The 282,274-nt window shown below is 41.3% G+C and overlaps 1 protein-coding gene, 2 long non-coding RNA genes and 1 pseudogene across 4 annotated transcripts; all 4 read right to left on the reverse strand.

Moving 5' to 3' along the window:
• Window positions 1–22,157: 22,157 nt before the first annotated feature.
• LOC108146778 lies at window positions 22,158–23,231 on the reverse strand (annotated as a pseudogene).
• Window positions 23,232–26,123: 2,892 nt separating this feature from the next.
• On the reverse strand, window positions 26,124–148,392 carry LOC108146783 (UDP-glucuronosyltransferase 2C1-like). 2 transcript variants are annotated; one of them, XM_041709986.1, is made up of 7 exons: window positions 148,256–148,392; window positions 127,881–127,963; window positions 127,762–127,819; window positions 71,500–71,683; window positions 27,471–27,767; window positions 26,624–27,411; window positions 26,124–26,565 (listed from the first exon to the last, which is right to left on the reverse strand). In XM_041709986.1, exons 2-7 carry the CDS (start codon window positions 127,957–127,959, stop codon window positions 26,397–26,399), a joined length of 1,575 nt encoding a protein of 524 aa, XP_041565920.1. In that variant the 5' UTR covers window positions 127,960–127,963; window positions 148,256–148,392; the 3' UTR covers window positions 26,124–26,396. The 2 variants fall into 2 exon arrangements, with proteins under 2 accessions (XP_041565920.1, XP_041565921.1); XM_041709987.1 differs by lacking the exon at window positions 148,256–148,392 and adding an exon at window positions 128,034–128,053.
• Window positions 50,705–51,377, reverse strand: LOC121467724. Its single transcript, XR_005977781.1, has 3 exons — window positions 50,970–51,377; window positions 50,804–50,914; window positions 50,705–50,745 (listed from the first exon to the last, which is right to left on the reverse strand). It is a non-coding gene; the product is annotated as an uncharacterized LOC121467724 (long non-coding RNA).
• A 2,257-nt stretch (window positions 148,393–150,649) lies between the features above and the next one.
• On the reverse strand, window positions 150,650–152,010 carry LOC108137467. The gene is made up of 2 exons (XR_001774041.2): window positions 151,042–152,010; window positions 150,650–150,953 (listed from the first exon to the last, which is right to left on the reverse strand). It is a non-coding gene; the product is annotated as an uncharacterized LOC108137467 (long non-coding RNA).
• Window positions 152,011–282,274: the final 130,264 nt, after the last annotated feature.

Genomic DNA, 282,274 nt, shown 5'->3' on the forward strand with positions numbered 1-282,274 from the left:
ATAACGTCGTGCTTATATCATAGACTCACTTAACGAACAAAAATTATTTTTATCTTAAAGGCTATACATTTTATGCGAAAAGTCATCCCGATAGTAAAGGTCATGAAATTCTGACCAAGAATCGCATTAGGCATTACCAATTGCCATCATTTGCAACAACTTATATATAAGCAACATTTATACACATAGACACTCAAAACGGCTACATAAACATAGCCGCCGTATACTGTCCACCGCGCTTCTCCATTTCGGTAGTAGCATTTGTAAAATTTTTTGATCTACTAGGTGGCCGTTTTATAGCTGCTGGTGCTGCTGCTATAACGCAAAACACACCCACTGGGGATCACGAATTACCAACCCCAAAGGAAGACAACTGTACAACGCTATGATAACAACACTAAACAAGCTTGACTTTATCTCTCCGGGCAAGCCTACATACTGGCCCACAGATCCTAAAAAGAAGCTAGACTTGATTGATTTCGCTGTTACAAGAAGAGTGCAGCAGTCTCTTGCACGCGTAGAGCAGTTATCAACGGATCACTCCCCAATCTTAATTCACCTCTATGACCATCTACTTTCAGAACGCCCACACTTTCTAACTTCTAGTAAAAATGATTGGCTGAAATACAGAAAGTATGTAAGTATGTATAATAACAGCTAATAAACCATTTAACAGCTGTCGTGTTTCTAGGTTTATTAAAGATCTGCTTCGCAATAAGATAAGGCTTCAGCGAAAGTGGCGAGCTCGTAAATCACCTGCCTTGAAGGAGCGGTTAAAACTAGCAAGCAACCTACTACGTAAAGCATTAGCAGGTGAGAGAAATCGAGCTCAAGTATCCTTTATGGAGCGACTCTCTCCAAATAGTAAACCATATCCATCGTGAAAAGCTAAATCAGGCATATGCCCACCAATCGATAGTGAAACACCTTTACATACACAAACAGGAGATTGTGCTCGCAGCAACGAAGAGAGCGCAAATACATTTGCTTTTGAACTGAAAAACGTATTCAAACCACTTTTAGCAACAAATAGCTTTATGCTCCCAATAATCAGCAATCATGAAGTTACAAGAGTCATAAAATTTCAAGATAAAAAAAGGGCCGAACATAGAATTGCCGAGCTGTGCAGTATATTTTCTCTAACAGTATGGTGAAATGGGGATATTATCCTCAACAATGGAAGAAGTCTGCCATCACAATGATCCACAAATCCGGAAAGGACAAGACCCAGCCATCGTCATGTTGGCCAATCAGCCTTCTGCCGTTTGTATCAAAGATATTTGCAAAGCTGCTTCTACGTATCAAGCTTCAACTTCAGGCGCATAATGCCAACCCAATGCACCAATTTGGCTTCCGCGAAAAACGCGGAACCATTGATCAAGTAAGCCGGATAACATCCGAGATAAGAATTTCATTTTAAGGGCAAGAGTTTTTCTCCGTTGTTTTCTGGTTGTCGCCCAGGCTCTCGACTGAGTTTGGCTGGACGGCCTAATTCATAAAATTAAAATAGAACTTCCACAGAACACCCTCAAAATTCTGGCCTCATATATGTAGCAAAGAAGCTTTGCAGTACGATTCAAAGATTTTCTCGCTGAATATCAACCAATTGAAGCTGGAGTTCCCCAAGGCAGCGTGCTTGGACCGTCATTGAATATCATTTACACAGCAGATCTTCCGACAACCAATTTTACTACAACATCAACATTTGCTGATGATAATTCTATTCTAAGTCGGTTGATGTGCACTGCAAGAGCAACGCAAAACATTTCAGCTCTTCTTGTGCTTTTGGAAAAATGACTAGCAGATTGGCGCATAAACGTAAACGAGCAAAAGTGCAAACACGTCACATTTACTTTAAACAGACAAAATATCCGTTCCATTATCTTTGAACAATATCCAAATTCCAAAAACTAACATACCTTGAAGTACACTTGGATAGATGGCTTACTTGACGTAAGCACATAGAAGCTAATAGAAATCTACTCAAATTTAATGCTGGGACTCTACATTGGCTCCCGTTCACCTCTAAAACTGGAGTATATAGTATTTTTGTACAATGCAGTCCTTAAGGCAAGACGTATGGCTGCGCACTATGGGGAAACGCTTGCGTTTAGAAATAATGCATAGAGCTAAATTAAAAATTCTGAGAACTTAAAACGGGGCACCGTGGCACATACGGAATGAAAATATCCAAAATGATTTAAATATGAAATCTGTAAAAGACGAAATCGACAAGATGAATGCCAAGTACACGGTCAAGCTTCAGGCCCATCCTAATAGACTTGCGCGATCTATAATCTGGAACTCTAGTCATACACGACTCCGCCTAGACTCCCCCACCCTAAATTAATTAAATATATATACTAAATTAAGATTTGTCTACTTGTCGTTAGTCTCTAAGTGAGAAGATTCGATAAATAAAATACAGTATAAACAATACAAAAAAAATCTGAAAACCTGGTATAAAACCGACCTAATATCAGAACTTTAATACGAATTGGAATGTTTTTAACTAAAATGTTCGACAGGGAACGAACTGATACAAAAAACGTATTTTTAAAGTATAACATTTCTGCTGGTATGGCGTCGAACCTATTCAGAGTACCATTAAGTCCGAGTCCAACATGAAATACCGACTGAAACTATTTTATATAATAATTGGATGGAGTTTTGTATTAATCGGAAGCTCAGATGTCAAACGACAGATGCCTGATCAGGCATCGGGATTGGCCCCCGTTGGGCGCCATTTAATTCTGTAACACTCATCGAGCGGGAAAGTAGTGTTGGGTTTATTTTAAGAGAGAACAAAATGTGTTACAGAACTAAAATCGGACAAAACAATGCCCATATCGAAGATTGAGGACCAGATGTTATTGGCCTCATTCTACACCCACCCTACCTGTGAAACATAATTAGATAACACCTATTTACAACCACTGCGATACATACCCGAAAGAACCCTCAAAAGATTACAAATTAATTCACTTTAAACATCAATTACTTCAGCAAAAACCAAATTCGGGTTCATGTTGCTTAAATATTAAAGTTTCTATCACTAAAATCTTAAATCTAGTTAATGTTCTTTGTTTTGAACTGCTCTATTTGTATAAGATTATGTTTATGGCAGGTTGTTAAGAAATAGAGAAACAAATTTTGAATTACTTTAACGATTATCGTATGAGACTACATTATGTATCTAGTTCTCACTTAAAAGTAGTGTATAAGAAATATTGTATAGACTATTATATTGTATTCGTTTTCACATGGATTTCTTATTCAAAAGCAACGGCTCTAAGGCCGGTCACGTTAAATTAAAAGGAGCATAAAAAATATAGAAATATAAATTATACATAAAGAATAATGTGCCAGTTAAATATTGACGGCTAGCCCGTGCTTATGCACGATCCAACGATGTCCTCAGGCCTGATGACCGTTAAAGTGTTTCTGTAGAACTTTATAAATTTGGATACGGACACATAAAATTTAATGTTTTTACGCTATAATAGGAATCGAGAAGGTTTATAAGTAAGGGTTCTTAACGAAAGAAAGCAAATCTAAACTACTTAGGTGCTGGCAAGAATCGTTGAATACAGCACACCAGCACTACGCATGTTCTTTCGTCTATACGAATGCAGGAACTTGGACGCAGTTATGTCATTGGCGGACGAGTTCGAAGAACTGGACGAGCAAATAAAAGAGTTCGAACGGGAAAGCACGGCCCAAAAGTCTAGGCCAAAGGGCTACACGACAACCAAAACGAAGCAAACTGCGTTATGCAGGAGATGCCAGGGAATGCCGATGAAGACGGCATGTAACACAACCGCGGCCGAGCCGCGTTAACGACCGGCTGTATACAAAACCCCGCGCAGGCATGTCACAAATGCGGAGGGCATAATCACTGGGCCATGGAATGCAGAAATCGTCGGCTAATATACTGTTGAACCTGCGGGAAAATAGGACCCAGGTCGGTGGAATGCTGCAGGATGGCGGGAATCACCCAGCGGCCCCAGCCTTCTCGGGGCCAGCAGGGAGCTGCCCCCGGACCTAATGACGACATGAAGGCCGAGGAAACGCCGCTGGCCGCAACTGTTCAAGACAACGGTGGACAACTCGCAGAGGACATGAAATCGTTGGGAATGAAGTTGGTTAACTCCGTGTCCCCTACGCATTTTACCAAAACCCGCAACTCGCTTTTTGATTTATTTTTTGTGTCTGATACAGACAAATAGCTACATATGAACAACTTTTTGTCCCATCCATTTCAAAACATGACCTCATATTCTTGACTTACGCACTTGACCTACAATACCTTGACCATACAATAGTTTTTAGAGACATTAGAAATATCAACTACGACCTTTTGGACTCAACCTTTAATTCGTGCAATTGGAATAACATATATTCCCTCTCCGGAGTTGAGGAACAAGTTAACCTTTTAAAACGCAACATTTGTTATTTATATAACTGTTTCGTACCTATCCGACATAAAGTTATTAGATCTTCTCAAGCTTACGTGGTATTTAAGTCATTGAGACAAAAAGTGACCAAACTTACTGAAACCGCCAAGACAAATTTTTATTTCCGTAAATTCATTAACGCTTCTTCCACTAATCCGACTTGGAAAATATTTAGAAACCTGGGAATATGCTAAGTTAAACCAAAAATTGAGCAAGACATAAATGTTAATGAAAGATCCTTACATACATAATGTATACCTTTATACCTCTCTCATGGCTGATCAAATTAATAAATTTGTATCCAACAATGCAATGCTAATTATAATCAGTCTGGTTTTAGGTAAAACAGAAGACGTATCTCAGCTATTTTAAAAATTGCAGACTACCTAAGGGAACAAATAGACGAATACAATGTTACACTCTTAGTTTGACTGAACTATAGTAAAGCATTCCTTTGTGAAAAATTGCGTAATATGTTTATGTTTTCTAAAACTTTTGTCAAACTTGTGTCTTCGTACCTACAAAATCGTCGTCAATCTGTTGTACGGTCTAGCGTTTCTTCTTCATTTCAAAATGTTAATCGTGGTATATCTTAAGGGTCTGTGCTTGGTCCTATATTGCTTACGTTATATGTTAATGATCTTCCCAATGCGTTATCTGAATGTAGTGTACACTTGTATGCTGATGATGTCAAAACGTATGCGAGTCGTCCCTTAAACAAATTAAATGAGTGTATAGATTTTTGTAATAAAGTACTTGCACGTGTAAAACAATGGACTTGGGCTCAACACATCAAAATCAATATGTCTTGCCATAGGTAAAAGGAAGATAGCCACTGAGTATAAATAACACGCAACTTGAGTACGTTAAAACAGCTGAAAACTTAGGTTTCACATTCAACAGAACTCTTACCTGGAATGATCACATTACAAAGTCTGTAGGGTATACATATGGCTTAATAAGGACATTTTCCACCCATATACGTTTACTAATAGTTAAAACCTGCGTTTTTCCAGCGCTATTTTATGGAATAAAATTTTTTTTGAAACTGTGACAGTATCAGTAAAAGCAAAATTAAAGTATTTTTTAATTGCATAGCCAGGTATATTCAACCTACCCACATAGAATCCACGTATCCGAATTTTCACAGAAAATATTCGATTTTCCACTAATTAAATGGATAAAGATGCGAATCTTAATTTTTCTGTAAAAATAAATATTTTCCAAAAAGAACCTTCGTATCTGTTGTGGCCGGGTTGTCGAATGTCAGCGAATTTAAAACACGAGAGCCGGAGTTCGTGAAGGCGATAGGAGAGGAGGAGAACCCAGAACCAAAGTCACGGTCAAGGCATTAAGGCTGCTGCGCTCCCCTCGCCAAAGAAAAGTATTTTTTTTGCACGTGCACGTGCGAATTTCATAATCCCGGTACCTTGGTGCGACTTAAGTTTTTTTTTTGAGCTGTAGCAGCGCGCCAGTGTCCACAGGCAAACAAAACTTAAAAAAACGAAAGCAGGACTGGGAACCCTGAAGCGACGAAAAAAATTGGTAAGCGATCGCTGTTCAAGAGTGAGGCCATGAGTCGATCAGACCCAGTTACCAGTTAAAAAAATCAGCTAGATCACCTAAGTTGTGTTTTTTGTGAGGCCCGGATAAAAAAAAAGACGGGCAGAGATTTGTTAAAAAAATTATTACGGCGTGGAGGCACGCTTACCAAGAGGGCGGCAACGGGAGCCGATCGGCTTCAGCCATTTTTTTTTATTATTGTTATAAGATTTTTAGAATAATAAATTGTTTGTTGTAAACTCGTATGATTATTTACTTGTTGATTAGGGTTATAAACATTTTTTTTGCTATTTTTAATTTACACATATACCATAATATCTATGTACATTTGAATACATACTATCTAAGCGCGTTATACTTACATCTACACATAAACGTATAATAACGTCACTGTTTAGAGCAGACCGCCAGCACCTAGTAAAAGCCTCGTAGGTGTGCGCTGCACATGCAGGGCTGTTATACAGCTTTGCATGTTTATTGTTCTTCGTCTTTCTTATCTCGCTACATTTGTCGCGTTATCTATTCAGCTGAGCTACAGTGAAAACATGTACAAAATTTGAAGTCAAGCTTTCTGCAAGGCAGTTATACAAAATCGCTGCAACTCCGAGCACAGCTAATAAAATCAAGACATAATTTCAATTGAACCTATCATGCGTTTAATTTATATTTCTAAACGAAAGGGTGGCATTTTGGTTGTTTTCCCCATAAACATTTTGGTGACCCCGACGTGATATTCGTGTAATTCGAGTCTGCATGTTGGTTTTTAACATTGTTTAATATCGTTTAAGCAATAACTTATCTTCGCTGTCGTTTGCTGCATCTCAGTCACAAACACACGAACACTTTAGGTGCGCGCTGCCGGCCGGCCGGTTGTTTTTTTTTTGAGCATTTTCGCGCTGTGTAGGAAGCAAAACTGTGTTGTACTGCAAACATTAAACATAAAAGGAAACGCAATTAATTGTTGTTAAACGCGTATATTGCATACATATATGTGTTAATGGTCACATACATTACTTTGCCAAGTCAATGCGCTGTTGCTAGGCAAAATTTTCGGTAAAAAGAACAAAAACAAAGTCAGAGTTTCCGTTACATTGTTGGCGACGCTCGGTACATTAACATTTGCACGCCAATAGGCTAGGGTGTTTCCTGCCCTCTGAATCAGACAATTAAAAAATGGTTAACCCAGGAGACGCGATTCAGCCTCAAAATGATGCTCCCAGTGACATCGAGTTTTACCGAGCCAAAGTGCGTTCCGTTTTGCTTCAGTTAGAGATTACTTAACTGCTGGAGCTACTGAGCAGTTTGATGAATCTGATGTCCTCGCGCGGCTAGAATGGGTGAACTCTATGAACTTGATTTGATTCTGCACAGTCTTCGCTGGAAAAACTGGACTTTTCGGAGAAAGATACTCGGTTTGAATTTTCCGCAATCTTAATGGATTTAAAGGCGAAACTAAATCGGGCCCTAGCAGCTCTGCGCAAACTGCATTTGCCGGGTTCCACAGCTGCCAATTCTACATCCTTTGACATTATAAACAATGCCGATCTTTCTTTCAGATTTAGGAAACCTCGATTGCCAAATCTAGAGAATGCTCGTTTTCAAGGATCGTACTCAGAATGGCCGGACTTTATTGCAACTTTTACCACGGTCATTGGAAATGATGACGAGCTAAGTGATATTGAAAAATTACAAGTTTTGAGGTCCTCTTTAGGCGGTGTGGATCAGGTAAGGGTCTTCAGGAGCGCAAGCAATCCGTACCCTGGCCACTACACAACAAATTCTGGATGGATTTCTCATTCATATCGTGGCACACAAGCTGGATCAAAGGACCCGTGAAAAATGGGAAGATGATATGTTAATCTCTGAGCTATCTACCTGGGATGCTATGGAGTCGTTTTTGGAGAAGAGGTGCCGGATGATGGAAAGCTTGGACCAAACACCACACCATCAGGTGGGAAAAAGCATGCATAGATATAACCCAAATGTACTGATTACGTCTGCTACTAACTCAAGCCATTCAAATTGCCTATTTTGCGATGCTAGAGATCATTATTTGCCAAAATGCTTCCGATAAGCTTGAGTCCCAATCTTCGACATAGGGAAGCAAAGAAAATGCACCTTTGCCTCAACTGTTTACGGTCAAAGGCCATAGCTTGCAGCAATGTAAGTCAACTCATTGTAAGCATTGTCGCATGAAGCACCATTCATTACTGCACATGCCCAGAGTCATCCATACCATCGACCTCAGTTTCATCTCCATCATCCGACCCATCTATAAGCTCTCAGCCATTACCATCGACTTCATCATCACTAGTGTCATGCTCATCTCCATTATCACAACCTAACCATTTAACGCATTCTCCACCACAAACCTTAAATACAATGCCAATTACGTGCTGCTTCCAACTGCAATAATCTAGGTAAAAAATTGAGTTGGTGCATTTATGCCTTGCCGAGCAATATTAGATTCAGCTTCTCAGTTAAACTTTATTACAACGCGCCTAGCTAGCCAACTTAATTTGAAACTTAGACAATCGCACACACTAATTTCTGGGGTAGGGGAATCTTCCATGAACTCTGATAAGGCAGTCGATATTCTGGCACAAGCTATCGTTCGTCATTCGCAGCTGTTGTAACCCATAGTATCACTGATTACCAGCCAAATTTCAATATAAATACTACAGGATGGAGGATGCCACAAAACATTTCGCTAGCTGACCCTCATTTCAACCAGTCACAACGAATTGATCTTTTAATTGGCGCTGGTCTGTTCTTCGAAATAATCGCTAAAAGGAAAATTAATTTGGATAGCACCTTGCCCACGCTTCAAAAAACCAAGCTTGGTTGGATAGTTTCTGGAGGGATGTCAAGTATGCTAAATCGCAAATCTGTCTTGGCTGCCATTGTCAAGGACCCTGCTGATCACTCAGATGATGACACACTTGCTGCCGTAGTAAAGCGGTTTTGGGAGATTGAAGACATTAGTTCAGAAAAATCATCGATGCTGGCCGAGGACTTACGATGCGAGCAGCATTTCAAAGAAAATTGCATTAGGCTGGAGAATGGTCAATATTCGGTTCGCCTTTTATCCACTTTAGGATTCGAACCTTTAGTTGACTCCTACTGTCTGACCCGTCGTCGTTTTAAAAGTTTGGAATCAAAACTAAATAAGAACCCCAATCTGAAAGAGCAGTATTCGGCATTTTTACAGGAATACCTCAACTTAGGCCACATGTCCCTCCCATTAAGGGATCCAGCGGTGCCACAATTTTTCTTGCCTCACCATTCTGTCCAGAAGCTTGAAAGCACTAACATGGGTTGGGACGACACACTGCCAGAGCCCCTTCTTTTGTCATGGGGGGAGTTGACCACTCAGTTGTCGATCGTCCAGAACCTAAAATTTCCACGATTCGTAATGCAATCGCAGGCTTCCGTCGAGATGCACGGATTCTGTGATGCTAGCACAGCAACTTACGGCGCGTGCTTATATTTGCGGTCGGAGGCCAATGGCAACGCTGAAGCACGTCTACTCTGCGCCAAGTCTAGAGTAGCTCCCTTAAAAGCTTGGCATCATGTTCCAACAGACTTGAATCCGGCGGATGTGGTATCGCGCGGATGTACCCCCAAAGAATTGCTGGAGCACTCCGTTTGGGCAAATGGACCTCCATTTCTACTCCCTATTAGATTCAGTAAAGAATCTTCCGGAACGGCGTTCCACGGCGCTAATTGGAACCGTTGACACTGATATATCTATCAACTGCAAGTTTCTCAACTCATTCGTCAAGTTGCAGCGTGTTTTCGCGTGCATTTATCGATTCATTTCAAATTGCAGAGCCAAATCGTTACCTTCAACCATCTATATTACCGTTGACGAGATCAGCTTCGGAACCGTTCTGCTTCTAAGGAGCATTCAACAGGTTCACACAGCGGTGGAGTATGAGGTTCTTAGCCAAGGTAAGCCTTGTCCTCCGAAGAGCAAGTTGATTTATCTGAGGGTGTACTTCGTGTTGGTGGAAGGCTTCAAAATTCGAGCTTGGACTACGAGGCTAAGCATCCGATATTGTTACCCAAGGATCATCCGGTCACCAGGGCGATTATCGTCTATTATCATGAGATATACATCCACGCAGGGCCACAGGCGTTGCTCGCTGCTTTACGGCAAAGGTATTGGCCACCTGGAGGCCGAAAGTTCATGGCTAGCGTCATCAACAAATGCGTCAGATGCTTTCGAGTTAAGCCTGTGGCTTGGAAACACGTGATGGGTAGCCTGCCAGCAGATCGAGTTCAGCCTAACCCAGCATTTCACACCACAGGAGAGGACTATTGTGGACCGTTTTATCACAAGTCAGAGGGCCCGGAACAAAGCACCCCACAAGTGCTACATCGCCGTCTTTGTCTGCTTTTCGACGAAGGCTGCGCACTTGGAAGTCGTCCAGGATCTCACAACGGATTCTTTCATTGCAGTTTTGAGAAGATTCATTAGCCTTAGAGGCAGTCCATGTACTATTTGAAGTGATAATGCGACAAACTTTGTTGGCGCTAAACGAGAGCTAGCGGAACTGAAGGAGTTATTTTTGAGCGAACCGCACACGGCTTCGATAACTTCTTCCTGCTTAGCGAATGGGATTGATTGGAAGTTCATACCCCCGCGTGCCCCACATTTCGGTGGTCTATGGGAGGCGGCTGTAAAATCGGCAAAATTTCACTTCTACCGAGTTGTCGGTGCAGCCATCTTAGCCCTTGATGAATTAAGAACACTTGCATATGAAATTTCTGCCCTTCTTAACTCCCGTCCGCTTTGTCCAATTTCAGAAAACGCTGAAAATTTTGAGGTGCTAACGCCAGCGCATTTCTTCTAAGGTTCCAGCTTCACAAGGTTTCCTGAGCCTGACGTTACTCATCTTCGCGAAGGCCGGTTAAGCAGTTGGCAAAAAATAACACATATGCAGCAGAACTTCTGGAAAAGATGGAACAGAGAGTATTTGTCCCTGTTGCAAGAACGAAGCAAATGGCGGATCAAAACATCCAACATCCAAATCGGTCGTGTTGTATTGCTTCAGGAGGACAACCTTCCACCGATGAAATGGCAGCTTGGGTGCATCCATGAAGTCATACCCGGAAAGGACGGCGTCGTCAGAGTAGCTGTGGTCCGGACAGCTACAGGTAGGTCTTACCAAAAGAGCCGTCACCAAGCTAGCCGCTCAGCCCATCGAATCACATTTGGTTGGAACCGTGCCTCTTCCAACGAGGGGAGTATGCTTAGAGCAGACCGCCAGGACCTAGTAAAATGCGCATAGGTGTGCGCTGCACATGCATGGCTGTTATACAGCTTTGCATGTTTATTGTTCTTCGTCTTTCTTATCTCGCTACATTTGTCGCGTTATCTATTCAGCTGAGCTATAGCGAAAACATGTACAAAATTTGAAGTCAAGTTTTCTGCAAGGCAATTATACAAAATCGCTGCAACTCCGAGCACTATTAGCTGTGCTTGAAATAATTTCAATTGATAGGTTCATTGCGTTTAATTTATATTTCTAAACTAAAGGGTGGCATTTTGGTTGTTTTCCCCATAAACAGTCACATACCCATATATTTATATTTAAATAGTTTTAATTTGTTTGGTTTATTTATTTGTATGTTTTATATATTTTTATACCCTTGCAGAGGTTATTATATTTTCAGTCAGAAGTTTGCAACGCAGTGAAGGAGACATCTCGACCCTACAAAGTATATATATTCTTGATTAGCATCACTAGACGAGTCGATCTAGCCATGTCCGTCTGTCCGTCCGTCTGTCCGTCCGTTTCTACGCAAACTAGTCTCTCAGTTTTAAAGCTATCTGCATGAAACTTTTCCAAAAGTTGTTTTTCTATTGCAGGTAGTATTGGTCGGATCGAGCCTAATCGGACGACTATAGCATATAGCTCCCATAGGAACAATCGGAAAAATAAATTTTAAAAAAATATAACTTTGTGGTTTTTTAATTAGAATACATAAAGGTAAACAAATTGGTTGGCGCAGCTGCAATTAATATGCTCAAGGCAGTCTGCGTGGTCGGGAGGGATGAGCAGGTGACATCCAGTTCATCAGCAGGAACTCAAAGAATTGCCAAATGTGTATAGGTCTAAGTAGACTAATATTTGTGTATTTATATTTATTTGTTTGTTAATTGACGTTTAAATTCAAATATGACGGTGCAGAACAGAGTGTTGCGAAACGTAGGACTTGGGAGTCCAACGTTTCCTGTTGTTGTGTGAGCGGGCTGGGTTAGGGGAACCACGGCCCTAGCTGGGGCAGCCCGACTCACGCAGGACCAACCAGGTCCATAACATATATTTTCGAAAAACTGCAGTTTACGTTCTCTAGAAGAGCAAACAACCCAACTCAGAAAAACAACTTTTAATTAATGCTATTTAATCATTTAATCAGGTCCCAAACCATCTTAAAAATATTTGCAGTGCCACGCAATTCAAGATACAATTATTCACACACCTTAAAAATACTATTACGTAAATTAAAGTAAAAATAGAAGGCGACTAAGGTGTGTTTTTTTTTAAAAAATAGATTTAGGTATCATGTAACATTTAAATATTTACAATTCTTAGTGACTAGCGCATTAACTTATAAGTTCCAAACTTGTAGCGTTAGCGGATGGCAGACGCGTAATGGGAGGTGCAAATCAAATATAGAACCAGAGCGGTGGCGATGAAATTACTGATACTGCCAGGAATGATCGACTTCCTAATGGTAAGATGGGATTTTCTAACCAGCGTAGGGGAAGAGATAAAAGGTGAAGGACACTGGGTATCAATTCCGGCAAGGAAACGACACCAGGTATGGCTGTCTGAGAGATTATCAGTAGCAGTGGTTGGAACACTGCAGCCATTCAGCGTGGAGGACATTAAAGGGTTTCCGAGTTTGACAAAAAGGAAAAGGTACAAGCCACTTTAAACTTAGCAGTGATTAACAAATTAATTAATAGGACTTAGATGATGATTACCCCAAGAATCGCAAGATGCAGAGTGCCAATAATGAAAAGGTGGATGTACTCCTACAAAATAAATACATCGTGCCGTCTAGAAGCAAATATAGCTCACCGGTCGTGATGGTGAAAAAGAAAATGGGTAAATGGAAGCTGTGTGTGGATTTCAGACAGACAAATGCAAGATCCGTTAAGGACGCATATCCTTTGCGGGTACTGGCAGTTAGAGGTTACCAGCAGAAAATATACGGCGTTCACGGTGCCAGTAAAGAGTGTATTCCAATGGAGAGTTTCGGATCCACTCGGCATCGGCAAAATTGCAGAGGGCATAACCCAAGTCATAGGTCCGGTGATGATGCCACATGCATTCGCTTACCAGGAAGTTGGAAGAAGATATGATGAACTTGAAGGAACTTTTTCGTAAACTGCGAGCAGCTTATCTGAAATTAATTGCGGATAAGTGCCAATTCTTTCAGAAAGAACTGCAATATTCTTAGGGCATCGAATCACAGACCAAGCCTTTGGGACGGATCCAGAAAGGGTGTCGGCTATCGCCGAACTCAAGCCGCCGGCGAACGTCAAAGAACTGCTGCAGTATCTGTGGCTTCCTGGACGCTTCGTTGTAGATTTTGCCACCCTGGTACAACCACTAAACGGCCTTTTAAGGAAGAAGGCAAAGTGGGAGGACAACCAGCAAGCGTTCGAGTCGGTCAAAGCAAAGTTGATAGCAAACCCGGTTTTGTCATGCCCAGACTTCTCCAAAACCTTCATACTGCAAATAGACGCAGCAACCATGATCTGGGAGCCATCCTCACGCAGCACTCTGAAAAAGGGGAGTGGGTAATTTCATACTACAGCCGGTCTCTCAACGGCGCGGAATAAGGATAATCTGCAACAGGAAAAGAATGCTTAGCCATTGTGTGTGCAATAAGAAAGCTAAACCCTTACCCGTAGGGCTACCACTTCAAGGTGATAACGGACCACTAAAGTGGCTAAAGAGCATCGAAAGTCCGTCTGGAAGAATCGCTCTGTGGGCACTGGAACTGCAGAAATATGATTTTGAGATCGCATACAGATAAGGGCAGCTGAACATCGTGGCAGATGCACTTTTAAGGCTGGAAGAAGGTAGTGAACTACGAGGAACAGTAGAAACAGAGTGCAAATGGACAAGAGACATGTGGGACAAGGTGATAAAGAATCGGCATAAATTCCCGGAAAATATCATTGAGTCAGCCAGGCTATGCCGCCACATCCCACTCAGAGCCGGTAATGAAGATGTTACATCATGGAAATTATGCGTGCCGATCGGCCTGAGGCCGAGAGTAATGGCCGAGAACCACAACACGGCTGCCGCAGGACATTCGGCATGCGACATGTACAGTAATCGCGAGAGTAGAGGTACCGTTGGCCGGGTATGCACATAGATGAACGAATGTAAGTACAAAATTTGAAGAGTTGTCTGAAGTACAAGCCGAGCTGGTCTACGGTTTGCTCGGATTTCGTTGGGCCGTTACCAAGATCGAAACACGGCAACGCGATGTTTTTGGTGTTAATAGACCGGTTTTCCTAACCAAGTTAGGACCAACACACTGCAAAAAGCGATTCGAGGGAGAATAATTGCAAGGTATTCCGAAAGTGCTAATTACCGACAACGGGGTGGAATTAAAAAACAGATCCTTTAGGAAGTTCCTAGAGCAGTTGGTTGTCCGACACCCGCTCAAGACCTCATATACGCCGCAAGAGAACCCGACAGAGAGAGCAAACAGAACAATAAGGTCAATGATGACCCAGTTCGCAGGAAAATATCAAAGAACATGGGACACGAAGTGGCCGGAAATGCAGCTAGCAGTGAACACAAGTATAGCAGAGTCCACGGGATATTCCCCTGCTCCACTTATCGAAAGCAGTGGACGGGTACGCGGTCAAACTCGCACCTAGGTACGACGGACCGATCAAAGTGATCAGTTTCACATCACCGGTGATATGTAAACTTCGGCACGACAGGTCGAAAACCGCACACATAAGCGAACTGAAACCCCAACAGGCAACTAAATCCCGCGGTGATTCGCAAGATCGCCCACTTTAAATTCAGGTTATGTTCCTGGTGAGCTGGGCGCTGGTAGATTGCTGTTGATAACGCGCAACCCAAAAAGAAAAGCTCGTCACCATCTTCAAACGTTGCACTGTACCGTAAAGAAGGTTGGAAGACGATACGGTGAATCGTTTAACTACGTAACAAGATGGCGTAGCGTAGGCAGGTAGGAGGCAGGTAGGAGGAGGACATAGGAAAACCGAGGTTTCGTTAAGGCAAACGGCGGGGTGAGCAGTCTTTCCGAAAAGTATTAGCTATGAACAGAAACGTAGCAACAGGACAGTCCTCGGAGGTGGCAACAGCGGCAACCGGTGGCGAAAAGAAGGAGCAGGGACATCAAACCGCGGGCGCGACAGTTCATGAGGTCGCAGAACGCGAGTGGGAACGGCGCCTGGTCGAGGCGGAAGACGAAGATGCCAGGATGTGGAGAACCCCCGAGGAGTAGAAATGGCTGTCGCCAACGTAGCCCACACTTCCACCGACGCAAGAACCGACCACCGCCAACAATGGGCTCCCTAACGCTGACGTGCCCACAACCGCCGCCGAGACGTCCATTGACACCGCCAATGGGGGCACCACCGATACTGATACCGATACTCACCAGCAGCTGGAGAGACGTGCGACCGGAACACGGGTGTGGGTCCGTATGGACGTTGACGCAAGAATAAACACACACATTACAAAATAGAAAAATAAGAAAATAAGCGATCGGGGCTCATCTTGGGAGGCGGGGTCATTGACGGCCAGCACACGTGGTCACGAATACCGGGAGATGAGGGAAGGCTTCGGGCAAAGAAACACCACTGTCCAGACGCCAGAGACAGGTCAGTAAAGGAAAGACTGAAAAGTTGGAAAAACTTACCACACGTCCATGTTTTGGGTAGGCTCCGCCATCATAGGATAGGAAAACGGCGATAGGCAATGGAAGAACAAGCGTGGTCGGTATCGATAAAGAATAATATGTAGCAATATTGAATAACACGTTCTAATCTCATGCTACCTGCTATTTCGTGGAAAAAGAGGGATGGGAAAGCCGCGATGAACATGAGAGAAACCGAGGTGGGAGTTATCGATAGGGGCGCAGCTCATATCGATATCGGTCTCAACGGATCAAGAAATGGTCACCCTAATGGCGACCACCACATACCGCGGTCAATAAATGTCCGCGAAGGGGTTGCCAGACGATCGTTAAAGATGTCAACACTGCGGAGGTGTGGCGGGAAACCGGTATTTTTAAAAAAGATGAGTAAACGACAGGAACCGGGCTTTGTTGAATCTCCAAAGAAAGGGGGAAATGTGAGGAGCCGAAGGATACCGGAGAGATACCGATTCGCCACGGGATACCGTTCTAACGCGCTTAGCAAGAGCAAAGGACGGGCTAAGGGCAACGAGATCGAACGGTGAATAAGTGGTCTTTGAACCCGCCACATAGAGGACGCAAAGGATAACGGGACCGGGGCAGGCTATATAAGGGAGTCGCAAGCGCAGCTCAAGGCAGAAAGTGAGTGAGCGCGAGTTAAGGTTCGATTAAAAAACGTATTCTTTTCAGTTGCGATTTCAGACTGATTTTATATTTTCAAATTGCCTTAAAAGAAACCTAAGCTCTGTCGCAGCAGAGCAACTAAAATTATTTGGAATCAATCGGCCAGTTGCCATTCTTGCCGACGCAGCGGCTGGCTTGTATCCGCCAAGAGCATCCGCCCGATGCATGTGTAGCGGTGTCAGCTAGTAGTTGGTGTTGACGCTGCTGGTCAATGCTCGTGTAGTGGTGTCAGCTTGTTTTTGGTGTTGGCGTTGCTGGTCGATGCTCCCGAAAGCTCAGTACGAAATGGAGCTACCCAGGGGCGGATCCATGACCATGGGTCCGGCCAGGGGTGGATTCATAACTCACGTTGAAAGCAGACAGTGATACCTTAACAATCAGGACATAAGCCATACTAGAATTCTTGTTGGGAAGGGCACGTAAGGAAACCAGGCGTTGAACCAGTGGTTGAGCCCGTCGTGAAAACAGACGGTCAACCAGGATCCCACAGAGAGGTTCGGAAGTAGCCCGTCTAACGAATAATTGTATCGAACAATAAAGGCGAGAAAGTTGTTATTGAAGTTGTGGGCAATCACGTAATATATAGTTGGTAAGACGAACCTACTGATTCTCTGACTTAGCCGCACGGTTACGTAGCGAGCGAGAAGGACGAAAACAGGTCGTAACAACGCCTAAAAACGCCGGTTAGTTATTAAACTGGATTTACGGATGGATTCAAAAAATTACACTCAAGATTTTTTGTATGGTAAAACTTTTTTTTAAGTGTAAATAACGTTTTTCACCTGTTTTCATGACAATTTTATTTTTTATTTCCAGTTCTGCTCGACCGATTTATCCTCAACTTTTGTTTACACTTCCAAATTTAGATGGTAGAGTTCGACAAAGTTTAAATTAATTTCAAAACTTAAGTTTGGGCTGTTAGCGGCTGTAAAGTATTTATTTAGAACTATTTGCAGATGTATACAATGACAAAGAAGGTTGAAAAGTAAAATTTTTTCGCAGACAGTAAAATCTGTATAAAATCGGTTTACCCGCCGAATGTTAAAGTTACTAGTGAATGCAATCTTGCAATCTGCAAGATAAATCTTTAAATTTTTTATTTTTTCAGTTGTGTTTCTTAAAAAAAAGAGGAAGTTTTGGGAAGTTCAATTTTAGCAATTAATTTAAACTTTGTCGAGGTCTAGCATCTATATTAGGCATTGCTTTGTGATTAGTGCCACCGGGACCTTAAATTTAAAGCATGTGCGAAGGGTGGCAAAAAGTGACACTCTTTCAGTTCTCTGATACACATCGACTATGCTGGCCCGGTTCAGGACGTGATATTGTTGATAATCCCGGATGCATACTCAAAGTAGTTACAAAGTTGATCACAACATCAGCTACCAGCGCATTACTAAATGATATATTTGCGAAGTTTGTGGTGCCCCAGAGGTAGTTTCTGATGATAGAACGAATTTTAAATCCGCGGAGTTTAACGAATCTTATGTTCAACCAGTCAAGGTCCTGTAGCAGTTCAGGGCTTTATCGGTGGATTCGACCGTTAATAGGTTAAGGAAAGTTCACTATGAATAGTGGCTACGTCAGATTGGGGTTCGTTTTGTATAGCGTTTATGTTTTGTCGTGACAAAGCGTCGGCCACATTCTTTTCTTTTCTGGGTTTGTAGAATACCTTGGCGTTATGTTCTTAGATGGATGCCTTCCATCGTTTAATTTTGGCATTTGTATTTCGCTCGGATACAGCAAAAGTAAGAGGTTGATGATCCGTAAAAATCCTGATTTCTTTTGTGCCGTATAGGTAGTTTTGTAGTTTTCCTATAGCCCAAACAATTGCCAATAATTCTCTTTCGATGGTTGCGTAATTGAGTTCACAGTCTTTCAACGTACGAGATTTCATAGTGATTGGCCTGCCTTTTTGGGACTGTACCGCGCCGATACCGCTTGCTGAGGCATCGGTGGTCAAATCGAAAGGAAGTTTGAAATCTGGATATGTTAATATCACATCTTCTGATGACAAAATGTCTCACAGGCGCTCGAACGCTCTGCGTTGGGACTCATCGAATTCGATAGCCACCTTTTTTGACATGTGTTTATTAACCGTGCCATTCTCTCCCTTAAGTATGGAGGTAAGTGGTCTGGCTATGGTAGCAAAGTCCTTGACAAATCTTCTGTAGTAGCTGACCAACCCTAAAAAAGACCTGAGGCTGAATACATTTTTTGGTTCGGTGTACTCCTGAATGGTTTTTACCTTTTCCGGGTCCGTTTTGGCTCCGTTTGATGTAACAATGAAACCTAAAAATTCTACACTTTCTTTGAAGAATTTGGTTTTTTCCCGGTAGTAAAAAATTTTGCCTTTCCTAGGTTTGCTAAAATCATAGGAATACTTGGCATAGGGTAACGGTCGGCGATGGTTCGTTCATTCAGTTTCCTGAAATCGATCACCAGCCGTTTTTTCTTGTTGCCATCTGCATCAAGTTCCTTTTTGTCTACAACCCATGTTGGGCTGTTAAATGGCGACCTAGAAGGCCGGATAATGCCATCCTCTAACAGCTGTTTGATTTCTGTGTTAACGAAATCTGCTGCTCCCATGGGGTAAGGATATAGTTTGGAATATACTGGTTCGCTAGTTTCTGTACGAATTGTGGCGATGATCGAGGTGTTAAAAGGTAGCGCCTCGGAACTGTTCTTATATCTTTTTTAATGCTGCTTTCTATTTGCTACTGTATCTTTTTAGTTCGTTTCGCTTTGTTTTGTTTTATATGTTTCTCCTGATTACTGTTATGTTAGCCGCCCGCCCGTGTACTATGGAAGTTTATAGTACGTAAAATGTGCCTTGGATAGGGCATTTAATTAGGGTTAGAGTGCGAAAACACTTGTTTCCTCTTAATGATCATTTTTTTAAATGCTGCTTTCACTGAATTTGAGACTACTAAGTCATCGATATTTGTGAAGTTCACGTTATCGCATTCGTGGTATTTGAGTTTCTCAGATATGTTTCCATACCTGATTACACTGTTATGTAAATCTAATGCCGCTCCCGCCTGCGTTAGCAAGTCGAAACCTATTATGGCATCAAAAGTGTTGATAGTATCGAGTAAAAAAATTGTGCCTTTAGGCCGAATATGCGCATAAAGCATTTTTCTTTAATATTACTGGAGCCATGAATGGAACTCACAGGGAAAAGGGGAGTCGACAGGCATTATGTTCTTCAGCTCCTTTAAAGGCTTTGCATAACTCTTTGCCGCTCCAGTGTCTATTAGGCAAGCGGGACCTTCCTATAAAAAATTGACGAGGTCGTTACCGTCAAATGAGTCACTGTCATCGTCAATTGCATTTAGTGCGGCTGTGGCCGCGCTTTTATAATCTTGAGTTTCTCCCGCGCTTGCAGTTTGCTCAACGTTGTTAACCCGCTGGCGCCTTTGGCCAGTCATTCTGTCCGAAGAGTTTGGTCTTTTTTGGTTCTGCAAATTTTGGTATTGAGTGTTGTTTCCCTGTTTGAAACCCGTAGGATGTCGGACTTTAGAAGATGATGGATCAATGTCCATAGGTTCCAGGTATTGATTTTGTTTACCCTGATCTACCCAGTTGTCCCGTTTATGCCATGTATCGTTGTTCTGATACTTGTTCGGCTTTTTAAAGAAATGTGGATTTTTTTCTGGTCCGCGGTCGGCACCAGGATTTTTCCCTTGTTTCTCGGGCGCTCGGTGCTGGCCCTTTTGAAAATCAGTATTCTGATTTCTTTGCTCAGCTACTTTGGCATATGTGGCCGCGAACATACTTCGTTCGATACTGGCCTCTGCCTCTCTAGCTAATGCCAGTGCTGCTGGCATGTCTTTTGGCTGTGCTGGAAATACAACAGCCCTTAGTGATTTTTTTAGACCGGAAATGAATACGTGTAGGGCGTCAGCCCTAACTTCTGTATTGAGTAATGAAGCCCTTTCGTCGTCATGTGTCATGACAATTTCGTTTGTAACGAAGGTCAATTTTTGTTTGACTTCATCGTAGTACTGCATAAGTGTTTGGTCGCCCTGACGAACCGACTCAAGTCCCTGCCGTAATAGGCGCAAAGATGTTTTATCTGCGTAGGAGCAGTCTAATCTAGCTAGTATGGCTTTAAAATTAAGCACTGTATTATAAAAAACTAGCAGTGCGCGCGCTGGTCCCTTAATTTTATTTCTAATAATAGTAACGGCTTGGTAATGCGCGGAACTGCCCTCATAAGACTCAAATAATTCGTAGGCATCAGTGGCGGATTGCCTCCATGCCACGTGCTCATCTTGTATGCCAGTAAAATCTGAAATCGACTTCACTATATGTAATGGTATATCGCACTGTGGTGCTCCCGGTACTACCTTTACCCTCTGGTAAGATTCTACCTCTGGCGCTTCTATACGCAAGCTCTGAAGTTGTTGGTTAACGGCGTTGATCTGACCCGCGAATTCGGCTCTGAGCATCTGTTCTTGACTAGTTATTGCGACCTGAATTAACGCCTCTATTTGTGTCGCGTTCATGGTTTCCGCGTTACTTTCTTGTTGTGCCCGTGCTGGTTGATATCTCCGGGTATCTCGGATTAATTCTTCTTCACTGTCACTGTCAAGTTTGTGTTTAGTTTCCCTATAAAGGCCTGGAAAACTCATAAGGCGACTAATTTGTTGACACTAAACACACGTTATTGGGAGGCCGAATGTTTTAATTCGACAAATTAATTTTGTATATTATAATTTTATATTAATAACTGGGTGCTTGGCGTCCGAAGGAAACTTTTATTTAGGGACGGCCGATATTAATTCACTTTATTTGTAAGTCAGCTTTACAATTGCTTTATTCAAACTGTATATTTTTTAATTTTGGGTAAATAGTTTGTAGGGATTTTTATTTATTTTTCCCTGTATATGTATTTGAAGTTGTACTGTATTAATTTTGATCAGCCCACTTACATATTTTTGTGTCGCGGATTCGGTATTAAAGTTGGGTGCCAATTATGTTTTAGTTGTGCAGCCTCGCACTGTCCCTCGCCGCTGTCCGTGAGGGTGAGGAGTTGCGATCCAATTGCCACCGGGGGAAGGGGTGAAGACGTAATTGCCACCGTGGCTGGCTGCTCATATGGATGTGCCGGGCGGTTGCCAATGGTTCTCTTCTCTCTTCTTACGAAGACTACGTTGGGAGTAACTGACTCCGTTGCTAACGGCCCTTAAGGCTCGATAACCAATTTCAATTAATAGAGTAAGTGCTTACGGCCACTGCCGGAGTTTTACATTCAAGCCAATGCTCTTTATTAAATGTCCAAATTAAAACTGAAAACATATATGACTTTACGTATGTGTGGATGTTGGTATGATACAGTCTCTGGAATTTCACCAGAAGACTAATTTTATCATTATGGTAATATTGCTTCAGACTCTAACGGTGCTGTGTTTCGTTGTCTGCGTGATGTCGCTTAAGAATTACCGTTTTAGCGGGGCGACAGCGTTGTGTCGCTGTGGACGAGTATAGTTCGATGGTAAGCACAGAAAAATGAAGGGATGACGCTGGCAGTTTCGTATAGGATTTTGTGCTTGTGAAACCGAAACTCGCTGCGCTATTACAATGGCGGAAAATATTAACAATGGCGGAAAATAATAACAATGGCGGAAAACAATAATGTTTAACAAGTGATCTCTTTACAGTTTTTTCCACAACGTTTTTACTTCTGAATATGAAGCAGACGTCAGTAATTAAAGGCTCCGGAGCTTTTCAGACCGGAAGTCGATGCGTTTTATTAATAAAATCAGGCCGTAAAATTAGGTAAAATGAACTGCAGACCAGAGATATTATATAAACATGGTTACATTGGAGAAATCTCCATAAACTCACGTCATATTCCGTGAGGAAGCCTGTAGGTGATAAGCTCCATTGTGCTGCAGCACATACTCCGTCCAGTAAATCGCTGTGTCTAGAGCTGTTGAGCGCTGGTCGAGCAAGAATTTTTGGCGGTACCGAGCTGCACTTTTGTAGCAGGGATCATGAATCACTTTCATAATAGCCTTGTAAAGCTGATTGATCGAAATTGTCTGAAGATCTAGTTTAATGGCATAACCATCGACCTCGGCCTTAGCTGAATTAACATCGTCATCGCAAGACACCTGCACTGTGACGACGATCACCAGGTGAAACACCCCAAGCGTCCATGAGTTACAAATGCCCGAAGCTTGGGATGGCGGTAGCCATCGCAAGAGCTTTACATTAGAAGTTAGATCTTTAATATCTGCGAAACTGCCTTCATACTTACAAGCATGAAACGCAGAACCTCTGGCATATTCGCAGCCTTTACCGAAGATCCCATGGAAACATAAATGAACCCCGGATGCCTCGACGAATTCCTCGAGGTTCCTGGGAAGTTTTTTAGCAGCCTTACAGTGAATGCAAGCCCCCTCAGCCACATTTGGATCAATAGCTCTGGGATAAGACACAACTGCGTGTTTATTCGGCAAAATAAAGCTCACATTCTGCGACAAGTCGTAGAGATGTGGGCCCTTAAAATGCTCTCTCAGCATAACATACTATAACGGAAATGACAAAGATATTGATCACGTCCTTAGCTTTACTTTGTTAATAACAATATTTTAATTAAATAAGTGGTAAAGTTGAATACCAACGAATTTGCGCGTCCCCCAAGAATGAGTTTCCATCATAAATGTTGAAGTAAATTGTGAAACGTTACATAAATGTTACTTAAAGCTTAATAAATATTGTATTCCAGTGTGACATTGAAAACATCCTAAGATAATTTTGGGGCACCTAAGTACTCAACATCAACCACAAATTGGTTCTACAGGTAGGGTGGTCCAGGAAAACAAGTACAATCACATCTAAGTTTTTCTGTCAAACATATGGAGGTCAAACATATGGAGGTCAAACATATCGGAGGACCAAAATGTTAGGGAATGCTAAATGACACAACCTCTTCTTTTGAGTTCTTAATTAAAACTGTTTTATTTTTCTAACAATTTTTCCAAGATTCTTATTCAAGTCTCATACTGGGCCTTCGCAGAGACCGCATCTGTTTGCCTGAGAGGAAGAATTAATTTTTGACTCCCGCACAGGACTGGTGCAGTGTGTGAGACACTCCTGAATCGATAATATTTAGTAGTTCGACTAGACTAATAAACAAAAATCTTTTTTTTTTTAAGAAAAAACGAGTTGCCTTACAATTACATTTAATTAAGTACCCATCATACCCTCCTGAAAGTATGGTGAGGAGGTGGTATCTATTTTAATTTGGATATAGTACATACATTTTTTGGTGTGAGGCCTACTCTCTTGCACCCTCTCAAAACTCTCTGTAATTATAAAGATAGGAAAGAAAATACGATTAACTATAATGTAATGAAAGGTTAGAGAAAACAAACTTACTTTTTTTCGAACCCATCCATCAGAGCCTTGGTTCGAACGAAGGACCTTTGGATTTGCATCAGCAGGTTGCGCTATCGCAATCGTCTGTGCCCTAAGCCCGTACAAGAATTCAAACGGAAATGGTTGTAATCAAATGCCTTTAATTTAGCTAGTCTTTTAAATTCAGCTGAGTAAAAACTAAAAATAACAATAAAGGAAGCAAACTTAGACAAGCTGAATTTCATATACGCTTACAGCCAAAGTAAAAATGAAATATTCTTTAAAACATATAAACTTTGATTGCGTATATGTTTAAAAACACTGAAGCTATGAAGATTTTCAGCTCAATTAAACTATCAAGTGAAATCTTGAGTGTCATTTTTGAATCAGGGAGTCCATCTGCACCGGAAAATCAAGACTTGATCTCTGGAGGATTTCACACATCAGGAGTCTCAAAGACTCCATCGCTATTCACTGCATCTGTAGGGGATGCTAACTAAATGAAACAACCGTTTTGTTGTTTCAAATATTGTTTCCAAAATTCTTATTCTAGTCTTATCTATGGCCTTCGCAGAGACCGCATCTTTTTGCCTGAGCGGGAGACTTATCTTTTGTCCCCCGCACAGGAGGTGCTATAATATTAGGCATCTCAATTGGCCTGCACTTACAGATTACAAGTACTAAGAACTGCACCTGTGTCTTGTTTTGATAAATAAATTATGACTCTAGATCGATTAACTAGACAAACACAGAGCTCATTAAATCGTATACTTTATGAATATTTGTGTTCTTTTGAACATCATCCTTAATCTCTTTGGAGATCAGAGCACGTTTGTCTTTCGACTCCTCTTGCGCATAGCGGCAAATGGGCGGTTGTCCTGAGTGACCCACTCGGCGCACGTTTGACTGAAAAAGTATTTTAGCACCTTACCGCAAATACTGCAAAGAACCCAGACTTCCATAACAGTTTTGTCCTAGAAATATTTAAAATATTCATTTCGCCTTTGCGCTTTATAACCCACGATCAATGTTTTTTAATTTGGTTTTGCACGTGAACACAGTCAAATAATGAAATAAAACTATTAAGCAAAACAAAGCTCGCAAGACAAGTTTGATATACACACATGCAGAGAGAGCATGGTCAGGTTTATTTCACTGGACACAAATGCCTTAAAGCATAATTAAATCGGTTCAGACTAGCGAAAACCCTTACTGCAACGACTGCAAGGACGGAGAGATAGAAGACACTGAGCACACATTCTTGACATGCCCACTCTTCAACAGGTAAAGGCGCAGAATAGAACAAGTCATCCAGGACCTTTCACCAGACACACTGGTAAGGCGCAAACACGGCTGCTAACATCATGAAGGAGCTCCGACGCCGAGAAAGGACCCGAACTCCAGTTAATGGATGATTGACGAACTTTCCATCCTGTGAAGTAATGCGACTGTTTCGCGGGACTGAACACAACACCCAACCCATACACTACCCACATCCCAACCCTGTTATGTATATATTTGTTAAATAAAATAAAAAAACTTACCATGGTGTTTGCGTGGCACACAATACAGGCATATTACTCCTAGTCCTCGTACATTGCTTTACGTTTTTTGTATGACTTGCACAAACTGCCGAAAAATTGGAGGGGTGACCGGTGAGAAAAATTGGTTGCAGTGCATGAAAGAGTGGCTAAATATTTCGCACCCAAAACACACAAAAAGCCTTTTAAAAGTGTGTGCCAGTGCATTGCTTTGCAGGTGATTAGTGCCCCCGGGACATATAGGTTTATGGATGTGCGCAAGGTGGGAAAAAGTGGCACTCTTTCAGATCTTTGATACACACCGCAGATGTATCTACATCCGCTACAAAATCGATCACGGCATCAGCTACCTACGCATTACTGGATGGTATATTTGCAAAGTTTGTGGTGCCCCAGAGATTTCTGACGATGGAACGAATTATAAATCCGCGGAGTTTAATCATTTTTTGACGAACGGGCAAGCGGAATCTTATGTTCAAACACACAAGACAACTTTGTGTTAATTAAAGGCATACCCAAGTTAATTCCCTTATCATTATAATAACGCTCCAATTTTCAAAACAGACGAGTCACCATCTAAACTGTTAATGGGACAACTCACACGTTTTAATCTTATTCGCCTTGAAAGACCTGATAGCCCATTTTGGTTTGGACTATTAGTACTCGTACAATATCGTTTTTGGCTTATCAAAATGAACACAATGTTCTTCCTATCATCTCAGTTTCTTTTAAAATAACATCTCATTTAATCAAATAAAGAACAAATTATAAATATATTTACAAAATAATTTTTCCAAAATATATGGAAATCACTACAAATCCCTTTTAAATCGTTTAACAAGTGATCTCCTTACAGCTTTTTCGATTTCGTTTTTACTTCTGAATATGAAGCAGACGTCAGTAATTGAAGGCTCTGGAGCTTTTCAGACCGGAAGTCGATGCGTTTTATTAATAAAATCAGGCCGTAAAGTAAAGCTAAATAAACTGCAACCACATCGAGTAGATAGTATTGCCACCAGCTAAGTATAGAGAAAATATATAAACATAGTAACATTGAAGAAATCTCCATAAACTCACGTCATATTCCGTGAGGAAGCCTGTAGGTGATAAGCTCCCTTGTGCCGTAGCACATACTCCGTCCAGTAAATCGCTGTATCTAGGGCTGTTGAGCGTTGGTCAAGCAAGAGTTTTTGGCGGTACCGAGCTGCACTTTTGTAGCGCGGATCATGAATCACTTTCATAATAGCCTTGTAAAGCTGATTGATCGAAAGTGTCTGAAGATCTAGTTTAATGGCATAACCATCGACCTCGGCCTTAGCTGAATTGACATCGTGATCGCAAAACACCGGCATTGTGACGACGGGCACCCCGTGAAACACCGTTTCAAACATGCTTAGCAAACCTCCATGAGTTACAAATGCTCGAAGCTTGGGATGGCCCAAAATATCTTGTTGCGGTAGCCATCGCAAGAGCTTTACATTAGAAGTTAGATCTTTAATATCTGCGGAGCTGCCTTCATACTTCCATAGCACATGATACGGCAAGCGTGCAAAGGTCCTTACAAGCATGCGCCGCAGAGCCTCTGGCATATTCGCAGCCTTTACCGAAGATCCCATGGAAACATAAATAAATCCCGAGACTCCGGATGCCCCGACGAATTCCTCGAGGTTCCTGGGAAGTTTTTTAGCAGCCTTACAGTGAATGCAAGCCACCTCTGCCACATTTGGATTAAAGGCTCTGGGATAAGACAGAACTGCATGTCCATTCTGCAAAATAAAGCTCACATTGCGCGACAAGTCGTAAGGATGTGGGATGTGGGCTCCTAAATGCTCTCTCAGCACAATGTGTGTCCTCCGCATAACATACTATAATTGAAATAACAACGATCTTGATCAATTGCACTGTAAATCCGTGGTCCACTCACCATGTGCATCAGGTTTTGTCCAATCTGCATGGCCGTGTTGACTGCCCGTTCATAGAGGCTCATAGTGTCCGTAAATCGAGAGTAAAAGTTCGGAGTTATAGCGTAGCTAACGGGATTTCCCGCTGTCGAAAGACTACCTGTGTAGAAGCCCACCGTGTTTATGTACATGAACGGGATCTTAAACTGGTACATCAATCCCAAAAAGCACTCCGGGAAAGCTCCATCCAATACTGCTAAGTCAAAGCTCCGATTTGCCAGCTCTTTCGTCTCAGTGTCACCAAGCATGGCGTCGCACGACTGTTGATAAAAGAAAATAGTACGAAACCTTAGTCGTTAAGTTGTACAGTCAAAAAAAAAAAAAAGATTCGCGTCATATAACAAATATCAAAATAAATATTCCAAAAGAAAACAAAGGAAGTTTGGTGTCATCTACCAAACTGCATTAACAACACAACAAGCAAAAAGCAAACAGCGCACACACACCCCGCCAAAAGCGGCCCCATATAATGCAGTCCAGCGACAGAGCACGACACAAACAGTATAAAGCCCCGTGCAAATTACTTATACCAATGAAGTGTTTTCAAATTTTGGCAAGCTGACGAGTATATACCCATGCAGTTATAAGAAGAAGAATCTATTATAAAAAATATATTTTTCAAAGCCAACGAGGCTATGCCGATCTCTCAATATTGTTATGTAAATTAACCGACAGATGGTATGGCAGCTATATAGCTATAGCTATGTAGCAGCTATTCGAATATTCGAATTCAATAAAATTAGAAAAGTACTATAATGATAGTGCATTACAACTCAGCCTAGTTAACAGACCGTCGGATTTATTCAATTAAAGGGGATCTGGCAGATCAAGAACGAATAAGGATTCAAAGCTTAAGGAAGCTTCCCCACACTGAGCACTTCAAATGCTTGCTCGACTTTGATTGAACGTCTTTAATAGCTCAACACCGTTACATACCGCGCTGCTTGACAGCGGGATGAGTCAGTCCCAATGCCGCTTCAACAAGCATGGTTAATAGTTTTTTCCTCAAAACACCACTTGGACTCTCTGGTTATCCCACGATTTTACGTACAGCCCCACATAAAAGACCTACAAAATCTGCAATGCCTGCTGCGGAATAAGCTGCATCTACGCGCGAACAATTTTCACTGACGACCATGCGAAGTTTAAACTTATCAACTTAAATCGAAAAGTGGCTTCAGCTTCGCAGAGCTGACCCCTACATGCAAAAATGACCAGAAATATACAATGATATTTTGCAGTAATTTTTGTACCAAGTAGAAGTGTTAATGTGCATGCCTGTTTGTTTTTAAAATTGTGTGAAATGAAATTGTTGTTTTGTACACAGGCGGGTATTTTTGTGTTTCTCCTGCTTTCTTATTAGCATTTTGAATGCCTTTTGTGCTTATGTGGGGATTTAAATAAGTTGTAGTTTTGGGAAATGGTTTAATGGTTTTAGGGTAGAAAAAAATGCTCTTTGGGCTAAAAGGGAATTTTAGGAAGGTTCAGTAGTCTGGCCCATTAAATGTTAGCCCGGAGTGGTCTTAAAGGATTCGTAAATAGCCTTTAATAAGCTCGAAAGCACTGAAGAAGTAGGGTAGAAAACCAGTTTGATTGCATATGTTTCGTCGGTTACGCTTTAGCTTAAATTTCTGTTTGCCAAAGAGCCATCTGTGTAGACGAATTGAAAGAGGAGTGTTGGATTTGTTGTAACTTAAATGTTTAGTGTTGGTTGCATTTTTAATTGATTCATTTTTGTATTGTTAATAAGGTTAGTTTTTAATCTGCAAGTTGAAAAAGTAATATTTCTTTAAAGATTCAATTATACTGGTATATTTAGATTTCATTTTGGAGTGTGTCGTGCGAGTGCTTATGGTTTTTTGGGAGTTTGTCTGTTGAAAGTTCTCTCATGCCTATTGTGTTTGTTATACCCGCTATTCGTAGCGTTAAATTTTATTCGTTGAAAAGTATGTAGCAAGTAAAAGGATGCGATTCCGGCCTTTTAAAGCTTATATATACATATATATATATATATATCTCAACATCTCGAAAACTATGAAAACTCGTGAGACATGTTAGACCTAGTATATGTGTTGTGTGTGATTCGGATATATATACTATATATATACTATAGGGTAGACACAAAAATCGAGGTTTTAGTTTAGAAGATATTGTGTGACGTCACTGCATATTTAAAAAACAGAGTTCGTGCGAAGAGTAAGTAATTTGCTCAGGAAAACTGCTTGTATATGTTTGTGCTTCAATGAGTTGTTCGTGTCGTCCGAAATGCAGCACTAGGCTGCTCCTATTGTGGCTTGTTTAATGTCCAGGTGCGTTAGCAAAAAATGTTTTTTTTGTAGATTACTTGCGAAATTGATATGTACAAAATGCCTTCATCTTTTCTTAAAAGTTCTTCTCTTAAATCAGCTTTCTGGTGCAACCTATGTTGTTATTGCATCATCTCTTATTATGAACATACACCAACTCTAAGTTGGACATTTAACCTCAACCCGGCCGTTTCACTATTTTAATAGGAACACAACATTTTGAGGCGACTAGTGAACAAAAACAAAGCACAAAATTTGTGCAGCAAACTTTTATTTTGTGTATTTCGTAGTAATGGCTAACAATGCCTGACAATCAATATTCAAACGTTGTTGGCTCAACAGCAACAATTTGCAAATTCAAAATTCTACTCCAATCCACGCATTTCGCACAGCTGCGTTGCAAGCGTTCCGCCCCTCGATAACGTTCTCTTAATTGCCGACACATACCAATCAATAACAAAAACAGTGGCAGAAAACAAAAATAGAAAATAGAAAAAAGAGCTTTTTATAGAACGCAATCTTAGTACACCAGTAAAATTAACGGACCTTAATGGTATTGACGCAAAAGATTGTAAAACTGCGGTCAATCACATACTCGTGAAAATTGCATATTTCGCTACGCAATTTACCACAAGTGTGTTTAAAAGGAACATATTGCTGTTATTAGCTTATCCAACCAGTGCAAAGACGAAAAAGGCACCAGTCAATATTACAAGAAACAAGATCCCAGAAATAGTTCAAACAATTTACAATTTTTAAAGTTTAGTTAAGTTATAGGGAAACAAAACCGGGATTAGAATTGGATTGTTTTGTAAGGTACTCAAATGTCGGATCTTTGCAAAAATTACATCGAAGTATTTAAGGCAGCTATCGGTACAATAAAACTTTGAAGCAGGCATTTATTTAAAATTGAATTCCGTACCAAAATCCAAAAATAGCAGGGAAATTATATTTGTCTTACATCAGCAAAAAAAACGGAGTCCGAAAGCAATTGGTCATCGCCAATAGTACTAGCACCCAAGCCAGGTGGATCACTATAATTTTGCGGCGATTTTAAACATGATGTCAATTCCCAACTCGAGGATTAAGCAAAATCCATTGCCAACACGTGAGTCATGGAACACATTTTTCCAAAACTCAAAACGCCGTTTTTCAATTGGATTTAATAAAAGCAAAAATTAAAATGTTAAAAAAAAAAAACGGGTGGACATTTTTCAAATATTTTTTTTTTTAAAGAATCCGTTTTTCTATGTTCTATTCTGGTTGTCGACACGCCGTTGGGTCTTTTGCAGTATACACGTTTGACCTATGGAATAGCTAGCGCTCCAGTTAAATTCCAGTGTCATCTTGAGCAACTTCTTAGTGGAATAGAAAGCTGTGGCAATTACTCTGTCTGTCAAAAAAATACCGGGACTGGATTAATTAAAAAGCCCGTGATAAAACGATTTTGGAATTTATTTGGTAATGTTGGTAGCTTTTTTCTGCAATACGAAGGGAAGTTTGTGGGCAATCTGTCAAGTAATTTGCTTATAGTCGTAATTGTAATTGTATATGTAATTATCTTTTCTTAAATGTTCCTCTCTGAAATCAGCCTTTGTAATTACTGCATTGTTATATACCTTGTACACACACCAATACACACCCCAAGCTTGTATAAAAGGATGGCCACTGTTGGAAAAAGGCGATTCCTTGATCTGAGAGTTTCCAGACTCGGGTGGGTGTGCGTCGATTCCTGAAATTTGCGAAAGGCTGGCGAAGAAAAAAAAGCGAGACGAATGCGAGCGGTTTTTGATGGTATGCAACATTGAACTGTTTTCTTTTAATGGCAACATCAAGAATGCAGTGCTATTTACATAGTTTTAAAAAAGCAAAGCAATTAAATTTATTTTTAAAATAACATGTTCAAGTGTCCGTTGAATTCAAGTAAAAGCCGCTGACCAAACAGTCACAGAACAGAATAAAATCAGTTTGACATTTGTTCTAAGCCCGATCGTTTTATTTTTTTAATAGGAACGCAATAAAACTCATCTAATTTAAGTGGGTCTATACAATACACCTCTTCCACAAGCAATAAGTCAGAGCTTTGGCGATCTTATAGGAATGTGGTTAAGTTATGCCGTAATTCTGATTCATAATTTATAAAGGGTGTGTGGTCCAGTTTTATCCTTTTTTTAACTGTGAGGCCTGGGATTTTTGTGGTGTTTGCGTCTGGGACACTTATATAGCAATATTTTATTGGCATTTATCTATTGAGACAAAGGATCCCAAATCACTATTGGTTTTTTACAGGTGACTTTCTATACGTCATAAAACCGGAAAGGGTTGATAAGGGTCGCGTGTCCTAATGTACACATATGACGTTAAATTACGTTAAGTTAATTCAGACTTACAAATGGATCTAAATGCTTTTAAATCATGGTGCTGTTCAAATCTGTTGGATTTGAACCACGTTAACGATGGGTAGATGTGCGCTGAGTATAATGAACTTGGCGTCCTTCTGGACCTAAAACTTAAGTTTTCTGACCATACTACTTTTATAGTCAATAAAGCCAGGGAAGAACTTGGCTTTTTAGAGTTGTGCGAAAGAATTCAATGATCACTATGCTACAAAGACTATATTCATTTCATTGTCCAATCCTGGAATATTGTTCATCAATTTCGAGTCCCCAACATGGTTTAGATATAGAAGTATTGTTTTGATTTGAGGCTTTTATATGGAAGGATTTAGAATAAGTGTGTAGGATTGCGGGATTTAAAAGTAAAACAAAATGGTTACAGTGATGAACAAATGCTAAGTTGGAAGGTGGTGTATGTGTTTTTATTCCGTACTCCCAGTTTGAATCCTTTCTGTATAAAACTTTCCCAAAAGTCTTCTTTCTATTGCAAGTAGTATAAAAATCGAACCAAGCCGGATAGGACGAATATATCATATGGATCCCATTGTAACAAGCGGAAAAAAGAAACAATTTTTAAATTTAGAGAAAAATACCCCCAGGTTCAGTAAAGATTTGAGCACATTTTAGTTCGTTTTCTATTTCTGCTGAGAGGCATGGAATATAATTTAATGTGTTGTTTAGTGTTGGTAGAATTAAGTCAACATAAGCTTTAAATGTTTGCCCTAATTCTTATTTCGATTTCTGGCTGGCTTTTCCGATATTTGATTTTTGGATTTTAGTTTTTGTTTATGTTCTTTAAAATAGCTAAGTCAGTGTTCTACCAGAGAACAGTTTCTTAGGGGGGATACGTTGTGTTTCGGGGCTTGGAAAGATTGTCTTCCCGAGTTATTATTTGTTTTTATTTTTAAACTATGTAAGCTTTTTAGTATTCAATGTTGGTAGGCCTTAGCTGAATTGTACAATTTTCGTTAAAAATTAACCATTGAAGTTTTTTTAAGATTACTTCACTTCCATTAGGGACCTCTATTATTTCTCATGTTACTTCTGGTGCAAGGAATGATCAATATGTGTGAATGTCTTGTCTATAAATTTTGCAACAGTGTTTCCCTTAGAGCTGTTAAAGTAACTGGTCGATCAACTGCTGAACTAGTAAATATTCGCCGGGCGCAGCTCAAGAAAAGAAAGGCGTTGAAATTTTGTATTCAAAGTTTGCTCCATCTGTGCGTCACAAGTTTGTTCCTTTAGAGTTTACAAGAGACTCGTAAAGGGCCAAAGCCACGTTGAACAAAACAAGTAGTGCTGCCCCATGTCATGCTTCATGTCATTGCATCCTCCAACATTCGTTCCTCGTTGACAATCAAAAGGGAAGAGGAGCTATTTTATGTACTGTCCTGCGCAGAAAACCATTAGTTGTCAGCAAATCGAAAACTCGAACTCATTTGTCTCGCCCAGGGATGACTCTAGTTTTCCTTGCCAGGATCCAGCCAGGATCCAGTGTTGCGGAGGGAGATTGTCCTCGTGGACGATTACGAGTTGGCCGACCTGGTTTTTGGCGTTTGGCTTTGATATATGGATATATTCCCTTTTCCACATACGCCAAAACTGTTGCTTAATGAGTGTTACGCGTTGCCATCTTGAAAGGTAGCGCAACTTGGAATCGTCGTTGTCCTCTGCTGATTTGTGAAAAGATTCGTCTGGCGCAGAAAGTAAAGGTGTCCCACTGAGTAAATATTTCCCGTCCCTCCTGCGTGCAATTCGATTGATGTTTAAGCTCATCGTAGAGTTTTGTGAATCGATGCTGTCGAGGTAAAATGCCTTTTCCCTTTACTCTCAACATGCTCAGGATTGCATTGCCTGTAGTCAACAAAAGGTGTAAGTCCTTGGCACGTGTACTATTTCTTGAACAGTTATATTTCTGGCTGCAGGAACCCTGTTAAATACTCGAACAATTATTACTTCTTCTGACATTATAGGCTCAAAGAGCTAGTTGTCTTGAGTAACAATGCATTTTGTTGAGCCTTAAGGGGTAGGCAGACAGGGCCATTCGCTCTCCGACCACATGTTGCGTTGCAGATCTTCTACTTCTGTATCCGATTTCTGTAGGATTTTGGCTTGTTGATGCGTAACGGCTTTCGACATCTTGTGTGTATGACTGTAGCTCGGAAGTCCTGTCAGGCTGGAACGTTGGCAGCTGAGGAGAGTGTTTTCCTAGCCACTGTAGAATGGTTTTTGCGTCTGTCCAAAAATATGCCTTTTATATGTAGAGCTTGAGGTTAATCTGGAGTTTTCGATAAGTTCTGTAGTGCTGCAAGGCACGAATTTAAATTAATTAATTTATTCTTAGTCAACCCAGCTTTATTATTTCCGATAATTAAACTTTCTTTTGGTGTGCGATTTCCAGTTCATCTGCGCCTTTCAGCAGATCATCGACATATAGATCGGTTCGTAACACTGATGCTGTAAGAGGATAGATTCTGATTCGTATAAAAGGCAACGAATGGCAAGATATGATGCTGCTGAAAGTCCGTAGCGTTTTTTCTCCAGAGAATTAATTGGAAATTTGTCTTGCTCGTCGACGACAAATTAGCGCTACATCTTTGAGATGTCACCTGTTAGTGCGTAGCGGTTGAGTCGAAATCAAAGCAATGTCGTGATAAGGTCCTGTTGAGTTGTGGGGCCTACCGTTACCGAATCGATTTTCCCAAAGATTAAGCCGATTCCTTGAGTAGAAAGCGTACTGTAATTTGATTATCCGCAACTAAATCTACTGTGGACTCGAAATGCTGTTCACAAAACTTTTCTTCCTCGGTTAGTAATTCTCGGCGCGTTCAATACTCCTTCACTTCCCAGAAATATGAAACTATTTCGTCAAGAGATGGCTGATCCTGTACCAGGTCACAATTAAATCGCGCTGGTTAAATAATCAGCGTCGTGCTGCCTCCCATTTCTTAGCCAAAGCTTCTGTGGATAAGCATTGGTATGTTTGTTCCCATTATACATTTTTCAACGCAGATGGCTTCGAAGAAGACTTCCTTTCCTATCAAAATTTCAATTGCTGGGCTGGTAGAATGTTGGGTCGGCTAGAACGGCTCCCTCTGGCATGTTCCCTTTGCTGATGTTAATACTCTAACTTGATTGATTTCCGCAAATTTATGTGAGCACAGCGAAAGTCGAACTCCATTTGAAATCTGAAACTCGTTATTTTAGAGTAGTATTTATATTGAAATGAATCTGTCTTGAGGTGTCAGAAATACCATTGATAGCTTGACTAACGCGGAATTTGGATAGTTGTAGACGTTCCCTCGCAGTCTCCTCGGTTATCAAGTTTACTTCCGAGCCTGAGTCTAATAGCGCTCGAACTGGGTGAAATTTGCCACCTCCAACTTTGATTTGGACTACCGCTGTTGGTATAAAACTTCTCTTGGCGGTATGCGCTAGAAGAAATAACTGGGTTGTTCCTGGCTGAACCGACGTAACCTGATTATGAAATTATTGGCACTCGGCTACAGTGTGCGTTTTTCGTACGCAGTTAAAAACAAGCAATAACCTTTTTGCGAGACGGTGTTACAGTGGAATATATAGTGATTAACATAGAGTATTCAGCAAACAATTGATTTTGAATGCGTTGGGAACGATTTGGGCTTCTGATATGCCTTACTTAGAAGGTTCTTGTTTGAGATGCGCTGACGACCTTCTAAGAGCTGGCATCGAAGAGTGGATGTTTTAGAAAAGCCGTCCCAAATGGAAAGCTCATCGAAAGATTGTTTTCGTCGAAGCTCATACGAGTATCTGCGTCTACCTTTGAAAAAACCAAATGTATGACTAACGCGTTCATGCGGTGCCTAACGATAAGAGCGACCCTCGTATAGCTGATGACTTATCAACCAAGCGGTGCAAAGCTGCTGTTAAGTTTTAAATTGAATCCAGAAAAATTATCACGTTATAATCATAACGTTCCTTGAGGCGATCGAAAGCTATGGAGTTATTCTCTTCCGTCACTTGGTATGCTTGAACCACTTTAAGGGCATGGCCTGACATGCAGTTCGACAAATAATTGAATTTATCGATCTGAAGAATAAACTCTACTTATGAACGCGCCTTCAAAACTTTTGTAATTTGAGTAATTTCCATTGAAGAGTGGCCAATTAAACTTGGCAACCGAGATTGATATGCGCTTGTTGTTGTGTTGAGAAAACTAGAGTTGATCGTCGTTGTTTGTTGAGAATTGACTTTATTTAACTTTTTGTTTCAACGAACAAAACTTCACTTGTGGCTATCGTCGTTAAAGTCTATTCTTTCGATTCTGGTTTGCAACAGAGATATTTGCCAAAAATATGTCTTAAATACTTGTAAATTGCAATCTAACTGTTCTGATATTTCCTTTGGGTTGGATTCCACGCGTGCTGCTAACCGTTTGATGTTGTCTTCGACCTTTGTCTTTTGTAGCCGCATTGAAAGTAACCTTTCGCAAGCAGAAGCTTCAGCCTTGTTGTTGGGATTCATTTTACAAATCTTAGGTGGGCTTGTGATATAACCTAGCACAAAAATCTACAGTTCGAGAACTCGATCAACCCTTACCTGTACTCGAACTGCAGCTCGGCGTTAGAACGTAGGAAATGCAAGTTACCAAAATTCAGTAAAAGCTATCTAAGCAGTGGTAAAGCTTATGTATTTAACGATGTGTAGGAGAGAGATAGATGATAATTCTGTAGGTATATTCACAGCACGCGCTGTGGGTGTGTGTGTGAAATGCGCCGGTTTTCTTCGTGCGTATGTATTGGCGCTTGAGGTTATCACTCCGTGTGGTTTGCAAATCACTGCCTTCTCTGATGATTGGTAAACGTTGAATTTTTCACCGCTGTTTGCCGGGAAATGCGCTGATCACTTTGGTAAAATCTTAACTTTTCATTAGTGTTGAGTGCATCCGGTCACGGTCGCCATTATGTTCGATCAGTTGCCGAGAAAAGAAAGGCGTTGAAATTTTGTATTCAACGTGTGCGCGATCTGTGCGTCACAAGTTTTCTCCATCAGAGTTAAGAAAAGACTCGCAAAGGGTCTTGAAAATATATTCAGGATGCAGCTGTGCTACCAAGTGCATTTGTGCAGTAAATTAAAAAATTAATGGGAATTGGGAGTTGTTGTGTGAGATAAGTGTATTTCTTGTAGAATATTTATTTGTTGGTAAAACTGCTTGATAAGTATTTGTTGTTCCGAGTAGTTATACCAGTTACTCGTAGAGTACGTTGAAAAGTATGTAGGAGGTAGAAGAAAGCGTTCCGACTCTTGTCTGTCCGTCTGTATGAACGTCGAGATCAAGGAAACTATAACTGGTATTTAATAGTCAGGAATTTTTTTTTAAGCTATATTAAACTATTTCCAGCATTTATAACTCTATAAGGGTGTGGGTTGATAAGATAGTTTCTTTATTACAGTAGTCAAACGAAGACTCCCCAAATTTAGCTCTGTTTGATTTGATTTTCTTGTTTGCGATTCTGTTTTCGGCTGTTTTCCGTAGCTATGTTAAACCTGCGTATGATATTGGTAGTTTCTTAGACGTAAGTGTGTCCTTTGAGTTGTTGAGGTTCTGAGCTAAGTCCAAGTGTAATGTTTTAATGTGATTGATGTAGGGAGTGCAGTTTTACTGACGCATTTTTTTATGCATTTGGAAGCCATGAGTTCTTGTGTTAGTAGAGTCGTGTGGGGCGGTGACTTGATCGTCCAATAAATTGCACATTTATGAGTTCTTGTGCATTTCGCTTGTGCTTTTGTGTCTGTGAGGTGCTCTTCGCCGAACCGCTCATTCTACTTGTCATATAGGTTTCAACGAATACATATATCCTTTTATTCTACGACTAACCGGTATAATTAAAATACTACTGTGTTCGAAACCGGAAATGTATAAGAAATAATTTTATGCATTTAAAGGTAGAATTAACGGGATACAAATATTTTAACAATAAAGTTTGGATTTAAAGTTTATTAAAAGTGTGACGTTGAACTGATTACCAAGAAATTCTTAAGCTATATTTATTTAGTTGACTCATTCTGAGATTCAAATATGTCATAACCCCATAATGGGAATAAAAACACGAGTGGCAAAGTTTTATGAACTGTACAGCCAGAATGGGAGTCATATGAGAGCATAAGGTCATTGTTCCGAAAATGGAAACAAAAAATTTTTAATATTCTAGTTTAAGGTGCTTTCCACCAAACATTACAAAAAATATATCCTCAATGGACTTTTTACGACCTGCTTTAAGAGAAAGTATAGGCTTTTCATTCCTTGGCAACAAATAATGGTTTATTATCGAGCGATTTTTTTAATATAGTAAAATATACGCATAGAAAATTAGTTTAAGGACGGTGCCGTAATATGTTTAATATGAATACCGCTACAAGCCAGATTTTTATTGTATTTATTAGACTCTCAAAAGTCACGACTCGCAGACAGACATGTATTGACAATAATAATAAGTTTATTAATTAAAAGCGTACATTTTGTACGAAGTCAGTAAGCTGCTAATTAATTTTAAAGCAGCTCAAAGAAAATCCTACTTTGATTTAATAGCAAAACCCGCAACTTTATAGTTTGGTTAAACTGGCTTACAAATTTAAATCGTGAAAATCCACCTATTTTATTTTTATCTCCAGTTATGATTATTTCCGGCGTTCGATAGCTTATTTTACTGGAAATAGAACATTCTTCAACTTAACCATAAATTAATTATTTAAAAATACACTCCTTAAAACCCAAAAGAATTGTATCACTTCATCTTGATGATTGATTCACGAATCTAAAAAGCTTTTAGCTTCAAAAATCTGCTGGTAAATCGATTTTATCCGGATATTGCTGTCTGCGAAAAAAGGGTATTTTTTGAAGCCAACAGGGGTCTAGGCTTCGTTAACATCTGCAAATGACATTTAACATATACCGTTTTTGCACGTCTTAAAACTCTGTATAAAAAATATTTACCGGCGGATTGTTGGGACTTATAACTTGTTAGATTCGAGAATAATCTATCTTCAAGATAAAGTTATAAAATTTTTTCGGGTTTCAGGCGTTTTTTTTTAAGAATTTACTTGTGATGTAGGAAAATAAGTTTTATCATTTTATTCAAACTTTTGTCAAGTTCTAGTATCAATATTAGAAAACCTAACCTTAAAAAATGTATCAATAATTTAAAAATTTTCTGGTAAAAGTAGCTATAGCTGACCGAAATCGGTTACTTAAACTAGAATATTACCAAACACTTTAACAGGCAGAAACAAGTTGAAAATTTGACCTTCATCTCAAATCAGCAGAGATAGCTGAGGAGTTTATAGTGGTTTTCAGACGAAAATAGATTGTCCAATCAAAGTCGGGTTCAAAATTCAGTTAGTGCAAGTGAAATGGCGAGTTTCGTTAGCATATAAACTTCGATTTATGTTTAAATAACAAGGCAATCGGCTGTTCATACCCGTTTGTAGTCCTAGAAGGGATGACCTTACTCAGCTTATTAATTTAAAAAAAAATATGCCCAGAAAAGCATCTGGTTTAAAGTAATTTCATTAAACGAGTGCAGCTGAAGATAACGGACGTGTTTACGCGCGAGCTCTGGTAAAAGTTGAAGAAAGTGGATGGTTTAAAGACAAAATAAATAAAATATAAAAAAAATGAAAGCTAGTGTATTATAAAATCATCGAAAAGACGCTAATAACAGAAATTTTTATCAAATGAAAAAATCAGTGATATGATTTAAAACCAGTGCAAAATTATTTTATAATATTTCCGGCTAATAAAAAGCTCAATAAACGATGAACCAAATAAAGAGCGTCAAAGCTCCGTAATCCGAAGAGACGTGTACTTCTCGTATATATCAACTCACGATAGCGAAGTGAAAAAAACGTCTACTAAGGGTAACTCGGCCCTAATGACGGTCGATAGCCAAAGAGCACGGTCTTGCTCCCCTCTCTACTTGATCATACATCATCTTTTACGGTGTGAAACGCCCCCCCACCATCAGACTCGACCACTGGCGCACAAACAATATGGAGCGGTTGCAGTTGCAGTTGCACTAAAAGAAATAGCAACAACTACAGCAACGGCATCAAAATTAACAACAGAGACAGAAACGGTTCTTATCGCGGAACCAACTGCGATGTCATCGCCCACAGCGCCAAATACAACGGCAACAACAACTTTGACAACTTAATAAAACCAAATCAATATTCAAGAAGTGGGACTGGCCATACAGACTGGCATCGCTACATCCAAATTGAGCGTAAGCTTTGCCTGCAGAACCCCGCGGTTGGTAACAAACGAAAAATAAACACTGTTTAAAGAGGCAACGAATTACCCGGGAGATCTAACGACAACAGATTTTCCTAGCTGAAAATTAACCAGATCTTGGTAAAGAGAACAAAACTAAAGCGCTTCTCATACGCCGATGCCCTTCGAACAGAAAAAGAAAACACACTCCAATGTAATCTAGGAAACCTTCAGCAGGTCCCAGGACAGTTACAAAGCTCACTGGAAAACATGATAGTTACCATGCAATAAAGAATGATGGAATTTATGCCCTTCATAAAAAGGACCGTGCAAACAACATTCTTGGAGATCGCTTCATAGCTGCAGGAGACTAAAATGCCAAGCATACTCACTGGGGATCTGACTGTCAAAGAAAGACAATAATATAATGCAAATAATACAACTGAACAACAAATTGAACCACATACTGGCCAGCAGACCCCAGAGAAGTCCCTGACTTAATAGATTTTTCGGTGACAAAAACATATCGCGCAATTAGCGCCAAGGCGCTTTCGGACCTTTCATCTGACCATTCGCCAGTGCTAATAACTCTTCTTCAAAGCCCAGTCCACCCCCACAGGCTTACGTTGCACAGAACCAACTGGTTAAAATATAAAAAGATGTAAGTTCAAACATTGAACTAACCCTGCAGCTCAACATCGAAGCGGACATCGACTAATCTACCAATGCTCTTGAAGATATACCACAAGGGAAGGGCGTGCAAGCAAACATTTCAAAACTAATCTACAAATTGATCAGAACTGGAAAATAGGCGACTGCGTTGTGCTTGGCAAAAAACGGTCGCCATCCCCAAAACAACGTCCACGCGCACACTAACCCGAGCCCTGAAGAAAGACTCTGAAAACGCACAGCTACGGTACATCGAAAAACTTTCGCCAACCATTTTGGGCCCACCCAAATCTGAGCTCCAATCTAATCAGTCACTTCGATAAGAAATGCATCAGTTAAATGGGACCGCAGCGACAAAGATAGAGCCGAAACTTTAATTCACATCTCCGAAGAGTCTTCCAGCCGAAGTCTGCAACTGGTCCATTTGTGTTACCACAAATCGAATCTAAAACTAATTACTTACCAACTCTGTTTCAGCCAAAGGAGATCGCGAAAGTCATCAGGGAAATGAAACCGAAACAGGCTTCTACTAACCTTGGAAAAATTCCTTTTAACACGCACCGCATCTGGGAGAACACATTGTCATCCCGGCACATCAATTTGGCTTCTGTCAAAGCCATGAAACAATCGAACAAGTTAACGGAATAACATCAGAAATATGCACAGCCTTCGAGCATCGGGAATACTGCAGCGCAAAATTCCTCGATGTATCTCAATCTTTTGATGTATAAAATCAAAACGCACTTGCCTACATACACTCATAAGCTACTTGAGTCGAATTTTTACAACAGAGTTTTCGCAGTAAGGTTCAACACAGTATCTGACGACTACATTATCGAAGCTGGAGTCCCGAGGGGAAACGCACTTGGACCTACTCTGTTCGTCTATATACGGCAAATATTTTACGAACGAGCTAGCAACATCTACGTTCGCTGAAGTCACTGCAATCCTAAGTCCAAACCGAATAAAAACTCAACTAGACAATTACAGAGGGGTGGCTATCTGACTGGCGTATTAAAATAAATGAAGAAAAATTTAAACACATTACGTTACTCTCAACACGCCTTCCACTATCATTGAATAGTATGCAGATTCCCCAAGTCAACGAAGTAACGTATCTCGGCGTTCACCTAGACAGACGACTAACCTGTAGAAGACACGTCGAAAGCAAGAAACTACATCTAAAAATAAAAGTCAGCAGCTTCCACTGGATCTTAAACGCCAGTTTGCTCTTGCGTCTGGATGACAAGGTCCTGCTATACAACTCAACTCTCAAGCCTATCTGGACATATGGCACCCAGCTAGGGGGAACGCGAGCAGCAGCAACATAGACATAATGTATTATCGAAAATCCTGAGACCTATCACTGCCGCACCATGGTATTTTCACAACCAAAATATACACGGGGACCTCAGAATTCTTGCAGTAAAACAAAAAGTGACCTACAATGAAAAACTCTCTGTCCATCCAAATCATCTCGCAAGATGCTTGACTCGGGTTTTCAGCAGAACCCGCCTACAACGTAACGACCTTCCAACACAGCAATATTTTTCAGGGCCCCATAACTCAGTAACATTCATACGACTGTTAGTTAAGTTATTGCCACAAGATTTGATACACATATTGTTAGTATCCGCAAACCAATTAAAAAAAATTGCATCTGATAAACATTTTTATTTATGCTCACAACTTTCAAAATAATGGTTTGATTTGGATAAGTCGATATATATTGACCGTATTAACATATAAAGCTGAATAACTGTCTCCTATCGTATCTCAGAGTAAGAGTACCGACTTTCGTCAGGCAAACAGACAGACAGAAAGACAGACGGACGGTGTCTGTTTTTCAGTTTTGCAAAATTTAAGGACTTAATTAAAAATTATGGAACATTTTTTTTTGGGCAAATTGTTACGACTTTTTTTTAGCGGGAAATCGCAATAAGTATCTAAAACTAAACTAAACTAGTTAAGCTTCACACAGTGATATACATATGTCAATAAAAAGGTATTGTCAAATGCTAATCATGCTGCCTTAAATTAATTAATTTATACCCTTGCAGAAGGTCAGAAGTCAGAAGTTTGTAACGCAGTGAACGAGACGTTTCGGACCCTATAAAGTTTAATATTCTTCCAGCCTCACAAGAAGAGTCGATCTAGCCATGTCCGTCTGTCCGTCCGTCTGTTGGTCCGTCTGTCCTTCCGTCTGTCCGTCCGTCTGTCCGTCCGTTTCTACGCAAACTAGTCCCTCAGTTTTAAAGCTATCTGAATGAAACTTTCCCAAACTTTCTGTCCCGGCCGGGACAGAGCAAGGGACAGGAGGCTGCGGCTGCGAAAGGCGTACGCCTTGAGAGCACAGTGCCTGTTCACCCTAGTCTGGGAACGGTGACGCATCCCTACTCCCTGTAAACCCGCCGAGCCAAGGGTGGCAGAAGACATCGCAAGCAAAACCGGCGAGGAAGACACCACTTCGCAGCCGGCACGATCCAGCGAGGCGTTCAACGTGGGAAGGAGACGACGGCAGGACGTAATTCTACATAACCAGTACACCACCCCGGCCGAGGGTCAAGTCGGCGAATAAAAGATCACTGCATACTCCCAATCTTTCTGTGTGTTTCCACTGGTCAAAAGGGCGGTCACGTATATATAAATTTGGAGGGACGAACACGTACATCTTCTGAGCTAGCCGCACGACATTCGTAGCGAGCAGATAATAAAGAAAATCAGTTCGTTACATCTGGCGCCCAACGTGATTGTCCTGAAACTGAAAATACAGCAATAAACAGAAATGGGGAAAAATTGGATCTATCTCCTCAAGAAAGAGGATTTCCCAAAGGTGGCAGCCAAGCTTGGCATTATCCTGGAGGGCAAGTCGGACGACATGCGAAAGGCCCTTTCAGAGTATGTTACGAAGACACAAAACGACCCAGGAATGGCGGAAATTTGGGCTGAGCTGGAGGAATTGTACGACAAACCAGGCTCGAGCGGCAAGTTACAAGTCCCAGACGCCGAACAGCTCATAGCCAGCCTGGGCGTTGAGAGCATGAAGGAGGCAGGAAGATCCAGGGGCCCAAGCCAAGAAAGAAGAACAGAACAGCAAAGGCATGCAGACCATGATGAGACCACTTGGCTACTCCCCAAAGGAAACACTCGAGCAGATAAAGGAAAACTGCACGCCTGACCTGAGGATTTCCCTGAGGACATATAAGATAGACGATCTAGAGTCTCTAATGGTGCTGGCTGACGAGTATGAAGAACTCGAGAAAGAGCGAGAAGCATTTATTCAAGAAAACAAATTCTCGCGAAGCAAAACAACAGCACCACAAGTCACGTGTAGAAGGTGCGAAGAAGAAGGCGGACACCAAGCACCTATTGACGGTCCAAGACAATGGACTCCAAATACCTACAACCACCAGAGCACGTTATGGAGGCCACCCAATACCAATCAGAGACCACCCAGCGCAGCTCCAAGAGCCCACAGGTCACAGACACAAATCGTGAACCCACACGAAGCTTGTAGTCGGTGTGGCGGTCACGGACATTGGGCAAGAGGATGCCAAAACCAGAGGCTGCTTTTCTGCTGGACTTGCGGCAAGGTGGGGGTGAGGAGTGTAGAGTGCTGCCAGAGATCGGGAAATGGCCCGCGATCCCAGTCACAGAGAGGCGAGCAGGGGTCGCAAGGTGTTGTCTCTCCAAAATAACTGGTGATTTAATCGAAGAAGAGCAGCAGTTATCCGCAGCGGTACAGATTGGCAGAACCTCACACCAAGCCACAATCGACACCGGAGCAACAGCGAGCTTTATAAGCGAGGAGCTGGCGGATACACTGGCTGCTTATGGAAAGATTACAAGGACGAGAAGGCAAGTTAGGTTGGCAGATGGCAGGTGCAGCGGGATAAACACGCAGCTCGAGGTGGAAATCGAATTCGGCAATAAGCGATTGCCCATGAGCCTGTTGATCTTACCAGGAGTGGTAGACTCGCTGGTGCTGGGATGGAATTTCCTCACAGGAGTCGGCGCCGAAATAAGGTGTGCCGGACATACAGTGGTGATCCCAGAAAGAAGAAGGCACAACGGGTGGTTAGAGGAAAAATTGTCCGTGGCAGTGGTGCAAACCAACTCTGAGGAATGCGACGTTGAAAAATTCCTAGAGCAGGAGCTCGCGGAGTTTCGAACAATGAGTGGAACATCCAACATAGCCGAACACCGAATCACCATGAAGGACGACAAACCAATCAAACAGAGATACTACCCGAAAAATCCAAAGGTTCAAGGGGAAATCAATGCGAAAGTCGACGAGTTGCTGGAGAAGGGGTGCATAGAACACTCGAGAAGCCCGTACAGCTCCCCGATAGTCATGGTGAAGAAAAAGACAGGTCAGTGGAGGCTTTGTGTCGACTTTAGACAGATCAATGCCAAATCCATCAAAGATGCTTATCCGATGCCAAGGATAAATTACATATTGGACCAGTTGAGGGAGGCGAGATACATAAGCAGTCTAGATTTGAACGATGGCTACTGGCAAATTCCCCTAGAAGAAAATAGCCGGCTATTCACGGCGTTCACAGTGCCAGGAAAAGGACTTTTCCAGTTGAAAGTAATGCCATTTGGCTTACACTTCGCCTCGGCGACTTTCCAGAGAGCACTGGATCAGGGTATAGGACCGGAGATGTCGCCACACGCGTTTGCGTACCAAGACGACATCATCGTGATCGGACGGACACTGGAAGAACACAGAAGGAACCTGAGGGAAGTGTTCCGACGCCTTAAACAGGCTAACCTGAGGATAGATCCCGAAAAATGTCATTTCTTCAAAAGCGAACTGCTTTACCTGTGACACCGCGTTACGGACCAAGGAATCGGCACCGATCCCGAAAAAGTAGCAGCCATAGCCGAGCTGGAACCACCCACAACCATCCGGGAGTTGCGCCAATACTTGGGCGTAGCATCGTGGTACAGGCGATTCGTGCCCGACTTTGCTCGAATAGTAAATCCACTAAACGATCTATTGCGGAAAGGCACGAAATGGACATGGACTCCAGAGCACCAGCAGGCATTCGAGGAGGTGAAGGCAAGGCTAGTGGCCGATCCTGTGCTGGCATGCCCGGATTTCGATAAACCATTCATACTGCAGACGGACGCAAGCGATTATGGTATAGGGGCAGTCCTGACGCAGGAAACTGAAAGCGGCGAAAAGGTCATTTCATATTCAAGCCGGACCCTGAATGGCGCGGAAAAGAACTACTCAACCAGCGAAAAGGAATGCCTGGCAATCGTGTGGGCAATCCGGAAGCTCAAACCATACTTGGAAGGATACCACTTCAAGGTGGTGACGAACCATATGGCGCTTAAATGGTTGAACAGCATCGAAAGTCCCTCAGGAAGAATAGCGAGGTGGGCCCTGGAGCTGCAGCAGTATGATTTTGAAATATCATACAGGAAGGGGCAGCTTAACGTGGTCGCTGATGCACTGTCAAGACAGCCTCTACCAGAAGCCTTTAGGCTAGCTAAAGAAACTCCGGAGGACACGCAGGGAACATGCAGCTGGATCAAGGATATGTGTGAGAAGATTAACAAACAGAAGTTTCCGGACTACATCATGGAGGGAGGCGCATTGTACAGGCATATCCTGCACAGAGCAGGCAGCGAAGACGCGGCAGCATGGAAGCTCTGTGTCCCACGGGGGCTGAGGGAAACAGTCCTGAAGGAGAATCACGACTCACCAGCTGCTGGGCACGTGGGAAGTCGGAAGGCTGGCGGCTCGATATTACTGGCCAGGAATGCATAGGGACGCCCGAGCACACGTACGGAAATGCGAGACATGCCTCAGGTACAAGCCCAACCAGATGCAGGCAGCCGGGAAAATGCTGACGCAAATACCCGAAGAACCATGGGCAACGGTATGTGCAGACTTTGTCGGACCATTGCCCAGGTCGAAGCATGGCAACCAGATGCTGCTAGTGCTGATAGATAGGTTCTCAAAGTGGACAGAATTGGTGCCACTGCGAGCAGCAACGGCAGAATCACCTCAAAAGGCGTTCCGAGAAAGAGTCATCGCTAGGTTCGGAGTCCCGAAGGTGGTAATAACGGACAATGGAGTTCAGTTTGCCAGCCGCGCATTCAAAAAAATCCTCAGCCAAATGGGCATTAAGCAACAATTCACGGCACCATATACACCGCAGGAGAATCCGACGGAAAGAGCAAACCGGACAGTTAAAACCATGATAGCGCAGTTTGCGGGACAGAACCAGAGGAATTGGGACGAGAAGTGGCCGGAGATTATGCTAGCGGTAAATTCAAGTACGTCGGAGTCAACAGGGTACTCCCCGTGTTTCCTCACGCAGGCTCGAGAGCCTCGACTTCCCAGCGCCCTGTACGACAGGGAAACCATCGGCACAGGAAAGCAGACGGAAACGTCTGAAGATAAGGCCAATAAGATGAAGGAGATCTTCGAAATTGAGCGCCGGAACATGGAGAAGACTGCTCAGGACCAAGGCAAGCATTACAATCTACGAAGGAGGCAATGGACACAGTCTGGGCGAAGGAGCACCATCTGTCAAAGGCAGCCGAGGATTTCGCGGCAAAGCTAGCGCCGAAATATGACGGACCGTACACGGTAATAGACTTCGTCTCACCAGTCATTTGTAAAATCCGCCACAAGGATACACAAAAAGAACGAACAGTCCACGTCAGTGAGCTTAAACAACAAACACAAGAACTCGGTACAGACAAGCAAGGACAACACAAGCAGGCAACAACATCAGGTGGTGCGGACTATAGCGTCGGGCATAAGCCAGAGTCTATATAGACCGCAGAATAACACGAGCATGCAACGACAAAAAGTACAGACTATATCGTCGGGCATAAGCCAGAGTCTATATAGACCGCAGGATAACACGAGCATGCAACGACAAAACGTGCGGACTATAGCGTCGGGCATAATCCAGAGTCTATATAGACCGCAGGATAACACGAGCATGCAACGACAAAAAGTACAGACTATATCGTCGGGCATAAGCCAGAGTCTATATAGAACGCATGACAACACAAACAGCAGCAAGTAGTGCGGACTATAGCGTCGGGCATAGGCCAGAGTCTATATAGAACGCAGGATAACACAAACAGCAACAAGTAGTGCGGACTATAGCGTCGGGCATAGGCCAGAGTCTATATAGAACGCAGGATAACACGAGCATACGAGGACAAAAGGATGCGGACTATAGCGTCGGGCAAATACCAGAGTCTGTATAGAACGCATGACAACACAAGCAGCCAACAACAACAAAAAGTGCGGACTATACCGTCGGGCATGGGCCGGAGCTATATAGAACGCAGGACCACACAAGCAGCCAACAACAACAAGTAGTGCGGACTATAGCGTCGGCCATGGGCCAGAGTCTATATAGAGCGCAGGACGACACAAGCATGCAACAAAAAAAAAAAGGGCGGACTATAGCGTCGGGCAAATACCCGAGTCTATATAGAACGCATGACAACACAAGCAGCAAACAACAACAAGTAGTGCGGACTATAGCGTCGGGCATGGGCCAGAGTCTATATAGAACGCAGGAAACAAGGAGATACAGTGACCCAGACCACGAGGCAAACTGATTCTGCGTCGGGCATAAAGCCAGAGTCATCAGTAGGACGCCGCATGGAATAAGGTGATGCACATGTTGGTTACCGTAGCGTCGTTAGAGTCTATACGGCACACAAACTGAAACTACTAGTGATCAAGGGAAGGAAACGGCACGATTAGTATGTGTGAACAGGAGCTCGTACCATAGCGTCGTTAGACTATATACGGCAAAAACAAGACTAAAGGCAGCGTCGACCGAAGTAGAGGGAGAGACGGCACAGCAAAGCTGAACCGTAAAACCCAAGCGGCGACGAACTCACACGGGGAAGGGCGACATGAGAGAAGCAACGGGATCGCAAGCAAGAGCAAAAGAACACCCGAAGAAGGGATGCCCGAGGGAAATAACGGGAGGGTCATAAGGAATGACCAAGAACCGAGTCATCGTCAGGAGAGCCGCCAGCAAGAGGAGCCAATTCGAAAAGGAGAGTCAAGATGAGCGCACGCGTTACAAGAGCTGAGGCCCGCAGGAGGATGGCTGCCGAGGACTTGGCAGGATCCGGACCGGGGCAAGGACGGTCGGAGGACAGGCCTGTCCCAAGGAACCGACGACGGTCGGAGGCGTCATCGCCGGAGCCCACCGTCAGTTCCGATAGTGACGTGGTGACGATCCGACGATGGAGGCCAGGAGGTGGCGGCTGCGGAATGCCGCGGGGCCCGAGGGGAGTATTCCCCATGGCTCGAAGGGCAGGATCCGCCAGGACTTTGCCGACGATGACCATGCAGCCGAGGCCCGCAGAACAGAGGCCATAATAGCGGAGTACCGCCGCCAGCATGAGCGGTGGCAGCAAGAGGCTGCGCGCAAGGAGGCCACCCAGCATAAGGAGCAGGACGCTCGGGCAGAGTGGGAAGCGGCGCTGAGAACTGCCGAGGAGGATGAGCGCCGGATATGGGGCGACCCAATCCTCCTCAAGGAAGTGCCACCCCAGGCGAAGGGGACGCCCGAGGTTCCCATGAACCCGAGGTACGTCGCGGAGCCAAGGGAACGGGCAGCGGACCCAGCGGAGGAGGAGAACCAACCCCCGTCCCCACCCCCATGGACACCGGCACGCCCACCTACCCCGAGGTATTGCCCCGAGTGGGAAGAGGCAGCATCGGAGGAGGAGCAGGAGGAGCGGCGCCAGCAGGAGGAGCGGCGGCAGCAAGAGGAGCGGCGGCAGCAGGAGGGACCTCCGGGTTACGCCCGGATGGACATCCCGGTGGCTCACGTCAGCCATGCGATCGGCTCCTTTGAGGCGGAAGAACGCGTGTGGAGGCAGCACACCGTCACCTGGACTTGGCCGGACGGGGCCACTGTAGCGACGGAGCAGGAAGGAGCCCAAGTGTGGGAGGAACCCCGGGGAAACTGTCGCGATCCACGGTTGTGGAGGACCGCAGTTCCACGGGGCCCCGCCGGAGTCGTGATGCCGACGCCGACCCCAACCCCATCTCCGCTGGCCTCGCCAGAGGTAGTCGCCGCTCAGCAATAAAGGGTTGAGCAGGTAGGCCTTCCCGCCGAGGACGTGGTGGAGAAAGGGCAGTGGGTGTGGCCGGACCCGGTGGCACCCCCGAGGCCGAACCTGAAGCGGCAGTATTCCGCACCGGTGGTGGAGACAAGGCCCGCGTTCATACGGCAGGCCTCAGCGCCGGACTCGAGGCGCTGGAGGGAAGTCGTCGAGGTGGACTGGCCGGAGGGAATCACCGAAGCCCCAGCGGTCGTAGCAGCACGAAGGCGGGGAGGAAAGAGGTGCGTCCTGGTGCAACAGGGCGGCCGCATGTTCCGGGTGCGGGTCGGACCGTTGGGGATCAGGGTATTTACCCAGTAATAAATAAAAGAAAAAAAAAAAAGGAAACATAAAATTCACATTTGCACTGGTACAGGGGAAAAAAAAAAAAAAAAAAAACACACACGCAGCCACCGAAACAAAAGTAAAAATGAAAACACAAAAAAAAAATGTGGATGTATATTGTCCATAAAAAAAAAAAGGAAAAAAATGTGTGATGAATCTGAAAAACAAAAGGGTGAAGTCAGTAGGAGTTAAAGCAAAATATGCGGTGTACTTACACAGTAAAAATATGAAACAGGGATGAGGGGTCCAACCGAAAAGGGGGGGTGAGGCGAAGCACGTGTCGTCCAAATGTTGGGCAGTTTTTTCGTCTTCAGGCAAAGGGAATGCTGAAAAGAAGAAAAAAAGGTCAGATCGGGTTATTGAAACAAACGGCTCACTTACGAGAAGTTGCGAGGGCCAACCGGGAGGGGGAGGGGGTGCAGGAGAAGGCGAATCACCCTCTTCGTCAGGTCCAGAACGCTGAAAAAGGAGAAAAGAACAGAGAGAAAGGAGAAAAGGAGAAATTAGAAAACTTACCCGGAGAAAATGTCCTCATCTGCCCAAAGGGATGGGGGCGCTTCGATTTATGACCGATTAGCGCTGCACGATAGTGTCGATCGGTGGGCACTAATACTGGAAATATCGACACAGGGAGACACACCGTGGAACATCGATAAATTAAGTGGCAACACCACGTTGGGTCACGGAACCGATAGCAACTGGAGACCGATCGATTTGGCGGAGAGTGACCCTACAACAGAGAGTCACACGAGAGACTATCGATAACACCGATAACGACTGGAGACCGATCGGCACGATGTAGAGTGACCATCCGACGGAGAAGACATATCGGGAATTCAAAAAACATCGGGGGAAACGTCTGGGCGGGAATTCAAAAGTCTACGGGGGAAACGTCTGGGCGGGAATTTAAAGTCTACGGGGGAAACGTCTGGGCGGGAAATTCAAAATCTGGAAGGAGGATCGGCGCTGTGGAACTCAAGAAGGAGCTGTGAGCGTCGTGGGAACCATCTGGAAGAGCGAGTCGACTGGAAGACTACAGGCGAACGAGGAAAAGTACGAGGAGAAGACACGTCGAGGGAAGGATGTCAGAATGTGGAGTATACCAAGGCAGAGAGAACAGCGAGTCTCTTTTTCATTCCCGAAGTAAGGGGAGAATGTGAGGAGTTGAATAACTCCCCACAAGTTAAGAAGCAAGCGGAGTAAGCGCATGCAAGCAGTGGCCTACCAATTACCAGTTACGCGGCGAATTCGCCCGTAGTAACGGTAGTGCGGAGAGAGAGAGTGGTGAACTGAGCACCAGACAAAGCCAAGGAGAGTCCGAGAGGGACAGCAATACAAGAGAGCGGCGAAGGGCCGTGGGCAGAAGGAAGTAACGGGACGGCACCGGACTTTGGACCCTGATATTGGTGCCGGGCGCAGAGGGCGAAAGGTCGAACGGTAAAACCGTGGACTTTGGACCAGGAGGCAAGGAGACGCCAATAACTAGCGGTAAATGGAGGCCTATATAAACCGGCCGAGCGCAGGAAGCTGGATCAGTCGATTTCTATCAAGTCAACAAGTAACAGTCATCAAGTGAACAAGTAACCAGTGAAACATCGTGAAGGAGCAAGTAAAGCCGTGCGGAGTCATCAAGGAAACAAGATCGCTACGTCGAGACGTTCGGGACTTAGAGCTGAAGTCTCCGAATTGAGACACAGGTAGCTGAGGTCCTTACGGCATCACACGGCTAAGTCCAGGCGCTTTGTTACAACTTCTGTCGCGATTTGAGCTTGGCATCCCACCCGGCGTGTCCGACAAAGTTAACAAATAGAGTCCTTCGACGAAAAAGCGTGGGCTCAGAAGCAAAGTGTCTAGAACTAGCTACCTGCCTACAAGGACTGCATTGGCGAACTCCGGCGTATGCCTGATCGTCCTGCAGGAACTGTACAAGGTCCTGCTGCGAATAGCCCGGAAGGACGCGCGTTGGTGTCTCGAAAGGCGTATGCGTTGAGAGCACAGCGGTCCACAGCTAGAGTCCCAGAACGGCAGCTTACCGAGTCGCCAACAAGGAACGGAGCTGGTCGAGATAGCTGGAGGCGGACAAGGACAACGAGGACCTCAGGACGACGAAAACGAGCGTCGAGCGAGCAGCCCATATTTCGAATTCTTAAGCCTGCGGCAGAGAGGGTAGGGTGGAAGCATTCGTCTAGAACCTGGCGTTTGACCCAGGGACTGCGTTGGCGGCTTCCGGCGTACGCCTGAACCGTCAAGTAGAAACTGAGCCGACGTCCGGTGCGACCGGCCGGGACAGAGCAAGGGACAGGAGGCTGCGGCTGCGAAAGGCGTACGCCTTGAGAGCACAGTGCTTGTTCACCCTAGTCTGGGAACGGTGACGCATCCCTAGTCCTTGTAAACCCGCCGAGCCAAGGGTGGCAGAAGACATCGCAAGCAAAACCGGCGAGGAAGACACCACTTCGCAGCAGGCACGATCCAGCGAGGCGTTCAACGTGGGAAGGAGACGACGGCAGGACGTAATTCTACATAACCAGTACACCACCCCGGCCGAGGGTCAAGTCGGCGAATAAAAGATCACTGCATACTCCCAATCTTTCTGTGCGTTTCCACTGGTCAAAAGGGCGGTCACGTATATATAAATTTGGTGGGACGAACACGTACATCTTCTGAGCTAGCCGCACGACATTCGTAGCGAGCAGATAATAAAGAAAATCAGTTCGTTACACTTCATTTCGGCCTCTACGGGTACTTATACAAAATCATTTCATTTTCACAAAACATTTGTAAAATATTACATTTTATTTTTAAATTTAATTTAAAATTTTTTAAAATTTAAGCATACTAATATCAAAGAGAGAACTCTATAGTCGAGGTTCCCGACCCGATCATTTTCAAATTTTTAGGATCCATGGATTTTAGAGTCCTGATTACCAATAGGTATTTGACCTTTGCGACAAGACCGACGTCTTGGAAAATAACCGTAAGACCACTATTTTTTTTGCCTTTTGTCAATAAATCCTTTAATATGAACTTTTTTAAAAAAAAATATAGTTGAATTACACATTTTATGTTTTGTGACTTTTTTGCGTAAAAATGAAGAAAACTGTTGCGCTCAATGAATTGGACCGGGGTGGCATCTCTAAACACTTATCGATATTTTACAAAACTTGCCGCTGGATAAAATTTAATTTTTCTCTGAAACCTCTAATCGAGAAGACCTGTCGGCAGGAAAAAATGAAAAATTATAATTTTTTTTCCTTAATTCCCATATTGCATAGAGTAATAGCCGGATTCCATTGCCGCACCAAAACACATTTAGTCTAATGCGAATTTATTCACATAGGGAATCCCAGAAGGCTTAATGCCGCATTTAAAATAAACGCGATAAATAAATGCGATTAAAAACTATTCGCCCAGAAAGTTTTAAAAAAAAGAAAATGTATTTCATATTTCTATATGCAAAGATTGGCGTATTTTTCTTTCGAATGTAAAATCTAGTTTGCATTAAAATGACTGAATACAAGGGCATACGCAGCAAATCCTGGCCGCAGTGCCACAATACATTACTGCTGGATCTCTAGCAGGAAATATATCCCATGTATATGGGCATCCTTGCTCTTTTTTTCGAAATTGTGGTGGTCTCCCTTGCGAACCCGTCAAACAACACCATCAGCTTCCCTTCCTTGTCGTCCAAGTTGGCAAATGCCTGGGTGACATTATGGATATTCTGCTGAGAATTAAATATTTCCGTAAGCTCGCTCATATTCATTACTTTTTATTAATTTCGTTTTGATTTGCGACAATTCAAAAGTAATTCAATTCAAAATGCTAATGCACCAATGGAATCAGCATCAATAGAGTAAGAACTGTATAGAGGCACCATTTGCTCTGCCCGAACCTCTGCCCAAGCTCTGCTGAGAGCCACGTACGAAGTTAAATTTTTTTTTTGCAATGAGAGAGAAGGGCGGCAAAAGACTTAATAACCCTATAAATTCTAAAATAATGGCTCGACATTGAAATAGATAGATATGACCAAAACAGACTCGCAGAGTCCAATAAACTTGTGCTGCGTAGGAATTACATGTCAAATCCTATATCTCTAATTTCTATGTACTGTATTAAGGTTATCTTAGCAGATTTTTTACAAAATAAAAACCCGTATACAGAATATTGACCAACAAATAACACTGGTTTACAAATTTAAGTCGATAAAACCTTGATTTTTTTGTGCAGATTAATTAATTTTTTTTTAAATGTAAAACACTTTTTTACCTGTTTTTATGCCAATTTTATAGAAACCACCATGGACGACAGTACATGTAGTGACGATGCGCACCAAAAGCGTGTGCATTGGAGACAACTATATATAGCCGCAGAATTGAAAATCTGATGTTATGGTCCGATCGTAACGAGTAACACACCAATCGAAAGGTAACGCTAAATGAGTAGGCATTGCATACCAAGACCTTAGGAAAATTAATTGGTTCAGGAGAAAGGACGGTGAAAGTGACATACTATAAATTTTTTTCGGTAGAGTTCTTGAGATTGGATTGGTAAAATAACAGAATTTTAAATTTTATTCAAAATTTGCATCGAAAGACACCAAATTTCCTATGATCCGATGCTCCGTTCAAAGGATATTCAAAAAAAATTCTGTTTAGTAAATTTAAAAAATAAAAACATTTTTCTCCATTGTTTCTCAACTTAAAAAAATGTTGAGGACTTGTTTAAGAATTCTGGAGTTATTTTTTTTTGTGTTGTTCCGTTTGTTCTATGACTTACTGAGAAGTCAGATATAACTTCTAAGATAGTTAAGCTACAGACAAGTGCTTTATGTCATTAAAAAGGTATTTTCAAATGCTAATCACGTTACATAATTGCTCTAAATAAAGTAGTTAAAAAATTATTAAGTTTTTTTTCCTTGTTACGTCGGTGTATTAGTGCCCAGTCCAAAGGACTTGGGCCGAGGGAGTTGGGTCCTGGGTAGGCACGCTGGTTGCCGGCTCAGTTCGCCGAATGGGGTGGGTTCTTTGGAAACCACTCCCTCCCGTACATAACGAGAATAAATTTATCGTGCCTTAGGAAAGAGACAGAGATCGTTCAGTTCGTTTTGTCATTTGTCGTCGCTGCCCACAGGCTTCTCAAGTAGCTAGTTTGAGCGCTTGACCGAATTTCGATCGGCAGCGTGTGGCTGTTTTACCCTGCCCCTTCATACCTCCCGTATGCCGATGGATCGCCGTCGGCCACTGCAATGCGATGTCGTCAGTCGAAAGTTACGTCATTTTTCTTGACCCGAGTTTTTCCATTTGCGCCAGCTCCCCCTTTATAAACGTTTACCAAGACATTATTGAGTTCTGATTCGTATTATAACTTATTGAAAAGATTTTTCATTTAAAAAAGGTGCGCATTTAATTGACAAATAAAAGGGTAAATTAGGGTGCCAAATTAATTAAATTCTACGCGGTGAATATAATATTTGTATTAACGTACAATAAAACTGATAAGAGCGAATATAAATTCAAGAATAATATTTGGAGTTAAGTTATAGATTAATAATATGGATATTAAATGACCCTAAATATATATCTATATATATATCTATCTAAATGTTTAAATTGCACATAGATCGATGTATATGCGCATATGTGTAAATATATGTATATGTCGGAGAGTATGTAGTGCAGCATCTCGACAGGTATGACCATGGGTTGTGCTGGTATACTAGATACTAGTTTTGGTAGAATGGAGACACAGTTTGCGAGCTGAGGCCGAGTGTGGCTTCGTATGCGTTGCTAGGTCTGGTCTTTTTTTTTATTCTTCTGGTTTGTAGCGTGGCGTGAGATAGACACGTGCTTGATCATTAAGAGAGAATTATGAGCAACAAAGGCATCGAAGACTCGCTGCATTTGCCAGAATTAAGTTCAGACAATCAACAACCAAAAGATCAAGTAACCAGCAATGACGACTTACAAGGGGATGACTTTAATTCTCCGACATATATATATATATATATACTTTTTGCTTGACAGTAAGTCGAACGCAACTCACTTACCCCATTTTATTTCCATCGACGAGAGCTCTCATTGTGGTATTCTGGGTTTGGGAGATTAATTATACACACATGCATATATTTATATTAGTGCAAATTCACTTAACATTATTTCTAAAGTGTTGGATTAATTTATATAAAAAAAAAGTTATGTTAATTGTCATTTATTGGGTAATTGTGCGATGTTGGTGTTATTTCACAAACAGAAGAAAAAAGTTATTCGCTTTATTACGATACTAATTGCGAGGAAGAGAAGAGTGAAAACGGCACTCGCGATGGTTGACGGTAGCACTTCTAGCTGCGGCTTCTTCTGGTGATTCCAATTACAAATAGAAACTTTGGTCTTTTGCTTGCATTTAATTGTTTGTTTATTATTGATGGGTGTCGTTGATTGTTCGCCGAAATTGAAATAGTAATAATGAAGTAATTGTCATTTTTGTACGGGTTCATTTGATAGTGCTGGCTCCTTTCTGGCCAATGGGCGGTGGCAGCTATGATTTTCTCTACCTCGTGTCCGTAGTCCCGACGACTCTGCACAGATCGCTTGTACATCCCTAGGAAGTTCAGAATCAACATAAGGATCAAGAGTCCATTAATGAGGCACAAAACATTGTAGACTTTGGTTATGTCCTTCTTGTGGTCCACAATTTCGACGTTGTTCACCACGTTTGCCGTGTTGTCGGATGCTTTCGAGGTTGTAGATCCCATGATATTTAAGTTATATTTCTATCGGGTTCTAAGTTCGATCACTCGGATAGGTCCTCCGCGATTACTGTTTTTGCCAGCAGAGGACTTTACGCGGTTCCGCGGTTCCGCGGTTCCGCGGTCGTTTCTGTCTCGACTCCCTATTCTCAATTATCTTGGACTATGACTGCCCGATTCGCAATCATCTTGGACTGTCTTCTTCGAACCTGAGGTGGGGCTCTTTTATACCGGTGGTTTTGCTTCCGGGTCATCTAAGTGTTCCCACTTAGGTACAGAATTTCCCCTTTTTCGGGCTTACTGTCCCACTTCTGGGTTCTGCTAGGTTTCATATTAATTGCTGCGTACACCTATTGCCTGCTGTATGTTCTCATGAATTGCTTACTCTGACCAATTCGTTGCTGGTTACTGTATTGGCCAATTTCGGTGTTTCGACACCTGCACTTCACAGTGTCTTCTGTCTCTGGCTATTGTATCTATTTCTTTCTTGTTTTATTTCTTACCCCGCTCCCGTAACATCCTTTATTGGACATTTTTAAAAATTGTTAGAGTCGATTTTTGTTTAACTTTTCACGTTAATAGCTCTTGAGATTTCTCAACTTTCGAAAGTTTTTAAGCAACAAAAACGGATACTCTTCTCAGTTCAAACCAGCCAACGCTGCCTGGGTATGAAATATCTCTGAAAAGTATGAATTACCAGTTTGGCTGGGAAAATGTCAGAAAACAAGTATATAAGCCATTCCAGCTTTTGCAACAATTAAAATAAAGTTCAATTCGATTTAATGCCTATTTGTTCAAAATCAGTAAAGTAATAATTTTCGATGAAATATTCAATTAAAACCGTAGTTCAGAAATAAAAATAAATTTAAAAAAAAATGTTTATTTAATTTAAGAGCAACAAAGTTATAATTTTTGTTAATTTTGATTCCTGTTGTTCTTATAGGAGTCGATATTAATAACATTAAAACCGTAATTCACAAATATTAAATTAAAGAATTACATTTAAACAAGAAAGAAGGCAAACTTCGGCAAGCCGAAGATTATATACCCTGCCAGCTATTGCAAAAATGAGATATTCGTCAAAATATATAAATTTCGATTTATATGCGTTGAAGGTATAATGATAAATTATTCGATCGTTCCTATGACAACTATATATTATCGTTTTCCGATTTGAATAAATTTAAAAGCGTAATTTTGAATAAATAAACTATTACGAAAGCCAAAAGACAAAAAGAAAAAAATAGAGAAGATTACATTATTTTTCATTTAATAATTCTAATAATCCGATTGCTTCCATGGGAGCTATATGATATAGTCGTCCGATTTTGATCAAATTTAAACCGTTAAAAACCATGACTATATCTCAAAGAACTAAAAAAAATTCAAAAACAGCAAAGTTATATTTTTTATCGTTTTTTTTTAGATTTTTCCTATGGGAGCATAATGCTATAGTCGTCTGACTTTGACCAAATTTATAAAGTAATTCTGAAATAACAAACCAGGACTTTTTTCGTTTTTTTTTTTATTGTTCTGATCAAGGCTTTTGGGAAAAACTGACAGTCTAGTTGCAAACTTTTGATTGAAATAATATTAACGTCTGCAAGAGCGGAAAAACACTGATTGTTTCTATAGCAGATATACGATATAGACGTTTTAATCTTAATCGTATATATACAAAAATAAAATTGGGAAAGTTTCAAGTCTAGCTATTAGATTGAGCTCGCAATGGATATATAAACAGACAAACAAAGCTATATTAACCCGTCTAGTCATGTTGATCAAGAATATATATACTTGATAGGGACGAAATGGAAGGAGGCCTTAACTGCGTTACAAACTTCATACCAATTTTAAATACCCTCTGTAAGGGTATAAAACACTTCTAAGACCAACAAATAAAACTATTTACTTACAAAAACATTTACAATGAATCGAGGGTGCCCAAACATTGCTTATGGCAGATCAAAAAATTTAAACAAAAATAACTTTTTAAACTTGATAAATAACTTTTTAAACAAGATAATTAAGAAAAAATACTAATCTGTCAACAATATTTCTAGAGCTGCGCAATACTGAACAGTACTGGGGATTTCGCAAAAACGATTTGAATTGCATCGTCGAAAACTACTGACCCGCAACAATTTTTAACTCTAGGTCCGAGTGAATTTTATTGGGAAGACATTCACGAAGTTATATGTTTGAGAAATGAAATCTATGTTTAAAAGTCACGGTTAGAGTTTTACTATTTACGAAAATAAAGTTTAAGGCTATGTTGAAATTTTTACTGTCCGAGGATATGCCCCTTGGGGAAATAGAACATTATGCTTGGCCACTTGAATGCCAATCACGAGGCTTGCATTCATTATTGACAAATCAAGTGAGGAAGAGGTAGCCTTGTTCATTAACAAATTTTTAATCTGCCGTCTTCCCCCAAAACTATCATTTCCAACCCTTTTCGTTCGAGTTTGCAAGTATAAAATTCATACATATAATAATTACTTCATGCGACAAAAGAAAAGTAAAGCCGGGAAATCGTTAAAGCTTGAAGACTTAACTTTTTTGAGAACAGATCGGTTGCAAGTAATTTATTGAGATTTGCTCTTCGGACCTTTAGTCGAGAATGTGGAGCGCTTGAACAGGCTGAGACATTGCTTCAAATACCGCTATTCGGTACCGTCGGAAAAAAGGTGATAAGAATGATAGAATAGAAGTCGAAGAATTAAACTGAGAAATGAACTAAAGAATATGAAAGACGAAGATACAGATATATATTTCCCAAATTGGGCCGACATGCATTATCCCAGTCGTCCAAAAGAGCTTATTAGATTTTTCAAGATTTTTATACCCTTGCAGAGGGTATTATAATTTCAGTCAGAAGTTTGCAACGCAGTGAAGGAGACATCTCCGACCCTATAAAGTATATATATTCTTGATCAGCATCACTAGGCGAGTCGATCTAGCCATGTCCCTCTGTCCGTCTGTCAGTCTGTCCGTTTAGACATATACGCAAGTAAATCATAATTTTAATGTTTTAAAAAATATTTAATTTTTGCATTAACTGCAAGGGTATATGAACTTCGTCTTGCCGAAGTTTGCTTCCTTTCTTGTTCTATATTGTAATAACAAGGCCTCCTTCTAAAATTGTTCCATCATATTTTTATGAAAACAATTACTTACGGAAACGCAAAAAGCCATTTTTGTTAAACCATTTGAAACCAAGCTGGAAAATGCAACCGGAAAGTTATTATTATGGTCCTTTAATTTTGTACAAGCCATGGTATAATATAGAAGATCTTAAAATCATATTTAAATGCGTTTGCTATGTGTAAGGATGAATTGGTAGCAGCCATTCGTTACCATGATACATTAGAAGAATTACTCAAAATACGCGAAATGTTTGAAAATGACTTAGCGAGAGTAACTAACCAATTGGTAAATGAAAATTTAAACAATAATAACAACGATTGAGAAAATATTGTTGGAATCGAAGTATTATTACAAAATTTACTAAATAATATGACCAATCTGGCTTTGAATGAATATGTTTCAATTTCTGACGAAATTAATCAGCTCAATGATGACCACAAAAGAATATTTGACCACATTATCAATACTGTCTCCGATTATTGTAATACATGGAAACAGAGCCTAAAAAAAAATAAAATTTTAAAAAATTCCACAGGAAAATCTTTATTGAGTGATGTAATCAAAAAATATATAATAAAAACGTCGAGAACAACGTAATTGGATTAACTATACATAATTTGTTAAATTTGCCAATATACACAGTTATATAATACAAAAATTAAAGTTAATGCGGTATGACATAAAAAATGTTTGCCTAATTATAATTGATGAAATTTCAATGGTATCGAATGTTACATTACAATATATTAGTTTATGACTATGTCAAATATTTGATACTTTGGAACGCCCAGACAGGTGTTTTGGAAGAATTAATATTTTATTGCTTGGAGACTAATTGCAATTAGACCAAGTAAACGACCCATCTCCAATTGTTAATATATCTAAAACAAGATTTCAAAAACATTTTTCTGTGCTACACTCGACAAACCTATGGACAAAGTTATTCTCTTATGATGAACTTTGTCAAAATGTCAGACAATAATCTGATCAAGATTTTGCGCAAACCTTAGCTCGTGCAAGAATAGGCGTCTTAAATGAGAAAGATTATCTGCTTTTGTCTAAACGAGAAATTATATTAATAAGCGATACCAATTGATTTCTCTCTGTACTGATCAAATATATTGGAAAGATGCCTCCACATACTTTATGTTTATTTCTAACAAGGGAACAATGCCTAAACTAAACGCCGGAATGTTGGAACCAATTCCATCAGAAAAAATACTGCTTATAGCTGAAGATTTAATTGAAGAGAAAACTGCGATTCAAAAAGATAAAGCAGCAAAGTCTCTGGAAAAACAAAACAAAAAATGTACATTTTTGAAAACTGCTTATTTGGCCGATACAATAGAAGTAAAAAAAAGTGCAAAAATAATGCTACTTCGAAATCTTGACGTTGCATCTAGTTTAGTCAATGGAGCTATAGGGATAATAAAAAGCTATATGAAAAAGTATAAATCGTTACCGCCCGCACTTTTAAAAAGATCGAAAAGTTTCTGTTCAATTTAAAGAAAATGAACATGATATTGAACCCATTGATTCAAAATTTCAGCTAAATTAAAATGTTTTTATAATTCGAAAACAATTTCCAATATGTCTGGCGTATGCCATAACCATTAATAAAAGCCAAGGTCTGACAATAACATCCGGAGATTTAGACATTGGTGACAGTATATTTGCAAATGGTCGCAAATGTGTCGCCTTATCTATACATATACTTAACCTTAACCCAAAGAGTATTTAGAGTAAAGATGGCGCTATACATAAGTACAATCGATTAAGAAGTATATATAGAAAAGATCTCCAACATTTTGTTGTTAACTAGAAAATCAATAAAAATTATGAAAATTTATTACTAAAATGAAAAGGTTGCGAAGGTCAAGGCTGATAATAATCATATTACATTACAAACTTTTCTTGGTTGGAAAACCAAAATAATGCTAGCTATTCGAACTCTGCTTCTAAGTGCCTAATAAATTTTAGGTTTATTAAGGAATCAGTGCAAAACGACTAGATGTATACACTCTTAAAATATTCCAATTCGGCATGCTGCGATAGGTTAAAATTCAAAAACCTAGCTGCAATGGGCCGAATGGAAACATTTTAAGAGTGTATATGCGATCGTCACGTCTTTTTTACCCCGTCTAGAAGTGTTTTTGTTTGGCATAATATTACTAGAAATAGATCATTCTTCAACTCTCCCACACATGGGGTAAGGATAGGTTGTCTATTATAAATGCTAGAGCTCGACAAAGTTTGATCAAATTGCTAAAACTGAAGTTCCGACTTAAATGAATTCTAAAATAACACACGCCTGAAAACCGAACATAATTTTATCACTTTATCTTGGAGATGGAACATTCACAAATCTAACAAGTTATTAACTTTTGATCTCTGGAGGATTTCATCGATCTAAATTCGTAAGCCAGTGTAATTTAAAGTACCATTTTTATGTATAAGTTTTCTTATAACACTGGCTTAAAAATTTAAATCTATGAAATCCTCTGAGATCAAACCTATATTTTCCGGTGCAGATGGACTCCCTGATTCAAAAAATGACACTCAAAAATGTTTGTATAATAAAGAATTTTGTTACCTGTTTTCATGCTATTTTAATATTAAATCTCCAGTTTTGCTTTACCGATTTCAGTCATCGATAACTGGTATTACTATAAACAGACCATTCTTCTACTTTTCCATATGTTAATGCGCAGCATGAGGATCTGAAGACGCAGCGACAGCCTCTAATGATTGCGATTGGGGTTGAGTAACAGCTCTTTCATCGTTTGAGTTTGATACTGATTTTATTGAATAATTAGGAAATTGACTTATACAAAAAGTGCTTAGGCTTACAAAGTAAGTGGAAAGAGAAATTGTAATTATTGATATTATTCGTATTTTACTATAGAAAAATTGCATTGGTAGCAAGAGCTAATGCCCGATATATGAAAACGTGGTGTCAGCTAACCGTATTGTTTAGGCAAACTGCTGATGTTTCGGCTAATGTTTAGATGACATTCTTTTGATATTTAATAGTCAGTTTAATTTAATGCTTAATTCATTAGTGCAATAATAATTTAAATATTATTTGTAGGCCAGTGTGTCTTAAAATTCTCCCGGCCGTTGAACAGGTGTTCAACCACCGTTGACATTGAAATTAAAATTGCCAGGAACGGGTTCTGGTTGGGATGAGATGGTGTCTTCTTTTGTGTTAATGGGCACCGTTCTGGATTTCCAGATGCTGTATCTTTTCCGAACGGTGTATGCTGTTATCAGCATGATTGATGTTGCTTAAAAAACATAGGCAGCGAATTGATGGTGCTGCACAGTTGTAACATGGTGAGGAAACGTTTTATGATCAATTGTTTTTAAGTTTTGTTAAATTTCAGTCTCTGATCAGCTTTCGTTGCGAGCAGACGCGTTTTTCATTTCGTTATGACCCCATTTATGTGCTCTGAGTGCAATGTTGCTGTTACGCATGCGCAACTTCGTGGTTTTGAGGCGGTTCGATGTTCATCGCTTTGTCATCGCACATTCCACACTTCTTGTGTTAATTTGCCTGAAGAGGCAATACAATTGCTAACTATTATGCCAAATCTGTTATGGCAATGTGATAGCTGTGTAGTGAGCAATGATTTGCACACAAAAACAGACGAAATCATTGAAGAACTTCGTGAACTTAAAAGCCTATACTTGCACTTAAATACAAAGTTTCAAATCGCTTTTCCTGAACCTGTGGATGCCCCGGCTAATGTTAACACCAACAAGCGGAAGAAGGAAAAAGTTGCCAATAAACCTCCAGTTTCATCTACTTCTCATCATACCAATACCGTTGTGTCAGACCATAACCCTCCCAATGAGGGCTTTACGGTTGTTTCCAAGAAAAATAAAAAGAATCGTAACAACAAGAAGCATATTATTGGTTCGGCGCTCGCTTGTGATCAACTTGCAGTGTTGCCCAGCAAAGGATTTTTGCATATTGGCAAATTCGCTGTAAACACAAAACTAGAGGCGTTGTGCAAGTTTGTTTCTGACAAGTTAAAAGTAAATTCTGACACCATATCATGCTATTCACTAACAAAAAAAGATGTAGATCTCAGCACCCTGAAGTTCATTAACTTTAAGCTTGTAGTCCCGGAGCAGTATTATCAGACTGTCTTCAGCGGTGATTTCTGGCCACAATCAGTTAAGGTGAGCCGATTCATCCACAGGGAGAGAGAGCACTTGGAGTCGACTGTGGTGGACACATTGGGTGGTGAACCATTGCGAACATCTACCCCTGCCAAGCTTCAATCAAAAAACCCTCAGTAATCGACGTCACTGGCTCTGACGTCATTATTGGTTCACTTTTGTGCATCATTTATAACTGCAGTTCTCAACCTCTTCACCAACAACAAATGCTTAAGCTGGCGCTTAGGCCGCTCGTCCTCTACATCGTTTCGAATCAAGGCCCACCGCCGCAGCTGTTTTCGCATCAACAACAATACGGCGCTCTCTTCGGAGTTTCGCTCTCTCATCATCATGCAGCTTCTTACGCTCAGTCGCTCTTGACGGCTGTTTTTTCTGATGTACCCAATGCATATGATAGTAGCGCGCTCCTCATATTGGCGCTCTATCCATTTCCTGGTGCCTCGCTGCTTCGCTTTACTCGTGGATGGCTGAGCGATTGCGTTGATTTATCACTCTCTTCGCACCCATATTTGCAACAACAACAAAATCGGTTGACATTGCCCTTTTCTTTATGCAGCTCCTTACTTGAAAAGAGTCCGCTGCTATATAGCGCTCTCTTCCGCGTTGCGCTCCCTTCACCTCCCGCTGCATCGGCGCTTCGGCTGACGTTTGGATGGTTTACTGGTGTTTTTGGAGTTCCGCTCACTTCTTCATGGTTGCCAACGGGGGATTTTAAAATCTTACATTTTAACGGACGCTTGCTCTCTCCGCAAGTTTCTCTTCTGCTGTCTCTCTTTGATTAGTGATAATCTTCCACTACCAATACGTATCCGGACTGGAATATTGCGTACGGCTCTGAATGGCTTTTTTGGGCTTGCGAGGAAAAGGCCGCATGTGGATTTTTCGATACCATTTCATGACTTCCGTTATGAAACTATGGCAACAGTTTCTGAGAATTCATCAGTCAAAAGAATAGGAACTAATTGCCTTAAAATTTATTTTCAAAACATATCTGGAATGAGAACTAAAACTCAGTCTGTCTTCATGAGCACTTCCAACAGTTATTACGACATAATAATATTGGTTGAAACCTGGCTCAACCTCAACTTCAACTCCAATGAGTTCTTCGATACTAATTTATTCCATGTCTATCGCAAGGATAGAGACTTCAGCAGAATGAAGTGCGAGAGAGGTGGAGGCGTCATTGTGGCTGTCCGTCGTACCTTCTCCTGCTGCGCAGCTGTTCTTTCAAACGAGGACTCACTACTGGACCAGTTGGCTGTTGAAGTATCTGGATTGTCTGGGAAGACTGTAGTTGCTTCTTATATTCCCACTGGAAGTGACTTTACGCTTTATCAGCCGCATATGAATAACATTGCCTGCCTACATGCCAGCATAGATGACACTGTTGGTCTTGTTGTGACAGGAGATTTTAATTTGGGATCATGACCATACATGCGAACCGCAATCCCTTGCTATGGTGCCTGGCAATGTACACCAGCCACATGAAATTATTGTTATCGATGATTGTTATAGTATGGGCCTCACCCAGATAAATTACATCTTTAATGATTTGCATAGGCTACTAGATTTAATATTCATCAATTCTATTGTTCATTCCTCGGTAAACCTTGCTGAATTTAGTATTTCTAGTTGTGATGTTCATCATAAGCCCTTATGCTTTAATATTGAATTTTATAATTTCTTACCAGTTGTTAACTTTATTCCTATGTATAATTTTAATCATGCCAGCTCGGTTGCCGTAAGTGATTGCCTCATGTCTATGGATTGGGTTTCCTTGCTATCAAATGCTTGCATTGAGACCAATTACAATAACTTTCTTGTCGCTTTAAAAACATTCTTGACAGCACGTGTTCAATCAAGGTACGGGGTTCCTATAGGCTTCCTTGGTATACAAAAGGTCTCCAGAAATATAAAAATCTAAGAAATAAGTTCTATAAACGGTTCATTAGATGGGTAATCCATTAGATCGTGATAGATATAGACAGCATAAGCGGGAATTTGAGTTTCTTAATAAATTTCTTTATAATCAATACATTTCCGACATTGAAAATAGCTTAAAGTCAAATCCAAATGTGTTCTGGCGTTTTATTAATTCAAAGAAATCTTACTCTTCCAAACCGTCAACTGTGTCATATAACAATACTACAGCTAATTCTGGGACAACTATTGCAAACTTATTTGCTTCCTTTTTTTCGGCCAATTTTGAGCCTGCTTGTGACTGGAATGACCAGCAAATTCTAAATAATATTCCGGAAATGTGTAATATTGGTTCCCTTGAAATTAATGATGATGACATTTCTGAAGCTATTTCACAATTTGAGGACTCCATTAAGCCTGACATTGATGGAGTTTCATTTTTTCTTAAAAAATTTTATCACAGTCTTCTTCTACCCCTTAAGATGATCTTCTCGTCTTCGCTACTTCAGGGCAAATTTATTTCTAGATGGAAAATTGCCAAAATTTTGCCGGTTCATAAAGGCGGAAGCATGTCTGAGGTTTCTAATTACAGGCCGATTGCTAAAATAAGCAATATTGCCAAGCTATTCGAGAGAATTGTAGTTAAAAAATTATCCTTCCTGATACGTACTTATATTGACCCTAATCAGCACGGGTTCATGCCTGGTCATTCTACTACCTCGAATTTAGCTATTTTCGCTAAACATTGCATACAAGCCTTTGAGTTACATTCCCAAGTGGACACAGTTTATACTGATTTCGCCAAGGCTTTTGATAAGGTTTCTCACTCTGCCTTGCAAGCAAAACTTTCTAAGCTTGGTACTCACGGCTCTTTTCTAAATTGGATCTCTTCTTATTTGGCAAACCGATCCTACCATGTTGAGGTCAGCGGGTTTGTTTCTAACCTCTTTGAAGCAACCTCTGGTCTTCCTCAAGGCAGTTCTCTGGTTCCTTTGCTTTTCATTATTTTCATTAATGATATTTGTTTCTGCATTAAATCTGCCAAGTATCTTCTTTATGCGGATGACCTTAAAATATACATGCGAGTGAATTCCTTAAATGACAGCTATTTGCTACAATCGGACTTGAACAAAATCAGTATATGGTGTATTCAGAACTATTTACCTCTCAACCTAAATAAATGTTATGTTGTTCGCTATAGTAAATGTATCTTAAATATTCTTTCTACATATGTTATCAATAACCATTCACTCTCTGCACTTACTGAGATTATGGATCTTGGGGTCCTTTTCGACAGTAAATTTTTGTTTATTAACCATATGAACCATGTTCTGCCGAAGGCATATGCAATGTTCGGATTTGTCAAAAGAAACACCATACTTTTTAAGGACCCGTACTCACGACTGATAGTGTTCTCAGCTTTTGTGCGTTCAAGAGTGGAATATGCTTCCTTTATTTGGAACCCGTCAAGTGTTGTCCATATCAATAGAATTGAGAGGCTGCAGAAAAAGTACCTAAAATTTGCACTTCAGCCGTTAAACTTTTCGGAACCTTTGCCAGCTTACTCTAGCCAATGTTGCCTTCTGCATACCTGCAGTCTAGAAGATCGCCGTTCGATAGCGAGCTTGCTCTTTATTAATGATGTTATAATTGGTAATATAGATAGTCCTTTAATATTAAGCTCAATTAAATTCAATATCCCTGCCAGGAGTCTCCGTACCTTCATCCCATTTTTTGAAAGTTCTGCGAGGACTAACTATGCGCGTAACGAGCCAATTTTAAGAACTTTAAGACTTTTTAACTCTTTGCCACTAAGAATTCGATTGGTTTGGGGATCCAAAAAGGATGTGCTTAGGCAATTACTTAGGGAAAACTTTTTAATTAATACTTAATTAATACTTAGTTTTAAGTTAAGTTAGGTGATAGCCAGATAAGGATATATCCATTGGCGAATAAATAAATGAATAAATTTCATCCAGCTTTTTGTTTGCTGAATCGGTTGTTCGTTCGTCGGAATTTTTGGGTGGCATCGATGTTGATTGTACATGATATCTTATATTTCCAAATCGACTGAAGGATGAGCGTAACTCGCTTGAAATCGTGCCTATCGTTTTCATGCTGATGTTGGAATTGCAAGCAGTGCATCCAGATGAAAGAGATAGTAACCCAGTTCTTTCTATGTGTATCGTTGACTGCTGACCGTTACAGACAGATTGAAGATCCAGTGGGTAACGGGTTGCAAAGATGCAGTTGTTTAGTTGTGAAGTTTTGACATAAACCAATCCTGAAATTGTTTTAATTATATCGCAATGCGTTGACGATTTGTTGTTGGATGATTTGAATTCACACTAGTCCTCTTCGTTGAATACGGATGAGTGCAACAGATGTGAACATTGCTGAGAACAGTTTGGCATCGTTGGTATTGTTGCTCAGTGAATCCCATTAATTGATCTCTGTGGGCGTTGACCACAATAATGTTAAACCTTAGTTTGAATAAGTTCCATGTTCCTGACATCCATGTAGTGATTTGAATAACACTGTAGACTTTTTGAGAAGTTGTGGACACCAATGGAAATGTCACGCAGACTATGACATGAGTGTATGTTGTGGTTCCATTTGCTTGCATGATTTTGTACAGTTCGATTGCATCTTCCGTTGAGACCGGTAGCATTTGGTCTGGTACTAAGTGGTCTCTGACTTTATCGTGTTGTTCTTTTTGTTGCTTCGGAGAGACCAGAGTATGACGAATAGTCCGATGACGAATATTAGTCAATAAGTTTTTTAACTCCGTTTGTATTCGTTTTAGGCTAGTGGTTAGCAACATCAGAGGAGCTGTTATTACTATGTATGGTTGCGTAAGTTGTTCGCCCTGATATTTTCCGCCCTCCTGCTTGCTTAAGGCGATATGGGGCTCCAACACCGTTAAACGATTATCAGTTGCCACCTTGTTCCCTTTGAAGATGTTGATATTTAAGTCCATCATTGAAGTTTGGTTTTTTAGCAGCCCCATCAGGAATCCTTCGTTTGCTTCTACTTTGCTTATGGTATTTGTCATTTCCTTATCATAATTTGAGTCAAGTACTCCAAATAACTCGATTGCTATGTACCCAATACCATTGAAGGGAGACCGGCGAAGTCGGGAGTGGAGCATTAGTGCTTGTAAGTCTGCCTATACATTTATATGTGTTTTAGAATTGACCCGCATACTGATTTGTTTTGCATTGTTGGGCACATTTGAGCTAGTTGGCTGATTCCGAAATTTAAATGCTTTCTTAGCAAGAAATCTTTTGTTTGTTTTTTTTTTTATGAAAGTACTGTATACACAGACTAATATGTGCATAGCTATTTTTGTTGTTTTTTCGCCACGTTTCTGAAAACGAGCAATTCTTTTTTTTTGTTAACTGACCAAAAATTGTTTTTTCTCCTTTCAATCCTTGTATCGTTGTTTTGAAAATGGGCGCGCGCATTCGGTGCTGCATAGTTAATCATTATATGTGCACATCAGTCCGAGCTGAATGTTTCTGCTGATAATAGCGTTTTCGAAAGCTGAGTTGCAAAAATTAGCTTAAGATATTTATTGCAAGTATGTAACTGTTCAAAATAGTGCATTTGATTTGAATATTTTGCTATCAGCTATCGTGTAACAAGAGACAGACAAAAAAGAATGCATGATAGCGGTGCGAATATCACCGATATCACAAAAACAGTAAACAGGTACCGGACCATGAAAATCCGTTACTGAAACATACCTCCATGGTACCTTAACCCAAGCTTCTGCAGCGTCACAAGAAAGCTAGCCATGAGTTTGCAACTAACGTAATAACGTAATTTTTATTGATGAAAAGAAGTTTAGTCTAGATGGTTCTGATAGTTACGGGCTGCGTTGTCCTACAGGGAAAATTTTCCGTTGTGCTACATCTCTACCTGAATGAATGGTCATATGTATGTGGGTCTTCCGGTCAGTAAGCTTATAGAGTTTGGTGATTACTCTATATGAATGGGGACGACTGGACGTTTCAGCAGGACAATGCATTAATACACGCAGCTTAGGTCACCAATCCTTCTTTCCAAACCGAAACTAAACCTTTCTTGGACTGGCCACGCCATTAGAAATTGAGTATTTGTGGGGTATCCTCTCTAACAAGTGTAAAGGAACGGGATACAGTTTGAGACAACCTTAAAACGCAATAGACCAAGAATGGCCCAATATTAATTCAACTCACCTTAAATCTTTGGGGGATTCCATGCCATCCCAACTTAATTTCGTAATTCTGAACAACGGTAACAATATTGACTATTAATATCCTGCTTTAAGTTTCTTATTACATATATTCGAAATTTGTAATCACTTGATGTTGTAATTTCGTAAGCTTAATTTTCAAATAAAACTATACACCCAAGATTTCGATAATAGCTTTTGCACTTTTTTTATAAGGAAAAAACAATATGCACCAATAATTTGTTGTATCAGGTACTTTAACAAATGTTTTGTAATTTTTTGACCATAATAAGGTAAGTTTTCAACTTTGCTTTAAGATTTTCTTAAAGAAAATTATTGAAAACAGGAAAGAAAGCAAACTTCGGAAAGTCGAAGTTTATATACCCCTGTATAAATATTTTTTAAAATGCTGTAATATAAAACGAGATATAGCAAATTTGCGTAATGTTATCGATATACACTCGTTTCGTAAATAATAGAAACGAAGAAACAATAGACATATGCACTAAAAACTAACATTTTTAACATAAAGCAATACAATTTTTTTTTTTTTTTGCAGCTACTCTATATTTAAACTCACCAATTGACTGCTTGAAGGCAAAAATTATTTGCATTTTTCTTGTTTACAATGAACTAAACTCAAAAAAGTTTCAAAACATTGTTAAAATAAATTTAAATTTGTAACTTACTTCGAAAGCGTATCGCAGACCGTCCCACGGCTTAATGGGCATTTCTCCAGCCATTCGAGAACCCAATAGATCCCAATTGGTGTAGTTATGAATATATTCAACTAAACCGCTAGGTGTTACTTCGTGCAGGCCTTCAATGTTAAAATCAGCAGGAAATCCACTAAGGAAGGTAATATTGTGTCCTCTGAAATCATGGAATAGTATTTATAAGTCAAAGATCTACATAGCTAGCTTAGATAAAGAAAATTAAATCTAATATTTTCAGATCATTCAGCTTACAATTATAGCTAACAAAGATCTTGTATTACGTTTTTATACCGAGAAAATTTGAGAACGAAAAGACCAAGAGCAAATCTGCTCTATTTCAGGTTTTTTATTTTTCACTTTATCAAGAAGAAACGTTCTTGAAATCGGTGAAAAAATGTTTTTTTCTTTGCTCTCGATTTCGCTAATCGAAAAGACTCGAGGTGAAATTTGTCTATAACTTAAAAAATTGGAAAAGATAAAAATTGGGAGAGAAGTTCTTTCTCAAATTGTTTGGAAAGTTACCGAAGTATACTTGGGGCCTAGTATTTTCCCATTTAAGATTCTCCCGCGGCGATGTAGGCCCAGCGATAATTGCACAGTTAGTAATTAATATTTCATTAAATGAAAATTAAATATATAATTATTATTATTTACATATATGTATGTTGAAATAATACTTTATATAATAATTTTCATTTTATTTAAGTGCAAGTGACGCTGTTGCACTCCATGTATGTATTTGTTTTTTTGGTTCCTTTGATTCTTAATCTTTTTCGACTCGTAAATGCTCGCACTACGTCACAGTCGTCAAAGAGTTAGAATTTAATTATATATTTTTTTTTAAGAAGAACCACGCCTCAAATTTTTTTAACCATTTTTTTTTCAGACAATTTAGTTTTGAAATTCGAATACATATATACATTGTTACACTGTTTAATCATTTTTTTTTCTAAGGACCGATGTTAACTTCGAGTGCCTTGAATTCATCAACACTCTCAATTTCAAAACAAATTTACCGAAATTAAAAAGAAATTTTCTCAGATCAAGACTGCTTTTTTAAGACTGAATATTCAGGATTTGAGAATAAGTCTTCTTGGTAAATCATTTTTGATTTTGAAAACGCTTTAATCTTTCAGCCGAGAAGACTTTTTCTGAAATCATACATACAGGGTTGCCCATATTCGACGGACCCATGTTTTTTTTTAAAAAATCAAAGAAAAAAATAAAAATTTGGCGGTTGGCAATCTTAATCATTTAATTTGTTCCAAGTAGATTTGTTTACATCAATTTTTGAATATGATATCTTTCAAATGGCCGCCTCTGGCGTTGATGGCGTGTTGTGCCCTTTTTGCAGCATTTTCCATCGTTTTCGCCAACATTTCGGCCGGAATAGCGGCTATTTCTTCACGAATGTTGTCCTTGAGCTCTTCTAGGGCCCTTGGCTTGTTAACGTAAACCTTAGACTTCAAAAATCCCCACAAGAAGAAGTCAGGCGGCGTCAAATCGGACGAACGCGGTGGCTTTTTTTTGCTTATTTACGGTCCCATTCAATGTGAAATGGGCCTCATCGGACATGATAATTTTGTTCCAAAATTGATCGTCATCTTCGGCCATTTCGATGACTCTCGCGTAGCGTGTATTGTTCCATGGTAAAAATCTGCTTGGACTGACGCTTCAAACGCGGTATGTCCATAAGCGATCTGTCATCTCTGTCAAAAGTTATGGCGTCGTCAGATGGGTCCGTCAAATATGGGCAACCATGTACTTGAAAAAATCAGTCTTCTTGATTTCGGTAAATCCGCACTATTAAGCAGAGAAATACTGAAACTGAGATTGAGAACGGTTCTTTTTCTCGGTGTACGCATGCCTTATTTAAAAATAAAAATCTTTTGATTCAGGAAGTGAATAACACAAAAGTTTTCAATCTAACAATCTATTTTGCAAGGAAATGAATGGGAAAATTCAAGCCATAAGAAAGAAATATAGTATATTCTCTATAAGCATCATCAGCCGAGTCGATCTGCATTATCGCTCGCTCCGAATAATTCTGTCCGCCTTGGCCTCGCTGAAGGTCCAACCCGTTAAATTTTTGCCCTTGGAAGCTCGGTGTCTCAGTGATTTAAAAATTTCTTGTAAAGGACTTCTGAAGTTGACTGAGATCTGTACCCCGGCCAGAGAGCATCCTTTCTGTGTATGTTCTCCATCCTTTTTGATGAGAATTCGAAGATTTTAATGCTAAGGAAATTTATCTTCATTATCAAATTTGCATGGCAGTGAAGGGGACCAACCCGCGAAGTTTTTGCCCTTGGAAGCTCGGTGACTTAGTGATTTAAAAATTTCTTGTAAAGGACTTTTGGACTTGACTGAGAGCATGCTTTCTATGTATGATCTCCATCCATTTAGATAAGAAGAATTTAATGCTAAGGAAATTTATCTTCATTATTTAATTTGAAGCCATTAAGGATATATAGTTTATTCTCTATCAAAATTTTCAGTTGAGTCGACCTAGTCTTGCCCGTTCGATTTTTCGCAAGCTAAAATCTAAGTTGAAACTATCCCAAATATATTCATTTAATTATTCCTTTTTATACCCTTGCAGAGCATCTTATAATTTCAGTCAGAAATTTGCAACGCAGTGAAGGAGACTTTTCCGACCCTTAAAAGTATAAATATTCTTGATCAGCATCACAAGGAGAATCGATCTAGCAATGTCTGACTGCCCGTCCGTTTCTACGCAAGTAAATAGTATAAGTCGAAACGAGCCGGAACGGACGACTATATCATATAGCTCGCATTGAAAATATGGGAACATTACAATAATTAAATGAAAAAAAATTGAATCTTCTCTATTTTTTACTTTTTTCTTTATTTCTTTTGGTTTTAGTAATATTTAGTTTAATTATTTCATTATTATTAATGATTTTATATATTGTCATAGGAACGACCATAGCGTCAATTTTTTTAAACATATAGGCAAATAAATCATTATTTAAATGTTTTCAAGAATATTTTATTTTTGAAATAGCTGCAAGGATATATAAACTTCAGCTTGCCAAAGTTTCCCTCCGTTCTTATTTTTAACTGTCTTAAGATTTTAATTAGGATTTTTAAGGTATCAGGTATTTGCAGAAGCAAATACAAACATCATCAGAGCTCGTGAGTCGTGAATAGTCTAAGACAATTTTCTGACGTTTGCGCTTTTTAAAAGCGATTATTCGATACCTTCCGCTTTTTTATTAATTTAAAATGCCTTCTACATCACACTCAACCGTCGTAGATGTGGTGTGTGGTGCTCGCACCCACTAAAAACCCTCATCAGGCCGTTTATTCACATACAAAGCTCTACGGCTCGCCTCTACTCGATTGTCAATCTATACCAAATTGGTTGTCTATTGGCATCCAAATATGGCTGCATTGACACATTTAGCATCTACATACGCACAGCTGGCTTCTGTGCTTTGCCCATCTCATGCAAAAACGAGCTGAAGTAGCCATCAGCCTTAAGCGCTTGGGTCAAGTAGTAGTCTACGTCCCGGTGTCGTCTCTCCCTTTTGCAATCTAAAAGAGCTTGACTATACGCTCCGCCCGCTTGTCTGAAGCCGTAAAGTTTGTTTCGTTCTCTGGCCAACTGGTCAACTCCTCCTAAAACAAGTGCTGCACACGATACTGTTCGATCAGCGCTTATTATTCGGATGGCAGAAGTTTTTTGAACAACAAAAAGAGGCTTCAGTCTGCATTTGGTTTAAAGCATATCAGCCCAGACTTCACATCCATATAGAAGAACGGCGCTATTAACATTCATCATCATTCGGTCAAGATATTGTGCGGTCCTGGTGCTTTCATATTGCCTGAGTAAGTTTATCGTTGTTAAATAGTTCGAAGGGTTCCTGTAGCAACCCGTATGCTGGTCTTATCGGTCGAGCGGGAAACAGAGTTTTGACAATGTTTTCCAAGACGTACATACATACATACACTTAAACGTTCAACAATGGACGACATTACATGTAGTGACGATGCGCACCAAGAGCGTGTGCATAGGAGACTACTATATGTATATAGCCGTAGAGTTGAAAATCTGCTGTGATGGTCCGATCGTAACCAGTAATACACCCATTGTAAAGTATTGCTAAATGAATAAGGACTTTAAGACTTTAGCAAAACACACGCATTTGCTTAAACAAAACAGAATAACGTGATTTTTTACGCTTTTCTCTACCTGTGTGTAGTATTTTTCTAAAAATCGCGGGCAAAACAAATGGAAAACCGTTACCTACAAACAAGCATTTTCCAAAGCAAAGCAGAAAATCGTGGGTTTTAGGGCTTATCTCTTTTATCCGCCAAAAAATAAAAACAAAGATAAAAACTGAAAGTAGAATATTTATGTTTTGTTTATGTGTGTTTACATTTTACATATATTTTTGAATTACGGTTATAATTTCATTAAAATCGGAAAACTACTTCATATAGCTCCAATGGGAACAATCGAAAAAATAAATAAAAAACAAGAAAGAAAGCAAACTTCGGCAAGCCGAAGTTCATATACCCTTGCAGCTATTGCAAGAATTTAACATTTTTGAAAACATTAAAATTATGATTTACTGCGTATATTTTTAAAAACATTGAAGCTATGATGATTAGCAGCTCAATTATTTGATAGTTATTTTATATATTTTTATTATTTCTATGGGAGCTATATGATATAGACGTCCGATTTTGATAAAATCTAAACCATAATTCTGAAAAATTTAACCATTGCTATATGTCGAAGAACTGAACAAAAAATTAAAAAACAGAAAAGTTATCATTTTTTTCATTTATTTTTCCGATTGTTCCTATGGGAGCTATATGCTATAGTCGTCCGATTTTTATATAATTTAAACCTTAATCGAAAATATTTAACCATTACTAAGTGTCGAAGGACTAAACAAAAAATTAAAAAACAGCAAAGTTATAATTTTTTTCATTTATTTTTCCGATTGTTCCTATGGGAGGTATATGCTATAGTCGTCCAATTTTGATGAAATTTAAGCCGTAAATCGGAAATATTTAACCATTACTAAACGTCGAAGAACTAAACAAAAAATTAAAAAACAGCAAAGTTATAATTTTTTTAAATTTATTTTTCCGATTGTTCCTATGGGAGCTATATGCTATAGTCGTCCGATCCGGCTCGTTCCGACTTATATACTACCTGCAGTAGAAATACAACTTTTGGGAAAGTTTCATGCAGATAGCTTTAAAACTGAGAGACTAGTTTGCATATAAACGGACGGACAGACGGACAGACTGACAGACGGACAGACGGACGGACAGACGGACATGGCTAGATCGACTCTACTAGTGATGCTGATCAAGAATATATATACTTTATAGGGTCGGAGATGTCTCCTTCACTGCGTTGCAAACTTCTGACTGAAATTATAATACCCTCTGCAAGGGTATAAAAATTACGTTTTAAATTTCATCAAAAACGGACGACTATATCATATAGCTCCCATAGGAACAATCGGAAAAAAATATAAAATAATTATAACTTTGCTCTTTTTTAATTTATTTTTTTAGTTCTTCGACATATAGTAATTGTTAATTATTTCAGAATTACGGTTTAAATTTCGTCAAAATCGGACGACTATAACATAAAGCTCCCATAGGAACAATACAAATATTAAAAAAAATTTTTACAAAATTTAACTTTTTTAATTTGTTTATTTTTTTAGAAATTATTTTTGATTATTTAATTATTTGACAGTTCAGAATTACGCTTTTAATTATATTAAAATCGGAGAACGATATCATATAGCTACCATAGGAATGTCCTTAAGAATATTTAATTTTTTCAATAGCTGCAAGGGTATATGAACTTCGGCTCGCCGAAGTTTGCTTCCTTTCTTGTTATTCTTAGTATAATGTGTATTGACGATTTTTAACCCCAGAGACTCCAAGTCCCCACCAAAAGTAAAATTATTAAGCAAATTGCAGTTTAGGTTACCTGTCAGTATTATGTTGTTATAATTTAAAAATACCCTAGAAAATATTTCAATAACATTCTTAAAGTATCTTTGTCTGTTCGGTCTATAAATACAGCATATTAATATTTTAGATCGGTGAATGTATGTAATTGTGCTATACCTAACATATAAGATTTCTTATAATTTCACTTTAATGCAAGAGTTTACTTTAATTTTATTGTCTCAATTCTCAACGCGAGCGAATAAGATAGAAACACCAACATAATATGTTTAAGATCATTGGTCTTTTAAGAAATAGTTTTGATATGAACAGCTTGTAAATGGTATACTTTTAGTTTTGGCGTATGAAATCGACTAATATGTTATATTGAAGTCAAAATTATGTTTCAATGATAGAATTAAACCATTTTTTTAGTCCACTTTCGCGAATGGTTTTAAAGATCTTCCAATGATTTGGTTGATTATTGTACTCTGTTCCTTGTTGTTTTATAGAACCATTGATTTCTTCCTTACTTCTTTCGGTGTCGGCAATGAAGCCATTAGTACCGGCCACGACTCTGGTCAATGTTGTAAGAATGAAGGAATGGTAAAAACATATTTTGCGTTATTATATTTATGCTGAAATTTTCGAAATGTTCTAGTTAACAACACCGCTATACATGATTCCAGCCTAGGTATTGGCGGGGCTCTGGCCTTGCGATCAAAAGGCTTACAAATATATTCAATTTCAATGTAATGCAACAACTCTCTAGCCTCTTTTACAAGCATCTGCGAACCCGTGAATTTGTCCCTTGTATCTGGGAGAAGTGCAGAAAAGATTTTTCAAATGGTTTAAATCTAGAACAATCTCGTTCCAGAGTTTCTGTATTTCGACGGCAATAGATTAATCCCAACCAAGCCGTATTTGATCAAAATTCTGTAGAAACATTTAACACCGAATTATAATTCGGTTGGACTAATCAATCCAAGGGAATCAAGCACATTTGCTATTTGCGGAACTGAAACAATTTGTTTTTGTTACCGAAATATAATATATCTCAACCAGATATGTAGATAAAAAAATGTAATTGTTGATTCATACAAACCAATTTCTACCGAATTGTACATGTTACAAGACAAAATTTGATTTTTGTGGGAAAAAGATGTCGGTAAGTAAATAACAATTATTTGATAAGCGTACATAAGTAAATATGTAAATAAACTCCAAGCTCCTAGAAACTTCAAATATTCTCATTAATTTTTTTTATTAAACAAGAAGGAAAGCAAACTTCGTCAAGTCGAAGTTCATATACCCTTGCAGCTATTGCAAGAATTAAACATTTTTGAAAACATTAAAATTATGATTTACTTGCGTATATGTTTAAAAACATTGAAGCTGTGATGATTTGCAGCTCAATTAGTAGAGTTATTTTATATATTTTTATTATTTCTATGGGAGCTATATGATATAGTCGTCCGATTTGGATGAAATTTAAACCGTAATTATAAAATATTTAACCATTACTATATCTCGAAGAACTAAAAAAAAAAATTAAAAAACTTCTATTTATTTTTCCGATTGTTCCTATGGGAGCTATATGCTATAGTCGTCCGATCCGGCTCGATCCGACTTATATACTACCTGCAATAGAAAGAAAACTTTTGGGAAAGTTTCTTGCAGATAGCTTTAAAACTCAAAGACTAGTTTGCGTAGGAACGGACGGACAGACTGACATGGCTAGATAAAATCTCCTAGTGATACTGATCAAGAATATATATACTTTATAGGGTCGGAGATGTCACCTTCACTGCGTTGCAAACTTCTGACTGAAATTATAATACCCTCTGCAAGGGTATAATAAAAGAGGTTTATGTTAGAAATTAAGAGAAAATATGTTTTTTTTTTTTTTTTTAACCGGCACAATACCGGTAACCGCAAAATTTGGTTGCAGTACCGGCATTGCATTCGATAGCAAAGAAGCTCTGGATCTCTGTTTTGACAACTGGCTATGATTTTCCCTTCCTGAACTTCTCGACGACTTTATACAAATTATCAACGAAGAGTTAAAGTTTTGCAGCAAAATATTATTTAATATTCTTGGGGACCTAGTATTGTTATTCTGGTGTGTTTTGTCTGACTCAAGGTCAGGGTATTTTTAGTGCCTATTTTTCCTTTATTCAAAGGACACTTTCTTCTACTTTCTCCAATATATTTAGAACCCCCGTCAGGGTCCGTCTTCAGAGCTGTACAAAATATTAACAAAACACAAGTTTAACTTAGTAATCTTTATAAACCTGCCGCCCAAATAGACTAAGTGAAGACTAAAAGCCCAATGCAAGAAGAATTGTAATGTAAGAAATCTTTATCGAATACGTAATGTTATGTTATTAGAAGCTGCACCATGATCCTGTGTGGATGCATAGCGGGAGTTTATGTAATGCTGCACCATGATCTTGTGTGGATTCATGCCGATAGCTTTTGTTATGCTGCACCATAATCCTGTGTGGATGCATGGCGGGAGTTTATATAATGCTGCACCATTATCTTGCGTCGATGTAAGGTGGGAGCTTTCTTGGGACTGCACCATAATCCTGTATGGATACATGGCTGGAGTTAGGAGGACGACTTGTGAAATATGAAAGTCCAGTTGGAAACAAATATCAAATGTGAAAGATGATATGATGATATTGAATTCGTTACCATTATAATGATTATAGTAATTTATGTTGAAAGTATTGTCAATAAGTAAGTGAAAGCAGAGAATTTTAGTAACGCTTATTGGGTTATAAACAGGAGTACACGACTACGCGGGCCTGTCGGGAAGGCCGTGACGCAGTACTTGGAATTATTTGAATTCTGGAAACTGTTAACTTATTAAGCGGCTATCCAATTCTAAGAAGGTACCAAATACCATGTATTGCCACTCTAGCGAGACAGTGTTGCTTTCCCTTTTGGGGAACAGCATAACCGTCGAGGGCGGCCCGGTCGCGCGAGATAGAAGATGAGTACATTAGAGAAGTGGCATGAGAGAGGTGACTTGAGAGCACGTTGAGGGAACGGCCAGTCAATTAGATTTGAACTCTTGCCGCGATCGGCACACGCTTCGCTATGGAAAGAACCGAAAATATTATTATTATTATTTTGACCACTACAAATATACTCTCCTAAGAAGCGGTGCCGGTGCACAGAGGTCGGTTTCATAGGCCATAAATAAAAAAATCAAAGTCAAAAATTTGACTTTTAATGTACCAATTCTTATTTATAATCGGTCTAGCTATTTTAATTTATTCATCTGTTTTGCTCTAAATGTCCTCTTCAAGAATAAAATCGAAAGAGAGAGCATGATATTCATTGGGTATTTCAGCGTAAGCAACGTGCAAGGGAAGCTTACCTATACAACATTTTTAAGCTTATTAAAAACAAGTTTTAGTGCAATGAAAGTGCTTAAAGTTTTAAATAATGGAATTAACTTCCATTTAAAAAAAAGGACATGTAGTATGAGTTGTGTTTTGTGTAAATTAATTTTGTATATAGTACATAATTGTGAGCTTTCTTGGTTTGTCTTTTCTGTGTTTGGTTAGAGTTTTAGTTGTGATGGCATTCTTCGCCACAAACAAATCTTTTTGTATAATACTCTCAAGCATTTTAAGAATATAAAAATGTATAATTCAAGTGCCGAAAGGTGCCGAACGGCTTGCAACTATACGAAAAGGTTACCTAACCTCAATTTAAAAAAAAAAAGTGCTTCTGCTGTGTGTTGTAGTTTGTTGCCGTTTGTTGGTTTGTATTGTCGTTTTTGTGTTATGTTTTGTGTTTATATTCTTTTCTTAAAAATAATATCTCATTATTTTCTTGGGAGTGCCAATTTTTACGATTGCGTTCTGTTCTTTGTCGTATTAATGAAAACTATATGATATAGTTGTCCGATTTCAATAATATTAAAACCGAAACTCGGGAAAAAAACTATTACTAAATCTTAAAAAACTAACAAAAATGTAAAAACAAAAAATTTATAATTTTTTTTTTCATTTTTTTTCTGATTGTTCCTATGAGAGCTATAGTGGTACGATATGGCAAATTCTTGTCCTATATTTTTATAGCAATTTTCTAGTACAAGTTTCAAAGCGATAGCCCCTCTAGATGTATTTAGAGGTGCCACTAACACCGCATAATATGAAGTTGCGTTGGTAATGTTTGTAAGTAGGGCACAGACAAAGACACACTCAAAAATGTACTCTTTTGCTTTTATGCGCGTCATTTTCGCACATTCTTTTTTGGTGCGCTGCAAAATGCACATGCCGAAAATCAAAGAAGGCGAATATAACATAGAAGAATGACAATATGCAAGAAAACAATATGAAGATTACAGTTTCTTTGACTTATTACGTTCTATTCACTGACTTCATTATTCGGGAGATTTTAATTGACAGGGTCGTGACAGATTGCAAGTGGATTTTACAAGAGAAAGGGGAAAAGTTTCGTGTGGAATGTGTTGGCTGAAATTATTAAGGAAACCGAAAAATATTAAAATGTTTTAGCAATCAAACCTCCAATTTAAGCAGGCACAAATGCTGTCAAGCTTATAAGCGACCAACTGCCCTGAGGACTGTTTCTACTCCTGACAAAAAAGAGGCGCTAAATGCTGTTTCCAAGTGGATTGTTGATAATTGCCGCCCGCTTTCAGCTGTGACTGGAGGCGGCTTTAAGTCAATGGTACACATTCTTATAAAAAATACAAGTATTGCTCGAAAGTGTCAAAGGGAGGCTGACGATAAAAAGGAACATCTCAGCCCATAGTTGAAGGAAGTTGTGAGCCGACAACTACATCAAACCAACCAAAAACAAGTAAATCATTGCAAGATCGCTTGGCATTCACAATGTGTATGCGGTAGCCGCTCACAAGAGTAATAAGTCTACCATGGCAAAAGATGCAGTTCTTTTTGGTACCGCATAAAACGACGCATAACAGAAACGAGTAAAAAACAAGAAAGCAAGCAAACTTTGGCAAGCCGAAGTTCATATACCCTTGCAGCTATTTCAAAAACTAAATACTCTTGAAAACGTTAAAATTATGATTTACTTGCGTGTATGTTTAAAAACATTGAAGCTATAATGATTTGCAGCTTAATTATTCGATAGTTCCTATGACGGCTATACGATTGTTCCTATGGGAGCTATATGCTATAGTCTTCCGATTTTGATGAAATTTAAACCGTAATTCTCAAATATTTAAACATGACTATATATCGAAGAACTAAAAAACAAATTAAAAAACACCAAAGTTATAATTTTTTTTTATTTTTTTTTATGATTGTTCCTATGGGAGCTATATGCTGTAGTCGTCCGATTTGAATGAAATTTAAATCTTAACTCTGAAATATTTAGCCATTACTATATCTCGAATAACTAACAAAAAAATTAAAAAACAGCAAAGTTATAATTTTTTTTTATTTTTTTTTTCGATTGTTGTTTTTGTTGTTTTTTTTCGATTATGGGAGCTATATGCCATAGTCGTCCGATCCGGCTCGTTCCGACTTATATACTACCTGCAATAGAAAGACAACTTTTGGGAAAGTTTCATGCATATAGCTTAAAAACTGAGAGACTAGTTTGCGTAGAAACGGACGGACAGACGGACAGACGGACATGGCTAGATCGGCTCTCCTAGTGATGCTGATCAAGAATATATATACTTTATAGGGTCGGAGATGTCTCCTTCACTGCGTTGCAAACTTCTGACTGAAATTATAAGGGTATAAAAAAACAGCGCATCAATTCTTGATGCGGTGTTTTGACACACAAACTTACAAAAACATTGTGTGTGTGCGGTGTACTTCTTGTTGCGGTGCACCAATGCACATCTGTGACGTGTATATAAGTTAACTAAAGTTAACCGGACAGAGAATCAATGATCAAATGTCCGAAGTTTGAGCGCTGGCCAAATAGCTGACACAGCATTTGACCGGAAGCTCGTGCATATCCGGCAAACACAGCTATGAAGTAGCATTTCTTGTTAGCTTAAAGTCAGTTTTGTTTTGCATTTATTAAAGAAACTCCGGCTACGCCGTTAACTTATTCATTGAATTAGGTTATCGCGCCTTGGGGGCCGGAGGAAAGTTCCTTCCAACAACGTGCCAGGACCCCCGCATATATTTTTTAATTTTTTCTTGCTTAAGTCCGCACTCTTGGTGAAAATCCTAAGTAAAAATCATCTAAATTATTAAAAAAAATACTAAATCACAACCGAATTTTCAGCATACTATTATACAGCTCATTATAATTTTAGTCAGAAGTTTGCAACACAGTGAAGGAGACATCACCGACCCTATGATATGTATATATACATATATGCTGATCAAGAATGATCAGCATCACTAGGAGAGTCGATCTAGCCATGTACGTCTGTCCGTCCGTTTCTAGACAAACCAGTCTCTCAGTTTTTAGGCTATTTGCATGAAACTTTCCAAAAGTCGTCATTCTATTGCAGGTAGTACATAGGTCGGAACCAGCCGGATAGGAACAATCGGAAAATAAATGAAAAATAATTATAGCTTTGATGTTTTTTAAATATCTTTGAAGTTCTTCGATATTATGTAATGGATTATTATTTTGGAATTACATTTGAAATTTGTTTAAAATCGGACGACTATATCATATAGTTTCCATAAAAACAATCGAAAAATTTTAAAACAAAATGAAAAAAAAAATTTGTAAGTTCCATAATTTTAAAATTTTTTCTTTGTTAATTTTTTTGGACATAGGAATTGTTAAATAGTTTAAATCTACGCATTTAATTGTATTCTTAAATTTATAAAAAAAACTAAACCCAAGTAAAGTAAGTTAAAATGTAGTTTTCAAAACAGAGATAGAGGTTGCAATACAAATTTGATTCTTACCAAGAACACGAATGGCTTCATGCAGACCAAAATGTTATGTTGATCTTGGCAAGATAAGATTATGGTAGTTGCGGGTTAACCTAAAAGGCACATTTAAAGTAAATCATCTTACCAATTTTATAGAGTCAATTTAACCTCTGATAAGATTGTGCATTAAAATAGTGTCGAGCACGGAAAATAATAGCCTAGCCATACTCACGGGCGTCTCCTATCCACATCGGAATACACGCAATGAAGCTGAAAAACCTTTTACACTTGACAATGCGTCAATGCTTTGTCAAGGAAAATCCTCCCGCCTTTGTTTACCGGCTATTTTTTTGTTGTTTTTGGTCGCTAGTGGTGATAGTTGCCCTCGATAGCTTATCCACATTCCAAATATCGAGTAAACATCGATAAATATCAACATTTTGTGAAATAATGCACTCTGAGGCTCATTTTCCCTTTCTCTATCTGTCCATACAAAACCTATATACATACAAACCAGAAGGGAAGCAAACTTTGGCAAGCCCAAGTTCATATACCCTTGCAGCTATTGCAAAAATTAAATATTCTGGAATACAATAAAATTATGATTGACTACGTATATGTTTAAAAACATTGAAGTTATGATGATTTGAAGCTAGGTAAAAATTTGTATTTTTTTTAAAAACTCGCTATGATAAAATGTTTGTATTTTTTTTTTCGAATTAGCTTGTTACCACTAACTTGATTTTTGTATTATTTTCGCTAATATGCTAATAAATAATAGCATAATTTCACTGCAAATTGAAGAAAAATAAATTCCACAGCATATGAAAGATATAATATAAGATATTTCCTTTAAATGTTTCTACAAACAGACCTAATTGCCAGATCGTATGCACAATATCATAATTCAACTCCATTTTCGTGAAGAACAAATTGACCTCAAAATTTCAAACAATATTTATTAAAATATGTGTTTTTTCCTAACACTGATTATATCATAAAAACATGAAGTTATTTGTTTCTGAAACAATGAAAGCTGCTTTTAAAATTCCAAACGGATCATTATTTTACAAACCGAACGGATTTTGATAAAAAATTTCACATATGATTTCCTAGAAATGTTTTGTTACAGATACTATGTGGCAAATAAGTTAAACCAAAAATAAGGCTTTTGTAAAAAAAAAATTTGTTTAGTTATAATATGTATTACACATACAATTTTGAAAAATAATACATCTGCAATGTATATCTTCGGGCTGTAGCGATCCTACCGACTTCATTTCTTTTGCATTTATTTCTCTATAATTTTTTTAACTCAATAAGTTTTTAATTTTCTTCAAAATAAAAACAAATTAAGATTAAACCTAAAGTTGTTCCTGACGGAAACTTTAGCACCCAGATGTTGTTGTGATCTTTAACGATCAACTTACTCGAAGTCCAGTATTCCACAACCGTAGGAACCATGTGGATATTCGTCGCCGTAAAATACATCCGAACCGACCAGATGCGCTCCGATGTGCTGACAAAACACAAAGAATGTATTACGGGTTTGGGCATGACTGCAACGTAGACAAGAGAGAACGCTGTAGTCTAGTTTCCGGCTATTGGATACCCGTTACTTAGCGAACAAACTTCAAACTAAGAGTTCCTCCAACAAAACGATGGAAGTTTGTGGGGGGGAAGTTTGTGAGGGGAATACCCCCACCCCTCGCTTACAGTTCTTTCGTTTTCTCGATGTACTGCAGCGACTACCGGCAAGCAGAGGCCAAGCAAAAAAACTTCAAAGCCCCATAACTGCTAAGCATGAGGTAGGAGATAACATGTCTCAGAGCGACGTGACAGACGTGTTAAGTGTTTTGCTATTTGTGGGCGTTAGAGTGGGCGTGGCTCCGTTTTAAAATAAACCTGCGCTGCGTAAGAAAAACTAAAATCTGCAATCGAAATCCCAAATCTCTACCTTTTATACCTTCCGAGATCTCGACGTTCATACAGACGTACATGGCATAGCCGAGTCGATATAGCCATGTCCGTCTGTATGAACGTCGAGATCTCGGAAGGTACAAAAGGTAGAGATTTGGGATTTCGATTGCAGATTTTAGTTTTTCTTATGCAGCGCAGGTTTTATATATAATACATATATGGTCGGAAACGCTTCCTTCTAACTGTTACATAATTTTCAACGAATACAATATACCCTTTTACTCTACGAGTAACGGGTATAAATATCGATTTTGTTTAACATAAATTTGAGGGCCGATGAACTTGTATATATATCTATACACATTCTCGTTATGTGTAAGCCTTCGACGCGCGTGTTACTTAAATAAAAGATTATTTTATGTCTAATAGCCTGATTCCATTGCCGCATTAGTGGACTTTTTAAATGTGCCTGATTCCATTGGCGCATTAGCATTTTGCTAATGCTACTCCGACATGTGAGTGTCACGAACAGCTGATCTGGGTTTGTTTACTTTTGAATTTTGGCAAATCCAAAAGAAATTAATTAATGAGTGAGTTTACTCTGTAATGCTCAGCAGGACATCCATAATGCGACCGAGGTATTGGACAACTTGGACGAAAAGGAAGAGAAGCTGATTGCGTTGTTAAGACAGGTTTGCAATGGAGACCATCAAGGGCAAGGATCCCCGTATATGTAGGAGTTATTTAATGCGATAGTTCCAGCAGTAATGCATTGTGGTACCGCGAACAGAATTTGCAGCGTGCACTCTAGGTTTCAGTCATTTTTATACAAAATAGATTTTATAATCAAAAGACATCAAAAATTGCGGAAACCTGGCATATAGAAAAAAGTTGGTGGTGGTGGCACGAACAAAAGATTGTTAAACATCGGTATTTTCCGATATTTTTTCTACAAACGTTCGGTGCAAATGGTTTTCAATCGCATTAAATAATCGCATTTATTTTTTTTTTTGAATTTTTTTATTGTTCCTATGGGAGCTTTATGTTATAGTCGACCGATTTTGACGAAATTTAAACCGTAATTCTGAAATATTTAACCATTACTATATATCGAAGAACAAAAAAATAAATTAGAAAACAGCAAAGTAATATATTTTTTTCATTTTTTTTCTGGTTGTTCCTATACTCGTCGGATCCGGCTCGTTCCGACTAATACACTACCTGCAATAGAAAGTCAACTTTTGGAAAAGTTAAATGCAGATAGATTTAAAACTGAGAGACTAGTTTGCGTAGAAACGGACGAACAGACAGACGGACGGACAGACGGGAAAGGCTAGATCGACTCGCCTAGTGATGCTGATCAAGAATATATATATACTTTATAGGGTCGGAAATGTCTCCTTCACTGCGTTGCAGTGCAAGAGTATAATAAATAAATAAATAAATAAATACATAAATAAATAAATAAATAAATAAATAAATAATTAAATGAATAAATAAATAAATAATTAAATAAAAAAATAAGTAAATAAATAAATAATTAAATAAATAAACAAGATAACAAGAAAACTTTGGCAAGTCGAAGTTCATATACCCTTGCAGCTATTGCAAAAATAAAATATTCTTGAAAACATTAAAATTATGATTGACTTGCGTGTATGCTTACATAGAAGCTATTTGAAGCTTATTTGATAGTTCCTATGGCAGCTATATGATATCGTTTTCCGATTTTAATGAAATTAAAAGCGTAATTCTGAACTGTCAAATTATTAATTAATCAAAAAGACTTTCTAAAAAAAATGACAAAATAAAAAGGTTAAATTAAAAAAAAATTTTTTTTTAATATTTTTATTATTTCCATGGCGTTATTCTGAACTGTCAAATTATTAATTAATCAAAAAGACTTTCTAAAAAAAATGACAAAATAAAAAGGTTAAATTAAAAAAAAAATTTTTTTTAATATTTTTATTATTTCCATGGCAGTTTTAAGCTATAGTCGTCAGATATTGATTCTGAATTAATTCTGAAATATTTAACCATTACTATATGTCGAATAACTAACAAGAAAGGAAGCAAACTTCGGCAAGCCGAAGTTCATATACCCTTGAAGCTATTTCAAAAACTAAATACTCTTGAAAACGTTCAAATTATGATTTACTTGCGTATATGTTTCAAAACATTGAAGCTATGATGATTATTATTCGATAGTTCCTAAGGCATTTTTTTTAAATTTAATTTTTTTTTTTAATATTTTTGTTGTCCGATTTTGATGAAATTTAAACAGTAGTTCTAAAATATTAACCAATGTTATATGTCGAAGAACTCAAAAAAAAAAAAAAGACAGCAGACCTATAATTTTTTTTTCATTTATTTTTCCGATTATGGTATATTCGTTCGATCTCGCTCGTTTCGACATATGTACCATGTGCAATAGAAAGACATGCAGACTAGTTTGCGTAGAAACGGACGGACAGACGGACAGTCGGACGGACGGTTGCAAATGTCTCCTTCACTGCGTTGCAAACGTCTGACTGAAATTATAAAACCCTCTGCAAGGGTATAAAAAAAATGTTGAAATGAATAGATGGCAAACATTTCGTACATACGTTCATCTGGCCTAACATAGAGGGAGAGCCGAAGAGAGAAGAACCTCAGTCTAATCAAACGCGAGCAGCTGACGGAACGCCGGATTCTACTGATATATTTTAAAGCCCGGTTTTCGAATACTAATTGTTTTCAAAAAAAACGGCACTTAGAACGATAGGCTATGGCAAATAGGGAAACAACGCAGTGTGCGGGAAAAGTGGAATAGGCAGAAAAAAAAACCTTAGAAAAGTGAATTGTGTCTTCGTCCCTAACCCCAGATCTGCACTGGTCATCGAGCCATCCAAGATGTGTTGGTAGAACTTGCAGCATCCCATCCCCCAATTGGTCAAAAAAAGTCAAGAGGAAAGTTATGCTAAGACAAAGCTTAGCTTAGAAGGGTGATTTTAGAGTAAATGAAAGAGGAGCAGCGAAAAGAAGAGAGGAAGAAAAAGCATAATTGTAGTAGTTATGAAACTAGGAATTTAATTTAGTTTAGCGGGGAAATCGACGCAAATTTTCCCGTCCGGAAAGCGTTCGTATTGCGCAGAGTAAACCTCGGAAACGCAATACGGGAGCTTGTTCGACGTGAATGGTCACGCGAGCAGCTTTGGCGTCCGCGTTGCGTAGAGAAAACAAACCTCGGAAACGCATCCCAGAAGCCTCACTGACCCGAAAAGCCACCCCGTGAAATTCACTAAAATTTTATTAGCCTGTCCCAAATCTGGACGTGAGTAGAAAAGGCCGGCGATAGTTTCCCGCGCTTTTTTCCAGTCTGGTTAGCGTTCGTAATGCGTAGAGAAAACAAGCCTCGGAAACGCAACACAAAAACTTGTCCAATCTGGAGTAGCACGTGGGTAGCTTTGGTGTCCGCGTTGCGTAGAGTAAATAAACCTCGAAAACGCAACACGGCAACCTAGCCAACCCGAAAAAGCACTTCGCGAAGTTCACTAAATTTTATTACCAGCACTTGGGGGTTTAATTTCAGAAATTTATCTTCCTTTTCTTCACTCCTTTATTCTCCCTAACCTTCGCACTCAGTAGTGTCTGTCTCTGATCTCTGCTTCTTATATTACTTCGGAGCTTGGTCTGATGTCGCCGCCCGGTGGTTCATTTCGCTGTTTTCCTGTTGGTCCGTTCAGCTCGGCTGCCGCAAAAGAATGAGTGCGATCTCAGCCGATCGCTGTTCCACGTCGACACGCTTTTGCGCTTAACAGCACGCTCGCGCCATTAACAGCACTAAGCTTGCCCTTAACAGCACGCATTGCGCTTTACAGCACGCTCGCTCGCTTACGGGTGATTACGATAACTTGTCGATACTATCGGCATTCGACCCGACTGACCTCGCGCACTTATATTTAATAGCCTGATTCCATTGCCGCATTAGTGGACTTTTTAAATGTGCCTGATTCCATTGGCGCATTAGCATTAAGGTAATGCTACTCCGACATGTGAGTGGCACGAACAGCTGATCTGGGCTTGTTTACTTTTGAATTTTGGCAAATCCAAAAGAAATTAATTAAAATTAATGAACATGAGTGAGTTTACTAAGCTCTGTAATGCTCAGCAGGACATCCATATTGCGACCGAGACATTTGCCAACTTGAACGACAAAGAAGAGAAGCTGATTCCGTTGTTATGACGGGTTTGCAATGGAGGCCACCACAGTTTCTAAAAAAGGCAAGGATCCCCGTATATGTGGGAGTAATTTTATGCCAGAGATCCAGCAGTAATGCATTGTGGTACTGCGAGCAGAATTTGCAGCGTGCGCTCTAGGTTTCAGTCATTTTTATACAAAATAGATTTTATATTCAAAAGACATCAAAAATTGCGCAAACTTGCTTATAGAAAACAGCTGTTGTAGTGGTGGCACGAATGGTTTTTAATCGCATTTAAAAATCGCATTTATTTTAAAAGCGGCATTTAGCCATATGGGATTCCCTGTGTGAATAAATGCGCATTAGGCTTAATGCGTTTTAATGCGGCAATGGAATCAGGCTATAAAACTAGGATAACTTAGGTTTTAAGCTTAAATCTATATTTGAAAACTTAACATATAACCTTCAATGGCTGGAACAGAATAATGCCTTCAATGGCTTAGATGCTGGGTTTCAAGTTTAAAATTTTCGCGAAAACTTCGGCAGAACTAAATTAAATATCGCCGAGTTTATTTTGATTATATTTTCAAATTTCCAAACCTCCACAGTCTCAACCAAAACTTGGAAAGCGCTTTCTTCGTTGGACGGGAATAAATGTGAGTGTAAAATTTTGTCTTTCTTCTTTATTGTTTTTTGGCGATATAAATATTATTCTGAGATTTAATACCATTCGAAGTCCATAAAAACCCATTATAACAGCCCCGTAAAACACAGCTTAGCTGTTAACATTTTGTTTAGATTTTTAACATAACTAAAACTTTTATTTAACATAGGAGTCTTAAAAGCCATTTAAATCCAATTAGTAAACAAAAGAACTTTTTTTTGGAAAAACGAATTCAATTAGATCAACTATATAGAATTTTATTATAATTTTTAATAACTAGTTTTAATGAACCTGAACTGAAAGAGATTTTAGTATTAATATTTTAGCTTTAATAAACATTATAATGTATTCTTAAATTATTATATTTTTTGACTTAACTTACCGCAACCCCAAAACACTAACTCTTAAAGGAATGACATGGCCAAGGTTGGGTGGTCAAAGAAAAGGGCCGCAATATTAGCCGCGGACCTCAACCGATTTTTTTTCATTGCAGTACATGACATTTTTCTAGTGTGTGTCCGTCCTACTTAAATGTCCCTCCTTCCGCTTCAGTTATATATTTTGGTTCGTTTTTGCACGTTTATAAATAAAATAAATATGCTGTAGGTCTCGAGGTATGGCACCTTTAAACACCTCCCCATTTGCCGATAAGCCAGAAAGCAGGGCTAACAGACTTGCGGCCGTACCTGAGTTTTGACATCTTACCTACTATAAGCCCCATTTTGGGGTCCTGCGGGAGGCGGCGCTTAAAGTTTTCGGAAACTCTTTCCAGAAGGAAGTCGAAATTCAGTACGTTATCGTCGAAGTGGAAGCGATGCTGAACTCGTTCCGGTTGGTCGCTGATAGCTACAATCCAAACAACTGAAGCCGTAGTCGTAATTAAGGATGACCACTTGATGCGGCTGCTTGAAATCATCTCTGAGGTCATCTTCGAAACAGATGAAAAGCTTCGAGTTTCAATCTAAAACTTAAAAGCCAGCAATTCACTACCTTGATTAAAGGACTTTGTAGAGCTTTTATAGGTGTGAGACGGAGCACAGTCTGCGAAAATAGCAAATCAAACTCCGCAGCGGTTTGGCATAAACGCCTTTTTTTTAATTCGAAACCATGCTACCCAACTCTGAAAATCCGTTCTGCAAGCGCATTAATATCAATCCTGAAATTGTGTCATTGTTTTTGCTTTCACTGCATGCTGGAATACAGCCAGCACTTGGAATAAAACAACTGGAGAAAGAAACAAGTTTCGTTTTAAAATTATTCTAAATCGGTCTGGGTTCACAAGTTACTTCCAATAACTCCTTTGAAAAAGTTAAAGTAAAATCCGAAACACCACAGCAAAGCTTTGAAAAATTAATTCTTGTTTTAAGCGAAGATTATTCGACTGGGCGAAACCCAAATTACTCGGACACATCTGGAATGCAGCAAAGCCAATTCATGACAATCAGAAAAAACAACTTTAAAAATGTGCTATCAGAAAACAGTGCTGCAGAAATACAAGCATTAGTAATTAACATGACAGAACGCCTTTTAATTGTATGCCAAGAACTTTAAAACGCAGCAAGGAGGCAAATCCGACCCTATAAGAATGTTCTTGATCAGCATCTCTAGGAGAGTCGATCGAGCCATTTTCGTCTGTCCGTCCTTTTCTTATCAAGCTAGTTTCTCAGTTTTAAAGCAATTTGCATGAAAATTTTCCATATAGGCACAAAAGGAAAAACAAATCTTAAGCAAAAAAGGAAACAAACATCGACAAACCGAAATTTATATACCCTTGCAGCTTTTGCAAAAAAAAATCATCTAGATTTCAAATTATATGAGTACCCATTAAAACTCATTGAAGCTTTGATGGTCTTCACCCCAATATTTCGAGCCGAGAATGCCGGAGGAAATAAGGGCAATTAGGACAAACGGTAAACAATGTACGTTGGACTCGGGCAAAGCAGATACACCGTTAACTAACGGTACCGCCCTGGACATTAGACCCTCACACGGCAAGGGCAACAGGGTTCAACGGTGAATTGGCGGACTTCAGACCTGCACAAAGAGGACGCACCGTGAACTAACGGTGCGGCAGAGGACCTTGGACTCGATCACGCGAGCTGGAGGAGAGGAATAACGGGACGTAGAGGGCGGCGCAAGCGCAGCTCAGCCCGAAGTAATAGTGCGAGAATCAAAGCGAGTGCGAGTACGCGAGACGAATAAAACCTTTACGATCCCAGCACAACCCTTGCGTTATCTTTGGTCAAAGGCAATCACCCAATATATATTTGGTAGAACGATCCCACAACCTCTCTGAGTTAGCCGCCCGTTTACGTAGCGAGCGAGATATTTTAGAAATCAGGTCCTTACAAGTCCTGGATTTATAATCTCAGGAAGGAGGATTTGGCCGAGGTGAGCAATTTTTTTGGAATAGAACTCGAGGGCTTAGTAAAGGCGATAAGGAATACCCTGGCAGAGGAATCTCGTATAGCAGAAGACCCGGTCATGGCAGAGTTGGTGTCAGGTCTGCAGATCAAATTCCGGAAGCTGCCGTCCCCAAATTAAAATTAACCACCGCGAATACCGAAGGTCTGATATCAAGCCTGGATATTCAGAGCATGGCATGCGACGGCAGGCAGAGAGAAGGCGTTCGGCCACATCCGCAGGACTACGCCAAGGTTGCCAAGCAAGTCCGAGAGTGGAACTTTCGGTATGACGGCAATGAAAAGCCACTGGAGTTCCTGGAGCAGGTGGAGTGGAGATCCCACGAGCAATGCCGGAGCTGCTGCAGGGCAGAGTCTCATAGCCAGACAACTGGGGAGACTTTATATACAGCTTCCAAGGCTATTTCCTCCCTCGAGGGTACATGGAGAAGCTAGCGGACCAGGTCAGACAGCGGAGGCAGACATACGGGCAAAAATTTAAGGACTACATGGTGGACTTGCAAACGCTGATGCGGTCCATGGGTACGTCTGCCAAGGAAGTCTGGCAGATGAGTTCAAGGAGCAGGACGAGCAACGGGAGAATTACGAACTGGAGAACAATTCCCAAAAGCAAAAACCAGCCAGTGCCAAGGCCAAGGGCAGAGCAGGGTGCGGTGTGTAGGCGGGGCCAGGAGGACACGGACGCGACACAGAGGCATACGCCGCAGGGACAAGACCCACCAGCCGGTCGCAGTGAATTCATACAGAATCCAGCCGACGCTTGCCGGGACGGATTCGGAGAAGGCGATAGCGTTGCTTAAACCACCGGCAACTGTCAAGAAGCTGCGACAGTTCTTGGGAGTGGCGTCGTGGCGCTAAACGTCCATCTCCGAAAGAGTGTCAAATAGAACTGGAGCGACGACCACCAGCAGGCAAGAGCGGCCACTGAAAAGGAATATTTAGCAATTGTGTAAGCCATAAGGAGCTGCAACAATAAATAAATTTTCTCAGAACCCCCAAAAATATCCGGATTGATGGAGGCCGTTCCGTTCCGTCACATTCCTCACAGAGCGGGCAACGAGGACGTGATCGCTTGGAAGCTGTGCGTACCAATCGTGTCAAGGCAGCGAGTCATCACTGAGAACCACGATATGCGGAAGGCCGGACACATGGGCAACCGGAATACGAGCGCGAGAGTTTCAGCGAGGCCGGGCATACACCGCGACATCAGGAAGTTAGTTCGGAACTGTGAGAGCTGCCACCTGTAAAAGCCTAGTAAACTCACACAGAGGAGCCCTCGGCCACAAAATGCGCTGATTTCGTTGGCCCACTTCCTCGGTCGAAGCACGGGTAAGCGATGTTACTGGTGTTGGTAGATCGGTTCTCGAAAAGGACAGAAATAGTGCCGCTGAATAGGACAGCAACCGAAAGGTAAGGCGTACCAAAGGTGTTAATGGCCGATAACGGGGTCCAGTTCACGAGCAGAGCGTTTAAGCTAGGAGTGTGGCACCAATTTACAGCCACGTACACGCCCCAAGAAAACCCGACGGAGATGGCCAACCGGACGGTGAGGACTATGGTCGCCCAGTTCACCGGAAAAGACCAGAGGACATGGGATGAAAAGTGGCCAGAATTGCAACTGGCCGGGAACATGAGTGTGGCAGAAAACATAGGATAGCCCCGGGCTTCGTCACGCAGGGAAAAGAGTTTAGGTTGCCCAGCGTATTATACGACGAAGAAATCAGCGGCACAGGAAGGGAAACTGAAACCCCATCGGAGAACGGGGAAAAATTAAAGAAAATCCTTAAGCTGGTCAGGCGGTAAATAGAGAAGGCGGCGCAAGATCAGGCACGCCCCTCGCAACCACAGATCGGAGAAACGGTCTTGGCTAAGGAGCACTATTTATCCAAGGCAGCAGAGGTTTGGCGGCGAAATTGGACCCCAGATACGAAGGCACTATGGGGAATTTTTTTTTGCATACATTAATAACTCTCAGACTAGGCAAGATATTTTGATGCATTTTGTTTCTAGTGCTATACATACCCTTACTATTATTTTACGTGTCCTCACTCCCGGTCCAAAGTTATATTAAATATTATTTTTTTTTTTCTTTTTTTTCAATTTTAATTTATATATTCATCACACTAAGAAGTTATTGATTTCTTGTGTTTTTGAATGCTCCTCATAAAGTTGACCGACAGAATTATAGGGTCCGAAACGTCCATTGCCCTCTAACTACATCAGTAAAGTTACTTTTTGCATCCTTGCATGGTGTAGTCTGTCGGTTATATAAATCTTCTTTCTTGATTCAGCTGCCTCTTATCCAAAATAGCAGTCTGAGAAAACTGTTTGCTCTAAAATTTGTCTCAAATGAACAAAGATTTCCATTTCTACTGCATTCGTGCCATTTTCGCAATAAACTTTCTCCCTTGAAACCGTTTCATTAACTTCAAGAGTGCTGGCATCAATTTGCACACTTATACAAGCATATATAGCATTTTGCTTGAGTTGCTTTCACCATATATCCACAAGGGCTACATTCCAAATCGAGAGATTGATTCCTAAAAAATTAAGTTGCGCACAAAGTCACGGGAAGTGCACATTGAGGAATTTATAGCTGTACAGCATGGGCATACCCACTTACTGAACAAACCTAAACCTTTTTTAAACTCATTTAAAAGTTGAATTCTTATTACAAAAACTATACGGTCACCACGTGCTAAATTTAAAAAATTTAAGAAATACACGAACAAAACAATCAAAAAAAGGTAACCACACATGTTACAAACCTTTATATTGAATCTCCATTTAAAATTAAAACGTTTTAGGTGGTTTCGTTGGAGAATTATTAATTTTTAATTGCACCTCTAATGTAAGTCAAATGTAAACACTTGCTGTTCGCTTGCAACAACTGACTTTGACACCTTATAATAACACCTTATAATAATAATGTTCTACCATTAGCTAAAGTTGGTATATTAGTTATAAGAAATCTATTAGGGTCAGATGGTACAATAAGGTTTGCATCCCAATTAAGGCCCCGTAGAGCAAAGAGTAATAAGTTCTTTTGCACAGACTCTATCAGGTCTACCTGTAAACTATATTGGGGACTCCAAACTGGAGAGCAATACTCCAGGACTGGACGAACTAATGAAATTAACAGTCTTTATGGCAAGACTGCGTCTTATAAAATGTTTTTTAAAATGCTTGGGGATAGCTGTAAACTTGGAAAAACCTCTATATTTGATACCTCATGTACTTGATAAAGGGGAAATTTGTTATTCCCAAATAGAAGGGAAGTCAGAGGTTTTTTAGGAATAGGGTCTCTGTGCAGTATCTAAGCACACAGTCTGAAACACCGTCATTGCAGATCAACGAGAACGGAGTTTTCAATTAAATTCGGACAAAAGATTAAGTTAGATCTGGACTTGGCATATGAATAAGATTCAGATAGTCACTGCTTGCCGTGAAATTTTCAAACGATAGAGATGCTGGGTAAGAGTGTTAACAAAACTACTAGAACTACTAGAATCTGCATGCAAAGTCCCAAATCTCTAACTTTTATAGTTCATACAGACGGACAGACAGACGAACATACCTGGATCGACTCGGCTTTTTATCATGATCAATATGTAAGTAAGCATGGAACCCAAAGGTGTTACAAGACCGGATGCAATTCGCCAAATCAGTGGTCTATAAGAATGAAATACAAAACCCGAGTGGCTGAGTGGTAGGGGAAAGCACCGGGCACGAGGCGCTATGACAGCGGTCCCACGCTAGTCCCGCTGAACAAGGCGGAAAAGTAATACAGCGGGCTATGCAGCGGATGCGAAGTACAAGGTTCGGACTCTGCCCATAGCGCTGCCGACAATTCTGCTCGTCGCTACCGACGTCGGGTCTTCTGCCCGGCTTTCTTGGAGAACATTTAAGTTAGCATTAATTAGTTAGTCGAAAGGATTCCAAACGGATTCCCGGATAAATTGAAAAACAATAAACGGGAGTGTTTCCAATAAATAAAGATTAAAATCAATCAGAAACCTTTGCGGGAATAGCTCAAAAATTGCAACTAATAAAAGCACCCATTTTTTATGTGTGCAAAAAAAGATTAAGTAAACAAGTTAAACAAAAACAAATTCTGGAGACTAACTGCAAGCCGCAGACCTCTAAGAAAAAATAAAGAAACCTGTGCGAGAATAACTCGAAAATTGCGATTAATGAAAGCTCAGCTTTTTTTGTGTGAAAAAAAAAGATTAAACAAAAAATCTACTTTTTTGGTTTAAACAAAAGGTTTAAACAAAAGCTATTAAACAACAAAAAATTCTGGAAACTAGCTGCAAGACCCAGCCGTCGAATAAAACTATAATTAATAAATGGCAGTTAACACCTCAAAACAAAATGTATTAAACAACCTTCTGGAGAATAGCTGTACGCTATTTACATTATCTTCAAGGAAACAGAACCTGGTGGATGGGCAAATCGTAGCCTTAATAAGGAACTTTCGGACATTCCTTGAGAGTTAAAATTTTTATAAAAATATTTATATTACTTTAAAAAAAGTTATCACATTGAGAATACAACATTTTTGCTAATCAATCAAGTACAAAAAAAAATAATTTCTATTCGTCTTATCTGTGAATTACAAACTAAAATTTTTTTTGTGTGCGCAAAAATCTATGTCAAATTCTGAGAAAAATCCAATATTCTCGCGGTGAAGAGATAGAAAATCAGATCCAGATAGCATCAAGGAAGAGGGACTTGCATTAAAAACAGAAACCACAGAAAATAAGATATTAATAATGTAAGATGAGGAGCTATTAAAAGCCTACAAGAAGTTTACTGTCACCAAACATACAGAGTCAGAAGAGCATAAAATGTCGACCGATCAATGGAGAAAAGCAAAAGTTAAAGAACTCTCTGAACTGTTTAAGGGGTTAAAAGTCACGCCACCCACAGTATAAATGTATGAACAAATCTCTATAATAGAAGGAATATAATGGAATGACGACAAGCAGGAACAATATATTTCGTGGCGACAACCAGCGACAGTGGCAGTCGAGGTATTTAAAGCATTTGAAGGTAGTTCAAAACACTATCAAGCAGTAGATATTATAAGGCACAAAATAAAAGGATCGGCTAATGCCGTCCTAGCCTCCTTTAATACTGTTTTAAATTTTAAGGCTATCATAGCCAGATTAGACTTTACCTATGCGGATAAGACGCCCGTACAGCTGATTCAAAAGAACTTAACCTTATGTGGCAGGGCGACTTGCCCTTGACAAAGTATGTATTATGACGAAATCGAAAAAAAACTTACTTTGTTAAAAAACAAAACGCTGATGTCTTATGATACCTCAGATTCGACAGTCCTGAACGAAAAATACAGGAGCGACACACTGCATATCTTTATTTCAGGGTTGAAAAACTCTCTAAATATGGCAGTTTTTTCAGCAAAAGCAAAATATCTGCCCACTGCCCTCGCATTCGCACAAGAGGCACAGTGTATTTGCAGCCACCTTTGCAAGGCACGCTGCCGAAAAATTGGGAAAACATCCAATTGCCCTATTGGCGGCAAACTCAGAATTCAAAACAACCAAATTTTAATCAAGAAAACACTACAGTTACAGGCACCAAAACTGTACACAAAAAAATCAGGGTCAATCAGTACCAGAACCAATGGAAGTTGATCACTCCTCACGGTCCCGGCAAACGACAAATTCCTACAAAGGATATAAGAGAAATGTCCCGATTAACAGACAAAAGGTAAATACCACAACTCAAGAATACACCGAAGACTATGAGATACAGGCTCAAGACAATATAGAGGAACTCGAGGATGATTTACTCCCAACCGAAGACTGTAATTTTTTAGAGGGGAGTCCCTGCTTCCGTATACAAGACGAAGGGTAGCGGGGAATATGATTCGACTTCTAATAAATACAGGTGCATCGAAAAACTATATAAAACCTTTGCCTGGTCTGACACAAATAAAAAACGTGGAGGAACCTTTTATGGTCTCATCCCTTCATGGCTCCACTAAAATGGAAAAAAAAAGTAAAATAAACCTATTTAACGAAAATTCGTATTTTTTTATTTTTGAAAACCTTAAGGAATTCAATGGCATTGTTGGTCTAGATCATTTAAAGAAAGTAAATGCTCGAATTGACCTTAGTACCGGTAGGATTGAACATAATTCAGGATCGGAAGATTTGCAATTATTATATTTATATTATAATGTCGATGATAACCGCAATGCGGTTAGAAAAGAATTTAATTTAATGATCACTAAGAGGGCTGGAGCATTCACAGACCCTAATCAAGCCCTTCTATATAATATAAAAACGATTGCAACTATCCGCTCTGACGGGGAACCCGTGTTTTCTAAGCTATACCCTTATCCAATGAGCGTATCTGAATTTGTCAATGCAGTGGTTAAACAACTTCTAGCAGACGGTATCATCAGAAAATCACGATCACCTTACAACAATCCCGTGTGGGTTGTTGATAAAAAAGGCCACGATGAAAGTGGCGACAAGAAAACGTTTTTTCTTGTTATCGATTTTAGGAAACTAAATCAAAAAACGATTGACGATTAATACCCTACCCCTAGTATTTCTACTATACTGGCAAATATGGGAAAGGCCCAGTATTTTACAACATTGGACCTTAAAAAAGTTTTCCCCAAATCGAGTTGGCAGAGATAGATAGAAAGAAAACCCCCTTCTCTGTTAATAACGGAAAATATGAGTTCTGTAGACTACCTTTTGGACTCAAGAATGCACCCAGCATTTTCCAAAGGGCAATCGATGATGTTCTACGGGAACAAATATCAAAGACATGCTACGAGTACGTCGATGATGTCATCTTCTCTAAAACTAAAGAAAATCATATCAGGGACATAAATTGGGTTCCGAAAAGCTTGCATGAGGCTGGCATGAGGGTATCTCAGGAAAAGTGTAAGTTCTTCAAAAGGAGCAAGGAATACTTGGGATTCATTGTGTCATGCGCAGGACTTAAAACGTCCCCAAATAAAGTAAAGGCAATCGAAGCCTTCCAAGCACCTACTTAACTTTATAGCCTAATATAATTTTTGGGTCTCTGCAGCTATTATAGATGTTTTATATAAGGCTTTACCACAGTCGCAAGACCCCTTACGGAAATCTTAAAAGGCGAAAATGGTAAAGTCAGCGCAAGTCAATCAAGAAACATCAAAATTGAGTTATCACCCAAACAACTAGAATCATTTGAAAATCTTAAACAAATTCTAGCGGCAGAAGACGTTGTTCTAGCATACCCCGATTTTAGCTAACCTTTTGACCTAACAACGGACGCATCCGCGAACGGCCTAGGGGCTGTGTTGTCACAGGAAAATCGACCAATAACCTGGATCTCCTGAACAATCAGGGACAACGAAATGCATTTCGCCACTAATGAGCGTGGTTTTCTAGCCATTGTATGGGCGCTTAAAACCTGAGAAATTAATTGTATATTGTATTGGTATATACTGACCATCAACGTATGCAGTATCCGAAAAAAATACGAATACCCTTATAAAACGCTGGAAATCTTTTATTGACGACCATAACGCAAGCATTTTCTATAAACCAGGCAAACAAAATGTTGTAGCCGATGCCCTCTCACGACAAAACGCGAACCCCTTACAGGACAACTCCGAATCTGATATCGCTACCATTCATAGCGAATATTCACTAATGTACACTATAGAGTCAATAGATAAACCAGTATATTGTTTCCATAGTCAGATAATCATTGAAGAAGCAGACTATTCTATTCAACGAAAAAAAACGACATATTATTCGATTTTCCGACCGTGAAACTTCTAGCAACACTATTAGACTAATCGAGGCATTTCCCTCGACGACATTTAAACATTGTAAATTCCTAGTAACAGATATTCCTGACCAATCATAACAAAAGGAAATAGTAATTTTAGAACATTATTTGCGCACTTGGCGCTTGTATTTAAATTACTAATTGTAGGGCGTGAGCGGAAGCCAATAAAGCTTTCGTCCGTTCGCTCTTGCGAATTCGCCCCGTCTCTCGCCACCGTAGCATAAGTTAGGTTCTAAGAGAAATTATTGAAATATAGTTGTTAAAAATCAATCGAACGTCATCGTAGCCATCGTAGTTCTTCACAAGTTTCTCAATTAAAATCGTCTCGAACTACTGTGTTCACAAGTTTTCGCGTTATTAATACAAAATAGTATTAAATTTTCATGGTGACCCCGACGTGATTAGCAGTAGAGTTTGCAAGTTTTAATTTTTTCGGTGAAAAACTATAAACATTAAATAATACACAAAAAGCAATTCATTCGTGCCGGTTCGGCCATAAATTAAATTCAATAATTTCGTCGCTGGAAATTTTCTGCCGTTCTTGAAGTTGCGCCTGACGTTTCGGCAAATTTAATAGCTCAATTTGCTGCTGCCGCCAAATGGAAGTTAAAAAGGAAGTTGCAATTATCAAGTCGGCCATCCAGGTATAGAGTGCCAAAAGTTGAAAGTTAATCTGTGGCGTTTTGTCAATTGTGTTTTGGCCCATCTTCCAACTTTCGTCATAGTGAGCACCAATTTAGGGTATAAATAAAACAGCTGGAAAAAAGTGCAAATTGTGAAAAGTGTAGCTCTCAGAAAATAAGTGGCAATAACTTTCGCCGCAGTTTGTCCGAACATTTCCCGCGCTTTTCAGAATTTTCCCGCGCTTTTCCAATTTTTCCGCGCTTTTCATAATTTTGCGCGCATTTTGGCGTCAGGCTTATATATTCGTTGCCCTTAGTTATCGGTCAGTGTATGATTCTCCGTTAGCATTTGCATAGGAAGAGCCGCTAGCCGCGTACACATACACACGCACACCGACACCGCTGTCGCTATTTCGAGTTATCTTTTGTCGTTTTCGTTCTCGATCGCTGCAGCTTTGCAATTTTCGGTTTGCCTAAACGTTTGTTCGTTTTTTCGGTACGCTTGAGCTTGAGCGGTAGCTACCCTACAGTACGTGCGTGCGGCATATTCTGTCGCAGGGTTTATATAAAAAATATAAAAACCCTATTTAGATTTTTCGCTGTAATTCTCTCGGCACTTAGCTCCCTTACACCGTGTGCGATCGGCATATTACTCGTTGATTTTTTATTATATTATTTAACAAATAAATAAGTTAATAAAAATAAATATTTAACACCTCTTCGATACCAACCAAATAAATACAAATAAACGCAATGGCAACTAAGGATATCGAAGAGCTTAAACACCAACGAGATGTTTGCATGAAAAGTATTAACCGAACTTATCGCCCCTTATAAGAAGCTAAATTATCAGTAAATCCGGTCGAGCTTGAGTGTCGATTAGAGATTCTAAATACGCACATTGAAAACGCTTCACTTTTGCAAAACCAAATAGAAGTGAAAGATACAAAAGATGTATACCGCGAAGAGTTGGAAGAGAGAGCCGTAATGACAAAGTCATTGCTGATTTCAATTTTAAACAAGTGCAAACAAAATAATATCGAGAAATCCGCTCCGCCAGCAAATCGCCCGCCTCAATGCCGTCTGCCGAGCGTTGCTCTCCCAACTTTTAGCGGAAAACACTCCGAATTTAAAAATTTTATAAGCCTTTTCGAAACTTTCGTTGACAAAGATGATACTTTACACGATATTGAAAAATTCAATTATTAAATTTCGTGTTTAGCTGGAGACGCTTTAGGAACAGTTAGGGCCTTTCAAGTCACTGCGGAAAATTATACCAAAGCTCTTGCTAGCCTGAAGCGGGTGTACGATAATGATTGTCTTATTTTTTTTGACAACATATCGACACTTTTTAATTTGCAAAAAATTCGCCAGCCTTCAGCTACAGCCTTGAGAACCCTCATCGACACGGTCACAGCCTTGTATGATTCCTTGCTGTCTATTGGGGATGATGGACGCATTACTAATGCTATTTTAATACATCTGGTAATGAGCAAGGTCGATGCAGGAACTAAAAGAAAATGGGAAGAACAGTTAGATTATACTTCGCTTCCACTTTGGAGCGAATGTGAGGCGGCCCTCAACAGGCGATACCAACACATGGTAGCAGAAGAGGCTTCCAAGCCCAAAACTGTTCAGCAGACCCAATCTAACCCTAAGAAGAATGGAAATAGGAGTTTTTCGTTTGTCGCTGCCAGGAACGACTCTGTTCAATGCATGTATTGCAACTCAGCTGAACATCAGATTGGAAACTGCGCTTCCTTCGCAGCCCTGACAGTTCAGCAAAGATTCGATTTCGCTAAAAGAGCACCCTTATGCATTAACTGCTTAAGAAAGGGTCACACTGTCAAAAAATGCAAATCGAACAGATGTAGAGTGTGCAATTCCTCACATCACACTTTGCTACACATATATGCCCCAAACACAAATCTCGCGTTGCCATCTCCTTCTCAGCCCACGCTCATGCAGGAGTCTCCATCCACGTCGCATGTTTTGCATGCGAATGCATCAGATCGAGTCATTCTTGCAACTGCTGTTGTGAGCGTCCAAACAAAAAGCGGCGAGTTTGTATTAGCTCGAGCGTTGCTCGACACTGGTTACAAATAAACTTTGTAACCGATGAGCTCGCTCAGAGGCTCAAAATTACAAGAGAAGACATGTGCATGAGCTTGCGAGGCATTGGTGGAACTAATGCCCAAGCCACAAAAAAAATACACACGATTATGAAGTCGCGGTAGGGAACAGCCAATTGTCGTCCGATTTTTGGATTATGAAAAATATTTCTGGTTATCATCCGGATCAAGCGGTGAACACCAGCGGGTGGAGGGTGCCTGAAAATATTCAGCTGCCAGATCCATTCATCTTTAAGCCCCAAAAAATAAATATGCTTATCGGCGCTGAAACATTCTTTGAACTTTTATCTATTGGCCAGATAAAGCAGGGGCCTGAATTCCCCATCTTACAAAGGTCAGTTCTCGGCTGGATAGTGTCAGGGAGATGTGCTTTTGAAAATAATAAAAACGCTTAAAAAATGGTACATCTCAGCTGCCAGGAGGAAGCGTTGGAGTCAATTGACACAACCCTGCAGAAATTTTGGTCTGTGGAGGACTTGCCGCCCAAGGCTAAAGTCCATACTCCTGAGCAACAACTCTGTCAACAACACTTTGAGAAAAATACTCAAAGATTGTCGTCCGGTAGATTTTCGGTTCGTTTGCCGTTTAAATCTGACCCAAATACTCTTGGTTCGTCATACGAAGTTGCGAAACGTAGATTTTTGTCGCTAGAAAGGAAATTGTCAAAGGACCCTTCGCTGAAGAAGATGTATATTGAATTCATGGAGGAATATGTTTCACTGGGCCACATGTCCTCCACCAATGACAAAATTCCGAATACTCCGCACTATTTCATTCCGCACCAATGCGTTTTACGGCCACAAAGTACTTCAACTAAGTTGAGAGTAGTTTTCGATGCATCGAGCCGTACTTCTACGCAGGTAGCGTTGAATGACATCTTGGTGGTAGGCCCAACTATTCAAGAGGAGCTGTACTCGACTCTGCTTCAGTTTAGATTGCATAAGTTTGCCCTTGCGGCCGACGTCAAAAAGATGTATCGCCAAGTGATGGTGGACGAAGCTGATCGTAACTTCCATGGAGACGAGATCCTTCTGAGTCCCTGAAAATCTTTAAGTTGAACACCGTTACATATGGAACTTCGCCAGCCCCCTTTTTGGCGATTCGGTGTTTAATGCGGCTAGGAGAGATGGCGCAAGCAACTCATCCAAAAGCCGCAAAGGTTATTCAGAATGATTTTTATGTTGACGATTTGTTGACTGGCGCCGGATGCGTTGAGGACCTGCAAAGCCTTCGAGACGAAATTTCTCAGGTCTTGCAAGAGGCAGGCTTTGAATTGGCAAAGTGGTTTTCAAACTGCCCAGAGTTATCCGCATCTGATAGCGCTGTAATGTCACTTATGGCAGACTCAGACGTAACCAAGACCCTTGGCGTGGTTTGGTTACCGGTTAAAGATTACTTTCAATTTCGGTTGGATTTCTCTTTCCTGGATCTTCGCGCGACAAAACGAAATCTTTTGTCGGTGACTGCTCGACTTTTCGACCCACTTGGCCTCTTGTGTCCTTTGGTCACAAAGGCAAAGATGATGTTGCAGGAACTGTGGCTTCGAAAATTGGATTGGGACGAGTCGCTACCGATGCAGTTGCTCAAGTCGTGGGAGACGTTTAAAGCGACGCTTCTGCAGCTGCCCAAAATTAAGGTATCGCGCTTCGTCAACACAGATCCACAAGTCCCGACCCAAATACATGGTTTCGCTGACGCTTCCATGCGAGCGTATGGAGCGTGCATCTACGTTCGGACTGAAACTGCTAAAGGTTTGAAAGTGTCTTTATTGAAAGCCAAATCGAAAGTAGCTCCCCTCAAGACGAAAACTTTGCCTCGCCTTGAGCTGAGTGCAGCTCACCTTTTAGCAGATCTCTATAATCGTGTCAGGCCATTGCTAAATTCTCCCATTGAGAATGTTTTCCTGTGGACAGACTCCGAGATCACTTTACACTGGATTAAAACCCATCCCTCGTCGTTGTCGGTTTTTGTTTCGAACCGGGTTGCAGAAATTCAGGAGTGGTCGGAGAAAGCAATTTGGAGACACGTTCCCACGAAAGTCAACACAGCAGATATAGTGTCCCGAGGATGTGACGTAGAGGAGCTTACAACGTCCATTTGGTTCGGTGGGCCTTCGTTCTTGCTAGACTCAGAAAATAATTGGCCTGTAAATAAACATTTCGAACTGCCGGCTGATGTAATGTCGATGGAGCTACGCAAGTCGGCAATAGCTCTCGTAGTCAGCCCAGAGCCAAATTATGTGCTTCAGAAAAAAGAGTCCTTTTCGTCGCACCTGAAGCTTCTGAGAGTTTTCGTGTGGGTTTTTCGTTTCATTCAAAGGTGCAGAAAGGTGTCGAAGCCCTTTGAAAAAAGTATTTCGCCAAGAGAACTGGATTTCGCTTTTGATAAAATTGTCGAAGTTATCCAATTTCACGAATTCAGGGACAACATAAGTAAAATTCGGAAAAATAAACCGGTAGAAACGAACATTCAAAAGTTAAACCCTTTTCTTCAGGAAAATAAATTGAATTGGTGCTCCTCGACATTGCTACGAGTTGGGGGTCGGTTATTGAATGCTCCTATCCCGTACGAAGCCAAATTCCCGTTGTTGCTGTCTAAAAGCTCACAGTTCGTCAGATCCTATGTGTCATACCTGCACGTTACGAACTGTCACGAGCTCTCGTAAGTCGTCTGCGCGAGAAAATCTGGCTAGTTAATGCTCAAGAAGTCTGCCGACGAACAGTTCGGTCGTGCATGCGCTGCTTTCGCTGTAAGCCGCAACTCTTGACGCAAATTATGGGAAACTTTCCAGCAGATAGACTTCGAGCTCTCCGCCCGTTCAATATTTGTGGCGTTGATTTTTGTGGTCCCTTCAGCACAACGTATCGTATCCGTGGTAAGCCACCGTACAAGTCGTACGTGGCCTTGTTCGTCTGTTTTGCGTCCAAAGCGGTCCACTTAGAATTAGTGTCTGACCTAACCACTGATGCGTTCTTGTTGGCATTTCAAAGGTTCGTGAGTCGTCGCGGGATTCCGGAGAAGGTGTGGTGCGACAACGCCACCAATTTCGTCGGCGCAGATCGCCACATGAGAGAGTTCCGAGCCCGTCTGGAGGAGCAGGGGGGCGGTATCGAAACATTCGCATCAAAAAAAGGATGCGAGTTTGCGTTCATACCGCCCAGAGCACCGCACTTCGGCGGACTATGGGAGGCAGGTGTGAAGTCTGCAAAGCACCTGTTCCTTCGGACGGTAGGCCAAGACCTCTTGACCGCGGAGGAGCTCGGAACTCTGCTCACCAGCGTGGAGGCCGTGCTCAACTCCAGGCCCCTCGGCGCTCTAAGCAGCGACCCGAACGACGGCGAGGCCCTGACCCCCGGGCATCTGCTCATCGGCGGCCCTCTTCTGGCCCCACCATCAGCGGCGCTCCCGGACCAGATCAGCCTGACCTCCTTGCGACGATGGCGAGGTGTCTCGTCTCTCAGGCACAGGTTTTGGCAGCGATGGTCCCGGAAGTACATCTCCAGCCTCCAGCAGCGGTCCAAGTGGCACCATGGAGAGCCCAACCTCGTCGTGTGAGCGCTCGTCGTCGTCGCAGAAGATAACCTCCCGCCCCAGCAGTGGAGGATTGGACGAGTGGTAGCGGTGCACGCCGGCGCCGATAGCAAGGTTCGCGTGGCGGACGTCAGGACGCAGGACGGGGAATATCGGCGAGCTGTCCACCGACTGGCCCCGTTGCCCGTTCTGGGCTTAAGGACGTCGTCCCTTCAGAGGGGGCGGTGTTTGCGGACTTGGCGATTGTATTTAAATTACTAGTTGTTGGGCGAGAGCGGGAGCCAATAAAGCTTTCGTCCGTTCGCTCTTGCGAATTCGCCCCGTCTCTCGCCACCGTAGCATAAGTTAGGTTCTAAGAGAAATTATTGAAATATAGTTGTTAGTGATCAATCGAACGTCATCGTAGCCACTCCTTTTCGTCGTGCTTTCGAAATAGTTCTTCACAAGTTTCGCAATTAAAATCGTCTCGAACTACTGCGTTCACAAGTTTTCGCGTTATTAATACAAAATAGTATTAAATTTTCAAACATAATAGAGCCCATCGATCAGCTCAAAAAAACGTTAAACAGATTCTGAGACTATTTTTTCCCAAAAATGCTTCGGCTAGCAACAGAGGTAACACTTAAGTGTAAAATTTGCTCTATGGCAAAGTACAGACGTCACCCTACACGGCAAACAGTCGGCCAGACGCCGATACCATGTTATCCAAGAGAAATTCTCCATATAGACATATTTTCAACAGATGGAGAACTCTTTCTCACATGTATTGATACATTTTCTAAGTTCGCTATTGTACATCCGATCGCATCCAAAGCTATCGTGGATGTCAAATCTACAATTTTAAATATTGTTAATTTTTTTCCAAACACACAAACAATTTACTGCGACAATGAAAGATCATTAAACTCCGAGACTATTAAGTCAATATTATTGCACAGCACCTCGAACGGACAGGTCGAAAGATTCCACGGCACCCATGATGAAATAGCGCGTTGCCTAAAAAACGAGAAGGAAATGAACGACACTAACGAGTTTATCTTACTAGCCACAACTAAATACAATAGAACTATCCACTCAGTTACTAATAAGAAAGAATACACTCTAGATCTTCAGAGTTCGAAACCGAGATTAGTACAAAAATTCAACAAGCCCAGGAAAAAAGCTTAGACCAAATAAACAAAAACCGGACTTTCAAAAGTTACCAGGTCGGCGACAAGGTTGTCTTGAAATCAAATAAACGCCTGGGGAATAAACTATTGCCTCTATGCTAGGAAGAAGTAATTGAAGCAGATTTTAGGACGGCAGTTCTTATTAAAGGGAGGGTGGGCCATAAGGATAAATTAAAATAACGATGCTTCTAGACCTAATTTTAAATTTAGATTTTTGTTCTTTCCTTTTTTCTTGTTAACGCTTTGCACTTTTATGCTGACTATGACCTTTTCGACATTCGGACTACATACTGTTAATGGATAGAGACGACACAATATGGGAGGAATTTGGGTATCTCGGACACTTCACTAATATTACTTTATATGAACTTTTCGCACTCGAAACAAATACTACAATTGACACTTTTACACAGGACCACATGAGACGAATATTGACCGTGGACGTCGGACGGATAGATTCTTTGGTGGGTACTTTAAAAGTTCATCATAGGAATGTACGCAGCATTAACATGTTAGGATCAGCCCTAAAGGCAATTGCAGGTAACCCAGACTTCGAGGCCTGGGAACAGGTCAAATTTAAACAGAATCAGTGAATTGAATCACAGACTATCAGCAATAAACGCAATTACAAATCAGACGAGATAGACAAAAGTCATCTTTTCGAAATAATCTTGGCCAAAATATAATTATAATAAATGATCTGGAAAATTTAATATTCTCAATAACATTGGAAAAAGTAAACCCAATAAACCCAGCAATTCTAGATGAAATTGATATCAAAGAAATTTATCACGAAAGTCTCACAAATTTTAGTATTACTGATCTTTTAGAAGTATCCCAGATAAAAGCATTTCAAAATAATGATATAATACACTTCCTCATAAAATACCCCAAACCTAATTTAGTATGTAAAAATTTGATATTTACCCAATACAACATAGTAATATAATTCTAGAATTTGGGGCGGACAACTTAGTCGCTGATTGTGTTAGAATGTCGTTTGCCATCCACCAGTGTGACGCTTCAATTGGAACAACGATTTGCAGAAAATCTGATTCCCCAACATGCGCCCAAGAACTAGTTTCCGGAACCGTCGCCAAGTGCAGCACCATTCCAGGCCACCTCCGTCAAATAAAAACAATCGACGACGGAATACTAATTATTAACGATGCTGCTGCTCATCACGACGACAGCCCTAAAACCCTTCCTAGGGGCACATATCTGGTAACCTTCGACGACTACGCTATGGTAAACAAGACCCTCTTTAAAAACCACTATGGCATACTGAAGAAGAAACCTACAGTATCGATGGTGACCCACGTTAATATCACGGGCCACAAAGAAGAACTGAGCCTGCCTTTCCTTCACGAGCTAAGCCTGAAAAATTCTTCAACACATCGAGCGTCTTATAGAAGAAATTCTAACAAAGCCACTCTTAACTAACGGTTTTCGTTGGTGATCATTCTGGTGTGCCTCTTCGTCACCTATCAACTCCATCGACATTGCGTTCGTACCGCCAGAGCAAGTTGACAGCTGTACTAAAATCTACGCTGAAGAAGTCCGAGGACAGCCTTAACTTAAAAGAGGGAGGAGTTAGCATGGAACCCAAAGGTGTTGCAAGACCGGATGCAATTCTCCAAATCAGCGGTCTGTAAGAATGAAATACAAAACCCGAGTCGCTGAGTGGTAGGGGAAAGCACCGGACACGAGACGCTAAGTCAGCGGTTCCACGCTAGTCCCGCTGACCAAGGCGAAAAAGTAATGCAGCGGGCTATGCCGCGGATGCGAAGTACAATTCTGCTCGTCGCTTCCGACGTCAGGCCTTCTGCCCGGCTTTCTTGGAGAACATTTACGTTAGCATTAATTAGTTCTTAACAGACTCGAAAGGATTCCAAACGGATTGCCGGATAAATTAAATAACAATAAACGGGAGTGATTCCAATAAATAAAGATTATAAATTCTAACGAAATATAGTCTTGTCTTTACTTATATATATGTATATGGTCGGAAACGCTTTCTTCTACCTGTTACATACTTTTCAACGAATACAATTTATGCTTTTACTCTACGAGTAACCGGTATAAAACTTATTACAAATCAGAACTACAGAATTTACTTATGTACTTGACGGCAGTACATATACGGACGTTGCACACCGAAAGCATGTGCTTAGGAGTCTACCAGTATGGGCGATACTACATATAGTGACACTGCGCATCAAGAGCGTGTGCATATATATAGCCGCAGAATTGAAAATCTGCTGTGATGGTCCGATCGTAACAAGTAATGCACCAATCGAAAGGTATCTCTAAAAGAATATGGGTAGTGCATATTAAGATATTAGGAAAATTAATTGGTTCAGGAGAAAGGACGGTGACAGTGATAAGCTAAAAATTTTTAAGTGGAATTATTGAACCGGCGTTGGTAAAATGTATACTTAATAATTTATATTTTTTAGCACAGTTAAAATCTAGTTGAACATACACGTCGAATGACACCCAATTTGCTTGAATCCGATGCTCCGTTCAAAAGTTATTCAAGTTCCTAGGACAACTATACGATACACAGTTTTTCGAATTTTTTAGAATTAAATGCGTAATTCTGAACTGTCAATTTATTAATAAGTCAAAAAGAATTTTTTTTTTTAAATTACAAAGTAGAAAAGGTACATTTAAAAAAAAATTTGAAATTTAAACCATATATCTGATATATTGAAATAATCGGTTTAATATTTTAAATTTACTATTTAAATTTTATTAAAATCGGACGGCTATTTCATATGGTTCGCATAAGAACAATCATTATAAAAAAAATGTAACTTATGTATTTTTGAATTTTTTCTAAAAACTTTTTGGGATATAATAATAATTTGAAATCTCAGATTTACGCTTTTCATTTTATTTAAATCGGAATGCGATATCATGTAGCTGCCATAAGAACGATCGAATAATTGAGCTGAAGATCATCATAGCTTTAATGTTTTTAAACAAATACTCATATAAATCGAAATTTAAATGTTTTCAAGAAGCTTTAGTTTCAACAGTTGCCCCGTGCAGACGAGTTTTTGATCGCTTCACCAGGGTTTCGTAAACGAAATTTTAAAACTTTGTTAAAAAAAACAAAACAAAAATAAAACTTAAAAACGAAAAGACGCTAGCGGAAATGCCTAATCGCAAGTGCACTTTTTCCTTGAAAATCGAACAACCGGAAATAACTAATAAACACAAATAAGACCTTATGCCGACAATGAAGCCAATAAAAAGTGCACTTTGTAAACTTATGAGTCAAAATCGCGATAAACAGCAACAGCAGAAAGCGTCGACTCTCTGTTGCTCAAAATAACCCGTACATTTCGTAATTTTCACCAGACCCAAAAGCAACACAATGTCGTCGACCGCACCCGAATAATTGCGTCCTCTGTCGCCCCGACTTCTATTTCCATGCAGCGCTGCCGGTGTCTTGGGGATCGCAATGCTCTTCTCCCCTCTCACCTGTCGATGCACCGATTACGTTAACATTCGGACAAAACTACAACACCACCAATAATTAACGTCGCTGCCAAAAACAAAGCTTCAGACTGGTATGGATCGCTACATAAAAATTACCAAACGCAAGCTAATCCCTCAAAAAAAAGGAGGGCAATAATCATTAAATAAACCGTACCACCAAATAATCCGAGGCTTGTTTGGCGGAGTCTGAAACAAGCCAATCTGAACCAATAGAGAAATAAATGCCCCACCTATATTTATATATATGTATATACAAGTATATTTTTTTTTTGTTTAAAAGGATTTTGGTTTATTGCAAAAAAATCTATATTGCAAAATAAACTTGTTTTGAGAAACTTATACTCAACTTTTAACTTGTTGTTCTTATTTTGGGAATACTTTTGACTCAAGTATATTTCAAGAACAATATAAACCAGGGTTGTGAACCCATTTTACATAGTTTGACTTTAGTTCGGTTCGGGTTTGAACCTAATCGATTGATAAGGTTCCGACTCACTAACCGGTTTGTTGATATACTGGAACAGGGTTCAGGTCCGAACCGGGGTTAGCAAAAGGTCAGAGTAGTGCCTATTTTTCTTTGTTCAAAAACTATTTTTTCTCCTTTCTTCAATATATTTCAAATCCCTTGGGGGTCCACCTTCAGGGCTGTTCAACATATTAAGAAAACATAAGCACAAACATTAACATTAACATATTCGGACACCTGCATGGATGCACAACGACCATTTTTTCCGCTGCGGAGTTACAAACTAATTTCTAAATTTTTTGTGGTCTTATATATTACATTGATTTGTTAATTATCGGTATTTTAGTTTTAGTGTTGCTGAAAATGGTTTATTGTCGGATTTTGCTCTGTGGGCTATTGTAATTAAATCTTTGCTATAAACGTTTGATCGAATAATGCGTTCAGAAAACTTTGGTATATATATACAGTCTTTTCTTTTTCTTTGCAATATGTTTTGTCCTCATAAGTAAATGATTTGATTAACTTATTGTCGATCGAGGAAAATCATTCTTATTCAAAATCCAATAAATTTTATGATTATTGGAGGTTTGATTAATCTCATCACTCGTCCCCAGTACCCTTCTGATGAAATTTTTGGCCGTATATTTGATAATAAAATTTTTCGGGTGTTTATGAGTTATAATTTATTAGTCTGCCCGAGGCCATAGGTTTCTGGTACAAATTAAGTTTTCACTTGTCGTCTATACGGTCAACCATTGCGGCAGAAAATGATAATCTTTCGCCTTTTTTCAACTCAAATGTAAACTTAATGTCTTTGTGATGAGTATTAGATTTTTCCAAAACTCCGTTACGTTCGTTTACTTTTGATAATTAGTCGTCTACATTCTTGGTCTGTAACCGAGCTTTACCGAGATTTTTCTTGTAAAATTAAATAAAAATACCTGTTCAAACATGAACACGTCGTATAAAAATAAGTATATGAGCTGAACATAGCAGCCATTTGAGTCAAACAAAACGTATATATGTTACTCATAACATGTAAAATGACCATCTGCGAGCGGTCATAGAATGTCTTTGACACTAAGTGATATCAGGGTAGTACTGATCTCCCCTATCGTACTTAAGAATGTTTTCCCAAATTAGGGATAAGCAAGCCACTCCGTGGGATGTTATAAAAAAGTTAATAATACCAACTAAAAGATTTTATGAGCCCTGTACATTTCACTTTGTCAAAGATCTTTATGATTTGTTACCTAAACCACGCAAGGGAACAGTTGTTATCACTTATTATCTGTAAGTGCAGGCCACTTGAGGCTCCAAATATTATGACTTAAAATGTTTCCCAGACTGCACAAAGGACTTCTGCGGGGGTCAAAATATAGCTATTACGCTCAGAGCAAACAGTCTCTGTGTTGGCCATAGATAGGAATAGAAAACGAATCACACCAATATTACTTGCTAAGAAACTTTATGAAATAAAAACAGTCATTTTTGGGCGTTCTTTTCAACACTAATTTTCTTTTCATTGTTTTTCGTAAGTATTCGTACCTTTTAATTAAGTCTTATAAGATGAGTCGATTTTAAACTTATATTTTTAAAGTTAAGTTCTCATAAACACTTAAAAATGTTAAAGAATAGGTTTTCTTTATTATTTCGTATGCAAAATCGTCGATAAAACTGGCATACAAATTTAAATCGATGAAATCCTCAGGAGAATAAACCTTTATTTTTTTTTAAAAAATGGCACTCAACATTTTTTGTATGGTATGCTTAACCGATTTCGTTCATCGATAGCATATTTCACTAGAAATATCAGGTTGAACTATAAAGAGTACAAACAAGTAGTCCCATTTAAAAAAAAATATAAAACTAAGTCTGTGAAAATACTTTAAAACGGTAAAACGGAATGCAATCCAAATTTAAAAGGTTAGATTGACAACGTCTCTGAAAACAATCAATATCAGACTGTAAACCAAAACGCGATTGCAAAATTTATAGGACAAAAGAAGTTTAATATCATCAGCATACATTAGTACTCGAGAATGTGTTATGACAAAAGGAAGATCATTGATGAATAAAGTAAATAGGAATGGACCAAAATTACTACCCTAAGGCACTCCAGATGTTACGTTAATGATATTGGAAATTGCGTTGTTAAAAATAACCCTGTCAGTTCTTCCGTTCAAATAACTTGAAGTCCAATCCAAATTCGAAAACCCGAGCTGATCTAATTTAAATAAAAGAAGAAAATGATTAACAGAATCAAAAGCCTTACTAAAATCTGTATATATATCACTTTTTGTTTTTAAATCCTTTAACTATAATAGATGTCAATTCAAGTAGGTTAGTGGTAACAAAACCATGTTAATAAGGTTATAATAATGAGGAACACTAAGGTTACAAATGAGAAGTAATAATGCGCTCAAGTGCTTTAGGTGTTGCTGACAATTTAGAAATACCTCTATAATTTTGAACATCCGACTTTCCTCCCTTTTAATGGAGAGAAATAATAAAATAATCTTTCCAGATAGTTGGAAAAAGTAATGTTGAGGTAGATAATTGAAACAGTTTAAGAATCGGTTTACAAATAGTTGAGACACAAAACTTAAGCACGCACCCATGAAGCCCGGCCGGCCCTAGAGAGTATGTTGGTGTTGTGGTCTCCAAATCCTTAAGAAGAGAACATTCTGTTATACCGGGAAAAGTACAATTTCACCTGTTAAAGTTGTAAGGGTAAACTGAATTTAGACAAGGATCCGATAGCAATCAGCAATTTCAGAGTCAGCCTCAGTTGAGTTTAATTGTAGTAATGAAGGCAAGGCGGAATTTTTTCGCTTGACATTTACAGAGTTATAAAATTGCTTCGGATTATTAGAAAATTCGGTTTTACACCGGTTTAAATATGTCGGAGAACTAAATTCATCCCCTTGTAAATCGTCATTGTTGGTGAATTGATCGTTTGGTTCTTGATTGCCTGAACTTAATTCTGGCAAATGCAGCGAGTCTTCGATGCTTTTGTTGCTCATCATTCTCTCGTAAGGACCAAACACGTGTCTATCTCACGCCACGCTACAAACCAGAAGAAAAGGAGAGACCAGATCTAGCAACGCATACGAAGCCACACTCGGCCTCAGCTCGCAAACTGAGTCCCCATTCTACCAAAACTATTATCTAGTATATCTAGTATACCAGCACAACCCATGGTCATACCTGTCGAAATGCTTCACTACATACTCTCCGACACGGCCATTCTGACATAGACACGTCCTCGTGTCTACAATAAACCTCTCAGTTTCATTCCAACATTATAATTTTATTGAATACTTCAGAAAAACTTAACCAAGTAATCTCAAATTCATATAACAATCATAATGTTCTCTTATAAACCATTTCTTTCATTTACATTTTCACTCAACAGATCATTTTAACATTATCAAATTATAAATTAATCATTACAAATCATTAAATGATAATCCATGAAACAGAACTTGTCTTATACTAGCCAACTTCGTCCATCGCCAAACGCATTGGCTTCACGCATTCTTTTTTTTTCTTTCTCGTCCATCGCCCAACACTTGGCTTCACGAATTCATTAACCACATCGCTCGTACATCGCCCAACACTTGGCTTCACGAATTCATCAATCTCATTTCTAAAGCAACCTTCGTTCATCACCAATCACATGGTTTCACGACACTCTTCTGTTTCAACAGACTTTTCCAACAGACTTTGTGCTTTATAATTTACATCAAGCTCTTCTGGAATTTGCACATCCGGTAACTTTCTCAAACTTTCGTGTGGATACTTGTAACGTCTATTGTTCTGTGTAGACTTTAGAACGTATCGATCTCCGTTCAAAACCTCGACCACCAAAAAGGGTCCTCTGAACTTTGGATCTAATTTTGTTTGTTGTCTCTCACTGTTTTTAAGTAACACAAAGTCGCCCACACAGAACTTAATTACCTTAGCCATATTCTTATTAAATTTTGTTTTCTCATACCTAGCGACCTCTTCCATGTTCTTAGCGGCTAGCTCTCTTAATTCGATCTTGTCAAATTCGGTTTCAGTATCGCCAATAGGAATCAACCCCATTGGACGCGCAATCTTACCGATCAAAAGTTCTAAAGGACTACACTTAGTGCTACGATTAACTGTACAGTTAAGGGCTAACTGAACGTCCCCTAGTGCATCTTGCCACGATCTAGGGCTTGTCTCAACAGCCGTCAACAGATTTTTAAGTGTGCTCATAACCCTTTCAACTTGGCCGTTGGCTCGACTTGCACCTGTTCCAATTAGATGTAATTGTATCTTTTGATTAGAACAAAATTGCGCAAACTTTGTACCCGTGAAGCAGCGCCCCTGATCTGCAATTAAACGTGTTGGCACACCAAAAATGGCAATCGAAGATTTCATTGCGCTTATACAAGTATTAGCATCCAAAGAAAAGGTGTGAAATAGATAAACATATTTAGTAAAAGCGTCGATTTGTACTATGATATATTCTTTACGATCACTTTTCCCACTTAGTTTTCCCGAAATATCTATGTGTACTGTGTGCCAAGGAATGCTAATTTTTGGAATTGGATGTAATTCAATTTGAGGTTTTCCAGACGTACTCTTAGACACTCTGCATGTAATACAGTTCTCCACAAATCTTCGGACATATTTTGCCATACCAGTAAACCAGTAATGATCGTACACCTTGTCTAGCGTTTTTTCCCAACCTAAATGCATTATAGACTCATGTACCTGATTTATAACTGACCAGCGGAACGTACGAGGAACTACAGGTAAACAACGCGTTCTGGAATGCCTCTGAATCTTTCTATACAAAACATTTGATCTCATTTCATAAGTGGCAACTAGTGCTAATGGTAAATCGTCATTCTTCAACTTAGTTATGATTTCTAATATTTCTGGATCCCTTTGTTGTTCCACCAGTATCCAGTTTTCTGATATTTCTGTTAAGTCAATTCGCTTCTCTTCTATTTTATTTGGTACAGACTTAATCTTTTGGCACACTGGATTCCTAGATAAAAAGTCCACGTGTGCCATGCGTTTACCTTCTCTGTATTCAATTTCGAAATCAAATGCCTGTAGAAACTCCCACCAACGATAAACCCTAGGTGACAATTCGACTTTATTTCGAGAAGATTTGATTGAATTACAGTCAGTAAAAACCACGAATTTTCTGCCATGCAGATAATGACGAAAATGTTTTACAGCATTCACGACAGCCAGCGTTTCCAATTCATAGGATATATATCTGGACTCACAGGGGCTAGTGGCTCTACTATAGTATTCAACCACGTGAGGCTTAGAGTTTATGTGGTGCAAAAGGATTGCCCCATACCCTATAGAACTGGCATCGGTATGCAACTCTATCGGAAACTGTGGATCGAAAATAATCAAAACAGGCTTGTTTGTTAATACACTGATGATTTTGCTGCGTATTTCTTCATGCTGTACTTGCCAATCAAAACTATTCTTTTCAGATGTGAGAAAATATAACGGCTTCATTAATTGTGAAAAACCCGGAATGAATTGACGAAAATATGACGCTAACCCAATAAACTGTCTCAGAGTAGCAACTGATTTCGGTGGAGGCAACGCCACTAGCGATTCTATTTTGTTTAAGTTTGGGCGTATTTCCCCTGCTTTTATCTCGTAGCCAAGGTACCGAACTGTAGTTCTCAAGAAGAAGCACTTTGAAATGTTAAATGAGAATCCTGCCTTCACTAGAACGTCTAATACCAGTTGCAGTCGCTCAAAAGCTTCTTCTTTTGTTTCCGAAACAATTAATATATCGTCCATATAAACGATTACAAACGAATGAGCCAAACTACCAAGTGCTTTCAGTACAGCTCTTTGAAACACTGAGGGTGCGTTCTTTAAACCAAAGGGCATCGAAAGAAATTCGTACTGCCCATCAGGAGTAACAAATGCTGTATATTCAATTGATTCGGGGTGCATTAAAATCTGGTAATAGCCGCAAGCCATGTCAAGAGAAGTGAAATAGTTAGCTCCCCTAAGTCTAGCTATTTGATCTGAGATCAACGGTAATGGAAACTTATCCGCTACTGTATTTTTATTCAATTCTCTATAGTCGACGCAAAGTCTTGCTGTACCATTTTTCTTCTTTACCAATAATGCAGGACTAGCAAAAGGTGAACTACTAGGTCTGATGACTTTATACTCGATTAATTCATTAATTTTAACTCGTACTAGTTCCCTTTCGCATGGACTAAATCTGTATGGCCGCCTTTGTACAGTCTTAGTCGGTTCAATCAACCGAATACGCATTTCCTCAGTACTCACACGCGTTTGCGGAGTGCCTTCTGTAAACGATTTTGAATGTTGCTTTAGCAATGATATTAACATTTCTTTTTCATTTCCGACCACTTCAGTTTCAATGTTATCAAAATCAATAGGTTGAACTGTTTCACAAACATTCACAGCTTTAGTTTGAATAATCTTAAAATTATCATAAGACACTTCTACTGAAAACCCTTGAGCCAATATTTCTCTGCCAATTACAATATTATTCGTCATGCATTCATCTGGTACTATGTGGAACAAAACTACTAAAGAATTACCATCAACCATGATGTTTGACTCAACTTGTACAGTGCTGTAAGTATTGGCATTGCCTATTCCCTTTAGAGAGATAACGCTATGAATCCTCTTACCAACTAACTTATTAGAAACACTTTCTTTAATTAATGAACACTCAGCTCCAGAATCAAATGTTATTGGAAATCTCTCACCATCAACCAGCATACTCGATTTAGGCTCCACCACAGTGCACAGCTCCACTCTCTTTTCCGATCTTACTCTCGATCCGGTATTCTGCACTTTTTTTTGACAATTAGTGGCAATGTGTCCCGGCTCCTGACATCTGTAACAAGTTACAATTGGCCTTTCCTGATGAGACTTCCCAGAACGCCGCTCCTTTTCAGTTGACGAGAACTGAAATCCTAGTCCAGATCTGCAGTCTTGCTTTTTATGTCCTGGTTTTCCACACTGATAACATTTTAGATCAGCAGTTTTAGCCCGCTTAGTCTCCGGTTCCCAGTTTGGTGCAATAGGACGCTCCTTCAGTGCAGAAAATACTTGCAGCTCCGCTTGCAGCTCACGTCGATTGCTGATATGCGTTGTGTGTATCATTCGTTGTAAACGCCGGTCGAAATTAGCCATATGCCCAAGAATCAAAGCGATGGAAATTTGTTCACAATTTAAATTACGCAATTTTGTGCACAGTGACGTCACGCTGCGGCTCGCAAAAACAGGCAAGCTCTCACCGTTCCTTGGCCGACTATTTAGAAGATTAAAAATAACAGCGGCTGGCGTCTCTGAAGACTCGAAACGCTGCTCAAATAATTGCCGGAACTGTTGCCAAGTTATTCCTGGGTAGCATATTTGTGACAACCACTGGGCCGCTGTGCCTTCCAAGGCCTTACTCAGCGCTAATATAAGAGCGCTATCACTTAGCGGTTTTGTTCGTAAAATTATGTCGACCGTAGCGCACCACTGCGTGGCATCCACTCCAGCAATGTCCGGATTATATTTCGGCAAGCAAATCTCGCCAGTCTGTTGTACTGTGCTCGCCGGCATCTGTAGTTTCTTAACCAGTTCCAGAAAATTCCGGTTTTGTTGCTCCAACAACGCGAAGACATCCCTTGACAAAGTTTGGTTAGGGCCGAATCCCACTTCTGATGTCGGAGAACTAAATTCATCCCCTTGTAAATCGTCATTGTTGGTGAATTGATCGTTTGGTTCTTGATTGCCTGAACTTAATTCTGGCAAATGCAGCGAGTCTTCGATGCTTTTGTTGCTCATCATTCTCTCGTAAGGACCAAACACGTGTCTATCTCACGCCACGCTACAAACCAGAAGAAAAGGAGAGACCAGATCTAGCAACGCATACGAAGCCACACTCGGCCTCAGCTCGCAAACTGAGTCCCCATTCTACCAAAACTATTATCTAGTATATCTAGTATACCAGCACAACCCATGGTCATACCTGTCGAAATGCTTCACTACATACTCTCCGACAAATACATAGAATATCATTGACTGTTAAGAACGTTAAAATCCGATCGAGCAACAACATATTTCGAAAAAACAGATGGCTTGCCCGTCTCTTTGTAATATTTGTCAGTGTTTGTTTTTAGGTTTTTAAGTCTTTGAAGTTTGTTTGTTTTTGTTTGTTGTTCAAACCACAGAGATCTGTTATGTCTTGTTATGTCATTAAAAATCGTGTTTAAAACGCTATTGAATAATTCAATGGCACTTTCCATATCCATGCAATTGTATAAGTTTGTCCACTTTTATTTGGAAATCAAGTAGCTTAGCTTATTAAAGTCGCGTTTACGGAAGCATTTCGTTTAAGTTTCACAAACTAAAAGGGAATAGGTATCAGGACTGGGCAGGGAAATTGTCAATTCCATTGTGGGATGGTATCGGTCCTCTGGGACAAATAGAGGGTCAATTCTAGATACAACGACCTCAGACGGATCCAAAACAAATACAAGATCTAATTTCCTGTTTAAAGATTTACGGAAAAAGCTAATTTGTTGTAATTTAGGTCTAAAAGTGCATCAACGAAGTCATGATTCGACAAGGGCGTGCAACCAAGTGAGTCAGTTGGAGATGACCAAGATATATCTGGAAGATTAAAATCTCCCAAATCAATCAAATAATCCCTTTCAGAAAGTAGAGATAGAACAGATTTAATAGCAGACATAAATTAAAATAAAATGCCAGACCCAGGGGTGATATAAGCAAAGGTTACAAAAATAGATAAAACATGTAAAGAAAATACAAATAACAAAATAACAAATAACAAATTCTATTTCATTGGGGTAATCAGTCTGAATTATCTCCGATGTAAGACTGGAGTTAACAGCAATGGGCACCCCACATCCCCTACGAGAAACGCGATCAGTTCTATAAGTGTTTAAGTTATTTGGAAAAACTTCGGTGTTGGAAATCTCCGCATTCAGCCATTTTACTGTGAAGACTAAAATATGTTCATTAAAGGCAGAGGAGTCAGCGAACAGCCTAGGGAACATCATATTAAGTCCCCTTACATTTTGATAGGCCAGAAATATAGAAGTGTTCAGTTTTTTGTTACAGACTCTAAAGTCGGAGACCGAGTATTATTTATTTTATCTTTTAAGAACAAATTCTTAACTAGTTTATCATCAGGCCAAAAACTTTGATTATTTAGAACGGTAAAAGCTTCTGGAGGAACAGATATTAAAAAAGGATATCTTGCGAGTGTATCATAATTTAAATTTTTTAACATAATTGTTCATAATTGTTCAATAAAAACCCCATAACATCATCAGATGTGGTTTCGAAGATAAATCGAGAAACAAATAATTGTTTCGTATTGGGAACAATAGTAAGTTTCTTAAACACTTTGAACATTTTTACTCCGACTTTCTGATGAAGGGAGTACTTCAGAGCACGCAATACGAGTAGGAACAGCTGGCTGTAAAGCAGCCACAGGGCTATTCTACTAGCTAGATGACGATAAAGACTCCGTCCGTCTGTCCGTCCGTTTCTACGCAAACTAGTCCCTCAGTTTCAAAGCTATCTGCATGAAACTTTCTCAAAAATTGTCTTTCTATTACAGGTAGAATATAAGTCGGAAGAAGCGGGTTCAGATGACTATAGCATATAGCTCCCATAGGAACAATTTTTTAATTTTTTTTTAGTTCTTCGACATATAGTATTGGTTAAATATTTCAGAATTACGGTTTCAATTTCATCAAAATCGGACGACTATAACATAAAACTCCCATGGGAATAATAAAAATATTAAAATAAAAAATTTAAAAAAATTTTTCTTTTTTAATTTGTAATTTTTTTTTTAATTCTTTTTGATTATTTAATTATTTAACAGTTCAGAATTACGCTTTTAATATCATATATCATATAGCTGCCATAAAAACTCAAATAATTGCGTTGCAAATAATCATAGCTTCAATGCTTTTAAACATACACGCAAGCAAATCATAATTTTAATGTCCTTATGAATATTTAATAGCTGCATATTTGAACTTCAGCTTACCGAAGTTTGCTTGCTTTCTTGTTTACTACTAAACTGTTCACTTACCGCGTTGAACCCTGCAGTGAATTGTTTTAATAGAAGGCATGTATTTTTAAAGAATTATTTTATATTGACGGTGCTTCATTTTTTGCCATTTATTCTAGCATCTATATTAAGAAACCTAATCTTATAACATGCATCGGAAAGTAAAAGAAAGATCTATTTCCAGTGAAATAAGCTATCGATTACCGAATTCGGTAACGCAAAACTGGAGATAAAAAATAAAGTTCGCATGAAAATAAGTGAAAAACCTAATTTACACTTTTATAAAAAAAATGGTACCATACATAACAAGAAAGAAAGCAAACTTCGGCAAGCCGAAGTTCATATACCCTTGCAGCTATCGCAAGAATTAAATATTTTTGAAAACATTAAAATTATGATTTACTTGCGTATATGTTTAAAAACATTGAAGCTATGACGATTTGCAGCTTAATTATTTGATTGTTCTTTTATATATTTTTATTATTTGTATGGGAGCTGTATGATATAGTCGTCCGATTTTGATGAAATTTAAACCATAATTCTGAAATATTTAACTAAACAAAAAATTAAAAAACAGCAAAGTTACAATTTTTTTCAATTATTTTTCCGATTGTTCCTATGGGAGCTATATGCTATAGTCGTCCGATTTTGATGAAATTTTAACCATAATTCTGCAATATTTAACCATTGCTATATGTCGAAGAACTAAACAAAAAATTAAAAAGCAGCAAAGTTATAATTTTTTTTCATTTATTTTTCCGATTGTTCCTATGGGAGCTATATTCTATAGTCGTCCGATTTTGATGAAAGTTAAACCATAATTCTGAAATATTTAACCATTGCTATATGTCGAAGAACTAAACAAAAAATTAAAAAACAGCAAAGTTATAATTTTTTTTCAATTATTTTTCCGATTGTTCCTATGGGAGCTATATGCTATAGTCGTCCGCTCCGGCTCGTTCCGACTTATATACTACCTGCAATAGAAAGACAACTTTTGGGAAAGTTTCATGCAGATAGCTTTAAAACTGAGAGACTAGTTTGCATATAAACGGACGGACAGACGGACAGACGGACGGACAGACGGACATGGCTAGATCGACTCGCCTAGTGATGCTGATCAAGAATATATATACTTTATAGGGTCGGAGATGTCTCCTTCACTGCGTTGCAAACTTCTGACTGAAATTATAATACCCTCTGCAAGGGTATAAAAATTGGAGTGTTAGTTTTTGAATCAGTCGAACCGACTGCACCGATCTGCACCGGAAAATCAAGGTTTGATTTCTGGGAGCAGTGTAACAGCTGATTTGAACAGCTGTGGCTCATCAAGACATTAACAAAAACCTGTTGACTTTGTTTATGTTTTGCGAGCCACAACTGTTCAGATCAGCTGTTATCGGAAGGGGGATGTGCTCTGTGGAAATCGGAGTTTCACATTTGTCAAAATATCCAGCCTTTTCCAACTAATAGCCTGATTCCATTGCCGCATTAAAACGCATTTAGCCAAATGCGCATTTATTTACACAGGGAATCCCATAAGGCTAAATGCCGCATTTAAAATAAATGCGATTTTTAAATGCGATTAAAAACCATTCGCCCCGAAAGTTTTTAGAATAAATACTGGAAAATACCGATGTTTAACGATATTTTGTTCGTGCCACCACTACAACAGCTGTTTTCTATAAGCAAGGTTGGCGCAATTTTTGATGTCTTTCGAATATAAAATCTATTTTGTAAAAAAATGACTGAAACCTAGAGCGCACGCTGCAAATTCTGCTCGCAGTACCACAATGCTTTATTGCTGGATCTCTGGCATAAAATTACTTCCACATTTACGGGGATCCTTGCCTTTTTTAGAAACTGAGGTAGCCTCCATTGCAAACCCGTCATAACAACGCAATCAGCTTCTCTTCTTTGTCGTTCAAGTTGGCAAATGTCTCGGTCGCAATATGGATGTCCTGCTGAGCATTACAGAGTTTAGTAAACTCACTCATGTTCATTAATTTTAATTAATTTCTTTTGTATTTGCCAATATTCAAAAGTAAACAAGCCCAGATCAACTGTTCGTGCCACTCACATGTCGGAGTAGCATTAACTAAATGCTAATGCGCCAATGGAATCAGGCACATTTAAAAAGTCCACTAATGCGGCAATGGAATCAGGCTATAATAGACCGTTTGGAAAAGGGCGTTAGATGCCATTTCAAAGTTATTGATTGAGCGATTTAGATTTATAGGGACGGGTAAAGTTGCGTAAAGGTTATCGATATATCATGCTATTAAAGTGACAAAACACAAATGCACTCAAAATTAAAATTTTCATTTCATTGTCCACATTAGAATCTATTTACTCTTTTGGACTTTAAAAAGCGGCTGATTTAAATATATATACTTGTGGGCGCCAATGCTAGTTCCTTTGATTTTATGCGTAGAATTATTATACCATATCAGACCAAAGGCAGCAAAACTCAGACAAATCGAACGCCTTTGTCAATAGCGGCCAGATGTCAGTCAGCTGACTTATCTTGTCAACAAAAGGGACCAAAAGGGAAAATCAGTGGAAAATCTCCAAATGAAGAAGAAAAACTCGACTATGTTGAAGAGAAATACGAAATTTTTATCGATTTCGCTTCCGGGGATAACACGGAACACCTTTAACAAAGCCCCGGGCAAAGTTCTCGTATTCCTCCATGAACTTGATGAAAATTTCAACTTGTTTAACATTTTTAAATTAATTTGATTTAATAAATTCTAGATATGGGCATTTCCAGGATAAAGTCAACGAAGCTTTAAAAATTAAACGTTGTTAAACGTTAATTTTTTTTTGAAACATATTTTAAAGAAACACTCAAAATTTAATAAACGATTCATCAGATTCTACTTCCTACTGTTCCACTAAGATATACGACTTTTAAACAGAAGCTACACAAATAGTTTCAGCAATTTGTTAAATTTTCGTTTATTGTTGATGCTTTTGGATCAAACAAAATATCACGTTTCTAAGTTTTAGCCAAAACTTTTTAGATAAAAATGTAAATAACTTAAATAATATTGTATTTAATGCCCGTTTTCAGCTTTACTTTTGTTATTTTTGAACGTCGCGTCCGAAATCAAAAAACCTTTTTTTTTCGTTTTACTACCACAATGTTTACCAAACACGTCTGTGCTGTTATGCCTAAAAAGAGGTCCTTAGCTAAGGGTTTTACAATTTTTTCACAAAAAAATATATAATTGTTTTTTTTTTTTTTTAATTTTTAAGGTCTGTTGTGTCTGAAATCAGTAATTCTTTAAAAAATAATATAGAATGGAATGGCACTTTTGAAAATGTCTTTATATTTTCTGATCGCAGCAGCTCGCAATAATAATAATAATTTAATAATAAATTTATCGTCCGTAGCTTAATAGATTTTATGTTCTATTTTGGCTGCGATATTGAATGGAACTATTTTGAAATTGAATACTATTTTCGAAATGAGCAACATAGTACAAAAACTGACTTATGTATTACGTATTATTTCTTAAGCACACATATGCATTTACTTAACAACGTTTACCAAATTCCAGCCACTAACTCATATGGCTGTTGTAGATAAAGTCAGATTTAATCTTATCTTAAGAAAAGTGGCTAATTGTTGCAATAATGTCACCAAACTTTACAGGATAAATTTTAACAAAATAAATTTTTCGCAAAAATTTTTTTTTTTAATTTTTCGCGTCCAGAATCTCTATTCAAAAAAAAACTTCTAAAAATATTTCAATAAATAGCTCAGATGAATGCTTGCACCCTCTAAGTATACTGAAAAAAATGATGTGCAAAAACTCCGTTCAGATTCGAAAACTTTTGTGTTTTGTCATGTTTTGTAAATTGCTGTTCCATTTTTGTCGCGTCTGGATATATTTAGCAAAGTTTTTTACCATTGGTAGAGATAATTACGAGCTGTCCCATACAAAAATAAAAAAAATAAAAATGAGTACTTTTTCCCACTTATTTTGAATGTTAAAAGTTGTCAGGATGTCGCGTCCGAAGACCTTTACTTGCCCATATGGCAATTCTACGTAAGTAAGAATAATTACATTTTTTCATTTAAAATTTCGTAAGTAAATCAGCTGTTCTGTTGGCAATGCTGTGCGCCTTTTTTGAGGGCCAGACATACCGGAACGATGAAAAAGGTGATTAATTTAAGAGTCTTTTTTAATTGCCCATCATATAGTAGAGAAACTATACATTTTTTTTAAATTAAAAAAAAATTTCTATAAATTCGAAAAATGTTCTTTCAACAAAAATGTTTGTTTCAACAAAATTTTTTATATAACATTGATTAATTTAGCTTTAATAGTAAATATCAATAAGTATTGTATCTGAAAAATACAAACATTTTTAAGGTTAGTTATATTTTAATCTGGATACGAAATTTTAGACTTTTAGAAATAGATTTCTATGTTATAGAAAACATTTTCATATATAAATATAGACATTTTTTTTGTTTTTAGGGCGATTTAGGTTTATGGCGACAATTTCTACTTTTAAGAAAAATGCCCATGTTTTTAGACTCTACAAATTTTATTTTAATTTTGAAAAGCATTTTGCCTTTTTTAAAGATTTTGACTCTTTTGCTCTTAGCCAAGAATAAAACTGTACAAAAAAATTACTTTAATAAATACCAGTCATTATTAAAAAAATTGGTTTTACTGATCTTGCGCACTTCAATATCGACCGTCTGTCGACGCCTTTCAAGAATATTATTTTATAGGTTTTAAATGTTTCCTTCACTTCGTCCCACACTCCCCTTCATCAAACTTTAAAACTTTCCAGGGTGTTTTCCTTTAATATCGTAGTTTAAAATATTCAGTGAACATACATACATACCTGGCTATTAGTCCTCTAGCCAGCTCCCAGAAAGGTATCTTGTGTGACTTTGTTCCGCCTAAAAAACTCAAATATTTATGTTAAGAAATCATTTTCAGATGTTAAAGGGTTACGCTTACCTTGAGTTGCCATTAGGATGTCTGCAGCCAGTATGCCGCAACTCCAGATAATTAAAAAAGAGGCAAATTTTAGAACCATGTTGCTATAAGAGACAAATAATGTTAAATGTATTAGGTTTTCTTGAAGACTATACTGGCTTAGTAATTTTAAACCTTATGCTCTGAAGTCAGAACAGTATTTGGACCACATCAGACTACTCGCTTGGCTTTATAGAATTAATACGTAACCAGCTCAAAACGCGTGCTATTTAAGTCATTTAATGGAGCGTTTAGTAAGCCACCCAAAATAAATAATGTATATATAATTGCTGCGTTTTTGCTAAAATGTTCTTTTAACACACGCACAGTGTCAACAAAAAGTCAACGGGCAATAAACTGGTATTCAAGCAACGCAGCGTTGGGTATAACTCCAAAACAGGTTAGCCCAAGACAAATTATTTTTAAATACACATTTTAGGGCAGTACTTAGACTTCGTTGTACTTCCAGCTTCTAAAGAAACGTCAGAATATTAATTAAGTAAGCAAAATAATTTCCTCCAAAATCAATATTTTTCACTAAAACTTTTTAGATGATATAAAATTCATTTAAAATAAGTGACTACTTAAAAGGATAAGCGTTTCTGTTGATCCTGTTTTAAAATATGTAAGGGAGGGTGAGGGTGAAACCACAAATCTTAAAGCTAAGGAAGGTTTTATATTAAGTTTATTCAATTACACTAGCTAACAAATTAAAATCGATAAAATCCTCTAAGGATGAAACCTCAATTTTCCGATGAAGTCTCACTCTCTGATTCAGAAAATGACACTCAACCTTTTTTTTGGGCTCGACAAAGTTTGAACAAATTGCTAAGACTGAAGTTCTTAAACAAGAAAGAAAGCAAACTTCGGCAAGCCGAAGTTCATATACCCTTGCAGATATTGCAAGAATTAAACATTTTTGAAAACATTAAAATTATAATTTACTTGCGTATAAGTTTAAAAACATTGAAGCTATGATGATTTGCAGCTCAATTATTTGATAGTTATTTTATATATTTTTATTGTTCCTATGGGAGCTATATGATATAGTCGTCCGACTTTGATGAAACTTAAACCGTAAATCGAAAATATTTAACCATTACTAAATGTCGAAGAACTAAACAAAAAATTAAAAAACAGAAAAGTTATAATTTTTTTTCATTTATTTTGCCGATTGTTCCTATGGGAGCTATATGCTATAGTCGTCCGATTTTGATGAAATTTTTACCATAATTCTGAAATATTTAACCATTGCTTTATGTCGAAGAACAAAACAAAAAATTAAAAAACAGAAAAGTTATAATTTTTTTTCATTTATTTTTCCGATTGTTCCTATGGGAGCTATATGCTATAGTCGTCCGATTTTGATGAAATTTTTACCATAATTCTGAAATATTTAACCATTGCTATATGTCGAAGAACTAAACAAAAAATTAAAAAACAGCAAAGTTATAATTTTTTTCATTTATTTTTCCGATTGTTCCTATGGGAGCTATATGCTATAGTCGTCCGATCCGGCTCGTTCCGACTTATATACTACCTGCAATAGAAAGACAACTTTTGGGAAAGTTTCATGCAGATAGCTTTAAAACTGAGAGACTAGTTTGCATATAAACGGACGGACAGACGGACAGACGGACGGACAGACGGACAGACGGACATGGCTAGATCGACTCGCCTAGTGATGCTGATCAAGAATATATATACTTTATAGGGTCGGAGATGTCTCCTTCACTGCGTTGCAAACTTCTGACTGAAATTATAATACCCTCTGCAAGGGTATAAACATATACGCCTTAAAACCGAAACTAATTTTATCCCTTTATCTTGAAGGTGGAACATTAACGAAGCCAACAAAATATTTTTATGAAATCTGAATTTTAAAATATCTAAAATAACTGGTCTGGATTAACTAGTTAAATTAATTAAATTAATTGCATTGTGCTTTCAAAATTGTTCGGACACAGCATAATATCATTTACATCTAACGTTAAATTACACAGGTACACAGCCAAAATTTTCCATTATAATTGGGTGCTCTTAAGTTAAAGTACCCTACAAACATATGTTCGATCTGTGGTACGGCTAAGAATACGAAAACCCGATGTTTGACTATATTTTTTATTATGCAGCCCATTTAATGGGATCTACCTAATTTCTGTTTGCTGTCGCACACTCTTTATACAGCACCGCACTATCCTAAAGTGCCTCAAAAAATATATCTTCAATGTGTTCACGCCTGTAGGCGTTTATATTTTCTGCCAGTGTAGTGCGAAGGTTTCTCCAAAGGTCCTAACCTGCTGTCCCTGCCCTCTCCCGCTCCAACTCTCCCTCCAAGTCCTTGCTCCGCTCTGGAGCGCTAGATGAGTTAAGTTAAAGTTAGTTCCTATTTACAAATGTAAATAAACACACGCACGTCGAGTAATACCCCCAATTCTCAAGTTTTTTTATTTTCGCAGTTCTACGTGGGAAACGGTTTCCTCCACAGATCAAACCTCGATTTTCCTGATTCAGAAAAAATCTCGAAATAAATTACGTTTTTCAATTGTTTTTTTTATCTCTAGTTCTGCTTAACCGATTTTGGTCATCAACAGCTTATTACACTAGAAATAGATCATTCTTCAACTTGCCCAAACCTGTTATAAGGATAGGATTCTTAACTTTGTCGAGCTCTATCATCTATATTAGGAAACCTATCCTTATAAAATTTACAGGAAAATTACAGAATGATCTATTTCAAGAGAAATAGGCTATCGATGACCGAAATCGGTTAGGCAGAACTGGATATAAAACAAACAAGAAAGGAAGCAAACTTTGGCAAGCCGAAGCTCATATACCATTGCAGCTATTAAATATTCTTGAAGACATTAAAATTATGATTTACATGCGTGTATGTTTAAAAGCATTGAAGCTATGATGATTTGCAACTCAAATATTTGAGTTACTATGGCATCTTTATGGTATCGTTTTCCGATTTTAATACAATTAACAGCGTAATTCTGAACTGTCAAATAATTAAATAATCAAAAAGAATTAAAAAAAAAATTACAAATTAAAAGAGTTAATTTGTTTTGCAATTTTTTTGTAATATTTTTATTGTTCCCATGGGAGCTTTATGTTATGGTCGTCCGATTTTAATGAAATTTAAACCGTAATTCTGAAATTAAAATAGTTTAACTTTTTATTTTGTAATTTTTTTTAGAAATTCTGTTTTGATTAATTAATAATTTGACAGTTCAGATTTGCGCTTTTAATTTTATTTAAATCGGAAAACTATATCATATAGCTGCCATAGGAATTATCAAATAATTGAGCTGCAAACCGTCGTAGTTCAATATAAACATACACGCAAGTCAATCATAATTTTTATGTTTTCAATAATACATCATTTTTGCAAAAGCTGCAAGGGTATATGAACTTCGGCTTGCCGAAGTTTGCTTTCTATGTGGCAAAAAAGTAACCCAAAAATAAGGCTTTTGTAAAAAAAAAAATTTGTTTAGTTATAATATGTATTACACATAAAATTTTGAAAAATAATACATCTGCAATGTATATCTTCGGCTGTAGCGATCCTACCGACTTCATTTCTTTTGCATTTATTTCTCCATAATTTTTTTAACTCAATAAGTTTTTAATTTTCTTCAAAATAAAAACAAATTAAGATTTTACAAAAATGTTTTCATGCCTGTCCCCACAACGAATTTTTTCTGTATCGGCTTATCCGAAATTTTTTTGAAGTAATTTTTTTATTACAAGTTATCGAATTAAAAAAAAAAAACCTATTTTTTATTGACGAATTCATAGCATACTTGTTTTAATCTGTCATAAATTCCTTTACAAATTTATCATAGTGGTAATGGGTTTATGACCCTACATTGTTGGCGTCATTTATTCATTTTTTTTTTTAGATATATGATTTTACATAAGTGCGAGCACGACAAACGTGTGACGATTCCAGTTAGCAATGAATGGAGAAAATTGACAGAACCCGAAACCCGATAGTAAAAAACTAGACAAAATTGGGCAACAATAATTAAATTCGATAAAATACGACCGGGGCCGATACATCAATGGCAAAATTGTATTTAGAAAGTAAAATTTTGCTCATTCATTGGAGTTGACGACAAAACGGAATAAAAATGCGAGGCTTAAATGTATACAAAATAATTTTTACCATTTAAAGGTAACAACTGAAAACCTTTAAACGTTAAAAATAGCGGGATAAACACAACATTATATACACAATAATAAAGTTTGAATTAAACGTTAAAAAGACAGTGTGACAGTGAACTTATTACCAAAAAAATTTCAAGCAGTATCTATATAGTTGTCTCTGTCTCTGGGCTTCAATGAATCCGTCAATGAATGAGGCGAACAATGTAGTACCTTACCCGTATAAATATTTATATATAAATATACTTTTCTGAAATACAGACATTTTTTTTTCCAATTTATTTAATATTTTTTTTTGCTTGTTTCTTTTTTTTGGAATTGATCTGATTTTACTTTAAGTTTTTAGTAGGCTTTTTAAAGATTTTAAAAGACTGGCTAATAAGGCCATTTGATTTCAAATTTCGAGTTCTTATACCGGCTTAGTGCACAGTCGAAAGTGATGGCTGCATGGCGCAACCATTAGAAATATATAACAAAGCGTTTCGACTTTTGATTGAATTAAACAAGTCGGCAATACTATTATTTTCACGGGCCGAATATAGACCCCATTTCAGATAAAGGTTTCTTTAAAGTAATCTGTCTTGAAATAAACCAAATTTTCTGTTTGTTCCTAGCGAATTTTAAATGTGCCTGGTTCCATTTGTGCATTAGCATTTAGCTAATGCTACTCCAACATGTGAGTGGGCTGTTCTGGGTTTCAATCAAAAATTGCGCCAGTGGTAGTGGTTGCACTAACGAAATATCATTAAAAATCTGTGTTTTCCGATATTTTTTTCTATAAATGTTCGGGGCGAATGACTTTTAATCGCATTTATTTATCGCAATTATTTTAAATTCGGCATTTAGCCTTTTGGTATTCCCTGTTTTAATAAATGCGCATTAGGCTAAATGCGTTTTATTTCGCCAATGAAATCCGGCTATTACTTAAATAAAAGATATATTATGTATTATATATCCAACCCGATCCAAATCAATCTTTTGCAAGCACCATCCACAAAAATACCGGAAGTTCCTTCAAAGCACGAGTACGGATCAGAAGTACAACAAATGGCCGAGCACGGGCCGGAAACTCCAGAGGCTGGTAGAGAGAGGACGTTGGCGAGCAATTTAATGAACAAATACGCATTCCAGGACTTATAAACAGAAAGCCACGCTTTTCTCAGCGAGCAGAACGATCTGAAAGATGCAGCAGAGGCTCATGCCCAGACATGGAGAAATGGGAGGCACCGATGTTTCAAGAGTATCATGCTCTGGACATGCTAGATCGACCAGAAAACGCGGAAATCATCAAACTAAAATGGGTTTTGCGCACAATACGGCACTCTGATGGTCAAATAAAAAAGCGAAAGGCAAGAATAGTCGCCAAGGGATTCGCGTAGACACCCGGTGTAAGTAACGATTGAACGGTGAGTTTGTTATGTAGATGAGGTCATCAAATGGCCAAATGGGAAACTTTTCGAAGAGACGCTCCCGGTTGATCAAGAAGGAACACCTGAAACAAAGGACCCACCATATAATTTATGTATCTTGCCTAGTGCCATTTCTTTCTTATGCAGTTAGTTTACTTAGCCAATTTAACAGTAACTTTACTCAACAGCGGCAAAGAGGGTATTTCGCTTGAGAAAAGTGTTTGAGAAAAGTGGTCTCACATTCAAAAAAACAGGCCAGAAACTTGTTGGCTATGCGGATGCCGTTTGGCGTTCAAACGTAGACGACAGACGATCATTTAAGGGCTTTGCATTTATGTTTGCAAACGCAGCAGTAAGCTGGCACTCTCAACGACTAAAGTCGAGTACATGGAGTCCGTAAGCCTAAAGTTGTTCCTGACGGAAACTTTAGGCACCCAGATGTTGTTGTGATCTTTAACGATTACCAAGGCGCCGGTCAACTTACTCGAAGTCCAGTATTCCACAACCGTAGGAACCATGTGGATATTCGTCGCCGTAAAATACATCCGAACCGACCAGATGCGCTCCGATGTGCTGACAAAACTCAAACAATGTATTACGGGCTTGGGCATGACTGCAATGTAGACAAGAGAGAACGCTGTTGTCTAGTTTCCGGCTATTAGATACCCGTTACTTAGCGAACAAACTTCAAACTAAGAGTTCCTCCAATAAAACTGTCGAACTGCATAGACAAAAGTAGAAGCGAAGTGCGTTTAATACCCCCACCCCACGCTTACAGTTCTTTCGTTTTCTCTATGTACTGCAGCGACTACCGGCAAGCAGCGGCCAAACAGCGGCCGAGCAGGGGACTTCAAAAACCCCATAACTGCTAAGCTGGAGGTAGGAGATAACATGTCTCAGAGCGACGTGACAGACGTGTTAAGTGTTTTGCTATTTGTGGGCGTTAGAGTGGGCGTGGCTCCGTTTTAAAATAAACCTGCGCTGCGTAAGAAACACTAAAATCTGCAATCGAAATCCGAAATCTGTACCTTTTGTACCTTCCGAGATCTCGACGTTCATACAGACGGACATGGCTATATCGACTCGGCTTTTAATCGTGATCAAGATATATATATATATATATATATATATATATATATATATACAATATATGGTCGGAAACGCTTCCTTCTACCTGTTACATAATTTTCAACGAATACAATATACCCTTTTACTCTACGAGTAACGGGTATAAATATCGATTTTGTTTAACATCAATTTGAGGGCCGATGTACTTGTATATACATATACATTCTTGTTGTGTGTAAGCCTTCGACGCGCGTGTTACTTATAGCCTGATTCCATTGCCGCATTAGTGGACTTTTTAAATGTGTCTGATTCCATTGTCGCATTAGCATTTAGTAAATGCTACTTCGACATGTGAGTGGCACTAACAGCTGATCTGGGCTTGTATACTTTTGAATTTTGGCAAATCCAAAAGAAAATATTTAAATTTTCGAACATGAGTGAGTTTACTAAACTCTGTAATGCTCAGCAGGACATCCATATTGCGACCGAGACATTTGCCAACTTGGACGTCAAAGAAGAGATGCTGATTGCGTTGTTATGACGGGTTTGCAATGGAGACCACCACAGTTTCTAAAAAGGGCAAGGATCCCCGTAAATGTGAGAGTTATTTAATACCAGAGATCCAGCAGTAATGCATTGTGGTACTGCGAGCAGAATTTGCAGCGTGCGCTCTTGGTTTCAGTCATTTTTATACAAAATAGATTTTATATTCAAAACACATCAAAAATTGCGCCAACCTTGCTTATAGAAAACAGCTGTTGTAGTGGTGGCACGAACAAAATATCGTTAAACATCGGTATTTTCCGGTATTTTATCTAAAAACGTTCGGGGCGAATGGTTTTTAATCGCATTTAAAAATCGCATTTATTTTAAATGCGGCATTTAGCCTTATGAGATTCCCTGTGTAAATAAATGCGCATTGGTCTAAATGCATTTTAATACGCCAATGAAATAAGGCTATTATGTATCCGACTGGAAATAACATAACGAACATTTAAAGATGAGAGGTGGTGCCAATACTATTATTTTGACAGCAACTGTAGATGCGACCCGTTTTATAGCCTGATTCCATTGCCGCATTAAAACGCAATTAGCCAAATGCGCATTTATTTACACAGGGAATCCCATAAGGCTATATGCCGCTTTTAAAATAAATGCGATTTTTAAATGCGATTAAAAACCATTCGCCCCGAACGTTTTTAGATAAAATACCGGAAAATACCGATGTTTAACGATATTTTGTTCGTGCCACCACTAAAACAGCTGTTTTCTATAAGCAAGGTTGGCGCAATTTTTGATGACTTTTGAATATAAAATCTATTTTGTATAAAAATAACTGAAACCTAGAGCGCACGCTGCAAATTCTGTTCGCAGTACCACAATGAATTACTGCTGGATCTCTGGCATAGAATAACTCCCACATATACAGGGATCCTTCCCCTTTTAGAAACTGTGGTGGTCTCCATTGCAAACCCGTCATAACAGCGCAATCAGCTTCTCTTCCTTGTCGTCCAAGTTGGCAAATGGCTCGGTCGCATTATGGATGTCCTGCTGAGCATTACAGAGTTTAGTAAATTCACTCAAGTTCATTAATTTTAATTAATTTCTTTTGGATTTGCCAAAATTCAAAAGTAAACAAGCCCAGATCAGCTGTTCATGCCACTCACATGTCAGAGTAGCATTAACTAAATGCTAGTGGAAGCAGGCACATTTAAAAAGTCCACTAATGCGGCAATGGAATCAGGCTATTAAAAGGCTGTAAGCAACCAGGCCAGACGCGAGAATATACTATTCATATATTTGTTTACAATAAGTTCCTACCATAATCTTTTGGTAGGCGCTCAAAACAAAAAGGAAGGTGCAGACTGCTTTCAGAAAATTTAAGACAACAACGTTTTTAAATATGCATACATATGTTTCAGGTACATTGTACATACATACATACATACACGTACAGGTTTGGCCAAGGCACGCTTCATTTACCTATACCGGTCAACAGCATAACGTGCCAAATATGGCATAATCAAGGCATTGTTTTATTGTTTCCCCAAAACGAAAGAAAGCTTTCGCCAGTGTCGAATGGTTTCAAAATACACCTGTCACCAAAATCCAAATGCAAAAGATGTGTTAACTGCGCAACGAGGCGTAAAATAGACTGTATCCGAGAAGTGGCTCGACCCTTAGGGAAAGTAGGTCTTTGATATGAGAAAGACTTGAAAGCCCAAGCAAACAAACAAAGATTTTTTCACGTGTATCATTTAACACTAAGTTTTTTTACACGACCTAAAGACATTCTAGTGCTCGCGCACAAAATTAATTAATAATTACTTTTAATTCCGTTATTAAATTTTTACTTACGTGAGGCTGTTGTTTGGTAATGAAGCATAAAAGTTTAATTCAGCACTAAGTTGTTAAGTATAATCATTTATATTTTATTTTATTACATTTTTTATATTTTACTGGTTTTTAAACCCGTCAATTAACCTTTGGATGATGACATCTTTGTCATCTGTTTATATGGAACCCAAAGATTTATCTTTACTGAGCTAGTTATTCATAACTCCGTTGTGCCGGAAACTCCATTGTCAGATACAGACACACCCCGAGCTACGACACATTTTTACATTACCATCAAAAACCTTTTTTGTGTTTTATTACCTTATCTAACTGAAACTTTAAAGTGCGTAGTAACTTAACGATTCAAACTTACTTATACTTATTTTGAAACCAAAAATGCTGAAGCCAATAACAATAAACCTTCTAGGGTCATTATATATAACATAAGTTATAACTTATAACTTATAACTTATAACTTATAACTTATAACTTATAACTTATAACTTATAACTTATAACTTATAACTTATAACTTATAACTTATAACTTATAACTTATAACTTATAACTTATAACTTATAACTTATAACTTATAACTTATAACTTATAACTTATAACTTATAACTTATAACTTATAACTTATAACTTATAACTTATAACTTATAACTTATAACTTATAACTTATAACTTATAACTTATAACTTATAACTTATAACTTATAACTTATAACTTATAACTTATAACTTATAACTTATAACTTATCTTATAATCTTATAATCTTATCTTATCAATTTTCCTTAAAAGTTGGTATGCAAATCTTATTCATTTAGCGATACCTTTCGATTGGTGCATTACTCAAAAACCGGACCGCTTCATTCATGTTTTTGCCTACACAGGCACTTTTTATCTCAGCGACGAATAAGAACATTTAAAATTTAGTCGAATGATTATTCATTTTTCGTCACAAAATTTTATTTAAGACATTTTATATGTTCAAAATGCGATCGTCACAACTTTTTTGATTTGTTTGATATCAGAAGTTTTTGTTTGAAATATAGTCAAAGTAATTAAATATTCTGTTCATTTTTTTTAGAAAAAACTAATTTACCTAAACTTTAGTACTATTTTTGCTTTAACAAACTACGTTTGACAAGACTTTAAAGCTTAACTAAAAAGAAAGGAAGTAAACTTCAACAAGTCCTAGTTTATATACCCAAGCAACTATTCCAAAAAATAAAATTTTTTAAAACACAATATTTTTATTTTTATGTTTTACAACCAGCTATTTAATATTGTGGTCTGGTTTTAATAAAATAAGAACCATAATACTGAAACAATAAACCATTACTTTGTATCAAAGTATATTCAAGTTAATTGAGAAGTAGCCGAATTATAATTTTTCATATGTTTCCCCGATTGTTCGATGGGAGCTGTATGACTAGTTTGCGTAGAAACGAGTGGAAAAACAATCGGACATGGCCAGATCGACTCTCCTAATGATGCCGTTAGAGTCGGGAAATTGACCTTCTGACTTAAAATTAAAAAAATCATCGAGAAATAAGTTCGTTGTTTTTAAGATATTTGCTTACATCTTGCTCACTCAAAGTATGTGATCAAAGTACCTGATTTCAAATAAGAGATCTTAAATTAAGATAAGTTTTAAATTTAATTTTAAACAAAAATTAATATTTTACAATTATTTAATGAAAATGTTTATTCTCTTAACATGAAACAATTTTTTAATAGCATTTTCATCACCAAATTGAAGGTCGATACCTTAAGGAGAAAGTTCTAGTTTTTCAAAAAGTCGTAAAAAAAACTTTTTTGTGTCCACCTGCCCAACAAAAAAAATTATTCCAGAACTCTAAAACAAGACCTTAAAATTGTTTGAAACTGACAACGACGAGGAAAACTTTTGTATTTTTTAAATATACAAAAAAAAGTATATTTTAATGATCCAAGCGCTTTTGGTGTCATTCGACGCGTATTTTCAATAAAATTTAAAATGCTTTAAAAAAGTGTAATATTTTACTAACCCAAGCCCAAGAACTCCACTTAAAAAAATGTTGTCACCTTCACCGCCCTTTTTCCTAAACCAACTAAAGGGTTGGTATGCAATCCTTATTTATTTAGCGATACCATTCGATTGGTGTGTTACACGTTACGATCGGGCCATTACAGCTGATTTTAAATTCTGCGCCTATATATAGTAGTTTACTATGCATATGGTGCGTATCGTCACTACTTGTACTGTCGTCCATAGTGATATTGCTGAACGTTTATGCATTATAAACAGAACAAGCAAGTGACCCAAAAGCAAGAGCTTTTTACGCGCGGGTCCTTATGTTAAAATTGTAGTTTTTAAGTCAGGGATAGGGTTTGAAATACAAAGTTGATAGATTATAATTATTACAAAGATCAGGAAAGTGTTCATGCAGGCCAAAATTTGATGTACATCTTGAAAAACATTGTTAAAACTCTGTTTTCCGATCACCTGTTAAGACCAGCATACAGGTCGCTGCAGGAACCCTTCGAACCATTTAACAAGGATAAAATTTCTCAGGCATTAGGAAAGCACCAGGATCGCACAATATCCCGACGGAAGCTCTTAAAGTCATTGCAGAAAGTAGACCCGATATACTATTAAGCATGTATAAAAAGAAAAAATAGAAAATACAGAGTTTGGTCTTGATAAGCAACGGAAATGGAGACCCCACAGCCCCTTCAGCTTACCGACCATTTTGCATGATACATACTTCTGGTAAGCTACTGGTAAAGCTGATCAAGCCACGACTAGCTGCTGCTGTCGAAACAGCCGGTAGCCTCTCAATGTATGCCTCCAGATGACCCTGGACGTAAGAAATGCTTTTAACAGAGTTAGATGGCTGGACACAGCTATCTACAGAATAGGAAATTGATTTAACGGACAAGAGCAGGCGAAAAAGAAATGAACATCACCTCGGGGGCAGCTCAAGATGCTATCTTAGGTCCGGAACTGTGTAATAGTAGTTACGATATATTACGATATTTTCAACACAGAAATGCTTCAGGGTGCATTTCTGGTACGATACGCGAATGACATAGTCGCAGTAATCACAGCACGCAATATGGAGTAATCGACTGGATGCACTCTGAATTAATAACTGAGTTAATGTTAGTCACTCGAAAGCAAATACACCTGGAATCGGACTTCAATCTGAGTGGGACAGTCATACGAAAGCAGAAATCGATTAAGTTCCTTGGACTCACTTTTGGGCCTGGAAAGACAACTGGCTTACTGAGCAGACTTATGGTAAACGTTCGAGAACCAATGTCATCCAGACGAAAGCTGCTGATGAATGTTAATATCGCCATTCTTCTATATGGATGTAAAGCCTGGGCTGATATGCTGAAAAACCAAATGCTGCCTGAAGCCTGTTTTGGTGGTTCAAAAAACTTTTGCCATCCGAATAATAAGCGCTTATTGAACAGTATCGTGTGCGGCAGCACTTGTCTTAGGAGAAGTTGTTACGATTGACCTGTTCGCCAGAGAATGAAAAAAAACTGTATGGCTTCAGACAAGCGGGCGGAGCGTATAGTCAAGCACAGAAGCCAGCTGTGTGTATGCATATGCTAAATGTGTCAATGCAGAACACGGGCAGACGTGCTCTGTGGGCCGCCATTTTTGGATGCCAATAGACAACCAATTTGGTATAGATTGACAATAGAGTAGAGGCGAGCCGTAGAGCTTTGTAAGTGGATAAACGGCCACACACCATATCTACGACGGTTGAGTTTGATGCAGAAGGCATTTTAAATTAATAAAAAAACGGAAGGTATCGAATTACCGCTTTTAAAAAGCGCAAACGTCAGAAAAATGTTTTAGACTATTCACGACTCACGAGCTCTGATGATGTTTGTATTTGCTTCTGCAAATACCTGATACCTTAAAAAACTTAATTAAAATCTTAAGACAGTTAAAATCAAGAACGGAAGGAAACTTTGGCAAGCCGAAGTTTATATACCCTTGCAGCTATTTCAAAACTGAAATATTCTTGAAAACATTAAAGTTTCGTTTTATTTGCGTATATGTTTAAATAAAGTGAAGCTATGATACTTTTCAGCTCAATTATTCGACCGTTCCTGTCGTTTTCCGATTTGAATAAAATTAAATGCGTACTTTTGAAATTATTAAAATGTCAAAAAGAAATTTAAAAAAATATATTTTTTTTATATATTTTTTAATATTTTTATTGTTTTCTTGGGAGCTATATAATACAGTCGTCCGATTTTGATGAAATTTAATTCGTAATTCTCGACTATTTAGCCATTTACTACGTCTCGAAGAACTAAAAGAAAAAAATTAAAAAGCAGCAAAGCTGTAATTTTATTTCATTTATTTTTTCTATTGTTCCAATGGAAGCTATATGCTTCATTCGTCCGATACGGCTCGTTCTCGACTTATATACTACCTGCAATAAAAAGAAAACTTTTGGAAAAGATAAATGCAGATAGCTTTAAAACTGAGAGACTAGTTTGCGTAGAAACGGACGAACAGACAGACGGACAAACAGACGGAAAAGGCTAGATCGACTCGCCTAGTGATGCTGATCAAGAATATATATACTTTATAAGGTGGCAAATTTTTCCTTCACTGTGTTGCAAACTTCTGACTGAAATTATAAAACCCTCTGCAAGGGTATAAAAAAGGGTATTAAAAAACAGCAAAGTTATAATTTTTTCATTTATTTTTTCGATTTTTCCTATGGGAGCTACATGCTATGGTCGGCCGATTTTGAAGAGACTCCGAACGACCGCCGCCGACTATATGCTATATAATAAATAATAAAAGAAAAAACCCTAAGAATAATCATGTCGATGACTGTGTTTTCTGCATGAGGTTTATTCCGGTGAACGAATTGACTAACTTTTACTTTGTTCGGCCAAAATTCTCAACTAAAAAGAGTTGGGAAATGTAATAATGGTACCCCCAACTTGAAGCTGATAAATTTAAGCATTGAAACATCCGTTTTTTTAAACTAGTAGTAAACTGGCAAGAAATGGCTTCAACTTTAATGTGCAGCTACTCAGACACGTATTTACACAGCGCCTCTCTTTGATTACCGGGAATTTACCAACATGTTAGAAGGTATTGTTGGGCAGACATTTGATTTCCCCACAACTGAGATATTATTGATTTAATCAATTTTGTGAGTGCCGGCCACCCAATTATACTTAATAGCATCAGACGAATCTGCCAACACCGACAGTGTCAACCAGGGGTGCTCAAAACTGCCTTATGGTAGTGAATTTACCAACACATTTTAAAAAGATCACGAACACAAGTAAAGAATTCAGTGTAAAGCCGAGGAAAAGACAAAAACTAATTTCATTGGACTTCCCAGTCGGAAGTTAGAGAACGCGTTCCAAAAAAAAGCTTCTGTTATGCATGCTTTGCATGCGAAAAAAAATGTAAGAAGCTGTAAAGGAGCATTGTTTATGCATTCTCAAAAGTTTTTTTTTTATACATTTTAATTTTAGGTAAAACTATTTATACACGATTACATTTTTTTTTTCGAAGCGTGATTTTGTGTTCAATTATTATTTTACACTTGCCGGCGCTAAACTTTCTCCCGCCACTCTAATCACAAGGAGTAACCGAACAAAACGGTACTCTTAAAAGTAAACGACAGGAACAAAAAAGAAAGAAAGCGCGCGATCTTTTTCGGTTCTGTTACATTTCTGGCCACTTGCGTTTTGATTTTCATGGAGAAAATCTCGTGTGCTGTGTTTTAAATAAATCACTGTCATTGAAATTTTCAAGCAAGTATAGTATTGATATAAACAAACTAAAAAGAAAAAGAAATTCCAATACTGTTAATAAAATAACAGTTCATCTTAATTATAACAATATGCGATGTGTACCTGTTCCAAAAAATTATTCAATTTAAAAACTCTTATCAACAATCTTATATGCAGTGTACAGTCATAACAAATACTAATAACGTGAACGAAAAAACATGAACAAAAACTGGACTAATTTAAATTTAAAAATATTATAATTTAAAAAATATTAAATTTAGAAACACTTATTAATAGTCTTAAAAACAGTTTACGGTCAGCACAAATGTGATCAAATTATTCCTAAAACCGTGTGTGGTTGTTAATCAAACAAATAGAAATAATTTACTGCAATAAGATTTGAGTTTTATAATAAATACATATCCATAAATTGTGTTAATTTAATTAATGCGTTTTAAATATTATTTTCGTTTAATTCCAGAATGTATGTTTATGTATAAATTTAAATTTTGTGTTTTGTAAACTCGTTTCGTTTATTTGTGCGCTCTTTTTTTTCTCTCTTCCTTTTCCATTTGCCTAGGGTGGACTTACATCTACATCTATATTTTTCAAATTGCAATATTCAAAACTCTTTTCGAAGACAATTTGCCAAGGAATATTAGTAAGGTATTATATCCCAGTTTAATAATGGAGCCAAGCTACGGCGGTACTAGGGGCAAGGAAATTTTTGCGCCCTACATTCATTTAAATGTGACATTGCTCGGTACGGGTTTTACCAACTTACAATCATATTTTAATAAAATTATATATATATCCTTCTTTGTGATATCGTTCAATTTTTTATCAATCAATTGTCCAATTTTAAAATTTTTTAGTGCTTTACACTTTTTGTGTAAAAACGAAAATGTCATTTATTTATACATAGTGTGTTAAATGACAAGCATTATAATTTTATAATTATTATATTTTCAGAGTAACAAAGGAGGGACGGCTACTGCTTCACCGACAACATCAAAGAGCTTCGACTGACCTTCAAAATAAGAAATTGAAATTAAAAAATAGAACTGTTCCCAATAGCCTTTTTGGGAACGATAATATTTACATTCTTGGGTAAGACTATTAGAAGGCATGTTTTGGAATCATTCTTAATGTGTTCTTGTGGAAGGGATCAATATTCATTCTTTAAATGTGCTACGCAATGCTTGCTTTGGAAGCAATCCAGAAAGTTTCCCCAGGGACGTTTCTGAGTTAATTCTAACAGTGCGCTGTCGAATGCTTCCTTCGTAAAGTACAAATGGAAAGGAAAGCCGACCGTTTCCGAAGTTGAAACTACCTTCCAACGGCACGTATTAAGATTCGTTCTTAGATCGGTTCAAAAAGAAGGCTTGCCTCTTTTCCCGTCTCGGAAAAAAAGGAAAGGGAGCTTTCAGAGATCTGGAATGTATTTTTCGCATGCAAAGAAAGCGTGAAAGAACACATCCTAAAACGTGTTATTTCCGACTGGGTACAAATACTGCTCGTGTCGCGACGCTTCCCCTGGCAGAACTATGAGAAATTATCATATTTTTAAAAAATATATTTATGTTTTAAAAATATTTTTTCTTGTTTCTTCTTCTTCTTGATTTAAGAAACAATATTTCTAGACTTAAGGAATTTTATTTTTTGTTTTTCAAATAATATTTCCTGGTTTAAGAACTGCATTTCTTGTATGAAGAAAGGAATCAATATTAATTTAAGAATGAAATTTTGTTCAAATAAAGGTTACTGGCCTTTTGCGAAAATTTAAAGTGTTTTTTACTGGTTTTTAGGCATCTTAATGACATAGTAAACATACGTCTTTCTGAACAATTGTATTATACCCTCTACGCGGCTATACAATATGAAAACAATGGCGACAAATTTAATTCAATCACAAATAATTTACATGTAACTACATAACGGAATATTTCTATAAGCTTTATGTTATAATATAATCATTTACTTGGCATGGTCATTTATATGGTAGGCATCGGCAAAACTTCATAACACTATTTAAGGGAAAAATCCGTTTTTCCCACAGAAGGATACTAACTGTGCAACTTCGTACATTTATATAGCTTTAATGAGAATCGAGGAGGAAACCTTGCCTAAACGGAGCTTTCATTTTTAATATGCTCTTCTATGAGAATCGAGGAGGAGAGCGGTAAAAAAACAGCGAAATTGAAATTTTTACATTGTTCTTATGGCAGCTATATAATATAGCTGTCTCATTTTCAACGTTTTCATACTTGATCTGCGTACACTTAAAAAAATAAGATTGCGAAAGTTTAAAACCTCTAGCTATTAAACAGAGCTCCTTCACTGCGCTACAAACGTCTGACCAATTTTACAATAGCCACTGCAAGGGTATAAAATTAATAGCTCGGCTGTTTTCATTTTTTCAGATAAAGTTGTTGTTTAATATTTCAGAATTACTTTTTATTTTGTCAAAAATACTATTTTAATGCGTATAAGATTGGAGTAATATGTAATGAAAATATTTAAATTTTGCAATGCTGAGTATATTAATTTCGGCTGGCCAAAGATAGCTTCTCTTCTTGTTTTTAATTTAAGCTAATAAAACGTTGTACTCTTTTGTTTTTTTATATTTTTAAGAATGGTCAAGCAATTTTAGTACGCTGTTTGAAAATGAAAAGTCTTATTGATCGTCTTTGTTTTGCCTTTAAAACTTTGTAGAACAATTTTAATTAAGAAAAAAAATTAGATGCCGACAAAGAAGGATTTTTGCCAACTGATTTGTTAGAGAATCACAAGAGAATTGTTTGCCTACGCAAGCCCACCTTTTAGAATTAGAAAAAGGTTAACAAAAATTATAAGTGCCAAACTATATGTAACCGAGTTTTTATTGATTGGATAAACTTCCAAAAAGGCCCAACGCCCGATCATTTAAAATTTTCAAGATCTATGTAATTTTGGGTCTGGTTTACGAATAAATGGGTCAAAGTTGGCGACAAGACCGATTTCTTAGAAATTTTCCTTTTCTTTTTTGCCAATAAATCCTATAATATTAAGTTTGTCAAAAAAACCTTTAAAAAAAGTTCCGTAAAGCTGATAGCTAACGAAAAAAATGCAGAAAACCTTTGCCTTCAAGCGGTCATCTAAAAATTAATCTAATTAAATGATTTTCGAAATTTTACAAAACTACCCCTTAATTGCCATTCTCTAGGGTTTTCGCATATCAAATCGCGCGATGTGTGTTTAAAATATTTTTAATTTGGCCTGCGTGTATACATATATCGCACATCGGTAACATTCACGAAACCGATAATATTTCGATAAAATTCACGAACGCGATAATGTATCGATAAGCGTTAAGCAATTTAGCTTAAACCTATCTGGATGACGTTGATTAAAATGACGGCTAAAAGGCCATTTTCGGTCGATATCTGGTTATATATTAACTTTGCCGACAAAAGTCACAAAACATAAAATGTGTATTTCAATTGAACCTTGAACTTTTGTTTGTATGTGTTTTTTTATAGAAGTCATATTTTACAAGAAATTGCAAAAAAAAACATAAATAACGGTTTTACCGTTATTTTCCAAGAAATCCGTCTTTAAGCTAAAGTTTTTAATTTGTAATAGGGACCCCAAAGTACATGGATCCTGATAATTGATATGATCGGGGGACGGGGTTTTTCGAAATACAGCCAAAAGCTCTTATTTTTAAATGATAGTCCAATGTTTTTTTTTTTAATAAACTATTTTTAAGTTGGTGGAAAACGATTTTTAATTCCTGATTCTTAGAGGTGACAAACATGGTATATTCATTAAAAATTATCAATACGTAAAAGATTAATATTATCTAATAGTGTTTCAGAATTCTAAAATTCCAAAAAAAACATTTATTCCCATGCAGACAAAACAAATAATTGTTTTCGAACATAACACTGGTTTCCATATTTCAAAATCCTACAGAGATCAAACCTTGATTTCCCAAAAACAGTTTGCCTAACTGATTAATTTTTTGTAAGGTATTTATATTTAATGAGTAATCATCAGTTTCATGCCTATTTTATTTTTATCTCCGATTTTGCTTATCAACTTTTCTTTACATGTTATAATGATAGGATTCCTAATATGATTGCTAAAGCTATTTAAAGTTTTAAAAAGTTGCTATAACTGAAAATACACGCCTAAATACCGAAACTAATTTTTAGCCGGATTCCATTAACGCCTAAAAAACGCGTTTATCCTAATGCGCATTTATTAACACAGGGAATCCTATAAGGCTAAATGCCGCATTTAAAATAAATGCGATTAATAAATGCGATTAAAAATTATTCGCCCGAACATTTTTAGAAAAATACCGCAAAATACTGATTTTAACGATATTTCGTTAGTGCCACCACTATAGCATTTTATGCACGGATGGCGCAATTTTTGTTTCTTTTGATTATAAAATCTATTTTGCGTAAAAATGACTGAAAACAAGGGTACACGCAGGAAATCCTGGTCGAAGGTCCACAATGCATTAATGCTGCATCTCTGACAGGAAAAAACTCCCACATATACGGGGATCCTTGCTCTTTTTAGAATCTGTGGTAATCTCCTTTGCAAACCCGTCAAACAACACCAACAGGACCCTTGTCGTCCAAGTTGGCAAATGACTCGAAAGCATTTTGGATGTCCTGCTTAGTATGAAAGATTTCCGTAATCTCGCTTATATTCATGATATTTAATTAGTTTCGTTTTAATTTGTGACAATTCAAAAGTAAACAAACCCAGAGTGCAAAATGCACTAATGCATTGCAATGAAAGCACATTTAAAAAGTGCACTAATGCGGCAATGGAATCAGGCTAAAAGACATACAGAAAAGTCATACAGAAAAATCCGTAAAAAAACGATTTACCGGCGGAATGTTGACTTTAAAAATGGGTTGCGTTCGTAAATGTTCCATCTTTAAGATTGAAAAATTTCGGTTTTTAGGCTTACATATTTTAAGATTTGGGAAGTTCAGTTTAAGCAACATTTCAAAACTTTGTTGTGCATCTTCATTAAGAAACCTTTACATGTTTACATGTTTAGAAAAGTAAGCGATGACTGAAATTGGTCAAGCAGAACAGGAGATAAACCGGTGAACAAAGATATTTACACAATAACCAGCGTGATAGACAAAAAATTGCATTACTTCTTATTTCAGGCTGCTTTTACCAAATTTAATTTCGATGGGTTAATCATATAAATCGGGACAGTAGGTTAAGTCGTAGATTACCAGTTTATTTACATTTTTGGATTTACTTTCCACAGTTTAATTTTTTTATATTTTTCTGCACTTTTAACCCTTATGCATATGCATAAACATGTCTCCGAGATGCGTAACGCTGCTGCTGTGACTGCTTCAGGTCAAAACAATATTCCGACGTATACAAAGCTATTAACACACTTTTACTAAGACAAACAAATTATTTAATATTCTGCGTTAAAATGGAAAAGAGAAAAACGAATCACAATTATACATAAAAAGGCACAGCAACCACACTGCACTTAGAGCATGCCATTGCACTCTTTGGCCATTTAAAAAAAAACTAGATTGCCACAGTCGCAATACCTTTACGTAGTTGATCTTATAAACACATTGACTGTCAGCCCGGTAAAATAAAACATAAAAACGAACACTACGACTTTTCACTTTTCTTCGAAGCTTAAGCTCTGGGTTTGACGAAGTTTCTCCTCGGGTTAACTTAAACAAACTGAAAGTTGGTGTAAGCTTTTGGCCTCTGATAAACGTCACAACGAGATACCGGTGTTACTGGAATATATGCACACAACGTGTTTTGGTTACGTTTCAGTAACTTTGGTTAGACGGCACTGCACTTGCTGTGTGATGTTTTTTAGTGCAACTGTTGAACAGTTTAAATTGGTTCTAATCAAAGTTAGATTTTGGGTCCTGTTTGAGCTCCCACATTTTTTATGACCCCTTTTGATTTTATTAGCTTGGAGCTTTTGAACTAAGAATCAAAGGACTTTTTGTACTCAACATTTAACTTTAAATTAATGGTTTGTAAGTTATTTTTAAATAATTCCTTATTGCTTATTTTGAAACCCTTGCAGAGGGTTTTCTAATTTTAGTCAGAAGTTTGCAATGCAGTAAGGTATACGTATTCTTGACCAGCATCACTAGGAGAGTAGATCTAGCCATGTCCGTCAGTCCATCCGTCCGTCCGTCTGTCCGTTCGTCCATCCATCCATCCGTCCGTCCATCCGTCTGACCGTTCTTACGCAAACTAGTCTATCAGTTTTAAAGCTATCTGAATAAAACTTTTCCAAAAGTTGTCCTCGTTTTGCAGGTGGAATAAAAAAAAAAATCTTTGCTGTTTTTCTTAATTAAGTTTCAGTTCTTTCTTCACAGCTTCAATGTTTTTAAACATAAACGCAAGTAAATCATAATTTTAATGTTTTAAAAAATATATAATTCTTGCAATAGCTGTAAGGGTATATGAACTTCGGCTTGCCAAAGTCTGCTTTCTTTCTTGGTTTTTTTTTGTTTTTGAATCAACAATATGTTCAGAATGTTATTTACAAATTTCAAGTCAATCCGAGTAAAACTAACGGAGTTACAGCGTTTCAAGCGACCCTCTCACGCATGAAAAACTTTAAATCGATTTTCCCGAAAACGTCTTTTTTGAAGTTTGTGAACAGCTGAACACAAAATCTATTTCACATAAATCTGCAAGTATTCACAAAGAGTTTTTTTTATTTCTTATTAATAATTTTTAACTGCGGTTTTTAAACTTAATTCGCGTTGCTCACTTCATAATGCATAAAAAAATAGAAAAAAAACTGTTATTACCTTGAAACATTTATCAGCTTTAAAATGCATATACATTGTGTTTGGTGATAATCCGGTCACGTAGTTTGATGTTCACCGCAATCCAACTTCACGGTCACCGGCGTATTTTTCATTATTTTTCTTTGAAAAATTTTTTTAATAAAGTATCTTTTTTATTCACAAATGAAACATAAACTTTTAAGTTAAATTGTATCTTTATTTTTAGGAGCAGTAATGTTGCCGCTCCAACGTTTATATGTTTTCTGTTCTTACATTATTCTTTTAATTCTAAGTAAGGCTTAGTCTCATCGCTGCGCTGCCCACAGACGGCGGCAGAAAGACGGCTATGTGTATGCTTAGGTATATAGGCTATGCTCTCTTAAGCGGGAGCGCGAGGTATATGCACATGTGGTCCGTTCGTGTTACAATTATGCCGACGCTAGCACTTTCGGTGTGTAGTCCAAGGCATAGCGATCGGTTCATATTTCGTCCACTTGGGTTAAAGACTGGGACATTTGGATTATGTAAACACTGCAACAAAGTGTTACCCTTTAAGTACTCTTGGTACAGTGGGTATACAATATGTGTGCATACTACATACTACTACTACAAATGAAGTTATTTTCTAGTCATTATATTTAATTGTTTAAAATATAACATTTTGGAAAATTTAAAAAAGTTTTAATTATTTATAATTTGTTGTTAGTTTTTATTAATTTTTTTTTTTACTTTGGTTTCTGGTAATGACTTTCAGAATTTTGTTATTCGTTTGAACATTTTATAAGTCCGTTATGGTTATTCGAAATAATGCGTCTGCAATTTGATTGTCCTTTCCCTTAAGATATTCAACAGAAAAATAGTATTCCTCTAAGTCAAGTCTCATTCTGGTCAATTTTGAACTTGGGTTAGTCATTGAAAGTAGATATGTTAGTGGTCTGTGGTTCGTTTTTACAGCGAAGTGTATTCCGTATATATACAAGGTTTAAAATGTTTAATTGCCCAATGTTAGCTGCTAGTTCTTGCTCTGTCTTGTGTTTATTACTTTCTCCCTTTGTGAATGAGCGTGTTGCGTATGCTACTGGTGGATGGGTTCTATTATGTTCTTGTGTTAGAACGGCTCCGCATGCTTGTTGTTATGCAAATGTCTTTATTAAAATCGGGATATTGTAATAATGTTGGTTTAATCAGTTGTATTTTTATGTACTGGAAGGCTTTTTGACATTGATCTGACCACTCGAATTTTACATTCTTTTTGTATAATCGCGTTATGTGTCTTGAAAATTGTTAATGAATCTTCTGTAATAATTGCAGAATGCAATGAATTTTCCAGCGCCATCTGCGTCCGTTGGGACTGTGTATGACCTCATATTTCTTGTTGTCTAGTAGAATACCTTTGTCCGTACACTTATGTCCATGGTAGGTGACTTCGTGTCCGAAAAATGTGCACTTTTCTTGGTGCAATTTAAGGTTCTGTTTCCTGCATAAATCAAAAACATTTGTGAGGTATTTTGCTTTTCTGAACAACCGATGACAATTAGGTCATCCATATATAGGAATGCCTGTACCTGATACCTGAATATGCATTTGTCATCATTCTTTGAAAATAATGTGGTGCTATTTTTAATCCATAAGGTAATCGCGTGAAACGATTGGAGCCATTGCTCGTGGAAATTGACGTTATATTCAAAGAGTTTTTTTTGAGTTCTATTTGATTAAATCCTGACATTAAATCTAAGCATGAAAAGTATTTTTCTCTGCCTAGTTGATAGAGTATGTCGTCTATTCTAGCCTCTATAGGCTAGTCCTCCACGTGCGTATAATTTGGAGTTCACGTTGCCTGTCATTTCCGTACTACATTGTATATACTGCGTGATGGCATAATTGATTGTGGTAAAGTTACCAGCTTCTAGAATTGTTTTTAGTCTGCCATGCTCACGGTTTTTACCCATTGCTGTAATGGCTTATTTTGTGCTGAACTTATCAGCATGTTCGGCAGATAAACCTTCATCGATATACAAAGATTCAAGTAGCTTTCGTAAATTGTATATTTCAATGGTACATTTTTAAGCAGTTTTTCCTGAATTGAATTTGGGTATGGCGCTTGATATATCTTTTATGTATGCCCGCTGGGCAACAGTTTCGTTTGCCATTATGGTAGGCTTGAATTCTATTATATCCAGGTCTGAATCTTTAATCTTGCGTGTCTGACTCAGTTGGTTCAGGGTTATTTGATTCAAGTTCTTCACTTGGATCTAACCTGAATCAATGTAACTGTATTCGAGCTCTAATATGCTTCTCGGAGACGTTGAGACCAATTGTAGAATTCTATGTCGAAAATTCATAAAAGACAGCACTAGGAGCAACAAATTATTTACAGACGATAAAGACATACATTTTGACATAAACAAATTACTGGACAAACACACACAATACTACCATAAGAAAATATTATGCTTGCTAATCAAACATAAACATCATATACAAAAAAGACTAATCAAAAAGAGAGGGGATAAGAGAACGATGTTACAAAAACAACTAGACCCGAACGACTGTCAATTACATACGTCCCGGCATTATCCAAACGTGTAGCGAAATCGGATTGCTACGACAAAGAAAACATAAGCATCGCACATAAACCGCACCACACATTAAAATCTATATATAACAGAACAAAATCTAAGATAAATGAAACTGACCAAAAATATATAAAATACCGTGTATATAGGAACAGCATAAATCGGACTTCAAATCTAGACACCATACGAACGCGCAGAAAATAGCACTCATGTCGCACTGTGCCAAGAATAATCACTCTCCGAACTTCGAAGAGGCGAGTATCTTAACTCAATAACAACACTATTTCAAACGATTCACCATAGAAATGCTACATATTATAAAAACACCTACAGAGATACGGATGAACTACAAAACGGACACTGACAATTGCGCTCATTTATATAGACACTTACTAGGGAAAGAAAAAATAGTTAACAACTCCACGTCACCGGACACAGATGTGCAAATTTAATGCATGTTAAATGTAAATTTTTTTTTGTTTGTTAAGAATATTAAAATCGTTGTTGTTGTTTTATAGTTGTCCTGAAGACGGTTGCCGAGAGCATCTGAAAACTATCGACAAATAACCAAAAATAAAATTGTGTTATTTTTTCAAAATCCTGACCTCGAGCCGGCTAACAATTAATATTATATTATATTATTAAAAACAAGAAAGGAAGCAACTTCGGCAAGCCGAAGTTCATATACCTTTGCAGCTATTTCAAAAACTAAATACTCTTGAAAACGTTAAAATTATGATTTACTTGCGTGTATGCTTAAAAACATTGAAGCTATGATGATTTGCAGCTTAATTATTCGATAGTTCCTATGGCAGCTATACTATTGTTCCTATGGGAGCTATATGCTAAAGTCGTCCGATTTTCATGAAATTTAAAACGTAATTCTATATATTAACCATTATTTAACCATTACTATATCTCGAAGAACTAAAAAAAAAATTTAAAAAGACCAAAGTTATAATTTTTTTTAATTTATTTTTATGATTGTTCGTATGGGAGCTATATGCCAAAGTCGTCCGATTTTGATGAAATTTAAACCGTAATTCTGAAATACTCAACTATTACTATATCTCGAAGAACTAAAAAAAAAATTAAAAAACACCAAAGTTAATTTTTTTTTTATTTTTCCGATTTTTCCTATGGGAGCTATATGATATAGTCGTCCGATCCGGCTCATTCCGACTTATATACTACCTGCAATAGAAAGACATCTTTTGGGAAAGTTTCATTCAGATAGCTTTAAAACTGAGAGACTAGTTTGCGTAGAAACGGAAGGACAGACGGACGGACAGACGGACATGGCTAGATCGACTCTCCTAGTGATGCTGATCAAGAATATATATAATTTATAGGGTCGGAGATGTCTCCTTCACTGCGTTGCAAACTTCTGACTGAAATTATAATACCCTCTGCAAGGGTATAAAAATATGCTTTGCAGTGCAATTAAAAAAATTATGCATCGCAGGGCAATTGATAATAAAATATTTCTCCGGTGGTCTCTGCGTCAGCTGGTCGTCGCCGGCTTGGCGCAAGGAGCGCGGTGCTTCTCGCGCTTGTTAGGTTCTCTGCTGCTGTTGTCCCGTGACTATCATCAAGTTTTAAGTTAAATTTTATCATTATTTTGTAGAAGCAGCAATGGTGCCGCTTGTATGTTTTCTGTTCTTACATTATTCTTTTAACTCTAAATAAGACTTAGTCTCGTCGCTGCGCTGCCCACAGACGACGGCAGAAAGACGGCTATGTATATGCTTAGGTATATAGGCTATGCTCTCTTAAGCGGGAGCGCGAGGTATATGCACATGTGGTCCGTTCGTGTTACAATTATGTTACAAGGCAAAGCGATCGTTTCATATTTCGGCCACTTGGGTTTAAGACATTTGGATTATGTAAACACTGCAACAAAGTGTTACAGTATGTACCCTTTAAGTGCTCTTGGTACAGTGGGTATACAATATGTGTGCATACTACAAAACATTCTTTTAAAGTTGTATAATAAAATTTAATAAAATTAAAAATAAAAATAATATTATAAATGTTGCCTCCTTTAACGCATTGCAGATCAAAGAGAAAGGAGCTTTCGAACAAAAAGATCAGTTAGACTTGGACATGGGCCATTATATTACTGGACGTTAAGCAGGTTAAAAAAAGATCAAACACCTAAGTATCTGGAAGAGGCAGCTTGTGATACAGATGCTTTGAATTTATTATAAAGTCTGGTCATAACATTTTTGGATGATTCAGGTTGTGTGAGTGACAACGTTCTTAATGTACAAATCCCTTTTACACAAACACAAATCCAGTAAACGTTCTGAAGAATTCTGAACACAATAGCGCAATGTCAAGCAAACCGTCAATAAACCCATGCTGTAACGTACACACCTAGACGGTGTACGATACAATTTTTGGTAGTATGTAAGGTTATAGATGTAAGTGACTCATCATGAATAATAAATATTAAGTTAGTAGTATGCAAGGTTATAGGTGTAAGCGACTTGTAATGGATAATAAATATTAAGTTTAAACCTAATATAAAGCCATAGTTAAGTTCCAAGCCCGAGTGGCAACGCTAGCCGATATTTAGTGAGTAATAGAAAATACTAGAAATTAAGGAATATACCAGAAATCCCGAAAGCGAGAAAAAGGGAGCGTGGGGAAGGTGGTCATACACCGATTGAGGGTGCGTTCTCTGGTGTCGGAATGGTAAGACGGGGCGGACGTGTCTCCCGCAGTGATTTTCCGTGGAATCCGAGTAACGCCTAGACCGCGCGACGGCACGCGACCAGTGAATAAGTAAGCTGATCAGTGTTTTAAGGTTACTGTGTATAATATTCCTCCCCGTTAAGTAAAGACGGTGTAGCGGACTCGTAGGAGATTATTAGATAAATAAAATAATCTAGAGAAAAAAAGATAAAGAGAAGTAAAAGTGAAATCCCTCGTTTGTGATTCTTTTATTCGTAGTCTACCAGTAGCTTCTCTCCTCGTAGTGCATGTGGCCTGCCGTGCCGTCTGGTCTAGTATCCTAGCTTCCCTCCCCGTAGTATTTGAGACCTGTACGCGGACACCCGACCCGTCTGGTCTAGTATATTAGCTTCCCTTATCGTAGTATTTGTGACCTGCACGTGGACACCCGTCCCGTACGGTCTAGTATCTTAGCTTCCCTCCTCGTAGCGCATGCGATCGGTACGCGGACACCCGGCCCGTCTGGTCTAGTATCCTAGCTTCCCTCATCGTAGTATTTGAGGCCTGCACGTGGACACTCGTCCCGTCTGGTCTAGTATCTTAGTTTTCCTCCTCGTAGTGCATGTGACCTGTGCGCGGACATCATACCCGACTGGTCAATCATACCGCCATCCTTTTCCTTTCAATCCCACGTCCGACAAATTCTACCCGGCTTGGCCTCGCCCGAAGGTCCAGCCCGGTGGATTTTTGGCCTCCGATACTTGCGCGTGACGTCACCCACCACGAAATAGTGTCCCGGCTTGGCCTCGCCCGAATAGAGTTAATAGAGTTTGTTATAGTCATTACATAGTACTCTAAAAGGTTCGTGCATATCATAGTGTGATCGACAATGGTTTAAAATAAGAGGAATATAGTTTCTAGTAATTCTATTAGGCACAATTTTAGGTGAATAATTTTACGAATAAAAATAATACCAAGCATCTTTCTGCGATCAGCTAAATTTGTTAAACTAATTAGATGAAGTTTATTAGGCGTCGTAAATCAAATAGTAAAAAGTTCTTTTGCACAGACTCTATCCGGTCTATATGTACACTATATTGGGGACTTCAAACTGGTGAGCAATACTCTAGAATTGGACGAGCTAATGATATGACACGTTGTTTTTTTACCACTTAGATAACCAAAATCCAAAATCAATTTTTTGTTGTGTTTAATACACATATGTGTCCTTTTTACTTTTTCCTTTTTTTTTGATGGACTTAAGGCCTAGAATTTTTGACACTGAAAAATAAAATGTCCCGTACTTTTACACATGGGTCAATTGTTAGTAGACAATTAGTTCATATTGTTACTAATAATTTTTTAACAGTTTTTCCAATCTGAATTCAACTTATTGAATTTTATCGTTCCTCTAAGAATTCAAAACGGCAGATAGTGCTTAAATTACTTTTTTTTTTAACGTCGCTCTCATATATTTGTAGAGTTTCTTTGTTAAATGTTCTCGTTATTATTACCTCATCGTACAACTGTTCCTTTAATTTTATCATGTGAATTAACTCATTGAGTCAAAATCTGAAAGCTCAAGAAGGCGATTTAATTGATCGTAAAAAATGTTCCTTTTATTTTCATACCGCTTGGGTAATAGTTCCCAACCGGAATCATAATTCTTCCTTTGAGATCTTGAGGTAATTGAATTTTAAGGAAGGACTTAGGTCCTCTCCCAAATGAATGAGTTCATCATACCACTCATAAAACAGGTCCCAATCCTTGGAATCTCAAAAGAATGTGGGTACCTGAATTTTAGGAAGCGATGGCAAAACAGTTATTTTTGATTCGTAAGTTTTTTCTTCACAGTCACTGTCGAAATGTCAAACTCTATTTCGTTTAACTCTTCGTCATAATTTCTATCAGTGGAATCAGTCTGGTCGACTTGCTTAAACCCAACTACTTTCTCCCAGTAAAATGCTATTTTTCAATTCTAATTTCAAACCTAAAAATATTATCCAATTTTATGTCTTTGATGGTCTCTTGAAAATATTAATCTAACTGATGATTGCTCTTTCTAGTTTTCTGACTACTGGTTTTCGTCAACTTAGCTCAAGACCTTATCTATACTGAGTGAAAATTTGCATGAAACTTTTTGGCCTTTTAGGTTCACATCAACAAAAAGAAATTCTTTTGGGCCGGTTTGGAGAATTTCGAAGTTTTATGGAAGTTACAGTGGTTCAAAAAGTCGACTTTGGTCACTTTTTTGAAAAAATAGCACTTACTTTTTATTTAATAAGTTCTGATTGATAGGAGCTGTCTTAATGATTTTTTTTAGCAATGACTGCTTAAATATATTTCCTTGTTATAAAAATACTATTTTATCTTTTGTTTTAAAAAAAAAAAAACGTTTTTTTTTAATTCATTTTTTGAAAGTGTTCTGAACCATGTTTAATCAATTGTGACTTAGCCCGGAAACACTTGATGAATTTATTGGCAACTCTTGCGACGCTCCACAACCCGCCAATGCAATGGGCCAAAACTGCAAGCGCAAATTGAAAAGCAAGGCAGCGTGCAGCTGCCGTTCATGAAAGCTTCGAATGATAGCCATTGTGATAGGGTGGTGCTTATCCATAAGCGGTAATAGCTACGCGATTGTGCTGGTTTTTTTTACAACTCCTTTAGTCTGCATCTCCTTAAAATCAACTTTAGGTTCATGTTTAACATCCGAAACGCAAAACCTCAGACGCATTGCAAAGAGCACATGGTAGATAGTTACTCTGGTAGGCAACAAATGATCTTCTACTATTAATAGAGCCACTTCTACTTTTTGTGTATATATTATGTATATTTTAGGTACAACTCCCCATGGAAAGCTGCAGGTTCTCCAGTTTCCCTTCCCGAGGGTATTTTGTCAACGGAGGTTTGCGTGAAAAATCCAATTTTTGCAGCATGAATATGAGGGAATCATCGAATCCCAACGAATCCAAAGCCCGCATGTGTGAGTTGATTTTATCCGAAAACTCCCAAGTATCTGCTTGATATGAGACTGGAAATCAAGACGTTTATTAGAATACCGTTTATTAAGTGGATCTAAAGCCACTGGATAGTGGGCTGACGATATATCTAACGACTTTATGGCATTCAGGCGCTGGGCTAAATAAACAGGAACGTACGTCCTGCAGCTTTTCGATGTTGGATAAATCGAGGTTCTTATCTATAATTGTGTAGAACATCGACATGAAATCTGCATACTCAGTTTATCCTCCAGAAAAAGATAGCAACTTTAGTTCGGGAACACGGGAGCGATTACACATCATAAAGATTGATAAATCGTCATTGCTCATTGTAGAGTTTATTGGATGTTCACCTTTCCCATATTGAATGTGACCTCTCAGGCGCAACTCAAAAAGTAACGCCATTTTATCAAATTCATGTCGACACGGTTGGCTAATTTGATTAAAATCGAAGGACTCAAGTAAGTCTTGATTACGATTAATTTAATTTGATTAATTAGGTGTAAGCGGACATCCAAATCGATAACACTTTTTGATCCAATCAGCAGTTAGTTCACTGCCGATGACCTTAAGTTTTTTAAAAAAAACCTCAGTTTTGCGATTCAAAAAATCGATCTTCTCAGGAACCGATGTCAGCAGAGACAAATCATGATATGACATTTTTTTTTTGTATTTTGTAAAATCAAATCTTTGGCAAAACTGTAATTTAAAGTTATCTGAATGAAAACTTCTTCAGCAGACTGTATGTGCAAACGCCAACTAACGCATTGAACGCATTTCTTCGTACGTATGTAGACGACGTGCAAAATAATGGAGTCTTCGTTTTAAGAACAAATTTGATCCTACTAATCCACTAATCCACTGTTATCAACTTAATTGCACAACGCTTTAAGCTTGGACTCCAAAATGATTTTAAAATTAGACTTTTCAACAAACTCTAGAACCACCAATTTTGGCAGCTTTATTTATTCAAATAATAACTCGTAAATTCAATCGTTATAATAGATTTTTATTTTGTGTTTAAAAACTGTGAGGGGCGACAAGGACGATGTATTTTTCTTGAGATCCAACAAGCAATAACACCAGAGAGCCGTATATAGCCGTATAAGAATGCCAAAAATCAACCACAAGATAGCGAGAGAGAAAAAGTGAGATGCTAATGCCGGCATCTGAAGTTTATTTATTTATTTATTCGCCAATGGATAAATCCTTATCTGGCTATGCAGTGGGCAACATTGGCTAGAGTAAGCTAGTGAAGGTTCCGAAAAGGGTAACGGCATTAATATGAACAACACCTGAAGCGTTCCAAAAAAAGGATGCATATTCCACTCTTGAACGCACAAATGCTGAGAACACTGTCAGTCGTGAGTATGGGTCCTTAAAAAGTATAGTGTTTCTTTTGACAAATCCGAACATTGCATAAGCCTTCGGCAGAAAAATGGTTTATATGATTAATAAACAAAAATTTTCTGTCGAAGAGGACCCCAAGATCCATAATATCAGTAAGTGCAGAGAGTGAGTGGTTATTAATAACATATGTAGAAAGAATATTTACTATAGCGAACAACGTAACATTTATTTAGGTTGAGAGGCAAATTGTTCTGAATTCACCATAAACTGACTGGTTATTCCAGTCCGATTTTAGCAAATAACTGTCATTTAAGGAATTCACTGACATGTAAATTTTAAGGTCATCCGCATAAAAAAGATACTTGGTCGATTGAATGAGGACCAGAGGTTGCTTCATAGAAGTTAGAAACAAACCCGCTGACTTCAACTTGATAGGATCGGTTTGCCAAATAACTTGAGATTCAATTTAAAAAAGAACAGTGAATACCAAGCTTTAAAAGTGAGAAACCTTATCAAAAGCCTTGGCGAAATCAGTATATACTGTGTCCACTTGCGAATGTAACTCAAAGGATTGTATGCAATGTTTGAACGATCGGGCATGAACCCATGCTGATTAGGGTCAATATAAGTACGTATCAGGAAGGATAATTTTTCAATTCTCTCGAATAGCTTTGCAATATCGCTAATTTTAGCAATATTCCTGTAATTAGAAACCTCAGACTTGATTCCGCCTTTATGAACCGGTAGAATTTTGGCAATTTTCCATCTACAAATAAATTTACCCTGAGATAGCGAAGAAGAGACGATCATCTTAAGGGGTTGAAGAAGACTATGATAACATTTTTAAAGAAAAAATGAAGAAACTTCATCAATATAGCTTCAGAAATGTCCTCATAATTAATTTCAAGGGAACCAATATTACAAATTTCTGGAATATTATTTAGAATTTGCTGGTCATTCCAGTCACAAGCAGGCTCAAAATTGGACGAAAAAAGGAAGCAAATAAGTTTGCAATATTTTTCCCAGAATTAGCGGTAGTATTGTTATATGACATGGTTGACGGTATGGAAGAATAAGATTTCTTTGAATTAATAAAACACAAGAACACATTTGACTTTGACTTTAAGCTATTTTCCCGATTAAGTTGTCTATATCTATCACCATTTACTGGATTCCCCATCTAATGAATCTTTTGTAAAACTTGTTTCTTATATTTTTAAATTTCTGGAGACCTTTAGTATACCAAGGAAGCCTCTAGGAATCCCGTACCTTGGTTGAACAAGTGCTGTCAAGAGTATTTTTTAAAGCGACAAGAGTTGTAGTTGGTCTCAATGCAAGCATTTGATAGCAAGGAAACCCAATCCAAAGACGTGAGGCATTCACTTACGGCAATCAAGCTGAAATGATCAAAAATATACATAGGAATTATGTTAACAACTGGTAAGAAATTATAAAATTCAATATTAAAGCATAAGGGCTTATGATGAACATCACAACTAGAAATACTAAATTCAGCAAGGCTTACCGAGAAATGAACAATAGAATTGATAAATATTAAATCTAGTAGCCTATGCAAATCATTAAAGATATAATTTATCTGGGTGAGGCCCTGTAACGACCTGATTTCTATGTATTCTCGCTCGCTACGTTAACGGGCGGCTAGCTCAGAGAGGTTATGGGTTCGTTCCACCAAATTTATATTGGGTGATTGCCTTTGACCAATGAATAACGCAAGAGTTCGGTTGGGATCGTGACTGTCTTTATTTGTTCTCCTTGTACAAGCCTCGCGGCTCTTCAGCTGCTGCTGCTCCTCGTCGTCGTCCTCTGCGGCGTCGCTCCTCGTCGCTGTCCTTCGCGGCGTCGCTCCTCGTCGTCGACTGCTTGCTGGTATCTGCCTTGTGACGGCTCCTTCGAGACTCTGGATGTTATGCGAACCTCACTATCGGGACCGGCAAGGTGTTTCGCCTAGCAGGTAGAACGCCGTTCTGCCTTTTCGCCTAGCTACCTTTATCGCAGGCTCCCTAAGTTGGTCCGGATTGTGTCGGCAAGGTGTATCGCCTAGCCGGTTGAACTCGGTTCGACCTCTTCGCCCAGCCACCTTTATCGCAGACTCCACGCAAGGACTCCCTGAGCTCGATTTAACCACGACCTAGCACCCGTTGGATCTCAGCGTTGAAGCCTCAGCCTTGTAGACTCTCAGTCGTTCGGCGTCTCGACTTTGCGATCTTGATCCTGGTACTCGGCACTTGATTAACTTGCTACTAGTCTCGCGTACACGCACTCGCTTTGATTCTCGCACTATTACTCTTTTTGTGTGCTGCGCTTGCGCCGCCTTTTATAGCCTGTGATGGTCCCGTTATTTCCCTTTTCCAGCTCGCGTGATCGGGTCCAAGGTCCACTGTCGCACCGTTAGTTCACGGTGCGTCCTCTTTGTGCGGGTCCGAAGTCCGCCAATTTACCGTTCGACCCTGTTGCCCTTGCCGTATGAGGGTCCAATGTCCAGCGTGGTACCGTTAATTCACGGTGTCTCCGCTTTGCCCGGGTCCAAGGTCCGTTGTTTACCGTTTGACCTTGTTGCCCTTGACTCCTCCGGCATTCTCGCCTCCTTCGCTGTTGCTATGCAGCTCTCCTGCCTCGGAATTTGTGGGGAGTTTTAAGACTCCTCACATTTCCCCCTTTCTTCGGAAATGTTATGAAAGTGGTGATCTCCCCGCCCCTGTTGTTCGTTCATTCAAATTCCCCGCCCAAACTCGTTCTCCTCGTGACCCTATACAGTTCCCCAAAAGACTTCAACTTTCCCTGAGCTGCCCTCGTAAGACTCCCCCCAGACAGCGCTCTGAAAGACCTTTAACTTTCCCATGGCTGTGCTGCGTTAGCCTGTTCCCCAGACAGTTCCCCGAAAGACTTGAACTTTCCCAAAACTGCATCTTGTTCCTTCGATAATTCCCCGCGTGGAATTTGAATTTCCCGCCCAGACATTTCCCCGTGTTTGACATCACCATTCCGATTCCCGTCGTCTGACCACACCTCGATCGCACTTATCGATAGTGGTTCCAGCATTGCCATCGTTGTTGCCGTTATCGTTTCCGTTGTCTTAAGTTGCCTCCGTGTGACCGTTTCTTGAGAAATCCAGTATTTTTTTGTACCCATCGATCGCAACTATCGATCGACCGCCTATCGCCTGGCGCCCCCGTCCCTAATTTCCTCACGGCCTCGTTGTTTTGAGAAAAACTGGTAAGTTAACTTGCTGATTGTAGTTTTCTTTTAATTAACGACCTTTTTCTTTACAGCGACACCATGACCATGATGCCCCTGATGCCCCTGACATGTCTCGGGGTGCTGACCCTGGACCGCGTGCCCCGGGAGACCCTTGCGGCGGCAAGTGACCCCCCTCGCCCTACGCCTGCGGCAGCCTCGTGTTTTCTGCCGGCCCGCGTGCTTGGCCCGCGATTCCCCCCCTCACCGCCCCCGTTCCGCGATCGGCTGCTGCGGCGGACCACTCTTTTTTTTCTGTGTTGTGCCTTGTGATCCCCTGCCCAAAGAATAACTGCTGGGTCAGCTGCTATAATGTGTTTATTGGGCCTTAAACACCCGCACCCGGCCCCCTGCTACCTTGACTCGGTAGCGCTGCTCCCCGTCCAGCATGAGCTTGGCCCACCTGGCCTTCCGGTGCCTCCCTCGCTGCCGTCGCGCTTCTTCGGCCACCCGCGCCGGCCAATCCGCCTCCGGAACCTCCGCCCATGGTTCCGCGCCCTCCGACTGCTGTCTCCGCAGCGTCGGCCTCGCCGGTGGGGCTCGCGACTCCGGGCACGAAGTCTGCCGCGCCAGCTTCGGGGGTGGCGCCGTGTCCCGCGACGTCTCCGGCGGAGTTGGCCACTCCCATGGCCCCTTCTCCAGCCCCTCCTGGGCCTCGCGTTCCTCCTCCGTCGTCTCCTCCAGCCCCGCGCGATCGGCCGTCTCCGCGACGCGTTTCGTCGACCTGGCCCTCGGATCGCGCGGGCTCAGCGGCGGTGGGCGCCGCCACTCGATGGCTTCGATGGCCTCCCTCATCCTGGCCTCCTCTGTTGCCTCCTCGGGCGCGGGCCACGTCCACGTGACCGTCTGCTGATGCCACCGCCGCCCCTCCACCACGATGGTCCGCAGCGCCTGCGCGACCTGCGCTTGTGGCAGGTGCCACTCCTGCTGCCTCGGCGGCGACAATGGTGGTGGTGTTGGCGAGTGTGGCAGCGGTGACGGCGATCGTGGTGGCGGCGGTGGTGGTGGCGTCGGCGATCGTGGTGGTGGTAGCGGCGGCTGCGTTACCGGCGGCGGCCGCGCTGCTGGTGGCGACTGCGGTGCCGACAGCGGCGGCTGTGGCTGCTCCTGCGGCGGCTCTGGCTGCTCCTGCGGCGGCTGTGGCTGCTCCTGCGGCGGCTGTGGCTGCCCCTGCGGCGGCTGTGGCTGCCCCTGCGGCGGCTGCGGCTGCCCCTGCGGCGGCTGTGGCTGCTCCTGCGGCGGCTGCGGCTGCCCCTGCGGCGGCCGTGGTGGCTCCTGTGGCGGCTGTGGCTGCTCCTGCGGCGGCTGTGGCTGTCCTGCGGCGGCTGTGGCTGCTCCTGCGGCGGCTGTGGCTGCTCCTGCGGCGGCTCCCACAGTGCGGCCTCCTCGGCCTCGGCGTCCCTCAGCCTCTGCTGCCACGCGGCGACTGCTGCACACCTCGCCGCCCGCCGGGCCTCCCATTGGCGGACAGTGACAGCCCGCGCCTCCACTATACGAGCCCACTCTTTGGGCTCGCCCGACGGTGGTATGTGCCCTAGGCCGATCCTCCCGAGCCCTGCAGCAGCTCTGCTCAACCGGCGGAAGATCATTCTATCCCTCGCCGCCCGCCGCGCCACGTCGTCCTCGTCCGACGACACCTCGGGACTGACGGTCTCCGTCCCCTCCTCCTCCTCCTCGCTCGCGTCCTCCGGCCCACTCTCGTCGGAAGAGATGGCGACGACCTCTCCGACCTCCGTCGCGTCTGCGCCTGGGTCCTCCTCCTCGGACGGCAGCTCCACGTCCGAGATCTCCCCGGTGGACTCCTCCTCCGCCTCGCTGATCGGTGACGGGGATCGCGACACCAGGGGGGACGCCAGAAGCTGGAGAACGGAATCGGAGTCCCGTCTCCACTTCGCCACTGGCTGTTCCCTGGCGCGCTCCTCCCTCACCTCCACTTGCTGTCGGGTGTTATATCCACGTGCGCTCATGATGCCGATCTTGTTTGGAAAGACCTGCACCATGCAGCGCCGTCGCTGACGAAACCTCGGTTCTTCCGCGTATCCTCGGTTCCGTTATTCGCGGAGACGTGTACCGGTAACGGGACTCGCTCTCCGCTCTGTGTCCGTGTAACGTTTAAAAGTAACGGTGCCCTCCGTGTACACGCCCCCTACGCAACCCGTGCATGTGTGTGTTTAGCCGGTAACGGTGCCTACGGCTTTTTAAACCCTCCCTGTCCCGCTCTCGCGCTCCTGATGTGTGTGCCTGTGTGTGTGTGCTTGCCGTTAATTTCGATACTGTGTATCGTCCTCCCCCTTTCTTCGGTTAGGGTACAGTGCTCCTCCGATACGCCGGATTTGTTGAGACTGCCCCTCTTTGCTTTGGGGTTTCAACTGGCTTATGTGTGTTTTCCTTTCCTTGCCCGTGTGTTCGTGCCGCAGGTTGCAAATAACCGGAGAATCGAAATTAATTATTTTAAACGGTCCCTCGTATCTGGGGGCCAGTTTCGCCGCGAATCCTTCTGCCGCCTTGGATAGATGGTGCTCCTTGGCCCATACCGTGTCTCCAATCTGTGGTTTCCAAGGGCGCCTCCGGAGATTGTAGTGGCGCGCCTGATCCTGCGCCGCCTTCTCCATGTTCCGTCTGACCAGCTCGAAGATTTCGTTTATTTTTTTCGCATTCTCCGACGGGGTCTGGGTTTCCCTTCCTGTGCCGGTGGTTTCTTCATCAAACAACGCGCTCGGTAACCTGGGCTCTCTACCCTGCGTGACGAATGCCGGCGAATACCCTGTGGACTCGGCTACACTAGTGTTTACGGCCAGCTGCAATTCTGGCCATTTCTCATCCCACGTTCTCTGGTCTCGTCCGGCAAACTGGGCGATCATTGTTTTTACGGTTCTATTGGCCCTCTCCGTGGGATTTTCTTGTGGTGTGTACGGGGCTGTGAACTGGTGCCGCACTCCCAACTCTGTCAGGAACCGCTTGAACGCCCTGCTCGTGAACTGTACCCCGTTATCGGTGATTAAGACCTTCGGCACGCCGTACCTTGAGACAATCCTTTCCCGGATTGCCTTTTCCAGCGTCTCCGTGGTAGCCCTCCGCATTGGTACTATTTCCGTCCACTTCGAGAACCGATCTACGAGCACTAGTAGCATCGAGTTTCCGTGTTTCGACCGAGGAAGCGGCCCAACGAAATCGGCGCATACTGTGGCCCATGGCTCCTCTGGGATCTGTGTGAGCATTTTTCCGGCTGCCTGGAGCTGACTGGGCTTGTACCTGAGGCAGCTCTCACAGTTCCGCACGTGCTTCCTAATGTCGCGGTGCATGCCCGGCCAATAATACCTCGCTGCCACCCTCGCGATCGTTTTCCGGCTGCCCATGTGTCCGGCCGTCGGCGTATCGTGGTTCTCCACCATGACTCGCTGCCTTGACCCGATTGGTACGCATAGCTTCCATGCGACCACATCCTCGTTGCCTGCTCTGTGAGGAATGTGCCGGTACAGCCGGTCGGCCTCCACTAAATAGTCCGGATATTTTTGGGGGTTCTGTGCTATCTTGCCCCTTATGTCCCTTATCCAGCTACATTCGGCTTGTTCTGCTGACTGACCAGGCGACTTCGTTTTCACCCTTCGGCAGGTTTCGGGTAAGGGCTGCCGCGACAATGCGTCCGCCACAATATTCAGCTGGCCTTTCCTGTATGTTATTTCGAAGTCGTATTGCTGGAGCTCCAGTGCCCACCGCGCGATTCTTCCGGTTGGGCTCTCGATGCTATTCAACCACTTCAAGGCCATGTGATCTGTTATCACTTTGAAGTGGTATCCCTCCAGGTATGGCTTTAATTTTCTTATGGCCCACACGATTGCTAAACATTCCTTTTCAGTGGCGGAGTAACTTTTTTCCGACCCGTTTAGGGTCCGACTGGAATAGGATATCACCCGCTCACCCTGGTCGGAATTTTGAGTGAGAATGGCGCCCAGCCCATAATCGCTCGCATCGGTCTGCAGCACAAACGGCTTTGTAAAATCCGGGCATGCCAAAATTGGGTCGGCGACCAATCTTGCCTTGACAGCTTCAAAGGCCTGCTGGTGGTCGTCGGTCCATTCCCATTTGACACCCTTTCGGAGAAGGGCGTTCAGCGGATGCACTAGCGTGGCAAAATCTGGCACAAAACGCCTGTACCACGACGCCACTCCCAAGTACTGCCGTAGTTCTTTGACATTTGCCGGTGGTTTCAGCAGTGCTATCGCTGATACCTTTTCTGGATCCGTCCCGATGCCCTGGTCTGTAATGCGATGCCCTAAGTATTGAAGTTCCTTCCTGAAGAATTTACACTTATCCGCGTTTACTTTCAGGTTCGCCGCTCGCAGTCTTCTGAATACTTCCTTTAGGTTCCGCATGTGCTCCTCTAGTGTCCGTCCGATGACGATTATATCATCCTGATACGCGAAAGCATGCGGCATCATTTCAGGTCCAATTACCTGGTCCAACGCCCGCTGGAATGTTGCCGATGCCGAGTGTAAACCGAAAGGCATAACTTTCCATTGAAACAGGCCTTTCCCTGGCACTGTGAATGCGGTATACTGCCTGCTGGCTGCCTCCAACGGTATTTGCCAGTACCCGTCCTTCAAGTCGAGGCTGCTAATATATTTAGCTTCTCGGAGTTGGTCCAGGATGTAGTTGATCATCGGCATTGGATATGCATCCTTTACGGATTTTGCGTTGATCTGCCTGAAATCCACACAGAGCCTCCATTTCCCGGTCTTCTTTCTCACCATGACTATTGGTGAGCTGTACGGACTCCTTGACGGTTCGATGCATCCCTTTTCAAGTAGCTCGTCTACTTTGGCGTTGATCTCGCCCTGCATTTTTGGATTCTTCGGATAGTACCGCTGTTTGACCGGCTGATCGTCCTTCATGGTGATCCTGTGTACTGCCACGTTTGACGTGCCTTGCAGATTTTCCAGGCTCTCCAACTCGGTCTTTAAAAACTGGTCCACATCCTTCTCCGAAAATTCCTTCGCGGCTTCCACGACTGCTACCGACAGTTTTTCTTCTAGCCAGCCTCGGTGTCTGTCCCTCGCCGGTATCATCACTCTGTGACCTGCGCATTTCACCTCGGCTCCGATTTTGGTGAGGAAGTTCCATCCTAGCACCAGTTCGTCAATCAATCCTGGGAGGATCAGCAGCTCCATTGACACTTTTCTTGTGCCAAGTCCGATTTGAATTTCTAACTGCGATTTTACGTCTCCGCATCTACCGTCCGCCATCCGTACTTGCCTCTTTGTGGGTCCAACCTTTCCTGCCGCCTGCAGCCTGTCCGCCAGCTCTTTGCTGATGAAACTCGCTGTCGCGCCGGTGTCCACCGTGGCCTTAACGTTCGCGTCACCTATGAGCACCGTGGCGGACAGTTGCATTTCTTCCGCCTTCAGGTCGCCCATTATTTTTGAGAGGCAGCACCTTACGATCCCTGGCCGCCCCTCGGAGGCTGGGATCGTTGCGCGTTTCCCGAACAGCACTCCACCGTTCGGACGCCTATCTTTCCGCATCGCCAGCAGAATGTGAGTCGCCGGTTCCGGCACTCCTTCGTCCAGTGGTCCGCGCCCCCGCATCTGCGACACGCGTTGGCCGGATTCTGTATAAATCCACTGCGATCGGCTGGTGGTCCGTGTTCCTGCGGCGTATGCCTCCGTGGCGCCTCCGTGTCCTCCTGGCACCGCCTACACACCGCACCCTGCTCTGCCCTTGGCCTTGGCACTGGGCGGTTCTGTGTCCTCTGGGAGTGGTTTTCCATTTCAAACTTCTCCCGTTGCTCCTCCAGCTCCTCAAACTCGTCTGCCAGCGCCATCAGGGTGTCCAGGTGCCGACACTCGTACGGCCGGATAAACATTCGGAGGGCCGGCGTGCTGTTCTCCTTTATCCTGTTCAGGACTTCTTTGGCAGACATACCCAGGGGCCGCATCATCGTCTGCATGTCCACCATGTAATCTTTAAATTTTTCCCCGTATGTCTGCCTCCGCTGCCTGACCTGGTCCGCAAGCTTCTCCATGTAGCCTCGAGGAAGGAAATATCCTTGGAAGCTGAATATGAAGTCTCCCCAGTTGTCCCACTGCCGGTTGTTGGCTATGAACCACTTTAGGGCTCTGCCCTGCAGCAGCTCCGGCATTGCTCGTGGGATCTGGTTTATATCCAGACCATATGTCACTGCTGACCACTCCACCTGCTCCAGGAACTCCAGTGGCTTGTCGTTGCCGTCGTACCGAAAGTTCCACTCTCGGACTTGCTTGGCCACCTTGGCGTAGTCCTGCGGATGTGGCCGTACGCTTTCTTTCCTCTCGCGGCTGCCTTCTCGCTGCCTGCCGTCGCTTGCCAAGCTCTGAATATCCAGGCTTGCTATAAGGCCTTCGGCATCTGCGGCTGTTAGCTTGAATTTTGGGACCGGCAGCTTCCGGAATTTGACCTCCAGACCTGCCACTAACTCTGCCACGACCGGGTCTTCTGTTATGCGGTCAACCGTCTCTGCCAGGGTCTTCCTCATCGCCTCTACCGAGCCCTCGAGTTCTATTCCCAGAACATTGCTCACCTCGGCGAAGTCCTCCTTCCTGAGATTATAAATCCAGGACTTTCCCATCTTTGATCTTTTGTTCTCTTGGTCAGGGCAATCACTCATGGGCGCCAGATGTAACGACCTGATTTCTATGTATTCTCGCTCGCTACGTTAACGGGCGGCTAGCTCAGAGAGGTTATGGGTTCGTTCCACCAAATTTATATTGGGTGATTGCCTTTGACCAATGAATAACGCAAGAGTTCGGTTGGGATCGTGACTGTCTTTATTTGTTCTCCTTGTACAAGCCTCGCGGCTCTTCAGCTGCTGCTGCTCCTCGTCGTCGTCCTCTGCGGCGTCGCTCCTCGTCGCTGTCCTTCGCGGCGTCGCTCCTCGTCGTCGACTGCTTGCTGGTATCTGCCTTGTGACGGCTCCTTCGAGACTCTGGATGTTATGCGAACCTCACTATCGGGACCGGCAAGGTGTTTCGCCTAGCAGGTAGAACGCCGTTCTGCCTTTTCGCCTAGCTACCTTTATCGCAGGCTCCCTAAGTTGGTCCGGATTGTGTCGGCAAGGTGTATCGCCTAGCCGGTTGAACTCGGTTCGACCTCTTCGCCCAGCCACCTTTATCGCAGACTCCACGCAAGGACTCCCTGAGCTCGATTTAACCACGACCTAGCACCCGTTGGATCTCAGCGTTGAAGCCTCAGCCTTGTAGACTCTCAGTCGTTCGGCGTCTCGACTTTGCGATCTTGATCCTGGTACTCGGCACTTGATTAACTTGCTACTAGTCTCGCGTACACGCACTCGCTTTGATTCTCGCACTATTACTCTTTTTGTGTGCTGCGCTTGCGCCGCCTTTTATAGCCTGTGATGGTCCCGTTATTTCCCTTTTCCAGCTCGCGTGATCGGGTCCAAGGTCCACTGTCGCACCGTTAGTTCACGGTGCGTCCTCTTTGTGCGGGTCCGAAGTCCGCCAATTTACCGTTCGACCCTGTTGCCCTTGCCGTATGAGGGTCCAATGTCCAGCGTGGTACCGTTTATTCACGGTGTCTCCGCTTTGCCCGGGTCCAAGGTCCGTTGTTTACCGTTTGACCTTGTTGCCCTTGACTCCTCCGGCATTCCCGCCTCCTTCGCTGTTGCTATGCAGCTCTCCTGCCTCGGAATTTGTGGGGAGTTTTAAGACTCCTCACAGCCCATACTATAACAATCATCGATAACAATAATTTCATGTGGCTGGTGTACATTGCCAGGCACCATAGCAAGGAATTGCGGATCACATGACCATACAACAGATCCCAAATTAAAATCTCCTGTCACAACGAAACCAACAGAGTCATCTATGCTGGCATGTAAGCTGGAAATGTTATTCATATGCGCCTGATAAAGCGTAAAGTTACTTCCAGGGGGAATATAGGATGCAACTATTACAATCTTCCCAGACAATCCATATACCTCGACAGCCAACTGGTCCAGAAGAGAGTCCTCGTTTAAAATTATAGCTGTGCAGCAGGAGAAGTTACGGCGGACAGCCACGATGACGCCTCCACCTCGCTTGCACTTCATTCTGCTGAAGTCTCTATCCTTGCAATAGTTATGGAAAAAGTTAGTATCGAAGAACACATTGGAGTTGAAGTTGGGATTCAGCCAGGTTTCAACCAATATTATTATGTCATAACCCCTGTTGGAAGTGCTCATGAAGACTGACTGAGATTTGGTTCTCATTCCAGATATGTTTTATTTTAAGGCAAGTACTTTCAATTCTTTTGTCTGATGAGTTCTCTGAAACCGTTGACTTAGCTTCATAACGGAAGTCATGAAGTGGTATCGTAAAATCCACAGGCAGCCTTTGCGTCGCAAGTCCAAAAAAGCCATTCAGAGCCGTACGCAATATTTCAGTCCAGATACGTATTGTCTGTCTTTTGATAGTTGGAAAAGTGCAAATCGAAAATAATCAAATTCCGCAAAGACCCTCGGGCACAAATAGGTAGATTGGTTTCTAACCAACCTACTACAACGCGAAAAGACTCTTCTTGCAAACACACATATTAATTAATTAATTAGTTAATTAATATACGCAGACTATAATTAAAGTGAAGACAATGAGTCAAAACGATATCCGCATGCAACGTCAGCGCGAGCAAGACGAGAGACGGCTCTCATCGATCAGAAATAATGCATATTTCTCGTTTACTGCAACCGAAAATTATGCAAACCCAGACAATACGCGGTCAATCACCCCCAGTTCGACTGACCTCTTGAACGTAACGAGCGAGAGAGCGCGCTCTTGTTCTCCCGCGCTACCATCGATGTCTCTAAAGCCAAAAAGTGCCGAGTGTACTCCAATGCATGTATGCACTGACCTACGCTTATCAACAATAAGTAGCACAGCAGTGTCTTTAAGCACTGCAACGGTAACAACAACAACAACAACAACAACAACAACAACAACAGCAGCAACGGTATCGACCAACCGTTTATTATCATCATCAGCAACTTCGCCATCGATAAACAAACCCGTAGCCAACACAAAAACGGCGTTCGCTGCGCTGCCCGAAAAATACACAATAAGCAACGAAAATAAAAGGCCAGCTGTGCAGACTGGTATGGATCGCTACATCCAAATCAAAAGAAAGCTGAGCCCCCTAAATTCTAAGCGAAAAATAACCCGTGCCAATTATAATTCAGCTGAGACTGAAACGCCTATTAATACAAACAGATTTAAAATTTTGGAAGACGCTACTGACGAAGAGGTTGACGAAGCTACCGAAGCTGAGAAGAAGAAACCGAAGCCCCCCCCAATATACATCCGGGAGAAAAGCTGCAATGCACTTGTTAACAAAATAATTGAGCTTATTGGAAAAGATAACTTCCATATAATTCCCCTTGTGAAGGGCAGCATACACGAAACAAAAGTTCAAATGAAGAACGAAGACAATTACCGAGTGTTGTCTAAATATCTTAATGACAAGAAAAAGAACTTCTACACGTACCAACTTAAAAGCAGCAAGGGTCTGCAAGTTGTACTTAAAGGAATTGAATCCGATGTAACACCTGAAGAAGTAAAAAATGCACTACAAGACAAAGGTTTTAACACTAAGACAGTCTTCAATATCTTGAACAGGGATAGGAAACCGCAACCACTCTTCAAGATAGAGCTCGAACCGGAAACTAAGCCTTTTAATAGAAACGAAGTGCACCCCATATACAAACTTCAGTTCCTTCTCCACCGTAGAATCACAGTAGAGCAACCACATAAGCGCAATGGGCCGGTACAATGTACGAACTGCCAAGAATATGGCCATACAAAGTCATACTGCACACTACGCCCAGTGTGTGTAGTTTGTGGAGACCTTCATGACTCAGCACTCTGCCCAGCGAGCAAAAACGACTCCAATGTAAAAAAGTGCGGCAACTGTGGCGGCAATCATACAGCCAACTACAGAGGTTGCCCAATATACAAGGAGCTAAAAAGTCGCATCCATCAACGAGGAACCACTGCCCGCTCCCACAACGCACAGCTCACAGCATCAAAATCAAACCCTGAAGTCTTCTTTTCAACTGCACTCAGCTCCTCACTAGGACCCGTAACCCCCAACAAAAATGTGACATTTGCAAGCGCTCTAAAATTAGGACTGGCTCCTCCTGTATCTAAAACTTCATTTCCACAAGCAGCATGTCTAGAACACAACATGACTCAACAACGTCAACCAACGGAGCAGACACAAAGCAACTTTGAAGCAATGATAGTTAGCCTGCAACAAAGCCTAATGGAGTTTATGTCGTTTATGCGCACAACTATGCAAGATTTAATGCGAAACCAAAATCTTCTGATTCAAATGCTGGTCTCACAACAATCAAAATAATGATGTCCCTACGAATTTCTACGTGGAACGCTAACGGCGTCTCACAGCACAAACTTGAGTTAACTCAATTTCTACTCAACAATCACATCGATGTAATGCTACTTTCAGAAACACACCTTACAAACAGATACAATTTTCAAATAAGAGGCTACTCATTCTATGGAACAAATCATCCGGACGGTAAAGCACATGGTGGGACTGGCATTCTAATCAGAAGTCGTATTAAGCACCACTATTATAACAAAACTGCTAAAAACTATCTACAGGCCACATCTATAAGCATGCAACTGATTACCGGCAACCAACTAACTCTAGCCGCCGTATACTGCCCCCTCGTTTCAATATAACCGAATATGAGTTTTTGCAGTTCTTCAACACATTAGGTGACCATTTTATAGCAGCAGAAGACTACAATGCCAAACACACACACTGGGGATCTCGCCTCGTGACTCCAAAAGGGAAGCAGCTTTACAATGCAATCATAAAATCCAACAACAAGCTTGACTATGTCTCTTCTGGTAGACCAACATACTGGCCGACAGACCCAAAGAAACTACCCGATCTTATTGACTTCGCGATAACCAAAAATATTCCCAAAAATCTTATAAGCGCCGAATGCCTTTCGGATCTTTCATCTGATCACTCGCCGGTCTTATTTCATCTTCTCCAACAACCAGGAACATTAGAACACCAGTTTAACCTGACCTCACAAGAAACCAACTGGCTCAAGTTTAGAAAATATATTAGCTCACATATTGAGCTATGTCCTCACCTCAACGACGAAGCTGACATAGACAGCTTTGTAACTACACTGGAGTCCGTACTCGTCACTGCGGCTCAAGTTTCCACAACCCAAACCTCAAATATTCAATGCAAACAAAAGAAGACAAATCTACAAATCGAACAGCTTGTCCTAGAAAAGCGGCGCTTACGTCGGGAGTGGCAATTCTATAGATCGCCATCTGCTAGGCAGAACTTGAAATAGGCCTCACGGCAACTAACTAAAGCTCTAAAACAAGAAGAATCATAGGCCCAGCGCCGTTATATAGAGCAACTGTCATCAAAACACTTGCTCAAAACACTCACTATGGAGAGCCCACCCATCTCTTAGCTCACCGAAAGAAACCGTGATGCCTATTAGAAACCCCTCAGGCGGCTGGGCGCGCAGCGATAAAGATAGAGCCAGCACATTCGCCGACCACCTTAAAAATGTCTTTCAACCAAATCCTGCCACCAATGCATTCACTCTGCCGACTTTTGCATATGACACCCAGCTTCACCATGAGCCAATCGAGTTTCGTCCATTGGAAATCGTTAGCATCATCAAAAACCATATGAACCCGAAAAAATCTCCAGGCTGCGACCTCATTACCCCTAAAATGATCACGGAGCTTCCATATTGTGCCGTTCGCACCATTACACATCTCTTCAATGCCATCGCTAAACATGGCCACTTTCCAAAAAGATGGAAAAAGTCAATTATTATAATGATTTCGAAGCCAGGAAAAGACCCCACAATCCCCACATCGTACAGACCTATAAGCCTACTATCATGCTTATCTAAACTCTTTGAAAAATGCATATTGACTCGGATAAACACATATCTACGAATCCAGAATGGAATTCCATCACACCAATTCGGATTTCGAGAAAAACACGGAACGATTGAGCAGGTCAACCGAATAAGCGTTTGATAGAGTTTGGCTAGAAGGCCTAAAGTACAAGATCAAGACAATGCTTCCCAGCAACACTCACAAACTTTTAGAGTCTTATCTACACGACAGAAAATTTGCTGTGCGATGTAACACTGCCATATCTGACGATTTTTCTATTTTGGCTGGAGTCCCCCAAGGTAGCGTGCTCGGGCCAACATTATATGTCCTCTACACAGCAGACATCCCGACAAGCAGTCGACTGACAACATCTACTTTTGCTGATGATACAGCTATACTCAGCCGTTCAAAATGTCCAATACAAGCAACTGCGCAACTAGCTCTTCACTTGGCCGACGTTGAAAAATGGCTATCTGATTGGCGAATTAAAGTAAATGAACAAAAATGCAAGCACGTTACTTTCACCCTGAATAGGCAAAACTGCCCACCCCTCACATTAAATAACACCTTGCTTCCGAAATCAAACGAAGTAACGTATCTAGGAGTACATCTCGACAGAAGACTCACATGGCGCCGGCACATTGAAGCCAAAAGAACACACTTAAAGTTGAAAGCCAGTAGCCTACACTGGCTCATCAACGCTCGATCTTCCCTTAGCTTAGACTACAAAGTCCTGCTGTACAACTCAGTACTAAAGCCTATATGGACGTACGGCTCCCAGTTATGGGGGTATGCTAGCAATAGCAACATCGACATAATCCAGAGGGCTCAATCAAAAATCCTGAGAACGATCACGGGGGCACCGTGGTACTTTCGCAACGAAAACATACATCGTGACTTGAACATCCCACCAGTCAAAGCAGTTATCGCAGAACAAAAGGATAAGTACCTCACCAAGCTATCTTTGCACCCGAACCACCTTGCAAGAGTTCTAACAAGGTTGTGCAACCAATCCCGTCTTCGTCGCAATGACTTACCTACCCAGCGACCAACTTGAGGGACGCGCAACCAAAATTACAGTCCACTGTTAGTTAATGATTAACTTTTAAGATTCGAAAACTTATTGTTAGTCTCAAAGCTAAGAGAAGATTCAATAAATAAAGCAAAGTTAATAAAAAAAAAAAAAAAAAGATACGTATTGGCAGCGGGAGATTATCATTACAAAGGTTATAGTTGCAATTCGTACAATCGTAAAAGATATACTTGTAGATAATTCCAGAGTCCGTAAGTGCCTTGGGAGCGCAATGCAGAAAGCTCATCATCAAAGAGAGGCAATAGAAGAGAAACTTGTGGAGAGAGCAAGCGTCCGTAAAAAAGTGAGAACTTACAATCTCCCGTTGGCAACCATGAGGAAGTGAGCGGAACTCCAAAACACCGCTGAGCCATCCAAGTGTCGGCCAAAGCGCCGATGCAGTGGGAGGTGAAGGGAGCGCATTTCCGAAGAGGGCGCTGTATAGAAGCGGACACATTTCAAGTAGGCAGCAGCATAAAGAAAAGGGCAAAATCATCCGATGTAGTTGCTGTTGCAAATATAGGTGCAAAGAGAGAGATAATTCAACGCAATCGCTCAGCCATCCATGAGTAAAGCGAAGCGGCGAGGCAGCAGGAGGTGGATAGAGCGTCAATATGAGAAGCGGGCTACTATCATATGCACCGGGTACATCAGAAAAAACGGCCGTCAAAAGCGACTGAGTGTATGAAGCTGCATGATGATGAGAGAGCGAAACTCAGAAGAGAGCGCCGTATTGTTGTTGCTGCGAAAACAGTTGCGGCTGCACGCCTTGATTCGAAAGAACAATGTAGAGGGCAAGCGGCTCAAGCACCAGCTTATGTATTTGTTTTTGGTGATGAAGTTGAGAACTGCAGTTATAAATGATGCACGAAAGTGAACCGCTAATGACGTCAGAGCCAGTGACGTCGATTACTGGGGGTTTTTTGATGGAAGCTTGGCAGGGGAAGATGTACGTACTGGTTCTTCACCCAATGTGTCCACCACGTTAGACAGTTAACAGTGATCTCATTGATATACAACAATAGATTGTTTACATTTTAATTTGGCTATAAAGATTTGACTGCTCCCAACACTTACAAGCAGCTCGAATCCCAGTCGCCCGACAAATCATTACGCGTATACCATCAACCACGACCCGGGGAGTTTCTTTTTGTCACACGTTAAGTTACAACCACGGGTCATACGGCTTAGTCTCTAAGCTGACACTTAATCAAACTACGGCAGGATTGATGCAGCAACAGACATTGAACCAGGACCCAGAAATTGCTGCCCATTTGCGTAGTGAATAGAATATATGCTGTTAATTATAATAAACACAATGGTAGCAATACCGGAAACGATTCTCTTGGAGCTCTTAGTAGAACCAAAAAACTATTTAGATGGTGTGACGACCCACCGTCACAATATATAAAATTCAACTATCACATTAAATCTTAAAAAGAACATTCCAAATACTGGCCTTTTATTATTCAAATGCGCACCCAAAGCCAACAGCACCCGGTCACATTTATTCGACGAAGTTATCGATTGCCGATAATCATCGCCCAATAAACCCGATTACCCAAAGCGGGATTATCATCATCTTCATCATCGTCCGATCTGGTCACACTAAGCAGCGCCTTTATAAGCGGAGACACAGCCCCAGACCAGCCACTTGCGTTCCGACGATTCTCGAGGAAACAACATCTAGGAGGAATACCCGGGTAAGTGTTCTGGTAGTTAGTCTTGGTAGTGGTGATGGATCCGTAAGAGTTCGGTTTGAATTCGGCTATACGACCTGGTAAGGATCACCGACGCCCGGTGTGGCTTAGGAATACGCGACCAGGCCCGGTCGAGATCGCTGAGCCCGGCACGGTTTTCTTAACTCCGGCCCATCTCAGTGAGTTCCTACCAGAAGTCACGTTTCCGGCTTCCGACCCGGAAACGATATGGAATGAAACGGCAGGTGGAAACTAACGATGCCCGGCAGCTCGGAACTAACGATGCCCTACATTCCCACATCCCACTAGAAAATCCAAGTAGTTCGTTCCTCTAAAACGACCCAGAGCACTACGAACCCGACGTACTCGAACGACGAGACACGTCGACACCAAGCAGTGCATAATCGGCCTTCCTGAAGCGCCAACACCAAGCAGTGCACCCAGCTACCGTACAACGTCGACAACAAGCAGTGCACTCGGCCATCGCCCATCGGCAACACCAAGCAGTTCCTCGAACCATTGCGCAGTAAATACAATATATGCTTGTAATTGTAATAAACACAATGGTAGCAATACCGCAAGCGATGCTCTTGGAGCTCTTAGTAGAACCAAAACACTATTTAGATGGTGTGACGACCCACCGTCACAAATATATAAAATTTAACTTTCACATTAAATCTTAAAAAGAACATTCCAAATACTGGCCTTTTATTATTCAAACGCGCGCCCAAAGCCAACAGCACCCGGTCACATTTATTGGACGAAGTTATCGATTGCCATCGCCCAATAAACCCGATTACCCAAAGCGGGATTATCATCATCGTCCGATCTGGTCACACTAAGCAGCGCCTATATAAGCGGAGACTCAGCCCCAGACCAGTCACTTGCGTTCCGACGATTCTCGAGGAAACAACAACTAGGAGGAATACCCGGGTAAGTGTTCTGGTAGTTAGGCTTGGTAGTGGTGTTGGATCCGTAAGAGTTCGGTTTGAATTCGGCCCTACGACCTGGTGAGGATCACCGACGCCCGGTGTGGCTTAGGAATACGCACCCAGGCCCGGCCGAGATCGCTGAGCCCGGCACGGTTTTCGTAACTCCGGCCCATCTCAGTGAGTTTTTACCAGAAGTCGCGTTTACGGCAGGTCGAAACTAACGATGCCCGGCAGCTCGAAACTAACGATGCCCTACATTCCCACATCCCACTAGAAAATCCAAGTAGTTCGTTCCTCTAAAACTACCCAGAACACTACGAACCCGACGTACTCGAACGACGAGACACGTCGACAACAAGCAGTGCATAATCGGCCCTCCTGGAGCGCCAACACCAAGCAGTGCACCCAGCTACCGCACAACGTCGACTACAAGCAGCGCACTCGGCCATCACACATCGGCAATACCAAGCAGTTCCTCGAACCATTGCGCAGTTCCAACAGCAAGCCGTGCAACATACGGCCCTTCCGTAGCGCCGGTCCCGCACACCAAGCAGTGCGATACTCAACGAGCAGCGATATACTCGGCCCTTCCGCAGCGTCGATATCAACAAGCAGTACCACATTCGGCCCTTCAGCAGCGCCGACGCCACTATCAAGCAGTATCACGCTCGATATAATTATAGTTAGAAAACGTAGTCTTAATCAATCGTACAACTAGCGTTCGATTTGTGTAATTCTTTGGGGAAAGGGAGGTAAACCGATCAAAAGAGGAAATAAATTTCTGTCTCGAACCCTGGCCACGGCGAGCTATACCGCCTCCCAAAACAAGGTCGTTACAGTGGCGCCCGAGCAAATTGAACACAAAAAAACAGTATCCTCAAATAGAAACTCCAAAGATCGTTTACCCTCTTCCTTAACACAACACAATTTAATACTATGGCAAACAAGTTAACTTGAGGCTGGATAAACAATGCCAATAAACCCTAACTGGAAGCCTATCTAATAGAATTCGAGGTCAAACCAGAAACACTGTGCGAGGCCATGCGAAGACAAATGTCAGATTTTATAAAGAACGGCAACCACGGCGAGGAAACTATCAAACGCCTTTTAGAACTGGCTCAGAAACACGCAAGAAGCCCATCACCAGCACCTAACGAAACAGGAAACCAACCAAAAGGCATTAGTGGGACAACCGACACAGAGGAACACATCGAGGAAAAACATAAATACCGGCAAGTGCCGAATCCGACGGAGTTTGTCGAAGGAAAACCTGGACCTAATCCCACAAGGACAGAAGGAAATAAAGTGGCCACGATGGGAGTAATACGAAGCTGGGGAAAAGAATACGACGGAACTGGAAACCCGGAAGAGTTCATTAGTAGAACAGAGGAATTAGCAGAGGCATACGGCATAGATCTAGATCATGCATCAGGAGCAATGGTAATACTTCTCAGAGGCTATGCCTTGGATTGGTGGCACACCCACCCAAACCCAATGCCGTCATGGAGCACCTTCCGGAAAGAATTCCTAGAGTGTTACCAGCGGATCATGAGGAGAAAGCTATGGAAAGCATCACACATAGACACCAGGGCGAGAACGAGCCAGCGAAGGAATATGCGCTAGAACTCAGGAAAAACATGCGATTCACTACGCTCACAGAAGAAAAAAAACTGAAGTGGGTGTACCGAAACAGTCGAGTGGAGTTCAAGAGATATGCTAAACGCGGAGAATGCCAAACCCTAGCGGAATACCTTCGACTAGCCGAGGAATTCGAGGCACCACAACCACATGGGCACACAGCACAGCAGACAACGCAACAAACACCGGAAACTCGCTTGGGACACCAACCACCAGGAAGTTACTGGAGACCACCAAGGAACCAATGGAGACCCCTAGAAACACAACCAATACTTAACAGAGGCGTCACAAGATCTTGGGACATGAACAATATATGCTCGCGGTGCAAAGCAGTGGGACACATAGCACGTGGATGCAATAACCAACCAAAACTGGTTTGCTGGTAATACGAACAATTTATTACTGCCGCAGGAAAACAACGACAGGAAACGGAAGACGCCCATGGGATCAGAGCGGGCACCCAGAGCACACACCACACCCGCAACATCAATAAAGTTCAGCGGTCGACGTCTAGTAGCACAAGTCATCATAGGCAGCACAAGAATTCGCGGTGCAATTAACACAGGAGCCACACGGAGTTTTATCGGCCAAGAACTAGCCAGTAGAATAGCTAGACATGGAAAAAGAAAACAAGTAATTGAAGCCATAAGACTTGCAGACGGAACAAACAGAACGGTCACAAAGGAACTAGAAGTACCAATACAATTTGGGACACAAACAAACACTACAACACTATTAGTCCTCGACGAGGTGATCGGAGACCTACTCTTGGGAATAGACTTCTTAGAATAATGCAACGCTACACTAGAGTGCGGAGGCATCACAGCGAAAATTAAAAAGAAGAAAAGGAACCAACGCAGAAGCAAGAAACACAAGAGACACGGCATCGGATCACTAGAAACAGGGGATTTAACAGACGCACAGATCTAAGAGACCCTCAAAAGGGAGTTAGAAATGAAAGGAGTAAGTCGCATTGCTAGCCACAAAATCTTCATGAAGCACGACCGCCCAATTAAACAGAGGTACTACCCTCGAAACCCAGCAATGCAGTCAATAATAAAAAAACAAGTCGACGAACTCATAGCACAGAACCTCATAGAGCCCTCGCACTCCGCCTACAGTTCGCCAGTGGTAATCGTGGAGAAGAAAAACAAGGAATGGAGACTATAGGCAACTGAACGAGCACTTTGAGCGAGACGCATACCCAGTACCACGAATGGATCACATTCTCAACCAACTCCGCGAGGCAAAATACATAAGCACACTGGATCTGAAAAGTGGCTACTGGCAGATACGGATAGACGAAGACTGCCTTTACGGTACCAGGACGCGGACTGTTTCAGTGGAAAGTAATGCCTTTCGGATTACACACAGCACCAGCAACTTTCCAAAGAGCTCTAGACTCAGTCATCGGACCGGAGATGGAACCATTCTCGTTCGCATACCTGGATGACATAGTGGTAATCGGACGCACGAAACGGGAACACTTGGAGAAGCTACAGGAGGTAATAAGGCGACTCCGCAAGGCAAATCTAAAGATCAATACAGATAAATGCCACTTCTTTAAGGAAGAACTGAAATACCTAGGACACGTAATCAGCGCAAGAGGTATACACACCGATCCAGAAAAGACAGCCGCGATCCTCAACATGCCAAGCCCACAGACAACGAAGCAAGTACACAGCTTCCTAGAGGTGGCCTCCTGGTACAGAAGATTCGTCCCGAACTTCACTGAACTAGCGCAACCGCTGTACAACCTGGTCAAGAAAGGGACAAAGTTCAAATGGACCGAGGAGACAGAAGAGGCGACCAAAAACCTTAAGAAAGCACTAACCGAAGAACCGGTCTTGGCTTGTCCGGACTTTGGAAAAACCTTGGTACTTCAGACGGTACTAGGAGCAGTACTGACCCAAGAGTACGAAAACGGAGAACACGTTATTTCATATGCCAGAAATAGAAAAAGCACCCTGGGAAACACTCTGCATAGACTTCGTTGGTCCACTACCGAGGTCTAGTCACGGCAATAACATGCTTCTAGTGATGTTCGACAAGTTCTCCAAGTGGGTGGAGAAATTGTATTAAAAGTTTTACGGGAACAGATCCTGACACGAAATGGTACACCGAAAAAACTCATCTCGTACAACGGGGTATAGTTTACGAATAATAAGTTTAAGGCACAGTTACAGAAATGGGGAATCGTCCACCAGCTAACAGCGCCATACACCCCACAAGAGAACCCAGCCGAGAGGGCAAATAGGACAATAAAAACTAGACGTACCTACTATACGGACGGGAAATACAGGTAGTCGTAGTCGGGAGCCTGTATAACGAAACCACACCTGGATCCGGAATGGTAAAGGAAACGATAGAGGCAAGGTTGCAACGCATGATAGAAACGAGCAAGCTAGCACATCGGAACATGGGAAAAGCAGCACAAGACCAAGCCAGATCATACAACATACGGAAAAGAGACTGGAGACCCAAAGTATGAGATCGCGTATGGGAACGACAACACCCATTGTCAAAGGCAGCTATTGGGTTTGAAGAAAAGTTAGCACCGAAATACGAGGGCCCATTCAAAGTGACGGGTTTCGTTTCAACAGTTATAGCGACAATAAGACATTCGGCAACAGGAAAAACACACAGAGCATACATCAACGAACTGAAGCCTGTGGTAGAAAACGAAGTGGCAACGTCAGCGTGACGACCATGGGAGCCACGGCCTCCTAAACGAGGGGTGAGTGTGACGACCCACCGTCAGAAATATATAAAATTCAACTTTCACATTAAAGCTTAAAAAGAACATTGCAATTACTGGCACCCGGTCACATTTATTCGACGAAGTTATCGATTGCCGATAATCATCGCCCAATAAACCCGATTACCCAAAGCGGGATTATCATCATCGTCATCATCGTCCGATCTGGTCACACTAAGCAGCGCCTATATAAGCGGAGACACAGCCCCAGACCAGTCACTTGCGTTCCGACGATTCTCGAGGAAACAACAACTAGGAGGAATACCCGGGTAAGTGTTCTGGTAGTTAGTCTTGGTAGTGGTGATGGATCCGTAAGAGTTCGGTTTGAATTCGGCTCTACGACCTGGTGAGGATCATCGACGTCCGGTGTGGTTTAGGAATACGCACCAAGGCCCGGACGAGATCGCTGAGCCCGGCACGGTTTTCGTAACTCCGGCCCATCTCAGTGAGTTCCTACCAGAAGTCACGTTTACGGCAGGTCGAAACTAACGATGCCCGGCAGCTCGAAACTAACGATGCCCTACATTCCCACATCCCACTAGAAAATCCAAGTAGTTCGTTCCTCTAAAACGACCCAGAGCACTACGAACCCGACGTACTCGAACGACGAGACACGTCGACACCAAGCAGTGCATAATCGGCCTTCCTGAAGCGCCAACACCAAGCAGTGCACCCAGCTACCGTACAACGTCGACAACAAGCAGCGCACTCGGCCATCACACATCGGCAACACCAAGCAGTTCCTCGAACCATTGCGCAGTTCCAACAGCAAGCAGTGCGATACTCAACGAGCAGCGATATACTCGGCCCTTCCGCAGCGTCAATATCAACAAGCAGTACCATATTCGGCCCTTCAGCAGCGCTGACACCACTATCAAACGTAGTCTTAATCAATCGTACTATAAAAAATATAAACATACTCTGTAGCGTTCGATTTGTGTTATTCTTTGGGGAAAGGGAGGTAAACCGATCAAAAAAGGAAATAAATTTCTGTCTCGAACTCTGGCCACGGCGAGCTCCCAAAGCAGGATATTTACAATGGTTTCTCTAAAAATATCTTTCTGGAATGCAAATTGCATTTCACAGCACTAACATGAGCTTTGAAGTTCCTAAGTCACCTAACGGACTAAAATTATTTTCACCTTAATGGCTGTACATTTTATGCGTGCTGGTATGTGCTGGTATTCTGATCAAGAATCGCATCAGGCAATACCAATTGCAATCGTTTGCTACAGCCAATATACAAGCAAAATCAATTCATATCGACACTCAAGCGGTTATATGAACCTATCAGCTGTATACTGTCCACCGCGCTCCATTTCTAGGTACATACACAGACAGGAGATTGGGATCGCAGCAACGAAGAGAGGGCAAATACATTGCCGTCCATCTACAGTGTGACCCACTTCGTTCATATGGCTGCCTCGGCTGGCTTTACAGTAGCACATTCAGTCGACCTTTTTTTTAAACACATTTTCGATGGTATGGCTCTCACTGGCCCTGATGGCGACTTCAATCTCGTGCTTTAGGTCGTCAATCGTCTCTAGATGGTTGGCGCACCACTTATCCTTGACGGCACCCCATAAACAATAGTCCAACGATGTCAAATCGCAGCTGCGAGACGGCCAGTTGACATCACCGTTTTGGCTGATTATGCGATTTTCGAATGTACCGCGCAAAAAATCGATTGTGACGTAGGATGTGCGGCACGTAGCGCCGTCCTGCTGGAACCACATGTCGTTTATGTCTTCCTCTTCTATTCGGGGAAAAAAAAAGTCTTCAAACATGCCGCGATAGCGGACACCATTAACAGTTACGTCGGCTCCTTCCTCGTTTTCAAAGAAAAACTGCCCAATGATACCACCCGACCACATACCGCACCAACCAGTTAATTGTGGATGCATTGGCTTCTCTAAGACGACGTATGGATTTTCTGAACCCCAAATGCGACAGTTTTGCTTATTAACATAACCACCGAGGTGGAAATGGGCCTCATCAGAAAACACGATTTTTCGGTAAAAATGGTCATCGACGGATTGTTTTTGACACTTCCGGCCACCGAAGCGATATATTCGACCGACCGAACTGGTTGTATTCATCAACGATCCAGTCTAACGCACACGCTTCATAAAACTATCCACAAACTGCCTTTCTTTTTTTCGAATTTCGACCGCAATTTTCTTGCAGTTTCGGTTGATGACTCTCCACTTTGGAAGAAAGTTTTCAATAGTTCCAATTTTCTTAAATATTAACGAAACCCGCAACACTAATTCTAAGTGGACCGCGTTGGACGCAAAACAAACGAACAAGGCCACGTACAACTTGTACGGTGGCATACCTCGGAAACGATACGTTATGCTGAAGGGACCACAGAAATCAACGCCACAAATATTGAACGGACGGAGAGCTCGAAGTCTGTCTGCTAGCAAGATTCCCATAATTTGCGTCAAGAGTTGCGGCTTGCAGCGAAAGCAGCGCATGCACGACCGAACCGTTCGTCGGCAGACAGCTTGAGCATTAACTAGCCATATTTTCTCGCGCAAACGACTTACGAGAGCTCGTGGGCCAGCGTGAAAATTCGTAACGTGCAGATATGACACATAGGATCTGACGAACTGTGAGCTTTTAGACAGTAACAACGGGAATTTGGCTTCGTACGGGATAGGAGCAACGTAGCAGTCTCGAGAAACACCAATCTAATTTATTTTCCTCAAGAAAAGGGTTTAGCTGTTGAATATTCGTTGCTACCGGTTTATTTTTCCGATTTTTACTTATGTCATCCCTGAATTCGTGAAATTGGACAACTTCAAAAATTTTCTCAAAAGCGAAATCCAGTTCTCTTGGCGAAATAGTTTTTTCAAAGGGCTTCGAAACCTTTCTGCACCTTTGAATAAAACGGAAAACACTCTCAGAAGCTTCAGGTGCGACGAAAAGGTCTCTATTTTCTGAAGCAAATAATTTGGCTCTGAGCTGACTACATGAGCTAGTGCCGATTTGCGTAGCTCTATCGACACTACATCAGCCGGCAATTCGAAATGCCTATTCACAGGCCAATTATTTTCTGTGCCGAGCAAGCACAAAAGCGCACCGAACCAAATGGACGTTGTAAGCTCCTCTTCTTTACATCCTTGTCTGCTCGGTTGATTTTCGTGGGAACGTGTCTCAAAATTGCTTTCTCCGACCACTCCTGAATTTCTGCAACTCGGTTCGAAACAAAAACCGACAACGACGAGGGCTTTGATCCAGTGTTAAGAGATCTCGGAATCTGTCCACAGGAAAACATTCTCAATGGTCCAAATTAGCAATGGCCTGACACGATTATAGAGATCTGCAAGAAGATGAGCTGCACACAGCTCAAGGCGAGGCAAAGTTTTTGTCTTGAGGGGAGCTACTTTCGATTTGGCGGTCAATAAAGATACTTTCAAACCTTCAGCAGTTTGAGTACGAACATAGATGCACGCTCCAGTAGCCTACATGGAAGCGTCAGCGAAACCATGTATTTGAATCGGGACTTGTGGATCTGTGTGGACGAATCGCGATACCTCAATTTTCGGCAGCTGCAGAAGCGTCGCTTTAAACGTCTCCCACGATGTGAGCAACTTCATTGGTAGCGACTTGCCCCAATCTAGTTTTCGAAACCACAGTTCCTGCAACAATTGTAGAATCTTTGCCTTGTGACCAAAGGACACAAGAGGCCAAGTGGGTCGGAAGGTCGACACAATATTTCTCTTTTTCGCGCGAAGATCCAGGGAAGAGTCATCCAACCGGATGACTGCGGATAGCTCTGGGCAGTTTGAAAACCACTTTACCATTTTAAAACCTGCCTCTTGCAAAACCTGAGAAACTTCGTCTCGAAGACTTTGCAGGTCCTAAATGCATCCGGCGCCAGTCAACATATCGTCAACATAAAAATCATTCTGAATAACCTTTGCGCCTTTTGGATGAGTTGCTTGCGCCATCTCCGCTAGCCGCATTTAACACCAAATTGCCAAAAAGGGTGCTGGCGAAGATGTCATTCAACGCTACCTGCGTGGAAGTACGGCACGATGCATCGAAAACTACTCCCAATTTAGTTGAAATACTTTGTGGCCGTAGAACGCATTGGTGCTGAGTATTTGTCATTGGTGGAGGACATGTGGCCCATTGAAACATATTCCTCCATGAATTCAAGATCTATCTTCTTCAGCGAAGGGTCCTTTGAAAACTTCCTTTCTAGCGACAAAAATCTACGTTTCGCAACTTCGTATGATGAACCAAGAGTATTTGGGTCAGATTTGAACGGCAAACGAACCGAAGATCTACCGGTCGACAATCTGTGAGTATTTTTCTCAAAGTGTTGTTGACAGAGTTGTTGCTCAGGAGTATGCGCTTTAGCCTTTGGCGACAAGCTGTCCACAGACAAAAATTTCTGCAGAGTTGTGTCAATTGACTCCACGCTTCCTCCTGGCAGCTGAGATGTACCATTTTTCCAGACTTTACTTTATTTTCAGAAGAACATCTCACAGACACTATCCAGGCGAGAACTGTCTTTTGTAAGATGGGCAGTTCAGGCCACTGCTATTGGCCCCAGCCAATAGATAAAAGTTGATGCGGCAGAGGGGCGGCAGAGGACTTAATAACTTCTGAAATAATAGCTCGAATATAAAAATTATTGTGTCTATCGATATATACATATGACTATAAAACACACGTGGAGTACAACAGATAAGTTCTAACATTTCTCAGAGCGAGGTGACCAACGCGTTAAGTGTTTCGCGATTTGTGGGCGTTAGAGTGGCGTATCTCCGTTTGAAATTTACTTACGCTGCGTGGGAAACAAGAATCTGCATGCCGAATCCCAAATCTCTAGTATTTTTAGTTTCCGAGATCTCGACGTTCATACAGACGGAGAGACGGATATTTGGACAGAGAGACGGAAATGGGTAGATCGACTTGGCTATTGATCCTGATCAATAATATATATACTTTATAGGGTTGGAAACGCTTCCTTCTACTCTACGATTAACGGGTATTACAAGTATAATAATTCCCAAATTATTTTCTCTATTCTTGACTTCCTCTTCTCGCACAGGTATTTCCTGTACAAGTCCCTTCCGCACACAACTCCTCACACCTCCTGGTACCCGGCCAGATTATTTAATGCTTACTTGATTAACCTCCTTGCTATTCCCGGTGCAGTGAACTATGGGCGGGGCGACCAGTTTTTCCTGGCCAAAACCCATTTTTTAAAAGTCGTTAATATCAAGATCTTATGACGTCATCGTTTAAAAATAGCATCAGACTTCAATGTTTCGTACCAAAATTTTAACAGAGAAAGTGTTAAGATATGGGCTCTTAAAACAGCTGTTGTAAGTGACGTACGTAAGTGCCAGCTTTATAACAAAAAAAAAATACATCTTGTTAAAATCCATAAAACAGCGAAATTAAGAAGATTTAAAGGAAAATTGTTGATTGTATCACAAAAAAGTGTTTTTGTGATTGTCAACCGATTAATATTCGTGGTGTTCTTGTAGTTAAATGTTTTAAGTAGACGTCTAAAATTTAAAAACTGGTATTAAAAATTCATCTTTGAATGAATATATAAAAAGAGCTTTAGCTATTTTCGACTTTAAATTGGTTTTCTTATGAAATCAAAATAAGAACGTCTTTTTTTGCCTTTTCACTTCTGAAAAAACCGACAACCAATTTTTAGCATTTCCTTTTCTGATGTTTTCGGTCAGCAGGTCAAGAAGATGCAGCAGGAAAAAAACGGCGCCCAGACAAAGTCGCAATCCCTACAGATGCATATATACAAGTACATTCTAATATGTACTACACATTTTTATATTCATGTATATAGCCTCTCTTCCAATCAATAATTCCAAAGGGCTATACTTTGTCACCCTGTTCGTCGTAAAATTCATGGCTAACTACACCTCACTAAGTGCATCCTGCCAGGAATGTTCACCTATCTGATATTAGAAGCAATGGATATTTGTCAGCCACCGTATTTGCATTTAGCTCTCTATAGTCTATGCACAACCGATCACTGCCATCTTTCTTTTTCACTAACAAAATTAGACTCACGAATGGAGAATTACTTGGACGAATTATATATGCCTCCAACATTTCTTTGATTTTATCTCTAACTAATTCTTTCTCTTCTACGCCAAGTCGATATGTGCGTCTCTGCACAGTCTTGTTGGCATCCGAAACGAATTTCTAATTCTCCAGTCGTGACACGCCTACTCGGCCAATAATAAAATGTATGGAGCAATAATGTTCTTCAACTTCAACTTATCAATATCACTTAAATCATAATTTTTATCAAATAGCTCATCATAACTTACAATAATTTCATCAGATATTGAATTGACTCCTTTAGTTTTAAAAATATTAAATTTATCAGCTTCCATCGTTATACCAAAGCCTAGTGCCAAGATTTCACGACCAATCTTGTTTCAAATACTCGTCTTCAACTATATTAAACATGATTTCCAAATTAAATTGACAAATTTGTATGGTGGACAGTATTTGTAAATTACAGTGTACAGTATTTGCGACAATTCCTTTTAAAATGACTAAATTATTAAGTCTTTTTCCCGCGAATTTCTCTGCTAGCTTTGCCTTCATTAAGGAGCACTCGGCACCCGAGTCGAAAAGAATGGAAAGGCCTCACCAAATTGATATAAAATTCCTTTGGGCTCCAACACTGCACAGACATCTACTCGCTTCTCGTTCATACTGCTACTCGATGCTGCTGTCCCCTTCATACATGCGGATGCAATGTGACCGACGATTCCACATTTAAAGCAAGTCATTCCAGTCCTGTCTCGTCCCGCCAGTGGTTTTCCAAACTATTGACTTGGTTTTGATTGTTCTGCCTTCCTCTTACGGCATTCCAGCATTTTGTGTCCGGAAATTCCATTGATGTGTTTGAATCTCTTCCTGTCGGGGCCGATCGAATGATCTCAAGCCAGATGCTCACTTTGCTTCCTGTATGCATACGCCTTCAACTGCTGCTGCATTTCATTTCTGTTCGTTATATTGGTGGTAAACAGCAGACGCTGCAGTCTAGTGTCGATTTGCGACGTGTGTGCGAGTACCAAAGAGACAGCTATCTCCTCGATGTCCATCGCCTTCTATTTCGTCAGAAGAGGCGTCACTAATCGGCTACCGTATGCTGACAAGCACTCGCCTGTTTTCGGCCGTCCGTTGAGAATATTTAACAAGATGGCGGCCGGCGTCTCGGAGTCGTCGTAGCGAAGAACAAATAGTTCTTGGAATTTTGGCCAGGTTATGCCAGCATAGCTGATCTGTGCCAGCCATTGGGAAGCGCTCCCTTCTAGTGCTCCGCTCAGCGACATAACTAGCGCACTGCCCTCCAGGGGATGCTCCGTGAAAATCATATCGGCTGTTTTGCGCCAGGCAAATCTAATCAATTTTTCACTTGAATTTGTTGAAGCAGGCTGCTGCATTGTTTTTAGTATTTCGATAAATCGTAGATTTTGTGCTTCTAACAGCGATCGCCATTCACTATCACGTTGGGCCTGAGCCGATCCCACTTCTGATGTCAGAGGCTGAGACTTTTCTTGTTCTTCCCGTTGCATTTTGGTACTGATGCGCAGTAAGTCGCGGTAAACGTGTACTTCTCTATCTTAGATGTCAGAGCAAATTGCCCTTTTCTTCCTTCTTCACCCTTTCCATGGCACTCGCCATGCAGCATTGCCTCATTACCTCACGCGACCGCGCCACACTCGGATGAGACGACACTCTCTCTCGTTCTCAATCCTCGCTCTCAGCAATTATGCAAATAAAAGGAACCACAAATAACTCATTGCTTAGTTTTTTTTGTTCTATTTTCTTTCTCTTTCTCAACGCTTTACAGTTTAATTTACATTTTGCTTCTTATACATCTCCGACATATATATTTATATATTGTGATGAGCCTTACAACTGCCCACAAGAATGACAAGAATGACTGAGGAGTCAAGGGCAACGAGGTCAAACTGTGAACGACGGACCTTCGACCCGGGCGAAGCGGAGACACCGTAATTAATGGTACCACGCTGGACATTGGAACCTCACACGGCAAGGGCAACAAGGTCGAACGGTGAATTGGCGGACTTCGGACCCGCAAAAAGAGGACGCACCGTGAACTAACGGTACGGCAGTGGTCCTTGAACCCTATCACGCGAGCTGGAAGAGAGGAATAACGGGACCATTAAAGGCTATAAAAGGGCGGCGCCGGAAGTAATAGTGCGAGAATCAAAGCGAGTGCATGTATGCGAGACCAGTAGCAAGTTAATCAAGTGCCGAGTACCAGGATCAAGATTGCAAAGTCGAGAAGCCGATCGACGTAAGTCTACAAGGCTGAGACTACAACGCTGAGATCCAACGGGTGCTAGATCGTGGTTAAATAGAACTCAGGGAGTCCTATAAGGAGACGAATAAAAACCTTTACGATCTCAACACAACCCTTGCGTTATCTTTGGTCAAAGGCAATCACCCAATATAACTTTGGTGGAACGATCCCACAACGTCTCTGAGCTAGCCGCCAGTTTACGTAGCGAGCAGGATATTCAAGAAATCAGGTCGTTACATCTGGCGCCCATGAGTGATTGCCCTGAACCAGAAAACAAAAGATCCAAGATAAGAAAGTCCTGGATTTATAATCTCAGGAAGGAGGACTTCGCCGAGGTGAGCAATTTTTTTGGGAATAGAACTCGAGGGCTTAGTAAAGGCGATGAGGAATACCCTGGCAGCGACGATTGACCGTATAGCAGAAGACCCGGTCATGGCAGAGACCAACTCAGGTCTGGAGATCAAATTCCGGCAGCTGCCGGTCCCAAAATTTAAATTAACCACCGCGAATGCCGAAGGTCTGATATCAAGCCTGGATATTCAGAGCATGGCATGCGACGGCAGGCAGAGAGAAGGCGTTCGGCCACATCCGCAGAACTACGCCAAGGTTGCCAAGCAAGTCCGAGAGTGGAACTTTCGTTATGACGGCAATGAAAAGCCACTGGAGTTCCTGGAGCAGGTGGAGTGGAGATCCCACGAGCAATGCCGGAGCTGCTGCAGGGCAGAGTCTCATAGCCAGACAACTGGGGAGACTTTATATACAGCTTCCAAGGGTATTTCCTCCCTCGAGGGTACATGGAGAAGCCAGCGGACCAGGTCAGGCAGCGGGGGCAGATATACGAGGAAAAATTTAAGGATTATGGGTATGTCTTCCAAAGAAGTCCTGAACAGGATCAAGGAGAACAGCACGCCGGCCCTCCGAATGTTTATCCGGCCGTATGAGTGTCGGCACCTGGACACCCTGATGGCGCTGGCAGATGAGTTCGAGGACCCACAAAGAGGCAAGTACGGATGGCGGACGATAGATGCGGAGACATAAAATCGCAGCTAGAAATTCAAATCGGACTGGGCACAAGAACAGTGTCAATGGAGCTGCTGATTTTACCAGGATTGATCGACGCACTGCTGCTAGGATGGAACTTCCTTACCTCGCCCAGTTCGCCAGACGAGACCAGCGAACGTGGGATGAGAATCAGAACTGCAGCTTGCCGTGAACACTGGTGTGGCAGGGTCCACAGTGTATTCACCGGCCTTCGTCACGCAGGGTAGAGAGCCCAGACTGCCGAGCGCGTTATTTGATGAAGAAACCACCGGCACCGAAAGGGAACCTCAGACCCCGTCGGAAAACATGAAAAAACTAAACGAAATCAGGTCAGACGAAGCAGGGCAGACGGAACATGGAGAAGGCGGCGCAGGATCAGGCGCGCCACTACAATCTCCGGAGGCGCCCTTGGAGACCGCTGCATCTATCCAAGGCAGCAGAAGGATTCGATCGAAACTGGCCCCGTTTAATATAATTAATTTCAACTCTCCGGTAATTTTCAACCTGTGGCACGAAAACACTGGCAAAGAAAGAAAAACAAGGAGGGGCAGTCACAATAAATTCGTCGTATCGGAGGAGCACTCTACCCTAACCGAAGAAAGGGAGAGGACGATACACGGTATCTAACTTAACGGTCAAGCACACACACACAGACACACACATTCAGGAGAGCGAGAGGCTTACACAGTGGCTTTTCAGATGACGGGTTTTTCTCGGGCTCTCCAATCAGATTCGAATTTCCACCGGCCTAAAGATTACAAATAGCTTGTGATTCATTTAGTGCGGGACACCTCAGGTTGCAGGTACTTACCACAGACGCGGCAGGAAGGTTCTATCCAGCCAATCAACCACACTGCTACGCTTGCAACGGACGGCCAAGCTTTGTGGACAGAAGGGGGGATCCTCTCTCTTCCGCACCCACACAGCAACGCTCCACTCCAGCGCACCACATATTTTGGCGTTTTTCTCTCAGTTTCCACAAGCCGCACACGCGCGTTTTTTTTTCCGGCACAACCAAACAACAGCGATCAGCTGATTGAAGTGTTGGACACCGCCAAGCTTAACAGTGAGCTTGACATTAAGCTTTCCCAATTGAGCCTTACAGCGGCTGTTAAGGAGCTATCCGATATCGGTTACCCGGGATATTTTAAAATAAAACTAAACCCAACTTTACCACCTTCGCCACTGCCTCCTGGGGTGGAAGAGCAAAAAGCCAGATTACCGGTCAATTCCCAACCCCAGCGCGATAGCGGCGCCAGCTCAAACGGGGCCCTGGGGACCGAGGTATAATCCGGGGGAAATACCGGTTCACCGAGGGACCTCCGACTAGTGCAGGCGATGGATAAGGAGAAAGGGTCCGGACATGACGAGACCCAGGCCCTTGCACTTGCCAGGGCTGAGAAAGAGCGGCTAAGGAACTTTCAGATGATGAAACAGAAGGTGCCGCGGTCTGCTACGGGGATAGAGCAGCGCCCCCTAAAGTAACTGGAACAATCTTCAACTTCAGCAGTAATGTGGACGATCAAACCACCAAACCAAAACCGGGCAAGATGAACGACCACGCATCCTCATACAGACCCCTTTGTATGCTAAATACGATGGGTAAGATATTTGAGCGCATAATATGCACCCACCTTGAAAAGGAGCTCGACGAACTCGGAGCGTTCTCGGACCACCAGTTTGGTTTCCGGAGGAAAAGAAGTACCATTAACGCGATCCGAGCGGTACCCCAACTGGCTGCTAACGCAATTGAAGGACAAAGTTGGATAGGCGGCTCAAAAGAGTACTGCCTCGTTTGCACACTGGATGTCAAGAATGCCTTTGACTCTGCCAACTGGAACCTTGTCCTGCGAGCGCTTCGTCTCATGGGAATCTCGGACTACCGTACCGACCTAGTAGCAGACTATTTCAAAGACAGAGTGCTCGCATACCTCTCTGACGTCGGAGAGCATGAGTACCAGGTGACAGGTGGAGTACCTCAAGGCTCAGTCCTGGGCCCGATTCTGTCTGGATCCTGTCTGGATCCTAAGGCAGGCAGTACCCGAAGGATGCACTGTAGTGGGCTTTGCGGACGACATAGCGCTGGTAACAGTAGCGAAAACCCTCGAAGATGCAGCCGGTAAACCACGGTAAGGTGCAGCCATAGACACCCTTATGAGCTGGCTCGCAGACAAGGGGCTATCGCTTGCCGAGCACAAAACGGAGGCAGCTCATAAGCAGCAGGAAGATTGTTGAGAAGGCAACAATTCGAGTCAGTTCAACTTTAATAGTATCAAGCGACTGAATTAAGTACCTCGGGGTAATGATCGATCTCAGGTTATCGTTCAAGTTCACCTATTGTATGCTGCAGCCAAAGCATCAGATCGGAAGGCGACGAGGGCAGCAGCCGCCGAGTGGCAGCAGTGGCTAAGCCGCAGCCGTCGCAGAAGCAGCCGCAGCCGCCGCAGGGGCAGCCGCAGCCGCCGAAGTCGCTGTCAGCACCTCAGCCGCCGTCGGCAGCGCTGTCGCCGCTACCGCCTGCTATAAATAGGGCTGCATTTCGCCTATTTCGCCATAAACAACGTCGATTAATTGGGCATCATGGGCATAATGATGGCTGGGTGGGAAATTCAAATTCCACGCGAGGGAGGCCAGTGAGAAAATTAGGGACGGGGCGCCTGGACGATAGGCGGTCGATCGATAGTTACGATACAAGAAAATACTGGATTTCTCAAGGAAAGCTGAAGCCTTTTGGGGAACGGTCTGGGGATCATGAGGAGAATAAGTTTGGCGGAGAATTTTAATAAACGAACATCAGGGGCGGGGAAATCACCACTTTCATCACATATCTAAAGAGAGGGGGAAATGTGAGGAATCTTAAAACTCCCCACAAATCTCGATGCAGGAGAGCTGCATAGCAACAGCGAAGGAGGCGAGATTGCCGGAGAAGTCAAGGGCAACGAAATCAAACTATGAACGACGGACCTTGGACCCGGGCAAAGCGGAGAGCTAGAGGAGAGGAATAACGGGACCATTACAGGCGGTGCAAGCGCAGCTCAGCCGGAAGTAATAGTGCGAGATAGGCGATACACCTTGCCGACACAATCTAGACCAAGCTTGAGGACCTTGCGATAAAACTGGCTGGGCGGTTAGGCAGAACCTAGTTCTACCAGCTAGGCGAAACACCTTGCCAGCCACGACAGTGAGGTTCGCATAACATCCAGAGTCTCGGAGGAGCCGTCCGAGTCAGATACCAGCAAGCAGTCGATGACGAGGAGCGACGCCGCAGAAGACAGCGACGAGAAGCGACTCCGCAGAGGACAACGACGAGGAGTAGCAGAGTGGTAGAGCCGCGAGGCTCTAAGGAGACGAATAAAAACCATTACGAGCCCAAAACAAGCCTTGCGTTATCTTTGGTCAAAGGCAATACGCCAATATAAATTTTGTGAAACGATCCCACAACCTCTCTGAGCTAGCCGCCCGTTTACGTAGCGAGCAATCAGGTAGTTACAATATATTTTTTAAACAATTAGTTTTTTTCTATAGTTTGACATTTTACGCACGATTGGCTACAAGTTTTCAGAGATCCAAGGAACAATCAAGGTAACTGGAGGAATATAGGAGCGGAGAAACCAAATCATAAGAGGGACAGGGCAGTGACAAACTTACTGCAATTGTAACGAATTGAACACTATATTCTCACCCCCTGGGTCATAACTTGCTAGGTAAAATAAAAAAAGAATATATATTTTATGGATCAACATTGACTTCATGTTCATACACCCAGAAGCTCCTTCTTTTTTTAGGCAGTAATATTAAATGAACGTGTAAAAAATAAAGCTTATATCAAATGGCTCGATAAAGGTAGCACCAAAGACGAAGGTTTGTTAACCAAATAATATTACCATTTTATCATTATCATCACCTTGTAATAACAGAGTTTAATTTCAGTATCGGATATAAATATGCCTTTATACAGTCAAAGAGGAAGACAGCAAAAGCTGAAGACACAAGCTTGAAAGCTTTAATATTTGCTTGTCAAAAATATAAAGTAGATCAACTTGATGAACACTTCAAATACAAGATATCTCCTGAAGAACAGATTGAGCTTTTGTTTCCTGAGCAGTTTTTTGAAAACCCTTTACATATTCATGATAATTGTACATTAATAGACATAAATACTATCAAAAGAAAACCTACATATTCAAAACATAGAAATATTTTTAAAAATGTAGAGTTAAACATAATTATTATATAGAAGTCTTTAAATGTAATTAATAAGAAAAATACTCGAAATTTGGATATTTTACCAATTTTTTTAGTAAACTGACTATTTCGGGAGGTCACACTACTGCACTTGGAGTAACAGTAAGGGTACTGTAGTTAGGTTGGCTTTACTTCTGCAACAGTAAAATTTAAACTACCATACCAATGTTTGTTCCACAATTATATGGTAGTGGGACTTCTATGCGAAGTAATATTAAATTAGTCATATTACAGTAATAGTAAAGTTACTGTAACGATAAGGTAACCATACAATTTTTCTGGTACAAATATATCATTACTGTAATATTGGTAAAAAATTGGTATTTTCTACAATTTTTTTACGATGGAGCATTTCGACTGCAGATATGTTAAGAAAAGCTTAAACGATTATTTGCTTCGAGACCCGATCTGCTAAAGCCACTTTTCGACCCGTTTATCTCCTAACGAGTCGACCAGGTGGCCTTTTGCGGCGACATAGCCGAAATTTTTCACCAGATTAGGGATAGACCCACGGACGCAAAAGCACAGAGTTTCCTCTGGTGGGACCGCAACGACGACGCTCATCAATCCAGCGTATACGTTATGCTCTTACATTTGGAATAAATTTTAAGCCCTTTATAGGGCACTATATTCGGGATACCAATGCCGAGCGATTCCAAAACATTTACCCTGCGGCCGCGAAGGCCATCCGGGATTACAACTACGTGCACGACTTTATATATATCGACGTTATCGCCGAAACAGTGGCAACAATTGCTAACCAAGTTAAGCGTATCCTCCGCAAGCTGGACACCACTGCGAGCCCACTGGAAATTACGACCACGAAAAAAGTGCTCGGGCTTTACCAGATACCGAAGCCTGATGATTTCGTTTTTAAATTCAAATGAGCGCGATTGAAATGCAACGTTCTAGGAGAACATGCAAGCGTGAGTTTCTCAAGGTGCTCATGTTACACAATCGAGCTAAAAATATTGCTGCAAGAAGTATGGCCAAGCTCGATAGACGTGGATGAACAGATGTCCGAGGACTAGTCACCCAAATGGACACAATGGAAACGTTCACTGCCGAAGATCGCCGCTATACAAAAACCTCATGTGCTACTTTTACCTCGACGACCAAAAGTCCTGAGCTGGCTATGCATGGGTCCTCGGAAATTACAGCAGTACGTTATGCACAGAATGGGTAAAATACTGGAAACAACCAACGTGAACCATTGGCGCTGGGTACCGACCCACGCAAACCCCGCTGACCTTGCGACAAAATCCACTAGCCTAAAAGCACCGATAAGTGGCACAAGGAGCCCGAGTTCCTGTTGCTCGACTCATCCCATTGCCAAGCTGCGACAATCCGGGCACAACACAAGCGGAAATACACCAAGGACCACTTGCCGTCCACACCATGACTCTTTACCCCATCATTAACATATAGTACTTCTCAGACTGGCGTAGGTAATAATTCTATGGCGCTGCGCACAGTCTTCTGAGTGTAACTCGGAGATCCAAAGCTTGGATCGGGGTAAATATATTCACCACAAGTCCAAACTAATATGTTTGTATTTATTTCTAGATAACAAACAGATATTGCGAATCCGCGGATAGTCTTAACAACCAACAGCAGATCGTCGTGCCACCACGGACACCACGTAACGCGTCCTATACAAAAGCATACGTAAGACCTGCCAACACTGCAGACTAGAGAACGCGAAACCGGACGTACCCTAAATGGCGGTCCTGCCAGTCGCTCGCCTAGCAGCCAAACGTTTACATTCTTGGGTATTGACTACTTCGGTCCAATGTCAGTCTCGGGCGACCGAAGGGATAAGCGCTGGAGAGTCATATTCATTTGTCTACACACGGTAGTTCATGCGGAGGTCGCGCACTCTCTAGATACAGCCTCGTGATGATTGTACGCAACTTCGTCAACTTCGGCGAGGAACGCCGCGAAAAATCTACTCGGACAATGGGACGAACTTTAAAGCTGCCAAAAAAATTATTTGAAAGGAATTCCAGAAAATCGACTATACGGCTGGGGCGCACCTCTTGATCAAATTCAATGGAAATTTAAACTACCAGCAGCACCCCTCATGGAAGAGCCTGGGAGCGTCTCGTGCGTTCGATCAAAAAGGTGTTATGTCCCCCACCTTAAATTTTTAGACGAAGGGCTCAGAAGTGCGCTATTTGAAGTGGAATTTATTATCAACGCTTCGCCGAAATCTCCCTCTAAGCCAACAGGCCCAATCTTAGGGTACTTATTGCCTTCTTGTCTGCATTCCAGGAAAAGAACCGCTACTTGCGCAGCTTTATGCGCGGACGTCGTAGACGAAGTTTTAAAGCGCACCGAATAAATAAAAAATTAATAAACCGTAACATCGTGTATTATTCGGCCGATCTTAGAAACGTTGAGAATTTTAACCAGATGATGATGGTGCGATTGGCAGCATAATTATGCCTAAGCCCTGAAGAAAACTAAGTAAGACTACGCGGATTCCGGCACGAAAATGCCCAGAGTACTTCTGGCAGCATGATCCAGCCTATTCCCTGTTAAAACCTAGGTACAGATATGCGGAGTACTGCACAAAAATGCACTTACTACTCCAGGCAGCAAAAACGCGGCGTTTGGTGCACTTCGGCGCAGTAGTTGCTGAGGAACCTGGTCGCGGTGGCTGCGGCAGATAATCGAAGATGCCCACATTGTTTTTTTTTCTTGAACACTTTCCGAACTACCCGACCGTCACGCGTTCCGATGAAAAAAGCAACTCTCGACCGGCACAAGGCGATATGGGTTGAAAAGAAGATATCACTAGTCCGCTTTTGGTGATTAGACGCGTTAATGCTTTTCTTCCACTTTAACATGTTGACGCATATAACTTCGACGTATGCGTTCGCAAACCTTCCGGAACAAGCCTCATGGAGTTCGCACTCTCCATCCTGGCAGGCCAATAACCTTTACCAGTGAAATTCGGACGGTTTCGTCGGTGTCAATCACCAATTCGACAATAGCTCCGGGCCGCATGATTCGGTGGGCCGACGAGGCTCGAAGGCCTGCTGCCTGCCATAACGCATTGTGCCTGTTGAAGAGATTGCGGTTCTCAGACGATTGAGAGGTCAAGCTTATTTCGACGATCGCTGACCCACAGCGAGCCTATTCAAGCTGAAAAGACTGCTGGCATCGCGCGACCATTGTCCGAAGGCTCGGGTACGGCCCCGGCCCAAATATTGACGAGTTACTTGGTGAAGACGTCACGATCCGGGTTGTCTCAGGTTTTCTTCAGTGATGGGGTCGGCGTTGTAGATGTCGTCGGAGTCCAAAGGGGCTGGAGATTTGCTCGAATGTGTCTCCTAACAGAGTGTTCTGCCTTATCGAGGCAGGACTCGTTGGCGTTGCGCCACAGATGTTATCAAAACAGGAGCCGTATGGCTTCTTATCTTCTTGCTCACGGCTGCCTAGGGTTCGAGCACCATCTTGTTTTAGCTCAAGTAATCCCCGTCAGATCTTCCACAGCTTAAGAATGTCATTCAGAAAGAGGGGCGAAGACTAAATAAAACGGTTCAAGCTGATAGCCATCGAGAATTCGGACAGTAACTCATACCATGTTTTCTGCTCAGCTCCGTCCAGATAGAGCGCTACCATGGTTTTATATATCCTTTTAGCTCGTTCCGTTCTGTTCTGTTGAGAAGTGTAAGGAGCTGTGTTATTGAGTTCATTTCCTAGGTATTTGCAGAACGCCTAAAAAAAGGCCTGCTTGTGAACTGTGTGCCGTTATCACTCACTCAATCGGCGACTGGCGTATAAGCCGTTCCAGTTCGTAAATTGGCTGGACAGCACCTCTCCAACTCCATTCTCACTAACGTCGGTCTGTAATGACAATGTTTATGTAAAGTCGGGAGACTTTCGGCCAATGAGCTAGTGGAATGGCTTTGAGGGCGCCGAGCTCCATTCTATCGAACAGGTCGCAGATTGCGGATAGCGAAAGCCCAGCTTACACGCAGTGAATAAGCGTGAAAGTCCGAGGGATTGGCAACCGCTAGTTACTGAAGACCGTAACGCAAATAATCAACCCCGGTCAGTCAGCGGGTAGCAGTACCGACGTTGCGCTTGTGCTGCCGTGCCGATAGTCAGTCTGGCTGGGGGACCAAGTTATCAAATAACCCAGTCTCGAATGCTGGGCTCAGGCAAGTTACGACCGTCTGTTCTAATTTAGCCTTACCCGGGTACAGCGGATCTCTGGCCGGGGCGGACCTGTCCCTTCTCCGCAGCTTGTGGGATTTAGTTATAGAGTGAGGAAAAAAAAATTAATAAGAAACAGGAAACATGAAAAAAATGTCGAAAGGCACAACCAACGCCTCATCTTCCAGCGGCACACCAAAAGGCGCCACGTTCATTCCAGCCAAGGCCAGCCTACCCAGCAGCCAGCTGACCCAGACGGCTCACCGCGACCAGTAGGGTCCTGTAAACGGGACAGCTTACCAGCCCTACACGTCCGAAAGAGTTCAAGAGGATGCCACCACAACAGGCAGGACAAAGCGTATCGCATTTTGAAGCGTCTGGCCACTAACCCTATCACCATGGACCAGACCGCAAAGGAGAACTGCTTGAAAATTCAGGAGAACAGTTTTTGGGCAAAGAAGGAACACTAATAAACGAAAGAGATCGATAGAGGTAATGCAGACCTTCAGCAACAAGGCCAAGACCACTAACCGTGGCGCTTGTTCTAAACCTTTGCAGACCTTCAGCAACAAGGCCAAGACCACTAACCGTGGCGCTTGTTCTAAACCTTTGCCGAGGTAGTGAAGGATCGAGAGCTGGAGGATCCCCAGGAACCACTGTGATCGATCCGGAAGTCCCTTACACGGGTGTTCTTAAAGGTCCTTGACGAGAACTCACGAGTACCCCTCGCCAGCGTGGACGAACGGTCAGCAGCCCTTAATAAGAGTGCGATCGCCATGGTTGGCGAAGTATACCCCGCAGCCAACCTGGATGTATGTAATGCAGCCGATATTCCGTCCAAGAGCAAGGGCGTGGATCCCGGCTGAGCCCTCCGGCCCCATTGAGGAGATTTTTACCCCCTTCAGCCCGAAGTTACCCACTGACGGATGGAAAGTGGTAAAAACTGAGGAAAGTGAGAATAACACAATGAACGTCGTTCTCTTACTTAATATCCAGTGCTTAGAACCCCTTGCAGTGCTACAAAACGTTGTAAATTACGGGTTCGAAAAGACTAAGCGCCGGATCTATGACGCGGAAAAGTTGGCGGCCAACTACCTGGCAGCTTGCGCGTCATATTGTGGTAGGTGTTTAACTATTCTTTATTCTCACACGTCTTAATGCTACCACTCGCTCACACTCCAAGTTTCAGAATGACCTCTCGGAGAGATCCTCTTACAGTTCATGTTACTTAACATAGGTTTAACATAACTCTTCACATAAATATCGTATATTGGTGTTTTATAATTATTTGTATTGTGTAAGTATCGGTATAATAATATAAGTGTGTTAGTGTGTGTATGAGCCTACTACAATTCGGCCATCCTGTAATACGGATCCCCTGATCCTGGTTTCTTTTGGAAACAATTTTGACAAATTACTCTTATATCTATCTTATACTAAGACAGTGTTTAGTTACATGTATTTTCTTCATTTATTTTTTTCGTTTTCCTATCCAGGGTCTTATGTTTTGAGCACTCCATACACCCTTGTATGGATTTCGAGACACTTGAAAACCTTCAACATCCTTTAGTAAGAACCTGTCATTGCGAAGCACTTTAGCAATTGTATATGGGCCTTTGTTTTTTGGGATCAACTTCCTAGCAACTCCCGCAGTGCTGTCAAAATTTTTAACCATTACGTAATCTCCTTTCGTGTAATCCTTTGGCTTTTTCTTTGTCTTATCATAATATGTTTCATTGTATTTCTGCGCTTGTATTTGTTTCTCTATTGCCAGTTTTCGAATCTCATCCAAATTCTCTACTCGGGCTGTGTTGTTAATTTCTTCTAACTTATCCCTAAATTCATCAATAATCTGACCTCTCTGCTCTACACCAAACAGCATTTTGCTAGGAATTTGTCTTATACTTCTGTGTACAGTGTTATTAAGTGCATGTTCAACTTGTTCGATTACATTATCCCAATGTACATTATTTTCAGGCTCCGTTAATTTGGTAATCATGGGCCCTATGCTCCTGTTTATGCGTTCCACTTGACCATTTGCTTGTGGAGAACCTGTCGCTATTTTCAAATGTTTGATGTTTGTTTCTGTTAAAAATTCACCAAATTCATTAGATGTAAAACAGCTGCCTCTATCTGAAACTATACATTTTGGTTTGCTATACGCTCTAAAATAATCGGATAAAGCTTTAATTACTTCTTTTGTGCTTGTTGTCTTTGTTGTATAAAGTCTAACGAATTTCGTAAAACCATCTATGATTAGGAAAATGTGCTTGTTTGCTCTTCCTGCTGCCACTGGTCCGTAATGATCGATGTGCAACAAATCAAACGGCCTGTCTCCTTTGGGGATACTGTGTAAAAAGCCTTCTGATTTTCCAGTATTTGGTGAGAATGCTACGCATTTTAAACAATTCTCAATGTGATTCTTGCATTTTTCCTTAATATTTTTAAACCAATAACTCTTTGAAATTGCATCTATCATCTTGTCTCTACCAACGTGACCAAGTTCATTATGATATTTATGCAAGACGTGACGTTCCATGTCCTCAGGGACAAAAAATAGTAAACGATCGTCATTCGTTTTTCTGTACACAACGCCGTTTCTCATTTCGAAATGTTTGAGTTGATTTTTTTCTAATTCTTCCTTAATTTTCTGTATATCGATATCTTTTGATTGACAGATTAAAAGATTGTCCTCAAAACTAGTGGTTTCTACTATTGAAATATAACATCTGCTCAGAGCATCTACGTGTTGCATTTTTGTTCCGGATCTATGAATTAGTTCATAATCATAATTCTGCAGTTCAAGTGCCCATCGGGCGATTCTAGGATTTAGTTCGACTCTGTTTAATGTCAGAGTTAAGGAATTGCAGTCGGTTATTATTTTAAAATGTTTACCATGAAGATAGATTCGAAATCTACGCAGGGCATAGATGATAGCAAGGGTTTCCAGCTCGAAGCTGTGGTATTTTGCCTCAGTCTCTGTACTTCGCTTTGAAAAGTAGAATACGGGATGGAGTTTTCCATCTCCCTTCCTTTGCAATAAAACCGCACCGAAACCCATAGCGCTTGCATCGCAATGTAATTCAACCTCATCTTTATGATTATATATGGCTAAAACAGGTGATTCTATTAGTTTTTTTTTAGGTTCAAGAAACAGTCTAGTTCTCTTTCTTGGAAAGAAAATTCCTTGTCTTTCCTTAAAGTGTCATAAAGTGGCTTAGCTAATGTGGAGAAATCTTTTATAAACCTTCTAAAATAGGAACATAGTCCTAAAAAGCTTTGTACGTTATGTACTTTTTCGGGAATTGGGAAATTTTTAATTGCATCAATACCTCTGTCGTCTGCTCTGATTCCTTCTTTGGTAATAAAAAAACCTAGGTACTTTATGTTGGATTGCATAAACTCGCATTTGTCCATACGAAGCTCTAACTTATTGTTAACTAATCTTATTAAAACTTCTTTTAAAGTCCTTAAATGTTCTTCCACATCTTTGCTTGCTATCATAATGTCATCCATGTATATGATTACTTTATTTTCCCGTATCAAATCCGCAAAAATTTTATTTACAAAGCGTTGAAATACTGCTGATGCATTCTTAATGCCCATAGGCATCCTTAAAAATTCAAATTGTCCTAATGGAGTGACAAACGAAGTATATTTTACTGACTCATCGCTAACGAATACGTGAAAGTAACCATTTTTCAAGTCGAGCTTTGAAAATACACTTTTATTTACTAATTTGTCTAGAAGGTCATCTATTAAAGGCAATGGATAATTGTCCTTTATTAAAACTTTGTTTAATTTTCGATAGTCTATACATAAACGCAAGTCTCCTGTTTTTTTCTTTACCAGTACAATGGGAGAAGCATATTCTGAATCACTGTTCCTTATAATTCCATTGTCTAAATATTCGTCTAATAATTTTTGAAGCTGATCCTTTTCAGTAAAAGAAAGTCGCCTTGGTGAACAACTGAAAGGTTTGGATTTGTCTAAACTAATTTTCATTTCGCATCTTGTTAAAGGAGTATCTGGTCTTTTAGCGTTGACATAATATTCTTCAAACATTTTAACAAATTTACATTTCGTTTGATAGCTTACATCGCTCCCACAGTTGTAGTCTACAAACTGATCATCAGCTACGTTGATATCTAACATATCTCTTTCAAAACTGTCTTCAAAATTTTCTGTTTTTTCACCTCGAGGCATCTCTGTTTTCCTTTGCCTGTATGTTGTTGTTGGATGGTACCGCAAGTTTCAGCCTGCTGTTGCTGTTGTTGTATGGTACCGCAAGTCTCAGCCTGCTGTTGCTGTTGTTGTATGGCGATCCCTCCTAACTGTTGTTGCTGCATGGCGCCACGCGTCTCCGCTCGCCGCAACGCATTCTGCTGCGCAATAATTGTTGTTTGCAGCTGCGTGATAATTTCTAGAAGGTCGTCCCGGTCTGCAACATCGCCGGAGACGCCATCCTGTTGTGCCTGCGATGCCCTTTCAGGGTTGGTGTTCACCTCTTCACGTTCTGTTCCAGAGACGCCAGCTTGATCTTCTCCAGCATTTTGGTCAACTTCTGCCTCTGGTACTTGACCTCGTTGTTCTGGCGGTATCTGCCCTAGACGAGCCATCAACTCGGTTTTAACACCTTGGGTTGATAAGCCCAATGCTGAAAGCCATCTTTTCAACTGGACGACCGTAAATTGGTTCAAATTATTCTCGTTCATGGCGTAGATTTGACCACTTCTGAATTTGTGGTAGGTGTTTAACTATTCTTTATTCTCACACGTCTTAATGCTACCACTCGCTCACACTCCAAGTTTCAGAATGACCTCTCGGAGAGATCCTCTTACAGTTCATGTTACTTAACATAGGTTTAACATAACTCTTCACATAAATATCGTATATTGGTGTTTTATAATTATTTGTATTGTGTAAGTATCGGTATAATAATATAAGTGTGTTAGTGTGTGTATGAGCCTACTACAATATGAACCCCCCAGTGACGACGAAATGGAACCGGATGAGAGGACGAACTACACAGGTTATGTGTCAGCCGACACAGAACTTTTTGAGTCCCTCAATTGTCTGCACACTCTAGCTGACACCCAAAGCAAATTGCCAGACGTTCCAGAGTTAGAAGCCAACCAACAATCCACGTGAGGCAAGTTCTGCAAACTAACTTGCACCACTCAAAGACAGCCACGAACAACAAAAGGAACTCCTCCTAGAGCAAACGCTCACCACACACCATGGGGAAGTATAAACACAAACGAAAGGGTTTGTTACTTTTTGATGACCTCTTACAATCAAACATATTTATCTGCAATAAAGGTTATGACCCGACCTTCAATCATTAAGACTAGAAGGGAAGTTCAGGATAGACGTGGTGGTCCACCACCCTTACGCAACTCAAACAGGACTGTGACAACAATTCAAAAGGGCTAAATTTGATAGCACTGACATCATCATATAAAAAAGAAATCAGAACGGCCAAACGGAAGGAATGGGCCCGTTTCTGCAGTATGTAGAGTCTATCACCGAGGCAGCTCGGCTTAGGAATATTCTATCTAAATCCCCTACTACCATAGGATATCTCAAAAAAACTACAAACAAGTGAATAGAAACAAGCCAAGAAACTCTTGAGCTCCTTCTAGACATTCACTTTCCTTTTAACCCCCAAGAAGAAACAACTTTAAGTAACTCGGACCCTCTCGACGAGCAAGTAATCCTAGCACTATCAAGCGCAGAGCGCTAGTATTCAAGCCCTTCAAGTCCCAAGGTCCAGATGGTGTTTTAAACTTCTTCTCACTGCAAAGGATCATTCATATTATCATGCCGTGGTTAGATTTAGAGTCACCTTTATCCCAATAGCTGGGAAGCAATCACACACATCCCCCAAAGACTTCAGACCAATAAGTTTTTTCTCATTCCTACTTAAAACCCTAGAAAGACTGATAGAGACCTAGCCTCGTCTATACTGGACAGAAAACTTCTCTAAACAGAAAACGTAGTTGATCGCACTCGTAAAGCGGCCATAGCTCTGTTTGCTTGCAAGAAAGCAATAGAACGCAAATGGGGGTTCTCCCCTTCCATTGTACACTGGCTATACACAGCAATAGTAAAAACCAATCCTTCTGTACGGGATCATCGTTTGGTGGAATTCCCTAGACAGGAAGAGCAACCTGGTCAAGGTACACGAAATTGAAAGATGCGCTGAACTCTGCATCAATGGCGCCCTCCGCACAACCCACACTGACGCCCTAGATACAATTCTGAGCCTTGAACCCCTGGACCTACCTTCAAAGGGCTGCGCTGCGGCAACCGCACTGAGATTGCTTTCAGCAACGGCCTTCCATCTTACAAACCTTCAATAACTTACAGAGCACACCTGACTATGTCACTCCCTTTTTAGACTTCACGAAACTATACAAAGTTTTCAATGCCTCGCGTACAGATTGGGCAAACATTCCACACCGGGTGGAGAATGCCATCAACATCTAAACGGACGGATCTAAATAAGCAAGCAAAGGGCTGGACATCAAATACTCTTTTCGACTGCCAGACCACTGCAGTGTATTCCAATACACCACAACAGAGATATATATCGTAACGAACATTGGTAGTATGTAAGGTTAAAGGTGTAAGCCTCGCATAATGAATAATAAATATTAAGTAGACGGCCCGGTACAGTGCACAAACTACCAGGAGTTTGGGCTCACAAAAAGTTATTGCACTTTGCGACCAGTCTGAGTTGCCTGTGGCGACCTGCACTGTATAGAAGCTTGCACGGGTAACAAAGAAGACCCAGCAACTGTGGTGGAAACCACACTGCTAATTACAGGGGATGCCCCGTCTACAAAGAATGTAAGAGTCGGCTGAACCAGAGGCGCCAACAACCAACCTCCGCCCAACTGGTTGCTCAGCCAAATCTTTACATTCCTTCGCAAACCACTCCTGGACTTACTTTTGCGGCTGCACTTCGATACCCTGGATTGTCGCCTACAAGAACCGCTCAGCCCGAAGCATTACAGCCCTACCCGCCTATACCAAAGCCAAAATATACTCCGCTTCCAGAGCAAAACGCTCAAAGACCAACTCAACCTTATAACCAACAAAACCAGACTTATACTCCACAAATACAAAACAGCATCGAAGCTACTTTAGCTACACTCACGAACATCATGCTTTCAATGCAAGGTACCATCCAGGAACTAGTGCGAAACCAGAACAACCTTATGGAACTTCTAATCAAACAAAAGTCAACTTAAATGGATCCCTTAAGAATATGCTTTTGGAACGCTAAAGGTGCTTCGCAGCACAGACTTGAACTTTTACAGTTCTTAAACACCCAGGATATCGATATCATGCTCCTCTCAGAAACGCACCTAACCAATAATAACCATTTCCATTTCCATCTCACTGCTATATCTTCTATGCGAGCAACCACCCAGACGGCAAAGCTCACGGAAGTACCAGAATCCTTATCAAACAGCGCATTGGGCATCACCCTCTGGATGCGTTTGCTTACAGCGGTCCAGTCACCCTATCGGCGCACTATTTAATTTTTCAGAGAGTGAATTTTTAGGCTTTTACAACTCATTGGGAAACTGTTTTATAGCTGCCGGTGACTATAATGCGAAACACCACTACTAGGGTTCTCGTCTTATTATTCCCAAATGACGCCAATTATACAACGTTATTATTAAACTCGGTAACAAGCTAGATTTTGTTTCACCAGGTACTCCCACATACTGGCCAGCAGATCCGAACAAAAAACCAGACATTATCGATTTTGCTGTAACTAGGAGAGTGCCGTCCAGGCTGATCATGTATCAGTAAACATGAAACATGTAAACACAACAAATTTCCACTCTGGAGAGCGCACCCAAACATTCAACCACCAATATAACTTGATTTTCCAATTCGATCACCAATAGGTGGCGTAGTGACGAGAAAAAGGCCAACATATTCGCCTCTTACTTAAAAAACGTCCTCCAACCTCATCCTTCCTCCACAATAATTCTTGAAACAAGCACAATCATAAAAGTCATTGCAGAACAGATGAATCCAAAAATGGAAAATGGAAAAAGTCTGTTATTACAATGATACCAAAACTAGGCAAAGACAAATCATAACCTTCGACCTACAGGCCCATTAGCCTCCTTCCGTGCCTATCAAAGCTATTTGAAAAACTGCTTTTGTGCCACCTCAGAACACACCTCCAAAACGACAGAGATATCCCCTTGCATCAGTTCGGCTTCAGGGAAAAGCACGGCACTACCGAACAGGTAGATCGCATAACAGCTGAAATACGAACAGCGTTTGAATGCAGGGAATACTGCAGTGCCTTATTCCTAGACGTATCTCAAGACATCGACCGCGTTTGGATTGACGGTCTGGTTCATAAAATCAAGACTACCACAAAACACCCACAAATGACTTGAATCTTACCTTAAAAACAGAGTATTTACTGTTAGATGCAAAAATTTCTTCTCCGCCAACCACAAAATCGAAGCTGGAGTACCCCAAGGAACTGTGCTTGGACCGATCTTGTATGTCCTATACACGACTGACATTTCCACAAGCAGTCAGACAACTCTATCCACCTTTGCTGATGACACAGCTATCACCAGTCGTTCAAAATATCCAAAAAAAGCAACAGCGTATTTAAAAAGCCACCTGGGGGCCGTAGAAAAATGGCTAGCAGATTGGCGCATACAAATCAACGAACAAAAATGCAAACATATTACGTTTACACTCAATCGGGCAACCTGCCCACCACTGGCCCTAAACAACAAAAAAATACCCCAAGTCGACGAAGTCACATATCTGGACATCCATTTAGACAGGCGGCTTACCTGGAGAAAGCACATTGAAGCGAAGAAGATTTCCCTAAAACTCAAGGCCAACAGTTTCCACTGGCTCATCACCTCATCGCTCACCCCTGGCACTGGAACTCAAAGTACTTATTTACAACTCTTGTTTAAAGCCAACCTGGATGTACACTGCCTCATAGGCAATCATGCTAAACGACTCAGAGTCCAGTATTTCGACATCTGTCGTAGTTGCAGACAGACAGTCTAGAAAAAAACCATCGAACACCTCCTGTGTTTGTGCCCAGCGCAAAACTTTAAAAGTTTCAGGCACTTTGTCAGGTACACTCTCCCAACCTTGCGGTCATACCTCGCATCAAAATAGCCAACCTCATGAGATTCTTGAACCATACCAGATGGTTCGAGCAGTCGCACCTTCAACGAGCTTAAGGACATACCTTTTACTGGGATAACATGGCATCACAAAGGGCCCTTGCGGCCTATGTGGGTGGTGGAATTTCATCCACTCCCAACCATATCTAACCAAACCTAACCTAAGTTCGGGGTACGCTAAGCCAGGTGCTTCCCTAAGCCGGGTTTTCAGGGTTTGGAAAGCCTGAACCTGTTCAGTTTCCCAGCTCCACTTCTTAGCATTGCGGGGAGTGATGACACGGGCTCGACGATGTTTGGTACGAAATGCCGATACCACGACAAAACTCCGAGGCAGTGACGTAATTCGCGAATGTTTGAGGGCGGCTGGAACTTACGGTGTGGATTCAAATTTCTTTTATCACATGGCCCAAGTACTTTAAACTCGGATTAAAGACTTCTCGATCGTTTTCCACGTCAACTTTGAGAGCGGTTAATATAACTATCGTCTAAACCGTCGCTGGAGCCGAATGACGACCGAAAAGCATACCTTTTCGTCCTGGCACCGTGACGGCGCTGTATTTGCGACTGGTTGGAGTAACTGCGATTTTCCAGTTTCCGCTTTTGAGGGCGAGCGTGGAAATGAGCCGGGCGTTACACAAGCGTTCGGCAGCGGATAGGCGTTGGGTATAGATGGTGCGTTAAGTTGTCTGTAGTCAGTGTAGGTGCACTAAACGGGCTCTTAAGTGGTTCTATTCGACCACAGCGTAGTAACTCGTCGACTTATAATTGAAAAACAGCAAACCTAATTAACTTACTACGGAGAAAAGCAAAGTTTGCCGCAAAGTTCGTCATATTGACCGTTTGCACATCTTGTACCTCGATAACGGGCAAGATTGAACTCTAGCTGGGGGGTGCATCGGCGAATGGTGTTGCTTTAATGCTGCTGGTCCTTGCATGTCGGGAGCGACGACTTTGGTTGGTGGTATCTGGGTGGCCCTCGACTGGCTTGTCGTCTCTTGTCGGTGGATCTCGGTGAGCGGTTGCCATGCACGTCTCGTTCGGTACGCCAACTCTCTTGCGGTACAGCTTTCCTCAATGGTTTATCTCTTGTTCTTATTGTTTACTGATAAACCACGCGTTGCGCCTGTATCCAGGGTGGCCGTAAACAACTGTTCTTCGAAAGTAGCCTGCGCCAGGATCCTCATGCTCGAATTTTAGGACATGGTTTGTTGGTTCGGGAAATTTCACGGGTTTTTCTTACGGTGCCCGCCGACGATCTTCGACAGTTCGTCAGGCTTTCTCGTGCGAAATGCCCGGCCCCCGGAGTTCCTGGAAGCGTGGAGTACGTTTATTTCGGTTTCGCGTTCCGAAAATATGGTTCCATTTTATGATATGTTCGCTGTTCTGGTCGGCGCCAAAGTATATAGAGGCGGCCTGCCTGACGGAGGGCCCAAAACTAAAAATAAACTTTCGTTGCCCTCTTGGAATAATGTGGGTTGCTTCCTGTCTCCACGCCTCCGTAACACTCCATAGTTCAAGTAGTTCACAAACTGGGTAAGCTCGGTGCCAGTATGAAATCTTGGCTCCTTGTCAACATTTAATACTCCGGTTACATGTTTGTACACCCTTTCGAGTTCTTTATCTTCGGGGCCTCTCACGTGGCAGCTCTTGATTCGATGTGTTATATGTATATATATAAAATGAATAAAATGTAATATTTAACCTTATCATAATTATAAAACACTCTTGGCTTGCTTTTGGTTCTGATTTAGGAAATAAGACTCTATAATTATAAATTTATTAGTGCTATAAGAAAACAGCATTTTAATAGTTTTTGGCAGAACCTTGATAAATACGAACATAAAAAATTCGTTATTTCATTGAATTTATGAGGTTTTCAAATAAACTTGGCTCTATTTAGACAAAATAGCTGTTTTAAGGTCATGAATTTATTAGTGCTATAAGAAAACAACATTTTAATAGTTTTTGGCAGAACCTTGATAAATACAAACATAAAAAATTCGTTATTTCATTGAATTTATGAGGTTTTCAAATAAACTTGGCTCTATTCAGACAAAATAGCTGTTTTAAGGTCCTGAACGCTCTCATACTTGGCATTATCTTTATAAACTCGCTTTGCTATTTCTCCCCAAATGTTTTCTATAGGGTTCAGATCCGGAGAGAATGCTGGCCAGTTCATAACTTCGACAGAACAATCTCGCAAAAACTGTGTAGTAGGAAGCAGGCTATTGTTCAGTACCCCTATGTACTCACTGCTGTCCATCCTGGAGTTTTGAACTGTAAATTAAGAGTTCCAAGCTTATTAAAAACGCCCCAAACCATGACTGATCCGCCCCCGAAATTTCTCCTTAAAATATTAAGGGGCTCCTTCCTAAAATCTCACCAATAATGTCTAAATCCATCTGGTCCATCGAGATAAAATTTTTTTTTCATCCGAAAAAATTACCTTTTATGAAAAAAAATGACAAGGGTAATATTAAACATATATGTTAAATTGAACTTACCAAATCCCAGTTAGTATCTAAATTGCGTTTAGCAAAACTTATGCGAGCCTTTTTATGACGCTTAGTAATCTGAGGTATTTTTTTAAATACCTCTGACAATATGTCCCGAGATTTTTAGAGTCCTTCAGACAGCCATTTGAGAGTCTTTTCGACGGCTGAGAACACTAGCTGGGAACACGCCGCGTTAGATGGCCGTTAATTACTGGCTTTAATATATATATATATATATATATATATATATATATATATATATATATATATATATATACTCCTTTTATCGCGGTCAGAAAGTATTGGTTTTCGTCAAGTGCTTTGTTTTTACCATAATTGTCTGGATTCTTGATAAAATTTATAATAACGGTTCGACTTCTACCAATATTTCTAAATATTTGGCTCACATTCAAGCCGGCCCGAGAAAAGGCTTGGTCTGTCAAGAGCGTAGAGCGTGGCATTTTATGTAAAAAGTATTAAATTTTAATTGCAACTGAATTTTAAGAAAAAAAACCAACGCGGTTACGGCAACTTAACCTTTTGCAATTTGTCTTATAATTGTGTTAAGGCAGAAACTAGGATAATTTCGTTATCTTGGTTGGAAATGTAACGGTTCCCCTCCAAGCTAGGCTAAAAATAAAAAGTAACGGTATGTTATTGACGAGGACATCATTCACTTTTGTCATACATTTTTGTTTAGCCTCTAGTTTAAGTAATCAACAATTTTTTAGGGATTTCAATAAGCATTTTGTAGATGTCTTATAATTGTGATATGATCTGTAGTAATTTTTGGTACAAATATTACTGGCCAGATCCCTGGCCGTAAGTCGATGTCAATAGTGGGGTCGGGGCAACCGTCGAATTTGGTCTGACCATCTTCGCAACCCGTTCCTCCTTCCGACGACACAAAATTCATAAAACAACAATTTTTTTTTTAAATAATTCAAGCTCTGAGTATCTTATCAAAAGGCAGAGATTTATTTTAATGGGCAATTATTCTATTTTAAATCAATTTGATCCCGACAAGAAGTTGCGATAAAAAAAATCATAGGATATTGACCGATGCACGAAATCAATTTATATTTACTTGTTTTAATTTTAGTCCCTTTTAATTCTGTCGTTTTAAAGAGTGTGAAAATTCACCGAAAATTTCCTCAACTAGTCCCTGCTTGGGCGCCATTTTATAAGGATGTTATTCGCTGGGATCGGCGTCTCACTGTGCCCAAAATCGTCCAACAATAACAATTTATAATCTATTGAGAGGAGGGGACATCGATAAGCCGAGGTGATTTTGGGTCAGCGATAGTCGGGACACAGATAGGGACCACTTTAATCGGATTACTCCTGGCAGCATGATGGCGTCTTATGCCCTGCGGAAAACTAGGTACTCCTATGTGGAATAATGTACAAAAATGCCCAAACTACTCCTGGCAGCTAAATCGCGGCCACTGCCCTAAAAAAAAAGTAAATAGAACTAACTGAAAATACGCAAAGACGCCTTAACTACTTCTAAAAAAAAAATTCGAAGAAAACTGTGTAAAAAAATATATATATATATACGATAAAATGACCGGAAATGGCAGAGAAGACTCTGCGAAAATGCCTGGACTACTCCTGGCAACTTAGTCACGCCACTTGCGCAAAGCAAAAACTAGATTTAAAAAAAAAAGTATGCGGTATGACATAAACATAAGAACATTCCAAATACTAGTCTTTTATTTGAAATAATTATTGAAAACGAGCGCCCAAAGCCAACCACAGCCGGTCACACTTATTCGATAATCATCGCGCAATAGCCTGATTACCGAAAGCCCAATAGCCCGATTATCGTCATCGCCCGATCTGGTCATACTAACCGGCGCCTATATGAGCGGAGACACAGCCCCAAACCAGTCACATGCTTTCCGACGAGCTTCGAGGAAACATCACCACAGAGGAATATCCGGGTAAGTGTTCTGGTAGATAGTCTTCGTAGTGATGGTGGATCCGTAAGAGTTAGATTTTAAGTCGGCTCTACGACCTGGTGAGAAAAACCAACCCCCCTGTGGGGTTTTAAAAAACCCCCCCCCCCCCCTCCTGTCCCACTGAGCCCGTTATGGTTTTCGTAATTCCGGTCCATCTCAGTGAGTTCCTGCCAGAAGTCACGTTTCCGGCTTCCGACCCGGAAACGATACGGAATAACCGGCAGGTCGAAACTGAGGATGCCCGGCAGCTCGAAACTAACGATGCCCTAGACTCCCACATCCCACATCCCACCTTTATGCGACCCAGAACACTACGAAACCGACGTATTCGAAGGACGAGACACGGCGACGCCAAGCAGTGCACAACCGGCACTTCCGCAGCGCGGACGCCAAGCAGTGTGCAGTCATTGCGCAGAGTCTACACCAAGCAGTGCAACATACGTCCCTTCTGTAGCGCCAATCCCGCAGTGAAATACTCAGCAAGCAATGATATACTCGGCCCTTGCCCGTTGCGCCGGTATCACTCAGCTAGCAGCACGACACTCGGCCTTTCAGCAGCGCCGACGTCAACTCAACAAGCAGTACCAGACTCGGCCCTCCAGCAGCGCCGATGTCAACCCAGCAAGCAGTACCACACTCGGCCCTTCCGTAGCGCCGATAAAATTATAATTAGAAAAATAGTCCTAAACAATCATACTATTAAATATAATTAATATAATCGCCTCCCGAAACAGGGTCGTTACAGTGGCGCCCGAGCAAATTGAACATAAAAAGACAGTAACCTCAAATAGAAACACCAAAGATCGTTTACCCTCTTCCTCAACACAACACAAAATAACACTATGGAAGACAAGTTAACTCGAGGCTGGATAAGCAACACCAATAAAGCCCAACTGGAAGCCTACCTAATAGAATTTGAGGTCAAACCAGAAACACTGAGCGAGGACATGCGAAGACAAATGTCAGATTTTATAAGGAACGGCAACCACAGCGAGGAAACCATCAAACGCCTTCTAGAACTGTCTCAGAAACACGCATGAAGCCCATCACCAGCACCTAACGGAACAGAAAATCAACCGAATGGCATTAGTGGGACAACCGACACAGAGGAACACATCGAGAAAAAACAACTGCCGATTGTCAAAGAAAAACCAGTACCCAAGCCCACAAGGAATAATACGAAGTTGGGGGGAAGAATACGACGGAACTGGAAACCCGGAAGAGTTCATAAGTAGAACAGAGGAATTGGCAGAGGCATACGGTATTGATCTAGGTCATACAGCAAAACCAATGGTAATACTTCTCAGAGGCAGTGCCTTGGATTGGTGGCAACAAACCCAAACCCGATGCCGTCATAGAGCACCTTTCGAAAAGAATTCCTAGAGTGTTACAGGCCAGCGGATCATGAGAAGATAGCTATGGAAAGCATCATACATAGGCATCAGGGCGAGAACAAGCCGGCGAAGGAATATGCGCAAGACCTCCGGAAAATCATGCGATTCACTACGCTCACAGAAGAAAAAAAGCTGGAGTGGGTGTACCGAAACAGTCGCGTGGAGTTCAAACGATATGCTAAACGCGGAGAATGCCAAAGCCCAGCGGAATACCTCCGACTAGCCGAGGAATTCGAGGCGCTCCAATCACATGAGCCCACAGCACAGCAGACAACGCAACAAACACCGGAAGCTCACTGGGGACACCAAACACCAGGAATTTACTGGAGACCACCAAGGAACCCCAGGAACCGCCACAAGTACTTAACAGAGGCATGAACAATAGATGCTCGAGGAGCAAAGCAATAGGACAAATAGGACGTGGATGCAATAACCAACCAAGACTGTGTAACGACCCTGTTTTGGGAGGCGGTATAGCTCGCCGTGGCCAGGGTTCGAGACAGAAATTTATTTCCTCTCTTTTCCCAAAGAATAACACGAATCGAACGCTACAGAGTATGGTTATATTTTAATAGTACGATTGATTAAGACTACGTTTTCTAACTATAATTATATCGAGCGTGATACTTCTTGATAAGTGGCGTCGGCGCTGCTGAAGGGCCGAATGTGGTACTGCTTGTTGATATCGGCGCTACGGAAGGGCCGTATGTTGCACTGCTTGCCGCTGGCACTGCGCAATGGTTCGAGGAACTGCTTCGCGTTGCCGATGTGTGATGGCTGAGTGTACCGCTTGTTGTCGACGTTGTGCGGGAGCTGGGTGCGCTGCTTGGTGTTGGCGCTTCGGGAGGGCCGATTATGTACTGCTTAGTGCCGACGATGCGATGTGGTTGGGTACTCTGCTTGGTGTGACGATGCGTTGTGACTGGATGCACTGCTTGGTGTCGGAGCACCGGAAGGGCCGATTGTGCACTGCTTGACGTCGTCGTGTCTCGTCGTTCGAGTACGTCGAGTTCGTAGTGCTCTGGGTCGTTTTTAGAGGAACGAACTACTTGGATTTTCTAGTGGGATGTGGGAATGTAGGGCATCGTTAGTTTGGAGCTACCGTTTTATTCCGTATCGTTTCCGGGTCGGAAGTCGGAAACGTGCCTTCTGGTAGGAACTCACTGAGATGGGCTGGAGTTACGAAAACCGTGCCGGGCTCAGCGATCTCGACCGGGCCTGGGTGCGTATTCCTAAACCACAACGAGCGTCGGTGATCCTCACCAGGTCGTAGAACCGAATTTCAAACCGAACTCTTACGAATCCACCACCACTACCAAGTCTAACTACCAGAACACTTACCCGGGTATTCCTCCTAGTTGTTGTTTCCTCGAGAGTCGTCGGAACGCAAGTGACTGGTCTGGGGCTGTGTCTCCGCTTATATAGGCGCTGCTTAGTGTGACCAGATCGGACAATGATGATAATCCCGCTTCGGGTAATCGGGTGTATTGGGCGATGATTATCGGCAATCGATAACTTCGTCGAATAAATGTGATCGGGTGCTTTGGGCGCGCGTTTGAATATTTGGCCGGCCAGTATTTGGAATGTTCTTTTAAGCTTTAAAGTGTAAGTTGAACTTTGCATATTTGTGACGGTGGATCGTCACAACTGTTTTGCTGGGTATGCGGACAGGATGGAATACGAACAATTCATTGCTGCCGCCGGAATGAAACGACGGGAAACGGCAGAGGCCCATGGGATCAGAGCGGTCATCCAGGGCATACACCACACCCGCAAAGTCAATAAAGTTCAACGGTCGACGCCTACTAGCACAAGTCAACATAGGCAGCACAGGAATTCGAGGTGCAATTGACATAGGAGTCATACGGAGCTTCATTGGCAAAGAACTAGCCAAAAGAATAGCCAGACATGGAAAAATTAAGCAAGTAACAGAAGCCAAATAACTTGCAGACGGAACAAACAGAACAGTCACAGAGGCACTAGAAGTACCAATACAGCTCGGGACACAAACAAACACAACAACACTACTAGTCCTCGACGAGATGATCGGAGACCTACTCTTGGGAATAGATTTCTTAGAGCAATGCAACGCCATATTAGAATGCGGAGGCATCCCAGCGAAAATTAAAAAGAACAAGAGGAACCAACGCAGGAGCAAGAAACACAAGATGCGGATCACTAGAAACAGGCGATTTAACAGAAGCACAGATCCAAGAGACCCTCAAAAGGGAGGTGGTGATGATGAGCCAAATCAAAGGAGTAAGTCACATTGCAAGCCACAAAATCTTCATGAAGCACGACCGCCCAATTAAACAGAGGTACTACCCTCGAAACCCAATAATAAACAAGCAAGTCGACGATCTCATAGCGCAGAACATCATAGAACCCTCGCACTCCGCCTACAGTTCGCCAGAGGTAATCCTGGACACACTAGATCTGAACAGTGCCTACTGGCAGATACCGTTGGACGAAGATAGTAAACAGTACACTGCTTTTACTGTACCAGGGCGCGGACTGTTTCAGTGGAAAGTAATACCTTTCGGATTACACACAGCACCAGCGACTTTCCAAAGAGCTCTAGACTCAGTCATCGGACCGGAGATGGAACCATTCTCGTTCGCATACCTGGATGACATAGTGGTCATCGGACGCACGAAACAGGAACACCTGGAGAAACTACAAGAAGTTATGAGACGACTGCGCAAGGCAAATCTGAAGATCAGCACAGAGAAATGTCCCTTTTTTAACGGAGAACTAAAATATCTAGTCAGCGCAAGAGGCATACACACTGATCCAGAAAAGATAGCCGCGATCCTCAACATGTCAAGTCGTATGGGAACGACAACACCCATTATAAAAAGCAGCTATTGGGTTTGCAGCCAAGTTAGCATCGAAATACGAGGGACCATTTAAAATGACTGGTTTTGTGTCAACAGTTATAGCGACGATAAAACATACGGTGACAGGAAAGACACACAGAGCATACATTAAAAAACTAAAACCCTTAGTAGAGAACGAAGTAGTGTGAAAATAGATTTCTTTCGAACTGATCAACCAAAGCGTTTCCTATTAAAGAATGGGCAACAAATAAGAAAATTCACTCAAGAAGTACAGGCAGAACCTGGAAAACTTGAACCAGTAGCGGCGTCGAGTCATTATACTCGGAGCCGTGAACGTGGCAGGTCCAGCAAGAGATCGAAGGCCGTCCAGAGCAGCACCATTTGAGAGACAAGCTCCATCCAAAAAAGAAGGATCATCAAACACACCAACGACGACCATGACAACCCAAAGACATGAGGAAGGAACCATAAGCAACACTGAACAATCACAACGGAAATATAGCCCAAACCACCGATCAAGATACCCCCGACAAAACAACAACAACAGGCAGTAAACGGCACCAACTTGTAGACAAACAGCGTACGCAGACAGCATGGGTTAAACCACTAACCATACAACATATAGACTGGTCATTTCATACGACGCATTTGGACACAAAAAAACGGACCGCGGAAGGTCCACCGTTCTCACAGCAGCAGGTCCATGCACTTCGTGTGCGTTCGGGTTTTTTACTCTCTCATTCTTATTATCATTTTTATGCTCGCGCACTCATTGCACGAGTTCAGTCGTTCAGTCGCAGAGAGGCGCTTTTTGAAGAAGGCTGCCCTGCGCTTGAATTCGTCTTTGTATGTATGCGTGATCTTGCATTCTCATACACGGGAGCATGTGTGCGTTTATTTCATTTCGGCGCATCAAGAATATTTTGTCTTTTGCCACTTTTCAAACTTGGTACCCTAAGAATATGGGCTTATTTACTATTGGGTTATGATATAAATATTAATATTATATGTTATAATATATTTTTTTAATATTTCAGCATACATTTTATTTTTGTTTACAAATTCAAATCAGTGGTAGCAGTAAAATGTTTTACATATATGTATGTATTCGAATTTATAGAAATCAGTACACTGAGATGAGAACAGGGCATATCGCAGTCGTGTCACTTGAAACACCGACTGCTCTTCAGTGGTTGAGAAAACTTCAAACTAAATCAATTCTTGTCGATGTTTTGCGAGCGGTTGGTGCCTGCATACCCTACCGACGATTGCTTTTAAGGGGAGCGGGCTTTTAGGACACTTATTTTAAATGTTATGTTTAGTGATCTTTGGTTGATTTATTTTTTAATGATTCGCAGTGTTATTTTAATTGTCTTTAAACAATTCGTTAAAATTCAAGACATTGGTACAATTAAAATCTAAAATTATAATCATTAAAATAAATTATTATCATTATAAAAATGTGGATTTTTATATTTGTTCCATTTACATTTTCAAAAATATAAAAAGTATTTTATTATTTATTACTTGTTTATATGTAAAACATTTTACTGCTACCACTGATTTGAATTTGTAAACAAAAATAAAATGTTTGCTGAAATATTAAAAAATATATTATAACATATAATATTAATATTTATATCATAACCCAATAGTAAATACGCCCATATTCTTAGGGTACCAAGTTTGAAAAGTGGCAAAAGACAAAATATTCTTGATGCGCCGAAATGAAATAAACGCACACATGCTCCCGTGTATGAGAATGCATGATCACGCATACATACAAAGACGAATTCAAGCGCAGGGCAGCCTTCTTCAAAAAGCGCCTCTCTGAACGACTGAACTCGTGCAATGAGTGCGCGAGCATAAAAATGAGAATAAGAATGAGAGAGTAAAAAACCCGAACGCACACGAAGTGCATGGACCTGCTGCTGTGAGAACCGTGGATCTTCCGCGGTCCGTTTTTTTGTGTCCAAATGCGTCGTATGAAATGACCAGTCTATATGTTGTATGGTTAGTGGTTAAACCGAGGCGCATGTCGGACCTCTATAGAGACCTCGGCCAGTAAACCTCTCGGAGGACTCCGATGAGAATTGGGATAAGGAATGCGACAATGCAAGAAAGCCACATATAGGAGACTCCCAACATGAGGAGAAGGTGGCGGAAGCAGTAGCCCTCCTCAAGCCCACCTAGCGTCCAGGAAGTCGAGAGACCCGAAGGGTGACGACCGGGAACATAGCAACTCGGATTCGAATCGGGCGAAGTGGCAACGTCAGCGTGACGACCACAGAAGCCACGTCAGAAATATGTAGAAAATTCAATTCGATATTTACATTAAAAACCTAAAAAGAAGAACATTCCAAATACTGGTCTTTTATTTGAAATAATTATCAAAACGTGCGCCCAAAGCCAACCACACCCGGTCACACTTATTCGACGAAGTCACTGAGTACCAGACTCGGCCCTTCAGCAGCGCCGATGTCAACCCAGCAAGCAGTACCACACTCGGGCCCTCAGCAGCACCGACGTCAACCCAGCAAGCAGTATCACACTCGGCCCTTCCATAGCGCCGATAAAATTATTATTAGAAAAATAGTCCTAAACAACCATACTCTGTACCGATCGATCTGTGTTATTCTTTGGGGAAAGGGAGGCATACCGATCTAAAAGGAAAAAAAAACCTGGTTCGCACCCTGGCCATGGCGAGCTCTATCGCCTCCCGAAACAGGGTTGTTACAGTGACGCCCGAGCAAATTGAACATAAAAAGACAGTAACCTCAAATAGAAACACCAAAGATCGTTTACCCTCTTCCTCAACACAACACAAAATAACACAATGGAAGACAAGTTAACTCGAGGCTGGATAAGCAACACCAATAAAGCCCAACTGGAAGCATACCTAATAGAATTTGAGGTCAAACCAGAAACACTGAGCGAGGACATGCGAAGACAAATGTCAGATTTTATAAGGAACGGCAACCACAGCGAGGAAACCATCAAACGCCTTCTATAACTGTCTCAGAAACACGCATGAAGCCCATCACCAGCACCTAACGGAACAGGAAATCAACCGAAAGGCATTAGTGGGACAACCGACACAGAGGAACACATCGAGAAAAAACAACTGCCGATTGTCAAAGAAAAACCAGTACCCAAGCCCACAAGGAATAATACGAAGTTGGGGAGAAGAATACGACGGAACTGGAAACCCGGAAGAGTTCATAAGTAGAACAGAGGAATTGGCAGAGGCATACGGTATTGATCTAGATCATACAGCAAAACCAATGGTAATACTTCTCAGAGGCAGTGCCTTGGATTGGTGGCAACAAACCCAAACCCGATGCCGTCATAGAGCACCTTTCGAAAATAATTCCTAGAGTGTTACAGGCCAGCGGATCATGAGAAGATAGCTATGGAAAGCATCACACATAGGCATCAGGGCGAGAACAAGCCGGCCAAGGAATATGCGCGAGACCTCCGGAAAATCATGCGATTCACTACGCTCACAGAAGAAAAAAAGCTGGAGTGGGTGTACCGAAACAGTCGCGTGGAGTTCAAACGATATGCTAAACGCGGAGAATGCCAAACCCTAGCGGAATACCTCCGACTAGCCGAGGAATTCGAGGCGCTCCAATCACATGAGCCCATAGCACAGCAGACAACGCAACAAACACCGAAAGCTCACTGGGGACACCAAACACCAGGAATTAACTGGAGACCACCAAGGAACCAGTGGAGACCGCAGGAACCGAGATCTTAGGATATGAACAATAGATGCTCGAGATGCAAAGCAATAGGACAAATGGGACGTGGATGCAATAACCAACCAAGACTGTTTTGCTGGGTATGCGGACAGGATGGAATACGAACAATTCATTGCTGCCGCCGGACTGAAAGGACGGGAAACGGCAGAGGCCCATGGGATCAGAGCAGCCATCCAGGGCACACACCACACCCGCAACATCAATAAAGTTCAACGGTCTACTCCTACTAGCACAAGTCAACATAGGCAGCACAGGAATTCGATGTGCAATTGACACAGGAGTCACACGGAGTTTCCTCGGCAAAGAACTAGCCAAAAGACTAGCCAGACATGGAAAAAGTAAGCAAGTAACCGAAGCCATAAGAATTGCAGACGGAGCAAACAGAACAGTCACAGAGGCACTAGAAGTACCAATACAGCTCGGGACACAAACAAACACAACAACACTACTAGTCCTCGACGAGGTGATCGGAGACCTACTCTTGGGAATAGATTTCTTAGAGCAATGCAACGCCATATTAGAATGCGGAGGCATCACAGCGAAAATTAAAAAGAACAAGAGGAACCAACGCAGGATGCGATTTAACAGGAAACACAAGATGCGATTTAACAGAAGCACAGATCCAAGAGACCTTCAAAAGGGAGGTGGAGATGATCAGCCAAATCAAAAGAGTAAGTCACATTGCAAGCCACAAAATCTTCATGAAGCACGACCCTCGAAACCCAATAATAAACAAGCAAGTCGACGATCTCATAGCACAGAACCTCATAGAACCTTCGCACTCCGCCTACAGTTCGCCAGTGGTAATCGTGGACACACTAGATCTGAAAAGTGGTTACTGGCAGATACCGTTGGACGAAGATAGTAAACACTGCTTTTACTTTACCAGGGCGCGAACTGTTTCAGTGGAAAGTAATACCTTTCGGATTACACATAGCACCAGCGACTTTCCAAAGAGCTCTAGACTCAGTCATCGGACCGGAGATGGAACCATTCTCGTTCGCATACCTGGTCATCGGACGCACGAAACAGGAACACCTGGAGAAACTACAAGAAGTAATGAGACGACTGCGCAAGGCAAATCTGAAGATCAACATAGAGAAATGTCTCTTTTTTAACGAAGAACTAAAATATCTAGGGCACGTAGTCAGCGCAAGAGGCATACACACTGATCCAGAAAAGATAGCCGCGATCCTTAACATGTCAAGTCGTATGGGAACGACAACACCCATTATCAAAATCAGCTATTGGGCAGCCGTGGACGTGGCAGGTCCAGCAGGAGGTCGAAGGCCGTCCATGGCAGCACCATTCGCGAGACAAGCTCCAGCCCGAAATTAAGGATCATCAAACAGGACAACCCAAGGACAGGAGGAAGGAACCAGAAGCAACACTGAACAATCACAACGGAAACATAGCCCAAACCACCGATCAAGATACCCCCGACAAAAACAACAACAGGCAATAAACGGTACCAACTTGTAGGCAAACAGCGTTCGCAGACAGCGTGGGTTAAACCCAGGCGCTTGTCGGACCTCTATAGAGACCTGGGCCAGTAAACCTCTCGGAGGACTCCGATAAGAATTGGGATAAGGAATGCGACAATGCAAGAAAGCCACCCATAGAAGACACCCAACACGAGGAGAATGTGGCGGAAGCCGTCGCCCGAAGGGTGATGACCGGGAACATAGCAACTCGGATTCGAATCGGGCAAAGTGGCAACGTCAGCGTGACGACCACGGAAGCCACGTCACGAATATGTAAAAATCCAATTCGACATTTACATTATAAAACTAAAAATAAGAACATTCCAAATACTGGTCTTTTATTTGAAATATTTATTCAAAACACGCGTCCAAAGCCAACCACACCCGGTCACACTTATTCGACGAAGTTATCGATCGCCGATAATCATTGCCCAATAACCCGATTACGCAAAGCGGGATTATCGTCATCGTCCGATCTGGTCACACTAACCGGCGCCTATATAAGCAGAGCCACAGCCCCCGACTAGTCACTTGATTTCCGACGAGCTTCGAGGAAACACCACCAAGGAGGAATATCCGTAAGCTCTACGCCCGGTGTGGTTTTGGAGTACGCACCCAGGCCCGGTCGTGATCACTGAGCCCGTTATGGTTTGCGTAATTCCGGCCCTTCTCAGTGAGTTCCCCCCAGAAGTCACGTTTCCGGCTTCTGACCTGGAAACGATACGGAATAACCGGCAGGTCGTAACAAAGGATACCTGGCAGCTCGAAACTAACGATGCCCTAGACTCCCACATCCCACTAGAAAACCCAAGTGGATCATTCCTCTAAACGACCCAGAACACTACGAAAATTACGTACTCGAACGACGAGGCGCGGCGATGCCAAGCAGTGCACAATTGGCCATTCCGCTGCGCCGACGCCTTCCGCAGCACTGATACCAAGCAGTGCACAATCGACCATTGCGCAGTGCCGACGCCAGGCAGTGCAAAATATGGATTGATATACTTCCCCAGCGTCGGTATCACTCAGCAAGCAGTACCATACTCGGACCTTTAGCGGCGCCGACGTCAACTCAGAAAGCAGTATCACACTCGGCCCTTCCATACCGCCGATATAATTATAAATTGAAACGTAGTCCTAACCAACCATACTATTAAATAGAACCATACTCTGTAGCGTTCGATTTGTGTTATTCTTTGGGGAAAGGTAAACCGATCGAAAGAGAAAATAAATTTCTGTCTCGAGCACTGGCCACGGCGAGCTATACCGCCTCCCGAAACAGGGTCGATATAGCGGATTTTAATTAACTCCCAAATTATTTTCTATTTTCTTAACTTCCTCTTCTTGCGCTGGTATTCCTACTTCTTTTCTCACTTCTTCTTCGTAAAACACATAATTTTTTAAAATTAATTACGCTTTTGGTGGAAGTAGAATATATAATATAATTTCCCTTCATTAGGCTTATACCAACATAATAGTAATCATTTTAACTGTGTACTTTTGTATTTTATCGTTAATTGAAATTGAAGAGCTGGAATGGTGGCGGATTTCTGCCCGTAGAATTTGCTGGTAATAAATGGAAACTTGCCGGTTCAGTTTTAATTCCACTTTTATTTTGTATCACTATCACAATGATCAACTTCACTTTTAGCCTCCGTAACTGTAACTAACTAACTAACTCTACTTAAATCTAATGCTAGGAGAGCGGGGGTAGAGACTGTTAACATACCGAGAGCGAGATGAGAATTCATCTGGACATAACTGCTCTCGACTGTTAAGGAATAACATCGACAGTGGCCCCTCGTTGGCGATGACAAACGTAGCAACCAAATCTTCATCTCGTCTGGCGCCTTAGGACTGTCTACACGATCCCGAGACAATCCAGCCGAACACAGTGCTTTGTGCGACAGGCAGTTCCTCATCCAGATTCAGGAACCCGGGTTGGATGACATCACGATACACCAGTGCTTTGTGCGACAGGCAGCTCCTCATCAAGATTCAGGAACCCGGGTTGGATGACATCACGATACACCAGGGATATAGTCGCCGGGCAATGAAACTGTTCATCAGCAAGACGGATATCGTTAAATCTAGCGCGAGCATCGTCGGCACGGGCCCGGATTGGAGTTCGAGTGGAGAAGTTGGGGCTGACCTTAAGCACCACGTCGATTTTGAAGGTACCTGTCCGTGACCTTATGGTCGCCGAACAGACCGTCTCGTCTCCGACGCACGTAGTGGGGATGGTGCTCACCGGGGTGCACGGGTCGATCAGGGCAGCCGTCTCGTACTTGTTGGTTCCAGTGTCGAGAACCACGATGGCCGTCGGGATGAATTGCAAACTCCGATACTGCAACAGAGACGCCACAGATGGAGCTGCACTTGGCGCTTCAGCCTGGTCGAAATGCCGGGAATGATTCCGCGAGCTGGGCGTTAAACCCCGAGAGCGTGAGCCGGAAGCTGAAGGTCGTGCCGAAGGTCGCACCGGAGAAATTGATCGAGGACGCGAACTGGAAGTCTCGCGCATATGGAGCAACGTGTGGTGGTCCTGCCCACACTTTTTGCACGTGTCTCCGCTGCAACATACTCCTTCGGAATGCCGGTGTGCCGGGCAATTAGCGCAATACTTGTTAATGATAACGGCGCGGAGCCGCTTCTCAGTGCTGAACCTCAGAAAACGGTTGCCCTTCCGTAGCGGATGAATTCCCCGACAGACTCGGCAGTGGTAGATCGAGTAACTTGGGAACGACTGTCGTCCAGAGTTTGGGCGCTGCGAGGTTTTGCCATTATCCGAATGAACCCGCTGAGGACAACCTCTACGAATCGGGCAAAGCCGCGAGGAACTTCGCAGTTGTGAGGTCGGAAGTAGGCCTTTCTGGAGGAACACACAAACACGCAAACATATCCGTTGGTAATGAGGCATGCTCTGCCTGTATAGTTCTGGTCTAGGAATGGAAACAGGTTGGCTATCGGGCTGGACCCTAGAATCGGACGCTTATCGTAAAGGAATTTAAGCTCTTGGGTAGCGTGAGGAATACACTGAGCATATAGAATAAGGGCTCTTTCAGTTCCTCGGACCTCCGCCTTTGTAGGCCGGTCAGCTGGGCACCTCGGCATCTTGCGGCAGCGTTGAATGAACCGTAACAAGTACGCAAGGACCCGCAGAGCCTTGTCGAACTTGGAGAATCGTTCCAGAAAATCGTCGGATAGGACTTTTGCGAAACTGACCTTCACAGCACGCTGCTCTAAGTCTGTAACTGGAGTCGCTAGCCCCTGCGTTGGCCACTTGCCTTTGGCTGTTGTGACCAGTCCGGTCCTTCCCACCAGAGTTGGCTATAAACCAGCTCCCGCAGCGAAACGCCTCGGCTGGCTAGGTCCGCGAAATTGTACTCAGATCGCACATGCGCCCATTGCTCAGCCCATTGCTCAACCAAAGGTGACGGTATTTAGCTCGAAATCGTTTACTTCTCCATTTTTATTCCGGAATAAAATTTTTTGGAATCGACCCAGATTTGACGGTAGACTTTTGTAATGTCTGCACTCTACACGTACTGGAAATAACGCCACTTCAAGATCTGAATGATTAAATCAGATTGTAGGACTGGACCAGCATGAAGAACATCGTTCAAGCTTGTCCCATTTTCTGAAGGGCTAGAAGCATTGAATACCACGCAAAGTTAGGTGTTGGTGCTCTCGGGTTTGATCAAGCGTTGTGTGGAAGATAATAATTTGGAGTATTGTAAGACGGGGGAACTTCTCTCATGTGACCCAGATCCAAATACTCTTGAATGACTGAGTCTCATTGCTCTTTTAGTGGAATTTCTCTTTTAAAACGGGTTTCGTTCCTAAGAATCTGAGCTAGGGCAATTGATCGCGAGTGCCCCAATTTGAAGGCACATACAATGTTAGAACTTCTGCAAGCCAAATATGAGTACTGCTATGAAGTTTACAAATCCTGTATCGCGAAACTCAGTGAACAAATTGAGAAAGTGAAAACTCAAACGGCCAACGCCAATTCCAACACCCTGCCCAATCCATTTTCGTCCGGCAACGGTTTAGAAAACAGAACTATTACTAACCGGTGCTAGAGCGGTTTTGCTAGGCACGGCCATAATTGCCATATATGCCACTTCGGAACGAACTACAGAGCTCGTGCTCTAATAGATTCTGGTTTTGAATCAACTTTTTTGAGGCAAGTTTCGGGCTTAACTCAGTTTCCGCTCAAGCGACCAGGCTCTGCCATTTTTCTATTCGAGCCCCTTGTAAGCCAGGCCTTCAGCTAGAAACCACAGCTTACGTTTTGCCCGAACTGGCTGGAAAGCTTCCGTCGTACCCAATTCCACAAGATGCGCTGGTTGATTTATCGGCCATTTCCCTGGAAGATCAAACATTTTCAGAAAGTTCCCAGAAAAATGCTCTGATCGGAGTCCACATTTTACCGCCCGTGTTGCTGAGCGGCACGCGCACCAGCATTTGCGGCTCTCTGCTAGGTCAGGAAACTATTTTCGACTGGGTGCTTACCGGCCCAGTGTCCAACGCATCAAGCCAAAAGCGGGTAGCAGCCAGTATTCACGACCCAGATCACCGAAACGAGTGACAGGGTCTTAGAAAAACTTCTCAATAAGTCTTGGGAGGTAGAGAATATACCAACTAAGAGGGTAAAGGAATCCGATTCCTATTGCAACTTTCCAAACCACCACTAAAGACGCAAGCGGGAGATACGTGGTAACTTTACCGATTCGCTAACCCGAAAATTTCGGATCCAAATTGGGGCACGTGTCTCCGCTGCAACATACTCCTTCGGAATGCCGGTGTGCCGGGCAATTAGCGCAATACTTGTTAATGATAACGGGGCGGAGCCGCTTCTCAGTGCTGAACCTCAGAAAACGGTTGCCCTTCCGTAGCGGATGAATTCCCCGACAGACTCGGCAGTGGTAGATCGAGTAACTTGGGAACGACTGTCGTCCAGAGTTTGGGCGCTGCGAGGTTTTGCCATTATCCGAATGAACCCGCTGAGGACAACCTCTACGAATCGGGCAAAGCCGCGAGGAACTTCTCAGTTGTGAGGTCGGAAGTAGGCCTTTCTGGAGGAACACACAAACACGCAAACATATCCGTTGGTAATGAGGCATGCTCTGCCTGTATAGTTCTGGTCTAGGAATGGAAACAGGTTGGCTATCGGGCTGGACCCTAGAATCGGACGCTTATCGTAAAGGAATTTAAGCTCTTGGGTAGCGTGAGGAATACACTGAGCATATAGAATAAGGGCTCTTTCAGTTCCTCGGACCTCCGCCTTTGTAGGCCGGTCAGCTGGGCACCTCGGCATCTTGCGGCAGCGTTGAATGAACCGTAACAAGTACGCAAGGACCCGCAGAGCCTTGTCGAACTTGGAGAATCGTTCCAGAAAATCGTCGGATAGGACTTTTGCGAAATTGACCTTCACAGCACGCTGCTCTAAGTCTGTAACTGGAGTCGCTAGCCCCTGCGTTGGCCACTTGCCTTTGGCTGTTGTGACCAGTCCGGTCCTTCCCACCAGAGTTGGCTATAAACCAGCTCCCGCAGCGAAACGCCTCGGCTGGCTAGGTCCGCGAAATTGTACTCAGATCGCACATGCGCCCATTGCTCAGCCCATTGCTCAACCAAAGGTGACGGTATTTAGCTCGAAATCGTTTACTTCTCCATTTTTATTCCGGAATAAAATTTTTTGGAATCGACCCAGATTTGACGGTAGACTTTTGTAATGTCTGCACTCTACACGTACTGGAAATAACGCCACTTCAAGATCTGAATGATTAAATCAGATTGTAGGACTGGACCAGCATGAAGAACATCGTTCAAGCTTGTCCCATTTTCTGAAGGGCTAGAAGCATTGAATACCACGCAAAGTTAGGTGTTGGTGCTCTCGGGTTTGATCAAGCGTTGTGTGGAAGATAATAATTTGGAGTATTGTAAGACGGGGGAACTTCTCTCATGTGACCCAGATCCAAATACTCTTGAATGACTGAGTCTCATTGCTCTTTTAGTGGAATTTCTCTTTTAAAACGGGTTTCGTTCCTAAGAATCTGAGCTAGGGCAATTGATCGCGAGTGCCCCAATTTGAAGGCACATACAATGTTAGAACTTCTGCAAGCCAAATATGAGTACTGCTATGAAGTTTACAAATCCTGTATCGCGAAACTCAGTGAACAAATTGAGAAAGTGAAAACTCAAACGGCCAACGCCAATTCCAACACCCTGCCCAATCCATTTTCGTCCGGCAACGGTTTAGAAAACAGAACTATTACTAACCGGTGCTAGAGCGGTTTTGCTAGGCACGGCCATAATTGCCATATATGCCACTTCGGAACGAACTACAGAGCTCGTGCTCTAATAGATTCTGGTTTTGAATCAACTTTTTTGAGGCAAGTTTCGGGCTTAACTCAGTTTCCGCTCAAGCGACCAGGCTCTGCCATTTTTCTATTCGAGCCCCTTGTAAGCCAGGCCTTCAGCTAGAAACCACAGCTTACGTTTTGCCCGAACTGGCTGGAAAGCTTCCGTCGTACCCAATTCCACAAGATGCGCTGGTTGATTTATCGGCCATTTCCCTGGAAGATCAAACATTTTCAGAAAGTTCCCAGAAAAATGCTCTGATCGGAGCCCACATTTTACCGCCCGTGTTGCTGAGCGGCACGCGCACCAGCATTTGCGGCTCTCTGCTAGGTCAGGAAACTATTTTCGACTGGGTGCTTACCGGCCCAGTGTCCAACGCATCAAGCCAAAAGCGGGTAGCAGCCAGTATTCACGACCCAGATCACCGAAACGAGTGACAGGGTCTTAGAAAAACTTCTCAATAAGTCTTGGGAGGTAGAGAATATACCAACTAAGAGGGTAAAGGAATCCGATTCCTATTGCAACTTTCCAAACCACCACTAAAGACGCAAGCGGGAGATACGTGGTAACTTTACCGATTCGCTAACCCGAAAATTTCGGATCCAAATTGGGGCACTGGCATTCCATTGCCCTAGCTAGTTTTCTTAGGGAAGAAAACGGGTTGGGCAGGGTGTTAGAATTGGCGTTGGCCGTTTGAGTTTTCACTCGCACAATTTGTTCACTGAGTGTCGCGGTACAGGATTCGAAACCCTCATAGCAGTGCTCATATTTGGCTTGCATAATGTTTTAACATTGTATGTGCCTCCCCGTCCCCCGCAAGAATAGCGTCTGAACACACTTCGTATTCGCTCTCTACCCTGTACCCCATAATGCCTTGATTTGGTCACGTCGAACTTGGAACGTGTGGACCGTAGGATCTGAAGCCGCTGAAACGTTTATTCTGGCTTCAAATATGCTCAGACGGTCAGAAATCGAAATAAATTTGTCTAATACTGCGTCGAGTTGGCCATTTTTACGCTGGATCGCGTGACTTTTATCTGTGGAACTACGGGAGAGTTTAAGGAGCTGTCGTTTTTTGCGTTGGGAATCAAAGCTTGTTTCTTGTTTAACCTCAGATAACTAATTTTTAATGGGTCTGTTAACGATTTTGTCAATTACCCTTATCATTTGCAGCATGTGCTGTATTTCTCAGGCTCGTGCGGATCAAAAAGAACAAATCATAAGCTACAATATGAATTAAAATAATCGTTATTGGCTGGGGAAACTTAAATAAAAAGGAATAGTAAAAAACAACATGGGTTTCACAACAAAATGTATTGTCATTCATGAGAAGACTAAATTAAATTCACATCGCATCACAGATTGATAAGTATTAAAATATGCCGACTTTTTACAGAATAAAACAAACAAAAATCATATGAAATCAATTGCTGAGGTTCTTGAAAATGTTTTTTACATTTTAATGCCCACGGAAACAAATGTCTTTATAACTGCACACAGTATAGGGAGATGTGAGTTTGCTAGGCAATAGTCGCTAAACACATTTTTCCTATTGTCTTTACTTCCCTTTTCTTCCACCAAAGACCGAGGCAAGGTAAAAACAATTTCGATGTTTTTTTTCCCCATTGCAAATACAAATGAAATTTTGTTCATGTCTTTTCCTCGACTCTGCGCTGACTTTGATATTTGTGAGCGTGAGCTTTTTCAATTGTGTCCCTCTGTCTTAAAGAGTTATATACAGTTAGCAGGCCGTAAAAAAGATAATTTTCCAGAATTTTTTCTGAGAAAACGTTTAAATTTATTGATCAAAATGTTAACGTTAAATTCAAACTTTTTTGTTTTGTTTATTATCTTGTGTTTATCCCGCTAATTTTAAGGTTTTAAGGATTTTAATTCTTTTCTTTTAGTGTTACAAATTATTTCGTATACATTTAAGCCTCGCATTTTCATTCCGTTTTGTCGTCAACTCCAATGAATGAGCAAAATCGTACTTTTTAAATACGAAGGTGTGTTCGTTTTTTTTTACCTTGTTAAGAGGTAATTATGTTTGATATCAGAATGTTTTGTTTTAACTACTATTACCCCAATACCATGACCCGGAGTCGTCTCCATATGACTTTCGTATCACAAAAACCAAAACCGGCCATGATTGAATGATCAAAAACTGTTCACGTTTGAACATGGATAATTAGGTTGTTGGTGCAAAACCACTTCAGATTACACTTGTCACCTAAGAAGTATGTTCCCCTTCCCACATAAATGGAAATGGGATGGGATAACCCTAAGAATTGACTTTTGACATAATGACATACACTTGTCCCCGAAATAGAGTATACATATAAACTCCTAGAACTAACCCCTAGAATTGGTTATACATAAGAACACTGTAACTAGTACATAAGTGGAAAAGGGTATAAAAGACGCGATGAGCGCCAAATAAAGATCAGTTCCTAAAGAAATACTGTTGTGTTTTAGTTAGGGATTCGGCGGTAAGCGGTATAAGTTGCTAGTTGAACGGAGCGGTTTTAGCTGTCCCCAAGACACGCGATATACGCTGCTATCATATGGTCCTTCGAGCATAAGATTTCTTTGCTCATGTAGACTGCCAAGCCGATCGGTATACTTGACGGTATCCACGATAGAAAAGTCCTCAAGGCGCACTTAACAGTGCACTACGGCAAGATTAGGAAAACAAAAATAAATAAATCGACGATTAGAACCTAAGACTGCTGCGTGGGACGAAAAGACGGTAGACTTGAGAAAGATCAGGTTCAAGTGACAGAGTGCTGCCTTTTAAGGAAGCAACTGCGGACGCTTGAATACAGAGCTGCAACGGCGTGGGAAATCCACTCAACAACCGCGGCTTACACATCGGCAAGCGACAGCGGAGGCTTGAGAGTTAGCTAGCGTGCGAGGTCCACGAACCAAGTAACGGACCGCGGCTTACACATCGGCAAGGGAGAGCGGAGGCTGAAAAGAAAAAATCACCACATCGGCGAGGCGACAGAGGACACGTAAGAAGCGTAATCCACGGCAGAATCACCATTAGATGGAAGTGTTTCATCAGAAATTTTAACGAGTATTAGAAAAGGCGCAGGATTTCTGGGAAGCAGCGGTCCTGTCACAGTGGTCCTGCCACAACCATTGACGATCGAGGAGTAAAAAACCCGACAAAAGAAGTCCCGACCAACTCAGGAGAAGAACAAAAAAATCCAAAAGATCTGGAAAGAAAAAGCAGAAAAGCCGGAAAATAAAAGAATTGTATAGGCTTATCAACCTCTCAACAGGGGAGTATAAGAAACAATTGTTTAAAGAATTAGATGCTCTGGCGGCTAGTCAATCAGCCATATGTAGCCAGATGAAGAAATGGGAAGAAGATGTCAGTCAAATAGAAAGATCCGATTTGAAATTCCTATTTGAAGTACGCAGTCAATGGGAACTATTCAAAAGTCAGCATCAGGAGCTGTTGGCAAACGCAGCAGCGTTCCAGGAGACTACTTCCCAAGAGACGGAAAACACAAGCCCTAAAAGACAAAATTTTGGCGGAATTTAAGAAGTCGGCCGAGGACACAATGAACTACTCGATGCAACAATTGGTTGGGGATCGAGAAATGCGCTTACACGAGTACAACCAAGCAAGACAAGCGCTTCATGCAACTTTGAAAACTACGGGCCAAGACCCGAAACTACAACTAATATATATGAAATATATGTAGGAATCAGGAATAAACCAGAAGAGCAAGAACAGAGAAACACACGGAGTGGACGTCAGTTCTGACAACACAGAGAGAGATCGCTAATGTATGCGTGCGGTTAACAGATCAAGAGAGAAAAACTCTAATAAAGTCAGTTGATGCCGAAATCTCACGCTAAGCAGTCCACAGAGACACACTCCACTTTGTAAACTCGTTAAAGTTTACAACACCACACAACACTCAGTTTGTAATTAACTCAAATATATAATAATAAATAAAGCATTAAAATAATAAAACTACGTCGTCCTGGAAGTAATTCGCACTAACGGAACTCCCGGGGCCACAAATTTGGGGGCTCAGCCGGAATATTTGGAACTATTACAAACCTAAGTCACTAAACTTAGTTGAGTGTTAAAAACCTAAGTCTCTAAACTTAGTCGTGTGGTAAAAAAGTGGAAAAAACTCTGTGAATTGTCGTTGCAGACAGTTATAAACTAAAGCAAGTGTGCTGCGCAAAAAAGGAAGACAACTTGCAAAGCAAGGCAGCGTGAGTGAAAACGAGACAGCAAGTTTGCGCATCATTCGAGCAGTTGTGAAATTCGTTTTTGGCGCAACGAATGAAAGAAGCAAGAAACTGACAAAGAAGGCGATTGAACAGCGAGTACCATTCTGGAGGCAGCGTAAAGACTTAGTGGTGAACGTCAACAAGCAAGAGGCAGGATCGTTGGCGGTGGTCATCTGGACAAAGTGGAAGGCGTGGAGCAGAAACACTAGCAAGCGGATCGCAGAAGTTGTGCGTCAGGAGAAGGCGAAGACACGGGCGTCAGGAGGCTGGTCAAAGCGAAAGAAGGAAGAACATTCTGGAAAAGTGTTTGGAAGTGATGGGAAGAACATTCTGGAAGAGAAGTGGTGACGCCGAGAATATTCTAAATCAGTATTGGTGACGCCGAGAATATTTTAAATCAGTATTGGTGACACGGCGAGAAGACATATCTGGTGAGGCAGCGAGAAGAATCCAAAGCTGTATTGGTGACACGGCGAGAAGACATTTCTGGTGAGGCAACTGTACAAATCCAAAGCTGTATTGCTGGGTTGGTGAAAGAAAACGGTTGAAGAAATTTGGTGAGTGACAGAGATAACATCGAGAGGCGAGACAAGTTTTTTTGCAACTTGGCTGGCAGAAGGCGCTGTGCCAGAAAAGAGAAGTGGAGAGCAGCACTGACCAATTTTGTTTTAAAGACCTCTTGTTGGTCTAATTGGAGAGTAGAAAATAATTTGAAATTTAACAGATTGCGTGCCTGCAGTCGGACTGTTGTGTCAACAGCTTAAGTTAACATAGTGTTAAGTTTGACATTCATTTCACATTAACTTAGAGTAAAGTAAAGTACAGTTTACAGTTTGAAAGTCCGGTATATATATAAAAAAACTTAACTTTGCCGTGCAGGCGGATTTGATAAACATTTTTGTATTTTATAAGCACTATATTTTATATCCTTATATTCTATAATTATATTTAAGTAAAAATGAACAAGCAAGAGATTTTGGCACTGCTTGTGGCAGAGTTGCGCGCTAAGATGTCAGAGCTAGGTCTTAGTACAACCGGAAGAAAAGGCGAATTGCAAAACAAACTACTTGCTCACTATGGTTTGCAAACTGATGAAAACGATGAAGTTGCGATTGAAGTGGATGATGATGAGGATGGATCTTTTACATCAGTGAATTCAGACAATTACCAGGCAGGTGCAGGTGCAGGAAATGGTGCGCCCAGGGAAAATCGAATTGTAAGCGAACAGAACAGTCGAATTGGAAATGCGAACACAGGTAGATCGTGGTTTACATTAAAGGATGTAGAGGGGAGTGTGTCACAGTTTTCGGGAACTGATTCACCTGACATTAATCAGTGGATCGAGGAACTTGAAGAGTGTGCACTTACGGTTGAATGGAGTCAGTTGCAGGTGTTTATATATGCAAAACAATTACTCAGCGGAGCGGCTAAGCTTTACGTTCGTAGTCAGCGTAAAATTGGCGATTGGGGCTCACTGAAAGCTGCATTGCTAGAAGAATTTGGGGTTAAAGTTACATCGGCAGAGGTTCATCGTAGACTTGGCAAGCGACAACAAAAGAAAACCGAAACGTTACAAGAGTACCTGTACGCGTTAATGGAATTGGCGAAGCCAATTGATTTAGACGATGAAAGCTTGATCGAATACTTTGTCGACGGTATTCCAGACTCGAAAGGAAACAAGGCTTTACTTTATCAAGCCAAGAAGCTAAAGGAGCTGAAAGTTCAAATCGAGGCATATCAGAAAATGCAAGGATCGGTGAAGCACGTCAAGTATGACTCTCACTTTTATAAAGGTGAAAAGGAGACAGTGAAAGCAGTTGAGAAGGTTAGGAAATGTTTTAACTGTGGTGATGAGTCTCACATCAAGAAGGATTGTCCAAAGAGAGACAACAAGTGCTTTAGGTGCAACCAACCAGGACATAGAGCAGCCCAGTGCAAGGTCGAGCTAGAAACTAAACAGGAAAAGGCAATTAATCTAGTGTAGGTGGAAGGCAGGGTGAAGCCAACAAGCAAGTTCACGTCTTCGGGATTGGAGTTGAAGCATGTTTTGTTTGGGAAAGTAACCTTCAAAGGATTAGTAGATACAGGAGCAGACTTGTGTTTATTGCGACGCGACGTTTTTATAAGGCTCGGAGTAGAAAACCTAACAGGAGGTGAAAAATGTTTGACAGGAATTGGGGAAAGCCAAATTGTGACTTTTGGAAGCCTGACAATACCAGTGCAGATTGATGGCATCAATCTCAACGTTGAGTTCCACATTATATCGGACGAAGACATGGCATTTGATGCAATTTTAGGTAGAACTCTTCTAGATAGTGTCGATATGAAAGTGACAAAGGACGGAACCGAGTTGGTTCGAAGATCAGACAGTCGGGTCGGTAGAGGACAAAAGTTTGAAGTTCGTGAAAAAGAGAAAAACGGAAGTTCATGCTCAGAGCTGGTGAATGAATTTCAGAGTTTGTGTATGATGACCATGGAGCAGGCAGAAAGCAAGCTAGAGGTAGACGTTTTACATTTGCCGCACTCGCAGAGAGGTGTTGTGAAACGCATGATAGACGAATACAAACCAATTAGGAATGTTCATTGTCCAGTCGAGATGAAGATTTTATTAAGCGATGATTTGCCAGTTTTTCAGCATCCTCGACGTATCGCTTTTAGTGAACAAAAGGTAGTTGACGAGCAGGTTCAGGAGTGGCTTGAACAAAGGATAATCAAGCCCAGTACTTCAGAGTACGCTTCTCCGATCGTACTCGTGGCAAAAAAGAATGGCCAGAAGCGATTGTGTTGTGACTATCGCAAATTGAATGAGAAAATAGTGAGGGACAATTTTCCTATGATACAGATGGACAACGTGATTGAGAAGTTACAGGGAGCGACAATTTTTACGACCCTGGATTTGACCAAAAGTATACCTCATTTGTTACACAGAACGGACAGTACGAGTTCTTGTATGTGCCGTTTGGCATTTCAAACTCGCCGGCAGTTTTTACGCGTTTTATAATGGCAGTTCTCAGGGAGCTCATCAAAAACGGTGACGCAGTGGTTTACATGGATGACATTATCATCCCAAGCAGTGATGTCGTAGAGGGAATACAAAAGCTGCAAAGAGTTCTTGAGGTCGCAGAACAGAACGGGCTGAAAATCAATTGGACCAAGTGTCAAATTTTGCAGAGCAGGGTAGATTTTCTAGGATATATCATCGAAAATGGTTCGATCACACCCAGCGATGAGAAAACACAGGCCGTAGCAAACTTTCCAGTGCCGTCTAATCAAAAAGCCATACGTCGATTTCTTGGTTTGACATCATATTTTAGGAAGTTTGTGGATGGATACGCAGTAATAGCTAAGCCATTGTCAGATTTGCTGAGAAAGGATGTAAAGTTTGAGTTCATTCGAGCAATTAAAGACTGCGTTGACTAGCAAACCAGTTTTAAAACTGTACAATCCTAGATTGGCTACAGAAATACACACGGATGCGTCGAAGTTTGGTTTTGGGGCAGTTCTTCTACAAAAGGATCCAGAGGATGGACATTTACACCCTGTCATGTACATGAGTAGAAAAACTAAGCCTTGTGAAGAAAAATATCACTCATACGAGTTGGAGGTCCTAGCAGTCATAGGAGCGTTGACAAAATGGCGAATTTATGTTTTGGGAACGAAGTTCAAAATCATCACGGATTGTAACGCGTTCGCCAGGACGATGATAAAGAAAGAAGTTCCGTTGCGAGTGGCTAGGTGGGCAATGTATCTGCAAGACTACGATTACGAGATAGAACATCGATCAGGTACAAAGATGAGGCATGTAGACGCACTGAGTCGAGTAGCTTGTTTTGTGTTGACTGACAGTGTAATGCACAAGTTGAAGGAAGCTCAGGTGGCAGACGAGTGGACAAAGGTAATCAGGAATCTAGTTGAAACAAAGGGGCATGAGGATTATTACATCGTCAATCAAATATTGTTTAAAAACCCAGACAGAGAGTTGATTGTAATTCCATCTCAAATGGAGACTGAGATTATACAGATTGCTCATAAGCAAGGTCATTTTTCGGCAAAGAAAACACAGGAGCTGGTGGAGAAATCCTATTTCATTCCAAAGTTGAGTGATAAAGTAGCTAAAGTTGTAGGCAGCTGTGTGGAGTGCATCTTGGTTAACGCAAAATCCGGAAAACAGGAAGGATATCTAAATCCTATCGATAAGGGGGACAAACCTTTAGTCACTTATCACATAGATCACGTAGGGCCGATGGAGATCACCAAGAAAAGATATAATCATATCTTAGTAGTTGTCGATGCATTTTCGAAATATGTTTGGTTGTATCCGACGCGTAGTACTGGAGTTGAGGAGGTGCTAAACTGTTTAGACAGGCAGGACATAACATATGTAAAAACCCTTCAGGATCGTGTCAGATCGTGGTGCAGCTTTCAGATCGCACTTATTCAAGGAATACTGCGAGAAAGAGAAGATCCAGCATTTATTGATCGCTACAGGTGTACCTCGAGGTAACGGGCAGGTTGAGAGAATGCATAAGATCGTGGTGCCAATGTTGTCAAAGATGAGCCTAGAAAATCCAGGAAATTGGTACAAACATGTGGGTAGAGTACAGCAGCTAATAAACAATATCGAGCCTAGGAGCACAAAGGTTACCCCGTTCAAGTTGCTAACAGGTGTGGACATGCGTGTAGTTGACATTGCAGAACTCAAAGAACAGGTGCAGCAGTCTTTGATAGAAGAGTTGGACGAAGAGCGTGAACAGATACGCAAACAAGCCAGGGAAAACATTCAAGCTTTACAGGAGGAGAACAGAAGAGTTTTTGATTCAAAAAGGAAAGAGGAAAAGCAATACAAAGTCAATGACTTAGTTGCGATTAAACGTACTCAGTATGGGGTGGGTTTAAAGTTGAAAGGAAAGTATCTTGGTCCCTATAAGGTCGTCAAAGTTCACAAGCATGGCAGGTATGATGTGGAGAAAGTGGGAGATAGCGAAGGACCTTTGAAAACTTCCACAGTATCTGAGTTTATGAAGGAGTTCGGGACGAACACCACGTCAGGAGGGCCGAATGTAGGAATCAGGAATAAACCAGAAGAGCAAGAACAGAGAAACACACGGAGTGGACGTCAGTTCTGACAACACAGAGAGAGATCGCTAATGTATGCGTGCGTTTAACAGATCAAGAGAGAAAAACTCTAATAAAGTCAGTTGATGCCGAAATCTCACGCTAAGCAGTCCACAGAGACACACTCCACTTTGTAAACTCGTTAAAGTTTAAAACACCACACAACACTCAGTTTGTAATTAACTCAAATATATAATAATAAATAAAGCATTAAAATAATAAAACTACGTCGTCCTGGAAGTAATTCGCACTAACGGAACTCCCGGGGCCACATATATTGAGGAAGATTCCCAGCGGCTTACTGAAAATCTAAGAGAATTAAAATAAATGGTCAAATTACCCCAACGATTTTAGAGGGGTATGAGAAGATAAAAATGCAAAAAAGAAATAAAGAAATTTGGATGCAACAGAATAAATTCGAAGAAAGTCGAGTTTCTAGAAACAAGCCCTAAAAACAACATTTTGGCGGAATTTAATAAGAAGTCGGCCGAGGAAACAATGAACTACTCGATGCAACAATTTGTTGGGGATCAGGAAATGCACTTACACGAGTACAACCAAGCAATACAAGCGCTTCATGGAAATTTGAAAACTACGGGCCAAGACCCGAAACTACAACTAATATATATGAAAGATATTGAGGAAGATTTTCAGCGACTTACTGAAAATCTAAAAGAATTAAAAATAAATGGTCAAATTACCCCAACGATTTTAGAGGGGTATGAGAAGATAAAAATAGAAAAAAGAAATAAAGAAATTTGGATGCAACAGAATAAATTCGAAGAAATTCGAGTTTCTGGAAAACACAAGCTCTAAAAAACAACATTTTGGCGGAATTTAATAAGAAGTCGGCCGAGGAAACAATGAACTACTCGATGCAACAATTGGTTGGGGATCAGGAAATGCGCTTACACGAGTACAAGTACAAGCAAGACAAGCGCTTCATGGAACTTTGAAAACTACGGGCCAAGACCCGAAACTACAACTAATATATTTGAAATATATTGAGGAAGATTTTCAGCGGCTTACTGAAAATCTAAGATAATTAAAAATAAATGGTCAAATTACCCCAACAATTTTAGAGGGGTATGAGAAGATAAAAATTGAAAAAAGAAATAAAAAAAATTGATAAAATATCTGCAGATATGTGATGGAAATTATAAAATAGCTTTGGATATTATAAAATAATATTAAATAATGGATACGAGAACAGACGTCAGTTGTTTATGAAAAATTTTTATCAAATTCTTGATTTGCCTTTGATGAACAGCGAATCAGAAAGAAGTGTTTTAAACATGCAGGACACAGCGCAAAAGTGCACTCATGATAACAAGGGCATGGCTATCGCATTAGATGTCACCGATGTTTTCATCGCTGGAATATAACTGAGGAAATTGGATCGACAAGGACAACAACAATACGAACATTCTTAGAAAAAAACAAAAGAGGTTCAGATGTTGGAATTTTTGGAGAAACATCTGCACGCCATAAAAGCAGTAAGGCAGCCCAGACACATGACCCGAGAAACTACGAGAGTATTGGCTGCGGTTATGAGTGGCAACTGCCCATACTGTAAAACTCCAGGGCATAAATTACAAGATTGCATTAAATTTTGTCAACTGGCTATCACGGAAAAGTGGAATTTTGTTCGTCGGGAAAGGATCTGTTTCAAGTGCTTGGGCCAAAAATATACCCTTTACAAGGTCTGTCAAGTGGAACAAGGTTGTTTGTAGTGTGGTAGACCCCATCACGAATTGTTACATGGACAAGAAAGCAACTCTTATATCAAGAACGGGAAAAACAACCTTGTTGGCCACAGCCCCGATTGAGGTCAAAGATTCGAGTGGAGCATGGAGAACGCTTCGAGCATTAGTGGACCAAGGATCTCAAATTACTGTCGTTTCTGAAGAAGCAGTTCAAATGTTAAAAGTACCCAAAAAGAAAAAGAGAACCCAGATATATGGATTAGGATAAAGTTGGGTTGGGTTATCAAAAGCGTCGATCCAGCTAAAAATTCGTCCAAGATTTTCGGCAATGATCGATTTGAGACCACAACCGTCGCAATCATTTGAGTATGATATGCGAAAATGGGATGATACAACCATGGCGGACCCGACCTTTTTACAAGCGCAGCAGGATTGATGTGCTGATAGGAGGAGATCTCTTAGCCGAAATTATTACTCAAGGATTGAAGCAGGAAGAAACCATGATTGGTCAACGTACTAAACTAAAATGGATTTTATCAGGAATGGTGCAAATACCGGGTAGAAAGCGCATTCACTCGGCAGTCAATTTGGAGAAAATTTGGGAATTGGAAGTAGTTTCAGAAACAATAACCTTAAGAGATAATGAGAAATGTATGGAATTATACGAAAAATCGACGATGATTGATGTCGACGGGCGTTTTATGGTCAAAATGCCCTTGGTGGAAAATTAAGAGTTGGGAGAATCCCGGAAAAAAGCAATGACACGATTAATAAATTTGGAAAAGAAATTTGGAAAAGATACAAAATTAAGGCAACAATATTCGGAATTCATGGATGATTATATACGACAAGGACACATGGAGGAAGCAGAGGTCGATGATGTAGGAAAATATTATATTCCCCATCAACCGCTTATAAGAGAGGATAGTCTTACTACTAAACTTCAGGTGTTGTTTGACGCATCGTCAAAAACAACAAATGGAAAAAGTCTAAATGATATTCAATTGACTGGACCACACATTGGAAATAATTATGAAATGGAGAAAATGGAAGTATGTTATAACAGCTGATGTTGAAAAAATGTACAGACACATAACGGTACATAAAGACGATTAAGACTATTTGCGAATATTGTGGAGGAGGAAATCAAATGAAATATAAAGGAATTAAAGCTAAAAACGGTAACATATGGAACTGCATCTGCTCCAGTTTTAGCAACAAGAACTGTATTAGAAATTGAAACGACGAAAGAATAAAAGAAATAATTCAGAATTATTTTTACATGGATGATTTAATGACAGGTGCTGAAGACATCGAAAGCTGTATTAAAATTCAGAATAAAATATCAACAGAGCTGGGAAGATATGTGAAAAATTTAATACTATTTTGTATTAATAACGCGAAAACTTTGTGAACGCAGTAGTTCGAGACGATTTTAATTTGCAAAATTTTGTGAAAACTATATCGAAAGCGCGACGAAAAGGAGTGGCTACGATGACGTTCGATTGAACAATTATATTTCAATAATTTCTCTTAGAACCTAACTTATGCTACGGTGGCGAGAGACGGGGCGAATTCGCAAGAGCGAACAGACGAAAGCTTTATTGGCTCCCGCTCTCGCCCTACAACTAGTGATTTAAATACAAGCGCTGAGTGCGCAAACACCGCCCCCTCTGAAGGGACGACGTCCTTCAGTCCAGAACGGGCAACAGGGCCAGTCGGTGGACAGCTCGCCGATATTCGCCGTCCTGCGTCCTGACGTCCGCCACGCGAACCTTGCTATCGGCGCCGGCGTGCACCGCTACCACTCGTCTAATCCTCCACTGCTGGGGCGGAAGATTGTCTTTTGCGACGACGACAAGCGCTCCCACGACGAGGTTGGGCTCCCCCTGGTGCCACTTGGACCGCTGCTGGAGGTCAGGCTGATCTGGTCCGGGAGCGCCGCTGATGGTGGGGCCAGAAGAGGGCCGCCGATGAGCAGATGCCCGGTGGTCAGGGCCTCGCCGTCGTTCGGGTCGCTGCTTAGAGCGCCGAGGGGCCTGGAGTTGAGCACGGCCTCCACGCTGGTGAGCAGAGTTCCGAGCTCCTCCGCGGTCAAGAGGTCTTGGCCTACCGTCCGAAGGAACAGGTGCTTTGCAGACTTCACACCTGCCTCCCATAGTCCGCCGAAGTGCGGTGCTCTGGGCGGTATGAACGCAAACTCGCATCCTTTTTTTGATGCGAATGTTTCGATACCGCCCCCCTGCTCCTCCAGACGGGCTCGGAACTCCCTCATGTGGCGATCTGCGCCGACGAAATTGGTGGCGTTGTCGCACCACACCTTCTCCGGAATCCCGCGACGACTCACGAACCTTTGAAATGCCAACAAGAACGCATCAGTGGTTAGGTCAGACACTAATTCTAAGTGGACCGCTTTGGACGCAAAACAGACGAACAAGGCCACGTACGACTTGTACGGTGGCTTACCACGGATACGATACGTTGTGCTGAAGGGACCACAAAAATCAACGCCACAAATATTGAACGGGCGAAGAGCTCGAAGTCTATCTGCTGGCAAGTTTCCCATAATTTGCGTCAAAAGTTGCAGCTTACAGCGAAAACAGCGCATGCACGACCGAACTGTTCGTCGGCAGACTTCTTGAGCATTAACTAGCCAGATTTTCTCGCGCAGAGGACTTACGAGAGCTCGTGGGCCAGCATGACAGTTCGTAACGTGCAGGTATAACACATAGGATCTGACGAACTGTGAGCTTTTAGACAGCAACAACGGGAATTTGGCTTCGTACGGGATAGGAGCATTCAATAACCGACCCCCAACTCGTAGCAATGTCGAGGAGCACCAATCTAATTTATTTTCCTGAAGAAAAGGGTTTAACTTTTGAAATATTCGTTGATACCGGTTTATTTTTCCGAATTTTACTTATGTCGTCCCTGAACTCGTGAAATTGGTCAACTTCGACAATTTTATCAAAAGCGAAATCCAGTTCTCTTGGCGAAATACTTTTTTCAAAGGGCTTCGACACCTTTCTGCACCTTTGAATAAAACGAAAAACCCACACGAAAACTCTCAGAAGCTTCAGGTGCGACGAAAAGGACTCTATTTTCTGAAGCACATAATTTGGCTCTGGGCTGACTACGAGAGCTATTGCCGATTTGCGTAGCTCCATCGACATTACATCAGCCGGCAGTTCGAAATGTTTATTTACAGGCCAATTATTTTCTGAGTCTAGCAAGAACGAAGGCCCACCGAACCAAATGGACGTTGTAAGCTCCTCTACGTCACATCCTCGGGACACTATATCTGCTGGGTTGACTTTCGTGGGAACGTGTCTCCAAATTGCTTTCTCCGACCACTCCTGAATTTCTGCAACCCGGTTCGAAACAAAAACCGACAACGACGAGGGATGGGTTTTAATCCAGTGTAAAGTGATCTCGGAGTCTGTCCACAGGTAAACATTCGCAATGGGAGAATTTAGCAATGGCCTGACACGATTATAGAGATCTGCTAAAAGGTGAGCTGCACACTGCTCAAGGCGAGGCAAAGTTTTCGTCTTGAGGGGAGCTACTTTCGATTTGGCGGTCAATAAAGACACTTTCAAACCTTCAGCAGTTTGAGTCCGAACGTAGATGCACGCTCCATACGCTCACATGGAAGCGTCAGCGAAACCATGTATTTGAATCGGGACTTGTGGATCTGTGTTGACGAATCGCGATACCTTAATTTTAGTCAGCTGCAGAAGCGTCGCTTTAAACGTCTCCCACGACTTGAGCAACTGCATCGGTAGCGACTCGTCCCAATCTAATTTTCGAAGCCACAGTTCCTGCAACAACATCTTTGCCTTTGTGACCAAAGGACACAAGAGGCCAAGTGGGTCGAAAAGTCGAGCAGTCACCGACAAAATATTTCGTTTTGTCGCGCGAAGATCCAGGAAAGAGTCATCCAACCGAAATTGAAAGTAATCTTTAACCGGTAACCAAACCACGCCAAGGGTCTTGGTTACGTCTGAGTCTGCCATAAGTGGCATTACAGCGCTATCAGATGCGGATAACTCTGGGCAGTTTGAAAACCACTTTGCCAATTCAAAGCCTGCCTCTTGCAAGACCTGAGAAACTTCGTCTCGAAGGCTTTGCAGGTCCTCAACGCATCCGGCGCCAGTCAACAAATCGTCAACATAAAAATCATTCTGAATAACCTTTGCGGCTTTTGGATGAGTTGCTTGCGCCATCTCTCCTAGCCGCATTAAACACCGAATCGCCAAAAAGGGGGCTGGCGAAGTTCCATATGTAACGGTGTTCAACTTAAAGATTTTCAGGGACTCAGAAGGATCTCGTCTCCATACTATGTGCTGGAAGTTACGATCAGCTTCGTCCATCATCACTTGGCGATACATCTTTTTGACGTCGGCCGCAAGGGCAAACTTATGCAGTCTAAACCGAAGCAGATTCGAGTACAGATCCTCTTGAATAGTTGGGCCTACCATCAAAATGTCATTCAACGCTACCTGCGTAGAAGTACGGCTCGATGCATCGAAAACTACTCTCAACTTAGTTGAAGTACTTTGTGGCCGTAAAACGCATTGATGCGGAATGAAATAGTGCGGAGTATTCGGAATTTTGTCATTGGTGGAGGACATGTGGCCTAGTGAAACATATTCCTCCATGAATTCAATATACATCTTCTTCAGCGAAGGGTCCTTTCAATTTCCTTTCTAGCGACAAAAATCTACGTTTCGCAACTTCGTATGACGAACCAAGAGTATTTGGGTCAGATTTAAACGGCAAACGAACCGAAAATCTACCGGACGACAATCTTTGAGTATTTTTCTCAAAGTGTTGTTGACAGAGTTGTTGCTCAGGAGTATGGACTTTAGCCTTGGGCGGCAAGTCCTCCACAGACCAAAATTTCTGCAGGGTTGTGTCAATTGACTCCAACGCTTCCTCCTGGCAGCTGAGATGTACCATTTTTTAAGCGTTTTTATTATTTTCAGAGGCACATCTCCCTGACACTATCCAGCCGAGAAATGTCTTTTGTAAGATAGGGAATTCAGGCCCCTGCTTTATCTGGCCAATAGATAAAAGTTCAAAGAATGTTTCAGCGCCGATAAGCATATCTATTTTTTGGGGCTTGAAGAAAAATGGATCTGCCAACTGAATATTTTCAGGCACCCTCCACCCGCTGGTGTTCACCGCTTGATCCGGATGATAACCAGAAATATTTTTCATAATCCAAAAATCGGACGACAATTGGCTGTTCCCTACTCGCGACCACCAATGCCTCGCAAGCTCATGCACACGTCCTCTCTTGTAATTTTGAGCCTCTGAGCGAGCTCGTCGGTTACAAAGTTTATTTGTGAACCAGAGTCGAGCAACGCTCGAGCTAATACAAACTCGCCGCTTTTTGTTTGGACGCTCACAACAGCAGTTGCAAGAATGACTCGATCCGATGCATTCGCATGCGACGTGGATGGAGACTCCTGCATGAGCGTGGGCTGAGAAGGAGGTGGCAACGCGAGATTTGTGTAGCAAAGTGTGATGTGAGGAATTGCACACTCTACATCTGTTCGATTTGCATTTTTTGACAGTGTGACCCTTTCTTAAGCAGTTAATGCATAAGGGTGCTCTTTTAGCGAAATCGAATCTTTACTGAACTGTTAGGGCTGCGAAGGAAGCGCAGTTTCCAATCTGATGTTCAGCTGAGTTGCAATACATGCATTGAACAGAGTCGTTCCTGGCAGCGACAAACGAAAAACTCCTATTTCCATTCTTCTTAGGGTTAGATTGGGTCTGCTGAACAGTTTTGGGCTTGGAAGCCTCTTCTGCTACCATGTGTTGGTATCGCCTGTTGAGGGTTGAGGGCCGCCTCACATTCGCTCCAAAGTGGAAGCGAAGTATAATCTAACTGTTCTTCCCATTTTCTTTTAGTTCCTGCATCGACCTTGCTCATTACCAGATGTATTAAAATAGCATTAGTAATGCGTCTATCATCCCCAATAGACAGCAAGGAGTCATACAAGGCTGTGACCGTGTCGATGAGGGTTCTCAAGGCTGTAGCTGAAGGCTGGGAAATTTTTTGCAAATTAAAAAGTGTCGATATGTTGTCAAAAAAAATAAGACAATCATTATCGTACACCCGCTTCAGGCTAGCAAGGGCTTTGGGATAATTTTCCGCAGTAACTTGAAAGGCCCTAACTGTTCCTAAAGCGTCTCCAGCTAAACGTGAAATTAAATGATTGAATTTTTCAATATCGTGTAAAGTGTCATCTTTGTCAACGAAAGTTTCGAAAAGGCTTATAAAATTTTTAAATTCGGAGTGTTTTCGGCTAAAAGTTGGGAGAGCAACGCTCGGCAGACGGCATTGAGGCGGGCGATTTGCTGGCGGAGCGGATTTCTCGATTTTATTTTGTTTGGACTTATTTAAAATTGAAATCAGCAATGACTTTGTCGTTCGGCCCTCTTTTCAAACTCTTCGCGGTATACATATTTTGTATCTTTCACTTCTTTTTGGTTTTGCAAAAGTGAAGCATTTTCAATGTGCGTATTTAGAATCTCTAATCGACACGCAAGCTCGACCGGATTTATAGATAATTTAGCTTCTTTTAAGTAACGATAAGTTCGGTTAATACTTTTCATGCAAACATCTCGTTGGTGTTTAAGCTCTTCGATATCCTTAGTTGCCATTGCGTTTATTTGTATTTATTTGGTTGGTATGAAGAGGTGTTAATTATTTATTTTTATTAAATTATTTATTTGTTAAATAATATAATAAAAAATCAACGAGTAATATACCGATCGCACACGGTGTAAGGGAGCTAAGTGCCGAGAGAATTACAGCGAAAAATCTAAATAGGGTTTGTATATTTTTTATATAAACCCTGCGACAGTATATGCCGCACGCACGCACTGTAGGGGAGCTACCGCTCAAGCTCAAGCGTACCGAAAAAACGAACAAACGTTTAGGCAGACCGAAAATTGCACTGCTGCAGCGATCGAGAACGAAAACGACAAAAGATAACTCGAAATAGCGACAGCGGTGTCGGTGTGCGTGTGTATGTGTACGCGGCTAGCGGCTCTTCCTATGCAAATGCTAACGGAGAATGATACACTGACCGATAACTAAGGGCAACGAATATATAAGCCTGACGCCAAAATGCGCGCAAAATTATGAAAAGCGCGGAAAAATTCTAAAAGCGCGGGAAAATTCTGAAAAGCGCGGGAAATGTTCGGACAAACTGCGGCGAAAGTTATTGCCGCTAATTTTCTGAGAGCTACACTTTTCACAATTTGCACTTTTTTCCAGCTATTTTTATTTGTACCCTAAATTGGTGCTCACTACGACGAAAGTTGGGGGAATTAAGTTCGCACTAATTGGGTCGACGACGAGTATTTAATTTGCTTGTTTTTTGGCCAAAGTGATTCACATATAATTCGAAATATATTATGTTTATTGTAGAATCTTGGTTGTTAGTACATGCAAATTTTTATTTCTTGGTTAGAATGCTCACTATCTACCGATTTTTACACGAATGCAAAAAGTTGAAAGATGGGCCAAAACACAATTGACAAAACGCCACAGATTAACTTTCAACTTTTAACGCGAAAACTTTGTGAACGCAGTAGTTCGAGACGATTTTAATTTGCGAAACTTTGTGAAAACTATATCGAAAGCGCGACGAAAAGGAGTGGCTACGATGACGTTCGATTGATCACTAACAATTATATTTCAATAATTTCTCTTAGAACCTAACTTATGCTACGGTGGCGAGAGACGGGGCGAATTCGCAAGAGCGAACAGACGAAAGCTTTATTGGCTCCCGCTCTCGCCCTACAACTAGTGATTTAAATACAAGCGCTGAGTGCGCAAACAATATGGTTTACATTTACGAAAATGGGCGGCAAACCATCGTGAAATTTAGCATCTTTACAAGAAACTTCAATGGAGAAGATGTTCGAAGTGAACAATGAAGAGACAGTGAAGACACTGGGATTGATTTGGAAACCCCAAAGTGATGAGTTCGGGCTTAAAATCAATCCAAAGGCTTTGGATATCTGAAGTTGGATGGGATGAAGTGCTGGATGAAAAAATTGCTGGTGTATGGATAAATTTTAAAATTAAAAGCAATAGAAAACATAAGGATTCCGCGATGGACTGGAGGATTAGAAAATGAACCTATAGAAATACATGGGTTTGCAGACGCATCGGAGCTAGCATATGCATCAGTAGTATATGGGAAGACATCAAGTGGAATAACCATAATTGCAAGCAAAATAAAAGTTGATCCAATAAAAAAGTCGAAAAACTCTGCCTAAATTGGAACTGTGCCGCACACCTGCTAGCAAAATTATTGCATTTAGTTACTGCGACCATAAATAATAATAAAATATCCTGTCACAACGAAACCAACAGAGTCATCTATGCTGGCATGTAAGCTGGCAATGTTATAAGCGTAAAGTCACTTCCAGGGGGAATATAGGATGCAACTTTTACAGTCTTCCCAGACAATCCATAGGTACATGGAAAAATCCGTTCTTCAAGTCGATCGTGTGGAAAATCCTGGCATCTTGTAGCCGGTCTAGTTGATCATCAATAAGAGGTAGGGGAAAATGGTCTTTAACGATTACCTTATTGATCCTTTGAAAATCAACACAGAGTCGTGGAGAGCCGTCCCGTTTTCCTACTATTACGACGGGGCTTGTGAACTCGGAGTCAGACTCTTCAATGATTCCATTTTGTAGCCACTCTTCTACTTGCTCTTCTACTAGGCGCGCCTTAGCAAACGGCATTCGTCTTGGTCTGGCAAAAATTGGCGTATCATCCTTTATAACTATGCGCATCTCGAATTTAGTTGTTTTTGTGTGAAGCGGCTTGTAGTTGGTAATTATTTTACGAACTTCGTCTTTTGTGATCGCGCTGGCTTGCTCGTTAATATTAAGTTCACTATTGTTTTCAGCCATATCAATTTGCAATACGTTTATCGTACGATCACTGGGGATTTTAAGCACTTGCAAACCGTCACGATTGAAAATAATCTCAGCATGTAAGCAAAGTTCCTCACCAACAATCAATTTGAAGTCCATGCAACCGATTGGAACCACATAAAAAATTTAAAAAGGAAAGATTGTCAATTTGAATGGTCTCTTTAAAATGTCCAATAGGATTTATTTTGCTTGCTTCGCGCTCACTCCCGAAACCAATTAGAGATACACTACAGTTTTGCAGCTTCAGACGTCGAATTTCATCATACAAGTCTTCGCGGACAAGGCTGAACTTGCTACCGGTGTCGAAGAGAGCCACGCACTTTTTGTTAGCAATAGTAATTTCCATGCTCGTGAAATTGCTCTTCGACTGCACTCTATGCATGTTCACTTGTTCAATAATGAAAAGCAAAGGTCCAAGAGAACTGCCTTGACGAAGACCAGAGGTTGCTTCAAAGAGGTTAGAAACAAACCCGCTGACTTCAACATGATTGGATCGGATTGCCAAATAAGAAGAGATCAAATTTAGAAAAGAACCGTGAATACCAAGCTTAAAAAGTTTTGCTTGCAAGGCAGAGTTGTAGCGCTTGGTGCAGCTGCAGATGGTCCAACGCCATCTAGATACGAAGTAAAAAAAATCGGTGGCGCTATCTAGATCTCAATGGGGAGAATTGGTGGCCTGGCAGGGTTAGATCATTTGGGGTAACAGGGCGAAATGTCAGACTTTCTCTGATTGAGAGAATTTCTCCAATTAGGTGGAGAGATAGGTTGCCGCCTTTATTGCGGCGTCACTAGCCGCCATTCCTAATTGGGCATCCAAAGTGGTCGGTTGAGTAAAAAGTGTGAAATCAGTTAACCAGTGAAAGTGCTCGAAAAGCAGAGGCGGCTACCAACAGCCGCACAGTTACCACGGCAAGGGAGCCCAGGAGGAAGATCCCAGCGGGATTCCGACCAAGTTCAGGGGTGAGTGAGAAGTGAATGAGGTCTTTTAGGGTCAAAAGGTGCCGCCCCAAGTCCAAGACGCAACCCGTGAAGTTAGAAGCAGGCACCAGGTTTTTTTTGCAGTGCTGTGAAGCCACCACAGCGCAAAAAGCCACCAGTGATCGGCGCTCCAAAGAGGAGAAGGAGGAGACCGCGGATGGACGGCCGGCAGAAAACATAAAAAGAAATCAGCGGTCAAGTCAGCGTCCGGCGGGAGAGCGAGAGTGTCGCAAAATTCGTCGGTGGTGTTAAAAGTCTCATCATATTAAGAAAAATGGCATATTAATTGCCAATAGTTTTATCGTCAGCCCAACTAAAAAAGTTAAGCAGCCAAAAAGCTGCAATGATGTGCGGAAATTAGTAAAGTTAATTTAGTCTAAGTTTTTTTTGATTAAGTGAGTGAGAGAATATGGAATGTGTGGCTATCGTGGTGTTGTTTAATTGGTAACTTAAAAGAAAAAGAAAAACGAATTAAGCTTATATTACCAAAAAAAAAAAAAAAAATAGCTCAAAAAAAAAAAAAAAAAAAAAAGAAAGAATAAGAATAAGAATTAAAAGTACTAACGTTCATTTAGTGGCATTGGGAATGTTCAAATAAATAAAATTTCTAGTTCCTCCCAAACAGCAGACTACCGTCGCCGAAAGCGCTTTCATCGATGGATGTTTAAAGAAAATTGGTGAGTGATATTAATTCAATAAATCCCGATATTACCCCTACAAGAATGTTCCTACATTGCGTATAGTTATGCTGTTACAAAAAGAAAAGAAATAAATCATACGCTACCGTTCGCTAGGGCCTCTTGAAAAAGAAAAATGTAAACAAAGGCAAAATAACCAAAAGAAATTTAAATGCATTTATATATTTGCGCGCACGCAACCCAGTCGCCGTTTAAAAGTATTCCTATCCTCACGCACGATGTCAATCAAATACTCTGCCTTAAGCAACTAATTTGCCCAAAATAAATTTAATTGTATTAAAACTTACCATTAATTTCATTTGTCGCATTTTTGATCATTAATATATTTTAATTATTATTTATATTAACCGTTATATACGTTCATACATGACAATTTCAATTTTTATTTATTTATTCACCATAATTTTTATGTCTATTTTTAAGAGTATCATTTCGTCTTAGTTTTAATAAATATGTTTATAATGTTCTGAACATCAATATTTTTTGCCGCAGCTAGCATGAAGCCTCTGTAGAGTAAGTTACTTGGGCCTAATAAGGGGTCATCAATAATCAAGAAAATAAAAGGGTATGATGGCCATAGGTAGGGCGGGCAGAAGACCTCCTCAGTCATCGGAGGTGAATTGAGACTTGTTTGGCCTAGAAGAAATCAATGTCCTTCTCCTCTATTCTTATATGAGTTCTCTACTTCCGGTTCTAGTAAGCTTGTCTTTCACGCGAAAATAAGTTTTAGGATCAAAAAAAGGCATCTATGGAATCTGAAGCAAGACCACCACCCCCTCATTGCCGACAAGCAGCAGCCGGACCAACGCTCGCGTGCGCTCAGTTCCATGTATTCCATCTCGCCTGAACTCGGAATTATTCGTGATTCGTTACAGAGTGAGAAACCTTATCAAAAGCCTTGGCGAAATCAGTATAAACTGTGTCCACTTGGGAATGTAACTCAAAGGCTTGTATGCAATGTTTCGCGAAAATAGCTAAATTCGAGGTAGTAGAACGACCAGGCATGAACCCGTGCTGATTAGGTTGACCCTAAGTACGTATCAGGAAGGATAATTTTTTAACAACAATTCTCTCGAATAGCTTGGCAATATTGCTTATTTTAGCAATCGGCCTGTATTTAGAAACCTCAGACTTGCTTCCGCCTTTATGAACCGGTAGAATTTTGGCAATTTTCCATCTAGAAACAAAATTTACCCTGAAGTAGCGAAGACGAGAAGATCATCTTAAGGGGTTGAAGAAGACTGTAATAAAATTTTTTAAGAAAAAATGAAGAAACTCCATCAATGTCAGGCTTAATGGAGTCGTCAAATTGCGAAATAGCTTCAGAAATGTCATCAATATTAATTTCAAGGGAACCAATATTACAAATTTCTGGAAGGTTATTTAGAATTTGCTGGTCATTCCAGTCACAAGCAGGCTCAAAATTGGCCGAAAAAAAGGAAGCAAATAAGTTTGCAATATTTGTCGCAGAATTAGTAGTAGTATTGTTATATGACAATGACGGTATGGAAGAGTAAGATTTCTTTGAATTAATAAAACGCCAGAAGACATTTGGATTTGACTTTAAGCTATTTTCAATGTCGGAAATGTATTGATTATATAGAAATTTATTAAGAAACTCAAATTCCCGCTTATGTTGTCTATATCTATCACGATCCAATGGATTACCCCATCTAATGAACCTATTAGGAACTTATTTCTTAGATTTTTATATTTCTGGAGACCTTTTGTATACAAGTGCTGTCAAGAATATTTTTTAAAGCGACAAGAAAGTTATTGTAATTGGTCTTAATGCAAGCATTTGATAGCAAGGAAACCCAATCCATAGACGTGAGGCAATCACTTACGGCAACAAGGCTGCCATGATCAAAATTATACATAGGAATATAGTTAACAACTGGTAAGAAATTATAAAATTCAATATTAAAGCATAAGGGCTTATGATGAACATCACAACTAGAAATACTAAATTCAGCAAGGCTTACCGAGGAATGAACAATAGAATTGATAAATATTAAATCTAGTAGCCTATGCAAATCATTAAAGATATAATTTATCTGGGTGATGCCCATACTATAACAATCATCGATAACAATAATTTCATGTGGCTGGTGTACATTGCCAGGCACCATAGCAAGGAATTGCGGATCACATGACCATACAACAGATCCCAAATTAAAATCTCCTGTCACAACGAAACCAACAGAGTCATCTATGCTGGCATATAAGCTGGCAATGTTATCCATATGCGCCTGATAAAGCGTAAAGTCACTTCCAGGGGGAATATAGGATGCAACTTTTACAGTCTTTCCAGACAATCCATATACCTCGACAGCCAACTGGTCCAGAAGAGAGTCCTCGTTTAAAATTATAGCTGTGCAGCAGGAGAAGGTACGGCGGACAGGCACGATGACGCCTCCACCTCTCTCGCAATTCATTCTGCTGAAGTCTCTATCCTTGCGATAGACATGGAATAAATTAGGGTCGAAGAACTCATTGGAGTTGAAGTTGGGGTTGAGCCAGGTTTCAACTAATATTATTATGTCATAACCTGTTGGAAGTGCTCATGAAGAGGACTGAGTTTTAGTTCTCATTCCAGATGTGTTTTGAAAATACATTTTAAGGCAATTAGTTCCAATTCATTTGACTGATGAATTCTCAGAAACTGTTGCCATAGTTTCATAACGGAAGTCATGAAGTGGTATAGTAAAATCCACAGGAAGGTTACGAAGGTTATAGTTGCAATCCATTCGCCCAATCGTAGAAGACCAACTTGCAGATACTTCCAGAGTCGATGAGTGCCCTTGGGAGCGCAATGCAGAAAGCTTATCATCAAAGAGAGGCAACAGAAGAGAAACTTGTGGAGAGAGCAAGCGTCCGTAAAATGTAAGATATTAAAGTCCCCCATTGGCAACCATGAGGAAGTGAGCGGAACTCCAAAAACACCAGTAAACCATCCAAACGTCAGCCGAAGCGCCGATGCAGCGGGAGGTGAAGGGAGCGCAACTCGGAAGAGAGCGCTGTATAGAAGAGGACTCTTTTCAAGTAAGGAGCTGCATAAAGAAAATTCAACGCAATCGCTCAGCCATCCACGAGTAAAGCGAAGCAGCGAGGCAGCAGGAGATTGATAGAGCGCCAATATGAGGAGCGCGCTACTATCATATGCATTGGATACATCAGAAAAAACAGCCGTCAAGAACGACTGAGCGCATGAAGCTGCATGATGATGAGAGAGCGAAACTCCGAAGAGAGCGCCGTATTATTGTTAATGCGAAAACAGCTGCGGCTGCGCGCCTTGATTCGAAACGATGTAGAGGGCGAGCGGCCTAAGCACCAGCTTATGCATTTGTTGTTGGTGAAGAGGTTGAGAACTGCAGTTATACATGATGCCGAATGTGAACCAATAATGACGTCAGAGCCAGTGACGTCGATTACTGGGGGCTTTTTGATGGAAGCTTGGCAGGGATAGATGTACGCAATGGTTCACCACCCAATGTGTCCACCACGGTCGACTCCAAGTGCTCTCTCTCCCTGTGGATGAATCGGCTCACCTTAACTGATTGTGGCCAGAAATCACCGCTGAAGACAGTCTGATAATACTGCTCCGGGACTCCAAGCTTAAAGTTAATGAACTTCAGTGTGCTAAGATCTACCTCTTTTTTTGTTAATGAATAGCATGATATTGTGTCAGAATTTACTTTAAACTTGTCAGAAACAAACTTGCACAGCGCCTCTGGCTTTGTGTTTACAGCGAATTTGCAAATATGCAAAAATCTTTTGCTGGGCAATACTGCAAGTTGATCACAAGCGAGCTTCGAACCAATAATATGCTTCTTGTTGTTACGATTCTTTATATTTTTCTTTGAGACAACCGAAAAGCCCTCATTGGGAGGGTTATGTTCTGACACAACGGGATTGGTATGATGGGAAGTAGATGACGCCGGAGGTTTATTGGCAACTTTTACATTCTTCCGCTTGTTGGTGTTAACATTAGCCGGGGCATCCACAGATTCAGGAAAAGCGATTTGAAACTTTGTATTTAAGTGCAAGTATAGGCTTTTAAGGTCACGAAATTCTTCAATGATTTCGTCTGTTTTTTAATGCGAATCATTGCTCACTATGCAGCTATCACATTGCCATAACAGATTTGGCATAATAGTAAGCAATTTTATTGCCTCTTCAGGATAATTAACACAAGAAGGGTGGAAAGTGCAATGACAAAGCGATGAACATCGAACCGCCTCAAAACCACGAAGTAGCGCATGCGTAACGGCAACATTGCACTCAGAGCACGTAAATGGGGTCATAACGAAATGAAAAACGCGTCTGAGATATTGAGATATTGAGTTAGTACCGTCGAAAAAACGAATTGAGTCGTCTAAATCGCGGAAGCTTAAGGCGAAGCGCGGTATGGCCAGGTCTTTGCAAAAAGTTTTCGGGTCTTGGTTCGCACTATGCGAGAAGCCTATTTTGCAACAAATTGCGAGATATATGAAGTCCTATAGCTTACTTTCGCCTGATAATTTTCCGAGGTCTCATCAAAATCGAACCCGGAAAGCTCTCTTCTTTGGCGGTTGTTTCGATCTCCCGGTCTTTTAAACACGTATTTTTGCAAAGCAACAATGTTCTCTATTCTGCTGCTGCACATATTTTCACTTATGAAATCATTAAAACGGCTCATTTTTGTGCATAAAAGTAAAATTACAGCGACGAAATAAAGTTTTAGAAGTTTACACAGATTGTAACACACATGATTTTCAGGTTTTTCAGGTTTTTACTAGTCACTTATCCACCTTATCCCGGTTGAGCCCCAAATGTGGGATGTTGGATTATTGTTGTTTATTGATTAAGTATTAAGTATTATATATGGAAATGCACTTTAACAATATTTAATTTGAATAAGGTCTCTCGTCTTCACGTCCTTGGTTATCGTCTTGGAACAACTCTCGTCAAAGGCTCGAACTCCACTCCCCGTCTTCTCGTCGTCTGCATAAAGCCAACTATCGCTTTTTGCTCATCCTCGTCGGTGAAACCGGTGAAATGTTAAATCGGAATGCTACGACAAAGAAAACATAAGTATTGCACATAAACCGGATCACACATTAAAATCTATATATAACAGAACATAATCAAAGATAAATGAAATTGACCAAAAAGACGTAATATATAAAATACCGTGCAACGGCAACAACAACGAAACGTGCAACATGATATATATAGGAACAACTAAATCTAAACTAAAAACTAGACTAGCACAACATAAATCGGACTTCAAAGCTCGACATCATACGAACGCGCAATAAACAGCACTCATGTCCCACTGTGCCAAGAGTAATCACTCACCGAACTTCGAAGAGGCGAGTATTTTATCACAAGAACAACACTATGCCAAACGATTCACCATAGAAATGCATATCATAAAAACACTTACAGACATACGGATGAACTACAAAACGGACACTGACAATTGCGCTCATTTATATAGACACTTACTAGGGAAAGAAAAATTAGTTAACAACTCCACGTCACCGGACGCAGACGTGTAAATTAAATGTATGTCAAATGTAAATTGTTTTCTGTTTGTTAAAAATATTAAAATCATTGTTATTATTTTACAGTTGTGCTGAAGACGGTTGCCGAAGAGCAACCGAAATATATTGACAAATAACCAAAATTGAAATAATTTTGTGTTTTTTTCAACATCCTGACCTCGAGCCGGCTAACAATTAATATTTGAAATAATAACAAAACAGAATATTAAAATTCATTTAATGTGAAAAAATGATTTTTAACCTTTTATGAAACTTGAAGGATCGGACTATAAAACTTAATGACTTTTTCTTTTAAGTTGCTTACAAAAGAAATTATAAATGTTTGACAATCGAACTAATTGGAGAGAAAAAGAGCTTTCTGTTGTTGTTTCGTATCGCAAAGAAAAAGCAGAAGATGAAATGTTGTTATGTGGACCGAGGAGGACGAAGGGATATGGAACGTTTCCACTTCATTGTGGACGGCCGTATATATATGTGTTATACATCAAAAGTTACGTAATCTGAAGAGCTATAAAAATGCAAAAATAAAAGAAATCTTTAGTGGTGATTCAAAAAAATCGCTCAAATGTGATTAAAAAACTATTTTTTCATTTCTTAATAATTTAACTTGAAGAAATTATGCCACGCCTTTAAAAATACCTATTCAACGATATATAGAACGTACTAGTGTTGGGTAAGCTCGTTCACTTTGGTGAAGAAGTTCAGTTTCTCACTTTGTTCACTCACATGATTACTTGCTCACTTATTTAGTTGTTCAGCTACTCTCTTGTTCAGTTGCTCACTTGTTCAGTTCTTCAGATTCTCACTTATTCAGTTGCTCACTTGTTTAATTGTTCAGTTGCTCAGTTGTTCAGTTGCTCAGTTGTTTAGTTGCTCATATGTGCAGCTGTTTATTTGCTCAGTTATTTAGTTGTTTAGTTGATCACGTTGGTTCACAAGTTTCACTTTCTGACGTTTTTTTGGTTTTCATACTGTCTTATTTGGCCTATGTTATTGTTAAGCGTTTTATTTAAGATCGTATACATATTTATTTAAGTAATTTAGGGAAAGAACTTGATAGCAAATAAAATAATTGAGCCTATAAATATCAGTAAGCAACTGCTTAACAGAATAGCTGAGCAACTGAACAAGTAAGTAACAGAACAACTAAAAAAATTGAGGTACAAAAATCAATAATTGTGACCATGTTCAGTTCACTCACACTTTTTAGTTCCTCATTCGTGAGCAACCCAACTCTACTTCGTTGAATACATTCGGTTTGGATTTTAATGTTTTTGGACAAATTCAACACAAATCGTATTTGCGTTTTTTTTTTATATAAATGCAGAAAAAATAAAACAATAAAACAACATCGCTTTCGCTTCCCCGCATATTAGATACGCGTTCCTCACCTAACCTAATTTAATATATAAATATGTCGGTGAATGTTTGGTTATTTGAATTGCGCGCACAACTTTAGGGGCGAAGAAGCTAGTGTGAAGTTACACAGCACTATGAGAAGGGGACGGTAACATGTGTTGTCGTCAGTGTAGTAAAGGAGACATCCTTTTGAAGTTGCTTAACCCTAAAAGAGGGGGACGACAATATTAGTTGTCGTCAGTGTGGCCCAGTGTCTGGTAGAGAAAAAGGACCGTACGTTCGGTGGGGAAATAGTCAGTCGCACGTGGCGCAGTTGACTTTTCAAGTTAGTTGATATAACGCGCACTGGGACTCGCTCCACTCGTTTGGCTTACTAGAATGGATGAGAACGATGTTCCCACAACACCACGCTCGAGCGACAGCCGAGACTCTTCTTCGATATCAGAAGTAGGATATAGCCCTCGGCCTTCAATTCTTCAGGAGCAGTTTCGTGTTTTGTTAGAACAGCAAAACCAAAACTTCTGAACTTGCAAAAGCGTTGCAGTCTTCGTCAGACGAGCCCCGGCGCAGTGGTGAAATAGTGTTGTCGAAGTTTAACTCGGACATAGCTGGAGCTGCTGCTATGCAATGGTGCGCTACTGTAGATATTATTTTACGCGAGAAACCATTGAAAGGCAGCGCACTAATTATGGCATTAACGAAGTCTTTGGAAGGAAGTGTGTCACTGTGGTTTTCGCAGGTCTGCTACCCTAGCATCACTTCGAAACAATTTAGGCAATTACTTAAGCAACGGTTCGACAATTCAGACCGGCTGCGATTATCCTGAATTTGCTAAAAACTCAACCAAATGCTGATGAGAGCTTCACCGTGTATGCAAGCCGAAAAATATTAATTACAAAGTGGCGTGATATGGACAAAGAAGAAATAAACGCATATTTCAACTCGATGCTTCAAGAACACTGCTGGAGGAGAATCTGGAACTTGCAAGCATAAGAGAATTGAGTTATGTACAGTGGAGGAGTGATTCTGGAGCACAGCGCTCTTTGGTTAAAGAAACCACACTACATAAACTGACTGAGAAGAGATCTCACAGCGTCGTATCACTAAGTGGTATAGGCAACGGTAACTTTGTTAGTACCATGCAGATTTTAAGTAGTGTTATGACTGACGGAAATTGTATTGAAGTAATGTTCCATGTAGTCAATGACGTTTGTATGAAAAACCAAATTGTAATTGGGCGTGAGATTTTAGCCCAGGGATATTCTGTAATAATTATAAGCAAAGGCGTAGAATCAGATAAGGTAAGGCAATTAACATTTGAGCTGATTCCGACAGTGAATAGAGTATACCTTTGAACAAGTAGAAACCGTTTTGTATGGCGCTGAAAAAAATCACTTAGTACATTTGCTAAAAAAAATACTTTAAGTCGTTCATTCGGGGAACTTCTCTTACTCGTGTAAGCACTGGTGAAATGAACATTCGTCTAAGTGACCCGGCAAAGACAGTTCAAAAGCGTTCATATCGATTCAGTCCCAGCGAAACGGAAATATTAAGTAAACAGACCTAGCTGCTCCCCTTATGCCAAAAAAAAAATGGATCTGCTGGGCTTTCCGTAGATACGTGTAATCAATAGAAACACAGTTGCTGAAAAATTTCTAATTGGGGAGCTAAGTATTTCACTTATTTGGACATGGCGTGCAGATATCATCAAGTGCCGGTTCATGCTGACTCAATTAAATACACTGCTTTTGTGACACCCGTCGGTCAGTTTGAGTATTTGGCGATGCCGTTTGGTTTAAAAAATGCTCCTTCGGTATTTCAAAGAGCAGTGATGAAAGCGTTAGGCGAGTTATCATACTCATTTGTGATTGTGTACATGGATGATATTATGATTGTGGCATCCACTAAGGAAGAAGAATTTGATAGACTGGAAATTGTATTAAAGGTTTTAATAGAACCTGGTTTTTCGTTTAATGTAGAAAAATGTACCTTCTTGAGAGAAACTGTGCAGTATATGGGGAACGAAGTACAGGATGGTGAGATCCGTCCCAATTTGCGTAAGGTTGAGGCGTTATGTGCGGTGTCGCTACCTTAGTCCTTTACTAAATTACGCCAATTTATAGGATTAGCTTCATATTTTCGCAGGTTCGTTTTCTCGGGTTATGAAGCCTTTATATTCTCTCACATTTCAGAAAACTAATTTTGTTTGGAAATGTGGGCATGAGGTTAACCGTAAGCACATTATTAAAATTCTCACAAGCAAACCAGTTTTGCGAGCGCCATTGGTTATGGCCCGTACACATCGTACGAGTTAGAAACACTTGCGGTTGTCAATGCTGTTAAGTATTTTAAGCACTTTTTGTACGGTAGAAAGTTTGTTATTTTTAGTAGTTGCAATTCGTTGAAGCATCCAGAACAAAAATTTAATTATCATCTAGAGTATACCGTTGGTGGGCCTTTCTACAGTCATTTGAGTTTGATATGGAGTACCGAGAAGGAATGCGCATGGCACAAGTAGATTTCTTTTCAAGAAATCCGGGGCTGAAAAGAGTAGTGAAATACAAAATAAGGTTGCTGAGAAGCGTGTGGAACTGATGAGCATCACCGAGAGCTGGATCCAAGCAGAACAGCAGCGTGATCAGGATATTTAAATATAATTTGAAAAACTGAATGAAGGCGAATTTGTTGAGTTCTGCGCTTCACAGAAAGTGCAGCTTCACTTAATAGCATCCAGTGCTAGTCGCACCAAAGGACAGGTTTGAAAGTGTAATGAGTACATTAAAGAATTTATTGACGGTGGTCGAGTCCAGTGATCGGTCATGGCAGGATGCTTTAGAGCTATTGATTGGCAAGTGCTCACGACTTCTAGGTTTAGTATTTGTGACGAGGAGAGTGAAGTTGACTTATGTAAACAGAGAACGGAAGCTGAAAAGAATATGAAAAGCGCATCACAATATGATAAGACAAGATTCGACAAAGGCAAAGCTAAAGTTGTTAAGTTTTCCGAAGGAGATTATGTCCTTTTCAAGAATAGTGAGCGACAACAAACTAAATTAGACCCAGAGTTCAGTGGACCTTTCGTAGTGACAGAACTGTTAGACGGTGATCGTTACCAACTAAAATCTTTGACGAGTAAGAGACAATATAAATATCCCCACGAGAGCTTACGTAGAATGCCGGAAAGGCAGGTACCGAGCGAGCTCGACGTTTATGTAGATGTGGTAGAGAAAAATAAACCGTACGTTCGGTGGTGAAATAGCCGGTCGGACGTGGCGCAGTTGACTTTTCAAGTTGGTTGATATAACGCGCACTGGGACTCGCTCCACTCGTTTGGCTTACAAGAATGGATGAGAACGATATTCCGCTCGAGCGACAACCGAGACTCTTCTTCGATATATACAACTTTAAAAAATTGTCGGAATTAAGGTGGCGCCAGCTGAATAATAGTTGGATTCGGTGAAAATCTGCCAACAGGCCGACCCAAAATTCGAAGTTTCGATTTTCATGCAACTTTTTTACTTTTTGGGTGCACAGAACCAACAAAAAAAAATTTTGTCCCGTTTTTAAGAAATTGTAAGTTGTACCTAAATTACACGGGAAAAAGTCAGTTTTAGTCACTTTTTTTAAAAAGTTATCTTTATTTTATAACTTCTGATTGGCGGGAGCTTTTTTGATGAATTCTTCAGCAGTTTGTGCTTAATTATATATCCTTGTTAAAAAAAACGTACAATTTGTATACCCTTGCAGAGGCTATTATAATTTTAGTCAGAAGTTTGCAACGCAGTGAAGGAGACATTTCCCCCTATTCAGTATATATACTTTTTATCATCAGCACTAGGAGAGTCGATCTAGCCAAGTCCGTCCGTTTCTACGCAAACTACGCATGAAACTTTCGCCAAAGTTGTCTTTCTATAGCGGGTAGTTCATAAGTCGGAACAAGCCGGATCAATCGGAAAAATAATAAAAAAAAATTTTAACTTTGCTTTTTTTAATTTTGTTTGTAGTTCTTCAATATTTCAGAATTACAGCTCCCATAGAAACAATAAAAATATTACATTTTTTTTTGTTTTAATGTATCTTTTCTATTTTGTAACTTTTTTAATAATTCTTTTTGACTTATTAATAATTTGACAAGAAATACGCTTTTAATTATATTTAAATCGGAAAACGATATGGTATAGCTGTTATAAGAATAATTGAGCTGAATCATAGCTTCAATTCTTTTAAACATAAACGCAAGTAAATTATAATTTTAATGTTTTCAAGAATATTTAGTTTTTGAAAAAGCTGCAAGGGTATATGAACTTCGGCTTGCCGAAGTTTGCTTCCTTTCTTGTTAAGTTTTTAATTTGCTCAGTTATTTAGTTGTTCAGTTAATCAAGTTTCGTACTGACTTATTTGGCCTATGTTAAAATCAGCATAATGTCAAATATATTATTTGAGATCATATACATATGTACTTAAATAATATATTCCAGGAAATATGGTCAACAAATAAATTTATTCAGCGAATAAAGATGTTTAAGCAACTGCTTAACTGAATAAGTGAGCAGCTGAAGTAAAAAACTGAACTGAACAACTAAGCAACTAAACAAGTGAGTAACTGAACAGCTCAACAAGTGAGCAACTAAGCAAGTGAGCAACTGAACAAGTGAGCAACTGAACAAGTGAGTAACTGAACAAATGACCAATAAAGATCAATAATTGCGAACATGTTCAGTTCACTAACTTAAGTGAACACTTTTTTGTTAACTCATTCATGAGCAACCCAACTCTAGTACGTACCCATAGCTTAAGTCGTTTGGAAGGTGTGGGCGTGTAAATCTAGTTTTTAGAAGTTTTCCCGCTAAGCTATCAGGTTTTCCAAAAAGTGGTAGATCAAAGCTTTTTCAGCGCAACAGTAAAAAGGGTTTTAAGACCGTAAATCAAAAGTTGCACCTTCCAAGAAACAAGAGGATAAACGTCGTACATTCAAAAATACTCTTAAAATCTTATTTGTTGAATATCTTTTGAACCGATTATCGGACTGAGATGACCGTGGAGTCATTGGACATGTCATAAGAAAATACGGGCCACAATAGCTTTAATATAGGGACACTTTCACCCCCATTTCTCCGGAGCCAAATGACTTAATAAAACTTTTAATATGCTCAAACTCTCGAAACCGCTACCTTGCGATTACTATTTCATTTATACAATCGGAAAACGTTGAAACTTAAGACGCCAATTAAATTCCTTTCTTTCAGTTCATAGCAAGTATTAGCCAGTTTATAGAAGGATGCAATATACAGCCAAAATACCATGTTTTATACGGTGGTTAAAAAGGCATAATGAGCTATTTAACGAACGAAGAGAACAACAAATGCAACTGCTCTGATCTCCCCAATCTGTCAACGATTACCAAACGATCCACCCTTTCGGAAGCATTCGCCTGAGGAGAATAAGCGGCAGTAAGGCTATGCGAAATCTGATATCAGTGTCGGCTGCTTTGTTGCAGCTGATTTAGCATAGCTCCCATCCGGTTGTCTTCATAAACTGCCTTAGCCTTGTTAGGCTTGTTTTAGCAAGTTCCAAGAGATTTATCATGAAGGGATTACCAAGGTGGATTAATCTTAACCTGCATTGGCATGTGTACCCACTATCCAAAGTTCTTTAAGTACCCGTATTACCATTCCGCTCTCCGTACGGTTGAGCCTCAGTATTTTCAACGTTCTTTTCGCGTCTTAATGGGCCATGTTTGACTAGATTCGCTAGTCTCTTTTATGGCATACCTATGCACAGTGGTTGCGCCCATAGGCCAAGGTTCATACATAAACAATAAAAAAGCTCAAAATATGCCTTATATTAGTATTCGGTATTTTTGGGATGTCTTATCAAAAATCAATGTGGCAACTCGAAATATCCAAATATAGAATTTTAGTACCGAATTTTAAAATGGGCTGTAAAAAGAAAAATTCGTCATTGAAGAAGCGAAAACTCGTTCTCCAATTGCATTTGGAGTTCAAAACATATAAGGAAACTGCCCAGATCCTCGAAATAAAGTGTCATTAAGAAAACGGTCGATGGCATCGTCCGACGCTTTAAAAATGAGAAAAGATTGCCGTCAATTAGGCAAATGGGACAACCGAAAAACTGACTGAGCGCGAAGAAGCCGATATTGTTAGTGTTGTGTTTGGGCAGAAGCGATCTCGTTGAGTGCTTGGTACAGACTGACATTATTCAGAGATCAGCGAAAGAATAAACATAAGTAACGTGTTGTTTTTTTTTTTTGTATTAAGAAAAGCTTAAATATATACAGGAGCAATACAAATGACAGAAGAGAAAGAGGTAGCAAAGTTCCGTTCCACCGTTACCGCCGCAAAGCTTTGCTTGTGCGTCCACCGTCCTGTGTTCGCATTGTTCCACCTCCTTTGCCAAGCCTCTATCGTGCTGCTGCGCTGGGTCCTGCTTCCTGTACTTCCTGTCCTTCGTTCTGCCGCCAGGAGGTCTATTGGTATTGTACCGTGCAGAAGCTGCTTGTGATGGGCAGTGCGCAGTGGCGACTATATGTTGCAGTCTTCATAGCTCCGGCCCATATGGGCGCGGCGTACAGGTTGGTCGAGGCCACCACTGTGGATATGATCCTTCTGCTGTGCTGCTTTGGTTCTCGGGTGTTGGCCATCATCCTTGAGATGGATGCAGTCGATCTGGATGCTTTGGCTGCTGCATACGCTGGGTCTTGAACGATAGCCTGTGATCGATCATTACCCCAAGGTACTTGATTGAATCGCTTGATACTGTTGAAGTTTAACCGACTCGAATTGTTGCCTTTTCAACAATCTTCCTGCTGCTAATGAGCACTGCCTCCGTTTTGTGCTCGGCAAGCGATAGCCCGTTCTCTGCGAGCCAGCTCATAAGGGTGTCTATGGAGAGGCCTCTTTGAGGGTTTTCGGTACTGTTGCCAGCGCTATGTCGTCCACAAAGCCCACTAAGGTGCATCCTAAAGGTCTGCCTAAGGATCCCGCCGTACATGGCGTTCCATAGAATCGGGCTCAAAACTGAGCCTTGAGGTACTCCACCTGTTACCTGGTACTCATGCTCTCCGACGTCAGAGGAGTATGTGAGCACTCTGTCCTTAAAGTAGTCCGCTACGAGGTCGGTAAGGTAGTCCGAGGTTCCCCTGAGATGAAGCGCTTGCAGGACAAGGTCCCAGTTGGCAGAGTTAAAGGCATTCTTAACATCCAGTGTGCAGACGAGGCAGTACTCTTTTGAGCCGCCTATCCACCTTACTCCTTCAACTGGTGGTCCGAGAACGCTCTGAGTTCGTTGAGCTCCTTTCCAAGGTGGGTGCATATTATGCGCTCAAATATCTTTCCCATCGTATTTAGCATACAAAGGAGTCTGTATAAGGATGCTTTTTGGGATGAGCACTAATCTTTGCCGCTTCTATCCTGTGGGTGAGACTCTTGTTGTACATTTCCGTGAATATACCCGGGTAAGTTTCTACCATTGTGTGCAGCGCAGCATTGGGAATGCCATCGGGACCAGGGGCTTTTCCAGCCCCTGCCAGTACTTCGGCTTTGCTAAAGAGAACGGTATCTAACCCTTGACAGGTAAGGGGCGGCTGTGTGGGAAACAAAGTAGCCACTGCAAGTGGTCAGTAGTGGTCGGCTGTCTGTTGAGCTTACCCACAACGCAGCAGGTTTTAGCGCAGGTTTTAGCGTCTCCAGTAACGCAGACGCCTTCCAAGTGTGCTAGGAGGGCCACTGTGTTAAGGGTATGCGCTTTGTAGGACGTTAGCCGACTGCTTGGGGAGGCCAATCTGGGGCTTGTCTGGGTGATGATCAGCTCAATTACGTGCCATTTCTGGGCTAGCGAAGGTAAAGTCGATAATCGACTCCCGACCTGACTCGCTAAAGGTTGGTCTGTTCCCTTTGTAGAGTAGGCAAACATTTTACGAAGCCAACGCCTTAAGGCGGATGGTTCCCCTCTGTGTCGTACTAGCGCTGACCCATGTTGTGGACCATGCGTTAAAATCACCTGCGATGAGGATTGCAGACCTGCCGCGTGCGTCGTCAGTGATTTCCTGCATTATTGCTCTGAACTCGCTAACGCGTACGCTCGGGGCAATGTAGCAGCTGTAGATTGTTAGTCCTCTGAACATCGCTCTGGTATATCCCGCCCTGGATGCCCTTTGCGATTGGTGACCAGAGGTCTGCCCGCAGCTCCAAATCGCTGCTCTACCGTTCGAGCTATGTTGCCATACGCGTTCGTGTTTGGCCTTATAGGGCTCGCTGAGAATTGCCACATCAGCCTGCTGTTCGGTTGCCGTCTGGGTTGGTAGGTCCTGCGCCGCTCTGCAGTGATTTAGGTTAAACTGTATAACCTTAACCATGCTGTATAGAGTTCAGAGCTTTTCGGTACTCAGGACATATCCTGCTATGGGTCGAGTGTTCGGCCTCTCCTCCAGTTATTCTTTGCCCATCCTTGCCACATCTGAAGCAGGATTTCTGCGTGTTTTTGGCTGTTACCTCCGACGCTGTAGCATCGCCTGGGCTTCATTTTCTGCCTTATGCGGCAGATTACCTATCCTGCCCTGATTTTCCCCTTGTCGCGGATACGCTGTGCATGCTCCTGTCTCAGGTAAACCGTCGCCGTTTGGGTTTCGCCATAAGCCTTTCGCATCCTAGGTGCGGCGCCCGACGGGATATCGCATTCCTCCTCAGCATAGACTGCCTGTAGTACCTGCTCGCAGGTGGTTATCTCGTCCAGGTCGCGGATTTCCACTTGCACCGGGTCCTCCAGTATAGCCACTTCGGCTTTGCCGCTGAAGGCGGACTATATGGCTGTATAAAGTTGCTGCCTGGCTGAGTCTAAGGGTTTCTGCATCTTGAGTAGCAGGCTTCCATGGGCTGTTCAGCGTATGCCTTTTACCCCATCCTTAAGCCCCTGTAGGGTAGGCTCGGTTTTAACCAACTTGAGTATGTTTGCGTACAATCCTTCGCTGCATTTGATCAGGATAGCGTCAGGGCGCTGGCTCTTCCGCTTCACGGTGTGTCTCACGTGATCTTCGCTTTCCCCGATATTCTCAGCAGTCTCGCGAGCTTCTTGGTTTTGCGCCTAATCTGCTGCCAGCACGGGTTTCTCGACTGGTTCCCTGCGCCAGTATGCATCCTCTCTGTGCTAGCGGCTTCTTGCCCTGGCCCAACAATCGATGGTGTTGTCTGCTGGGTTGCGCAGGCGGACGGGGCCCTGGCGTGGGTTTCGTCCATCGTCGCACTTTTCTCGCTTTGCAGCTTTTTCATAGCCTGCAGTGAGTCGATCTGGATGACATGACGGACAATTTTCTTGTTGCTACTCTTCGTGTCGGTGAATTTCGCGATCAATTTATCGAGCATCTTACCCAGTTTATGCTGCTTTTTATGGGCTCCATCGATAGCCTCTTCAGGGCTGGTTGGTTTCCGACTTCTCTTCGGCGTGGTTTGATCGTCCTCATTACTGCTGAACTTGAAGATTGTTTCAGTTACTTTAGGGGACGCTGACAATGGGAGAGCCTCGGAAGCCTGCTCTATCCCCGTAGGTGACCGCGTCACCTTCTGCTTCATCATCTGAAACTTCCTGAGCAGCTCTTCCTCAGCCCTGGCAACTGCAAGGGCCTGGGTCTCGTCATGTCCGGACCCTTTCTCCTTATCCATCGCCTGCACCAGTCGGAGGTCCCTGGGTGAACCGGGATTTCCCCCGGTTTATGTCTGATGGGAGCTATACCGCTCCGACTCGGTCCCCAGGGCCCCGTTTGAGCAGGCGCCGCTATCGCGGTGGGGTTGGGAAAACGCGCGTGTGCGGCTTGTGGAAGCTGAGAGAAAAACACCAAAAATACGTGGAGCTGTGGAGTGGAACGTTGCTGTGTGGGTGCGGAAGAGAGAGGATCCTACCTTCTGTTCACCAAGCTTGGCCGTCCGCTGCAAGCGTAGCAGTGTGGTTAGTTGGCTGGATAGAACATTCCTGTCAACCTGAGGTGTCCCGCACTAAACAAATCACACTTTTAGCTATTTTATACCTTTACGCCGGTGAAAATTTGTGTCTGATTGGAGAGCGCGAAAAAACTCGTCCTCTGAAAAGAGGAAACTGGGCGGTTCTGTGTTCTCTTGGAGTGGTTTTCCATTTCAAGCTTCTCCCTCTGCTCCTCCAGCTCCTCGAACTCGTCTGCCTGCGCCATCAGGGTGTCCAGGTGCCGACACTCTTACAACCGCATAAAAATTCGGAAAGCCGGCGTGCTGTTCTCCTTTATCCTATTCAGGACTTCTTTGGCAGACATACCCAAGGGCCGCATCAGCGTCTGCATGTCCACCATGTAATCCTTAAATTTTTCCCCGTATGTCTGCCTCCGCTGCCTGACCTGGTCCGCTAGCTTCTCCATGTAGTCTCGAGGGAGGAGATAGCCTTGGAAACTAAATATGAAGTCTCTCCAGTTGTCCCACTGCCGGTTGTTGGCTATGAACCACTTTAGGGCTCTGCCCTGCAGCAGCTCCGGCATTGCTCGTGGGATCTGGCTTATATCCAGACCATATGTCACGGCTGACCACTCCACCTGCTTCAGGAACTCCAGTGGCTTTTCGTTGCAGTCATACCGAAAGTTCCATTCTCGGACTTGCTTGGCAACCTTGGCGTAGCCCTGCGGATGTGGCCGTACGCTTTCCTTCCTCTCCCGGTTGCCTTCTCGCTGCCTGCCGTCGATTTAACCACGACCTAGCACCCGTTGGTATTCAGCGATGAAGTCTCAGCCTTGTAGACTCTCAGTCGTTCGGCGTCTCGACTTTGCGATCTTGATCTTGGTACTCGGCACTTGATTAACTTGCTCTGATTCTCGCTTTATTACTTCGTGGTGCGCTGCCCTTGCGCCGCCTTTTTATAGCCTGAGATGGTCCCGTTATTTCCCTTCTCCAGCTCGCGTGATCGTGTCCAAGGTCCACTGCCGCACCGTTAGTTCACGGTGCGTCCTCTTTGTGCGGGTCCGAAGTTCGCCAATTTACCGTTCGATCTTGTTGCCCTTGCCGTGTGAGGGTCCAATGTCCACCGTTAATTCACGGTATCTCCGCTTTGCCCGGGTCCAATGTCCGTTGTTTACCGTTTGACCTCGTTGCCCTTGACTCCTCCGGCATCCTCGGCTCCTTCACTGTTGCTAAGCAGCTCTCCTGCATCAGGATTTGTAGGCAGTTTTAAGACTCCTTACATTACTGCCCCCGTATTAGGTTGTCCGGATTTTGACCAGAAGTTTATTTTGCAAACAGACGCGAGTGACGTCGGCTTGGGCGTAGTTTTATCACAGTGCTTCGAAAGTCAAGAAAAGGTCACCGCATACGCTAGCCGCAGACTAGCCTCCGCGGAACAAAACTACACGACCACGGAGAGAGAGTGTCTGGCCATAGTCTGGACACTCAGGAAGATGCTGTGCTACCTGAATGGGTACCGACTCGAGGTCGTTATCGACCATCTAGCTCTCAAGTGGCTAAATTCTATTGAGAGTCCTTCCGGCCGAATAGCGCGTTGGGCGCTAGAATTGCAGCACGACGAGGGAAATTGAACGTCGTGGCCGACACACTTTCTCGACAGCCTTGTGTGGTACTTACAATGGTTATACGAGGCTTATACAATAGTTATACAGTGGTTATACAATGGTTATTAAAAATCTTCTGCTTACTGTTTCGGGTAACTCAGTCCGGCGACACTGTCGTCGATCCTGTCTGGAGTAGCTTCTGCGTAGTATGGTTTGAGCTGGGATATGTTGGCGATCCGCCGCCGTCGATCTCCTCGGCGCTGTAGGCGTTCCAAATTCGGTGATGTGAACTTCGTAACGCTGTAAGGGCCGTCATACTTGGGAGTAAGCTTGGCGGCGAATCCCTCGGCTGCTTTCGATAGGGGATGCTGTCGCAGCCAGACTTGACCGACGAGCGTGGGAAATGTCTCTTAAAACGCTCGCTGAAGATTCGCTCGTACTATGTCGAAGATTCCTTGGAGGTGAAGATTCGCTCGTACTATGTCGAAGATTCCTTGGAGGTGAGATTCCTTGTCTTCAGGACCTGTATGCACGACCGCCGATCCTGGGGTGAGCTCGTCATACAACATCGCAGGCAAGCGTGGTTCCCGTCCTTGAGTGAGGAATGCGGGGCTATACCCCGTTGAATCCGATATACTGCTATTGATCGCGAGGGATATCTCTGGCAACATATTATTCCACGAACTCTGGTCGCCAGCGTCTGCACAGTGCGGTTGGTCTTTTCTGTCGGATTCTCCTGTGGACAACAAGGAGCCGTGTACTGGATTTCTACGCCGAGCTTGGTGAAATAGTCCTTTAGGACCCGGTCCGTGAATTGGGTTCCATTGTTGCATACGAACTTCCGGGGTATGCCCACTCGCCCAAGTATGCGTTCCCGAAACGCTTTCTGCACTTGAGGGTCCGCTTTGAAACCAAACTCCAGGGCGAGAGAGCTTAGTTCATCTTTTCGGCGAGCGTATATTCAGTGGACTCCTATACCTGGATTCTTAATAAAATCGGCTTCTTCGTATTCACTGTCGGATTTCTTGGGGTTACTCATTGTTTATTGTCGTCTTTGATTTAATTCCTGCGTTAACTTCCTTCTCAAGTCTTCTAAGTCCTTCCTGAGGCCAGATGTGAGCGGTTCGTTTTGTCTTCGAACAGACTCTTGGGTCGACTCTTCCCTTTTTTTGCAGTGGGTCTTTAAGCCACTTGGATGATTCTCTAGCTAGTCTCAGTATCCCTGCTCGGGCGCCACTTGTAAAAATGTGGACACCCATACCGTCTAGTCTAGTACCCTAGCTTTCCTCCTCGTAGTGCGTGGGATCCGCACGTGGACACCCATCGTAGTGCATGCGACTTGCGCGTGGACATCATTCCCGGCCGGTCGATAGTACCACCATCCTTTTCCCTTCAATCTGCCTCCGCCCGACAAATTCAACCCGACTTGGCCTCGCCCGAAGGTCCAGCCCGGTGGATTTTTGGCCTCCGACGCGCGGAAAACGCCTCGTGTTCAGTGACATCAGCCACCGTTCCCACTCTTGAGAAATAGTTTTCCCGGCTTGGCCTCGCCCGCAGGTCCAGCCCGGTGGATTTTTGGCCTCTGACGCGCGGAAAATGGATTGTGATCAGTGACTTCGCTCAACGTTCCCGCTCTCGCGAAATAGTTCATCCGGCTGAGCCTCGCCCGAAGGTCCAGCCTGTTGGATTTTAAACTCCGGGACAGGACACGATGCGATCAACTCCGGCATCACCCTTTCTCTCGCGACGTCCATGAGAACCTTCGGCGTGACCCCCCCAACAACTCATTCTCTCGTTGAATGAAACTCTCTAGTCCGGTATTTCGGTGATTTACAAATTTCTTGTAAAGGACTTCTGGATCTGACTGAGATCTGTACCCCGGCCAGAGAGCATCCTTACAAGTGGCGCCCGAGCAGGGATACTGAGACTAGCTAGAGAATCATCCAAGTGGCTTAAAGACCCACTGCAAAAAAAGGGAAGAGTCACCCGAAGAGTCTGTTTGAAGACAAAACGAACCGCTCACATCTGGCCTCAGGAAGGACTTAGAAGAGTTGAGAAGGAAGTTAACGCAGGAATTAAATCAAAGACGACAATAAACAATGAGTAACCCCAAGGAATCCGACGGTGAGTACGAAGAAGCCGATTTTATTAAGATCCAGGTATAGGAGTCCACTGAATATACGCTCGCCGAAAAGATGAACTCAGCTCTCTCACCCTGGAGTTTGGTTTCAAAGCGGACGGTACCGTCGAAGAGACCAGGAAGGCATTCGCCAGCCTCGTCAACACAGGGTCGTTCCCATAGGGTGTGTGGGACCGACTGGCTTAGTTGCAGGAGCAATACAGCAGCCGGGCACCAAGTCCGAATCCTCCAGGAAGGAACGGTGAGACGAGATAATTCACGGAATCCCTCACCATTTCCATGGCTTCCGGGGCTACATCGATCGGGACTCCAGCCCGCCATTGAGGGATACACCCAGGATCGACACCTGGATGCCGCCAGTAGACGCCCGCTTGTCCGCCAACCTACCAGTGCGAGACACACGGAGCAGCACGGCTCCCACTCAACATCTGCTCCCCGAGAATATGCATAAATGGAATATACGGTTCGATGGGAGCTCGGATCCATTGACTCTCATCGCCGCGCTCCAGGGAAGGATGACGACGTACAGAATAAATCCAGAAGACGTCCCCCGCGCTATGTCCGAGATCTTGGAGGGCCCAGCAGCACGGTGGTTTCGCACGAGCCACCTACAGTCGGCTTCATGGAGAACTTTTCGGAGGGAATTCCTCGATTTCTTCCTACCCCTCGATATTTCGACCGGTTGGAAGACGAGATACGGAGAGGAGAGCCTTTTAAAACTTACCTGATCGTGCTCAGACCAAGATACAGCAAGCCGGCTATCAAGAAGAGGAAGAATGGTACCGAGCATACGAAAACATGGCTCCCGAATACCGGCTATTCCGGAATCCGGAGAATACAACGCAGACAGGACACGTGACCCACCAAATTATCGGACAAGAAACCTCTCGAGTGGACATACAGCGGACTTGTAAGCGCTGCGGAGAGAACGGACATATCCGACGTCGGGATTTCTGTTGGGACTGTGGACGACCAGGAGTATTAAACATAAACTGTTGCCGTCGAAATGCGTCGGGAAACGGGGGACGTCTCCACCGGAATCCGGGTGCGGCGGAGACGAACGGAGCAGCAACCCGAACCCAGTGAACCCCCCGTTAAGGTTATACGGCGGGCTCATCACAGCAGCGATAGAAAACGGAGAACAACGGGTGGACGCCACCATTGATACAGGGGCATCGAGGAGTTTCGCCAGCGAAAGTTTTACTCACCTGGCCGCACGAGTTACGGGATGTTGTCACTAGAATAGTTTTGGCCGACCGGTCATGTCTGGCGAACCTCGGTTACGTTGGCCGGCTCTACGGTACACTTACCAATGTTGGTAATGACCACCATGTTAGTTCGCATAATACTCGGAATGGACTTTCTCAAAGTAGCGGGAACGCAGCTGCGATATGGGCGAGCCACCCTCGACTTGCAATCTGAATCCCAAGCGGAGACCCTCTGTTACAGCCAGTACTTATAAAGCCGCGAGGCAGCCAGTAGGAAACGGTACATCCTGTTGAGGTTGGGCCCAATTGGGGACTGCCATGCCAGGAGGAGCAGAAGTACTCAGCCCTATGCCTACGCGGGCTACGACCCCGAACATCGACGCCGGCGCGCCCAATAGGATGGGGACGGTAGAACACGACGAGCAGCGACAGAGCAGGCCAGAGTCCGGTCCAACAAGGCTTCATCGATCGAGAACTGGCCTTATTCGAGTGGCTGCAGTGGAAGTCTCACGTCGCCGAGCACACTATCGTCATGCTCGTCGCGCATAAGCCCGTAAAGCAAAGGTATGATCCCCGGAACCCCGCGATGCAACATGTCATCGATGCCCAAGAAGATGAACTGCTACGTGACGGGGCCATCGAACCATCCAGAAGCCCACACAGCGCTCCCATCGTATTGGTGAAGAAGAAGACTGGTGATTGACGCATGTGTGTAGACTATCGTGTAGACTACCTACCAAGTGACGGAATTCAGACGGATCCCGGCTGAAGGCCCCCTCTAACCTAAAGGAGTTCCGTCAATGCCCTTGTGGTATCGGAGATTTGTCCCTAGCTTCGCGACTATCGTGCTATCGGTGCTACCTGGAAGGATACCGATTCGAAGTCGTTACCGACCATCCAGCTCTCAAGTGGCCAAATTCTCTTGAGAGCCTTTTCAGGCGAATAGCGGGTTGTCGTGGCCGACACACTTTCTCGACATCCTTATAAGGTACATCAAGGTGCTGTCGAACTCGGGGACCACTGCGACTGGATCAAAAAGAGGAAAGACCAAATACATGATGACCCCCAGAAGTTCGCCGACTACATGATCGAAAATGGCCAGCTCTACAGGAACATGGGTTACCGAACTGACGACGAGGACTACTTCCGTGGAAGCTCTGTGTGCCCACTTCTCGTAGAAGCCGCGTCTTAGATGAGTGCCACGTTTCCCCGATTGCAGGACACTTGGGAGTCTGAAAGACGATCACTCGTCTGACGCAAAGGTATTTCTGGCCCGGTATGTATCGCGACGCGAAACACCATGTTCGCCATTGTGAATCTTGTCAAAAGTTTAAGACGGAACAGACCAAAGCGGCAGGTAAGATGCTAGTGAACCTTTCGACATTCTCTGTGCGGACTTTGTAGGCCCACTACCCCGGTCGAAACAAGGAAATTTTATGCTTCTGGTGTTTCACGACGTTTTCTCGAAATGGGTAGAATTGATCCCACTCCGGAAAGCCACCGCAACTCAAGTGCAGAAAGCGTTTCGGGAACGCATACTTGGGCGAGTGGGCATCCCCCGGAAGTTCGTATGCAACAATGGAACCCAATTCACGGGCCGGGTCCTAAAGGACTATTTCACCAAGCTCGGCGTAGAAATCCAGTACACGGCTCCTTATTGTCCACAGGAGAATCCGACAGAAAAGACCAACCGCACTGTGCAGACGCTGGCGACCAGAGTTCGTGGGATAATATAGATATCCCTCGCGATCAATAGCAGTATATCGGATTCAACGGGGTATAGCCCCGCATTCCTCACTCAAGGACGGGAACCACGCTTGCCTGCGATGTTGTATGACGAGCTCACCCCAGGATCGGCGGTCGTGCATACAGGTCCTAAAGACAAGGCGTTTCACCTCCAAGGAATCTTCGACATAGTACGAGCGAATCTTCAGCGAGCGTTTTAAGAGACATTTCCCACGCTCGGCGGTCAAGTCTGGCTGCAACAGCGTCCCCCATCGAAAGCAGCCGAGGGATTCTCCGCCAAGCTTACTTTACGGCCCTAACAGCGTAACGAAGTTCACATCTCCGAATTTGGAACGCCTACAGTGCCCAGGAGATCGACGGCGGCGGATCGCCAACATATCCCAGCTCAAACCATACTACGCAGAAGCCACTCCAGACATGGATCGATGACAGTGTCGCCGAACTGAGTTACCCGAAACAGTAAGCATCATGCAGCTGCAGAAGAGTTTTGATAACCATTGTATAACCACTGTATAACTCGTATAACCATTGTAATAGATTTAGACTACCGAGTCCTTTGTTAGCAACACCGTCAGGTAGGGAACTCGAATTTTTCGTATAATCCGAGGTACCACGCCACGATCGCGCGAGTTATGAATCCACCCCTGGCTGGACCCATGGTCATGGATCCGTAGTGAGCTTCCGGGAGCATCGACTAGCAACGCCAACACCAACAAGCTGACACCGCTACACGAGCATTGATCAGCAGCGTCAAAATATAAAATCAGTCTGAAATCGCAACTGAAAAGAATACGTGTTTTAATCGAACCTTAACTCGCGACGGCACGCGGTCAAACAAACAAGTGGATTGATCAGTGCTCCAAGGTTAGTGTATATTATATACCTCTCCGTCAAGGAAAGACGGTGTAGCGGACTCGTAGGAGTAGTAAAAATCTAGAAAAATATAGAAACGTGTGAAAGTGAAATCTCTTGTTTGTGATTTTTATTCGTAGTTGATCAGTAGCTTCCCTCCTCGTAGTATTTGTGACCTGCACGCGGACACCCATCCGTCGAGGCTAGTACCCTAGCTTCCCTCCTCGTAGGATTTCTGACCCGCACGTGGCTATCCATACCGTCTGGTCTAATACCCTAGCTTCCCTCATCGTAGTGCATGCGACTTGCGCGTGCACATCATTCCCGACCAGTCGATAGTACCACCATCCCTTTTCCTTCAGTCAGCCTTCGCCCGACAAATTCTACCCGGCTTGCCCTCGCCCGAAGGTCCAGCCCGGTGGATTTTTGGCCTCCGACGCGCGGAAAACGGCTCGTGCGTCCCGATCACTGAAGTGATCAGTGACATCACCCACCGTTCCCACTCTCGCGAAGTAGTTTTTTCGGATTGGCCTCGCCCGCAAATCCAGCCCCGCGGATTTTTGGCCTCCGACGCATGGAAAACGGCTTGTGCGCCCCAATCACCGAAGTGATCAATGACATCACCCACCGTTACCACTCTCGCGAAATAGTTTTCCCAGCTTGGCCTCGCCCGAAGTGATCAGTGATATCACCCACCGTTCCCACTCTCGCGAAGTAGTTTTTCCGGCTTGGCCTCGCCTGCAAATCCAGCCCGGCGGATCTTGGCCTCCGACGCATGGAAAATGGCTTGTGCGCCCCGATCACCGAAGTGATCAGTGACTTCGCTCAACGTTCCCGCTCTCGCGAAATAGTTCTTTCGGCTAAGCCTCGCCCGAAAGTCCAGCCCGTTGGATTTTTAACTCCGGGACAGGACACAATGCGATCAACTCCGGCATCACTCTCTCTCTGGCGACGTCCATGAGAACCTTCGGCTTGACCCCCCAAACAACTCATTCACTCGTTGAATGAAACTCTCTAGTCCGGTGTTTCGGAGACTTACAAATTTCGTGTAAAGGACTTCTGGATCTGGTTGAGTTCTGTACTCCGGCCAGAGAGCATCCACCAATTGTTTCTCTTTCTCTCCGCACTTTGCGACAGTGTGCAGCCCCCTAGTAATGGTATTGGTGTATGTCCAAACGCATGTAAAACTCGGGAGCACTTGTGCAATTTCGACTTCTACAGCAGGGGGTATGCATTGGAGTTTATCACGGATGGTGTTGCTCCGGAATCCATTTGAAATAAAATCACTTGTTTTAAAATTTCGAGATCAATAACTTTTCTGTTTTGTTGATATTTTACTTGACCTGTGACACTGTAAACTACTTTGATCACTTCGACTTCGTTTGCTTTGTTCTTATTGGACTTAACTTCCCGGTTATTTACTTGACCCGGCCATTTGACATTTGACTTGACATTCTTTTACATACAGACGACTGCTATAAGCCCTTTTCTGACGCACTTGTGACATACGGTGGTTCTGAACTTGCTTTTTTCTCTCTGGTGAGTTTGACCACAACCAGAGCAAGATTTAAGATCACCTTAAAACGATCTGGCATCGTTTCTACAGCTTGCTGACTTTTTTGTGTATGTGTGGATCGCGTTGATTGGATCCTGTTTGTAAATGTTCTCTTTTAATGCTGCTACGGTTTTTGTTGTAGTCTCCTAGGTTTTCTGCAACTATGAGTACATCTTCAAGAGTTGGCTGTGACTTTTGAAGAGCAGATGCCCGGACTGTATCATAGGGAGTATGTACTATGATCTGATCTCGTATCATCTCATCTACATAATTTGACAAACAACCGTTTGCGTTGCACACAAATTGGCATTCTCTAGCGATCCCGTGAATTGGGAATGCTTCATCTGTCTTTTGAAAAACTCGTAGCGAGCTGCTACAATATGACGTTTTGTGGTGAAATGCTCCGTGAGATTGTCTGTGAGCTGCTTATATGTGTTCAAATTGTTACTCCCGAATAGATTTTTTAATAGTTCCAATATGTTAACACCACACCATGAAAGGAAATAGGCTTTTTGTTTTTGTTCTGCACTAACCGAATATGCGTTGAAGTGCTGGGATAATTGTTCCAGATATGACTTCCAACTTTGATTGTCTTTGTAGAATTTTTGAAATAGAGGACACATAGATAATTCACCCGCGTGGCTTGAATCACTAGCACCTGGAAAAGCGTTCTTTTCTAGTATTGCTTGCATCCATGTTCGTTGTTGTTCAATAAGAGCTGCTGTAAATTCTTGCTGTTGAGCAAGCATTGTCTGGATTACGTTCTGATCTGCCGGCATCTTGATAACAATCAACGACTACGCGACACTGTGTTACACAAAAAAGATGTCTTTTTACGGCTGATTACACGGTTTACACAAGAATGTTGTATTGCTACGGCTGCTTTGCGATTTACACAAAAACGATATATTCTTGTGGCTGAGATTCTTCTTTTTATCCTCGTCGCCAACAATGTTGTGTTTGGGCAGAAGCGATCTCGTTGAGTGCTTGGTACAGACTAACTTTATTCAGAGATCAGCGACAGAATGAACATAAGTAACGTGTGTGTGTATATATGTGGGTGCTTATAGAACTAAGGAATACAGAATAGTTTTGGATGTGTTAGGTAGCGAGAATACATTTGACTTATACATAACAGTTAGAAAGATCAAAAAAAATATTCGCCTAAGTGCTCAGGATGGGACGGCTTAACTCTTTGCCGATGACGGAAAAACGGAAAGGGTACAACGGCAGAGTCGCATGAGCGCATCCGAAACTAAGTTTGCCCAGGAGTACTCCAAAAAGGACCAAAGCTGGTGGAACGATGTTATATTAATGGACGAAAGCAAATTCAGCCTCTTCGGAAGTGACGGCAAGACTGTGGTTTGACGGAAACCTATTACTGAGCTGGAAAAATAAAACACCTGAGACCAACTGTGAGTGGGGAATCTCGTATTTATCGATTGCATAATGAACCAAGATCAATACCTGAAGATTTTGAAAGAAAACTTGAAGCAGTAGGCGGAGAGAATGGGCATTGACAGCACATTTAAATGGTACCAGGACAATGACCCCAAGCACAAGGCCCATTAGGTCAAGTCCTGGTTCCTTTACAACTGCCCAAAAGTATTGGAAACGTCGCCCAAATCCCCTGATCTCTATCCCATTGAGAATTTGTGGAGCTAGTTGAACCTCCGTGTCCAAAGGCCGATATCAGCCATATCGGACTTAAAGGAACGTCTTCGGGAGGAGTGGGCTTAAATTGGCCACCAATAACCTAAAAAAAAAAATTATTAAATGCCAAATGTTTAAGCGACACCATAAAAAATAATGGTTATCAACCAAATATTAGATTACGTTTATTTTCTGGATAAAATAGTTTTAATTTTGTTATTTAAGATGAAACCGAATATTAATTAATGGAACGAAAATACTGATTTTTTGTTGTTTATGTATGTTTTTGCTTTTATTATGAATTAAAACAATAATATTTATACCACTATGAATAGATAATAAAACAAGCTTCAGTTTAAATTTAAAATGTTGTTCTTTTGTTAAAACCAACAAAAACACTTTCTTCACGTTTAAAGTTGAAAAAAAAACGAATATTAATGTGATCCACTGTTACGCTTTTTATACCCTTGCAGAGGGTATTATAATTTCAGTCAGAAGTTTGCAACGCAGTGAAGGAGACATCTCCGACCCTATAAAGTATATATATTCTTGATCAGTATCAATAGGAGAGTCGATCTAGCCATGTCCGTCTGTCCGTCCGTCTGTCCGTCTGTCACTCTGTCCGTCCGTTTCTACGCAAACTAGTCTCTCAGTTTTAAAGCTATCTGCATGAAACTTTCCCAAAAGTTGTCTTTCTATTGCAGGTAGTATATAAGTCGGATCGAGCCGGATCGGACGACTATAGCATATAGCTCCTAAGAACAATCGGAAAAATAAATTTAAAAAAATTGTAACTTTGGTGTTTTTTTAATTTTTTTGTTAACCGATCAGACTTATAGTAATGGTTGACTATTTTAGAATTACGGTTTAAATTTTATCAAAATCGGACGACTATAACTTAAAGCTCCCATGGGAGCTTTTGTAATTTTTTTTTAGAAATTCTTTATGAATTATTAATAATTTGACAGTTCAAAATTACGCTTTTAATTTTATTAAAATCGGAAAACGATATCATATAGCTGCATTGGAACTATCAAATAAGTTCAAATAGCTTCAATTTAAACATAAACGCAAGTCAATCATAAAGTTAATTTTTCAAGAATGTTTAATTTTTGCAATAGCTGCAAGGGTACTACGGCTTGCCGAAGTTTGTTTCCTTTCTTGTTTTTTGTAGTTTTTTAGTTTTAGTTGTGAAGTTTAATTTTTTTTTAATGTATTTTTGTGTGTTTTTAAGGTAATACTGTGTAAAAATAGGTTGCCAAGTGCTGCCGATGTGTGCACAATATTCATTATACTATAAAAAAATATATATATAAAATTGATTTAAATTTATATTATTCCTTATTTTATGTTTAGGAGCTTTTTCGAATGAAAATTTAGCCGCATTTATATATTTAAAAAATGGTCTTCCGAGACAGGTACAAACCCAGTCAATCTTTGAAACTAAAAATAGAGAATGATGGCTAATCGTTAAACGAAAACAATCAATATTTTTGAAAAAATATTTTACAAGAGTCAACTATTTCTTTTTGAAAGAGAGGGTCTTGGGGGTGGCATTGGCCAACCAGGTCCAAATGTTTGTAAATAACTTACAGTTAAAATAGCTGCCTTATATGACCACAAGAAATGAATTATGACTGCTCTTTCAACTAAGAGCAACCACTGAATCAACCGTTCCTATAAAAGTTATATGATACAGTGAGACGATCTGTCCAATTTTTTAACACATGTTTATAATATTTTTTTTGGGTTTTTGGTGAAATTTTCAAAGCAATAGCACGTCTAGAAGTATTTATGGTCGCGGTCAATACAAGCCCGACCACTGTGGAATGTTCTCCTTATCCGGAAGGAAAATTATGGTATTGCCATGTCTTACTAGCTTTTGAGCTTTACAGTTGCTTGCGATGTTCCGGTGTCTGGCGGCCTTTATCAGGTTGATGCTAAACTGCGTAGCCATCTGGTGGAGAGTTTAATATTGTTTGAGAGTTTGTGATGGTCGCATAGATGGACCATATGGCAATCACTGTAGATGTTGATCCATCTTTTTTTAAAGTTGAAACTATTTACATGTATAAGTGCTTCTCTTATGGCATATACTTCCGTTTGGAAGACGCTGCAGTTATGGGGAAGTCTAAATGATTTCCTAATGTTGAGTTGATCAGAGTATATACTTCACCGCCGTTCTCTTGTTTAGAACCGTCAGTGTAGATACTGACTGCATTTGTAGGCCCCGGCTGACCGTGCTCCCAGTTTTTTCTTTGGAAAAGGATTTTAAAGGGCGTGTGACCATATTCTATTGGTTTGCAGAGATCCGTTTTGGTTAGGATCGAGTTGTCTTGCTGGAGAATCCTGGCGTGACCATATGATTGGGGTTTCCACTGTCCAATGTGTCTCAAACGAACCGCTGTTATTTTGGCCCATTCCATGGCGGCTAAGTCCAGACAAAGAAGTGCCCGACTCCATTTTATTCTTTTTTATTTTTGACTCAATAATTGTTCTCACGAGTTGCGGAGAATGCAATGCCAAGGTAGGAGAAATAAGAACAAGGTCTCGCCATCTCCCTGACCCCACCGTAATTACTAGATTTGGCAGTACTTTAACAAAATCTGTTTGTTTTTTTAATGTCAGAGTATCCAGTCCGAAGATATAGTGATCACGGCAAAACGCCTTTTTTCAAAAGAGCTCCCGGAGATTAGCTGTAGCTCATGTCCAAATAAATCTTTTTTCCAACACAGTCTTCAAATTGTAGACCGTTCGCTATCCGCTACCTGCGACCCGCATGGCCACACATCTTACTAGTTACGATAAAAAAAAATCACGTTACCGGTATAGGAAGTGGGATACGGACCAAGGAAATCATAGGATTGGAAATAAGCCTTAACACCATTAATAAACCCTGAGAATACCTGCGAACTCGTTTCAGGGTCTTCCAAGCCAAGGTTTCATGCAACTGATCACCAATTGCATCTTCGGTCCTTTGATTTTTTCACTGTTTCCTGTCGCGAATGAGCTCTCAAATGTCATTATAAAAATAGAACTCTCTAGAAGGTAACCTTTGCTGTTTAGGATTGGTAATATGTTACAGCCTCTAGTAGAGGTTATTATAATAATAAATTCTAAAGTTTTCTCAGAAAAATTTTTTCTGCCTTAGCATACAGTTTGACAAATGGACACGTAGTGCGGAGTTGCAGAATGCTACTATGCATATGACTGATGAAATTCATGTCTACACTTAATTTTTTTATTACTTTTGGCTGAATTCAAATTG

The sequence above is a fragment of the Drosophila elegans genome, unplaced genomic scaffold (assembly GCF_018152505.1).
Source record: "Drosophila elegans isolate 14027-0461.03 unplaced genomic scaffold, ASM1815250v1 contig_536, whole genome shotgun sequence".
Lineage (NCBI taxonomy): Eukaryota > Metazoa > Arthropoda > Insecta > Diptera > Drosophilidae > Drosophila > Drosophila elegans.

Coding starts and splice junctions, on each gene's coding strand:
- LOC108146783 (XM_041709986.1), bottom strand. CDS start 127,959: ATGGTTCTAAAATTTGCCTCTTTTTTAATTATCTGGAGTTGCGGCATA. Junction 127,820..127,880: donor CATCCTAATGGCAACTCAAG/GTAAGCGTAACC, acceptor TGAGTTTTTTAG/GCGGAACAAAGTCACACAAG. Junction 27,412..27,470: donor GACAAAACCTGATGCACATG/GTGAGTGGACCA, acceptor TTTCAATTATAG/TATGTTATGCGGAGGACACA.